Below are 288,358 nucleotides of genomic sequence, written 5' to 3' on the forward strand. Positions count from 1 at the left end.
GTTGCAAACAGCTCCAGTCCTGTCAGCGATAAGAATTGTTGGAGTTCTGCTAGTGCTGCTATTACTATATACTACTCCTTTATACAGCAGCAGCCTGTTGGAGCACAAGGCAGGGACTGGGGCTTACTCAGTGGAACTAAACAGTTGGTCCCTGTTCTAAAAAAAGCACGGAAAATCAAAATTAGTGATGAAAACACCCAATGTCATTATATTGGTAGACCCTGTGCTACCAAAAGAGACGAGTCAAAAATAACCGGTGTTTTAGAAATGAAATGACAGGGCCAAGGTCATCACCAAGAGATGCAGTGGCTGGAGTTCAGAATGGAATTTAAAAGCTTCTCTGCTGAGATTGTGGACACTCATCCTTTCACAGCAGCATCACCTCTCTTTAACAGAAGTATTCTCTTGCCTTTTCTGAAAATTTTGCCATCGTGTTCAGCAGCTGGCCTTGCCAGGACATTACTACCCCATTAAAAGAACGTCATTCATGTAATGACAGAGTGCGCATGATTTTAATGTGAATACTTCTGTGAATGAGAGAAAGGGCATGGGGATCATAAAACTGAAGCAAATGTTTTCCTTTTAATGAATTGAGAATGACTTCAAACTTAGGAAGTACTAAAATAAAGTGAAATTGTGAATGAGCTCTCCCTTCATGGTTATCTCTAACAACCAAAAGTAAAGTGTATGGTATTTGTGCTGCATTTATATCTGACAAGTGGGAATGCCTACAGAGCCATTAAAAGTCTAGCATAAAATATTATACTGCACATTTTTTCTACAAGACTGCATACTGGTTCCCCCAGATGAAGTTACACATATGCTTTCATCCCAAAAGCTCATTTTCAGATACTTAGAACTACGTTAAAACATCACCTTTTTGGAATGTGCGTTTCCAGTGTTGGACTGAACTGCTTCAAGCAAAATTGGATAGGCCTTTTCAGAAAATGGAGAGTGGAATAGTATGTTTGGGGCACTATAAAAACTACTTGTTTTGCTTTTTTGAAATTGCGAACAGTTGCTTCTTAAGAAACAGAATTTCTAATTATGCCTGAGTGGTAGACTCAGCATCAGATGTCATCTTCTGTGAAGGTTAGGTACCCAGATCCCTTCTGAGGCTGTGGTCCTCAAGTTGTAGCTTAAGCTCTCTGCGAAGATCAGTTTTGACCTGGCAAAGTTCAGTTTAATACGTTTGTAGGTACACAGCATGTGTTGTCACATAATGGACTATTGATGTAGGAAGAAAGATTTTTTTATGGTTTAGGCACTGAAACTGGGAAAGACACAGAGGATTAAGACTCATTTCACTTTAGCCATCAAAAGAAATTAGGTGTCCAAGTTCAGGCCATCTGTGGCCTATGGCAAGAGGATAGAGCACTGCTGAAGGAAGGTCTATCACAAAACAGTGCTTCCAAGGTGGAGGAGATGAATCACTCCTTAGAGGTACCTTTGCTGAAACAGAGAGCTGAAATAGCTTTTAGTCAGCTAAAACTGCTGAGATAAAAACTACCTTCATACCAAATGCTTATCAGCAAAATAAAACCAAACCTAATTTCTTCACACACCCTGCTCCCTGCGGCACGTCCTTTGTTATGAGTATCTATAGTATGTAATACGGAAGGAGGGAAAAGGAGGTCACTCTTTTACATAATACAAAGCATAAATAATATCAGTTTTCTGATATTCCATGCCAGCATGTGAACCGAAAAGAAATTTAAATCTAGTAGTTGCTCTGCTGTTAGTTTATTTATAGTTGAATGCCAGAGTAAGCAGAAGAAAATGGGCTTATATTTTTAATTAGTGGATGCTTTTAAAATAACCCTGCACCTCCCCTTCTTTGGTAAGATATGGAAAGAACATAGGTTTGTGAAAGGCTGTATCGAAGGAGAGCATGCCAAAAGAAGACCTTCTTCTGCCTGGTACATTGTTTCCAGTCATTTTTTAGAGGAGCCTTGCTTTACTGAGCATGAAAATTGTGCTGACTGGAGCATAGAACTGCTATCTAGCACATAAAGGAATCCCTTGCTTGCTTTATTTTCTTATGTACATCTAAGAAAATCCATACCACCCGCTCTCAGAAAAAACCAGGAGGGAAAGGAAGGGAAAAAAGAATGGGAGAGGGAAGAGAAGAGGAAAGGACAAAGAGAGGGGTGGCTAAAGAAGGGGAGAAAGGGAGAAAGGAAGAAAGAAAGAAAGAAAAAGAAAGAAAGAAAGAAAAAGAAAGAAAGAAAGAAAGAAAGAAAGAAAGAAAGAAAGAAAGAAAGAAAGAAAGAAAGAAAGAAAGAAAAAGAAAGGAAGGAAGGAAGAAAGGAAGAAAAGAAAGAAAGAAAGAAAAGGAGGGGAGGGGAGGAAGGGAAAGGAAGGGAAAAGAATAAAGACAAGAGAATGAACAGCTGTATATTGAGCAACCTGCCTATCAAGAAATATCAAAAGCAAGCTGCTCATCTATCCTTATCTTTACCCTACCACAACAAAGGCTTTTATTGCTAAGCCATGTGTTTTCCAATGCTCACCCACAACACACTTGCCTTTTCTTTTCCTGTGATGGATGGTTCATGGTTGGGGATGAACAAGACAGATTTTTTTTGTGTTTTCCCTTTTTTCTAGGGAACTGAATATGAGATGGGCAGATGGAAGAGCTTTGTGAAGAAAAGATGATGAGTGAAAAAAGAGTTGATTCCTCAGTATCCTGGTTTCAAGGCTAAATTTTGTTAGCTTTTTCAGAGAAGGGTCCTGTTTAAACAAGAGAGACTAGGGATGCTTGGCACCTTTGTTGGTGGGGCCACAGAGGCAATCCTTCAGGACTCTTGCTGCTTTGGACTAATGGACACATGACATACAGATGTTTCCTTGGTTCCCAGCCCTACCATGGCCATGATCTGAACCACAGTCATTCTTTCAATTTGTAATAGAAACATACATGTCACACATCTTCTGCACTGTCATGAAAGCAGCTCCTCTGTGCACCAGGCTACACAGGCTTTTTAGTAAAGAATAAGGCAAGAATTTTCATGTGTTAAGTTATACACCAGAGGGAGTTCCATGAATGTAGTACAAAAACATCCTGATATTACCAAAGAAAAGTCAATTTAAAAATGACAGGACTTGAGTACTGTGGTCTGTAGTTCACACTGTAGCTCCTCCTGTCTGCAAAAATTCACAGCTATCCAGCTTCCTTTGCACTGCGCTTTCCATAAGCAGCCAAACTCAGGGGCTGTTGAAATTTAAATTGCTTCTTAGATTTTTTTTCCAGGATGGATCCTCATCTATTTCTCATTGAGGAAACCACATTAATTTCATATAGATTTCATATAGTTAATATTAGATAGTAGGATCCATCTAGGTTTGTGTGAAACAAATACAGTTCTTACGTTTGGAACTGCTTTAAGACAATATCCAAGATTTTGCAGCCATTTGGCCCTATGTGATGTGTAACATGACAGAGAGCCCTCATCCTCTCCCTGTTCACCCCCCTACACAAACATGCAGTTTTAACATCAGCCTGTTTGTTGAAAGGATTTAATTTAATAATTCATCTCCTGTGTTCCTGCATTATAATTCCTTCCCCCTGTCCCTCTGGAAATGTTACAAATTTCATTACAGAAGACCTGCCAGTCCCTGCCTTTTCACCTGTACTTGATTCAGCAATGTTCAGCTTCTCCCTACAGAAATGGTATCCAGAAACCTGTCATATACTTGCTTAATGACTTCAGCAGTTTACTTCAAATCTAGGCTTTAAACCATGGAGGAGATGCAACAGGTCAAACACGGTTCCTGATGTTTTGGCAGATCTTCTTTCCTATTTTTTTTTTACTGGCTTTTTGATTGGTTTTTTTTTTGTTTGTTTTGTTTTGTTTGGGTTTTTTGTTTGTTTTGCTTGGTTTTTTCTTTTTTTGGGGGGGCTTGGTTTTTGTTATTTGTTTGTTTGTTTTTTAATTAAAGTAACTAAATGGACTTTGTCTTCTGCATTTTATCAGGCTATTTATAGACTAGGTCCCACCATGTAGCTGAATTTTTTTTTCTTCCAGTAATATAATACAAAAAATATAGTGCCCTCATTGCAGGCAACTCTGTTAATTAGAGGAAAGGCTTGTATTGTGTGAACATTTGATAACTCTGACTGTGGGCTGAGTTGCTGCTACTCTTTGAGAAATTCAGAATCCATTAGGCTGATAGCCACTGTTCTTCTGAGGAAACTACAGCCCTTGTGGCCCTTCCTGTTTCCTTTCAACATTCTTAATGTGATAGTGGAAGAGGATATCCTAAGGTCAGACATTAAAATGTGAAGTTGTGAGGTGATGATTAAATGGGAACACAGTGAAAACTTCACTTCATTATTTTAATATAGTCCAGCCTGTGCTGATATAATCATTTCCAGCAGATATTTAAGGTAGTTATAGAAATGAAAAGGCAGGCCTTTCATTTATTATCTTAATTATATTTTGTGTGATGCTTTTTTCTTTTCTTTTCTTTTCTTTTCTTTTCTTTTCTTTTCTTTTCTTTTCTTTTCTTTTCTTTTCTTTTCTTTTCTTTTCTTTTCTTTTCTTTTCTTTTCTTTTCTTTTCTTTTCTTTTCTTTTCTTTTCTTTTCTTTTCTTTTTTCTTTTCTTTTCTTTTTCTTTTCTTTTCTTTTCTTTTCTTTTCTTTTCTTTTCTTTTCTTTTCTTTTCTCTTCTTTTCTTTTCGTTTCTTTTTCTCTTCTCTTCTTTTCTTTTCTTTTCTTTTCTTTTCTTTTTTCTTTTCTTTTCTTTTCTTTTCTTTTCTTTTCTTTTCTTTCTTTTCTTTTCTTTTCTTTTCTTTTCTTTTCTTTTCTTTTCTTTTCTTTTCTTTTCTTTCCTTTTCTTCTCTTTTCTTTTCTTTTCTTTTCTTTTCTTTTCTTTTCTTTTCTTTTCTTTTCTTTTCTTTTCTTTTCTTTTCTTTTCTTCTCTTTTCTTAACTTTTTCTTTCTCTCTTCTCCCTTCCCTTCCCTTCCCTTCCCTTCCCTTCCCTTCCCTTCCCTTCCCTTCCCTTCCCTTCCCTTCCCTTCCCTTCCCTTCCCTTCCCTTCCCCTTCCCTTCCCTTCCCTTCCCTTCCCTTCCCTTCCCTTCCCTTCCCTTCCCTTCCCTTCCCTTCCCTTCCCTTCCCTTCCCTTCCCTTCCCTTCCCTTCCCTTCCTCCCTTCTCTCCCCTCCCCTCCCCTCCCCTCCCTCCCCTCTCTCATCTCTTTTCCCACAGACCAACAGTAAATGTTTGGGTTTAAGTCATACAAGCCCATTTTCAAAGACAATAACGTATTTTCAGCTCTGCATTGCTCTTTGATCTTTCAAAAATACAATGCCTCACAAAGTGTTACAGCAGTGTCCACTTCAGCTGAGATTCATAAACTTTTTCCATCATAACACCATTGTTCCATGATCTTGTAACCTTCTGAAAAATCCCTTTTGGGCTGAAACATCCATTCTCAGTCATTGCATTTAGTTTTAAAACTGGGAAATTATCTGTTCAGCTTTTTTTTACTTATGGGAACAGCAGAGAAAAAGAAGCACCACTTTTCCCATGGTAAGTGGTTTTCTGAACACTGCTGCAGCAAAACCAGCTGAAATATTAATCTTGAACTTCTTTCTTGGGTTGACTGCAATTAGTTTCTTTACAGAGCATTATTTTTCTATATCAAACCATATAGGTAGAACAAATAACAGCCTCCAGGTGCATGGTGCTGGTAGATGTGATCTCCCAGCCTCCAGGAAAGTTATGATTCAGCAATGGGAGAGTCCATCAGGATTTCTCACGGGCTTGAAGAGAGACACACGCTTATATACCTCCTGAAAATGGGTTGTAGTTAAAGGGCAAACCCAATGTAACCAAGGCAAGCTCCTGCATAAAACCAACAGAGTTAAATAAAGCATTATGCCCCACCTGGTGAACAGGGCACTAGGGCTGTGGTAGTCTTTGCCTCTCAGCTGCAAGGGGACAAGGGGACGGGGAGGCAGTAGCAGCTTGCAGGTGGCACTGGCAAAAGTCATATGCACCCCGCACTGGCTTTACACTTTCAAGGAGGATATAAACTCAGCCACACAGGGACAGATTTCTGTTCCTGCTTTCATTATTTATATGCCTGAAGTATTAATTATTTACATTTTTTAAAATGGAGGGCTCCAAGATACAGAGGTTGAGCAGCTAAATTACAGTTTGCTGTTAGAACCTTACTTATGCATTTCCCAACATTTTGTGATTTTAGCCATTCATCTGTAGCAAAGCATCAGCCCAGGCTTTTCCCCTCCATTTAATTTTAGAGTATAGAGTGAGTACAATAACCCTGGTAAATTAAAATGTCACATGATTTCCTCTCTGTGAGCCAAGCGGATGTGCCTGCAGAACTCTAATGAAGGAGGGTTAGTACAAGGATGGAGAGCTTGCACTCCAAGCACATCAAAGCCCTTCAGTGTTTGTAGAGTTCATCTGCAAAAAACGCAGATGCTGTGTGAAATTCCAAATTGAATGATGTATTTGGATGAGTTGTGATCTCCTCCTACCTGCTATTAAGTCTCAGTCGGAAAGAAAGTACAATAGAAGTGGATAGAAAAAACTTGGACAGTAAAGATGCGCTAAGATCAGGCACAGCAGTAAAAAATTTGAGTGTTTTTTTTTAAAAAAAACTTTTAAGTTTTTATACCTGGCTGGAATTGCAGTCCTTTGCCCATTCATGTCCAGCCTTTACTTGGAGCATGAGCTAACTGTGACCTTGTGCAAGAGGTCATTAATTTGTTCAGTTTTAACTTGAAGTCTGGTATTTTCACTTTTCCTTTTCCTTTAGAATTGCTAGGCACAATTGCTACATCACCTTGAGGAAAGAGAATAGGCTCATGGCATTTTGAAGAGACGTAAGAGACAGTTGTTGGCCAGGGCTGACCTCTTTCAAGTCCCATTACATAGAGTCAAAAGCTTGCAGCACTTCCCTTCAGCAATTTGCAGGAATGGATTCTCAGGATCTAGGTCACCTAATGAATTTTAACAGAGCGGAATCACATTATGAATGGAAAGCACCAAATAGCAGATACTTTTCTTTATTTAAATTGGCTGCCTGTAATTTCTGAAGTACAATTGACTTCTTTCAGTGCAGAATTGTGTGAGGCTGACAGAAGGATTTGGATAGTCGAATGTGGAATTCTACTCCAAAAACTGGCTTCAAAATGGCATTATGTATTAATGATTCCCAGAAAAATTTGCTCAGTTCACAAGTGAAAAGCTGAGGGGGTTTATATCTGCCGGCTCTGCGAATTCCCCCTGGGACACAAAGGTCAAGCTTGCGCTATTTCCCTCTCACACATCATCATCACCGTCATCATCAGTAATAAGTATTATAAGGACCAAACTGTGCCTCGGTTACGCCTGTGTAAGCTCCAATATGTTTCACAGGGTTACACAGATGCAAGGAATTGTCCTCCTATGGCTGCAGAGCCATGCTGCATGGCCAGCACTGTCCAGGGACCTGTGCATGGGACCAGATCCAGCCCTCTCCTGTGCCCTGCAGCATGAGGGGGCCCTGCCAGGGTGTGACAGGTCTGACCCTGAAGCATTACCTCCTCCTGGTCACCCAAACTGCTGCCCCAGGTGAGCCCTGCAGGGATTTGTGGATGGAGTTAGGCACCATGCAGGCAATTTTTCTCATACAAAAGTTGAAGGTCTGCTTGTGAATGCCATGGCTGGATCCAGCACAGCTGCTGCCCTGGTGTGGGTGCTCAGGACCCATGCATCAGCTATGGAAAATCTTTAGACCTCATGTTTGCTGTCTTGATGCCTGGGGATGCCTTCTGGACCACAGGGCTCAGACCACGGGCTGTCTTTGAGCCTGGATTCATGCATGTGTTGCACAGCAGTTCCTATAGCTTCGTCAGCTGAATATGTAAAGGAGCTAAATTACTTCCCCCAGCTTTCTGAAAAGAAAGGCAATATTGCAATGAGATTTAACTCAATTCATAAAGTAGTACCTAATAGGGAGCACAGTTCCTCAGGAAAGTAGTATTATTTTTCCTGAGAAGGGTTGTTTTGCCATTCTTCAGAAGAGGACTGCGCTTCAAACCCATCTCAGTGTGACGGGAGTGACTGAAATTAAAAGCTGGCATGAGACACATCGTCCCTTTTGCGTCGGAAGAACCAGGGTGTGCTCCAAGGTTTTGTAAGAGGCTCCCAGATGACACTTCTCTGTGGAGATGCAGTATTGGATAGGCAAGCAGCTAAGCTTCCTGTATAGGATTTCAGGATCAGACACTACATGAGTTCAAAGTCTTTCCATAACATGAGTGCAACGATGCAAGTGAGAAAGCAGGTGGCTTTGTGTGCTTAGAGAGTAAGTTCAGGGGCATTTTCAACTATGTAATGGCTTTGTCTTTTATGTTGCTTTGTATTTGCTGTCTACCTGATGCAGACTGTGCTTGGGAGTAACTCCAAGAGCCTCACTGCAGCCACACAGGAAGCTGTAAAAGAGGAGAACTAGACCATATATTTGTTAAACCTTAGGCTTTGGGGGGTTATTTTGAATTTATTGCTTCCCAAGATTATTTTTTCAATACTGCAGGTGCTTGGATAGTAAGACCCATCTTACAAGCAGCACAATGCACAGCTGACAAAAGCTTTTTTGACACGCTCTCTCTGTACCCTTTTGCTGCTGGGCTGCTCTGGGGACAGCAGAGTTAAGCTGGCATAATTTACATGGCACCAGGTGTGTTGCTACAGAGCAGCAGCAGCAGCAGCTTTCCCAATGGATGCAAGAGGCTGAGAGACTGCTGAAATGCTCACAGCTATGGCCCCCTTCTCTTTACACTCCCCCATCAACTCCTCTGCCTCTAACGTGCTGTTGGCACTGATGCTTCCATGGGGTTGTCTCTGTGTTTCCTGACCCAGAATGACTCTTTCCCAAACCAGTCAGATTCCCTTTGCTGTAAGTGCAACCCTTTTGCAAGAAGGGATTGGAGCAGAGGTGAGAATTTCATTTTTGTGCTAAGAAGTAATCTCATCCTGGACTTTTCTTTCATGCATCAGGCTTCCACCTATGTGAACTACACAGGCGTTTGTGAACAGACACCCTGCTGAGCTACTCTGGGTCAAATTACTGTGTTTGTATCACAAAATGCCAACAAGTTCACCACTAATTGTACAATATGGTGGGAGCACAGAGCCTCGGCTGGGAAAAGCTTGTGTTTTACAGGCAAGTCAAAGGCTGTGGGAGAAAAAAGGCACAAAAAGGTGAGGGGACTTACTGTGCAGCTTACTCGAGGCTGCAGAGTAAATTACTGTGAAAGCCAAGAGTAAAGTCCAGTTTAGCTTCTGTAGTGGTATCCCACTCCCTGAAGACAAGAATCAGGAACCTCTTTATAGATTACAGCTTCTTGCTTCTTTTTTTTTTTTTTTTTTTTTTTTTTTTAATAGATCTCTTATTTGCTTTGGAATGAATTAAAAATTGAAACATACACGAAGGTTTAGGGTTGATCATGACCATCCTATATACTGCTTGGTCTCAGAGAAGTGTGCTAGATTTATGTGTACCTTATATACATTGTTATCATTATTTGTGTGTATAGGCACAGCACATGGGTGAGCTATAGCTCATGGAAGTGCGTATCTTCCTCACAACTTGTACGCTAGACAGGAAGCCAAGGAAAGGGTAATAAATGCTTTTTTGTAGCTTTTGGCTGCCAAAAGCACTTTGGGTTCCCTGCAGTCTGCAGCTGAGGACCGGAGGGATGTTGTCTGACTTCTTCAAGCACATTTTTTAATTTCATACATCCTCGGTGGCTACGAAATAACCAGCCAGGCTTCCCAGGTAGCCAGGACCAGGAGCAGCATGACTTAGTTACATGTGGATGATAGAACTTACTGTGCTGGTAAGGAAGGAAAGTGTGTGGGACCATAAGGTGGTGTCATTTACACACCACAGGGACCAAAGAGCTGGTTTTCAGAAGGGAAGTCAAGCAGCAGAGTGAAGAATGTAAAGGTACTTGCCATGTACTCCTCACAACCTCTTGTTAGCAGTTTTCCCTGCAACAAATGCTCCTTGCTCTCAACAGATACCTACTTACAGCAGTTCACAGCCAGGTAACTTACAGCACCATGTTTCAATCTGATGCCTAATATTGCACAAGGTGATATGACAAGCAGGCATATTATGACGTCATAGAAATGCCCTACAGAGGAAACTAAGTGACCTTAGTCCAGCCACTTGCTCCTGATGTGACAACAACCTTTTCTTTAACAGTATTTAAAAAAAAAAAAGGGGGGGCAAAAAATCCTTTAGTAAGAGTCTGTGTTAGTCTCATTTCCTTGTTTAATCCTCTGTGGAAGCCTCTACTTTTACTTGTAGCCTTTAGTGTTAACTGCAGGTGAAGACGTCTGTTATTATTTACTTATATAGTAGGTTTCACTCTTACATTGTCTGATCAAAGCATCTAGTAACGGTTAACATCGAGCATCTAATAGCTTAAAAAAAGAATTCTGGGTTAGGATTAGTTTTATTCTAGGGAATACTTTAGCAGAAAAGATTTTGTGATTACTGCCATTATTAGAAGTGAAAAGGAAATCACAGAAGTCCTGGGTTCCCTAGCGTGTTTTAGAAAAATCACCTACCTTTGCACTGTTTCTGAGATGCTGGCACCATGGGTACCTGTGGTGTAAGCATTAATGTACCAAGACAGATATTTATACTCTTTTGTTGTGTCCACTTCCTTTGAGCAATGCTAGATGATGGTAACAAGGTTTGTGTCCTCTTCACAACCTTACACCTGTCCACAGCAATCCCTCCCAGCGGCATTCTGCTAGATCCAACTTGTGCCATGTTGGGTGCTTTACTGAAAATTCAGAGAATTATAGGGCTTGCATGGACCTCAAAGGATCCTGTACACCAGAGCTAGCCAAATGGGGACCCATAAGCCAGATCCAGCCCATCAGAACAGCTAGATCTTACCACTACTCACTCCCACTCATAATCCATCCTCCTTGAGGAGGGCCTCCAAGAGGTAAGTAAGGGCTGGGGGGCTGGATGAGCTGCAACACCAGCCCACACTCACTGCCTCTGGGACCCCTTGCTGTGTGACGATACGAATCCCTCAGCTCAGCTTTCAAAAAAAGGTCCATGTATCATCTTGTATCCTCCACAGATTTTCACTTACAGTTATTGGACTACCTCTTGAATGACCATGTTCTGCTGCTTCTTTTCTGCATCTCATTCATTCCATTACTGGTGAAAGGGAACACAAATTTCTCTGGATTTTCTGTAGGTTGTTTCATAGACCTGCAACTCTTGTGGTCAACAACCAAGCTGGTTTCTAGCAGTGCTCAGTCTAGAAGTGCATGTAGATATAGCCTTATTTAGTTGTATTAATCTAAGACAGTAACTGGAATCCTTTTCAGTGTAGAATAGTCTCTAAGTCAAACAGAAAACTGAACCATCTTTTTACTCAGTCTGTTTTGTGGATTTCACATTTCTATTGTTATAGTTCCTACCAAGCCAAGTGTTTACTCAGCTTTTTTTGGTTTTTGATTTTGAAAAGGAGACTGGAATTAACCAGCACACACATTTATTTGTATGTAGATGTATGTACATAGAGAAATCTATATAACAATGTGTGTATTTTTAATACTATTACAGCAGAAACAATTCCCTGACAGGTCACTGTCCCCTTCAGTGTTAGATTAACATACCCTTTCAGTGTTCTGACAGCTTTCTGGCTGTCTGGTCATTACCTAGCTTTTGTTAGACAAGGTTGCATTCAGCATCTCTTCATACAAGTACTGACTCCTTTACTCCCTGGGAAAGAAATGCCTCCACAAGCAGGAATTCCCTTAGTTCACTCTGTGTGCCAGCTTGAGGCTAAGCTCCTGCCAGCCCTCCAGCAGCCCAGCTGGCTGCTTCCCACCACTTCTCCTAAAAGTTGCCAGCTGCCTTCCTCACCAGCTGCTCAAGGACCCCTCGTCCCTGCTCTCTGTGTTTGAGTATGGTGCCTGTGGAGAGACAGCCTGAGCTCCCGTGGGGAGGGAGGAAGGGCAGAGGTGGGCAAAAGACTGACCTGGTCTTGTCAGCTCCAGGTCTGCAGACCTCTGGTCCCTGCTGGACACAAGATGTAGTTGGTGTCAGGCAGACTAGAGGGCCCTGGCTCCTCCCTAGCATGGTCTCAGAGGAGCACCCTGCTCTTGCTGGGCACCTGGGATGGGTACAAATCCCAGCTGCCCATGCGTTGGGGTGGTTTCCAGAGCTTTGTCTGTAGTTGCGCTCCTCTCCCTGTCCTGTGGGTTTTCCACGAGCTCCTTGCACAAAAGGAGGAGAGAGGCCAGACATCATGGAGTCTCTGACCCCAGCGCAATTAGCCCTGGGGGTCAAGGGGCTGCCAGCTTGCATCTTATTTGCCTTGTTGTCCTTGTCAGGATCCCTGGCTGAGGCAGGAAAGCAGGGGTTATATAAGCAAAGCATAAAAGCGATTGTTTTCTGGGCAATGAACAGATCAGGTGAAGGCTGTTTCCTTTTCCCATCTGCTGCTTTGTAGACTCTTTTAGGCAGAACAAGTGGCTACACAAAAGCCAGGGGCCGGCTACATGTTTCAGTATTGTGTAGGTCTAATTCTTTAATCCTGTGACATTCTTGCTAAGTGATCAGTGACTGACTGAAATGAAAAATGCCAAAGTACAGATTTTAAAAGTGCAAAATTGGAATCACTTGGACCAAGGCTGATTAAAAAGGAGGAGCGTAGACCTTCAACAAGTGGATCAAATTTAGCTGGTTGTAGGATTGACATGTCTCCGGTGTCGTCTGCAACAAGAACCAAATGCTAATTGCCTGACACTATTAAACACCTCATCAACTGTGACTTAGGCCTCTCCCTGTGCATGACTTCAGAAAAACAAGCCTGCCTTTATGCTTATCCCAGTTTCGTGATTTTCAGTGGACCTATTTTTCTGATGCTAATGGGGGTAATGTACTTTGTTGCTACCGTTTGGCAAACTACTTTTGATGAAGCACACAGAGGAAGCTTTCACACAGTCTGGATTCACTAATTGGAAAAAGACTTGAGACAAATCTGAATGGCACCATGTTTCCCCATGTCATCACAGAGCTGTTGATACTCTTCAAAAGACCACAAGGAATGGTGGTGACATATTTCATTTTCAGAACTCTAAGAAAGGAGAAAACAGGAAGATTCTAATAAAAATGTTAAGTACAACTTATCTTGCCAACAACAACTTGTTTTATGAAGCCATTATTTACAATAAGATAAAAATATGAAGAATTTGACTGCAGCTTTTTTCAGCTGGTTTGGTGAGGGTTTGGGGTTTTGTTTGTTTGGTTTGGTTTTTGTTTGTTTGTTTGTTTGTATTGCGGAAGTGAGAATATGATCCCAGGACTTTTAAATGGTTGAGAAAGAATCAAGTCAAATTCACAGATTCTGCTGTGGTGCTTGAGTAGTAAAGGGTATTTCTAGGAAGTTTCTAGGAAAGTGGCATGCTGCTGTAGTAAATAAAAATCAGACATCAAATGAAGGGGAATTCTTTTTATATCTGTAGTTTGTAGGTGACACATGCTTGTGAAGGGTTTGCTGCAAGACAGCCTGTACACTGGCAGAGATAATCATATCTGCAATTACAGTTATCTCCAAATCTTAATATTGACTACTATTGTGTATCGTGCTACACTGGTTTTGTTTGGCAATCTGAAATCAGTAAGAAGAACCAGAATTCACAAATATAAGTTATCATGGGCAAGCTATGATCTTGCCAACCATAAAACTATGCAATGTGATGTTGTGAAACTAGAGCTCAATAAGGGTTGATATTGCAACTCAGATGGGAAAATGCAAAGGAACTGATACTGATAGAATGTAGAAAGTCTTAAATATTGAGTAGAAAATGCATGGATCATGTATTACTGTCACAGAAGTTCTATAGCCCGGAAAATAACTTTTTACTTCAGGCCATGCACCAGATCAGACACAAATTATTCTAGGAAGAAATCCATGAGAAATTTGGGGGTGAAATGACTGCTTGAATTTTAAAGGTGAATAAAGTTTCCAGGAAGATATCAAGAGTGAAAGAGGAACCCAAACACCCACATTGATAAAAGAAACTTTACGGTCTCATCAACTCAGAAATAATGAATTGTAATCGATATTCAGTGGCCACAAAGTTTATGTCATTATTTAAAATGTTGAGGTTCTCAGAGTAACTCAAACCGTAAGAGAAATAAGTGTTCAATGAGGTACGTTTCTTATTTCAATAAAATGAATTGATATTTTTGCTTCCCCTCTTGCAAAATGACTAGAAACTTCCCAAAAGATACATGAAGGTGTTTCAGATACAGTTCAGAGTTTATGCCCTTGAGATACTAAGTTCTAGGGAGACTGAAGCAGGCTTAAATAAAGATAAGTTAAAACTTACTTCATAGATTACATTAGATCCCTGCTCCAATGTCATTATTTAGGAAAGACTTTACCTCTAATTAATGCAATTTTAATATTTTTCCTTACTGATTTTAGCTTTGCTTTATAGATGTATGTTCTATGTTTAGCCAAAATGCATACCATCTGTTCCCTGAATTGATGTGGTTGATAAAAATTATTTTGGTGGGACCCATGCTGAAAAGGACAATTCCAGTGCTCAGCATGAAATGAAAAGGTGCTTTCAGTTTGAAGCAGGACAGTCATGGCTCAACTACTGCATGATTTTATAAGTCTACCAGGACAAAACTGGTGACCTACAGCTTACATCTGCTATAGAATTGTTTTCAAGAAATAACACAATCAATCATGTGCTAGAACTTTTATATATTTATAATTCATGTTTCTTATTAATCCCAGAAAGAATATTGTTCCAAATAGTAGTTTTTTAACATGAGTAAATGGTCCATTTTTGACAAAGTGAGATAATCTAGTTCTGTCCCATACTCTATGTGTCCTTTATAAATAGAAATCCTAAATATTAAGAAAGAGATTAAATTTTTTATCCTAGTCCCAGTACTCTGTCCCTTACAATTCTGTGTGGTAATGCAATATGAAACAAAAGCAAAGGAAAAGGTTTCCTTATCTTTATGGGTCTCATTGAGATCTTCCTAGTCAAGATTATTGGGAGATGCTGTTGAATTTGCATTTTATGAGAAATGATGTTTTAAACCTTTGAAATCAACTTTCTTGGTTTTACAGGTTGAATTGAAAAAAAAAAAAATTGGAAGCAAATGGGTATGGTCTTGTGAGTCCAAGGTGCTAGTTCACAAGGCTGTTTGTAAAAAGTGAGGCTGATTTTGGTTTTCACTATCCAGAATAAAATAACAAATGGGGGGGGGGGGGGCGGGGGGAGAAAGATAGAAAGCAAACCACAGTAGATAACAGCATGTGCACTGGATTTGTCAAGCACTTTCTTTTTACCAGGATGTAATCTGTCATGTGAGTAAAGAGTTGTGACAAACTGTACTTTTATGTGCAATAAGTCAATTGATTTGTACCATTTCTTCAGCTTGCACAATTGTTCTACATCAGAGAAAATACATCCCTCTCCAGTCAGGCAGTAACTGCAGCCAGCACCTCTCTCATTCAAATCACATACCTTTTTTTAAGCAATATATTACAGACAAAGAAACCATTGTACTTTCATTCCTGACAAATGTGATACAGCTTACAGGAGACAAAAGCGCAGAATGGTTCCTTTTAACAGATCTTGAACCTCCAACTAAATATATGGAGGCTGCTCAAGCGCTAACCTCTGAAAACCGAACCCTGCAGCTTTGATTGTAGTACCTCAACCCAAACTCTGCAGGGCTTGCCCAGCGGTAATTGCAATAAACAACGTACAAGAGCTCCCAAATATTGCTCAACCGAGCACGGTGTTGGCAACCCGCCAGACGTCTGGAGGGCCACTTCTAATCTCATACAACGGTGGGGAGGGCTGGCGGCAGCCCAAGGGACCAGGGTGGCTTTCCTCAGCTGGCTCTGCGGGTCACCAGCAGAGAAGAGGGGAGGCACTGAGGGAATTGTGGACATCTGCGGATCACGTTTGGCCTCTGCACCTCCCCTGGTGCTTACACGTAATGAGTCAGAGTATAATACATGCACAAGTTGTGGAGAGCAGTAATACAACAGAGCATAATCGTTGTAGCCAAAATAAACAAGACTAACAGCACTTTCCATTCAGAGTGGTGCTACTCATAGCAACAGGGAGCCTTTTATTATATTTAGAGCAAAACAGTGTAGGGAGAATATGGCACTCAGAGAAATTTGCATAGAGAAAGGCCTGCTCCCATTCACATCGAAGTCACGGACAAAACTCCTACTGCCCCTTTCCAGCAGGCTGGTTTGGCCCCACACCAGCAGCGACTTTTGCAGGTTGTAAGCCTGTGCGTTATCACAGCAGAGCCCTAGTGAAACACTGGGCAGTGAAGGGGGTAATTTTAAGCAGAGGGATTGATGTGCAGCTTCCCAAGTACCTGGGAGCAATTCCCCCGCTGCCTCCACTCCATGCTGTGCTCCACTGCCTTCCCCATAAAATGCGTTTGAACACAGAAAGCTGACCTCCGCGTGTGGAGAAGGGTTCCGAGAAAAAAAACAAAAGCTGAGTTTTCTTTCAGGATTGCCAATGTGGGCAGTATCACCTATTTGTAGTTATTACTGTGGTTGACAGGACGCTAGGGGGAAATAATACCAGCAGAAATACTGTACCCGATGAGAAACCCCAGCTAGAAGGCAGTAGCAAAGAGATCAGGCAATGATGATATATAAATTAATCACGAGTGCATGACAGGATGCCTTGTGCAAAAGCATATTGCTATTTTTGGACACATTCCGAGGGAACCTGAGTAAATCAGTGACATAAAGCATTCCGCTTTTCACAGCTCAGGACTCAGGCATGAAACCCTGGCTCGTGTTGGTAAGCACTTCGTAACAGCAGCAGTCCCACTGACTCCAAGAGCATAACTCATATAGTCTGTTTTGTTCTGGGTCCAGAAGAGCTAGTGATAAACCAGGGCAGCCTAAAATCCAGCAACACAATTGATAAAATGGTCAGGGGCCATGACCTCCCGGGAAAAAGCAGGTAGGCTTTGTTCAGGCTGGAGAAGAGGTGGCAATGGGCATATGCCTTTTGTCAGGAGATGACGCAGGTGTTAGTGAATGACTTTAAAAAAAACACTCTAGGAAAAAAGTTCCATGAAAGGGAGAAAAGAAGGTGCAATAATTCCATTATAGGAAAACTCACAAGTGCAACTGTATGAAAAGGTCTGTAAAGATGTGTTCAGTGAGGCAAGAATAAGTATACCCTGAGAAATCACTGAGGTATATAGAGCCTCCCCTGAATAGGTGCAAGACAAAGCCAGACTTAATACTTAGAAGTGAATGTTAAACAAATACAGCATTGAAGTAACAGTATTAAGAGTGCTGCAAACTTATCCTCTTCAAAACCCAGGAGGGCACTCAGTAATGGTTCCCATACCGATTTGGTCATAATCAAAGGACACTCCAATCTCAAAAAAATGCCGAAGCAGATATGTAAATAAAAACAACAGAAATAAATGATTGAATAGCAACGGTGGTCGTAACAATTTCATTACTGGGAAAGAAAAAAACCCACATTTTAAGCCTTTCTTGATGTGAGAGGGGAAAAAAAACAAGCCAGATTTCAGAAAGAGGAAATCACATGCCCTTGGGCTCTTGGAAGATGACTGATATGCCAAAGGGCTTGTGACTGCAAAATCTACTAAATGTTGGACAAATTGATTCACAAGCCTGAATATAACCAGCCTACTTATAGGCTGGAGATTTACACAGCATTAAGGCTCACAGAAGCGTCACCCTGTCTTGAAAGGTACCCAATATAAAAAAGACACAATTAGACTGAATGTTGTCACAGGACAGAAAGACTGTGAGTACTGTAAATAAGTTATAAGCCACATTCTGGGGTCATGCTTCTCCAGGCTGTCGCAAGATAAATGGGGGAATTACTTATGCAAAGCACATAGCTGGAAATCACGTTTTAACTCTGTAGCCAACTCAAGGCTTTCCAAGTGCAAGGAGATATGAAAAATGATGCCAGTATTATTAACCTGATTCACAGTCTCCAGATAAGTCCCTTCTAGCCAAGAAGACAGTATATCCAGCAACAATATTTCTGTCTTTCCAAAACTGAGGACAAGACACACCTAATGCAGCCAAAAAGCAATAACATTCAGACATTCCTCCATAGCTTAGACTGAACTTGCAGTGTCCACATGAAATACAAGATGAGTATTGTCAATACATTCTACCTTATATTTTATAATGATCTCCCCAGCTGGCTATACTTTAAAGAACTCAGACAGCAAAGCTGACCCATATTTCAGAGTCCTCGGTAAGGAATCCAAGCAGCCATCACCAGGAGTGTATTCCAGTACCCTGAAAGGGCAGGAACCACCGGAGAGCAGCTTCAATTAAAACAGCAATATCACTGGCTGCTGAAGCAACCATCCATGATCAGATACATCACTAGCTGCCAAGAGGTCCAACACAAGCAAAGCAGCTTGGAGATTTTGATCTTACATTAGCAGGAAACAATTTACAGCTTCTCATGCATGATACTGACCCCAAAGAAAGACCAGATGATGGAACAGCATTGGTTCAACGTGTGATGGAAGAATCCCTGCCTTTCTCCAAAAAAGGAGATTTAAGATGGGTTGCACTTGGCAAGTACTCCACAAAAAGAGGTGATTTCTTGACGACTAGGTGAAATGTCCATGTGTTTTAAAATAGCTGGTGTTTTACCTTCCATAAATAATGTGTTAATAATTACTGTAGTTTTGCACTTGCCTTAAGTAACTGTGATGGAGAAAATTACAAATAGTTGTTCTCAGGATATAAGAATGTCAGAGGTGGCCCCAGCAGAAGCTGACCTGAACCCAAACGCATAGCAACTGCCCACGGAAACCCCAAGCTCCTAGTCAAAAGAAAAGGGAAAACCTGCTAAAAGCCAATTGACCTTTTCCAAAATTAACTAAGTATTCATAGCACTTTATAGAAGGTAGCTATAGAAGGTGATAAGCAATGTAGTGCTACAGCCACTTTTATGTCCCAGATTAAGTCATGTCCCCTGCCTCTGCCCCCCAGAAGCCTGTGAAGTCCAACAAATGATCAAATTCCAAGATGCTTTTCACCATTTCTTCTGCAGGCTGTAATCCAAATGCTCCACACCCCCTTAAATGCCAATGGCTTCCCAGAAACTGAGAGGCAACAGGGTATGGTATAGAGATCACAAGTCAAATGTTTCCTTATGAATACATGATGGTTGCTGATAAGCCACTTTCCTGGTTAGATGAGTAAGTTACATCCATTTGTCAGTAGAGTCAAACACCAGAAGCAGTTGTCCAGAGAAGCTGCAAAATCTCTGTAGCTGGAGGTTTTCAAGACCTAACAGGACAAAGCCCTGAGCAACTATGTATTAATTCAGTGTTGACTCTTATCTGAGCTGGAGGTTGGACTAGGGATCTGCTGAGGTCCCTTCCAGTCTGGATTATTCAGTTCTGTGACTTGTACTAGTATGAAAGTTGCTAAAATAAAAATATCTGTTATGCTATAAGGTCATACTGGAAGACCTTGAGTGCAGCATTAACAGCAAGAAAGAATATTTGCTTGTCATGAGTGAAGTGGCGTTTCAGGGAAGATCTCTGAATCAATGGTCTCCATTCCATGGGTCAAAGCCTGATGGGCAGCCTCACAAATGCTCTCAAATAACATGGGTACAAAGCTTGCATGGAGTTCACAGGACACCAGTCGCCACGTACTGAATCTCAGTTATGCTGAAATCCCCCGAAGGACTACACTCCAACACCAACGCCACCAGCTCTCTGGGATCATCTGAAGATTTTTCCAGTGGATCTTTCAATCATTTCAATGGTAAAACTGTCGGTTTTGGTGTATACCCCATCACACACACACACACACAAAAAAAAAAAGCCAAACGCTGCTTGCCTTGAGGGGCAGCAACCTCTAATACTGTGAGTCCACTTGCCTCTCCTCTGTGAGCCTGCTAAATCACCAGTGGGGACAATGGGGACTGCTGTGATGTTGTGAAGTAACTGATGAGTTGTGCAAATCAAAAAATATGTGGGTAAACTGCAATGTTATTTGTATGATACCATTAAAATATTTTTTACTTCAGCAAGCTTACAGACTTGATGAGAGAATTTGAAAAGTCAATTGAAAGAACAAGAACATAATATTTTTGTTGATTTCAAGATTGTTTGTCAAAAGTATTACTAAAATAGAATTATTTTAACAAAATAAAAATAAAATATTAAATTAAAATTGTCTCTAAAAGCCAAAAAAATTAAAGATTTCTTTGACAAAGAATCCTGAACATTGCTCCGTTTCTTGAACAGATTTTTCTTTAATTTTTTGGCTTTTAGAGAAAATTCCAATTTAAAAATATTTTACTGTGAATACGAAAAGCAGAAACATTTTTAAACAAATGCATTTTCCATTAAAATTAATGTGAAACAGGTGTAAACTGAGTAAAAAAAAGACTTAATTTTGACAACAAACATTTTTTCATACCAACATCTCAACACTTCCTTGGTGAGAACTCTTTGTGTCTGGAAGTTACTTCTGATATACACGGTGTAGGAGAGGGAAGAATGAAGCTCTGGTGTGTATAGCACTGTCAGACGTATTGGAATAACCTCAAAGGTCTATGAATGAAAATCCCAGTCAGACTGTCTCTGCAGGAAACAGTCCATTCAAGGTCTGGATTCCTTTCAGAGAATTTGCTAGCAATATGTATTAGCATTTATCAGTAAGCATTAAACAAGTCTTACAGGTATGTTACCAGCTGTTTGTTAATGACCAGTACGAGATTTTTTCCAGGGTCACTGGCTCCTTGTTTGACTTTCATGAGAGCAGAGCCAGTCAATCTCTGGGGCATGATAATGCTTCATCTCTTGCAAAAGACACAGGTTTATCACTCAGCTCTCCAAGGGAGTTGCAGCACGCTTGGATTGTGACAGTTACTTTCTGACATCTAGAATTTAATGTGTGATAAGTTACTGTTTCCATGCATGACTGGAGGGGACTTTTTTGGTTTTCTGACCTAAATTAATCTTTGATTTGTCATCCAAATGCTGGTTTATTTTCCAGGTCCATTTGGAAATTAGTCCAAAAATATTAACAAATTCCTAAGGCTGGGTTCATTCCCCTAGGAATGAGCACTTCTAAAAGCAAGCAAACAAGCATGAGGCTGGAAAGCCGTCCTGTCCTGCATGCAGGACTAGGGCCCGGGAATCCCTCAGCTCTGGCTCTTGTACCCAGGTACATTTGTGGTCTCAGATAAGCCCCATCAGTACAAATGAGTGTTGCCCACAGGAAAGTAAGTGGGTAGAGAGACCCACCTGACTCCTGATTACCATGAGCAGCAGTCTGTTTGCTTTTCTTGCTCTTCAGGGTGAGCAGGTTGTATCTTTACACTGATCCATTCTCATCTTCCTTTCACTCCCCCTAAATAAACTCATTTCAGATTTTGTTTGGTATAATGCTAATGTCAGCAAGTTTCTTCAGTACTCCCTTCCCTCAGTGTTCTCAGCTGCAGACAAGAGCTATGGTTAACCAGATAAACTGATTCGGCAATGTCCAAAGGTTCACACTGTTTACTAGATCCTGTTTTGGTATCTATGCAGAAGAATAGCTAGGGTTTTCCATGCTTTGAAATGAATTCTTTGTTGAATTACGAAGATTTCAGTGTCCAACTGGCATCAGTTACTACACTGCTGCTAAAATCTAAAGAAAAGTCATAATATTCTGCCATCACAATTCTTCCACCCCTGTCCTGCATTTGTTGCTTAAGAGTAGGAGAACTGCTGCAGTGCATCACACTGCTGAACATCGTACCTGGTAATGGCGAGCAAAGGGTACTTCATGGCATCGTAACAAATGAAACCTCTCCACTTCCAAGCAGTGGCTGAGGGACATCTTTATCTGCAGGTTTTATAGAATCATAGAAGGGTCTGTGTTGGAAGGGACCTTTAAAGATCATCCAGTTCAATCCCTCTGTAACGAGCAGGAACATCTTCAACTAAATCAAGTTGCTCAGGTCCCTGTCCAACCTGACCTTGAACGTCCATATGGACACTCGCTGTGGAGTAGCCATCAATAGACCTCCATGGATTTGTTCTAATCCTGTTTTTAACCTATGTATATGTTCAGTCACCACAACATCCTTGCAGCAGTAAAATGCACAATTGCGTGAAGAGATTTATTTGGCTTAAATCTTGTTCTGTCCAGTCAGTTCATTGAAGGTCTCTTGGATTTTGTTTGTGGGGAGAAACAAATAATAATTTCCCATTCCCCCGGGTTTGGTTTTTTTGTGGTTTTTTGTGGTTTTGGGTTTTGGTTTTTTTTTTCGTCCTGTCATATCTCCCTTCATCTGCATCCTTTTCTATTTGAAGACTCTCAGTCTGTTTAGTCTTTCTGGGTATGTTTGCTCTTCCATGGCTGCTTATGTGATGTTGCATTGCTTTGTAAAATTTCTGTTTCTCATACACTGCTGTTCAGATGGGTGTGCTACCCTGCAAGTGCATTCAGCATGGATTTATCTAGTGGCAGTCTAGTGGCACAGCTCTCTAGCACTTCCTCTCGAGCATTTCTCACCAGTTTGCTTGTTTTCCTGACCACCCATCAGTGAGGCTGATTACTTGCTCCTTTTGCAGATCAAGCAAAAATACTTAGTAGCCTAGAGGTTCACTTAATTTCAGCCCAGAATACAACCGCCTCTTCTCCACTCACTAAAACCACCCAATGTGAAGCTCGGTGTCTGTCAGAAAGGAATACAAGCACGCAGAGCTCACTTTAATAAACACACCAGAGCTGATTTGCAGACTTTTACTTTACAGTTCCTACAACATTAACAAAATCAGCCAAAGGAGCAGAATCGAACAGCCTGTGCAGGATGAATTATCTGGTAGCAAGCAGCATTTGATTGTATTTACCACAGCGTGAGCGAAGCACACTTGCTGTGAAGCTTTAGAGAAGGCTGAGTTGCATGCGGTCATCTCTGGGCCAAACCTGGCCTCTGCAGGGCTTGCTACTGTATCTCATTCATCTCTTGTCTTTGGAAATTCTATTAATCCTTGAAGCACCACAGACAGTACAAAAGGTTTTCATTACATATTGGTGAGTGTATTTCCTTAAGAAGGTTCTTGGCATCCCGTGGAAGTAAATGAATCACTGGCTCCTCTAGCTGCTGCATAACTACTTATTGTTTTATTGAACAAGAGAGTAAAAAGTCACATAAAACCTTGCATACTATAAATGGCCAGGGTATAATTCAGACCTGCCCATGTGCACATGAATTTACGCATTGGTCTTCTTGGAAAAAATGTCGACTGAATAAATATAGCTTAGGCTGAGCACTTGAACCACGAATGACTTTTATTATTTTTTTGGTTAAATTCCACTCACCTTTTTTTCCCCCTTTTTTTGGCATGTGAGTTTTTCAAGTGTAGAATGAAACCATTTGCTAACAAGGGGAAAGAGAGCTAGGACTACAGAAAAAGCACATACCTTTTCCAAAGTCATTAAGAGCAACTTTTGGCACTTTCCATATATGGGACATAAAGCTTTATGAACTGAATCCTTAATCTCTAGGTTCTCTAACTGATTTATATGTTTACTTATGGTATTGTGTGTTTTCTCCTTCTGAAGAGCACAGTCAGGTCTCTTAGAATTCATACGCAGGAGACCTTTTTACGTCAATAGAATGGTGTGAATTTCAAGAAAGCACTACAAGCTCCTTAATACTTCAACATCCCTGGAGCCTCAGTTGCATATGTATTTTTTGGAAAAGCCCGATTTTAGTTTCTTTCACAGAAGTACATGTGTCCTGCAGCTTGTCATGGACTTTCCTGGAGCCTCTCCCAGGGCCTGATCCCCTCCACATGGGCTGCGAGGCACTAAGTGCCCACAGCACCCATGGGTGTCCATGAGTCACAGCTCAGAGGTGCTGAGTACCTGCAAGTCCCTCTGAAGTTAATGGAAATAGCAGGTGCTCAGCATTTCTCTGGAAGCTGGCCAAGAGAGATGGGGAGTACCCTGACACTGGAAAAAACCTGCAAGCGGAGGGAGGCCCTAAAGGTAAGAAAATTTACTGAGGTCCCCACACATCCCATTTCCTCACAAGTCCTCCTCCTGCCAAAGCAACAGGGAGCCTTTGTGCTCTGGGAGGCTGTACTCCTGAAAAAGCTCCTGTGCTGCTGAAAACCAGGCTGCCCTCAGGACTGGCATTTAAAGGAAGAGAGGTTAAAAGGCAGAGAATCACCTCGGCAGGCAGGAGCGTTACCGGCACTGCACCCCTGCACACATGCATCTGCAGCTGTCTCAGGGCTCCCCCACGAACAGTTTCCTGCTAAACATTTGGGGAGGTGTTGAAGATATTTCAAGTCAGAGGTATATATACGCACTTCTAGCTGGCCAGAGCAGCAAAGCAGCATTTGACTGTACTCCTGAAATGGCTAACACCCTTGTGCCAGCGTGGCTGTGGCGGTTCAGGCAGCCGAGAGCACCTCTGAAGCCCAGGCTCTCTCAGTGTGATCTCCACAGACCTCTTTCATGACGAAGGTATCCGTCATTCCTTGGGTGGTGGCCTGCTGGTACTTCTATGCAAAGGATGCAGACACATTGCCTCGGTACAAAAGTGCTGACTCCTGAGAAATAACAAAGGGAAAGAGCTAGGAGAAACATAGCATATATTAAGTGCACTTACCATCTGGTTAGAAAAGAGGGAGAAATGGCAGCAGCCAAATCCAAAACGGTCACTTTAGGACCACAGCTGCACATCTGTGTCAAATTTTAAGGGCCAGCTTTGCAACAGTATGAGCAAAACTTAGTGGGAAAAGATCTTTGTAGAAAAGCTTCCAATAAAGGTGCAGTAAGAATCAGTAAAGGTGCAGTAATGGTGTGCCAGGCTGTTGCTGGGTGGTGAGGTGATGGTATACTCCATACATGCATATATAGCATAGGCAATATGTAATAGCACGAACAGCCTATATAGCTTACCTGCTGCTTATGCCCCATTAAAGAGAAAAAAGCACAGCCATCTGTGCATTGTGCTGTTTCATATGTATGCCATAGGCAGTTCTGTAATACTATTAAATTGGAGATGCAAATATATGGAAAGTGGATGCAAGTTCTTGACATAAAAGGAGCCATACATCCCAAAATTTGCATAGGAATTGAACTGTAAATGTACTCTCTTTCCTTTGTATGTGGCATTAGCCTCTCAAATTTCAGAACATGCATGCCTAGTTGGGAAACCCTTCTTTTTGTTTTCAGGCCCTTTGAGCCCACCAGATATGTAAACCCCATGTATGTGCAGTACTGCAAACTGCCTATGAAAATCTGTACTTTAGATAATCCACTAGATGTGGAGGGTATATTTACTGCCTTTACGAATGCGCAAATTGCTACTGTTGCCTTTTGCATTGCTGGGATCGGGGTGTTCAGGCTGATTGCACATTAATCTACATCAAGGGAAGGGGAGCTGGTGATGCAAAGCTCAGCAGAAAGTCCTGTTTTCTTCATGACCCTGTCCCTCCAAAACAAAACATTGCAGGCACATCACCTTTCAGATGATATCATCAGGTTCTGCTACTCAGAAAAACAACAGGAGATCTTCTTGGTCCTGGAGATGAAATTTATACAGGGAGACTGGTTTGCTGGTTGATCACTGTTTTCTATGAAGAGGCTATTGAGGTATTTTACACATATTACAGACAAGTAGGATGAAACTCATGTCACCTAATTGTAAATGTCTGCTTTGCTGACTGCTGGACTAACTAGGAAGTACTTGAGGGTGCAGCTACATCAGTATTTCAAGCTGAATCTGGATAGTACTTCTATAGTGAATCTCCTCATTGCCACCATTTTTCACACTTTGTGTTGTGAAGTCCTCTCCATTTGTGCACACTGGATTCCTTTTGGATGAAAGCTAAGCCAGGAAATGGTCTACAGAGGACCATCAAATGTGCTTTAACTGCTAATGGGCATTCAGGCCACAGACTAGGGCTAGTCCAAAATAAAACCCCCGAAATGTTAAACATGTTAAAAATGTTAAACATTTGTTTAACTGAATATTAGCCCTAGAGGGTTTGGGTAGGTGTATTTTGCTGCTTTGATATTTTAAAGATCTAAAGAATAAACAAATACACTACATTACAGCCTCTGAAATTTAAGGGTGCTGCTTTGTAATTTTGGAAGATGCACACAGGTTCTTTTGGAAAAAAAACCAACCCAAAAACAACCAACCAAAAAACCCCAACCACAGCAGCTTTTTATAGCTGTAAAATTGTGTTTACTGGCATTATGATCATTTCTATAGCTGAATTGTCTCAGATATAGAATGCATTTATAATAACCATTTCATCAGCCTTTCATCTTACCACCAATTTATCTTCCCTTACCTGTATATGACGTACTAGAGAGTAACAAAGAAAGAATGGCTGAGGCTATGCTGATATGAAGTTAATTCTCAGCTTCTGTCACAAGCGTGAAGACTTGCTCTCAGTCTTATAACATCTTTGCGGATAATATTCCTTGCATTTCACTGCAACTGGTTTCCAATAATCAGGAGAAACTGATTTCCAGTAACTAACCAGGAAGACAATTTCGTTCACAATGTGCCCATTTGAGCCAAATAAATCATCTTCGCAGAGCAATCTTGCGACGAAGATGGAGGAAAGCCTCCCTACCATTTGATAGTTATCAGGCACAATGAATAAAGTGCCTCACTGATGTCTCCTCCCAGTTGTGGGCTCTGGGCTTTTACCATGAAGCTGGTAAAAGAGGTACCAATATCATTTGCAGCAGTTTCCCCCATTTTCATTGCAGACTTCGAGCTAATTAAGATGCTGATTTACAGTATCTTTCCTTCAGGGCTCTTTGACAAATAGAGTGTGTGAAAACTAAATGCACAGCATCAACTTCAACCTACATAAAAGAAGAGAGCTGTGATAATATATATACTAAAGTGTGATACAGATCATCTTCCACAGATCCAGCAAGAGACAAGAAATGATTTTTCCACCGTCCCTGTTGCCCATGCGTTACCTGAACTACATCGGTGGCATGTCTCCTGCACTTTCAGCCATTTTCAGATGTTGCAGGTAATGGTATGATTATTTGATTCTACTGAAATAAGTTCTTCAGTGGAAGGTTTGCCTTTCCTCATAAAGGTTTGCATCAGCTTTTTATTTTGCAGTTTTCTATATTCTCTATATCTCGTCTTTACTTCTGAGGTATTGGCTCTCCTGAGATATTTTAAGTCTTTTCTGTCTTTTAAGTTGGTGAAGGTACTTTTAGCTCCATCGAGTGACAATGCCAATATTCCCTGTGCCCTGCTCATGATGCATACACAAAGCATTGGAGAGTCAGACTCCACAGGTTATCAACACAAAGATTAGGATTATATACCAAAGCCTCTTCTGCCTTTGATCCAGCTCTGTGCCAAGAAACCTTGCCACCTCTTAAGAAATACATATTCCATTTTTCTAGGGCAACACCTGGAATGCTACCACTTCCATGATGATACTGCAGCATCATAAGCAGTGGCAGTATTTGTGAAGACGACAGCATTCCCTATGAGCATTTGAATTTCTCTCTTTAGTTGTACTTCAGTAAAAAGAACTTTCCTTCTTGTATCTCTGAAGCAGCAAATCAGTCAGATTTCCCCCATGTTTATTTATACAAATGTTAGCTCCATTTGATTTAACCGTCTCTTTGCCTCACTTGATTGTCAGCTGCAATCCTGACCAACTTAGTGCTCTCCTGGGTATCACGGGTGCTCTGGTCACACAGCTCGGCTTGGCTTTAGACAGCTACAAACACAAAGGGAAAAGAAAGGAAAGATCGTGTTTATTCTGTGCAATATTTGGCTAAACCAGGCATGAACAGGGGATGGAACTGGGAGAACTGCTGGAGAGATTCCTCATTTTTGTTAAAGAATGGAAACATGTACAGGTTAAGCCCAGAAAGATGCATATGATGGCAGGGCATTATTGAAAGGAGTGACTATAGTTTTTATTGATAATATAAATGCTATTGTTTCCCTTCCCACCAAACAGAAAGAATGCCTCATCTTCAAGAATAATCCCCTTCCCTTGCTGAGATAAATGACTAAAACTTCTTCCTCATGGGTTATTCCCTTGCACACCCGATTATTGCCTTGTAAAACAGAGTATCTCTTCCCATTACCCCTTTAGTACTACAAGTAGCGAAAGCTCATCTTGGTCCAGCTGAGTTCAGTTGGCTTAGATCTGCTCCTACTATTAAGGGAGGAATGCCTTTATTTGTATTACACATGATGATTAGTTCTGATTATCTGTGCAGAGCTTTAAATAAACAGGGACTTTAGTGTCTGATTAAAGAAATAATGAGCTCTGACTTATTTATTTCTTGTGAGTGGAATTTAGGGAAATTCCAGATAGGAACCAAATCCCAGGAAGACAGGGTTCTCCCCCTTTAGGAGGTATGTATGCAGTTTCTGCAGGACCTATCTGGTCTTTCTCAGGTGGTGTAAACCAACACAGCTTTGGTGGCATTAGTGGAGCAATGCCGATTTCCACCAAATGAGACTCTGGCTGTTTTTCCTGCCTGCTCGAAAGGGTTCTGTTTGCAAAGGGACAGTTGCCATGACTGTGCTTCCCAAAAAGGGCACAGTAATGCACCCACATGATTTTGCTGACACCTTGTGAAGTATTTTCCCTTCTTTAGGAAAAGTCTGCATGTTGAAGCTTCACTGTTCTGTGATACTGAAGAGTTATTTCCATACCCTTCACATTTTTTACTGTCAGTTGCTTTAGGCCAAGCTTCAGCCCCCATAAAGAATCAGCAGCAGCCTTTTCATGGACTTCTAAGAGCTTTGGGTGTGCAGAAGCAGTTAGAGATCTCCTCTACAGGTGACAGCCTACAGCAGAAAGGAGATACTTGGGGAAGTTTTGAAAGACACTGCAACAGAAAAGGATTACCATCATAGTGCTTGCAACCTAGGTGGATTCAACAGCAAGACTAAGGTTGTGGTATGGACTGCCAGAGAGACTAAACCAACTTAATGATGAACCAAAAAAGTATGATAGTTATTTCCCCAAAGATTAGCTACCCACATTGCCATTGTAAGGCAGGGAAGGATGCTTTGGGCTCTCTGAGAAAGCCAGAAATAGATTGTTAGAAATAAGCAAACCTCAGAAACCTTGACCTGCCTGAGACACCATGAACTTCCATGTGGAAGAGAAGAATGCATCAAAGGAATCCACCCATATTACTTCTGATTTCCCCAGAAATTCCTCAGGAAAATGGACCCCAGTGCATAACTAAAAAGAGATAGTAAATCTCACATAAAACATTGTTGGGGAGAAAGGTGGAAGGAAGCTATTATGTTAGTGCATGGCCAAGAGCTCAGGGGAGAGAGACAAAACCCAGCCCCTCAGTTTGTCTGTGCAGAGGTGGTCCAGTTCAACATACTATTCTCTAGTTGAAAGAGGATCTTGGCCCCATTCTGGAGGTTCCCCAGAATCATCAAGGAGCTGAGAAAGAAGGACCAGAGTTCCTGAGCTACATCTTACAGCTGTTCTGCAGGAGGTTGCAACTTGCCCAGCAAAGCCAGTGGATGAAACAAGCACTGCTCTGGTTACTGCAGAGATTTTCTGGCTCAACATGCCATCACTGGGGCATGAGGTGTATGAGGTATGCATAAGAACAGCTAAATCCCAAGTCTTAGTCTCAAGGATGCTTAAATCCCCAAACCCAGTCTCACTGGAAATCAGAGGAACTCAACTCCTAAGTCACTTTGGAAAACTGGAGTTCAACGTTTTCCTCATGTAGACGCTTTCCAAATGTTTACCCATCTCTTAATCTTTAAAATGCTGTGCCTTTTGGATACCAGGGAAATTATGGTAACAGCTGGGGAATTTAATGTCTATTTTTATCTTTTTGGTGGAGTGTACATTTGTGTGAGTGGAGCTAAGGAGACATAGCTCGTAAAATTCTTCTATTCCAATATTATTGGGACAAAAGACCTAGGAAAGGTTTTAGTTAGTAAATAATTTAAAATTTTGAATTGATCTTTCCTCTCCAAGGATCCCAATGTTGACAGTCTGCAGAGACAAATTTCTCAGGACTGCAAATATACTTAATATTTTGACATCCTGAGGAGCAGGTGTGACCAGCACAGGTACCCTTCTACTGTGACAAGAGGAGGAGAAGGTGGGGGCACATGTGGGACGGAGAAATGCCCAGGAGGGCAAGGATTATTGTTACTATGGTAGATGAGAAAGTTTTGGCAAGTTTGGGGGATGTTTTTCACTGAAAAAATCAGGCCTAGCAGGTCATGGCCATTTTTACCTTCTCTCTGCTTTGTTGCCACAAGCAGCTTCCCCATTTGTGCTGGGCCAAGATATCTAATAGGTCCCCTTCTGGGTGGGGGCACAGCTCCTTTCTTCTCCTTTTTCTGTGGAGAACAATGGTTTGGCATTCAGAATGTTGACTTTGAAAGACAAGCGAAAAGCCACACTCTTACCTTCCCAGGAGTAAAGACATTTGCCAAGAGTTGGCACCACTGTCCTGGGTGGTGACAGGGGAAGACAGCATTTGGGCTGCTGCTCCTTCCCTCCACCCCCTACCCTGCAGCCAAAGTTTGGCAGTCCTACGGCCCACAGGTTTGGGCAAAATCCTGTCTTATGTGGATGGAAGGACTGGCACAGTTGTGGTATGGTGGAAGCTGGCCGAGGAGCGGCTCAGTACAGGAATAGGGGCACATTTTCCCCTTGTCTCCCTCCTTCCCTGAGAAGGAAGCATGAGGCCGGAGTAGGGGCGAGAGGCTGAAGTGAGGACAGGCAGATGGGGAGGGGGAGAGCAGGATAAAGGGGGCCTGGCAGAAGGAGTGGGGTGAAGACCAGACAGAAACCAGAGAAAGCAAGGATTTCCATGGCTCCCTCTGACACACCAGTGCAGTTCATGAGAAAGGCAAGCTTTTGATAAGGAAAATATTTTATTTTCATTGTTAACTTAAACATTTGCAGACCCCTGAGATCAGAGAAATGCTTTGGGATGCAATCACATGCGCAGACAGCCATCACATTAAAGGCAGGAATAAGCACAGCAATAGTACTCCAGTATTATTATAGCCATGAGCAAACAGAGCAGTTGCCGTATTGAGGGCTGGGGGATTACAGATGGGATCAAGAGGTGGCTCATAAGACAATCTTGTCCTTAAAAGCAGTTTCACACCCTGCGAGAGCTTGAGCACATCTGCAGGAAAGCAGCCCCCGCAGACCTCGCCACTATACCTCCACCAGATGTGAGGGCCCACGGGCAGCATCTGGCGCTGCACAACTCCAAACCCGAGCGCACTAGTGCTATATGAAAATCCACATCACACACTGCACACAGTAAGTGAAAGCAGAGTGCCGCAGGGGAGGTGCAACATCAAAAAGTGGGCTGCCAAAAAGTGTAATCTTCCTTCAGAAAATTTATTGCCTGGAGGCCTCTGTGCTATTCCCACAAGAAATATTTGCTGCTGGTGGAGCCATGGGCCTGCCCCAGCTGCCCCTGGGTGCAGCAGGCAGGGCTGGGGTGCCAGGGCATCCCACAAGCAGCCAGGGACGAGGCAGAGGCATCTGCTTCTCCTGCCTCAGGAAGGAGAAGTGACTGCACACCTGCACATGGGGACGCCCAGCTGACACTGTGCCACCCTGCCTACCACCCTGGTACTCCTTTTCTTGCTTTGAATTCTCTTTAAAGACTGTATGGGTGCACCTCCACAGAGGGCCATCCCTGCAAAGTGGGACATGAGCTTGTGCTTCATGCCCATGGAGAGAAGAGGGGTGCAGCTGGGGTCTGGCAGGACAAGCTCTCTGCTCTCCATCTCCAGTCCGGTCCTACCAAACAAAGGGTGCTTGTCCAAAGAAAAGGAAAGGCAGCCCCCACTGCCCAGCTGGGGACCAGCTCCAGGTGGCTCAGAAATGCTAACAGCATATACCCTTGCTTCTGTCTTTCTAATTTCTGTTTTTACTAACCTTACACACATACACACACAAATGCTATTTTTAACCTCCCAAAATAAGTTACTAGGGCATTTTTTCCTATTGGCTAAAAGCTGTGGTGAAATGACTTCATATATTGACTAGAGTTTGGCTCCAAACATGTTGAAATATTTGTGTGAGGTGTGTGTATTGGGACCCAGGAGAGTGCTGTACAGGTTAATGCAAGTGATACACTGGTTGCCATGATACTGCAAATGTTGAGATCTGTTGACTGGCCCAAGCATGCCTCAATGCACAAAGCACTTCTTATACCCGACCCTGAGCAGCCCAGCCTCACGCTAATGACGGCTGCGAGTTCATTTAGCTCATTGCAGTCTGTGGATCCCCATTTTCCAGCAGATGTGCAGACCCCTTTAGAAATGTCTCACGCCTAGATGGCTGCACAGTGCATATGAACTTGCTTTGCTTCATCACTTTTTACACACTTCTTGGAAAACCTTGGCTCTCAGGCTGAAAAAACCCACAGATTTCAGTAGCATGCAGCATTTCAGCTTTTAAATGGCTCCTCTTTGCTTCATTGACCATGCTTGACCTGAGGAAATGTGGCTTGTGCTCAGACAGAGGAGAGATTGTTTGCTTCTCCTTCCAGTTCCAGGTGACACATGACATGCTCACCGTGCCACAGGGCCTGCTGTGGGGTTTTTAAGCTGGGATTACACCCAGAAAGTTGGTGCTGCCAGAGCCAGCTTGGGTGTGAGAGACGACCGGTGGGCTGAGTGAAGACCATCTAACCTCCAGGGCTCAGGGCTGCCCCACGTGGCTGGACCATCTGTCTCCAGCAGCTGCGGCGTAACATAGGCCACGCGGTGCCAGCCTGGCTGTTTGAAGGCTGAGCCATATACATGGTGCTGCAAGGCAGGAGGTCAGGCAGCAGCTTTGGGAAGGCTGCCTGCAAAGCCACCCCCTTTGCAGGGTGATGGAGGAATCAGTGCTAGATGGATAGACCTTGGCACTAAGTGTGTGTCCATCCTCTTGGCCAAACCACCCAGGCTGCTGGCCTCAGGGCAGTCTGCGGGTCTATGCTCACAGTGATGTAGCGGCTGCTGGCTGGACTGGTCCTTGTACTGCTGGGAGTGTGGGACCAGGGCTGGGAGTAACTGTGAATGATCCTTTTGTTCCCTTTTCCCCCTCCCCTTCCTCACACCAGCATATATATATCCTCAGGTGGCCAAGGACCAGAGTATAAATTTGTTTCTCCTCAGTCAAAACTTCCACTAATTTGATCATGGTTTTGCCAAGGAAGGAGTAAATATGGAGTAGGGAATTTGGGGATTTGAGCTATAAAAGTGAGAGCTGGAGAAGCTGACACTGAAGCAAATTTTTGAAGCAAGCAGTCAGACCCAGGCATCCTGGCTCCCTCATATATGTACTTCTGGACAAGACTCCACCTCCTGCCTTCACAACCCCCCTGCACAGAGCACAAATTATCAAGTGTCAGTGGGGGGACCACAGGGCCAGGATGCTCACAACATCCTGAGTTTCTTGAGGGCCAAGTCTGCTCTAGGTCAGGCCAAGCCACAAGGTTTGAGAGCCAATTTTCTCCTTATGACCCCATACACGGCTGTGCACAGCTCTTGGTCCCAAACCCCTGCAATACACTTACAGAGCACACTCTTACTGAGGCAAACTGGAAATTTCACACTTCTGAATGTAAAATAGGTCACTTGTAGAATCATAGAACGGTTTGGATTGGAAGACCATCTAGTTCCAACTCCCCTGCCATGGGCAGGGACACCTTCCACTAAACCAGGCTGCTCAAAGCTCCATCTGATCTGACCTTGAAACTTCCAGGGATGGGGCATCCACAACTTCTCTGGGCAACCTGTTCCAGCACCTCACCACTCTCATAGTGAACAATTTCTTCCTTGTATCCAATCTAAATCTATTCTTTTTCAGCTTAAAGCTGTTACCCCTTGTCCTATCGTTGCCTGCCCTTGTAAGAAGTCCCTCTCCAGCTTTCCTTTAAGCCCCCTCTAGGTACTGCAAGGCTGCTATAAGGTCTCCCCGGAGCCTTCTCTTCTGCAGGCTGAACAACCCCAACTTTCTCAGCCTGTCTTCAGAGGAGAGGTGCTCCAGCCCTCTGATCATCTTTGTGGCCCTCTTCTGGACTTGCTCCAACAGGTCCATGTTCTTCTTATGTTGGGAGCCCCAGAGCTGAACATAGTACGCCAGGTGGGGTCTCACGAGAGTGGGGTAGAGGGGCAGAATCACCTCCCTCAGCCTACTGGCCATGCTTCTTTCAATGCAGCCCAGGATACAATTGGCTTTCTGGGCTACAAACACATATTGCTGCATCACATTGAGCTTCTTGTCAACCAACACTGCCAAGTCTTTCTCCTCAGGGCTGCTCTCAGTCCATTCTCCACCCAGCCTGTATTCGTGCTTGGGATTGCCCTGACCCACATGCAGGACCTTGAACTTGGCCTTGTTGGACTTCATGAGGTTTGCACAGGCCTACGTCTCAAGCCTGTCAAGGTCCCTCTGGATGGCAGCCCTTCCCTCCAGTGTGTTGACTGCACCACACAGCTTGGTGGTGTGTCATCGGCAAACTTGCTGAGGGTGTACTTGAACCCACTGTCCCCTTTGTCACTGAAAAAGATGTTTAAGAGTGCCAGTCCCAATACCAACCCCTGAGGAACGCCACTCGTCACTGGTCTTCACTCGGACATTGAGCTGTTAACTGCAATCCTTTGAGTGTGACCATCCAGGAAATTTCTTATCCCCTGAGTGGTCTATTCATCAGATCCATGTCTCTCCAGTTTAGAGACAAGGATGTCATGCAGGACAGTGTCAGATGCTTTGCACAAGTCCAGGTAAATGATGTTAAGTGCTCTTCCCTTATCTACCAATGCTGTAACCCCATCATAGAAGGCCACCAAAGTTGTCAGGCATGTTTTGCGCTTAGTGAAGCCATGTTGGCTGTCACCAATCACCTTATTTCCCATGAGCCTTAGCATGGTTTCCAGGAGAATCTGCTCTACGATGTTGTAGGACACAGAGGTGAGACTGACTGGCTTGTAGTTTTCTGGGTCTTCCTTTTTTTCCCTTTTTAAAAATGGGTGTTATGTTTCCCCTTTTCCAGTCAGTGGGAACTTCACCAGACTGCCACAGCTTCTCAGATATGATGGATAGTGTCTTAGCAGCTTCATCCACTGGTTCCTTCAAGACCATGGATACATCTCATCAGGTCCCATGGACTTGTGCACCTTCAGGCTTCTTAGATGGTCTCAGACCTGATCTCCTACAGTGGGCACTTCTTCATTCTCCCAGTCCCTGCCTTTGCCTTCTGTGACTTGGGTGGTGTGGCTGGAGCATTTGCTGGTGAAGACTGAGGAAAAAAAGTCATTGAGTACCTCAGCCTTCTCCATGTCCCCGGTAACCAGGTCTCCCATTTCCTTCTGGAGAGAGCCCACATTTTCCCTAGCTTCCTTTTATCACCAATGTATCTATAGAAGCTTTTCTTGTTGCCCTTGATGTCTCTGGCCAGATTTAATTCTGTCAGGGCTTCAGCTTTCCTAACCTGGTCCCTGGCTGCTTGGACAATTTCTCTGTATTCCTCCCAGGCCATCTGCCCTTGCTTCCACCCCCTGTAGGCTTACTTTTTGTGTTTGAGTTTGTCCAGGAGCTCCTTGTTCATCCATGCAGGCCTCCTGGTGTTTTTGCCTAACTATATCTTTGTTGGGGCACGTTGCTCCTGAGCTTAGAGGAGGTGATCCTTGAATATTAACCAGCTTTCTTGGGACCTGCTGTGTTGTCCCTCCAACAGATATCAGGATGGTTGAAGTCCCCCATGAGGACCAGGGCTTATGAATGTGAGGGTCCTCCTATCTATCTATAGAGGGCCTCATCTGCTTGGTCTTCCTGGTTGGGTGGCCTGTAGCAGACCCCCACTATAATGGGGTCCATATAATACATAGGTCCACTATAATAATTCATATTTTCTTTATCTTTATCTCTTCCTTTAACCCCAAACCGTTAGCTCTTGGTTGGCTTCTAATCCATCCCCAGATGGAGCTCCATGCACTCTGGCTGGTCATTGATACGGAGGGTGACACCCCTCCTCATCTCCCCTCCCTGTCCTTCCTAAAAAGCCTGCATACTTCCATCCCAACACTCCAGTCACAGGAGCCATCCACACAATTAGGAGCCATTCCATATGTAGGAGTGACTCTGTACAATGTCCCATTTGTGTAGGCGTATTTAGTGTTGGTGCCAGCATACATATATTTCCAGGTACAATTTATATCCCTATCTTGTGAAAATTCAGACACTTCTTGTCTACTGCCCGAAAACTTGAGATTTGTCTTTTCCATATAAGGTTTAATGTCCAGTCTAGAGGCAGTTTAAATACTCAAAGGGCTGGGTTTAAAACCAGCTGAATGATCCCTGACGCAGTCTTAAAAATGGATTTCCTGTTCCCTCAGGTCGGGGGGAGTCCTTTCCCTGCAGCTGGGCCAATGAATCAGGCACCTTATTTCTGTCTCTCTCCTTGTTTCCCTTTAGCTGTTGTGTAATAAGGCACGGCAGGCATCAAGCATGATTTAAATCACCACTCCTACCCCTGCTCAATGTGAGCGTCTGTGTAAGGTATAAGGATATAAGGATTTTTTTTTTCCTTGCTCTCTTTTCTGTTTCAATTTATCTGTCTCACTCAGGAGTTTGCCGATGAATACAATGGCTTCAGACTGGAGAGAGCTGAAGCTAATTTTCTTATTCCATTTGAATAAATGGCTGTTGGCTCTTACAGAAGTAGGTTACCCTTCCCACGTGGTTGTAATCTCCTTAAGTCCCAGCCACAGAGCTCCTAATGCCTGTTGTATAAATAATCCACCTCTCATACATGGTTGTGTTGTCCTCGTTTAATTCTTTTTCTGCATATCTCTCTCTAAACATGCTGGCACTGGGAAATGTCCCATTATAAATGTGTATTTCTGAGCATTCTAATTCTCTTTGCTCAGGTAGCTTTTACTGCTTGCCCTGCATCCTACCTCCAAAGAGGATGGGAAGCCTCCACGTCATGAGAAAAAAATAATCTTTTGCTGTAGGAAGCAGGGTCCCTGTGGCCAGGAATGCACCTCACCACGTGCCCTGCACTGGCCAAGGGAGTGACTGGAGACTGATACCAGTTTGATGCTAGGCTCCTCTGCAGCTCAGGAAATGTCATGTCCCATGGCCTCACTCCTCCCACTGTCCTTAGGATTCTTAGGATAACACTCAATGAGTGCTGCTGAAATCTTCCTGGTATCCCAAGGGCAGATGACTACCAGGGAAGCTAAACATGTAGAGGTTCAACAAAATTTACAGCTTGCTATGGTGTCTTTCCATCCCAGTAGGCTACGCACCTTGGTTATCCACAGTAAATCTGCTGGCACCCAAAACATTTTGGGCTTCTGTCACAGTTAGTCTCTATGAAGACCCAGGGATGAATCAGGTCTGTTGCTCTGTTACATACATTTCCATAAGGTGGGGTGGCTGATTTCTCTCTCTGTCTGGATACAGTTTCTGGAAAGTAAAGTGTTGAGTCCTAAGCGTGGAGGTTCACAGTCCCCATAAATCAACATAAGGTGATGCTGCTGTTAGAGGGGGAGCTGCACCCTGGGTCCCTGCTGCCGGGACCGTCCCTCTGCCAGTACCTGCTGTCACCGGCTGGGCAGCTCAGCAGCTTAGACTGGCACAGAATGACTGTGAAACCACATGACAGGGTTTCAGTGCTGCTCTGAGTCTCTCCATAGGCAATCGCAACAGTCTGTCAGGGCTTCTTGTATGAGAAGTAGATGATTTGTTCATAGCCAAATACTGCCTGTGGACTTGAGCCAGCCAGTGGGTTTCACATTCACATTCAATAAGACATTTTCAGGTGAGACTTCAGCATTTCTCACTGTAAATCCTTGTACCTGGTACGCAGCTAGAGCAATCTGAGGGTCTTCCCAAATGCCTAATGCAGTTGTCTCTGTAGAAAAACCTGTCCCTGTTAGAAGAAGCACAGATGATACCCTGAAGTATAAAATGAAGCTGCTCCTATATTTTTTTCTTATCAGTCATGATAAGGGTATTAAGAAAACAGGATGTGCAAACATTCTGTCTCTGAAACATCATAGGGGATTGCTGACTCTCAGCTATGTCAGAGTAGGTTCTCAGAGTCATCTGCATGGTACCAGTAATCCTGAGGTGACTGAGCCTCCAGGTTGTGTAGCCTGGGGCTGGGCCTATGGGGTGAGCTCTGCAAGGATGGGTCCCTGCGGCCAGAATATGACCTCTCACATCGTGGGGAAAAGGTTTCAGGAGGACATCCCCTCGTTTGGTTACACGTGTCAGAGGTGTCCACTGAGAACAGCAGGAGAGATGTGAAGGGCAGAGTTTCAGTGGTCACAGACCCTGGCATCTTTAGGTTTAGGTGAGAGCTGAGAAATAACCTTTGGGAATGACAGTTTGAGATGTAAATGCCTAGTGGAGTTAGGGTAAAAATTTCATTCTCAAGTGCTTTTGTGGATCCAACACCTAGAGCTTTGAAAGTGTAAATGCAGCACACTTGACAACTATACTTCACAATTAGTTATAGTGTTGAGAACCAGTTACGTATAAAGAAATATCTGTCATGTTCTAAGGATGATAGGAATATGTATCATTTACATACCTTAGGATAAAGTTTTAGCATTTGGGATCAAAAAACATGAGCATGAGGAAAACCAATGGCTATCTACCATGTCCTTTTTACTATACCATTCTGTCAAGCATGAATTAGTGACACATTTCCATTTACTGTCATTTCTCAACTGTAAACATTCTGAATGGCTTCAAACACTCAAACCTTGCCATAGCATTGAATAGCTAAGCCACAGTAATGAAAAGTGCAAGTATTTTGCAAGCTGAACAGCATTTGTGTTGTTCAACAGGTAAAAGATACATAGCAGAAATTAAAACTTGGTAAAGTAAACTTTGAAGGACAACATAGTCCTTCTTTTAACATTTATTGTTAACTCAAAGGCTTCAGGTTAATTTAATTTCCTTCCAACATACAAATCAACAGTTTGACTTTGCTAGATGCACAGTTCTGTTCCTTTGAATCCTAAAAGCATATTGTTTACACGACATAATCAGCAAATGAAAATGATCTTGTTCACAGAGGGTCCGGTTCCCACAAAATATCCACACCCTTCCTTGCTCATGAATTATGGATGCCTGGGGTCTGTGCTCTACCAGAAACTTGGCTGGGCTATGTAAAACCATTTTCTGGAGAGTGTGTTTTATTTTGAATGAAGCAAACAGGCAAGAAGCCAGTAGGATTAAAATGGATTCTTTATTTAAAACAACTCACAAAACACAGCAGCTCCTGCCATTTTGTTTGTCTCCCCTATTTCTCTCCAGACCCCTTTTCCAGGCTTTGGCTGGTGCTGTTGAGTACACTCTGCATGTCTCAGGGTGCATCGGAGGGTGGCTGCTACCCAGGGCTGGTCGCCACCCGAGAGCTGGTGGACACAAGAACAAGGAGACGCTTGTGGGAGCCCCAGCCGCCAAGTCACTGGATCCATTATCCCAACCCTAGCATGAGGAAGTGACATCCATCTTTCTGTTCCCTCAGCTTATAGGAAATAATTCCTCCAGGTATAATTCGGAAATACTGTGAAGCTTTAATTCTCTGAAATCATAACAAAGAGCTCTCAGATTCCCCAATGAAAAAGGGAATGCTGTATATCTATCTAATATTATGCTGCATCCAAAGCTCCCTGAATTATTTGGGCAGTATTAACAGAAGTTTATTGAATAGAGGCAAAATAGTGAATAGGCCACATCCACAAGAGCTGGGATACCGTGAGGTACTCCAGCAGTGCTGAGAACTGTTCTGCTTGATGAAGCACAATGGAGCTGCCTTCTCTGTTCCCAGAAAAATCTACATGCATGATCTCCTTTAAGTCACTGCAACGTTTTTCTCCGGTTGCCTTTCTCTGATGCCAAATACAGAAAACAGACAAACCTGAAACAAGAAGTATGGACCTCCTTCACTGAAGAAGAGGTAATCTGACAGCAACAAACAAACAAACTGAAGTGTCATGAAAGTTATTTGAGTATTGTACAAAATGCTTCTCAGTGCTATGAAATTAAAAGCTGCCAAATCATTCAGCAATGGCCTCTGACAGAAGTCTGTGGCTCAGAGTCCCACCCCCATTACTGTTTAAATGTCAGCTGCCCATCAGGTTCCAGACCCCGTGAGCACTGGATCCTGCCCTACACACATGTCAGCAGAGCTGAAGTGTTGCTGAGCTCAGCCAACAGCCACCCCTAAATGTTCATGAAGGTGCCTGCTCTTACTGCCCATTAGGTCCCCACCATGCAGGACCCCTTCCAAGGCCACTGCCCTGAAAGAAATCATGTCCTTTCACTGTCTGCCCTCCAGAGAGCCAAGAAATAACCTCTTCCTCTCTCCTTCCTCAAGACTCTCCCATTACAAAAGTGGCCTTTCCACCTCTTTAATCGCTACTCCTTCTTTCTTATTTTGCCTTGCTATGTTCACTGCTTATCAGTTTGCTCAGCTCAAAGACTTTGAGCTTTACAGGTTGTCAACACTATAGGCACTAACCCTCACAGAGCACCCAAGCTGCGGGCACCACATTTGCTGCCACCCCACACCAGTCCCTGTCCCAAAACCTGCATTCCACAGCTGGGGCTGGGATGGGCAGAGGCAAGCCCTTCCAAGCTGAGACAAACGATACTTAAAATGACAGTGGAAAAAAGGGGAAAAAAAGAGCAAGAGCCCTGTTAGCTGCAATTGGCAGCCACTGTGTAGTTAGAAGGACCTAGAGGACTCCAGAAAGAAAGCATTTCTCTGTGTGCTTTCCAAGATTTGTTTTGAAAAGATGCCAGGCAGAGCTCTGCAGAGCTAAGTGGAAGTAGCAAGCATGATGGTGACATCTTTAAACCTGGCCAGCTACTAATGGGCTTTTTACAGGGCCAGAGCGATAAGGCTGGTAGAAGATTATTTTCTTTGTTCTTGTGAAATCACGTAGTCCTTGTTCTTGATAGTTGTGTAGGTATTCATCCAAGAGTACATGTTAAAGAAATACCTATGTCACTGAGACAAGAGCAACCACCATAATTTATATGAGAAGGCTGACATTCCAGGATTAAGTAAAAAAAATCATATTTGCCATTTTTAAATCACCTCTGGGCAGGATATCCAGTCAGACATTACCACAGCCTAATTAACCTGATAAGAGGAGGGACAACAGTTAATGTTCAAAAATACACAACCTTCCGCCCTTCCCTTGTCTGAAAAGAAAAAATAATTAAAGTAGGATTATAAATTTGTTATCACGTCTATTAATAATCATCTCAAGGGCGTGGAGAAGAGACCTCTTGACAAAGCAGAAATTAATAAGGAATAGTTTAGGAAGATCTACTTAGAGTAGATTACAATTGTCTGTGAAAATGTTTCTCCCCTCCCCATAAGATGCTTGGAGTTGCATTATCATCTGAGGGGAAAATACGGCAAAGGCTGCCAAAAAAGCATCAGAAGAAAATTAATATAGAAAGGAAAGGCTGAGACAAGATGATGTTCCAAAGGTTACAGGCTTAATATTCAGAATTTCTCCAGTCCAGCCTTTGTCCTACCAGCAAAATGTGCTGAGTTAAAATAAAATATATATCTGCTATTTCTATTTGCATATATTACTGGATTGTATGTAGCAATTTATTTCCTACATTATGTACTTTTTTGGCTTATAAGGGAACTAACATTGAGAGATCCACTGTACTGCAAACAAACCCTGTATTCTGGTGTCCAAAAGGGTCATGTCACCAACTTCTGCTATTTCTGCTTGGAGTGATGAAGAAAACTATCTCAGTGTGCAGGACAGAGGGGCCAGCTTGAAGCTTGTGGAAATTAATGATGCTTCAAATTAGAGGGAAGAAGGGAAGGAATATTTCTGAAAATGAGTAAATGCAAAAAATATAAATGTACTAGAAGTCATCACCAGCCACTAGAGTGAGAACTGGGAGTCAAGAGTGTTCAACGCTTCAAGCAAGTGAGAATTGGAGGCGGGGAGGAAGAGGAAGAGCAGAAAAATACTTCTTTTGGTGGCAAATTCCATCCTAGAGGTATATAAATATCCCCAGATAGACACAGTCAAGAAAAGGCAGCAGACAAGAGGAAGAAGACCTACCCAAGAAGACAAACAGTAAGACGTGCTGATGAAATTATGCATTTTCCTGGTGTAATGCCACTGTTGCATATCTGGTCAGTTAGGTATGTAAAAAACAAACAAAACAAAGCAAAATTCACTAGTGCCTTTTGTACTTCAAGATGGAAAGAGAGGAAGCAGAGAAAGACATGCTGGTTTTAAGGGCACGTACTACATCAACTTGTGTAGAAAAATGGAGGCTTATAGGGCTCTATTACTGAAAGAAATCCTCCATGTGTTACAAAGCTTCCTAGCTTAACACTCACTGATAGAAGCAGGTACCTTTTCCCATGTACATTAAGGCCTGTCAGAAGCAGTCTTGTAATCACACCATTTAGGTTACTGCTTCCTCTCCAAGCACAGAGTGATCAGGAGAGTGAAGTGCTCCTGCCCATAGTATCCTAGCAGCAAAGGCTGTGTTATGTAAAAGAATGGCTTTCAAATAGTCTGTGGAAAACATGTTCAAGGGACTATACCTGACACCTAAACACAACTATCGGCTTGCTTTTTCTTCAAGCGTCAGATGGGTTGAGCCATGCTGGAAAGGTAGGAATAGAGAGTTTAAGGAACCTGGCAGGCATCCCCTGGTGAACTGCACAGTGGCTTAAGACATAGGCGTCCTTGCGCTGCCGCCTTCCCTCTTCCCTGAAGAAAATCATACCCACTGCAGGGTCTGTCTGCCCACTTAAAAGTAAACTCCTAGAGAAGGAGGCTGCTCTGCAAGCCTTAGTGCCTGTGGTTCACCATGCACAGAGCCAGGGGCAGGGCTGATAGCTGTGGGGCAGGGCTGAAGTGCAACAAGCAGGGTTACCACTTTCTGGTAGTCTCTGGCAGCGGTGTGAAGGCTGCAGGACTCTCCTGAGACATTCTTGGCTGTGAGGGCAACTGGGATGTGTAGGCAGCCTGAGCTCAACCAGTGTGGATGCCGCAGCTGGCGGGTGCTGATGGCCCAGAGGCAGCTACATGAACAGACCAGGCTGAAGGCTGCTCCCTGGTCCAGTACCTCAAGGTCAGACTAGACATGTACTCCAATTCAGGAACGACATCAGCTTTTTATGATTCAGCTTACACCATGTGGGACAGGGTTATCATGTCTACTGGTTGAAATGTGTTGCAACACATGCGCCAGTGTACACAACTGTAGACAAGCCCTTAATGTGAAGCACCGGCAGGGTGCGTGTTTTTTCCCCCAAACCGAAGACTCAAAAGCAGAACTATTCTTCCTATGCTATTTAATGAGATAAGACTAACCTGAAGTGAAATCATTGCTGTACAAGAAAACTCTAAGTAATAACATCCATGTGCAATTCCATGTGATATGATCATTCTTAAAAAAAGAAGCCTTAAGTGCATGGGGGTAGTCATTAACATGAAGAAGGGAAAGGTGGGCCACCTTTAGTTTCTGCAGTGTGAAATTCTGTGTCTTTTCCTGTGTTTGTTGAATTTAGCACATATTATCAGTCAAACTGCGACAGATATGTTTTAGCAGAGCAGTCAAGAAAGTCCTCCTCTATCTGCTCTCCAAGATACCGTGGTAACACAAACCATTCCTTTCTCCATCTGTCTGCATAGCTCCTCATTATTAATTGTATTTCCCAAGGTTCAGGAGTGTCTTCAGTAACCTTGGGAAATCTTGTTTTCAAACTCAAAATGTGGTTTCTTTCCTGATCCTTCTTACATCCCCCTCTTTAAAATGAAAGGCTTCCATTCATAGTTACCCTTTCTTTCCTCCTCTTTTGCCAGTTTTCAGTCCAATATGCTCATTGTCCTTCTGTTCCATGACTTCAGACCTTAGACATTTTAACCAACAGTGGAGAATGTTGTCAAATGCTTTCTGAAAAACGGAGTCTATAATATCCTTTCCCCTTCCTTAACCAGGGCAGTAATTTCCTCAAAGAATTCCAACAAATTAGTTAGGCATGATCTCCTTTCCCTGAATTGATGTTAGCTGTCTTTAATCAAGCTCTGCTTTTCCAAGTGTTCCCTATTTGGTTCCTTAAAGGAGTTTCGGAGTCTTTCCCCTTCAGTGAAGTCAAACTGACAAGTCTGATTTTTCCCAGTGTCTGGGGAAGCCGTCTTCTTTTTTCCCATGAGAAATAAATTTCAAGTAATTTCAGCAGTCTCCCACTTACAGACACTTAATCGCTTCGATTTTTAAGCACAGTTTTTGCTGTCAAGACAGGGGATGCATGCTAAGAAGATGAGGGCGAGAATAGAGAGACACAACATTGCAGATGACAGCGTTATATAATTGGATTATATATTTTGAAAGTTGGGAACGAAATAATAACAAGCATTTTTTATGAAGTCTAAGATTCATATGAATTAAACTCATGACCAGTTCCTCCTGCAGGCAAGCAACACTGGGACTTGTACCAGCCTACAGTGCTTCCCTGCAGACCTTGCTGAGGAACATCTGTTGGGATGTGACGTGGCTTGTGTTAGTCTTCAGTGTGTTTATGTACTTATGAGGCTTTGCAGCCTGTCCCCCAAGCTAGTCTTTCACTTCAGGCATGAGTGAATTGCGGAGGGGGGGGATGGGGATGGGGGGATGGGGGAGATTAGTTGGTATCAGCACTGGCAGCCTGTGTGTGCCCTGCACACACATATGATGTGCTGCATGATCCAGGTTCATGATGGCACAGGCTTCTCCCCACACACCACTGAGAGCAACCGCATCTGTGTTGATGCCATTTGTTTGCCACATAGTGCCAGACCCTGTCCCTTGCCCTCGGTGGACATTTGCTGGCCATAGTCAGTAATCTCCAACTGCACTCGGGACCAGCCATGAGGGGCAAGCAGACAACAGCGAGGTGGGAGGCAGCAATACCCCATCGGGACCCCCTCTGCCCAACCACGCCTGCAGTGTCCCAGGGCAGGGCAGCCCGGGGAGCCTGGCACAGGGTGCTTACCATACCCTGCCACTCACAGGTCTGGGTTTGGCTTTTTTTGTGAGTGAATTTCACCTCAATGTCTGCATAAATCACTTTTTTTTGCAGAGGCAAGCTTCATTCCTGCTGTCCTCCAGGGACAGAGATGGTCTCAATGCAATAAGAGAACTGTCCCTGGGAAGGGGACAAAGGCGTGACCATGCAGGATGGCCTTGCACCTGGCCATTGCGCCTGGTCTCACGAAGCAGTGAAATGCCCAACAGATGTAATTGTATCCAAGGAGAAAAAAAAGGAGTTTTCACTGCTGTCATGGAAAAGGGAAATAAAAGAACATCGAAAGAAAGGAGGTTCTGCCTCTTGTGAACTATAAGATCCGCTCAAAGTCACAGCAATAAGCACATCCCATGATACTTTACATTTTGATACAAATTTGGATTGTATGAACTATGCATTTCTCGGATTCCCATCTCTGCGAGGGATACTGTACTGATCTAAGATAAGCAGTAAGAAATCCCTGTATCAGTAGGTTTGTGTCCAGAGTGAAGACAACTGCTGGATCCTCCTCATTTCTAAAATAAGATTGTTAATACAGGCTGTTCTGGGAACACATCATTTACTGCCCAAAAGGAAAAAAGATTCTGGTGGCCGCACCTTTCATAGGTAAAGAATATGCATTTGAAAAGATAACAGAAATCAGTCATTAACGGTTTTAGTCATTGTGTTTTAAAGTCAAGATAACCCTCAAAGTTGTTTCTTTATGTTTGAGAGAACAATATCCATTTCTGACTCTTTCTCCTCTTATTTCCCTCTTGCCACTAAGCACTGTTCATAAAGCATCAGACCCCTGAAAAGGGACTCTTGGATCACTAGTCTAGTCTCCCAGTATCATAAGTAATCACACTAAGTAATCTTGTTCATAAACTCCCTCTTAAAACTCTGTCCCTCTTAAAACGACAAAATTCCCTCTTTAAAAAAATAAGGTTATTTGCTCCTGTTACTCCTGTAAAAAACTATTCAGAAACTCATCTCTCTGCTGTTTTGATTCTCCTTCCTATTTGCAGACTGCATTTTTCACAACCCATTAATGTCCACTTGTCCTTGTACTGAAATTTTCCTTCGACTTAAATATATCTCATTTCCTGAAAGGTCTCCTTCCCTTCTTACAGCATCTTTCTCTTTTTATCATTCTCCTTCCTTTCTCATTTCTGCTCTCTCCTTCGCTAAGTCTTACCTCACCCATGACAGACTGCCTAGAAAAAATGTTGATGGATCAGGCACTGAATTTGTTCCACTGTGCTGAAAGACTCTACAATTAAGAGTTTTAATACATCAGGAGGAACGTAACTCGGACGCACCGGTTGAACCACAGGTAACTGAACTTAGCCTGTGGCACATGTCAGGTAAATCATATCACTTCAAAACTCAGCAGAAGGGATTAAGACTAATATCTGAGACATATTAAGAGCATAAGAGTGGTCATTCAGTAGTGCTGCTTAGACCTGTTTTGGAACACAATACAGCAGCTATCCCAGCTTCTGGTATATCTTACTCCATTTTATGGATTTCTTCATTGCAGAACTGATCAGAATTAACGAACTGGAAAAGGCAGCAGACACTACTACCTTATAGCACAGCTCCTGGGGCCAGTACAGGGCCTGGCATAATAAAAAGGGTGAGGGTGTCAGCTCAACAGTGAACGCTTGCTTTCACAGTCAGAGGAGAGTGAAAGTAGGGGAGTGGGAACCGCAGCTGGCAGTCCATGTGTCACAACACAGTACCCTTCCCAGTCCTGGCCAGAGAGCTGAGCATACAAGGAGGAGCAGGAGCGAGGGGGAAAGTGAGTTTCATAGCATCACCCGGGAGGCCAAATCCTATTAATATTATTAATTCCTGAAATGCTAATGAAGGATAGCCCTGCAAGACTGTTGATGGGACAGAAAAGGGGCACTTCTAAAAATATTTATAAACCACTTGGAAAGTATATTGTGCATTGTCCTGTTTTCAAGCAGCAGTCAGATAACCTTCTCCTTTCATAACCAGCAGCTTTTCGCCGCAGTGACTGCACTGTGCTCCAAGGACATCCAGTGCAGCATAGGGAGCAAACAGAAGAGCAGAAGGAGCGGACCCACTTAACCTCTGACATTTCAACCCTGTGACAGCCCAAACACACGGTATTAGCTCAATTATTAAATCTCAGCCCAACTCAGAGAGTGCTTCCAGATCTTCTCCAGAAACAATAAAACATTGCTTCTAAAAAGCCAGGAATGCTGGTGTTTTGATGGGCCATTAGAAGACACATTCTACTGCTACAATTTTATCATTCGCGTGTTTTACAAGACCTACAGCAGCTTCTTTTTTTAATCAGGTTTGACATTTTTGATAGAATTCTGATTGACCTAACATTACTGCACCTGGAAAATGTTTTGTTGCTACATATCTGGTGTCTTAAGATCCACATTCGTTCTCTGTTAAATACTGTGATTCAATTGATTTAAAACAGTTTGGCTTTGCGTTGAAAACAGACCTTCAGTTAAAGATGTGCCTCTTTCCAATTCATTTTCACAGACTGCTTTTTTTGGCTAGCTTTCCCACACTGACTGCTAGGCTGGCTCTCGGTAGGCCACCTCATGCCACCTACCCTCAGCCCTTACAGGGGCTCCACACAAGTGTGGATGTGAGGACAGGGACCTGGTTATGTCTTTTTGATTCCTGCTGTGCCCCTTATCCTGACTCAGCATCCTGGTGCGAGCAACGGGCAACGTGATGACTGCTATCACTGTCACTCACCCAGCTGGTGAGGTACCCCCCTGTGGTTATTTGTCTTTGGTAGCTTCAAAAAGCACCAACATCACCTCCTTGGGGTCTACCGGATGGGGTTTAGCAGTCGCCTGCTTTGTACTGTGTGCCCATTGCAAAAGGACTTTTGGAAGAAAACCACAGAGAAATGAACTATAGGTGCATCCCGTCATCCTCCTATGGTGGGCTCAGAAGTCACAGTGTTGTTAGCCTGCCTTAATGAAAAGTGATTTCTTAGCTGACATTTGGGATGTGGAAGGCTAATAAGTGCTCTCACTGCTTTTCAGCCAGCTGATAGAAATCAGTTGCAGTTTATATCTAGCCTTTACCTCCATATGCACTGAGGAAAAAGTCACTGGTACTGTCCACTGAAATCATCTGCATTTTTTCCATGTCCAGTCAACTCTCGATGTTATTCTCAATAGACTAATACAGAACATATGCAAATTGGACTGTAAGAACCTATTTAGTGTATTTCACTTTGAAAAATGAAGTTATGATGAAAAATGAACATCAAGGGCGGGGCAGGGGTTGGGGGAGGAGATGGCTGGGAATAATTTCATCAGGGCACTGCTAATCTGCAACCTGGATGTGCTGCTCCCAGGTGAGCAAGAGCTGACTGCATTTCAATCGCAAATGTGGCTCCTTTTATTTCTGCTTTAAACCAAAGTGTGCTTGAATTCTCTGGGCTAATCTACATCTTTTTCTCATTGTAGAACTTGGCACTATTTAGCACAAATAGCATGCCTTGCTCAAGGAACTGCAAGAGTAATGAAGGCTGGGGCTTTTTGAATCATGTCTGAGATGCATTAGCAAAGCTGTGGGGCACTTCCCACAGCACCTGCCTAGGCTGTTCCTGGCAGTGCTGGGAGCTGTTGGGTTTTCCCTTTCCTGATCCCCAGACGAAAAAAACTTTTAAAGAGGCTGTTCCCATTGCATGTTTGATTTTGGCAAGTAATGGCTGATGCTTAGGTTGGAAGAGAAATCATCCTTCCCTTTTCATCGTGACCTTTTTACCTTAGCTTCACTCCACATCTGGTCCTCTTACCCCATGCCTCTGCCTCTGACACACCTCTTCTTCTCTTCTTTTTCTCTCTTTGTAACTTATCTCCCTCTTATGTTACCACCTTTCAAAACTGTAATAGCCTAACATGATGTTTCCTGCTATCATTCCCTCCTCACCTCCTCACCTGTGGTCCTGGTTGCAGCCATAAACTCTTTGGGAAGCGGACTTCCCATCATCTCCTTTTTGCATCTGCTGGAGGGGGGCCCCAGTCCTCGTTCCTCTGTAGGCTAATAAACACGACTAAAAGTAGTGATAACAAGAAGCAACTTTTCTCCTCAGCTAATTAGGTCCTGCATATGTCAACTATTTTACTTCTTCAGAAGTTGCACATCCAATAGCATAAAATGGGAATTAATCTATAATTTCACATGTTGTCAATTCAAGGGACAGAAGTCACCTCATCTGAGCTGTGCTGCTGACCTGGTGCAAAATTAATTTTGAATTTAAGTAATGGGAATGAATTTGTCATGAACCATTTGAAGACGGAATTACTGAAGATATTTGTGAAAAATATTGCATATCAATAACAAGGAAGTCCTGAATTGCTTCTGAAGAGTTCACAAGTCAAAAAAGTGCTGAACTTCATCCAATAAATTATTCATTGTGAATTGTTCGCACAGCTGTGCTCTACTTACAAGGGAAGTTCAGGGGGTCTAATAATCCCCTCTTCGTGCAGAATATTTTGTTACATGGGAAAAATACTAATTCAGAGGATGCTCAATTTTTATGCTCTTGTAATAAATTAAGAAACTGTTTGATTCTGGCATTTGTGAGGAAAATACTTTTTTTTCTTCACTGCTGTGAACTATCTCAGAAGAGTTTTTAGTGGAAATTATTAGCATGGTTGCCATTAAAAAAATCAGCGTAGGTCCAGCAATTAGCACATAATCCCAAATAATGTAGTACAGGAAAATATATTTATCCCAGAGACAGTGTGTGGTAACTTATGGTAAAAGTTGCTTCTTTAGGAGCAGCCACTAGAACTCCATCTGGTTTTGCTAAAATAACTGTCCAAGTGACCCCAATTTCAACTTTATGAGGCTCATATTAATAGGGAATCTGAAGAAAATGAGCCAGAGTTTAGCTTCATGTCACTACTCACATTTTCAAGCTCTTTATCAAGTATCTCTTAAAAGTGTCCTGTATGCTAGAGATCTGAATGCCTGTCCATAAGTGATGGACTCATCTTTAAAGAAACGGATCCACTTAATGTGTCCAGCTACAAACATGAGCCTATTGGTGCATATGAACTAACATGTCACCCTGTGATTGATGTTTCTCTATTACTCTGCCAAAGTACATTAAGTTAAGCTCCTTTTCATCTCCACAAATAGTAGGGACTACAGATGGCCCTCATTTGTAATCCTCAGGAACTAGCACAACCGAGCAATGTGAGAGGGTGCCGGTACCCATTGCCCGCCTGAAACGGATTAGGGAGATTTCTGTATGGAGCACTGTTACAAGAATAAAGTAACATAGCAAATAATAACGGAAAGGAAGGGATGCTGACAGTGGCTGCCAGCATTAGCAAACTGTGCAGACGACAATACTCTCTGAGCACATACTTGTTTTGGTGGCATTTTAGTAGCGCTCACAACTCAAATCTGTGTATTCTTTGCCAGTTGTCTCCCATGTACCAAGAGTAATGTGCACCATGAGAAGCCACATCCACTATTCAGGTGGCATCCTGGTCCTGCTGAAGTGCAGGGATAACCTACTGACTCCAGTCACGGTCAGGATTTCATCATGGCCTGGAGCTTGTCGAGGTCCTGGGGGGGAGGCAGCAAAAGGAGCCTAAGGATTGCTGGGCACTTCACAAAGTGGGTTTTTTTTTTCTCTCTGCAGTGTTTGTGCAGGGATCTTGGGCAACTTGGAGCTGGTCAGGCACCTACTTTTTAGTGTTATACAAAACAAGTTGCCTGAGGCTTTGCCTTCAGCCTGTTTGCTGGAGGCTCCCAGCATCAGGGTCATGGCTGCAGCTGGTCAAGGGAGCTGCCCTCTGGCAGCCTGAGGAAGAGGAGCTCTGGCTGCCTGCATCCCGCCCAGAGCTGGGACAGCCTTGCAGCCCACCTCAGGCAATGCAAAAAAGGCCAGGAAACCAAATATTTGGGAAACTGAGTGCAGAAAATACTCTCCTCAGGCAGAGCTACTATCATCCCTTGCAAGACACCCCCAGGGTGTATTTTCTCCAAAGGCTGTGCTGTGTCAGCAAGGAGAGAGGAGAAAGGCCCAGTAACTCCCTCACCAGGGAGAAGGCCAGGGCAGGCAGGGCCGGGGCTGCCGGACTCAGCTCATGGCTGTATGCACTGCACTGATTAAAGCCATTTTTGGCCATGGAGTATGTGTCCCTGCCTGCACATAAACGTGTCCTCTCGCTGTCCTCAGAGCACAAGTATGCAGGGTCCATCATGGGCCAGCCCTCGGCTCTGGAGCCTGCCAGTGCTTTTATGGGAAGAACAGGGGACTGGGAGGGGGATGTGGATCTCCCTCTCCCATGGGTATCATTTTACCTCATGTCAAAGCTATTTCCATCTCTCATGTAAAGGGAGCACGTTGTAACGCAGATGGTCTTCACTTGATGCGTATTACGAGAGTGCAGTTATGTCACTTCGCTTTTTAAAAGGAGAGAAAAAGAGCAAAGAAAACACGTGTGATGGTGGTTTGGAGCAAGGGGTTTGTGAGGCAGGCGGCGAGCTGCCGCCGACGTGCGAGCAGACAGTGCCGAGTGCGGTTCGGAGGCCAGGCGGGAAGGCAGCGAGGCCTCCAGACGGCCCGACAGATAACAAAGGTCTTTCCAGACACCGTTATCTGCTTCAGCAAAGCGCCGGGACCAGCCAATGGACCTTCTCCAGAGAAAGCTGCACGAGACTCCTCGGAGGTCTGGGCTTAGCCACGGGAACAAGAGTGGCGTGGATCTGGGCTCGGAAATAGCAGAGACGGGGATATCTGCCCCACCGGCCCGCTGCTCACAGCCACCCAGAAGTCTGACTGGGCTGAATCCTGGCCATGAGACAGATGGACAGATATCATTCTTCCACATTTTCACATGGTGTAGTTAGTCCTGATTGGCAGAGGGTGAGAACAGAAAGGTCCTTCTGGAGCTGGCACCGACCTCTGGCGCTGCCTTGCTTTCCCTTCTTCACCACTCGCTGCCAGCTCCATCAGTGCGGTGTTGTGCTGCAGCCGGCTCCTAACACCCAATGTAGCTAACCTACTGACTTCAGTCATGGTCAGGATTTCATCATGGCCCAGAGCCTGTTGAGGTCATTTTGCCATGAAAGTCACTGCTTGGTATGAACTCCTGGCTGCTCACCCCGGCTACCGCCACAGCAGCATGTCTCTCAACATCCCTCCTTTTGTCACACCGACAGTCATGACCTTGCATGTTTTTCACTCTTTTCTTGACTCTCTGGGCAGAGGGAGATGCACCAATGCGCAATATAACCCAGGAATATCCCAACCTTCCCATCCCCATGCCTCACCCTGAGCAAGCCCACACAGCCTCTCTGTCCCCAAGGGCAGGGAGCAACTTCACGGCATCTTGCAGCCCTGGCTGGACTTCTTGTCACCCTGCACCCCCCTAGGATGCCCAAGGCCCTCAGCATCATGGTCATGGTTGACAGCTTCCTACCACCCTTCACCACCCATGTTTTTCCCTCTCCTTCCCCCATCACAAAGAGCCTCAAGACCAACTTTCAGGGGAGACAGAAGAGTCTGGAAGCTCCCTCTGGCCCCCAGGTGGAGAGGCAGTGGGGCAAGAGGGAAAGGTGGGCAGGGGAGGGGGAGGAGATTAAGTGGTGGAAGAATCTGGAGGCTGGGAGCACATTCTGGGCAGAGGGTGATTCTGAGGTAAAGGGCTCTTGCCCCTTCATGTTAAATTGCAAATAGTTTTTCCTTTCCATTAAACAGCAAACTTCATAAAATTACATAATTTTTCTTGTCAGAGATCCAGTCCTGGATGTTGCACTCAATTTACTGGCATTTCTTTATCTTAATCCAGTTGAATTTAGGTAAGACTTTTTTCGTTATCTCTGCAGAACCCAGTGTCTCATCCCAGAGCCAACTGCATTTTCCCCTGGTCTACAGCAGTGTGTTTAATAAAATACATTTTTTAACAGTCATATTTATAGGATTCCAATTAGGATGAGCTTGAAAATAATGATACAGTGCAAAGATAAATGTGCTTGAGTGGTAACTAAGTGCTGAACATCCAAACATATCAGTGATGACGAAAGGCATGTAATTATGCATGCAAAGTATCTGTATGCAAATTATTGACAGAATTTTGCATTTGTGTGCATAAAAGCGTGATTTCTTCTCTTATATGGAAAGGCTATAGGTTGAACTTCTGCATCTGCTTTTCAAAATAAAAAAGACTCCTGTAATAGCACTTATTAGTGCAGGATGGTCTATATTTCCAGGACAGCTGAAAAGGTAGTAAAGCCAGAATTATTCACCTCTCTTAAAATTTAAGTTTTGCAAATACTTGGTTGTTTCATACCTGCAGAAAGAATGTTCCCTTTTGGATACAAATAGCTTGATCCTGCAGCCACTCCATAACCATATGGAACGAGATTGAAAACAAAAGCCATTTTCAGATCTACTGTCAGTCTTCATTTAAAAAGTGGAGCTGAGTGAACCTTCCTGTTCACTTTCTCATGAACATTCCTGTGAATAAGGTTTTCTTTGCAATGGAGTTAAACAATTGCGGGCTTTCGTGTGGGGCACAGTTGGTACTGATGTGATCATGTTCACTCTCTGGGTTTTAAAGGTTTGGGTGGAAAATCAAGTGTTTTAAGCTCTCCATCAACAAAAACATATGTATGTACCTTACTGAAGAGAAGGACAAGAGTCTTGGAGAGGAACTACAGAAAACATTCCCAATAAGAAAACAAAACCTGTGGTCTGTGTTGATATTAATGTGCAGTACTGAAGGAACTTGAAGAAACCACATGGGATAACTTTTGCAAATATTTTGTAATCTTATTAACTCATTTCACTATATCTTCTAGGAGAAAAAAGGTGGAAGCCCAGTATTTCATTATGTTACACAGAAGGTGCAGTCCTGATTTTCTAAACAGAAAGAATGTCACAAAGAGGATCTGCTTTCTAGTTAGTCTCCTCAGAGGGGTTAGCACTCACGGTGCAGCACAGCTGTTCATTGCCATGCGATCCAAGAGTGTCCTGGAAGATGGCTGGGCTAAGAAGTACAACCATGGTTAATTATAGAGACGAAGGGAGCAAAACTCTTGCAAAGCACCAGGGGTATGTAGAGACTAATGTTATTGGACTAGTAAGCATCTTGCCATAAATAGGGTGAAAATTTCCTCATCACAATTTTTGTTCTGCTAAAAGAACCTAAAAATATGTAAAAATAGTCTATTTCCAATCACACATAATTTCCACTTTTTATCAGTCAGTAGGTAACCTTTGGAATATTGTATGTTCATTATGTGTCACTGTAGGAAAACAAACTTACCTTTGCAAACCGTGTTTTTAAAGAAAGTGGGGATGAGCAGTTCACTACAAATTTATTGTAGCTCTATTAAAGAGTTCAGCTTTGCCCCTTATAGTTTCTCTCTCAGAAACCTGTTCTAGTTCAATGCATTTAAGTGGACGTCTGAATTTTTCTCTCCTAAATCTGTTGATAAAGCTGACATGAGCCCACAGTTTCTTCTCTCACCAAACGTGCCCTTTTCGTAGGACACAGGGGGTCTCTCCAGGGTCTAGCCCAGGATTTCACACAAATGAGCCAGCCTTCTGCATCCTAGTGCCTTATTCAGTTTTTGGAACATCTGCTCTGTGGCAGCATTTCAGCTGTTCATGGAGTTTTCCAGCATCCTGCAACCTCCGTTGGGCATTTTGAGGCTTTCATTTCATTGTTGGTTTCCCCCCATGCTGCCAATGACTGACAGCACACATATTCCCCCTGAGAGTGCGATGGACTGTGTGTAGCTCACCAGGGACACCCTGGCGGTTTGTGAGCTGATGCAGGAAATATTGTCAACTATGTGTTAGTGATATATCCCAGCTCTTCTCATGACTCATATCTTTAAAGTTGTTTTTTTTTTCTATTCCAGCAATTGATGACGACTGGAGCAAACCAAATCTAGTCATTAACCAATAAGAATTTGTTTTAAAATATCCCAAGTTAACTAACTAATTTATTTTCAGAGGACTGACTGAGAAGTCATTTATTTAGTCCCTCTGATCATACCCTTAACAGGGTGCTTAATTTACAGCTGATTCATCATTGTGCATCTTTAAAAAGTAGATCCCAGGAGTACAGCTGCACAAATGCAAGATGAGAATCAGCCGTGAGGAGCTGTGGGAGGTGGAGGAGAGGGCACAAGTGGCAGCACTACCTTGGGAAGGTGCTTCTCCAACACCAAGGGGCAGCTCGGCCTCCCCACACCCCTGATCCCAGCCCTGTGCCCAGGCCCCAGCTGTGGCCACCTGCCCCACAGCTGCCCCAGCACTGTGGTGCATTCCCGCTCACATGTCTTGCAGACAAACACATCTCACATGCTCACAGGTATATGTCTTGCACCATCACACACATAACTTATGCACTCACTTCTCACACACACATCTAACAAGCTCACACTCACACACACATCTTGCACATATGTTCCCAGCCTCCTTCCTGATGTGGTATCAGGCCTTTTCTTCAACACAACCAAGAGAAAAAACTGACAGTGAAATGAAGGACCTTTGTCTCCTGCAAATCTTCTCTTTGACATGTCAAGAGACAGTGCAGTGGAACAAAGAAAATTAATTAATTTATTCTAATCAGTCAACCTTTGCTAATGAAGCATGAGTGATTTCTGCCTCCATGCCACTATGATAAAATTTTATTTAACTGCAGCTGATTTTACTGTTGCTTTGCCAGTCACAACAAAACAAATCAGGAAAATAGATGTAATTGTTGAGCAGTTGCCCATTGCCAGTTGGTGGGGAAACACAGGCAGAAGCAGAACCCCTGGGTCCAGCCCAGGGCAGAGTCACCTTCACCCACAGCCCTTTGAGCCCATGGGTGCAGCAGGGCACTACCTGGTACCATTTTTATGAATTGTGCTTTCCTGATCCCAAATATCTATCTGCAGAAGGGAAGAGAGTTTGCCTACACATCCCGGGCATCTCCAGGCAGAGGAATGAAGCTACTTCTTAAGGAGCCCAGATCCTCAAGCCCAGATGGCTAAAGATGTTTTCATTGTATTTTAATTAACACTGGGTTCAGTGCTTTTAAGCAGCCAGCTATCCAAAGGAATTCCATTCGTCCCATCTTGGCCATATGATATCCTCCCACTTTTCCAGCAGTCCATGCCTGGGTTGTGGCACTGTGGGGCAGGATCAATTCTGTCCATGCGGGCAGCACCTGTCCCCAGGCTTGGCTGGGGACTCCAGGTGTACCTAACAGCCGAAAGAAAGGAGGGTGTACCACTGTTACAAATACACTGCTTTCAAAACAGCTACCTGCTCTGCAGCTGGTATCTGCAGACATCCACCAGCTCTTCAGTGTCCATTTAATGTATTTCTGATGGTTTAATTCAAATTATTAGTGAGGCAGAATGAACAGTATGTGAAAAGATATCCCATAAACTTGGTGGCGGGCTGAAGTGAGAAAGCTCCAATATTTAGGTGACTGACACCTTCTCACGCTCTTTCTAGCTTCTGGCTAAGTCCTATTATCTGGACAAAGAGGGTGAATTTGGGCTTAAGAATGATATTACACCCTATTCTGTGAGCGCAGTTATTCTGTAAAAGCAGTCATTTACCATCACACCATAAATCTGGTACAACTGTTTGCTGGAATTCAAACTGACAGGTAATGTAACTAGCTGCAACTTCCCTGCTACAAACGGTGGAGAACAGCTCCCCAAATGGTGAAGTGGTTAAAGCTATGATAGTTGTTACAGTTCTGTATTTTCTACTGGCAATGAAATCAGTCTATAACTACAGTATGGAAAGAATTATTCCATACCACTGTCCATTGTTCTGCATCATTACCAGGAAACAGGGTTATTACAAGATTGACTCTCTTATGTTAACCCTGGAAAAGAAAAGATATACATTTTGTTTTTAAAATATATTAAAGAAAGAAGAAAGTAAATCCTTTCTGATCTGGTACATTGCTACTGTACACATTCATGGAAAAAGAAAAAAGATTTTTTAAAGAACATCACAGGCATAGCACAAACAAAGCAAAACCAAAAAAAATCAAAGTTAAGGCAGGCACTGTGTGTTCAGCTAAACCAGGGATAGCATATTAAATCTTTTCAAGAAAACCACAGCTAAGCTGCTCTATGTAGCTCTGCTGGGGAGCAGCCACATCCATCATGGGCTGATAGAAACCACCAAGGACTGATAGCCCAGCCACGGCTCAAGGAGCTCCTTCCTACTCTGCCACTGCTGCTATCACCTGCTCCAGCTTTGGTGGTGGCTCCCAACCTGCAGCAGTTTTGTGCTTTAGTAAGGCCTGTAGCGATAGGAAAAGAGGTTATAGTTTTAAATTGAAAGAGGGTAATTTTAGATTAGATATTAGGAATAAATTCTTTACTGTGAGGGTGGTGAGACACTGGAACAGGTTACCCAGAGAAGCTGTGGATGCCCCATCCCTGGAAGTGTTCAAGGCCAGGCTGGATGGGGCTTTGAGCAACCTGGTCTAGTGGAAGGTGTCCCTGCCTGTGGCAGGGGGGCTGGAACTGGATGATCTTTAAGCTCCCTTCTAACCCAAACCATGCTGTGATTCTATGTGCCATGAAGATGCCAGCTCAGCACCTGCACCAAAACATCTCCGTAACGCAGGAACCAGAGTCCCCTCTTGCAGGATGCACCTGCAGCTGGAGCCAGGGCCTATGAATATTTCCCAGCACTGAGTCAGGACTGCTGAAATGTGCCATTCTGGTACACTGAAATTTGGCGAGTTTGATTAATTTTTTATCTTTTGGATAAGTTATACCAGTAAATACCAGTAAACATACACCGTAGATTTTGCTATAGTATGCACTCACATGTATAAATAATTTGTTGTATTATAAAAAATAAAATAAGTCAGTCAAGTCGACAGTCATTACATGTATTTTATAGAAGTGAAAGATGACATTAAAAGAACAGAACAAATCAGTCATTTTCAGCATCATTACCTCCTCGTGCGACATTCTCACTGGAGCAAGGGAGGAGAAGGAGCTGTTTCCAGGCTTTTGCATGTAACACTTTTTTGATCTGCTCCAGTCATCATTTTCGGATGCTTTTCTGTTGTTTTTTACTGCACAGGAAGCTGATTTTCCCTCTCCTGCTACAAAGCCATAAAGGAGAAAGACTGCAAGATGAGTAGATCAAAATCTTCCAGCCTCTCTCACCTAAGTGGCTGCTTGCTCACATGCCTTGGGTCTTCCTGGCTTCTGCCAAAACTTCCTCATTGCCTGGAGAGAACCATGGAGCAAGAAGGAGAAGTGATACCCACCAGACGACCAGAAATACACTCCTTTTTCACTGCCTAGGCCCAAACCAGTCCGCAAGCAGGGTAGGAATTGGAAGCCAGGTCTTCATCATATGGACAAAACTGCCCTCACTAGTGTGGGAGCAGGGGGAGATGTAGCAGGTCCAGGGGTTTCTCCCCCTGCCTGTGTGCACCTGTGTGCCATGGTTGGACTTTGGACGTGGTGTGCTTAATTCCCCTTTACCAGGAACCCCACTGCTCCCCAGACAGGTGGCATGGGCTCCCCTGCACATAGCACAGGGCATCCTACTCAGGTCTGTGGCTCAGGCCCAGGACACATAGCAGGAAGAGGGGATTAGCCTGGGCAGTAAGAACACCATTCTAGGCACAGTACCCAAGAAGTGTGTGTCCCACCTGGCAGGCTCACGCAGCCAGCTGAATTTGCACGTGCACACCCAGCAAACACGCTCTTTTAATACCTCCTTTCCTCTTGCCAGCTCCTCTGACACCCTCATTGCCTGTGACTGTCTGTAGTTACTTGGATGTTGAATTAGAAGCATTTAAATACACTCTTTGATCCTCCACTAGAAATGGTAGCCCAACACATTTGGCTGTTGGCAGATTGTGGGGACTGTATGTACAGGCCTGTAAAGCAAATATCTTTGGTTTTGTATAGAAACCCAGCTGTGCTCACACACGTGCCATGGCACATGCTGCGTTGAAGTGTGATGACAATCGCAACTGAAAACACAAGATGCTTTGAAGGCCCTGTAACTGAAGCAAAAGAAGAAAAGGCTGGGCTTAGAGCCCATAGTGATCAGTACCAGGCCATGCACTCAGCAGAAAACTGCCTTGTAACCAGCGGCATTTTACAGACTTTCTAATTGGCTTCCAGGGCTGATGGCTGTTGCTTGCGCAGAACTGGAAATCAGAGCCATGTGGGGCCAGCTGAGCGGCTGAGGTCTGTGCTGCCTGAGTTTGCCTGCAGCCAAATGGCAGCAGAGGTGTTCCCCAGGCGAGGGGAAGCAGGGGAAGGAGGGCTGGAAAAGGCAGGCCACCATCTGCGGCTACTTAGGAAGGTGCCTTGCCACATCAGTGCCCTGCACCTCAGCCAAGGGAAGGGTGTTTTCTGGTGGTAGCAATGATTTCATTACATGCCTGTGCCTTTTTGTGGCAGTGACTTTTAGCAGGAAGTCAACAGGCCAGTCCCACTGCCGAAGCTGCCTGCAAGCCCCTGGCAGCCTCAGCTGGGATGTAATTGCTGGGCCACCAGCCAGCACAAGCCTGTATAATGGGGCTTTTGCATTTCTTATCTTGCCTTATTTGGCTTTCCAAATTTGGCCAAAAACAGGTGGGTTTACTCTTGCCCCCTCCCTGTCTCTTTCTAAATACATGCTTGTACATACCCTGTAAGTATATGTAGACCAAAACATACTCATTTATGTACTACACTTGTGGTAGTGTTGGTTTATTTCCATGGGTTAAGGAACTACATGCTAAAGAGGCCCATATGCACTTGAATATTCATGTAATCCTTTGCCAATTATTTACTGGTAGTCTGACGAACTGGGTTTGATTTCCTGCAGGCAAAATTTGGTATCACCAACTTAAACTTGCTGTTCAGAGAGCCAGGAAACTAAATGTCCCATGTCAAGGAGCAGGAAGGGCTAAACTCTCTACTTACCAGAGCTTACCAGGGCTTAAATAAAAGAGGTTTACAAGAAGAGTTGAAACAGAGAAGAGAAACACAATAAACCAGCAGCTTGGAAAATCTGGTGAATCTGCCCAGACTCTGAGAAAACTATGGAGAAAGTTGCTCTCCTGCACCTGAAATATGTGTGGATTCGGGGAAGATTACAGCATATTCCAAGCAAAGTAATCACACCCTTATGGCTTGGCAGAAAAGCCTAAGATATCTATGCTGTTATTTTTGTTAGATTCAGCCTAACACTGTCTTGCCAGATACTTGCTGCCATCAGTCTTATTCTTCTCCACCATTTCTTCTCCACCACCACCACCACCCCTCCCCCATCCAAAAAAGCCTCAAAGTACTCTAGCTCTTTTAAATAAGGAGCAGAAACACGACAGTGTCTTTTAGAGACATACCTGGGTGGTCAAGTATTCCTTCCCAGAAACTATGCCCCTTTCCTCATGCTCATTGAGCCTAAATATTGCTTTGCTTTCTACTTCTTCCGGTCCCTGAAGTTTCTGACACACAAGCACTCTATTTCTCTCTACTTTTAAGTACAAAGATTTTTTACAGAAAAAAATCCCAAACATGGTTGTAACTGGCAAAGAAATCCCAGCTCGTGCTCCTCTGCCTCGGGCAGGGGTCTGCCTGGAGCTCTCCCGGCTCAGCTGTTCTTCTCCCTGTCCTGTCAACAGCCACCAGCACTGAGCTCTTGCCCTTTTAAAGCTCCCAGCTCTGTCTGTGTATATGCATGTGACTACATATATACATATACATATTATATATATACACACACATACACACATATGCATGCAGGGAGCCTGTGGGAGAAGGAAACAGCGAATCCTCCCACTCCCCCCACCTCATGGGCACACTGAATTCAGGAAACAGAATCATCTTGTGAAGGACCCTAATAATAATTTTAAAAGATGAAATGAGGGACACTGCACAGAGCCTGTGTGACTGTCTAAGCTCAGTTCCACTGTAAACTAAAGGCTCCCATGCCATGGAGGGTCTCTGGGGGATCTCCACATTGGGAGGAATCTCATTTTGAAGGTATGGCCAAGCTGCACCACCTCTGACATTCAAGACCTGTCCAGAGAAACCCTGGCTGGCCCCAAGTTTGAAAACAACTGCTAGCTGTAGGTCTGCTAAGCTGTGTCTTTGTTAGCTAGCCCACAGCAGAAACCATAAGGCTATGACAATTCTGACTGTTCAGTCACTGGAAAATAATACAGGACTGATTTTTTCTTATTATGTTTTATACCCCTTTTTCAGAATAGTTGGAGGTCATATGCCCAGTTTCATTGTTTCCCTTAAAAATAATAGTTCTATAAAGCAATATCAGTCTCAACTTGTCTCCATTTTCATAGAGCTTTTTTTACAATTAACAAGAACATTAAATCAAGAGAGCACTTGTTTAACATTTCAACACATTTTTGTCTGAAGTGATTCACTCATCTCATTTTCCTGGAAAAGGTGTTTTCTGGGCATGTAATCCCCTAGGTATGTGTTTCATCTTCCAATATTGAGCTGGTATGGACACATGGAAAGAAAATCTTATCTTGTTGAATAATACCTAATACCCTTTCCAGAAAAAACAATAATGATCTGGCACCTCTCCAGCTATTAATGCTTTATGAATAACTAGCTTCTCAATATGCAGAGTTTTCATCCACCTTCTTTAGTACAGGAACAAAAAGTCCCAGGCACATGGAGCAGAAACAAAAAGTCCCAGGCACACCAACCCATTTGCCAACTTTCTCAGGCACCACATCATCATGACTTCCATAGGTGATCACTGTAATAACAAAAAACATGGTGTATTCTTTGGTATTTATGTGGGTATCTCATGTAATTTCATGAGGTTGCTTGCTCTTTCCCTCTCCCTTTGGATTTTTACTTCAATTGCAGGTATGAACTCTATGCACAATACAGAGAACCTATTTAATACACAACAGTTGTTCTCTCACATGCAAGTGGTTTCTATAAAGAAACCATCCATCACTGCTATATAATAAGCCACATCTTTTGCTGAATGGTCTGTCCTTGTGAACTGACATGTGGGGATAAATAATATCCACTGTAAAACAGGGAATGTGCAAATACCAAAGTTACTCCTGGAAGAGTTATTAATTTGAGATAAAACTATTAAAACTGCCCAGATAACTTACGAATCCAAATCCCATTTTCAAAAGGAGGTGAGTTCTAGAACAGTGAAAAGTTGTAGATGCCTAACCAGCATAAATAACCTACATGCTAATGTGGCTGCCCCAGACTATGTTTTAGATCTTAACCCCTTCTCCTGTCCCATATGAGCTGCACGCTCATACTTCCCTCAGTGACATTCCCTGGGCTCATATATAGGATCATCTCAGACTTTTGAAGCTCATTCTTACTTCCTGCATGGATTAGTCTCTTTGAAATATCTCCCTTCTCCCACTGGTGACTGGTATGAGAACCACTACGAGAGCTCAAGACCCATGATGTGCTTCACTGCCCACCAAACCAACATAGTTCCTAACTAGTCAGGAATTGGTAATTGATTGATCATAGAATCATAGAAAAGGTTGGAAAAGACCTTTAATATCATCAAGTCCAACTGTTAACCCAGGACTGCCAAGTCCACCACTAAACCACATCCCTAAGCACCGCATCTACATGTTTTTTAAACACTTCCAGGGATAGTGATTCCACCACCTAACTGGGCAGCCTGTTCCAATGCTTGACCACCCTTTCAGTGAAGAAATTTTTCCTAATATCCAATCTAAACCTCCCCTGGTGCAACTTGAGGCAGTTTCCTTTTGTCCTATTGCTCAATGATGATATGTCAAAATCAACGTTTCATGAAAATATTTTTGATTCTGGAAACTTTTACCATCCCCAGACTGAAGCTTTCTTGGCAGTCTTGCAGGCTCAAGTGTCCCCTGGCAGCACCTGATGGGCAGCACAACTCTGGGTCAAGAGCCACAGCTCCCAGGCTCTGCTGCAATGCAGGACACATAGCAGGGGTGGAGGCCCAAGAAAAAACTAGACTGAGGGGTTCTTATGCACCACACATCACAGGAGCAGTCCAGGGGATGCTGTGGGGTCACATCTGACACCATTGCACTTCAGACTTGGCAGCCACCTGAGAAGACAATCCCCCCACAGTGAGCATATGTCTGCTGCGTTTGGTTTCAGAAAAAGTGAAAAAAAAAATGTTCTGAGCTTCCCAGAACAAAATATTTTCAGAATTTCATTTCCACAGGAAAGGTAAAACTTTTTAAAGTTTTATTCCAATCCAGAAAGAAAACTGTCTGAAAATGTCAGGATTTCCCACAGAAAGAAAATGCCAAGTTTTGACCCACACTACCCTTAAGTTATTTTTTTTTTTTAATTTTTTTTTAATTTAATTATTCAGTCTCAGAGCATGGATTGTTAAATATTCTGTGGAAACTGTAGTTTCAGAGCCCTTGTCCCTTATGAGGACATTTCAAATTTCTGCACCAACATCCTTCACCTGGAAATCATCTCATCTGTATGTCCCACCCCACGACTATGTGTTACACTACTGTGTTGTGGGCTATTTCTGTCCAAATATGGAACTCCGGCAGGAAAAGGAATGTCAGACTATCTGTTTAAAATAGAATTAAATGAAATTGTAACACGCGCCAAAAACATAATAATGTGCAAACAGAAAGGACCTGTGTTTCTCTGGGCACCAGAGAGAATTGGCTACACTTTTCCTGATAACATAGAAGGATGAGGTATGGTCAGGTCCTTTTGAATGCATCCTTAGTTTCTCCTAGCATGGAGTGTGGCTCCCTAGCTATAGGTGTGGGACCTGATTCTCTTCTGCTCGATCAGGGACTCTCACTTGCTCCTTGTAAAGCAGCCCCACAATGCTACTTAGGCTGCATGGGGACATTTTATCTTCACTTGCTACCTCCATGCACGAGTGAGTCTGCTGGCCTGCTCAGAGAAGGGTGGCTGATGGAAAGTTGGAGAGCGACCAGAAAGATGGAATTACTAATTTCTAATGCTCTGAAAAAACGCCAATTTTCAAAAACACAGAAGGCTAGAAATAAACAAGAAATTATAAACAAGCAAAATCCTTTCCATTTCAACTATTTCACCTGAAATTTTGCATACTGTCTTTCAAGCCGGCAAAAGGCCCTGGCTTCTCCTGCCTTCCTTCCTCAGAAGAGGAAGGAGCCCAGCCCTACAGAGGACAACCTTATTCACCAGGATGCAGAGCTCTGCTCTCAGCAGTCACAGTGAGCTGCCATTCCCGCTGGCCAATATGGACTCCAAGCATCTCCTTTCCACCTCAGCTGTATTCTCCACATTCCTGGTTCTGAACCCCTGTGTCATGGTCTGCAAGATAAGAATGTGGAGATATAAACGCAGAATAACTTCATCCCAGCTGAAGCCACAACATTTTTCTTTCTCCTTAATTCAGGAAACAGGATATTCCAGTGGAGGACCTGGGTCCCATCTATTTATCATTGTTGTTTGGACATAATCACATACTTTCAGTACAGAAGATCCAGATTCTTTTGTGGACCTTCCTAACAGGTCTTAACTCCCAACTTCTTGATACCTGCAAGTGAGTAATTCTGCTTGCAATAAAATATAATCTCCCAAGAGGACCTCTGATCTTAAAACAAATGCTGTTTAATTCACCACTCATTAGGAGAGTATCTGGATTGATTTATTGAGCACTTCTGACCCCAAATCTTTTGAACAGCATTCCTTCACGATTAAATAGGGAATGGATTTGGGCAACACTTCTGGCAGACAGACTGGAAGAACACAAGTGATTCTTAAAAACATTCGTATCACGTAATGCAATGTAAATATTCTACATGTTGGCACGCACTTGGCACAGGCCAGAATGGATACATTTTCCAACCAAGGCTCAGGCAACTTCTGTAGTAAATATGGCCAGAACAATTCATTAATTATACATCTGTGGATGTCCCACATTTGTGTATTTTAGAAATATACAGCCACATTCAATCAATCAGAAAAATGGCAATATCTTTGGGACCAAAGTAAATCAATGTTTTTGGTAAGTATATGACAGGCTGGGGCAGCAGAAAGCATTATATCTTCTAGGGAATTGGTTTCAGCTTGCTGCTTAATATTCAAAGAACAGAGAAATGGAAAGAAATATCCAAAAAGTCTTTTATAAGTGACTGGCTACAGACAAATGCTTTCTAGATGAGAATACCAAACTTTCTTCCTAGCTGTACCCAAGTAGTTGCAAACATGAAGAATTACATGGCCTCTGTACTTTGAGCATGTAAACAAAAAACATTGAACCTTGTAATAAGAATGAAGAATGCAAAATATAACCTCCTGCCATATGCCTTGCCATTCTCATTTTGCTGTAAAAGCGGAATGAAGCTATGGTTGCTGCATGGAATAGGCTGTTGGCTGCCTGCCTTTTTTGGCCAATGAAAGTATATGCAGTAAATGTGGTATGTGCCTTCCCTTCTTTCTGGTTTCTGGTTAACAGTAGAGTGCAGTATCTGGCTTGCCTCTCCTTGCAGAGATCCAAGAGCAGAGAATTTGCCAGAATATTTGCATCTACATAAATCATTAAGAACAAATGTTGCTTTAGGTGCCACTCGACTCTAAGCAAGGCCATCGGCACTCACGACTTTATCAGAAGATTCCCAAAAAAGTGAGCTATATCTTTAATCAGATCTCCTGTTTGCGGGAGACTAAGAAGCTGGGGAAAGGCTTGATTACTGGTTTTTGAAGATGTAGCCTGGGGTTTATCCCAACTGACTTTAGGCACCTAACTGCCCCTTTCTGGTGGGCTCCCTCTGCACTTAGCAGACAGCAAGGGCTCCTTCAGACAGTGAACTAGATGATAGAAGGAACTTACAGTGATTAAGGTCCTGAAGTAGGTGCCTGTTGCCTGAAGTTAGCAAGAACTGGGCAGAAAAGACCTACGATGTTGAACATGTGGCAACAATAAGGGTCTGACAGCATAAATAGAGGATTTTGCTGTGTGATGTAGGTATTTTCCTGTAAGTCTGCTCCATCCAGAACATGCAGAATCAAAGTTTTCTCAAAAAGGGGCACTGCTGGGCTGGCTCCTCTGGCTATTGCATGGTGTGTCAGAAGGGTTGGAGAGCAGCATCCCTTACTCCATGAGCACCCGCATGTCTGGGAAGGGTAAGCTGGTGGGACAGGTATGGACATCTCATCAGGCTTCCCTGCATGCAGGCTCTTGAAATGAGATTGGGCTGCCCTCATTGAACTGTTGCTCCCAGGAAAGCTGACCCTTCCACAGGCAGCTCCCCAGGGCATCCCCCATATCATGAAGTCGGGCATGGTCCCAAGCTGCTTGCAGAGGTGGGTGCCATGTGGGGCAGCCCACGTGGGTACCATGAGGGGCAACTCACCCTGAAGTGGCCAGGGTGGGTGGTTATGAAGCTGGCCATGCTTTTGGTCCTGCCATGGCATGCCCTGCTCTGGCACGGCCAGCAGGCTCTCTCCTGAGACACAAGCAGGAGCCTCGGCAGAAAAGAATGGAAACTGCCCATCTCCGCTCACTGTCTCATCCAGGGAACAGCACTTCTCCATAGTGCAGGCAGGGGAGGAATCCTTCACTCAGTAGGACCTACACACCCAAAAGCAACACAAAGCCATTAATGACCTTGCACTGCTAACAGGTGACAGAAAAACTTCATATCTTACACCTGCTTGCTGAAAGCGCACTGAAAGTTGTTCACTCTTCTGAAACCTTTCCAAGGGGCCACACAAGTGGCAAGCCGAATAAAGCCAGAGACAGTCAGATCTGCCTTTCGCTTGGGCCTTCTGGATTAAAAAAGATGTGGTACATGAAAGAGCTCTTTGAAGTCACTGATGTTGATGCTGCAGCACATTTGGGCGAGTGCAGAGAATACCACGGCTCACGGTGTCAGGAGTCAGGGGGGCCTTCCTCCTCGCACAGGGAGAAGCTGAGGATATCTGAGAGCTCTTTCTTATATACTATATATCTATATTCAAAGACCTGGGTAAATTTAGATTCTGCTGAAAAAGGAGAAGGGTTCATGACACAAGGCTGAGGGAAGAACAGCATCTGTCGCTTTGCAGTGGTGCTGCATCCTGTCTTGGAGATTGGCTGTGGTGTCAAACCCACCTTTCCCTGGGTGGCTGCTACAAATTATTCTGAAAGCAGCATAGTTTTGTGACATCGGAAAACGTTCTCTGCAGATGCCAGTGAGTGGACTTGTTTTTAACCTAAAGAAAACTTGTGATGTAGGGTCTCCAGAATAAAACATACAAGTACCTAGGGTAGGTAGCAATTTTAACAGCAATTCAAAGAGCTGCCAAATGACCTTTCTTCTATTGGTGGTGAAACAATTTGGTGTGCTAGAGATGGAGTCTTCCACATAGATTTGTTGTAAGGTAATTAGAAAGAAAGGGAAAAAAAGCATCATGAAAAACTGATAAAGAGAAAACCATCAGCTTTGTGTCACGTCCAGAGCCACTGGAAAATCCACATCATAAAACAGACTGAGAGTTTGTGTAGCTGGTGGAACTTTCCTCACGTTAGGGTATATTTTAAGCATTATTTAGAAAACAAACGTAAAGTGTCTCAAGCCAAAAGTGCAGCAAAGAAAAAAAACCTTGTCTCCCTTCTTCTGTCAGACCAACAGGCAATCATCTCACCGCCTTGCCCCAGCTGAACGCCTCCAGCTACTGCTCTCCAAGCTTTAGGACAAGCAGGTGGAGGAGACCAGTGGCACTTCTGGGAGAGCAAATGGTGCAAAGGATGGGAGCTGGGGTGATGTAGCAAGGTACTGGCAAAGGAGCAGGATGGTGCTTGTGGGGAAGATGGAGCAGGAAAGCCAAACAGTGAAGGAGGTGCATGATGTCATCACTGAGCCCCTTACCCCTGTCATCTTCCAGTTAAAAAAGGGAAATTTCTGGGGGAGAAAGCAACCCAAAGATTAATCCAATCTGTCCAGCTGGAAGCATTTCCCTGTTCATAAAGTCATGAATACTTCTCAAATATTCCTGTGTGATTAAAAAGAGGAAATGCAAATACTTTATGAGCTTTGGGTTATGGGATTAGGCACGTAATAGTTTTATGGGCCCGATCCTGTCTCAGCAAACATGATGGGAGGTCAGTTATCAAGCCACAGGGGGCAAGATAAAGCTCTATATGAGTTGCTATTTTTTACTTTTAAAGTTAGTCTTATTGGGCCCAGCCCAACTTCAGCTGAAGTCAATGAAAAGGCTCCTGCTGACTTTAATGGGAGTTGGATTGGCCTTATTCTCCTTTGTTAAGTAAAGTAATTTTAAAAGGTCAAGAGGTGAATTAAAAGAAAAAGAAACAACTACATTGATAAGCTTTATTCAATGTGCACACCTTATAGAGAAGAAGTGTTGTCTTAGCTGGTGAGAATAGTTCAAACTAGTCCTTGCAGACTCTGGCAAGGATAACAAAGTATGGTTTTACTCAAAAAAACCCAAGTGGAAATGAAAATTGCTGAGTTTTGATTTAATGATCTCTCAGTGGCTGCTATCTGCTCAATTTACAAATAAAACAAAAGACACCAAAGTTAGAGCCTAATCTCAATGAAACCAACCTTGTGCTGGTACAATTCCACTGAATTTAACAGATTTCTCCTTGATGCTTCAGTGGATTTCTTCTTGATTGGCACTGGTGGAAGAGCTAAAATAAGATGTTGTGTTTCTAATTGCTATGGCTACAGTTTGACTTGGGCTATGGACATCTTGCTCTGATTTCAGTACAGTCGCTCCTCCACCAGCAGCTGAAGCAACTTGTAGCCAAAGTGGCAGGGGAAAAATTAGGAGGAGAAGAAGATTAGTTAATGAATCTGTTGATGGTGCAAGAATGAGTGTGGATGCAGCTATTTTCCAAATGCTGTCTTGGCTCCAAAGAACTATGACAATCAAAAGGAGAGAAAAACCTACAGGGTATTTTCAAGTTGTGCTGTGTGAACCTTCTGGGGTTTGACTTGCACTCTGGGTCCTCACCAGCTCCAAAGAAGCAGACCACAGGTTTTATCACCGTATTCAGCAGATAAAACTATTGAATGAAAAGTTGCTATTTTTACACAATACCTTTTCAGAGTGCAGTAGCATCATAAATTATAGACCTGTCTCCCTCAGAACAGCTCTCATGCACTAGCTGTCGGAAGATGCTGTTGGCAATCAGCTTCACAAAATTTTTCTTTTCCAGATTATCCCTCTTCCAGGACGCGTTTTAGGATCCAAAGAGTATAAAACATGCTGAATTTCTTGGGAAATGGCTGAAGGAGTTTGGTTTTGATTTCTTTGCATTGTCCTTGCTAAATGCCTCATGCTGTGAAATTCAGATGGTCTTCTCTGATACAGGCAGTAGCTATAGGAAAATTACAGTGTATCCCCCCCCCAATTTATTGCCATTTTATATATAAAAAAAATCTCTACCAAGCTGAGATGAATCAGAGCCATCTTTCCAGCAGATGGTTAAAACTAAAGGGAGAGAAGGATGGCTTCATTGGGCTAATCCAAGAAAGAGAAAAGCCCTCTGAGCAGTTCCCTTTTGAGGCAGGTTAACAGCCCTGTGCTCAGCAGGTTCTGACCATCAATGAACTAACCCTTTCCTCCAACCTTGCCTCCTGCTGGGCAGGAATTCAATGCATGAGCAGAGGTCAGTGTTAATGCCATCTTGCTAAAGGCATCCAGCTTTCATTCACAAAACAAACCACTTTACTGGCTTCAGAGGGAAAAGTAAGTAACCCAGGAGAAAAAATGCGCAGATTTTCTATTAAGTGAGAATCAGTTTACGGTATAATATCAGTCGCAAAAGGGTCGAATCAAACATTGTTATAATATATCTTTAAGGCAGCTTCTTAAGTGAGAATCAAGGAAAGATTATTTTGCCCATGTCTAAGCTTAATGGCACACTTAGACAAATAAGATGAGAAACTACAGCTGCAGCGAACACTTGTGCTGCCTGTTGCAGTTTACAGAACAAACATTTGGAATCTATCTGGCTAATCATGATATATTTTTCATGTGATCATCTGTTTATGCTTCTTTGGTTTATATTTCTTGGGACTGGGCTGTGTGCCAAGGGGCTGGGGGCTGGAGTCAGCAAACACCCTCCCAGCCTCGCCAGACCCTCAGCAGTACCCTCAGCCACAGCTGCTCCAGCCTCACCTCATGGGAACAGCCCCCCCTCAACCCACCCTGCCAATCCTTTAGGATGCAGTGTACTTGGAGCTACATGTCTTAACCCCTCCTTTTCTTCCCACAGCCCCTCTTGCACTGGAGCCAAGGACCGGGCATGCATATGTAAGAACATCTGCATATGCTGTTTAGTGCACATTTTAACCAAAAAAATGCATGGAGCCCTGTGGTAGCTTGACTAGCAGGCAAGGCCACTGATAGAGGCACATGTTTCTGCACTTGTTTCCAAAAAAACCCTTTTTTCTTGTGTGGTTTGTGTTCACCAGCCCGCTTGGCCAGCAGCATGAGGGACTTGCCATGGCTTCCCACTGAGCTGGGAGAGCTGGGGTGGCCACTGCCACTGTGTTCCCAAGCCTCTGCACTGTCATCCCTGCACCAGACCACCTTCTCTTTCTGTGCGTGACTCCCACAGCTGTTTCGCCAGCTGTTACCTTCATCTTTCAGCCACGTGCATCTGCAGAGGCTGTGCTTTCCAGCCTGGCTATCTGCCTTGTGCCTCCCCATCCGCAGCCCCACAGCCTGCTTGTGCCCCAGGGTCCAGGGCTGATTTCTGCCCTCCCAGAACACAGCCAGCAAGACCAGGCTGCCCCAGTCAGAGGCTGGCCCAGGTCAAGTTGCTGGTAGTGCTGCTTGTGCCCACCACAGCCCCCATGGCCTCCACACACTAGATGCAGCTCTCTGAAGCACAGGTGAAGCAGCAACCTACTGCTACTTTGACATCAAATTGCCAAAGCTGAAGAAACAAAATCAGGGTGAAATTTCGCCTAAGCAGCTTTTAAGATGCTGGAAAAAGGTCAGCTGCATGCAAGATCTCCTGTTTGTCTCCCATAGAGGGAGCACAGATTGTCCAAAAAACACTGAAACAGATGCACTTCTGTAGCCATTGCAGAATTAAGAAGTTGAAGTAACCAGAAAACAGGCAAATGATGGCCTGTGCCTCCAGCTCAAGGAAAAGATGATTTTTAGAAGTGTTGCTGCTGCTTGTCCAGCCTCCAGCTGCAATGCAGCAAAAATGTGGTCTCCTCGACACTGCAGCACTCCTGCTGGGTGTTGGCAACAGACAGGAGGGTTCCGAGCAGCACCTTAGGACAGTTCTAGTTTTAGCAAAGGGGTAAGCAGCAGAGTGGCTGGGATCATCCTGTACCTTTGCAAGCTACAGCACTTCCTTGCAAGCACAGCACGACACTTCCCTGCAAGCACAGCTCTGTGTGTGGAGCCCAGGAAAGTACACCAAGGAGAAGGAAATGAAGAATGAACCTGGATAAGGCCACAAACACGTAGCTCCATAACAACAACCTACACTTACATGGTTACCCTGCTGATGGTCACTGAAGCTACACACTTCCCTGATTAAAAGGCAAATAAAAAACACATCAGTTCTCATACAGCAGCCATGCAGCCTCAGGACACATGGTTTGTCCAGCAGATGCGGGTCCAGTCCTGGAGGAGCAGAGCTGACCTCAGCCTCCAGGCACTTCAGCCCTGAGCCACCTCAGGCTCCTCACAGCTCATTCACATTGGGAGACCCAGGGTCTCCTCCAACCCAGAAAGCAGTCAGGCTGTGGTTTTGGTTCACAGTGAGGAGCCCTGTGGGTTTTTTTCTTTTTTACTGTTCAGCTCCATTTCCCAGCTACAGCTGCATTTGTGCAACAGTCCTGAAAGACTCCTGTTGCCTGGAGTGGGTGGACGGGGTGAGAGAAAGCCAGGAGGACCTCAAAGGCATGCACTACCTGCCTCTTAACATTTCCAGCCTGCAACCACATACTCTCGAGCTGCCACCTCAGCAGCTCTCCCAGCAGCAGCAGAGGACTGCAGGCTCGCTGCACAAGCAGCCCTCCCAGGCAAGGCACTGGCGCAGGGGCGTAAGGGCTGCAGTGTGGCTGTGCCATGAGTTGCCCAGAGGTGCTCGCCCTGGCTCAGCCGGGCTGGGGGCTCCTGGGGTTTCTGGCTCTCCCAAACGGAACTTCAGACCTTGCCCTTCACCGCAACAGCAGCTGGAGAACCTGTGTGTCCTTCTGCACACACAGACACTGTGACTCTGGTAACAGCGGGGGCTGCTATGCCCACTCTCCCAGCACTGCGGGATTTTGCAGGATGGACATCACTTTGGTGCCCAGAGGGCCACAGGCCAAAGCTGTCTCATCTGCTCTGACTCCTGGCAGGATTTGAGCCATTGTATGTGGAAAACAGGTCCTGACATCCCCTCACTGGGGAAAAGACAGCAGAAGTCCCAATACATAGCAGCCTGCTCGCCTGGAGACAAATGCATCTGTACTGTTCTAATGCCTCAGAGCTGAAAGCAGGTCCCATGCGGCTGGGCGTGATGAAGGATGGGGGCCTGGGGGCCTGACACACATGGCTCTGCAACCTCTGTGGCTCCTGGCAAAGCCTGAAAGGGCAGTGCTGCAAGCGGGACTGTCACGCAGAGCAGAAGGATGTTAAATCCCTGGCTCAAAAGGGTGAGTGAGCGTTTCTCTGTGCAGTCTCTACCTCCTTGAAGATGTTTACTTTGCTCCTTGTGCTTCCCCTCTATTTCCTTCCTCTCCATTTCACACCGCTAATACGTTACACGTAGGCTAACACTGAAACTGAAGAATTGAAAATGCAGTCTCAGCAGCAATATCCCTCGAACTGTGCTAGGAGGAGAAAAGTAAGGTAAAGCGGGTGGCTGAGAAAGGGAGCAGTGTGCTTGTCTGGTTGGTGGGTCCCCACAGGGAAGCCCAGGTGTGATGGGCTCTTCCTTCTTTACATCCCCATGGCATAGCATTGAAGTCTGTAAGAATACCCTGCAGATGCAGCCAAACAAAGCCACACAATCAACCCTTTGTAATCAACTGCCACCAAAACTACTGGTACGTGTCCTCACTACTACGCAGCGTGGCCAAGGAGTAAGACAAGGAGGTCCAGTGAGGAACATGCTGGCTGTCAGGGGGAAGTCCTCCTCTCAGGCTGGGATTTCCCAGTTCATTTGCTTTTGTAAAGAAATTATTTTTCATCATGCTTAAAGTCGGTTCCACAAAGTAAATCCTGTTCTTTGTTGTTCACTAGCATCACTGAGTCTTTTGGACAGGGCCTGGAGGCCTCTTCCCCGTGTTGAACATGTTAAGTGTCATGAAGGCGGTGGGGGTGGCTGAACAAGAATACAGCTGACTGCCAGAGAGGCTGGTGGTTGCTGCACTGGCAATTTTTCCTTTCACCAGTCATTTTTAGGCAAGCCAGGATGTTCCCTTCTCTTAACTCCTGGTCTAAAAGTACAAGCTCCAGATTGCTTAATATTCTAGGTGTTGAGGGAATTTGAGATTCCTGCAGTGGGACAAATGTCTACAGAAATTCTTTGTAATATTTGAGACTTTCTGTAATACTTGAGTGGATTTAAAATGTCTTTCTCTTTACAACAGCAACATGAGAAAGCACAAAGCCTCACATATCTGATGATTGCACGAGTGGGATTTTTTGGGAGGGGGAATTACTTCAGTCTGATCTTTCTCCATTATTTTTTATTTAACTATGCATTCCTCAGTTCAGCTTTACTTAAATGAAAAGTAGAAACAACAAAGTGGCCCTTGCGTGAGGAACAGCACTTGGAAGAGACAGTCCCTGGGAGACCACAGGTGCTGGTGGCCTCATTTTATATGACGGCGACTGATATCCACCAGTGTCTGGAAAAAACAAGTCTATCCATACGAAAACCAAATCTCATGTGAAATACAGGCTTTCATGGATCATCTAGTAAAGGTGAACGGTTTTCATATTATATTGAACCCTAGGAAATAAAAAGCAAACTGCACTGACAGGATGCATTGACAGTGCCCTTTCTATGGCAGATTTTTATGTGTTTTCCAGAATCGTTAATTCTCTTACTTCAGAGTCCCTCTCGCTGTGGATTTATGACACATTTCCTGCCTCCCTCCTCCTCATATGTTCCTCCATCTCTCTTACTTGAACTACTTTAAAGTGACACGTTGTCGCATATCCATGTGATGAAAGCAAGCACATAGCTCCAGACCCAACAGAGCGTGTTTCTTTGCAGCTTGGTGACCCCAGACCAGCCAACACATCCTGTCAATGTGAGCACAAATGCAAGGGACAGGCAGAGGGATTCCCACCAGGCAGGGAAAGGCCGCAAACTGGGACATGGAAAGGCTTGGCTTGCATGGAGCAGTCAAGATATTGCTCTTCTTCAACCCTTTGGATGACTGCTTGGGGCTGCCAGATGAGAAGTAAAACTCTTATTGCTTGTACACAGCCCATGATGGTGGCTGTTTTTGACAGTCCCCTCTGGAATAGTTACTCTCCAGTAACTTCTGCTACCTGCTGCAGGTGTAGTCACCTTAAAAATACAAAGTCACCTCACTGCCCATCAGCACTGTCACCAGTGACACACCCCCACCCCCAAAACCTCCCTCCTCACCCTCACTCTAAGCCTAGGGGGCATCTGCTTGCTCAGCCTCAAGTAGCAGGGAAGCAAGGTCAGCATCCAGACCAGAAGCTAAGGGTCTCTCCTGCATGGTCACACATGTCTGGGGACTAAAGCAAGGATGGCGAGTTAAAGGTTCCCTGCTCTCAACATTACTGTCTGACTGACCTCAGATGGCTCATAACTGCTTTTGTGCCTTAGTTTCCTCCTACGTAAATGATATGAGTCTACCTGTTCCCATGGCTTTTAAATTTTTTTCCTTTCTCCCTGTGTTCCTCCCCCGTTCTTACAGATTCAGCTCAATGTCCAAGAGCATCTGCATTTGCTAATGTTTTGAGGTTAAATAATTCAAAACATGTTTTGAAGTCCTTCTGCTTCTCAGTGCACTGCATCTCATAGAGGTGTGAGATTCTAGCACCAGCTCCAGACCCACAAGTGAAGTACATCAAATGCTGCAGGAGATCACTGCCTTTGCCCCACCAATGCACATCCCCATTCCCTGCCTAATCCAGGGAATCCCCTTGCTTCATCCCCCACTAAGAAATGTTTATCCTTAAGGCAGCCTCCCAACTCCCTGCAAAAATCAAAATGCAGAACACCTTTACAAATACAGTGCTTGTTAGTGCCCCTTCCCGGGACGTGTGTTCCTGGGTAGCCTTTCCAAAAGACATCTTGAGCAGCAGTAATCACTTGTCCCAAAGAAACAGCAGCACACAGCAACTTGCTGCCTTTACCTTCTGCTGGGCAGAGGCTTTTGGAAGATTTGCAGTTTTAAGGGATGTTTTCATTTACCTTTGAAATGATGTGGCTGCCTCCTGCAGCTTTCAAGAGGCTGCATGTAGCCTGGCTACACCATCATAGGGAAATTTCCTGTTCCTGGTCCGTGCAACCATAAGTTAAATCTCAGGGTTTCTCTGCATAAATGTGGATCTGCTCTGAAAAGCTTTATGGTGCCAGAGTCTGGAGTTCCTCTGTTGTGTAACCTCCACTTGCAGGATGCCAATGCTTCATAATGTTACAACTATCAAGGCCCTTTTTGCTACCACCAAGTAAAAAAAAAAGTATTTCCACCATAATGCTTTTCAAATGTTTATGTGAAAATATATAGACCTACTTTTTGATCTACTTGTAAAAGTCCCTGCAAGAATGTGTCTCTAAGGATACCAAAAGTTTTCCAGTGTTACCATGACTCTTAGAGCTTGCTATCTATTGAGATTAGCAAAGGGACAGTTTTTAAAGAGCCCCCTGGAAAAAGATTATAAAACTTCAGAGCTGTATGCTCATACCCTTCCACACCTTTGCAAAGGATTTTAAAAATTTGCATTAGTTCAAATGTGTGTCACCTGCAATAAAAATATTCATTGATAAAAACAATTCAAAGCAAGGCTTGCACAGAGCTCACCAGCAGTTGCCCTGAAACAACAGTGCTCAGCACCTTGCAAAATTAAATTCCTCTCCTGGGGTGAAAGACAGAGCAAAGGGCAAGGCAACCATGTTCTCACCCTGGCTTTTCACAAATGTGCATGAGACTGAGGGTCTAGGGTGGGAAGAGTTACTGTAGGGCAAGCAAGGGTGAGCTTGCATGTGTACACTTAATGTGCATACACACGGGATGCCTGAGTGAGCTGCATGTGTCACACTTGATGAGCAGCTGCCCAGGGCAACCTCGCTTAGCCTCCTCTCTCCCATCCATGCCAGTGGTGGCCTCTTAAAGAATATCTGTTAGAAAGTTATCAATCTGCTTCTGCTATAGACTCCCAGCTTCAAGCATTAAATTGGTTAGGATATCCCTGAGCTCACGTTTGTGCCTGTATCACTGGTTTTAAATAGTACATGTATTTCCATAATTTTGCCTAATCCCTTGGAATCATGTGTGCTTGTGCGCCCCATAACGTCCTGTAGCACTGAGTCCCTCAGAGTAACTCTGTGTTGTACAGAAAGGTTCTGTCTCTTGCTTCCGCTAAACTCCCTGCCTGGAAATGACACTGGGTCCCCTCTAGTTCTTGTCCCATAAGAAAGTGAACTGCTGTTCCCTATCCATCTTCTCAACATCACCTTACAGTAACCTGGTCATCTGCCAGGACACTTTATACACAGACAAAGAAGCAAGGTTTGAGACGGAAACAGTTAAAATCTCACTTTGACAGCTGCATATGTGGGAAGCGGCGTGTTCATTTGGAAGTGTGAGAATGAAGCCCGCTGTACACAGAGAGGTGGGCATTGGTGTGATTTCTCAGTTTAGACCTGGTCGCTCCCCAAAGACACTGTTCGCCACCGCTGCAGCAGTTGTAAGGAGCTTTAGAGCAGCTTTTTGGGAAAGTTCCTTAACTCAAGTTAACCCACTGAACAGTCTATTTCAATACTATAGCTTTGCTCTCAGCTCAGATCTGCGTGAATTGTGCTTGGGAGTTTAGCATATTAGAAAACCAAAGAAATGGGAGTGAGCCAACCTCTAATTCCATGGAAGCGTCACAGGAGTCCTACCCCCATCTAAAGTAATCTGCTTTCCAGTCCTCACCTCCAAGTTCACAGGTATGCTGTGCAAAGAGGTTCTCTCACCCAGCCCAGGATGTGGCTGTGAGTGCTGCTGAGCTTTGCTCTTTGTATTCTCTTGCCTTTTTCTATAGTGTACGTACTCTACCAAAAGACCAAGGATAAATCTACTTTCAAAGGGACCCTAAAATCTGAGAGAGGGACAGTCTACCTGAAATCTCTTAAGTGCATCAAGGTAGTTGTCACATAGGCAAAGGCCTCTTCCACGTTTCTTGGCCAACTAAAGTTGGATACACATCTATTAACTCAGAGGGACAAATTTCTGAAGTTTTCTCACGTAGATAGCAGACTCTGTCTTTCCTGTGAGCACAGGATGGAGGTAAACACAAGGTGAATGCTGACACCCACCCAGGTTCATAAGTAACTATGGATGGGCTGCACCACAGGGAGTTTGTTGTGCAAATGCCACATAGAGCAAAAGCCAGCTATGGCTTTTGGGAGTCCTTTGGTGACAGGGCTCCCTCAAGGCAGCACCACCTGGATATGAATTACTTAAGCCAGAATAATATTGAAGAGTTTTCACATCATGTTAAACTGATACTATGGAGCTGGTGTAAGTCTTGAGTGCACATGTCTGCTCCAACTCATGGAAGGGACATTCAGCTTTGCAGTCAATATCAGCTTTTCATTCACTGGAGGCTTTCAAGATACCTTTCAAGACATTTTTGAAGCATTAGAAGGGGTTGGTTAGCTGTTTATATAGATGGGGAAAGAGCAGCAGAGCAGTGAAGTCATGTGCTACAGCATAGCAACTTGTCACTCCCTTTAAGGGGGGTGACATGTGGTCCCCACGATCTCCTCCACAGTCCTCCCAGACCCTGCTGATCCTCCCCTCTGCACCTGGTTACCAGATCAAGGGCTCATCTCACCCTGCTGTAAGTCAGTTCACCTCAGCAGTCCAAATTACCTGTGGCTTTATTGCTGGGTTAGTCTTCTGTGACTTCAGACAGCTAAACCAGCTCAACACCAGTATAAAATTATCAGCATGAGGGAACAGTAGGAGCGGAGGGACAGGGGCAGAAGGAGGGGTGCAGGACCACCATCACCCAGCAACAGGCAGCTGGTGATGGGTCAGAGCCACAATCCAGTTTCACCCACAACTATTCCTATTCCCATTCCTGTTCCCCTCCCCTCTTCTCCTCTCCTCTCCATTCACCATCCCTGGTTCACCATCCACCTCGCCCCCAGGACAGCAAGGAGAGCAAAGCATAGGGTCACAGAATGCACAGCACTGCAAAGGGGTTTGCAGGATAAGGCCCTCAGGTGGGAGAAGGGATCTTTTTGTCACATGCAAAATCAGTCTCAAATGTTCTCTGCGGTATTGCTCACACAAATGGCACAGGGCTGCAGAGGCACGGAGGAACCATTCCTGCCATATGCTGTCAGCCGGTGAGAAACTGCAGGAAAGAACGCATATGGCAGCTCCCAGCTGGCCTGGGCTACAGGCATCAAACCTACACACAGCCTTGCGGACACTATATAATTGTCCACAAGTAGGGCAGTCTGAATGGCACCCTTTGAATCACAGACTTTAATGTCTCCGGCAAATGGAAAAGCAGACATCAATAGATGATGAATATAGTGAGAATTGTATTCTAATTGGAAATAAGATGTATATTACCTTGTACTGGATCAAATAACATGATGGATTAAAATGGCTGTGCTGAATAATTGAGATCCCAGTTGTATAATTTTTCCTATCATTTTAAAGTTATGCCATGGAACCAGCAATATTCCACTAATAAAAAAAGGTTGCTCATAAAAAGGAAAAATATCAAAGAACCATCAGTGAACAGAAACATTAGAGAGAAGCAGAATTTTCACGTTCTTCACCCTTTTGTATGTGCAAGTACTACTTTACAGGCTTTGCTTCTTTTATAAAATTATAAACACAAAGAAAATCATGATGAGCAAGTAGTGTACCTCATACAAGCACATCAGATGTACGGTGATGCTGAAAATTTTCTCTTTACCTTTCCATCCCCAAGACACTGAGCATGAATTAGCAAGGCTTGATTTGATAACCGGAGTAACAGCTACATCCAGTTGTAAACTGGGCATTCAAAACATAAATATTTATGGGGTTTAAGCCAACTCCATCTGAAGAGATCTCTTTCTAAATCTAGCCGTGAGTAAACAGATTCCTTCGTACTGGGGCTGCTTGTCCCCTGTACCACACAAAGCAAGGAGCTGTAGCCACAGGCACATTCAAAGCCTCTGCATCATATTACTTACTAGTAGCTTGAAATTCAGACTACAGCCTCTTTTAAAAGATAGTATTTTTCCAGAAATGTTTATTTTAAGTTTAGAGCTGTTATTGTTATTTCTTCTCACTGGTGTAAAAGTCCAGTTGGAAGAGTTTTCTTTCCTCTGCATTGAGGTTGAAAATTCCTGGAAAGCCATGACAATATTCAGCATTCATGATTACACAGGCAGACATATTTCATGAAAATTGCATAGGCTTTTAATACAGGATTATGAATGAGCTCTAATGTTGAAATTATATTAGATTGAATTTCAGAACGTATTTAACATATTTCCATACAGCAACCTTGCGATGTCTTTTCAATAACAGTGATTATTACAGGCAGGCTGGTTTTTATGAAAACATTTGTTCAAGGTGGACAAGGCTTCCTGAAAAATGTTGTACATCTTTATGGCTGACGTTTTAGTTGTTTTGAATTAACTTTTTTCACAGCCAGAATGAAACATTTCACCATATAATTCTTCATACATGTCTTCAAACAAACTTGGAGACTTTGCTGTGGATTTTCTAAACCGTAATACAATCTCAGGCATGAAAACTCTTTGTGAGCTGGAGGTGAGCATTTTGTCCCAAGTTATCCTGTTACCCTTAAAATACAAATATTCTTAGCTAATGTCTGTCTTTTAAAGCAGTGATTGCCTCAGATGATTTGAAGACATCTCTAAGTATCACCTTGTAAACCATCTCAGGCTTACTCTTTTACAAGCCTCCTACAGCTGACTGCCTGGCTCACCACAGACCTTGATAAGGACAATCTGTTTGATTGAGTGGAATGGAGTTCAGATTTTCCCTTACTTAATGGCAAACACACCATTTACACATTGCCCAGGACAGCGTATGCATTTGAAAAGCAGAAGTCAGTGACTCACCTTTGAGATCTGCCCATACGAGCTGTCTCCTTGCCTGTCATCATGGCAGGGCTCGAGGATGGTCCCCTGGACCACTGGCTCAGCCCTGCCATTTTGTCCCCTTCTTCCTCCCTTACACAAAGCAGCAGAGTTCATAGTCCTTTCTCTGGAACATCAGTGATTTAAATGTCATTAGTTTTGAAATGTATCTACTGGGTAAGGCTCAAAGTAACAGAGTGTGCCTTAGGCAATTTATGCCGTTGCCTCCTGGGGTTGCTGGACTTGCTTCTCCATATTCACTCGCTGCCATTAAGAGCACCTATATTATGTGTTACATTCATGCTGCATTCTATTTGCCTTTCATTCACACTGGTGTCAGACGGAAGTAATGCTACAGAAAACACTCAGGTTTTACCAGTGTGAGGCACTGGAAGGCTTTCCCTCAGTCATTAGCAAGTTTGATAGCTCTCAGTAGTCTAGTTTAGCCATTGGAGAAGAGCGATGTGTTTCCTACACTGGTGGCATAAACGCTTCCCTCACTTTTATACTGCTGGAAGAAATGTGTATTTTCAGGGCTAAAACAGTAATCCATTCACAGTATGCTTCTGAAACTAACCCTATTTTATTCACTTCTCTTAAATGGTCAAAACTGTGTAACTGGATGCCACAGGCTCTATACTCCTAACACCTAATAGAGATTCTTTGAAGGGATATTTTGAAGACATTTAAAATAGGAAGCTCTGTGCCCTGTCCTCACTGCTGTTGTGAAACTCTAGGTGAGTCCGCATAGATGTGGATTTTTACTGCAGTTTAATATTTCTAAACAACATTTTGCTGATTAAGAATGGGCTAAATCATCTCAAATTGATTTTTATTTTTGCCCTCTAACTTGACCTACAGAATGTATCTACTAATTAAATGTCAACAGGAAACAAATGTCTTCACAGTGGGAAAGTAGTTACCTATGGCAATTTTGGCTTGTGGTAAAAAAGCCAGGATGAAAAAAAAAGTCCACGTACAGAAAAAATCACATACATTTTTAAACAGTGTTATAAACTCATGCATGGCCACCCAGCTAGGGATGGAAATGGCTGGAGACACGTGGTTAAGCCAGGGTGGATTCAGTAATGTCTAGGAGACACGGCCTTTTCAGCCAAGCGGTCCTCAGATATGACGAGACCTGTACTCTTAGGAAGAGCGGGCTTGGCCGGCTCCTGCTCCATCAGCGTCAGCCTTGCAATGCAATTCAGAAGGGAAACAAAACTCCCTACAAAAAGCACCTCCATTTGTACTAACATTAGGAACCTTTTGCACTGGTTTTTTTTCTTGCCATTCTGTATCACCTTTGCAAAGATTCATTTCTTCTGCTTTTCCATTAATGACCTAGAAGGAAATCTGACTTGTGGAAATCTCTGTAGCCTGAACAGCTGACCCAAATGAAAGATGAAATAAAATACTCAAAGGGAAAAGGAAAACCAACCATCCCACTTGGCACCTGGGTGTACGAAAAGTGCTGCTCCATTACGACCAAAACACTTTTAGATGCAACCCAATACTGGGCACTGTCTCAGCCTTTCAAGAAATCACTTTCCACTGTAAACACTGACTGCAGTCAATGCAAAATATTTATTCCTTTCATATGAAGATCTCCCACATGCTTTGAGGTATTTGAATTCATAAGTGAGAATACCAAATATTATTCCTGTTGTATGTATGTCAGCCAGCTTTTAGATGCTCTCCCTCTCTGTCACAGTCTCAGTAAGGATGAGTGAAGCTGCCCTTTGGCCAGACTGGTGTTTGGTTTAAAATGCTAGATTTGGGTGTTGCTAAGAGCACCTCCCACCACAGATGTCCTTGTTTTCCAAAGTAAACAGCCTCTGGCGTCTTGTGACCTGAACAGCCCCAAGCGTCTGACCTTGAAAAACAAAAAATATTTTATTTGAAAAGAAAAATCTGCAATCTAAATTATTTGGGGCACTGCTTTCCTTCCTCAGTAGGGTGCTGGAATGCCCAGGATTTGGTAGGAGCTGCTTACCCACCACAGACATACGCTGTAACATATCTGCCCTCTTATGATATATTAGGCAATGGTTTTGAGTTGGCAGGCTACTAAAAACCCTAGCCAAACAAAGATAAAATTGCAATTTATCAACACAGAATAATGAATTCATGGTCACTGGTGACTGCCGGGACTGGTGGTAGCCAGAAAACTGAAGTTGACAACATGGAGACAACAAATTCCAAAGATTCCTCAGAATTTTCTCAGCTTTGGAAAAAAACCCCAAAACTGTTTGGATTTTTTTCCCTATAAATTGTTCAAACTAGGAACAAGATAATATTATCACCTTTCTCAATATCTTGTGCAACAGGGCTGAAGCAGCAGAAGTGTATGAACACACTGTGATTGCAAGTATCTTCTGCAGCACGTTAAAGAAAGGTGTGAAAATGGAGCAATAATGATGCTTGCAGAGAGGTAGCTGGGGGTCTGTCTCAGTGAGGGGTCAGCAGTGCTGTGCTTTAGCTGGTACGGACCTTTCCCTTGAGAATTTGGTCCATGGGGTTTAGTATTCCTATTCTCTGTACTAGTTATCTGGAGGAGTCGGATTATCCAAAGGCATCCTCTTCCTATGAAAGATTTCGAGTCTTGAAAATATTTTATCTCAAGTATGTTGAGGAATCTTCCTCAGTAGACCATAGTCCTTTCCATCCCCTCAAGACTTGCAGGAGCTTTGTTTCACTGAAGTCAGTGGTGTTAGACAGATACCGGAATGAAGTTAAGAAAGAGGACCTATTTTTAGAGGGTTTCACAAGCCCGTGTTGTCCTAATCTTACAGTGCCATGATGGAAATCCATGTAATTTAAGGTGACCAGGAGGGGCAAGCAGCAAGGGACAAAATGCAAATTCCTCTTTCTTCTTCTTCACCCTCCACCTACCCTTCCATCTGCTGACTGCTCTCTGGCTAGAAACTTGCTCTTACAGCGTGGAATTCCATCTCCTCACCAGCTGCAGTATCACTGAAGCTCTCGGTGATACTGACACAGTGATTTCTGTGAACCGGTACCAGCACCAACTAATTTCACAAAAACAACAGTGAACAGCTAAGAAATCACCAGGGGTGCTGGCTGTCACAGACCAGGCCAAATGTAAAGTGGTGTTCTGGAGGTGAAAGGATCTCTATGCTATTACAGACCTTCCAAGTTTCCCAGTCCCAGGGGTGCACTTTCATGGGAAGAAAAACCTCTTTCAGATCATGCCAGATCTTTTCTGCACTGCCCAGCGGTTATACCTGAGGATGTTCTCCAGATGTTCGTGTTTGTGTGAAACATACAATAACAAAGCTGTAAACTAGAGCAGACAATACCCGGACTGCAAGAAGAAGGGCTTTATGGTGGCCTGGAAAAACACGAAAATTAACTAGCCCACACACAAAATCAACTTTTCCACTTTAACAGGATGATAAAGACATATTTTATTTGCTTTTCCAAAGAACTGCTGCTATTCCCAGCAAGGGGGCACACACAATTTGTCACAGTTCTTATATTGCCAGTAGGTGATTGCTTGTATTTTGGGGAATATTCCTGCCATTTGGGCAGACAAGAAGTGAGAAGTATGCAGTCTAAGACAAGGTGAAGCTGCAGTTCAGATGTTTTTTAGGCTACAGTGAAAAAAAATAGTAATATACCACTGTCTGGAATACCAGCTATTGAAAAACAAAAGAGAAGAAAATCCTTGCAGCAATTGAAAATGGAGGGGATGGAAACAGACCTGCTGCATTAGGGAAGTAAAATTTCCTGGCTAAAAAAACTGAGACCACAGGTATCATCTGTACTGAAAGTATAAAGAGCACCAAATGAGAATGTGCTGGCTAAGATATCTACAGAGTAAAATGTCTGTGCTGTTTGCAAGCTGTCTAACATGAGGTGAATAAAACAGGAGTTTGAAACTGGAAGCCTCTTCTCTTTTCTTTTCTGGAACCGCTTCTCTTTTTCAGCTGGCCTGTGTTGGCTAAGCAAAAGGTCTGAGAAGGCTGGCTGCAAGTCCTAGGTGGTCTCTGGGGAAGGTTTCTGAGTGTACTATTCCTGCTTAATTTGGGCTGCTCGAGTGTGTCCTGATCCCAAAAACATGTGGACATAACAGAGACCTTTTTGCTTAGTGCATTTACATATACACATATACCGGTGGCCTGTATAAGAATTTCAGAACATTGCATGCCTACACTGCTCAGAGTCTGGCTATTTCAGTGATTTCACTGATTGGAGCGTGTTTGGAAGTATTATCTTGCCTTTTTTTTGCTTTTTTTTTTTTTTTTTCAGAAAAATGACTGTAAAAAAGATACAGTTGCAGACTGCTGTCACAGCTTTGATCTGAAAAGTGTAGTCAGACCCTGTGGTGTATGAATTCTCCTTATAACAAAGTGGGAGCAAGCCAGACTGAAATGCAGCTCTTTCCATACGCAGGATTAAACATTTTCGCAGGTTTATTGTGGGACCTGTAGGTGGCCTCATTTTAATAGTCAATAAAACAAGAACTAATAGTTCAGTTTGCCAATGAGCTAAGCAACATTTTGTCTTATTCTACTGAATTTGGAAGCTGATGAATTTGCTTCTAGTGCCATTGAATACTCTGCCATTTGTTCTGTGAACAAGTGGGTATAGAGCACACTGATTTTAATTTGGAAAGTGTCAACATCTGTTTTGTTTTCATCCTTAAATTCCTTCAAGGATGGGATCAGAGGGGCATGATTTTGAAACTCTAAGTTAGGACCAGCAAAGCAGCCTGTGTCATGTATTTCATCACCCCTCCCAGACCATGGGTGAAGGAGCAGCGGACTGCTGGCCATTCAGTGACATTAACCACAGACATTTTGTAATATACTGAACAGTAAGAAAAACTAATATACAGCACATATTCTGTTAGAGAAGGCCTAACCTCATGGCCTACGAAATTCAGATGGCTAAAAGGACTGTGAAACAAGGCTAAGTGAATTACAACTAAGGCCTTTCAGCAAAATCAATAGAGTACCAATATCCTCATATTGGATTGAGAGGGCAATAAGGTCTCATACCTCATGCTAGTACACTGGGCAGGTCTTATCCTGTGGTTCATTATTATCATTATCTTGTGCTGGGCCACTGGAAGCAAGCTGTGTGCTTCAGTTGTATCTTGTCTTTCATCCCAAGAGATGACAGAGCCATCAGACACCGTTTAACTGTGAGTACAAATAAGGGGCCAAGGCATTACTTCACAATAAGCAAAGCCACGACAAGGTCTCTAGCCCTGCATCTCATTTTAGTGAGTACCTGTTGGTCTCTCGTTTCAGACATTGGTCAGACTATTACAGTTCTGAAAGGGAACTACAGTGGATGCGTAGGAGGCAGAGTCTACAAGGGATTAATATTTGTACTAACAGGCATTATACTAAACTTGTAAAATAAGTCTGTCAGCTGTCCTAGGACATTCTGCAATGTTCAAGAACAAGTAGCAAGTGAATTAATTTTCATATAACCCTCTGGTTCCCATGAATACAGACACGGGAGCTGGTTTGAAGACAGCCTGCAACTTCTTCCCCTCTCTTGCACCTATCTTTTATAACCCACTGCAGAGCTGATCTACCGAGTGGCATTAACCTGCTGCCCACAGGGCATTCCAAACCTGCATCTGTGGAGATGAAACCTTGACAGAAACAAACTTTCCAGCCAAATTCCTCCACTGAAGACTGAGCCCGGGCACTGCGGGGCTCCTGCAGCACCCCTGTGAGTCAGCACATCCCGCGCCGCATCTTTTGAAATTGGTCAAAACTTCTGCTAAGTAAAAGTTGAGCCTTTCTCTAAATGTTTCGCCTCTCTGTTGGGCCTGGATGCTTGTGATATTCTCTTGAAAGCTGGTAAGTGCAAGGTAAGTGCAAGGATACCTGGTACCCTGCAGTGCTGCACCCCTGCCAGAAACCTGCTAGAGATAAAGTGCTGATATACAAATATTCACAGTAAGTTAAGGGAAAGCTAAGCAAAAGCAGTTCCCTAATACCTGCTGCAGCTAGGGGTGCAAAAACCTGCATAAAACCAGATAAATAAGGAAGAAGAACAGAATCATTTATAAAGAAATTTATTTTATATTTGTGTACAACAAATATATGAAAACAAATTTAATTTGAAAAATGTGTATTTGATTTCTTAAAAGTATTCAACCCTCTTAAGGAAAGGTTTTAGTTATTAAAAAGGTATCGAAGGCTAAAATTATACTTGGATAATATATATGTGTGTGTACATATATATAAAAAATGTGTATTTTTATATATATAGTATATATAAATAACACGTGTGACTTACATGATATTTTAAGGTATGCTATTTAAACATCTGAGTAACAATAGAGATATTATAAAATATAGTTTGCAATTTCTACACAGTTTGCATTCAGTTTTCATAAGCATCTAGACAGTGCAAAATTTAAACATACAGAAATATTTCCTATTATTTTATATATTGTTCTCAGCTCCCAAGTTTCCTCTGTCATGATCACAACCAGACTGAACCAAATTTGGAAGGTTCAATACTAGTCCTTACTAGCATCTTCGGAGAGCAATAAAAGGAAATCTGTCTTACCTTGCACTGTGGTATAGTTTGCACACAAGAGAGAACAATGCATTTCCTATGTTAAATGTTCTAACTCCCAGAGATCACATACACCTCACCATATTGACTCATTTCATTGCACTCCATATCCTGCAAAAATAAATCTCCTGTAGGACAGCATACATTACTGCATACTGAAGTTTAAGTAATATATTTCTTTAACATAAGGCAGGAATATACTGAAATTTGATAACATACAAATCCAACAGCAATCTGGAATTAAACCACATTTATGTACCACATTTTTATAGATGCTGCCTTTTTTATGTTTTTGTCAGAAAATGTGGTAGAGAAAACCTACTTTTCTCTAATTATAAGCAAGGGATAAAAGCACTCCTAGAAGAATTTGCTAAAAACCAATGGGACCAGGAGAAACTTGACCACCTTGAAACAGCAAAGGCCAGTCTGCACCTTTCCTGTAGCCAATAAGCAATTCCTTGCACGACATCTGGCTCATGTGAGTACTTGCTACAGCAGAGCCCGAGTGTTTTAGCTCTAAATATTTATCATCCTTATTTGCATCTATTTGATGTTAAGATATGTTTTTTTCACGTCTTTTTTATGTTGCTAAAAAAAGGCAATTCTGACCATTCTGTATGCTTTTACAGTAGCTCTATTTTAACTGAAGGTTGTTTGTACTTTAGATAATACATCTATTACCACTGACAGAAAAACCTCCATCCTGCTTACATAAAGATCAGTGGTTGGCTAGTAGAAATAAAATTGGATCCAAACATTTTAGTCACAAAGTTTGCTAATAAAAGTAAACACTATATTCATTAAGCCTCTCAATGCTTAAAGGCAAAGTGGTGTTAGCAAATACTGTATGGTAAAGCTTGAAGAACAGTATTTTGCATAATTTCAGGCAAACTGTTATACAACAAAATCTAACAGCAGTTGTGGAAAACATGTTATGGGACAGCAAATCTTACTATATTAAAATTTCTGGAGCTCAGACAGGCTTTTTTTGAATTCATTTCTTACACCAACCCCATCACTCGTGTCCTACACCACAACTGCACAATTTAAAGGCTGCGGCCTTGTAGGCACTATGTATTCAGACCAGCTAATCTTTAAAAATGGGTACTTGAGGAGGGTATCCCTCTTTCTGCCACATTCATCCCTAAACATCCTTTTATCAGAAACCGTTGTTTTCTGAATCCTGGTAGCAACCAACACGATAAAGAGCCTAGTGTCATCCCTCATCTACTTCGCTTTTCAAGTTTATCTCTGCACTTGTCCATATAATTACCCCCTGCAGATTTCAACTTTAATTCAGATTTGATTTACAGTTGCTGAACAGGCCTCACAAAAAGACAAAGCCTCATTAGTAGGCTGCAAAAGTGAGCCTTACTAGTTAAAACCTTGATTTAAATATCAAACAAAGGGGGAAAATAGACGCTGAAACAATGTTTACATCCTTTCAACCAGACCCTTGAAATTCTGGCAGTAAATTAGCCAAGGATGGGCTTTAAATCTCATCCATCTCTCTACGCTGGGAAGGAACAGCCGTAACTACAAGTTTTTGCAGGGCGTGGCTGATGCTGGGAGATGGCTGAATACATATGACCAAAGGCTGCATGCTTCGCAAGTCAGAACAAAGCAAAGATGTGCTAGGAATTCAGGATTTTCTTGTGCCCAGAAGTTTCCTATAGACTGGAGATAAACACAAGTCCCATCTCCCACACAAAAAGGAAGTGTTCAAACCTAGAGTAGCACAGCACTAAGAAGAAACTAATAACTAATGATGCCAAAGCTTCTTGATTTAAGGATTCCCCACAGCAATCTCAACAATAAGAAAGGAAAAGAAAACCTGCGGAGTCAGGCAACACATTTTTAAATCCAATTATATAGTAAATGCACTGGCAGGCAAGGCCTCTGTCCTGAAAAGGTGATGAAGAAGGATGGTGCAAAATGCTTTCACACATTTAAACATTCTTAGGATATAAGAAAGCAGGCAACTTAGAAAACATTCCTTGTAAGCTGTGTGGGATCAGCACAGTTTTCTGCAGGCTTTGCTTCATCCTACAGCTCAGCTTTGCCTGTTTGGGCAGGACTGGCATTACTGCTGCCTTCTCCGGCGTTGTTCTTGTCTGCTGGCTTGAAAGATAACGAAGCAGAGTTTGTGCAGTACCGTTTGCCAGTTGGGCGAGGTCCATCATCAAAAATATGCCCCAGGTGAGCACCACACTGAAACAAAATACAAGAGTATCACTGTGTCTCTGTGCAGCTTGACGGCATCACCGCGGTGTTAAGCAACAGCTAGCAGCGGCTTCCAAGGAAGCACACTGGTGCCTACATTCCCCTTTCAAGTGGGATTTACCACCTACATTTATTTGCAAGAGTGATCCAGGAAGATGATCTTCTGAGATACCATGGGCACCTGAGATTTCAAACCCAAATTTGCAGGGCGTTTCCCATCATGCCACTGCATATGTTTGGTTGGGCTACCATTTCTGGGAGGCCTCCTGCCTCTGTAACGATCTCATGCCAAAAGCATAGTTAAAAACATGGTGGTGAGGGCAGCACTGTCTGCTGCGTTTCACATACTGCTGTAAGGTTAGCTGCATAAGAAAGGGGCAGCCCAAGCCCTGGGCTCTCCTCAGCCTGCAGCCATCTGTGACGCCCTCGGTAAGGAAACACTAAACCGCTTTGTCATCTTTGGAGTATGCCCTCACACTCCTTTTCTTTCCACAGCCTGGCACTCTTCTGAGCATCAGGGTCCTTCTGGGTGCACCTCTGCTCCTTGCCCCTGGAGGGGATGGCGCTCTTCCACTACTCATCTCACACTACTTTCTGTAGTATATAGGACATAGGGACAAGGGGACTGAAAAAGACCAGTAGTGAAGTTACGTAAAATATTTCTGAATGAATAATTTTTAGCTAGGAGCAATTATAAATAGGAATGATGCTGAATTTGCTTTTTATAAGGAATATGTAACTACAATGGTCTGTTGATGCTTTCGTTCTGTATTAAGCAGCCTCAGATACTCACAGCGGTATTCAGGTTGAACACCACTGCTCCTGTCTGTAAGAAAGGTAACAGTCCCTTGCTTTACAGAACAGTACAATATTTTGAAGAAGATGATCCAGTTGATCCTTATTCAAGTATTAGGATTACTATCACTGCACACGATGTCTGACAAGTTACCTAGATAATAAGAATTTCTTGTAATTAGTCACTTTACATTCCACAAGTTCATTTTTACAGTCTGCCATGAGAAATAAAAAATAATAAAACCTTGCACTGAAGAAATATTTATCTTGAACAGGAAAGTCATGCTGCTTTACCAAAGAGCCTCCGTCTTCCAAGTCAATAGCTGCTCTCAGTGAGAGCCGGAATGATTTAACTGACATCATAGAGCTGCTCATGGGCTCACAGTCAGACAGCAAAAATTAAAGACTACAAATTATTCTTAACATTCAACAAATCCCAAATACATAGAGGCAATACTGATTATTCGGAACTGTGAATGGGTGAGCGATGGCAAATCTCTACCCTGCAGTTAATGCGTTACTAATGTTCCCCTGCTGTTATGGCCTTTAATTCACTAAAGCAGTAGGAAGGGTGTCTGTAGAAGCAGGTAAAGTCTTGGCTTCAAGTCAAACTCTCTCAGCAGACTGAAAGGCTGAGAGAGGGTCTCACGTCAGCTAGGAGGGACAGAAACTCTTCTTGTTTAATTAGCGTTGAAACAATAATCCCCACTGACCCCAGAAGCAGGGCAGGTAGCCATGTGAAGCCTTAGTGCTCCCACCCATGGATCCCACCCACACAGCCACACCACAGGGCAGGTTCCCTGCTCTTGGGAAAGTGTCACTGAAACAGCCACAGCAGTCCAGCAAGGACACCAATAACAAATAAGGGTGCTTCTAGCCCGTGGTATCAGCAGGATGAGCTCCCAGAGAAAGGCATGGATGACTTTGGGTTAAGCAGCAGCTGCTCAGCTTTGTAAGGAAGGAAAACAAAACATGGCAAATAAGGCAAAGGCAAGTTGCATCGGAACTACAGAAAACAAAGATTCAAGTCTTGTTCCTGGAAGATTGCTGGCTTGCCACCCTTTCCTGCCTTCTCCACTGCTTATTTTATTTCTTTTCATTTTCCTTTAAATTGAAGGCCTTTTCTGGGCAGTTCAGGCAGAAAACCTGAGCTGTTTCTCAGAGTGGAGTCTCTCACAATGAGGCATTTCACCTGATTATAAAGCTTTTCCATACCTTGGGGGAAAAAAAAAATCTAAAAAAACTTAAGTGTCCCAGAGAGAGTATTTTTCTAAATGCTCAGCATCCTAATTAAATCATCTCATCTCAACTAAGAATGCTTCAAAACCTTCTGGCTAGAAGTGTTAAACAGATCTTTTCCAGACTAACATTTAACCAAAGATAAATCATTCCCTCTCCACTGGACAGAAACAGAACAAGAGAAACCATAGAGAGAAACAGTCTGCTGGAGTAATATACTCACATACAGACTACAAAGACAATCTATCAAAAAGGTTTTCCTCACAAAACCTGAGAAGCTGTGTGAGAGTCCAAAGTAGTCTCATTACACCTTCTTGTGATGGCAGAATCACACCAGGATTGGATTACTGCAAAATTTGTTACCTTTTGAGATTACCCCTCACCAAAAATTTATGTGGCTATTCTCTCTGTAGACGACTCTATAACTCATCTGCCCTGAAAAGAAATGTAATTCAATCCTTTGTATCACAGTATAAGAAACCTGGCCCTCAGCTGAGAGCACAAAGGATGAATTGATTTTACTGTCTTCCCCACACATAGTAGGTGCCGACCATTTTTCTAGGATGTATATACATGTCTGCAAAATCTCCCAAAAAGAAACAATCATCTGTTGCGGCCTTGCACATAAATATACTGGGCAGAATGCGCTGGGACAGTGAAACGGTTAGAGTAAAGCATTTGAAGTATGTGTTTGGGAGCAGGCAAGGAGGGGTCACTGCTAACTGCCAGTATACTTGTATCTCCCAAGCCTCCTGGTTCTAATACGCTGCTGGGGGGCATGGAAAGTAGCTTGCAGTCAGCTGATGTAGCCAAGTCTGAGCTATCAATGTGTGAACAGTACTTCTGTGACTACAGAATTCTATTGATTTGTACAGGTACATATTAACAGCTAGGGAGACCTCAGGGGAAGGGACTCTCAAACAGGAAAGAGGCAAAACCCCCGAGTCTTACAGTAGCGATCTTACAGTATTCCTCAAATTAATTTGTAATTAACTTCTACCTGGCACTAATCATTGACCTTTTAAACACATCCAGGGTGATGTGTTTCCAAAAAACTGTAGAAGTAATTTCTAGAATAATCCCATGAATGTCTGATTAATATTACAGCCATTTTCCCCCAGTGTTTGCTTTCTATAATGGAGAACATTAAAAGAGAGGGCTTTTATTCTCTCAGACAGGTGGAAGGACTTTTAAAGAAAAATTAACTACTTTTTCATCTGCAAAAGATTAATAAAGTTTTGGGTGTGGGAAAGGGTATTTCCCTCCAGTTCTACCAAGGCCTGCCATATCAATCGCACTGCTTTCCAGGCTGCAGTAAAACACTTTTTTTTTGCAGCTGCATGTGTGATTCACATTCCTAGGGCTCTGAGGAGGGGAGGAAATGGTTTTGTTATGGATACACAATGTAGCAGTATTAACTGCGCTGAGCAGTGGCTGCAAAGATGCTCACCGCTCCTCCAGCTATTTTCCTCCGTGACTTGATCATCTGTGGGGTTATTGCCCTAAGAAGATGGAGTAGCTGGTAGGAAGCTGCCATTGGATTATATAGCAACCTTGGTCGTATTTTTTTCTTAATGGTTTTAAATTCAGTTTTCAATTTTGCTTTAATTTTATGGTGTCTGCATGTGACTGCTGCTAATACTGCTGGTCTCAGGTCTGCTAACGCTATTTTGTTTGGCAACATGTAAATGACATTCCCAGATTCCTGGGCCTGACCACAGGCTGCCTTGGGCTCCTCTCAGGTGAAACCAGGAGCTCTGGCCATCACTTGAAGGGTGTCAGCAGACAGGCTCAGCAGGTTGGCAGTACGCTGATTTCAGTACTATTCAGGCTTACTAAGCAGAACTAAAGTGAGTGGGTTACGTTTTTGATTATGCCAGTAATCACCAGTGAAGCATGAGATTCCCAGTCTGCAGTTCCATTGCTACCTTGCTAAGGAATTTAGGGAAATGGATGTTCCCCAAAAGTGTTAAATGGATCTTCTAAAGCATATCATCAATGTAAAAACTACAGAATTATGTACTACACATGACACACTATCAGACATGCTGATTTGGCCATTAACATGTTGGGCCAAACCCTCTACCCAGACTGAAGTTAATGGATTATCCATAAAGACAATCTTGCCTCTTTTTGAAAAGCTTTTAACTCACTCTGAGCATTTATATGTAAGGACTGACTGACTAGTAAGGATGCATATCATCAGGAATGAAATCAGTTATTCCTCCACCAACACTGTCTGGAACCAGTAAATTATCACTACCCAAATGAAGCTGCTGCTTCTCTCAGGGGGAGTTTGAGCATGTGGAGCTACAGGACTGCAAGCTGCTGAGTACATCTGCTGAACGCCAATGTGCCAGCTTCTCCCATTGCTAGGTAATGATTATGCCATTCCCTTCACAGAGAGAAAAGCAGCACAAAGGATGAGAGGAAGTAGAACAAGACAGATAACGGAAAATTTTGGCATGTTTTGAATGACTACTGACTTCATTATTACGGCAGACGGGATTGTTTGAAGCAGCCATTAGGACTGCACTGGGAATGAGTTAACATGGCTGCACAGTAATGCACAGTGATGGAATCAGCACACAGACAGTCGCTCCACTGCTTTCGACTTCTCTCTGAACTGCTCACATGTGGAGTCAGTTGGCAGGCTCAGGCTCAGGAGCTCCTTTGGAGGCACCCTCTTCAGGAAGACAATTTTTGTAGACTCAGCATCGAGTCCAACCGTTTACATCTGCTCTGTTAAATCTCACACGAGACAACAACGTTCATTCCAACAAGCTCTTTGTGCCTTCAGCTCATTCCACCCAGCTGTTATACCTACAACCCATTGTGCTCTCTCACAATGATTACTATTTAATGGAACTGGAAGGTTTGCAAATCTTAGGGAAAGTACAGCATGCTGTAATGATTTTTGCAGCCTTTGCCACCGGAATGGTCTGTATGTGCTATAAACTAACCTGACTGCAGGATATTTCAATGCGATGCATCCCATAGGAGAAATCATCGTTGAAAGTAATTACATCGGGACTGATCACATCATAGAAGGAAGGCCAGCCTGGAAAAGAGGAACAAGATAAGCAGGAAAAGAGGGAGTCTTCATGGCAGATGGCTTTGTAAAAAGCAAGACAGAATCACACTTTGAAAAATGTTTATCTCATGCTACAGCCTGGAAATAACTGAAATGGAGATTCTGGATCCTAAATCACTTAGGTACTTTGGAAAATTTGCCCCCTAAATACAAAGTTAGTTGTTTAAAGGCAAGGACTAAACTGCCACTAGCTGCCCATCTTCCATCTCAACAGAGATTCCTGCACTCCACTACAAGCAGTGGTAGCAGATTAGCTCAGGGATGAAGGTCATTGCTCAGGCAGGCCAGATTCAGCCTCACCATCAGTTTAAAAAAATCACCATCAGTTTAAAAAAATACAAATTCCACCCTGAAGACAAACTGTGAGATTTTATGGAACACAAGTGCTTTTGCTTATGCAATGAAAAAGTAATTTTAAAAAGAGCTGATAAATTGCCATTTAGAGCCCCAAAACCTGTCTTGACCTTTGCCTTCACCAAGGCATGGTCACCCCCAGAAGGATGTGCTCAGACATTGACCCATCACACATTAGAGTCAGTGAAATGACTACTGTTGTGTTTAATTTCTAAACAGTAATCAGTGCTTCACATCAGCCGTGGACAGGCAGAGTCATAACTATGCCCATAGTAGACACTAGTAGATGGTCTGCACGTGGTCTGCATCCAGGACAGAACAACTGTACTCATTAACACGTATGTTCAACAAAGCTGCTAGCTGAGCACTATGCAGTATTACCTGACACCAGAATGTGATGAGATTTATACCTGATGTACCAGTAATGGCCACCTACCACCTAAATAAAGACCCTCCACTCTTTATTCCACGCCAAGTCTCCCCCTCTCTACAACATAGCTAAAAAGAATTCAGTGTCCCAGTGGAATCCCATTACACAGCTGTAACTTTTCAGCCACCCCTCAAAAACATGTCATCATATGCTCCATTTCCTGGAGCTGGGTTCCCACATAAGAACCTGATAGGCTTTAAGGTCATGTCAACATCTACCAACGCCCATCTGAAATCCCACTGGCTATCTGTCCTTCTCATTCACTCTCTTGCCAAATATAACATGCACAAGCAGCTCTTGCTCTCTGTGTATTACACACATGCCCATGTATGCAGAACTTCCTTGCTGCTTCTTCTACTATCTGTTAAGCATTTGCTACTGATGATTTCATAAATTGACTTGCAATAAGCTATTAAGAAACACAGCAGCAGCTGTGAATCACTGCATGCAGATGAATAAAGGATGTATACAGCTTCCCATAAGTAAAATGAGTAAAAATTCCTATACAGTAAAAGGAGGTGTGGAATCCATCAAGTTTTCTGAATGTGGGTAGAGGAAGTGTGTAAACTGGGAAAAAAATCCATATGTCTTCAGCTGTATCTTAAACCATTAAATATGAAAGAACACTTACGAGAATGCAAGCATAACAGACATAAATTTTTAAGAAAGAAATGCATTTCTCTTCCTTTTGGGAACACCCATACAGTAGCACTCCTCAGCCTGCAAACTGACAGCGCTGCAAGCCCCAAGTCCTATGCTCCAAGATGCCTACTACCATCACAAGTCTTTCCACCCCAGAACTCACTGCAGAAGTAGAGTAATTTTCTTCCCCAGAAGTATTGCAAATGGAAGAGTTACACACAGCAGGCAGACTGAGGAGCAAGAACTCTGAACAGGGAAAATATCCCACAAGACACAAACTCAAACCAGTGCAGCAATGACAACTGTAAAAAAACAATTTATAAATTCTTTCCCTCATGCAAAATATCCCTGCCAAACAAATATCTTCACAAACAGAAAAGGAATAAACATATGACAAGTTTTGTAAGAGGGGTTATCCCGCTGACAGAAAAATTGATACCTCCTAATTGGTGGCTCCTTTCCATCACCATTCACCATCTTCCTAGCTGGGCCTCAATCTAACAAATATTGAGGTATTACATAGAGCTGGTCAGAATATTTTTAATGAAACGTGTTTCGGTTTTTAAATTTAGTAGTTTCGCAAAACACACATATCAATTTGCCCTTGTGTGATGGCAGAGAAGTTCCAAAGAGGGAGCTGTTGGAGCAACCAACTATCTGATCATGTGATCCTCCTTTGGAGGAGGAACACTTCAATGCTGTAGAAATTCTCAAAGACAACCCTGCCTCCTCCATAACAGCAGTAAGGGGGAAGCTTCAAAGGCTGCTACACAGAGATTGAAGCAATCTGTGTCTTGCTGAGAAAATTATCTTGTGAGAAGGGTTTGCAGGAGACGTGTTTATGTCAGCTTTGACATTAAAGAAAGACCATCCATCCTCCTTTCTCCAGACTTTTCCTTTTGGTCTTCCCATTCACCACAGAAAAATTATTTGCTTTGGATGCACTCCATGCACTTTTAAAAAATGAAGTCATCTGAAACCTATATAAACAGGCAAGCTCCTCCTAAAATAGCCTTTGTTCCCAACTGCAGTGACTTCAGTTTAGGCTGTCAGTTCATGCTACACGTGACACATGTTCCACCACTGTTACATATGGTCCCCAAGACAGGGAAACAGACTGCGCCTCCACTGCGCCGACTTTTTTAACTCTTAGTCAAGCCATCTCTTCCTGAGTGACACGGCAGGCCAGGCACCAGCACTACTGTGACAAACAAGTAACTCCACAAGGGTTGAATAAAACCTGAGCAAACCCTGCAACAGGAAAGATCCTGAAGGGCACAGTGAGACACACTCTCACTCTGTTGACCTTGAGAGGAAGACGAGCGAACTGCTCATTGAGCTGATGAGCCAAACTCACCAGGAAAACCAATCCCCCTCTGCCGTCTCATTTCCTCTCTCCTGAGCTCAAGTGGAAAACCCATTTGCTAAGCCTTCTCTGCCCGTTTTCTTTACTTCAAAAGCTGCCAGGAAGAAGCCGTAGAAGCAGTCTGCTTGCTTGCACACCAGGCAACTCCCAGTGATGTAGAAAGCTAACCAGACTCCTGTGGACTCCTCATATGATCTCTCTGTCTTTGTAAGCGGTGAGTGACCCAGCAGTGGCCTCCACTTTGCAAGCCCCAGGCTACTTCTCCTCTCCTGTTGTCTCACTGGCTGGGGCGGCTCCACTCCTGGCCCCTCAGCACCTGCTTCCTTCCTGCTGCACGGCTGCAAAACGGGTGACCCGCTCTACATTTCAGACTGCTGTTAGCGGTGCATTAAAGCTTCAGCCTGCCTTTGAAGGCTATCTGGCTACCTGGAAAGGGCATGCTTTTGCAGGAACGGGGGGAAGAAGACCATACCATTTTGGATCTCTTCTGCTTCTGCTGAGCTCAGAGGCAGAAACAGTAACCCTTGGCACTGCAGAGACCGAGCACTGGAGGAGACCCTTTGCCAACCCTGGTGCTGAGACTCGGCCCTCCCTGGATGATGGCTTGCTGTCAAGCCTAGCTCGCAGCATCTGATGGGCAGCAGGAGCAGAGCCGCTGTCTTTTGAAGGATGGTAAAACGTAACAGGAAGAAATAGCTGCTGGGGGAAAGGGGCAAAGGGTAATTGCAGGAGACAAGATGGGGGTGGGGGGAGTCTCCCAGCTGAGTGAACAACTTCAAATGACATTTGCACTTCTCTGTGTGTGTGAGCAGCAGCTAAAATTAGCGAATGCATTTATCCTTGAATGTAAAGTTTAGTTTGAGGGAGAGTATGACACAGGAACGGTCAGCAATTTTTATCACGTTGCAGACATTTAAAATGGGCTCGTTCTTATTTTCACAACCACTTTGCATCACACTGGCAATATAAAAGGGCTTTAAAATAAGAGTCTGTTGTGTTTGTGCTCACCCTGATGACCCTTTACATGGGAGTCAGGCCACTGTGTCCTAAGGGCCAGTTTATGGTACATTAATAAGCCAGCCACAGAGATTAATAGTTTTTCAGATATATGGCAAGTATCCCTTCTTGGGTCTAAACTACAATAAACAAAGCAATGGAACTTTCTTCTGTCAAGTACTTAAGTGAAAACCATGCGTAAACTGAACTTTACTGGCAGATCTTTTCTGCTCCATCCTGCATGAGTAATAGAAAGGATTTTACACTGCTGGGTGTCACACGTAAGAGTCACATCCCATTCTTCCTCATTCTGGGACATCCCTCAAGTATGTTGTGAAAGCTGCACAGCATTTTGAAAATTCACCCCACACCCCCTCACCAAAATAGAATCTTTTGGTTTTCATAATGGTCCCCATTCTGCAAAACAGGAGACAGCGGTTCATGCTTTTTCAACAAAGAATGCTTTCTTCAGAGCAGAGGTGGCCTGGTACTTCCCTGGGCAGCAACCATGAAGAACAGGGAGAAGTAGAAACATTGGCTTTGGTAGCCTATGGTGGATGCTGCTTTTGCAGCCCTGGGCACAGGGTTTCAACTCATTCAAAAGAGGCATCTTCCCTCTCACTTTCAGACCTCCTATTCTAGGTACGTGACCGAGTCCGTACTACTAATGAGCCGCCTGAGGTGGGTACCTATACAGGCAGCTGGCACAAGGCAGGTATCAAGACAACACGGGCAGCTAGCACACAGCAGTCCCAGACAGCTGCCAAACTGAACAGTCTCCTCCTTAAACTGAGATGCCAAAGGAGTTGTAATGCCTGAGTAAGGCTGCAACAACAAATGGTGTGCCTGAAGTCCAGCCCCATTTGTGCATTTCTGATGGAGATATGAAACCCCAGCATGCGTAGATTGTTTCTTTCACATTAACCCAGGAAGTTCTAAAGCACCTTATCTCATGGGCTACTCCAGGACTCTCTTGGTGATGCTGACCTCATGTGAAATAAGGAGGACATTTTGTTCCCATAAACTTTTGGAAAGGAGTCCAGCTGTTAATTGACGGGTCAACTGTAGAAGCATCTCAAACTTCCTTCCAGTTTCACAAGTATGCACACGTTTTGTTGTAGTTGGATCTCCAACTTCCTAATAAATGGATGTGAGCACTTAAGACATCTAACCATTAAAGTATGAGTCTACAGCTATTTGCAGAAGCAAAGCAGCAGGCTGCTTTTGAAAACCAGCCCTGTTAGTCTATTTTTCCCCCTCTTGTCAACTAATATTCCTTCTAACTCTTTTTTTTTTTTTTTTTTAACAGGCCAATTGCAATCCCAAGCATCTCGTGCTCTGACATTATTCCTATTTCATACACCTGTCGACTGGAGACCTCCACAGTTTTTCAATAACTTATGTCTGTAGTTATGTTTTTCATTTCAGATCCCGAAGAGAGTAACTTCAACCTGCGTTTTATCATTCTTTGCTGTAATTATTCCAAGCATTTACTTCAGTGAGTTATTTACAGATGGAGAAGTAGAGGGAGATGGAAGATGTTAGAACTACCAAATGGCACCAGATGGTAAAGAGGACCTTGACCTGAAAAATACCTTGTTTCTCTGATGTGCTGTATTTTTAGAATTGATTCCCTTTTAACCTAATGTGGATTAATGAAAACCCAAAGGCTTTTTAAGGTAGAGTCTCATCATTTATCTTCACTGAGAAGCTACGGCTGCGTAAAAACATAAAGCACGTAGGATTTAAAAAAAAATTAAAAAAAGGTAATAAAGCTTCTGCTTTGAAACTGCTGTAAAGCTGAAGTGCCTTCACTTTTTTCTTTCTCACAGGTTTATTGAAACAGAATCTGAAAGACACAGGCATCCACAGCTGTAACTTCTCACATACAAGTTTAATGTAAAACTACAAAGTGACATACTGCTATTCTCTATAATGCCTGTGCATATATAGGGCTTTTTTTGGCTAACATCCTGGGCTATTTTTCATAACATCTCCACGATGATGAATGCACAATAAATATTCTTACTTACAAATATTTTAACCTCAGGTAACACTACTAAATCAGTGAAGGTTCACCTGATTTACCTAAATGTAGCTAGAAACAGAATCAGGCACAGAAACATTCTTGTTCACCAGCAAATGACTTTACATTAGATATGTATTCCACTGCAAAGAAAAGCTGGTCCTTTCCAGCACCATCCAGATACGAGAAGGACAGCACGGTACTGTTTTACAGCACAACATACAGAGCGTAAGAGCAGTAGCTAGGCTGGGTGGGGGCAGGGGGAGACAAAGAAAAAAAATGAAGCTTAATTTTGGAAGGAAAAGAGAGGGCTTATCTCTACCTGTCTCTAATAGCAAAGTTGGGCTAACACAGCAGGCAATACCACTCTGACAGAACAGTGTGGGAAGGGAATTTTACCAAACAATTGAACTTCTAATAGCAGCTTTTATGAGATAATCGTCATCTGTTTTTTTCTTTATGTTTCTCACTTGGGAAATAAAAAAAGTGAAAGCCATAAATAAAGGTGGTATTTGTTTTCTTCCACTACAGCACTGTGAGCATGAAAACAACTTACTATGAAACAGCATATGCAATCCAGACTTATTTTCTTTGTTAGTGGGAGGAGGTTATATTTGTTTAAAGTGATTGTTAAGGGAGATCTGAAACTTTGCATCTACAATTTTATTTGACATCTGTATTTTTCAGAACAAGAGTGCCCCTGATGTCTCTTGAGCAATGAAAGCATGGGGCCTCCACTCTTTAGCAATTAATAACTGTATCACAATACCGCTACTGCCCTAGCTGTTTCCTTAGTCCTTTTGCTGTGCTCTAAAATACTGCTAAACACAAGACAGCTGTTTCAGAGCCTTCCTCTGTAACGTTCCTGACATCTCCGACGTCTGGGCTGCTGCTAAAATCAACAGGTAGGCAGAAGCTGGGATCTTCCTCAAGTCGTCTTAGAAAGATTGAGTTACTAATGGTTTCTTTCTTGGTTCAGGTTCAACAAAACTACTGAACCTAACTCACTTCCTCCCAAAGGATGGGTTTCTCCCCTCATCTGAACAGTGTCTCTTGTTACTTTAAATCATGGCTAATGTTTTTAAAAATATATCTTACACATAAGTCAGCTGTAGATCTTCAGCATCAAAGGAACCAAACAGAATTGTGTGAAGCAGTGTAACCTTAAGCTATAATTTTAAAATGCCATCAAGAAATGTCTGAAATAGTTTTTAAAATTTACTGTTGACCTAGTAACCTCTGTCCAAAGCATTCAACTTTGAATAAATGTCTTTGTTTTCCTTCCAAAAGCAGTATTAGCAAAACAAATGTATATATTGCAAAATATCTTGCAATTGGTAGAACTATGAGTTACCTTTGTAAGTCACTGAAATAACTGAAGCTTTCATATAGGATGAGTAAATCAGGAGAGCAGTATAGCTGGCAGGCCTTACAATGGAAGTGATTTGACAAAATTGGAATCCTAATGCAGTGTGTTCACAGAGAAAGTAAAAAAACCAGCAAATGCAACCTTGTAATAATCAGCATCTGGCACTGAAATGAACGTCACAGATGAAGTACATATTTGAAAAATTTGTCATGGGGTGTCTCAAGTAATGAACATCCACAATTTGTTTGCTGAAAAATTTTCCTTAGTATTGTTACGCATATCTGGGAAACGAAGTTTGTAAAGAACAATCAGAACTCAGCTACACACTAAAACTGAAACTACAGAGGCGGAATTCTGACAGGATTATTAACTCAAAAAAAAGTAGCCTGTACTGTCTTTCTTTTGCAGTTATATTCCTTCTTACTGAGCCTCCTTCTACAGTGCCTCCTGAACTGAGTGCTCTAGCAGACAAGTACCCTCCTCATTACAGCTGGACAAACAGGCTCTCATTGCAGTTGTAAAGTTCTGAAACAAGGGAAAGAGTTATTACACTGATTAAAACAAACAAACAAAAAAAAGACAAAGGCCCCCTTTCTTCTGTTTACTTTAGATATTGAATGAGATGTCTTGGTGAGGGAACTTGGTCACAAATAACTAAGTAGGGACATAATTTTCTTGGCCATCAAGAAAAGCTTTTGTCAGGATTTGGGCCAACACTGGGGTAGTTAGCAGATGGCAATGTCTGCCAAAGGTTGACAGAATAGAGTACTGAACAGCAGGATGAAGACAGAGCCACAAACCACCAGGTCTGCTTTTAAGGGCCGTCTAGCCACAGGACAAGACCCTGCAGGAAGGTGGGGTATGGCTCCTTCTGATGCCACCATGAAGTGGTAGAGAGCAAAGCCCTCTCCTCTTTGCCTACTACAGCTTATTCACTAAGCTAGTTCTTAAAATAGATCCATTTCCAGAGCAGGGTTTTCATTCCAGTGTAGGAACATCTCGTCATGAGCTACAGGCTTGTTAAGCCCTGCAAGAAACCTTGCCATGAAGCCCTCCTTCACCTGGGAAGTGCAGAAGCTACTCTGCGGCTTCATGCAAAGAGTTCTGAGGTACTTCTGCCACCCTGTACCTCTGTGTTACCTTACGATGGTAAGTTCACATTGCCATCTGCCTAAGAGTTTGTCTCTACAACATATGGTTGAAGACCGTGCTTTCACGCACAAAAAGACGCAACAGCTATAGGCACTGCAGGAAATCCTAGAAGAAGAAAAAAAAGAATGATTTGCAGGGTTTGATTGTTTGGAGTTAGTGTTGGTTTGGGGGGGAGGTTTAAATCTTTTTAACAACCTCTTATGCAAATAAAGGGAGGTAGGTAATAAGGCTGACTAGAAAATAAAGACCTCTCTTCACAGAAAAGCCTGACAAAAACAATATACATGTGCACACACACTCTATTCCTTTAAGTTTTTTTGTAGAAAAGTTCAGCTGTACTTTGAAAACTTCTGAAAACTGAAATTATTGAAATGGAAAAGTTCGCATTTCAGATTATGATGTCCACCTTGTTTTGCTTTCTGCTATGGTTTCTACAGCAAAGCACACCCTTTCTGCTAAACCCCACATCTTCTTTCAAGAAAGATTTCTACCAAAAACTTTTCACAGCTATACTTTGTATCTGGTGATACAGTTAAAGGAAAGAAACAGCAAACTACTTAAAAACGATCTCACCAGGAGCTGTTCTCCTTGAATTCTCTGCTGGGAGAAGCCCAGCTTGCCTCTGGGATCTCCCGAAGACTGAGCAAGTGCTAACACAGCTGCTGCGCACATCAGCTCAGCACAGGTCTCTGATTTGCTCCGGTGCCTGTGCTATTCCTTACAGGACCACGTCTTTGATTTCTTCTGTTTCTTCTGGATTAGCCTTTTATTACATTTTTTACTTGAAAAAATAACTTGAGCAAAACAAATGTACTGTACACTAACTGCTCAAGACATGGAAGTCATTTTCAACCTAAGCTAAGAGCATTTGTAATTTGGCACAGTACGAACGGTCACAGTGGAAGTCAATTATACTCACTACATGTTTTTGCAGACAAATAACATCAGTTTATAAACATCCAACTCACTCCAGGATCCTTTTTTCTTTTACGCTATTCTAGGCAAAAAAAAAAATACATAAAAGAGTAATTGGCTTGGAAAAGAAACCTGATGTAATAAGGAGAAATGCAATTTAGAGAGAACTGGCAAGAAGGGAGCGGGCAAGACTGTTCAGGAGAAAACTGGAGAGGCAAGACACCAGCAGCGGGCACACGGCCCTCTAACAGATGCACTCAAGGCCCTCAAGAAAAACTCTCCGTGTCACGTCGATTTGCCCCCATGACCCAGTGCCTCCCACTGGGCTAGGCCAGCCGCTCTCGTCCGCTACGACACCCCTTGGCGTCTCTTGGATACTCTCCCCCGTGACGCTGCCGGCTGCCTCGTACTTGTGTTTCCCTGGGCCTCCTCCTCCGGGCTACCCCGATGTCCCACGGCGCGGGCGGCGCAGGCCGGGCCCGCCGCTGGGCCTGCCCGCTCGGGGCGCCCCTGCCGCGGCACAGCAGCCCCGCCATGCCGGCCCCCCGCCGGGCCCCGCGGCGCGCACGGCCCCGGCCGCGCGGGGCGGGCACCTCCCACACGAGCACCCACGAGGGAGGAGGCGGAGGGGGCGAGGAAGGACGGGCCCGCGGGCCGTGGCGGTTGGGGGAGGCGAGGACGTGCGGCGTCCCCGCCGCTCCCTCTCCCGCTGCCGCCGGGAGGGCGGTCTGGCGCCCAGCGTCAGGAACGGCAGCGGGACGAAGGCGCTGCGGCCGCGGGGAGCGCCCCGACCGCGGCCCGCCCGGCCCGCCCGGCTGTTCCCTCGGCGCCGGCCGCCGCCTCGGGGCGGAGGGAGCCCGGCGGGGCCCGGCGGCGCGGGCGGGAGCGGCGACAGCGCATAGCCTTGTTCTTGTCTCCACCTGCTGATTTCATAAGCAAATATATTTGGGGAAAGTAACCTTACCAATAAATACACATGCCGGCTAGTTTAAGGCAGCGGTTTGGGGCACCTATCTCGGAGCTGCAGCTGCAAACACCGTGATAGGCGAAAAGGCACTAAAACCAGCGCGGGTGCCCGGTTCTTTTCCTGCTTTTTCACCAGACCTCTGGAAAACAAGCACGGTGCTACTCTGTCGTCTGTTCCTTCCTGTTCAAAGACATTCAGAGGTACCACCGAGCTCCGGTGACCACGGGCAGTAAAGCCTCGTTGTTCCACGCCAGAGGAAAACAGAGGCAGGCGAAGCCCTTGTGTAAGGCAGCCAGCTGGCACTGCAGTCACTCCATACATTTCTGGAGCTCACGTGTCAAAAAGCATCACCTTCAATTCACTGAACCCTTCCAAGGAAGCACACACCAGTGCTCCAGCCTAACCTGGCTCTCACTCCCCTCAGAAAGGACTGAAAAAAAGACAGGGAAGGGATATACAAAGGCATTTCTCATCAACTGCTAAACGGTCCAATATACTCGTAATCTTAGGTTCTCTGCTTTATAGCGAGTGATGAAAACCTGATGGGACAGGCTTGAAGGCTGCACTCTGAGCCACTGGGGTGCATTTTTGGAATTGGACAAAAATATTCTGAAGTGGATACCTGGAAAGGGCATGGGCAGCAAGGGGAAATACTGCCAGGAAAGGAAGAATTTAAAAAAATTAAGAACAATTTCTGATTAAAATTTAAGAGGTAAAGTGCTGGCACGAATCAGTTCTCCTGATAGAGGAATCAGGCTCTGAGCTGGCTCCTTAGATGCTGTTTGGAGGCCTCAAAAGCAGAGTCATTAGAAAGCAACTTCTTCAAGGACTCCAGCTAAAACTACAAAGACATAAAATTCCAGTCAGACACAGGAAATTCTTAGGGGAATACAAGACTTTTATGAGTCAGAAGGTAAAAATCCCTCTGAATACCTAACTAAACTAATCTAATGAAGTAGTCACCAGGAAAGGAGTGTGATGAATCTGCATGTCAGGAAGGACAAATTTAAACAAACAGGAAATTGAACAACCTGAAGCTATTTTCATTTTTACTCCCTGTGCCCCGCTCCTTTTTTTTTCCTTTAAAGGTGCAAATCGAGTTGATGGCTGCAGAAGCTGCCCTGTAGGTCTGAGGGGACTACTTCATTTTAGATGAAGTCTCAATTTAAAATAAATTAATTGCCTGGCTTCCTTTCGCAAAGTTGGGAAGTTGTTTAGTTGTGGTTCATTATTTGCGCTATTGTAGACTCTACAGGGTCCAGTGCAATCAAGCTACTAACCATTGCAAAGGAATACAGGGAAAGTCACTGATGTGAAGTTTATAACTTAAAATTTAGCTTCCTCCCTAGCAAGCTGAAGTGATGCTAAATACTTCCTATTAGGTATTTTACCCATGCTAGCAGTTACAGGGTTCAATCCTAAATGATGCTGAGTCCTGGTCCAGCTTCACATTGAGGTGCATGCTTAGCTTTTGACATGGAAAAGTTGTCAGAGAGGCTTCCAGAGAGATCCTCACACCCACAAAGGGCTTGACTTTAGGTACAGAGTATTTCAAGATCACCTATGTGAAGAAATATTATGCAGAATGTTTCCTCCTTTCCCTTATGGAGTCATGCATCACCTAGACTAAAAAAAGAAGGGGTTTACACATGTATAGTCTTGTGTCCTGCATGTCTTTTGTAAGGAATGAGGAGCTTTTTCAGTTTATAACCTTTTTATTAAAAATTCATTTAGGAAATAAAATTTAGCAAATTGCACTTTGCAGAGATCATGCTAGAGTTCCTAAAACTATGAAGATTGCAACTATTCTCACAATGTTACTTCTATATTAAAATTAAGTTTGCATTAAAGCTTTTCTGTTACTTCAGGTTTACTTCAGCTTGAAGGAAGTAAAACTATAGAGAAGCCAGATTCTGTTTGTTTGTTTCAATGAATTCTGTGATTTCCAATGTGTTCATTCCAGAACTGAAAAAAAAAAAAAGGAAAATCTTGTTTAAATAAGCTTTCCTCCAAAACTGGCCTTGGGTTAACTAAAATGTTTCATTATACAAAAAATTCAATGTATAAAACCAAAAATACTTTATTCTAATTTTTATTTCCCCTTTCAATTTGTATTTTATACTAAAAATTTCAGATTAAAAGTTGTGCTAAAATAATTTTGAGATGAAAAATGAAACCTTCATCCCCAAAAGACAAGACACTGATCTCACAGCTTTCATGGTCTAACGTGCTGTGGTAGACAGTATGTTAGGCATAGTCTGAACTGACTGCAAACTGCTTTTATATAAATTTGGGACACTGCTTAGTTTCCTATCTGAACTGCCTGTCTGGATCCTCCTATTTGGGGTTGATTCTGGACTCCAGTTAAAATACTAATTGTTTACATTAAACAGACAAGAGAATGTGTGATGTATTTTAACTGTCAAAAGTGTTGTGAACAGCAGCAGCTGGAAGAGGCATGTTTAATTCACTCCGTTACCCCCAAGTCTTTTAGAATCCTGTATCAGCAGCTAAATCATACTCTTGTAGGCAAGAAAAGCAGTGTATGAAGGGGTAGCACTGCAAAGCTTCTTCTACAGGGAAGAAAAAAAAAAAGGGTTTTGCAAAAGTCATAGCATTGTCATTATTAGGTCAAAATAGAGCATCACTAAATCTACAACAGTATTAATGCATCTGTGAAATCTGTGCACGTTTTTATGTGGAACAGCTCACACTTCATGGCTCCTTTCTTGTGCTGCTTTACTCGCATACTCGCACTTAGCTGATGCCAGAGACATGACACAGGTAGTGATGGGAGATATCACTTTAACCATTTGCTGTATGATACTCCTAAAAAAAGGAGTCTTGATACTATCAGTTATTGTAATACTCTTAAATCTTCTGGACAAGGGGTCAGCAGCTTGTGTGGAGCTGTCAGTAAGGATAAATTCCTTCCCCTATGCAATTTATTCTCACAGGACATCTCAGACACATGCTTGGGACAGTTCCCTCATGATAATTACTGCAGCATAAGCTTGTCCTGGGACCATCAGGGCCCAAAACAAGTGTAAGAGTTGTTACTTAAGAGAGGTTAATAAAGGTCTTGCTAAGTAACAGGATCAAGTTATTTTCAACGTTTACAAAAATTTCAGATTTTCAAAAGCAAAAGAAAAAATCCAACCACAATTATACTATTTTGCATATTTCCTTGAGAAAGTCTTCTTAAACATTCTTAAACAGCAGATTAGCTGTACACAGACAAATGATCCTTCTAATGTCAAGGGAAAGGAGATCTGAAACATTAAATAAAGGGATTTATTTATTTAGAAATACTCGGTGGTGCAAAGTCTGGTTGTAGGCCTGGAGCAGCTGATACACCCGAAGGCTGCACTGCCATTCAGTGAGACCTGGGCAGGCTGGAGAATTGAGTGGAGGGGAACCTAATGAAGTTCAACAAAGGCAAGTGTAGGGTCCTGCACCTGGGGAGGGACAGCCCCAGGCACCAGCACAGGCTGGGGGCTGACCTGCTGGGAGGCAGCTCTGCAGAGAAGGGCCTGGGAGTTCTGGTGGGCAGCAAGTTGCCCATGAAAAGTTGCCGCAGGTTGAAGAAGTTGAAAAGTAGCTGCAGGTAGAGATTTTAATTCTTTTTAATTTGATTTAATGCTTTTTATAGTCTTACGTGTCCAACTTCTCATTTTCAGCCCTTCTACTTTATTTCTTCTTTACATTATTTTTTCCTTATGCTACAGGAAAGATTTCCTTCTTTTCTTTTTCACTGAAAAAAACAGTGAACTGGTTGTCTGAACTTCCTCTCAGGCAGTGTGTGCTTGGGAGTGTGAAGCCAAGGAATCATAGCCTTGACTGGACTAGATTTTGGAAGGAGCTGTACAGAGATTTTGAAAGATGAGTTTGTGGTTCATTCTAAAAGGAAAGTCTTATAGAGACTTTCACCAGAGAAGGCAAAATAAAAAATCTTGACAAGGGCTCAGTAGGAAATAATCTATATAAACAGGTTTTTAAACAAAAGAGACACAAAATCCTTACTTGCTGGAAGCAAATGTTTTCATAGGGATGTCTGTTTCACCAGACCCACTCAACCCAGAACAGCCAGTAACCTGCTGCAGATAGGAGATGCTTGGGAGGCTTCTGTTCTGTTTAACGTCTAATATTTTGTATGCAAAGTGGAGAAGCTTTAACAAGCCAGACTTAGGGGAAGGTGTCTCAAGATGGCCGAAGCAATCCATCAGCTTCCTGCCCTTCTCTTGCCCCTGCTCTCAGTTGTCTTGGTCCTGCTGCTTCCTCACTATTCACCAGCTCTGGTGCTTACCTATTTGTGGGGAGAATGTTCAATTCACTAAACCAGCACAAAGTCATTCAGCTTTTTTCCTGGGTTAGCGAGCTCAATCAGTTAACTGAGAGGTTAAACAACCACTGGGGGCAACACAAGGCAGAAGGTGAGAATACAGGGCAAGGGTTGTAAGGATGACTTACTGTGATATCCCTGATTTATAGAAACTCTATTGTTAGAATAAGATAAACCTCTGGACTCAGCATTGACACTATGTCTTTGCACTAGTATCACAGAAACATGATTATAAGCTGACCACATGAACAACAAATTTGATTAAAAGGCTGCTTGAGGTCAGCACCTTTATAATTCAAATAAGCCTGTAATCCCTCTGTTCCAAAGGTCTCTGTCTCAGCATTACAGAAGGCAAAGTATGTGAATTTAGAATTTAAAATAAATTACCTGGATTATTTTCTGACCTAGGTCTTTTCTCTGAGAGCAGGTAGCAGAAGATGCACTTTCCAGGAGAGGCGGTGAAACATACTGTACTTTTCATTCTCTTAAGCATGCTGTGAGCACTTAAAAAAAACAGATCACTCAAGAAAAGCTACAGTATGCCAGTTCCCAACCCGATCTTGGATATAACAAAATCTAACCTTTGACGCCAAGCTACCCCAGAACTTATCCAACTCTATTCAACAAACTCAGACCTTTTTTTTAAATGCTGCGTTAAGTCCCCACAAGTACAATGTCTGTTTACTTAAGTTCTGAGCAGGAAAAGCGGATTTAGCAGCATTGCAACAATGGAAGTTACAGGGATGGGTAAGGACTGGAATCCTGGAGGTTGTTGGGTTTTCCCTCTCTACCTTTCACACGTTCATCAGACTGCCAACAAAATAACACATATTCTGGCTGGGGAGTGCTCTCAGCCTCAGCAGAAGAGGTCTGCTTTCAGTTGTCTAAAAGGGACTGTTCTAAGCTCAGACCTCCACTGAAATGTAAAGGGCATCTAGTACCCTGAACGGTTTTTGGTCAGCCCAAAAAATCTTTGTGCACTCCCTGACTTTCTCCCAGCTCCCCAGGAAGCTGAGGCATACCCGTGGTTTTAAATGATCATGCTGTAATTGTATCACTCCAGGTGTTCTCAATAGGATTCCTTCCTAGAAAACAGCTAAAGAGGTTAAATACGGTCCAAATTTCTGCAGGAAAAGAACAGAGCTAACAACACAACCAGTTTCTGAAAAATGACTTGGTTCCCATGCCACAAGCAACAGTCCATAAAGTATCTCACAGAAAACCCAAACAAGCCTTGCAGCTTCTGGCTTTAGAGCAAGAACTAGAGGACCTGAGGACCTCTGACCCACATTCCAAAATGGACCTTAAAAACGTACTTCCCTCCCTTGCGGGCAGCTTAATGACCTGCAGATTTTCAGTACAGGCTGTATCTGACATCAGTTTCAGAGCCATATCTGACATCAGCTTCAGAGCCTCACCTTCAACCAGATTAAAACAGTTGTACATTTTGACATGAAACATGGTGGTGTTTCATTTGCACAAGGCACCATCCCATTGATCTGGTGTATTTTTGAGGGGAGAGGGGGAGTGGGGAGGAGGAAGTATTCCTACTCTGTTGTATTCAAAGCAGCCTCAGTAGCAAAACTTTCAGTGTTTAACCTCTACACTTCAGTGTCCAGCAGTGCTATCAGTAGGCGTAATATTTGTTTCACACTTTTACTCCAAGTAACACATTTTTTAATCTACACCCTAAGAAATGTTAAGTCTAAAATACTTGCAAAACTATGAATTGTTCTCTAGAAAGACCTGAAACAAAGTGATCACTCTTTGGAGAGCTATGTGTGCAATGACTGATCATCTCTATTGTTGGCATTCCCAGGGGTCACAGCGGGGTTCAAGCTGCATTGTACCAGGGCAGCAACCAAAAGAAAGGCTGTCACAGCCGGCTGATTGTGCAGTCTAGGAAACCAACCTGTGGGTGCCAGTAATTAAGCATCCAATTAAATAGGGCCTGAGTTTTCAGTTGATGGTATGTTTGGGAATTTGTTTTTAGTTTCTTACTAAATAATAAAATTGTCTTAAACTGCAGCATCTAGGATCCTAGAAAACTTTCTGAAAATTTCTCAAGTTTTGTGAAAAATTTTGACTTGAAAAATTGGAGAATTTGGACAAAACTCAAATAGCTCAACTGTTTTCCACTCTTCACTACCAAACTATATAGTTCAAGCCTTTGTCTGAAATGTTTCCTTTCCAATATCAATTTATATTAAAAAAACTGGGGGGTATATACCCTGCCCCAGTTCACTACACTGAAAAACCCAAAATCTTTCATTTCTGCTTGCCAACTTTAAGCAAACTTTCCTGGACACACAAGTCCCCAGTCTTGTTTCTCTGTACAGGTTTGGTTCCCAAATAAAAAATCCTATTGTTCTCACAGTTCTAGCTGTGGCTACTCCATACTCTGGGACTAACTTTAGTCTCCTCTATTTGAACATTTTATCTCTTTCTTACAGTAAGAATGTATAGCAAAGGCTAACCAAATATGTAAACTGGATGTGCAGGGCAGATAAAACTTTTATTTGCAGCTTTGTACTAGAAATCTTTCTGCTCTCTCTGTATTTAACAATCTACTTTCCTATGCTCGTCCCATGAGACTATTTTTCTTATTTTTTTCTCACTGATCTTTATTAGATCATGTAAACATTTGCATGTGCTTCAGTAAGTATCAGTTTATTTCCTGAGAGCATAGTATTCTTCACTTGTGCTTTGAATGTTTTTTTAAATACCTGCTATCACTGCTGTAACTCTCTAATTCCACATCATTCATTAATTTTAAAACAGACTTGCACAAATAAACCATAATGTTGAACTAATGAGATATGGGTGGGAAGTTTCTGTAAATATTACCTAAATTAAAGGTAGAAAATCTGCATAACTTAGATAATCTTATTCTTTACATTGCACTGAAGATGACACTGAGTGCCCTTCATTTATTAATCTTTATGAATTTGAAGAATACTGCCTTATTCTTTCAGCTTCTTTAACAGAGCACGTTTATGCTTTTAGATATGAAGTAACACACTCCTATCCAAATGCTAAAGCAGAACTGCAGGCTGTAACACATGTGATTACTTAGGCATTTTAATGTTATTGTCCACCTCCATCTGTACACAGTTTAAGCCTAGCACTGGCCAAGACAGTTTATGAAAATTTCCAAAAATATGCAAGAATGATTGGCAGAGGAACGAAAGAAATATACTGTTGCTGCTCGTACAAATGATGAGAAACTCATTAAAGCTCAGTCATTTGTGGATAAGTAAAAACATTCTCAGAGGTAAAGTGCCAGTGGAAATCTCATGAGTTTCAGCTTCTGAACTTTCCCAATAACCCCTTTTGCTGTGGGAAGGAGGTCAGAGGGACAAGGGATGGACAGAGTCTCTGTATGGTCCACCCTTTCTTGATCTGATGAAAACCTGATCACCTTAAGGCCAAGGGCTTTTAGATGAAGGTCTGTCTCCTCACTCCTCCCAGATACAGTCAAGTTGCCTTGCCACTGGGTGCCATACTACCAGGCACTGTATGTGAGCGACAACATGGGCTGCAAACTTGGACTTGTGCATAGTCTTCACAGGAGGTGGGGACGTGGTCAGGTACTCACTCCCTCCTCCACAGAAACAGGAGCCCAGCAGGGGGCATGTCGCACCGGGGAGTCTCACTGGCATGTTACGTGTCCTGGCCATGAGTAGGTCCTTTGGGCACAAACCTTCCTTGTGTGAGAAACCAAAAGGAAATATGAAAACTTACATTAATGTATCATTAAAGAAATTACTTTTACAGAGACTAAAGCAAGGGAGTTAAGATTACAGTTCTGCTACATTCATTTATTTGGTTTTTTAGGAGTGGGACTTACTTTTTATATGGTCTATACTGTGATGCCTGGAACCACAGGAGTGAAAGCAGCTGCCAGCATAGGTGTCAACATCATGCTGTTCAACAGCAAAATGCAGCCCTGTTTAATCGTCCTGCTACAATGACACAGATCCATGCCATCATTGTGGGGCAAGGGAAGAGTATCAGACATGTGGATAGCAAAGAAAATAGAATGATTTAAAAAGAGACATCTATACTTCTCCAGCAAAGACAGTTAATTGGGTAAGTGATGGCCAACGTAACTTCAGTTTGCCACAGTCTAACACTAACAGTATCATGATCTAAAGTCCAGCTCTGACAGTACTCTTCCAATCAGGGATTCCTTACTATCCTTGAAAGCAGGGAGGGGTGAAATTTCAGGGAAATGCTATGTCATCCCCTCTTGCCTTTTAAACTTGTTTCCAGAGCCTTAATGCCCTCAACACAGTATTTTATGCAGCAGATTTTTTATCCACAAGCACATTTTTCCCACCAGTATTCAACCCAAATATGTCTTAATCAGTTTCCAAATATTGTACTGGCACTGACAACTGACATTCCAAATCCCACCCCTCTGTGAATCCATATACCTGGGACTCTGTTTAAATCGCTTAAATATTATTTAAATATTAAATAAATCACTGCCCAGGGAAGTGGTTAAGTCACCATCCCTGGAAGTGTTTAAAAGACCTGTAGATGTGGTGCTTAGGGACATGGTTCAGTGGTGGACTTGGCAGTGCTGGGTTAACACTTTGGACTCAATGATCTTAAACGTCTTCTCCAACCTGAATGACTCTGTGATTCTATATAGAGTGTGTGGCAGGGAATAAAAAAATCACTGACTCAAGGGAAGTGAGTATATGAGCACTTTCCAAGACCATAAATCTTATGTGTAAACACTTTTTTAATGAGAATATAATAAACAGGACCATTTTGTTCTCATGACCACCTCCTTGAAAAGTGAGAGACACAAACAGAACACTTCTGTTTCTAAATGTTAATGTTTTAAAAATACACCTTTCAGGTTTTGCATCTGCATTTATTGTGTCAGGTGTCCTTAACTTGGTTAGAATGGCTAACACAGACTAAAAGACTTTGACTTTCTAAAGGCTCAAGAATAGTGACATAAAATTAGTAAAATCCCTGCCTACTAAGCTTTTGGAAAATTTCACATGCTTTCTGAAACATGCCGAAGACCAGCTTAATATTTGGGGCCTGAATGAAGCTAAATTTAGTATGTTTACAGTATCTTTGATTCACTCGTGTTACCCTTAGGCCATCTGTCTTTCAGTTAGGTATCTCTCTTCCTGCCCATGAATGGATGAACAGTAGTGAATGATCTATTTACAAAACCCATTTTGTCAGCTTTTTCATGGCTGACAATTCTTAGTGAGAGGTGAAAATTGCTGCAATTCTCTGGGGTAACGCATAAGCAGATTTGGGTTTTTTGAAGAAAGGTAAGAAAAGAAAAGGGAAATGACAATACATAGAAGGAGAAACAGAACTCCAATAATCACAGGTAAACCCATCCTTCGCATAAATACACTGCAACCAAGCTCTGTGTACAGGTGGTTTACTGACACCCAGGAGAAGAACTTGAGAGTAATTGTGTAGCTCTCCTCTTAAATTTATGAATTTCTTCCATTAAACCTCCACAGCAGCAGCTATGGAAGGTGACTTGGGGATCACAAACACTCATCCCCAGCTCTCTGCACATCCATTCCAGATGGAGATAATTTCTCCTAATGTTAATGATCGAAGTTGCATGCTTAACTCTGTAAAGCTGATGGGCATTTAACAGCGTGATTCAGTGCACCCCCAGACAGAATTCTTCAGCAGAAAGGATGAACACCTCTGAGGATGTTTCTCTCTTCCAACTAACTGGATGAAGCTCAGAGGCTGTTAAGGAAGACAGTTACAGTTAGATAAGATGATCCCACTCCCTTGATATGGTAATACCTTACATAAAATATCCCTCCAAATGAAATGCCACTGTTTCTCCCCAGACACACAGGAATTGTGTAAGAGCTAGACACAAAGATAACCTGAAAAGGATATTACGCAATAATCAAAGCACCTCCATTGCTACAGCTAGTAAAGAACAGCAAAGACTAGTGCTAAATTAGATGCTCTAGGGTTTATTCTGAACAACCAAATGCTGAGAATATAGATTTTGTGATCTTGATAGGCATGGTGTTTGGAGAAGGGCATACAGTTCTAAGATTGTTCAGGCACCTGGACCATGGTTGATGAAAAGGCTGGCACCATTTACTCTGTAAAGAACAAGAGGTGGGCATGTCAATGGTACACCAAACAATACCAAACAATACAGGATGGTAGTTCAGCTCCCAATGGAAAACAAGGTTGCTAAGATTCCTGACCAGATCACATAGGGATGCATCTCTTTCCTTGCATAAATACTTTCAGCCCTTGTAACTTCATTCACTGTCATCTGGCTTAAGTCCTGATCATGCTGTCCTTACTTGCATAAAACACTATGCAAATTGTGTCTGACTTAAACTGGCAGCATTAGACTTCATTGGTGTTTTGACTTAGGACTTAATCCTAAGCAGGCGGGTGTTCACATGTACAGTGGCAGTTGCAGTGGTATGACATGAACTTGTCTACTGTTACATCTTAAAGGCTGTGGTTGCCACTAAATTAAGTCAACAAAAGAGAAATTAGTGTTCTTTGCTTCATACTCAGATCAACACTGTAAAGATTTTGATGGTGATCACTGAACATTCCAGTTTGATTAGAAGCAGCTTGCACTTTCCCCTTTACTTTTAGTACTAAAAAACCTGAAATCAGTTTTGATAAGAGACTAAAATGTGAAATACTAAAAGCTGACAGATCTTTTGTATGGTTTCCCACTGGTCATAAATTTACAGAACTACATAAGTGAAAGAAAAACACGAAATATTTTAATCTTTATTGAATCTTCTGTCATTAATAATTATCGCTTGGCTAGTTTGTACAATCTAATAACATGAAACAATTTTTTTCAAATAACAGATTTCCTCTAGTCTCAACTAATACTGTATGATATCATTTTCATTATCTTGTATGAAAAGATGTCAAGGGGTTTTTTACTCTGAAAAATCAAGAGGGAAGAAACAAAAACAGCTCGCACCTCTTTCTTATTCCAATTCATAACCCTGTAAACCATGCTAATTGAAACAGAAGATGTGCAATTTTGGACAACATGCATTCAACCACAAAAGATACTGTGCTTAATGAGACATTGCCTAAAACCAAAGCAGGAAAATGCACTTATGGTGCCAAGAAAATAATGAGAAAAAGAGTGAACACGTAGAACATAACCATCCTGTCCTGTTAAATTCATCAAGGCACACAGGCAAAAAACACCTCAGCAGTCGTCTTTGCCTGGTATTTCGCTGCAGACTGCCCCATAAATAAGCTATTGAAGTGAAAGAAGGCACCTGATGTAGCATATGGGGGCTGAGGCAGGGCACCCACTGAATGCCATGGTCTTGCCCTCTCCTCTATCCCGGAGGCTGATGAGGCTGGCAGTGTGGTGCCTGTCCCAATGGTTTTACACAGCTCTGTTTCCTCTGGGCTCAATTCAGGTCACAGCAGTGCCAAGCACCTCCAGATTGTCACAACTGAAACGATGCTATTGCTGTCTCAAGTTGTTGCTGACCTTATCAAAGCTCTGGATTCCCCCCAGAGTGGGAAGGGAGAGATAAAGCAGCTGAAGGAAAGCATCCTAGGCAATTCTTCTCCCTCAGACAAAAATAGGGAGTTCGGTTACATTAAGTTAGGTTTAGTTTGGTTTGGTATGATTTGGTTTTATTGTGAAACTGGAAAGCCAACATGAAGCAGCTGCTAGACTCTGGATAAAAAAGTGGGAACGCTCCTCAGCTGAGAAGCCACATTTTTCATCATCTTTGTCTGATTCGGTAGGGCTTCACATGAGCAGAAGAACTTCCCTCCTCCACAAGAAGCCAAGCAGGAACTGGACTTTAGTATCTCACAGAGGCCACTAATTTTGCCACCTTGCAGTCTGCTGTCTCCTCCTCTGACCTTGTCAGTTTTCAAAGAGGCGGAATAAAAAGCACTATGAGGAACAAGGGATGCCTTTTCACAGGATGATCAATGCAGTGGTCCACCCAAAGAAGGAAGGGTCTAGGAACTACTGACTCAGCATTTAATCTCCCAGCACAGCCTTAGTCACTGCCTAAATCAAGAAAGGGCCCCAACCCAACCTCCTCAGCTGCTTGGCCTCCAGCCAAATAAAAGATGAAAATCTTTGTTAGTCACCAGAAAAGAGTGACTCAGGTGGGTGGGAATGAATGAAAAGGTAATGGAAGTACTTAAGATCTTTTTGTAAACTCTCCTGAAGGGTGGAGTGGAGACCTGAAATGGAGACTCAACATAGACTTCTATAATAAGCAAGGAATTTCTGGATTCAGAGTAAATTCAAGCATATTGGGAGGGAGATACAGCTTAAAAAGAGACTACTTTTTAAGGAGGGAAAACCAATTTGTTTGGAGAATGCATCAGATTGTACCAAATACAGTATATATTAACAAACATCTTATTAGGATCTTTTCAGTATTCACAGGGCACTATCCCTCTGATTTCACCTCCTTTTTCCTTCAAAATCAGTAGTATTTCCACCATAACAGAAAACACCATAGAACTGATCCACAGTAAGTGTGGAGCACCTTCAACCCTCATGGTCTGCAGAAGAGATCAGACCGCTCAGAATTTTGCAAGATTCAAACCGCTTTCACGAACTGGCATTGATCATAACATTTAACATCCTCCAGGCCCCACTGTGTTAAGTATCATTCACATTTGCAAATACAAGTGGGTTGGGTTTTTTTCAGAAATTAATGCATGGGTGAATGATCCTATGATAAGAAGGTAAAAACCTGCCTTCTTAGACCCATATCACTGATAGGAATATTAGTCTTCAAGAGCTTTTGGAAGTTTTATATTCTGATATTATTTTCTGGCCTATGTGCCTAACCCCTCAGATTTATTTACATGCCATTTAAACTCCACTGTTATTACATATTACACTTTAACAAACAAATTCAGGTCTCTGTGTAGAGCCACAGTCATGCATTCTGCTGCACAAATCATGCAGTTCAATTAGGTGAGAGATTCTGGACCTGGGAAGACCATTTCCATGAACTATATTTCTTCTGCAGAGAACTGAGATCCCCTTGACACAAATTTTGTGGTACAGGTGACTGTGTAGGCAGAGTGAAAAACTCTAATTCAGTTGAATACATTTACCATGCTGCCTTTTATATTGCTTTCTAGAGATTCTTTCTCACAGAACTTCATTTGCTCAGTCTAAAAGGAGGCAATTTGAAAAGGCCACCATGATTTGATTTATGGTGGACCTACAAGATGATCTCAACTGAGAAAGTGCTTCCATTGCACTAGCTTTTAGACATGCTTAATAGCAAGAGATGTCTCTTTCCCTGAAAAGCCTTGCAATGTAAACAAACCAGGCAGGAGGAAAAAGGCATCAGGAAAGAGTATTTTGCCCAAGGTCACAGAGCCACCAGACATGCTAGAACAGGGTACAGAATCAGCAGATGCCCAGACAACAGAAAAAACATGAAGCAGCCTTCATATTTTATGTCCAAACCTGCACATCCCAGCTACCTATATACACCCAGTTGGATGACAATAGCTTCTGCACCAGCAGATTGCAGAGACATACAAATGAAGTATTCTTGTATCCTATAGAATTCTTGTTTTCTGGCACCATGCAGTGAGCTAAACAGTATCCCGTGTTGGCATTCTTCAAAACCTCTGCAGAAGTATGTATATGATGCACAATGCCATAACACTCCACTTACAAATGAATTATAGTTCATATTCCAAATTACAAAGCAGACAGGCAATTTTTTCCCCCATTTTATGGTTTAAATGAATAGAGTACTAATAAAGCAATGAAACAATACGATTGACTTGAGCTGTACATGGTGTGGGTAAGTTGCATTTCAGCTATATAACGATCTCAATGAGCCACAGCTGTGACCAGAAAACCTCCCTGCTTGTCCATTCTTGTGGCTTCTCTTTCACATACTCCATTTTTTGCTAATTAAATAGGACTAAGGCAAAGTTAATTATCACAGTTAGTCTGTAATAGGGTTAATTTGACTGAATGAATTTTCATTTAAAAGGAACAGAGAAACTCTTTAAGAAGTTTGTAAGTGTAGGATAATTCAAGAGTATCACCAAAAATCTTCTGCTTTGTCCACTGAACAAGACTGCAATGCAAGTAGCTCTTGAAAAGTAATTAGGTAGCCTTGCTCACTAAAAAACTGCACAAAGCTTAACAAGTCTAAGCAGGAATCACAACATTTTCGTATTTAAGAAATCCAGCCCTCCAGAACAGTAAAGATGTTATGCTGCTGAATGTTGCTAACCCGAAAGAGCAATTTGCTAACAATACGACTAACTCCCCAATAGACCAAACCTGTCAGAAGCAGCTATACTTATGATGAATAAAAAATCCTCAGCCAATCTACTCTATAGTTTATAATTTAACTGAGTAGCACAGTTTCCAATTCCATGTAATAAAACCATTATTTATATATTATTCATGTCTTCTCAGACTACTTTTGCCAAATTGTTTCTTTAAAGACAGCCTTTTGTAGCTATTTACAATGAAATAAAAAATAGAAAAGATTGTCTTTAGTACTTAGAAAGAAGAGTAGAAAAATTTCTCCTAAATTAATATGATGAATTTGCTTACATTAATGATAATAAAATGGAAAACCTCAATCTAAATATTTTCATTACAGAACCAATTTAAACACATTGCAAAATCCTTCTCAGCAAGATCCACAGAGCAAGGCAAGAAACAAGCAGCAATGATTGCTAAAGTGTGTGTAAGACAAAAATAGAAAATTGTGTTTTTCTTTATTGTTATTCTATTCCTGGCTCCACAAGCAAGGCCCTTTAATGTACAGTTCTCACCACGCCGACAGGCAGTGCTTCATGCAGGAGTGGCACAGTAAGCATGTGTGCTAGCTCACAAGGGCAGAGCATCTTTAAGTAGCTGCCCATTAATGAGAACACAAACAGGATTTTTTGGAGGGAGGAATATATAATACAAAAATACCCGCAAAATAGAAATTATGCAGTTTATTCAGACAGTAAGATTTAAAGCTGTTGTGAGTCCAATCAAGGCTGCTGGCCTCCATTGGTAGGTTCATGGATCTAGCTTATGGAATCAAACAAGTTTCCTAATAAAAATACTCTGACAACTAAGCAGAATCATGCCAATGATAGCAAGGAATAGCCCAGCTCAGACACAAAAAAGACGAACGAAGTGGGAGGAAAAGACATCTGCAACTGCAAAGCCAGTATTAGAATTTGGGAAGTTAGAAATTTGGAGCCTTCTGATAGCTGACTACCTTCTTTAAAAATCTTAGATGAGCAAGCTTGCCTGCATGCTTACAACATTTTTAATCAGTCCTCCACAAATTGAAACATTGTTCTATATGTTGAAATAATTTGACCAACTTTTGCCATCCTTTACAAGAGATATAAGAGCAGGGTGATGATCTGTTACTGCAGATCAGCGCCGTTACAAGCACACAGTTCACTGGGATGTAGCAGTGAGATGTCCCAGCCATCTATACTACATCTATACTACAAGTCTCATTGCAGTATGGCCCTGAAAATATTCAACAGATGATTCAACAATCATCTTGCACCTGAATATAATGTTCATCTTGCTCCTGAACAAATATAACAGACCATGCTCTGTTAATGCCAAGAACAAAATGGTGCTGACAAGTAACAACAAGTAAAATAATCTGAGCTGCTGTTCTGTTTATGTAGTTGCTGTCTCCCACTGTCTCTCTATGCCAGCTCACACACCCCTTCAAGAATCCATGCGCTAGTGGTGGCCAGAGAGAAGGAAATAATTCCTCATAGCTGAAAGAGGCTCTGGAGGGGTCTTTTGCCTCATCCAAAAAGCTCTGGAGCATCCCTATTCTTCAGTATCTTAGTTAATTTTGCCACTTTTCCCTGTTACAGATACTGCAAGTAATCTTTTTATGTTTTTTAATCAAATACTCTGGCTGTAGTCTGAATGATGAACTTGTCAATATGACTTTGTTTTGAACACCAAATGCCTCTTCTCATCCCTGTCCTGAAACTACTCATCCATGCTAAGAAGAAATTAAGAACCACTCTATCACGACCTGGGCGAAGAAGCTGACATCAATAAAATTTAGGAATTGATTTGTTAATCTGTGTTTAGATCTATGATCCAATTGATTGATGGATGATATTACCAAGTACCCTGCTGCTTCAGGGACCTAAGGTTTCAGGCAGGTTAAGTTTCTTTGGGGTTTCCCTAGTAGCAAGGGTCAGTAAGAAATGCTCACTTTGAAGATGTCTTTTGGTTTTCATTTCTTTCTTACTCAGGCAAAGAGTTCCTTATGCTTTTAATAGCTGTACTGATGACTTTCATACAATGGGATTGATGACAGGCTAGGGGAAATCAGGGCTGATAGCGAGAGTTTGGAAAGTCTATTGCTGAACATCTGGAAGTGTAGCCAAGAGGAATTTATGAGAGGAAAACATCTGACCACCCCCAACCTTATAATTTCCTTCAACTGCTCTCTAGCACCTGTGCTGAATCATGTAGCCTAGCAAGTTTGTATGTCGTAGGGGTCACATTAAGGGAATGATACCAGTGAATACAAGAGGTGAGAAAGGAAAAGTTGGGGACTTTGATGGGGACAGAGGGGTGGCAGCATTGTGCGGTGCTGAAGACATGAGGATACACTCACTCTGGTGGAAGAAGCAATGTGCAGAGAGGAGAAATGACCTGCGGAGTCACTGGCTGACACTGTGAGCCCATACAAGGCAGGGAAAGGAAATTCCAGGAACTGTCAGGGGCTCCTTGACTTGCTTTGCATTTGACTGCTGGGGCAGCAGGTATCCAACAAAAGCCCATGTGTCGCTGTCCCTCAGGACAGCCTCTAGCTGCATGGGCAGCTATTACAGCTTAATTTCCAATACTAGTGGGAATGTTTCTGAAGTATTGACACAAACAGTGATACAAAATCACACAGGTAATCTCTACATTTCATTTGATCTGTATAGAAGCAGGGAGACAGAAGACTGGGTTTTGAAGATGCATCTCTTTTTTTGAGAGAAGTGGGACGTTGGCACAGCAAATGATGAAGAGCACAGCTGAAGGCACTGTGTGCCCTTAAGTGCTCCTGTCTCTTCTGCCAGTGCACAGATGCATTTCTACATCACAGTGCTTCCCTGACTGTCAATTTATTGCACCCTGTGCTCTCTGACTTCCTCCATTCCACCATTTGTGTGACACATACATGTAAGAGACTTCACTGGAGGCCACATGTATTGTCTGGGGATTTATCCTTTCTTTTCAACACAGAACAATCCTCAGATTTCTTCCCTTCATGATTTCACTGCCCACACTATCACTTGAATATCACATGGCTCACCTCCACAGTGACATGCAGGTTACACCAAATAGTACAGGAGATGCCCCAAGAATACTCCAGCCCTCCCAAAAGGCAGTAGAAAACTCACCGTTACCACTCCCTAGTGATCAATGGGCATGCTGAGACAGTTGTTTGCATTTTCTATGCTTACTTTTCTATTACTAAAGTGGGATTAACAGTGTTCAGCAACTGTTTTTGAGACCTGCAAATTCCTCCTGTTATGCAACAGCATCTTGAAGACCCTTTTTTCTCTAAATTAAAACATTTTTTCACTAACTCATTATTTCCTTATAATTATTACATTCTTAATCTGCTAACCAAGCACAAAGCACAATAAGCATTTTAGACACCACTGAAATAAGTAGAACAAAATTGCTTCAGCTCTGTTTTTTGTGGTTTACTTTGTTCCCTAACAAATCCTGAGAAAAAAAATATTTTTCCTACAACCTTTCTTGCTTTTAAATACTGTTTTAGAAAAAAATCTTGTTCCAGTACCAGTGAAATTCATCATACTATGACAGGAAAGGAAAATTGTTTCATTTCATAAGATCTTCTAACAGCATGAAGCTAATCCCATGGTCTCTGAGACAGAAATTCTGTCAGATTTAGACTTATAAAGAATCAGCAGAGAAAAAGAAGTTTCTCAGATAGAACTGTTAGTCATGATATGAAGAATGTGTGTCCCCTACAGATGTTATAGCTATTTATATGATAAATCCCGATCATCACTATAGGAATTCTACAGCCTTCTTTTAAGTTAATGCTCAAGTTCAAATTAATCTTCTTTTGACAATGTTTGCCTAATATTTCAGTGTTGAACAACATTTCCAGGGTTACATTTTCAGTGAGCCTACTGGGCATTTTTAAAGCTGTAATCCAGACTTTGTACTTGCTTCAGAAAGACTTCTTTTAAGTCTTCAGTGCTTCACAATTATTTCTAGTAAAGACAAGTAGAATAAGCATTGATAAATGCTTAACAAGGACACATACAGACTTGCAAGTTAACTGGAATTAACATTAGGGTTAATTTAGAGCATGCAACAGGTTGTAGAACAGCTCCCTGGAAGAAAGTATTCATTCTAGAATAAAAATAGAGCATTCTCATGTTCAACACTTGAACCAGTTTGAGTAACATGAGATAAATGGGAACAAAGCATGTTTTTTCCACTTTGCAGGATTATTGTTTTACACAGGAATCACAGTCTGAGAAATTCAACATGAAATGAGGGATACAAAAACACCTTAAGGTGTCTCCAAGGAACTCAAGGTTGCATAGAGTAATTGGTGTCAAATGGCAGCAGCCGTTTTAAAACCAACACTACATTTACACAGTTCAAAGGCCCGCGTTATTGCAGAACATCGTGCTACGCAGGGCACTGCAACCTCCCATACCAGAGAAAGATTTTTTTTACAAGGATGCCTCTCTGCCATCACCAACGCCTCCTTCCACTCCCCGTCTACACCCTTCTGTTCACTCAGAGGCAGCAGGAGGTCTGGGCTTATTGTCTGGTTTTGGAAAGGGATGGCAAACTATCTAGTGGGGAAACAAAAAGTGATGTTTTATTTGGGTGATACATATTGACTTGATGTCAGTATCTCCACTTCTACTCTGCTCTCATAAACCGGGAACAGAACATAAATTCTAAGTGCTTGTGCTATGTGACTATCAAGAAAACTTTCTTGGAAGAACTGAGTACTGAGTGCTCCCCAGGAATACCGTGCCCCTGCCTTCACCGTCAAGGGGAGCAGCATGCAGAATAGTGCACCCAACAGATGAGATGCTTCAACAGAGAAAGTCAGAAAATTGTTTGTAGCTTAATCCACCAAGCAAACCAAAGTTCTGCAGAGAGCATTTTCCTCTCAACCAAAAAGTGAGACGTTTGATATTCTGCTCTACACCCTAGTTTTGGTGACTTTACTGAAAGAAAGGGGGGTAACGGCAGACAATATGTGATGGACGCTATCCCCCCATGTAAAACTGTTTTGTCAAGATCCAAGAAGCAATCCTAGCACAGAGGTCATTCAAGCAGTGTTTAAAGCAAGTAACCTCAAACTCACAAACTAAAATCATAATAGAAGCAAGATGACTCAAGTACACAAGATGTAGGAATTGGCTATATAAATACTTCCTGCTGTAGATTTCACTCCCATATAGTTCCAAAGATAAAATCTAATGTGGAAAGAAAAAGCAACGTAATACCTCACATTTCAAACCCAAATCATATTGTAACTGAGATAAAAGGGAACATGCTATTTCATAAATACCCTGAGTAATACATACTGTAAAATTCGTATCATTATAAGCAATGATAATCACTGCATTAATCAAATCATACAGAAGATAACACTGGGCAGGAGTGTGGATAAAGAAGGCTTTACAGAGGGATCTGGACAAGCTGGACTGATGGGTCAAGGCCAGTTGTATGAGGTTCAACGAGGAGCAGTGCCGGGTCCCACACCTGGGTCACAGCAACCCCACGCAGCGCTACAGGCCGGGGCAGAGTGGCTGGGAAGTGCCCGGTGGGAAAGGACCTGGGGGGGTGGCTGGCGGCCGGCTGGGCATGAGCCAGCAGTGTGCCCAGGGGGCCAAGAAGGCCAGTAGCATCCTGGCTTGTGTCAGAAACAGTGTGGCCAGCAGGACTGGGCAGTGACTGTCCCCCTGTACTCAGCACTGGTGAGGCCGCACCTCGAATCCTGTGCTCAGTTTTGGGCCCCTCCCTGCAAGAGGGACGTTGAGGCGCTGGAGCGTGTCCAGAGACGGGCAACGGGGCTGGTGAGGGGTCTGGAGCACAAGTCTCATGAGGGGCGGCTGAGGGAATGGGGGTTGTTTAGTCTGGACAAAAGGAGATTCCAGAGGGACATTACTGCTCTCTACAGCTGCCTGACAGGAGGCTGTAGGCACGTGGGGATCAGGCTCTTCTCCCAGGTAACAAGCGACAGGACAAGAGGAAATGACCTCAAGTTGTGCCAGGGCACGTTTAGGTTGGATATTAGGAAAAATTTCTTCACTGGAAGGGGTGGTCAAGCATTGGAACAGGCTGCCCAGGGAGGTGGTTGAGTCACCATCCCTGGAGGTATTTAAAAGACGTGTAGATGTGGCACTTAGGGACACGGTTTACTGGGGGACTTGGCAGTTCGAAGTTAATCATTGGACTCAATGATCTTAAAGGTCTTTTCCAACCTAAATGATTCTATGATTCTGAAAACAAAATTGCCATAATAATGCTAAGTTTTCTGCTTAAACATGGGGTTTTTTTTCTTAACAAAAAATGTATTTTGATGAGCTTTTCAGGCAATGGACATGCCAGCTAGTTTCAGGACAAGAGCCTATTCTTAATTTACTATTGTTTAACTTTAGGGACACCCAGGAATAGTTAACTGAATAAAGAATCGTTATTAGGATCTCTGTTTTTTCTCCCCAACTGTTTCTCTGTTTGCTGTCCTGTGTTTTTTGTCTTGATACACATTAACCTGTTAGGCTGACCTTCACTTCCCTCCCAATCCCTACAACACATTAAAACTCTTTAAAAAGGCAACTTGAGAGAGACTGCCTTTTGGTAAACCTCCTAAAGCAAGCTCTACAGACTGGTCTGGCATGCGTTGTGTACATGCATCTGTCACGAAAATTTGATGACAAATCATCTGTTTCCTGACAGATAGGCTGCACTGAATTCAAATTCCAATGAAATGTCTTTGTCCACCAGGAAGGAAAACATTCTCTTTTAAAGCAGTCATCATTCTCAAACTTCACTTCAATCCTCCATTTGCTTGTCTGTATTACCATTTATTTGTACTATATTTTTTTCTGGATCAATTAAAGTCTGTCACAAGATACATCTTACTGATCATCTTTTGGGAAAATGTAAAGAGACTAATGAAAGGAATGAAAGCAAATGTTTCACAGTAATAATGCTGTTTCCAGAGGGTGAGAGATGAAGATCCTTTTTAAGACTGACCTACCCCAGTTTGTTTAAAACTAAACTGAACTTGAACTGATAAACTACTTTTTTGAGATTAACCTGAATAGTTCAGCAAAACACTGTAAATCTAAACATACCTGAATTGGAGTCAAACTTTGTTTCTGACCTGCAAAAGAAAATAAAAAGTTCTTAAGTTACAAGAACAGCTTATGCTATAAAAGCCATTTGTCAGACAGATCCCTCCCAGCAAATATCACCTTTAACAAGACTGTCTACCTCTGTATGTTAATACTTAAAGCGTTCAAGGGCATTTGAACCCACACGATAACTGTTATCTTTAACATTTTGGGGTTTTTTAGAATGTAGAGTTACAAAGAAGGTATTTTAAAACACAAATCACAAAATGAATGCATAAAATAGAATATAAATTTAAAACAGGATTAAATTATATAATGTAAATCATGGCACACAGTTGTTCCTATGAAATAAATATTGTTTTCATTCATTTTCATTTTTGAAAAGTCATTAAGAAGATTTAATTTATTCATGAATGTTTCCAATCTATATTTGAAGCAGATACATTTCATTAATGTCATATGTATTGTATCCAATGATCTGTACTTAATTGTACAACATCCTAGGAGGGTTTAGTTTGTGCGTGTCTTCAATTTACTCACTCTGCACATAGGAATAAGTGGTTTGATTTTCTTAAAAGTGGAAAGCGGGGGGTGGGAGAGAGGGAGAGAGGAAGGGAGCCAGACCTAAATTTTAACTTGTTTTAAAGTCTTTGCAAAAAGACAATCATGTGTGCATTATGCACCATTAGCTTTGGCCGTGCACTGCCGAGTTTTCTCTCTCTAACAAGTAGTGTTTTCTTCTAAGGGCTTAGCACTTAGCAAATGAACCCTGTAACCTGCATATTTAATAAAAGGAAGAAAAAATTAGCCCTTGTGGGAACATCATGTTTCAGATATAGGTTAATAATACTTGTAAATGTAGAAGCCTTTGAAGATCTCAATTCAACTGTGGGAAAACTTAAGTTGGGTAATTACTCTCAAGACGCTGCTGATGTGCTGTCAAGCAGAATTAACCCTATGACTAGGCCTATCTACACAATCTGCTATAAGACAGCATTGTCTATATTGAGCTCTCAAACCAATTAACAGGCATGTTCCAATCAGATTTATATCACCCACTAACAATCAGTTGTACACATGGTCATAGCTGTCACAGCAGGACACGAGGTCTGACCAGCAGGAGACCTGTTAAAGGATGTTACGTTGGCAGCAAAATGCATTTCCCCAGAAATTCTAAGGAGGAAGTACAATGTTGGATCCTTTTACATGGCATCAAGGAGGGGATGTATTTTGGGAAGTTACAGTCCTTCTTTTTTCAAAAGTAAATGACTAAACCTCGAGAACTAATTGCAGATTTATTTTCTTCTTTTATAAGCTTGTACATGCAAGTACATATAGATGTATTTTACATGTACTCTGCATGTATTTTATATAATTGGCATTGTAATCCTGTACCAAAGATAAAAGCTATGCCACTGCAAACATCAAATCAATCATTATTTAAAAAATGAATGAGTTCACACTATTAGTTACAGTTAAAGCCATCAGGAAGGAAACAACTCTCTTCCCTCAGTCCTCAAAATCTTTTATGTCTTAAATGTAACTCCCAGGTGGTTAAAAGATGGAAGGGAAAAATCGTAACTTATTGTCCTAACTGGTACTTACAAAACACCACCAAAAGCACTGAACAAAGAGAGTATGTTACTGACGTGCCTTCACAAATACCACCGCCAATAACTGCCCAGGGCACCAGCCCACGCTCCTGTTCAGCAGTGTATTTCAGCTGCTATTTATGGCCAGCAGGATAAAGTCCCCACCTTGTGAAAAGTACATGCTGGTAACTGGGAGGAATTCCCCTGAGCTCCAGGTAAAGCCATTTACTCAGTATTTTATTTACAATATTCTCCTCAAGTTGCAGTATATCTGTCTAGACTGTTCTCTCTTGCTCATCACTGTATTAGCAACACCCCACTACCTACATTGTCAGAGATAAAGTACAAATCTTACCCTCAGTGTCTGTTTATCTGCACAGTCAAATTCTTGCTGCCTAAATTCCAGATACTTGGTATTAGTTGGTCAAACCAAGACCCTGGTTTTCAGCCTGCTCAGCCTGGCACGGACATATGCACTGCAACTTGCGGCATCAACCAACTGGTCCAGGGGCCAAGATGGCTGAGACTACATGGGGAGGAGGGTCACAAGGATCACTAGGCACTGTACTGAGTACCAAAGCTCCAAACAGTCATAAATTACTGGACAACAAATCACAAAACTGGTATGGGGCAATAAATGAATAGAACTTTGTCTGGCAACAGCAGAATAGCTGTGAAAGAAAACACAACATGGGAGGTAGCACTAGGCGCTATCAAGAGGAGGAAGATCATCTACATTTATGGCCAACATGTCACCTTGAGAAAACAAAGCAAAATTTAGGACCCAGTACTACAGAAATTACTAGAGATCTTAGAAAGGCACAGAAAAAAGGGAGGAAAATAATGAAACATCTTTGGCATTGTAAATAAGCAACAAATAGCAGATGTGAGAGAAGCACTCTGCAAGAAAACAAAGTCATCTTGGCTACTTGAAGGAATGACAAAACTTCCAGCATCTTCAATGGAACCAGCACTTTTCCCCCTAGATCTTCCAGTATTTACATCCCTTTCTTGAAACATGCTAGACAACAGTATCAGAAACTAGTTGCACCTAGGTGTTAAAAATACACAACTGAAAAATGGCCAATAAATATGCTAAAATCAAATTCTGAAAGTACATTCCAAAGAGATGTTCTGCTGCACACAAAAATGTTCACCCTGATTCCTTTATACTTTTAAAACTACATTAACTAGAAGAAAAAAACTTCTCTGTGGATTGTTTGTTATCACTGTACACACTCTGGTATCTAACCTAAGCATCCTACTAGACAAGATGAACCTTACAGAGCCAGGCACTGACTTTACAAATAGTCTTTTATCATTTATCACACAGAGGGGAAAAGAAACAGCAACAAACAGAACAGCTTTGTGTGTATTTTCTCTACTTTTGCCCCATAGAAGTACTCTGAAAGTCAGGAAATCATTCATAGATATCTTTGGAAAGGAGTTTACATGCACAAAGAGAACAAGACTGTATTTATAAAGCGCTTTCCATTTCCAACTGTGATATGGCTCAAATACACAAAACAGATGGCAATACAAATACCAATTAGTTCAACTACCAACACCCAATATACAAGGAAATAGTGAGCTACTGGAAAGGTTCAGCAAAGGACAAGGTGCTGCAATACTTTTAAAGATCTCTGAAATAATTCAATCAAACACAAACAAAATATATGATTGTTACTTTATCTGTACTGCAAAGAGGCGCAGGATTTTGACCTGTTCTTTTTAAAAGGCACTGTAAACCAGGTGCTCAAACTGCCAAGTACTGAGAAACGGATAGTGACCAGACACACTACAGCTGAGGCTAACACAGGTCTGCTATTTGCCAGTGAAGTGGGCTTTTGGCAAGGAGAGGGGAAAGAGGACTTACTGCAGAACCCCTACTGTTGTGTTCAAACTGCCTTTTTCTTTCACACTTCTTGATGAAGTCTTTAACAGATTTATTCAGGTTTTGTTGAAGCCCAACGTTGGGAACAGCTTTGAAAGCTCCACAGCTTTCTCAGAAAGCACCTGATGAAACCTCTGCAGTTCTAATCCTTCCTCTTTAACATCAGACACTGACACACAGACAGCACGATGCTGTAAAGCCCTACTTCTTTAGGAAGCCTGGTTAAAGATATACTTTTGATCTCAGTTTCCAAGACTACAGAAAAAAGATTGATTCACTGTTGATGGATGCTATGACAATTTCTGTTCTGCATACTCATGAAAAGCCAAATTAAAAAAGAACATTTTAACATCATGTTAGTCAATGAGTAGTCTCTGGGTGAATTCTTCCCAGAGTTTATTTTAATGTGAGAGTTATAAACAGATAAATATAGAAATACACAGCTTCTGCAGACATAATAAATAACAATCCATCCTACCTGATTTTTACTTCAGGTACATACATACACGTAATAAAGCGTAAAGGAGGTTAAAACGAGCTGAAAATTAGTTCTTCCAAGCAGGGTGGCTGAGGAACAGTCAATACAAAACAGTCTGAATTACATATCAGACTCAAAAGTTTACAAGGAATCCATCGAAAATTTTCAGTGGAAATATCAATGAAATCCTTAGTAAAATCAGTGTAAGTTATCTATAGATATCTCTAGGACTATGGAAATCTTTGCATTTATTTCCTCTTATTTCTAAGTACCTTCAACAAGGATTTGCAATTCAGCCACACTTAGCAAGAAGTAAATCAAAACATTTTCACAGGCTTGTCTCAATGAGACCTTATAATGTTACATTTCAAGTCCCCCTTTTCCCTCTTTTTTTGAATCCTAATGTGTTTCTCTTAGGAAATCTACATCAACACTTGCCTTTTGGAAAGGACACTTGTTGAAATATCCTCTGCCTAGCAAACTGTGAGATCCCTCATATTCCTGTACTTTTTTTCACTGCTGGAGATGGATACGGTCTGGAGAACACAAGCAAAAGGAAAACTCAAGTGTGCTGTTCTGTTGGCTTGTAGCTGGCAGTCTCATCCAACTTGCACAGCCAGTGACCTTGGCCTGCAGTAATTTAGACAGCGCCTTTACGATGTTTGTGGGCAGCAACCGGCTCAGTACAATAGAGCTGATACACTGAAAAAACAAGACCAGGTGGCTTCTGGATCAAGGGGGGAAAAAAAAGACATAAAGTGGTTTTTGTTTTCCAAACTTGCTCTTCCTCTCCTAATTCTTAACATAAAAATCTTTCCAAACTTCATTGCTTATATGAGGGTAGGAAATGAATATTCAGCACCAACCATGACGCTATTGGTTAGAGAATATTAAAGACTACCCATGAGTCAATTAGGAATGCAGAGTTATTTGCTATGATTCTGCTAGAATCACTGCAGCTCATCTATGCCACACTGGCCAAGCATGCAGTGAAAAGCGCTTTCAACAAGAGCCACCCAGCAGCTCCACCCAAGTGCAGCATTGTACCATTCTTGTTCTGAGGGGCTCTTGAGGACCAGGAGGACCAAGTCCTGTTCCAAAACACCACAGAAATACGTAATTGCCAGGTCAAGCTCCAACAACAGCCACATGCTACAGCTGTGATAAGCTGTATAAAGCTTAGCACATTTTCAGCATTCAGGTAGGATTAGATGTGGATTCAGCACTCAGGTACGTTCAGATGTGGAAGATGCCATCGGCTGTATTTGCAGGGCAACCTTACTGCAGGGACTACAGCAAATACAGCATTCTTCTTGATGGTCATCCTCAGAGGTGGATTAAACCTCCAGATTCTAGGTGGCTGTGAGGAAGACAAGTGCTCTGCTGTCTTGGGTTTTGGTGAGATGATAAGGAGTGAGTAACAATTTGTCACCCAGCAGTGACACTGCAGACTCAAAACAATGGCTGGTTACAACCAAAACATGAAGCAAGAACAAACCAATGCTCAATGAGAACAACTTTACTAACGATTTTAACTCCATCAGCCTTTTCTAGGGGACAGTCACAAAAAATTGCAGAAAGTCTTGCAAGTTTTAAGATTGTCAAGCTTCTTGGAGCTACACAGTACGTAGTAAAAACCTGGGTTTGGATGAGAAACGTTTGGTAATACTGTCTGCTGACCAAGTGAGCCAGCAGTGTGCCCAGGGGGCCAAGAAGGCCAACAGCATCCTGGCTTGTGTCAGAAGCAGTGTGGCCAGCAGGACTGGGCAGTGACTGTCCCCCTGTACTCAGCACTGGTGAGGCCACAACTCGAATCCTGTGCTCAGTTTTGGGCCTCTCACTCCAAGAGGGACGTTGAGGTGCTGGAGCGTGTCCAGAGACGGGCAACGGGGCTGGTGAGGGGTCTGGAGCACAAGTCTCATGAGGGGCGGCTGAGGGAACGGGGGTTGTTTAGTCTGGACAAAAGGAGGCTCAGGGGAGACCTTATCGCTCTCTACAGCTGCCTGACAGGAGGCTGTAGGCACGTGGGGGTCGGTCCCTTCTCCCAAGTAACAAGCGACAGGACAAGACGAAATGGCCTCAAGATGCACCAGGGGAAGTTTAGATTGGATATTAAGGAAAATTTCTTCACCAAAAGGGCTGTCAGGCATCAGAACAGGCTGCCCAGGGAGATGGTGGAGTCACCATCCCTGGAGGTATCTAAAAATGTGTAGATGTGGCACTTGGGGACATGGTTTATTGGGGGACTTGGCAGTTCGAAGTTAATCATTGGACTCAATGATCTTAAAGATCTTTTCCAACCTAAATGATTCTATGATTCCTACACTGGCAAGAGCCAACTTACTCCAAATAAATATTATTGAACAGAAGCTGCTGGTTTTGACAAAGTTTGTGAGGAAACTAAGAGTCAGTCAGGGCAGATGAAGTTGGTCAAATACTTCTATTAGATCTTACTAGAGACACTACAGTCGTTACTTCATACGGGCTCTCCTAGCCAAGTAGCCAGTGCTGATTTGTCATTTGGCCTGCTCAAAGGATATAAAGGTTATTAGGAAAGCTTAAATACCATTAATTAAGGACTCAGAACTCGGGCAAGGAAATTCCTTGTATAGATCTAGCCTGGTGACTGAAATCCTCCCTTGTGCTGTGAAGACAAGAGTGGTGGTGGGCACTGCTATATTGGCCAGCCATGCTTTGCTTTTCCCATGGTTTGCTTTTGGAGATGCTGAGAAGACCTGACACAGCTCAACAAAAATCAAATGAATAGGAGTGTTGCTATTTCTCCTAGCGCATGTTCAGAAGAACCAACACCATTACCAAGAATTTCTTCCAGGAAGCAATAAAGGCAACAGTGGGTGATTTACAAAGACTTGGCAATTCATTCTTTGGCCCTAAGAACTAGAAACTGAGACAACAATAACATTTTTTTTAAAAGAAATCATTCTCCCAGGCTTCCCAGTTCCCATATATATACACCACATCTTTCTCATACAGTCCTGCACATGGTATAAGGACATGACTGTGGTTTATTAAATATGGAATAGCTCCTGTCCTATAGAAATAGCACAAATAGTGGATTTCACTCAAATCCATTCTAACATCCTCTTGCAATGGCTGTGGACAGAATGGTATTTTTGCATAGCGTACAAGAAAATATCTTGAAAAGTTAAAGTAGGTGCAATCCTGCAAATACACTTGACCCTTAGAAGATGCTGAGGCTTCAAGTGGTGTAGGTGGCTCTCTGTGAATTGGTACAGAAACACACAACCTTGCCACAGAGGTTGTACAGCCATGATAAATGTGGCTCACAAAAAATTAACATGACCAAGTATAGTTGATAGTTGATAAGCCTGGTTGATTTGTTTTCTAATTTGGCTGATTAGTTTTCTATCAGATCAACATGTTGCATCAAGATATGTCCCAGCCACACCAGGTGAGGTCCAGTGAAGGGGAAGCTATGAAAAAACAGCCTAGAGACAGGGGGAGCAGGCTACTTCTTTTAGCATAAGCCTGCAGGTAGGCTGGAGTAAGTGTAACACAAAACCACGTAATGGCTGTCTTGCAGAAAAGGAGGTCCTTGAGATTAGTTTATTGTCTCTCATTTATTGCTTTCTTTAGGCAGCTGCTCTGGGATGTTGGAGACTGTCTGGCGTGAAAGTTCAGAGATGGAATAATTAGATTCAACAGCATGATTATGGATTTTATGTGTGAGGCACCTTTGATTGTGGAAAAAGTTAAAGCATGTTCTCCATAAAGCTTGGGAGGTTTCTCATAACACTAGAACAAGTAGGTAGATGAAGAGATGTTAAATTCCTAATTGTTTCTTTTATCTTTCCTGTGATAGAGACAGACTTCTGTTTTAAAGACGTACCAAAACCCAGGTCTTTCATCTGGACTGTAAAATTCATGTGTTCCCTGACCTCGTGTGTCACATGGTAATGAAACAACGTAAATCAAAAATGTTAAAAGTTGAAGTTTGTTAATATTACTGCTGAAGCTCCAGTCTCCTTCCTGGTTAAACTGACAGGTCCATAGTCCAAATATATGTATTTTCAGATTACAGTGACACAAAGAAAAAAATATAATGGGCACCCAATGAGAAACAAATGGGAACACAAGTTTCAAATGACTACCTGGAAATTAAAAAAAAAACCCACAACCAAACAGCAAAATGCCACCACAAAAACAACATGCATTTTTGATGGGGCAATGGACTTTCTCTGTATTGTACTACCACCTTACTCCTAAGAAAATACTTCAGTGATTTACACTCTGTGGGGAAAATTTAGTTAATAGCATACATTTTGCATTCTCTGATCCGTTTCCTTCTCACTTTTTCAGCTGTCTGGGCTGAAGCAGTCACCAAGATACAGGAATGTATCTTCCCTAGTTGAGGAAGACATTATATACTGGTATTTTGGGGTCAATAAACAAAAGAAGACAGACCCCTATCAGTCTCTCCATTTGTTGCCACCCTTGCCAGCCACTTCAGAACAACTGGCTAAATTTGATATAGACCAGAGGTGGCCAAAGCTCACAAAGCAACACAAAGACTTTGGGGAGACTGGGCTAAGGCCAGTCCAGCCTTGGGACACAATCATCAAGGTGTTTTTTCAGGTGCACCCTGGCCTGGGTTTTATTAAAAATAAAACCCAACTCCCCTCCTTCCCTCTCTCCCCTCCCATAAAATCCATGGGGAGTCTCAAAGAGAATGTGAAAGCAGGGACATTTCCATATAGCTCGTTTCACGTAGAGAAATCCAACTCATTAGCTCAAAAAAGTCAAGACTATGCCAAAGCGTACTGCGCACTCGAGATAATCACAGGTAAGTCTCATATTGCCATTTTTTCCCATATTAAATAGATTGTGAAAGCAACTGGAAACTAGTTCACATACATTTATGTGAACTACTGCTGTCCAAATCTCACCCCACAAAAACCCCCTACGCCTTCTCCAGCAGACGACAGAAAGGAAGCCAGTCTTGAAGGTAGAAGGTGAAATCCTGGCTCCATTGTATTCACTTGCCAAATCTGAACTGACTTCAACAGAGTCAGGATTTCCCCATTAACATTTAGCTACAGTAAGCTGGGGAACGTCTAAATGGCAGAGTAGAAAACCAGGTTATGGAGACTTTGTGCGCCCAAGCCAAGCACCACAGTAACCGATGACATGAGAATATTGCCTTGGCTGAGTTCGTAACGATCAGTTTTCCAACTCAAAAGATTCACGTTATTACTGAAGTTTCTGCAGGTAATCCTCTTAACAGAGGAAACAAGCATAACAGAAATGAAGTGCTTCTTTCATCTTTACAGACAGTCTCTTGAGAACAACTGTCACTGCCACATCTGGCAATTCTGGAGCTACATCAATTTTATTTTCCTTTGTAACCTATTATAAACCCAATTTTCTCTATTATTAGCGCTATCCTGACCATTCTGCTTCATGCTGCTCTAAAGATACCTCTTCAAGTGAGAGGGACTGAGTCAGTGTGAACTGAGAGGGGGAAAAAAAAAGCAAAACCCCAAAATTCTTCATCAGAATGAACACAAGCAGCTAGAAATAAGAAAACTCACGTAAACAACAAGTGAATCCGTGCAGAACAATGCAGTGATTGAGAGAATTCAATCAGCACCGCTTCTACCACCAAATTTAGGGCCATCATTCCCACAGTACTTCTGAAGTGTATTTTCATGCAAGACAGAAAAATTATTCTTTCCTAATCCTTGCTTGAGTTCCTAAACCAGCTCTCCATGTGTGCTAATTGGCATGGATGCATGAAAATTCAGTAAGTAATGCAATTTTCCTGGGTTTTGTTTTCCTAACTGCTTGAATTCTAAAAAATCTTCTACTTTTTTCTCCGTTATCAGATACAATGCTGTAGCATGGATATAGCATCACTGCCTGGGATCCAGATCTTAAAGCTACCTGTGAGCAGGGCTAACAGCCAAAACTCAGTATCTATCAGCTCAGTGAAAGGCTGTGTTACAATAACTTGGCATGGTGTGTATGAAAAAAAAAGGAAAAGAAATCACTATTTTCTTTTCTGTCAAATTAACTATTTTACTAGAGTGTTACCTTATTATCTTATTTACTAACGTTTTTTGGCTTTACTGTAAGACCAGTTTTACTGTAGCATTATTTACATTGCTTCTTTTGTATCCCTTATCAATTTGATTGATTTAATTGATCTTATACAATTACTTAAGTACTGGAATAAATGCAAGATTACACAGGAACACAGCACATAAACTAAGAAAGAGACAGAAATCTCAAAACTATATTTAGCATACTCACTTGAATAAAGGAGTCCCACAAACAACACATTTGTATATTCCTTGTGCTTTATGATGTGTGTACTCCCCCTCAAAGGCACTGGGAAAACAACAACACTACATTTTAAAAATAAATAAAGGAACGTTGGGGTTTTTTAATTACTAAATTAGTTAAGACTTTAGAAAAAATGTTACAGAAAACCCCCACGATTTTAAAAGTTGGCAGTTGTTTTTTATTAAAGGCAGCAAATAAAGCAGGCACAGGAAAAAGGGAATGTCCTCATTAGCGTGCCTCAGGTGTTACGTATCATGCAGGAGGAAGCCAATTGTCCCACGGTTCAAAGGACAGAGCAACAACAGAAAGGGAAAAAATGGGATCTTCCCCTGTTCGGCAAGCGAAACATTGCGTGTTTGTAAACACGGACTGTGTGACATGTGGCTCAGCCTGACGTGCTTCTCGAGGTCTGTCTGCGGAAGCAGTGCCCGCGGTGCCACCGCTGCTGGGGCAGAGGTGCGAAGCCCGCGGGTGCCGGCCGATGGGGAGCCGGGCAGCCACTGAGCTGCGGCGGGCTGCCGGGGCAGCAGAGGCATTGTAGCTGAAAATGAAATAATTGGTCCACGATTTCAAGCTGTGTGCGCCTTATATTTTTAGTTGAAAAGCAATATTACAGCTTTAAGGGAATATTTTTCTAAGTTAACAATCTAAAAGGCTAGGAGGTCATTCATCTAATACGAATCAGCTGCGCTAGCCCAACAAAAAGCCTATGTGCTCAGCAGCTTGTTTTTATTATCCTTTCACCCTTTTTATGAGGTCCAATTTTTTTTTATAAACAGGATTTTTAAGAATGACATAATCTCCGATTGTTTGTGTGCACTAAATCACGTTGTTGGTCCCGTACACAAGAGCGAGGAGGGCCGGGGGGGAGGCAGGCCTCCCGGCGGAGGCCGATGTCCCCCTGCCCGCGGGGGCTGCGGGAGGACGAGGGGGGCTGGGGGGGAGAGGGGGGCCGTCCCCACCGCCCCCTCTCCCCCTGCAGATCCAGCCACCGGTACGCGCCGTCAGGAGTGCTGCCGATTAACCAGGACCCCACGTGCGGCGGAGAGCCCTTTCAGGTCATGAATGAAAACAAGCAGTTACATCATTAGTACATTTGGAACAGAGGTAAAGCCAGGGCCTCATGCCAAGCTCAATGGTATAAATTAGACAACAAAAAATGGCTGGGCCTTGGCAAGTTACCTTCACACTGGAATCAGCTGAGAGAGAGACTTTATTCACTAAAAACAGCCTTGGAAGCGAGTCCTTTTTTTTTTTTTTTTTTTTTTTTTCCTCCAGGACTCGGGGCTGGCTTCCAGCGACTAAAGCCATGTGAGGGCAGTTATTGAAAATTTTTGACATTCCAACCACAAATGAGCCAATAAATACCTTCTCCACATGTGCTTCAAAAAGAAATTGGAGAGGGGTGGAAAAGAACTAAATTATGCTACCTTCTTTCTGCAGCCAAAACGTCTATACTTACAATGGCCACCTTCAAACCTCCAGCCTCCTGGCATAGGGCCATTTCCCTTGTGGTTCTGCTTACTGCGATGTCTTCCAAAAAAAGTGTACCTAAACCGCTATTACTTCCACACATTTTGTAGTAAACTAAAAGCAGACTCTAAACATGAGCCTAGTGACTTTATAAGACATGCAGTGGTCATTAAAAGAAAAAGTCACACAAGACCCCTGGCCTTGGCCCCGGTGCTGCAGATGCTTGTCTTTGCAGTGGTGTTAATTTGTAGGGGTTAGTAAACAAGTGCAGAAATCCTGGGGAAAAAAAAAAACAAACCCAAAACAATCTGGTGGGAAAGGTGAGGAAGTCCCAGCAAGAGTAGGGGGAGAAAAGAAAGATGCCTGTGTTTGGAGGATCGTGTTTCCTTCATCCTGCCTTACCTTTCGGTCCCCTTCTCCTGAGTGACATGGTACTGCAAGGGTGTCAGCCGCTTCCTCAGCTCCTCCTGGGAAAAGACCACCTTACAGTCCTTTTTATCCCTACATGACCCTGCAAAGGGAGAGGATATGGGAGAAGGAGCCTTTTTAGCTTAAATCCTGAATAATTGCTTTGGCAGACAGCCACAGCATAGCTTCTGCATTCACTTGTCAATGACCAGACTGGTCCCTAATGCACGAAGAATGGCTCAGCTGAACTGCAGCTGATTATTTCTTCAAATCCAAGTTTAAAAAAGAGTTTTGCTTGAGAGCCAGGTGATTCCATTGGAGCAGTGACAATGTGCTACAGCCAAAGCCCTTCCGTGTGTTATACACTAAACTGTTGCACACACAATCATTCACAAGAAACTAACATTTTTCCAACTGTTGCAAAAAAACCCAATAAAACCTGCAAAAAAACCAACTACAGCTGAAATGTTCTTTACAGGACATCTATATTGGAGACTTACGGTAATGGGCATATGATGTTCAGCCACAACATCCAACAATTTCATTACCCTTTAAAGTAGCTGAAAAGCAATTCTGTATCTTTAGCATTCTGATACAACTTCTAGTTGCATCCTTGTCCTTCTACTTTCTAACATTAACCATTGTATTTTTTAACTGCTGAATCACTAGAATAGGAGCCCTGAGGAACAAGTAACTTCTTTATGCACAAAGCTGTACAAGGTTCAGCAATAAACTTGTCATAAAAATTAGGGTTGCTGTTGAAATTACCCTCCTTTTAAAATCTCGTCCTATGCTTTGTTTAGTTCACACAGAAAATCCAAGGAGCTACATAAGGATTACTGTAAAAAAACATGTGTACAGTGCAAAAATTCACATCAGGAAAGAAAAAATAACAATAAGGTTGCTTTTGAGAACAAAAACTCCCAAAGTAGTAACAGAAATTGCCAAATACTCAAATAACTTTGATAATCACTTGCAAAACTTAGCTGACAAAATATGGCAGGGAAAAACACTCTAATTATGACAGTAATTCAAATATGGTACAATTAGAAATAAACAGTCCCAACAAAAATATTTTTTGCTAGTAATGTATATACACTCATAAAAAGACCAATTGTGTTCCCAAAGTAGAGGGAACAGAACTACCCATCTGCATGTCATTTAGTACAGGAGAGGCAATGGCAGGTTTAAATTACATGGTATTGGATTGCAATTTCCTAACATTGGATGCTTTTCTGCTTTTTTACCTTGAGTCATTACTAAGGAGTGTTCATAAAAAGTAGTTTAAAGCACAGATGCTTGCAAATCATTTAAGAAAAGATGTTTCTTTCTTCCTCCCCCTCTTCTTTTCTCTTTTAATGTGTGGGGGTGGGTGAATAGGGGAGAGAGAAAAAGCACAATGCTGTTGGTCACTACCTACTAACCCTAGGAATTATTTTCAGGAAGAAAAAAGTAAAATTGAAAACATCTGATTGAAGTAAATAGTGCAAACATAAAAAGCTTTACTAGTGAAAGAAAGGTATTGAAAAGCGACTTTATTTCATAGATTAGAAATTACTTTTGATCTAAACATTCTTAAAAACAGATTGTTTTCCACTCCGAGCCATCTCATTAGCTGTGCTGCAGAGCCTTTGTTTTAATGGCAGGCTTTGAAAGAGCACTGCTGTATGCCTTTGTTAGCTTCAATCTTATTTCGGAGAAGGATAAAGATTTCATTCCAGGTCTCTTTGTTTGTCTTTCAAGAACCACTAAAGCAGTATTCACACAAATTTTGCAGGAATGTGCCCTGTGCCATAGCTTACAAATTATTTGGTTTTGGTGCACTCAAAGGTCACCTTCCAAATTAGCAAAATTTTCCTACATCCTGGCTTTTCAACCTTAAATGTAAATATTGTTTCCTAACTGTAAGTGAGGTTTGTTCTTTATAACATTTGGTTGCTTATTTAAAGATGTCAAACTATGGAGGGTTTTATTCTCCAAATGTGCAGTGCTCTAGAATTAATAAGTCTTTCAAAGTACAGCTAACAGGGAAAGGAAGAATATGCATTATATAAGTAGCTAGTCTTACGTTATGTTATGCAGCTCAAAAAGAAACTGAGAGACAGCCTTTGATCTATAATTTCAAGGCTAAGAAGTAGTCTAGAGAGAAGCAAATAATCTTACAAACCAACACATCTTCACTTTTAAAAATATCCATCTGTTTTTTTAAAAATTCTATTCACTCTTTAGATGTTGCAAAAAAGCACATTAAACGTAACTTCACTTTGCAAAAAGTCAAAGAAGATACCAAATGTTTTAAAGAATGGTCAGTATATTCCCTCTTTAATCTTCTTGAATAATTTTTCATCTATTTTAGAAATCTAGTGTTCTTCAATCAATGGGCTCAAAATATGCACAAGAAAATTTCTATATTCCACTTGATCCATGACACAGATCAGAAGTAAGAAGTGTGTTATAAAAGATTTTTTCTCCATTGTTTTTAATAATTAACTGCATGTTCTACAATACAGACAAGTATTTATGTCTACAGGGGAATCGTGCCAAACTCCACTGGGGTAAACTGCAACCTACCCCAACAAAGGTCTCTCCGGGTTTGTAATTTAATGGGGTGTACATCAGCAAAAAGCTATAGTTGCGCTACAAATCATGAAGGAAATATGTTGGTCCACCCTCACAATTCAAGAACAGCCCTATTCAAATAATTGCAGTCATTATTTAACTGCTAGCAAAAAAAATAAAAAAGAAAAAAAGAAAAGAAAAAAAGAAAAAGGCAGCTCAGTAAATTGATTGCACTATTTCTTTATTGCCAAAGAGCGAAGGAGGTAAAGCAAGACTCACCCTTGAATGCAGAGGATGTAAGGATACATTTTTTGAAATAGCACTGGCCTACAAGCCTCAATAAAATGCAATGAATCCTAAAAATTACTGGATGAGATTCTAGGAATACTGTCCTTTGGTTAGGAAAAAAATTACATGCAAGAGGGACAAAAGTGCTCAACTTGGGAGTAGAAGACTGTCTGCTTCCATTTTTTCAACTGTTCCTTTATGGCATATATGTCTGCTACATTCAAGCCAACCATCTGTATCTTGAGGGGGGACAATATAAAGCTACACAAATTTATGCCAAATATGACAGAAACTGCCATGAGTAATGCAGCTGTTACTATACTCATTATTCAAGCGGAGAATAAAGGTGCAGGCTGACCACCTTCCTTGGTCTGGTTCCCCAAAGAAGGAACGAGGTATGGGCTGTGGAAAGGGTTCCCAGAGAGGCAACAAACTTCAGCAACTCAGGCATAAAGGCAGGCTCACAGTTCATTTGCAAATCATACAGTTCAAGGCAGATGGGAAAAAAGGTCATCAGTTTTACAAATAGGATGACATCAGTGTGATTGCATTAAAGGTGAGACTAAATTAAATACACGGTGAGAATAACAGAGTCTGGACTCATTGGATCTACATTAGGACTCTGGATTGGATCTTACTTGTGCTGTGGAGGTGATGCTCTCAGCAATGGCATTTAGAAGAGTCCAGGACAGCTATGTTCCTAACTCCAGTTAGATCCCACTGTTCAGAGAGGTGAATGCCAGCCTACAAGGGCAGGCAAAATTCCCTTTACATTCCACTGCAGGATTGGAGGCCAGATTAAATCTCTCTAATCAGCACACTTCAGTGCCTTCGTTTGGGTCGGTGCTCATTAGAAGAGCGGTGCACAGGCAACTGTTCCACAAATAGGCATCCGCGTTTCCACTTGAGGCCACCTGTCTTCAGCCTTTTGCCAACAGTTACAGCAGTGCTAAAAGCTGGAGCAGGATGGAAGGCTTTGCGAAGAAAAGGCCAGGCTCACAAATCTTAATGCATAAACATAAAATAAAAGCTGAGGAGGGTGAAACAAACACCAGCTGAAACTCTTTTGGAGCCTTCACAGCATTCCTGTGCTTAGGAATGGCTTTTCTGAAAAGCAACGCAATGCACACTGACATTTACTGTTCACCTGCAGACTACAGGCTGTTCAGCTCTGGAGTCCTCCTCTGTACGAATGAAGTGAACAGAAAGTATTTTCTGGGTGTTGACCTGATAATGAAGACATTAAGCATCTCACCTCACATAAAAATTCCAGTTTCAAACTGACCTTTTCAAATCTGTGATTCCTAACAGAGGCGCGTGCCATTTCCTTCCATATGAGTAATCACAAGAAAACTAGCAACAAGTTACCTCCCTACAGATCGACACAAGTTAGCAGACCATTACTCCTCACCCCTGGGTCCTTCCCCTGCTCCAGCACGCTGGAGGGTGGCAATTAGTGTCTGACATGCCCCAAAATACGGTGGCATTTTGCCTGACGCTTTTCCTTCTTCAGATAGTCTTTTGAACCATTCTAATGATTTTCTCTTACGGTTTTTTGCTTCCCATCACTGAAATTAACTCAACATTTCAACTGTGTGGAAGACAAAGCATACATTTTCCCCCTTCTATGTATGCTTATGTTCCACTAGCATTAATGGACATTACAGTCACGCATTGAGCACACACCATTAAGACTTCCTGAATTAAATACAGCAAGATCAAATGTTCCAGCAGAGCACAGCCATATTATACATTGGGCTTCTAGTTCTCAGTACCACTTCTTTAATATACCCAAGCAGTTTTTTAGGGGCCTTCCAGCACATTTTACTATTTGTATTCCACCCCAGCCCCAATCCTGCAATCCTGTGACCTGTGTGGGCAGACCCTTGGGAATACGTGGAGCTCCAACAACTACATAAGGGTCTACGAATGTACATCAGATTACAGGATCTAGCTCTAAGTATATGTCTCTCTGCTTCCCAAAACCTGTCCCCTCAGAAATGGGTCATACCTTAGTCATCAATGGTAACTTGTCTCAAACTGACATTAAGAGGAATCCTGCAAGGTTAAAAAATATTTGCATACATTTCTTTAAATAAATATCCTTTTGTATGCTATTGCTGACAGCATTATTAAAAGCAAAATCTCTCATTTTTATTATTTCAAATTTAATTTACACAGTTTATGCATCTTGTTTACAGTTTTGCCTCTCCCTCTGCTTAGGAAAAGGCAAGCACACAACTCTCTCTTTCACTTCTGTTTAGTCTGGTCTCTGCAGCCCTTAGTCCGCAACCCTGGGAGAACGCCACAGTGTCCTCTCACTGCAAACAAGCCAGGAACTGTCCATCTAGTCTAAAAAAGAACAACTCTCAAAAATTCAAATTGATGCAAACAGTTCTATTAGCTCGTAACTTGAAAAAGACTGTTTTACAAAACCTGTATTTGACGTGATAGATTTTTTTTCAATCCCATCACAAGCCATTTTAAATTACCTAAGCATGCTGCTGACTAGGATAGATGGTGAAAAGAACTCTGAAATGTTGGGGGGTCAAGTTTAAATAAAATCCAAACTTCATCACTAAAAAAACACTGTAAATATTTTACACATTCAAAAACAGATCTGTGTTTCTTCTCTGAGGGATGTCTCCTTTGCTTTCTTGCTGTAGGTAGCTAACTCCCACCCACTGTTGAAATACCATTCGCAGTTTCATGCAAGCCTTGGGAGTAATGGAGTGAAGACCATTTCCACTATATTTTGCATTAAAAATCCAAAAGTCAGGTATGAGGACAACAGTTAGAATTTTGGGCCAAATACTGTCTTAAAAGAACAATGCCTCAAAATAAACTGAGTTTAAAAAAAAATATTTACTTAACACTCAGGAGTGTCACATGGCCACAAGCAAAGGGCAAGCCCCTTCGCAAATTTGTAAGTTTCCCATGCAATCAAGGAACAGAGCCGTCAGGTTTATTTTTTCCATCTGGTCATTAGCATGGCTCATGTTTTATATAAATGTATGTATTCTAAGTCACTGTCAGAGATCTCCCGTGTAAGACAGCAAATTTCTCAAGCGTTAAAAAAATATCCCCCGAACTCCCAACTAACGCATCTCCTCTATGCACTCATTTTCTTTTCAAAGAAAGTAGTACTGGAACCCCAGTGGTCCTGGGACAGGGAGCATCTACGGGAACAGAAGCTGCCTTGTTGCTTCTGCAGGTCTGCAAGCGTCTTTGCAGCAGGTTACATGGCCAAGGTAGCCACACAAGCCAAAGAGACATTCCCTGGAAAAGAAATCTGAACCTGCCTCCCCTCCTCGTGAATGTAAAAAACACTTAACAAAAGACTGAAGTGTTTTGCATAGTGGGGAAGGGGGAAAGAAAAGCAGCTCCGTTTGTCCTCTCCAGGGATGTCTACTTTACTTCCTTATCTCATGTTAATAAATAAATGTCACTACCAACCACAATCTCGGTCTCACAGCCTTTCCAAATTATAACCACTGAGCACTCCACCATGACCCTGTGCTGGCTGGTGGAGGTGCAGACAGCTTCCCCTGGGGCTTTGAGCTATCATCTTCACCAGTACTACAGCGATGGCAGCATGTGGCTGCTCAGCAGAGGTTGGTGAATAGAAGCACCTTTAATTAAGTGGAGCAAAAGCTCATTATGTTATAAACTGCCACTTTTATTACCCTTTCTGCTGAGATGGCCAAAGACAGAGTGCACGGGGCAGCTGACCTATTTGCCTTACTCTCAGATGCAAACCAGGCAAGACAAGATCAAGATCTATTGGTACAGCGGTGGAGGGGGGAACATTTATGATGATGGATTTCTCTTCCTCTCTCCCCTAACTGATACAGGGACTTTTGTTTTGCTTATATGATCCTAGCACCTTTCACAGGCACTACATTTGTATAAATTAAAAACAAGAAAGGCAGAGACACTGAGCACTCTGTATCTGGTCAGTAGATTTCTGTCAGAATCAATAAAAGAGTGCACAACATACGGAAAGGCATTTTATTAACAGCAGAATTAAGCTGAATTTAATGAGTGCTTTATGCTACCTTTTGCATTTTAAATACTTCAGTAAGCCGTCAAAATAAGTTTATTCACACTGCTTTAATAAAGATTTAACCCTGCAGCAGAAACAATTAAAAAGTCAGTATTTGCCAGCAGTTACCGCAGTGGTATGTAGCCTACTGTGGCATTCAGGCTGTTGCTAAATCCTCCTGCTGCTTCCTCCACAACAGTGATGTGTGGCCTGCGAAATGAGCACTGCGTTTCAAGAATCAAGGTGCCGCAATCTATACTTAGGATGGGGGTAGAGGAAAGGAGCAGGGTGGGAGGAGGTCTTTCTTCTCCAGTTCCCCACAACAGCCCCGATCTGGCCCCCTGCAAAACTTGGTCTGTCTCCAGCTGCTCAGGAACCCTTTTAGCAAAGACACAAGCAGGCACAGACTGCTCCGTGGCCTTTCATCCCACATCTCCAAGCACTGAGGGGCATACCCAGCATGAGGACAGGAACAGCTGGAACATGCTGTGCTCCAGCCGTGGCCACCATGGAATACACTGTAGCCCCCCTCCCCTCTCAACCTGCTTCAGGACTTATGGCAGAGAAATGGCCAAAGAGGTTAGTAACTGCCAACTTCTTTCCCTAGCGGGCCTTCTGGACTTCCCTGCGCTTCTGTGAAAGTCAGCCATGCTTTATGGGTCAGGAAGATAGGGTCAAGCCCTATAAAAGGGCTTTAAAGAGGACTCGATCAAGCCCCTCCCCACTCTGCCCTCCTTGAGACTCCTTGACCTGGGCCAGAGCATTGAGCAGGAGCCTGCAGTGCACAAAGCTGCCAGCACCAGCCCTGGCCTGCCAGCAGCTACCATTCCACAGGAACCTCTCCTCCAGCTGGAGCAGGGGGCACCTTCACAGCCGAGGCATGCACCCCTTCCCAACAGAGCTTCTTTCGAAGGAAATCATGAAATGAGACACACGTTTAGCTTGTAACTAAGAACAAAAATTTTCTGCTTCTTAGCCATCTCTGGAACACAATTCCTGGAATTTCCCCCCAGCTCACGATCTGTGCTGTAGCAACCTGTGGTTAACCTAACAGCTATGTTATGGTCATGTTTGTGTTTCTGGTGCCCAGTCCACACTCTAGACTCACTCAATGTACCATCAAATTCCAAGCTTATACACCACCTAAGTGACCCCCTGGATCATCTCCTCCATCACTTCCCAACATACTCTTACTGACTTTAGGGTACACATTCCCACCTTGCACCTTTTCTTGCTTGCCCTCCCTCAGCTTAGCAATACATACGATCTCCTTCCCTTTTGCGGGCCATCATTTCTCCTTTACATCACATTCTTCTCTGCAACCTTCATCATGTATTCCTCAAAGGACAAAGCCTAGGGTTGCTTTGAAGGGAAAACAGTGAAGGCAGACCTTAAAGGACTTCTCAGACTTCCTGTTATAAACAGTCAGTCCAAACCCCAAAAAAGTAGCTTTTCACAGAAGACTTTAAAACACAGAAACACTGTCAGTGCTGAACCTTCATCTTTTCCATGCACAACTAAGCAAAAAATGCAGTAAGCCTGAGCTGCGGAGGGCACAGGAAATTTATGAGCTCCCAGAATTAAAACATTCCCGCAAGAAGGATAGAAATGGCTTGTGGTGGGTCCTTTATGGGAGCAGGAAGGGAATGCAAATAACCTTAAGAGATCCATCAGGGAACACATTAAGGAACTGGCTCTGTGCATAGTCTGGGAGCACAAGAAACATCTCATCATCCCTGTGCTATCAGTGCCAGATCACTGAGGAGCCTCCACCCAGATGAGGCAGAGACAAGCGCCTTCTGTCAAATGAGCAGAGAGAGAGTGCAAAATTCCACCAGAATGAGGAGCTAAGAAGGGGGAAAAAACAGGGTACAAACCCTAGGGTGCAAACAAAAAGGATATATTAACAAAGAGTTTCTTGTCTTCTTTATGATCCCAAGTTTTGTAAGCATCAGAGACAACAAGAGTATTATTCCCGATAAGATATATACAAATAAATTTCATTCTAAACTGTATTAAATAGGACATTCTAGACTAAATAGTAGTGTACAAAAGAAACATTTGTAAATACAGAATAACATTGAATATACTCCCGTTAAGACAGATATATACAAAGGTAATTTTTAAAACCCATTTTGAAGCCATTCCAAAAATATGATAATGTTATGCTCTACTATGATAATACAGCATTCTACTACATGACTAGGAGGCAGACATACACACAGACATTTATATAATAATGACACCTGAACAGCTTCACATGCTATTTGCTGTTGTGCTCACACAGTGCTTGTTTTCAAGACTCTTTTCAAGCATTTATCGAATTCCTTGTAACTGTTGGGAGGTAGTAAACTAGGTAATTTGTAAGACTGTATTTTAAATTTAAAAATTTATTTTTGTTCCAAATTGGTATTTGGATTTTTAAAAACTTTTTAAGTTTTTTAAAAAAATTTAGGTTCATAGAAATTAGTTTTAATTTTTGCCCCTCAGCCAGTTCTGAGGAAGAAGTACATCCAGCTGAGACCTTGTATGACATATTTAAACCCACAGCAAATTTTTATGTTCAAGATATAAACCCCAGAAAAAAGGGACTTATAAGGCAAATTACCGGCATTTAACCATAGCCATACTGGTGGTTTTTGCTACAGAACATATCCGTCTTACTTTTATTTTCCTTCAGACCATGTGAACAGGTATCTGTAACAGCACGTCTTTGGTGATACACATTACAGGAAGCTATAGGAAAGTTATAACATACATTATGGAAATTGTATTTCTGAACACAGAAACATACAATATGAAACATTTAGACATACTCAAGTCACACAAAATTTGACAGCAACTACCATACTTTGAACACATGAGACTAAGTTCTTTTCTAGACTTCTCATTGTTAAAGCCAGATCTCACGAACACTACGCACACAGATAATTTCACTGACACGAGCAGTCTGAGAGTTCAGGGGGGCAAATGCATATGAATAACTCATGTATGTAACTGTTTGTGAGATCTGCTCCTAAAAGCAATCCTTTATGTTAACAGATTACTACTAAAAATCCAATTTTGAGACCCAGTAATTTTCTGTTCACTAACTTTCCTTTCAAATATATGAAAAGACATTATACTGAAACTTGGAATTAACATGGATTTAATAAAACAAATTTTGAGAAACTATACTACAGTTATAGATATTTACTTAATGAAGACTTACACCATATGCCCAGCACCATCTTAATACAGATGTATTGTAGTTTAATCCTAGAAAAGTATGTTTTCCTACTAGTAGTTATTTTGGTAATTAAACACTTTGCAACAATTTAATATTACCTAGGACTTTATTATTTCATACAGGGAAAAAAAACCAAACCCTAAGTCTACCCCTGTAATTTCTTCATCATAACTTTTACTCTAATTTTATAAGCACCATAATTTTCTTTGATCTACAGGAGAGGAAAAGCCAGATCATCTCATGCAAAAAATGTGATGTAAGCAGCACAACATTCAAAGTGTTAAAGAAATACAGGATTTTCTTAAGAAATGAGAACCCGTAATAATTAAAAGACACAGCAAAGCAAAATCAGCTATTTTTTTACTTTACAGCTTGGTGGTCTGCTACAGAAAACATATGTACATGGAATCTGTGTAATCGTTACTTGTATCAGTTACTTGTTGGTATGCACCGAAGCAGCTGAAGTAGTTTTTACATTAAAAGTTTGGGGGGGTTTTGTTGTGGTTTTGGTTTGGTTTTTTTAAAAAGATTTAATTTCTCTGAACTAAATCCTGGCAGGTGCTGTGTACATCCTACATTTCCAAAGAAATTTAGAGCATTCAACTCCAATAAAGTGGGTTCAACAAGCAACACTTCTACATCACGTGAGAGACACAATGGAGCTGTTACCATTACTGGTAATGAAGAAACCTTGAATCAATGTGAAGGTAGTTTGCATACGAGCACATGTTGATGTGATTCCTTCCAATGCTTATGCTTTTCTTAAAATACTTGTAAATGTTCATAAGGTCTCAGGATGTATTTTGTGTATGAATGACTCCTAAATGGGAAGCTTTTCATATAGTGCTAGGCGTGCAAAACAGCATATGGTTAGTGCCATCTACTGGGAGTGCCTGCTCATACTCCGACTTCACTATGTCGGCTATAAAAAAATGTTCTGGGCAAACCATGCCTAGGTTTGCACATATTGAAACGCTTAGTCCTAACTTCAGACAAAAAATTATTTTAAAAATACAATTTGGGAGAATAGATCTGCACTCCAGGTACTAATATACAAATAGAAAAAGAGCAAGTAAAAACACTTTACTAGCACAACTGATCCAGTGTAACTCAAACGTGCTTATAAAAAGTGTTTCAAAGAAGGTTGCCTCTATTCTAAGATACTTCCTAACATTACTTCGTTCATTTAACTTTTTTTAGGGAAAAAAATCACTTATTTCTGATCTACAACTTTATATTAAATATAAAGTAAATATTGCATTCTATTACTTTGTTCTTTACAGGAAGTACTATTCCAAGCACAGAAATTGAAAAGATACTTTCATTCAAGTCCTTGTCCTGCAAATATTTAACTGCACAGAGTGTAAAACTGAAAGCCCAATTTACAGCTCTGCCAGCACTTTGTTCCCTTATGCTGAGCGGGTAGGGGTTCCAGAAGGTTAGAAAGTCTCCTTCTGTATGGAGTTTGCCACTGAATTAGGAGACCAAACTGCACAGCATTCCAGACTCGGTGGGCACACAACATAGTGGTATGGTTGCAGAGCTCCAGTTCACACAGAGTGGGTGATGGGAAAGGTCCTAACTCAAAGTGTTATGTTATAAAAACAAAAACATGAAAACTCGGGGTGTTTTCCGTATATTGAAAAGTTAAAGTCACAGTGCATTTGGGGCATTTAAACAGATGCTGGCTCTAGACCTCGTTCCCATGTATAATTTGATACATGCTATATACTATTTACTTGCAACCCTATCAATACACCACACACAAAAAACCAAACCAAAGGCAAAGCAAGACTATGTTAATTTATAAGCATCTGGGAAATTTAGATTATGGTTAAAATATGTGAGATATGTGATTGTATATTATTCCACTGTTAGCAAATTAGTTTGGTTTTATTATATATAAATACCTACATATCTCTCCCTATATATATCTATAAAGTAGCCAGCCAGTGGAACTTAATCTGTTAATGTTTGCATAGTTATGGATCAAAGGGACAGAAATAAACAGTAGTGTTGCGAGCTTTTTATTCCAAAATGTGAGTACTGGATTATGCCAGGAAAACAATCTGACAAAATAGCTAATGAAATGTTTTGCAACAGGTACGTAACAGCAAAACCTCCCACGGACTGACTGCGTTTACAGCTGACCAACTGTGAGATCTTCTCAGAGCAGGAACAAAATGGCCAGAAGACTGAGTGCCCCCACTTTAAGGTACACACCAGCCATATGAGCGCACATCAAAAAGTGCATAATGAGGGCTAAGGAAATTTGCTTGCCCTGTATTTTTAGGATTTTAAATCTGGCTTAGCAGCAAATACAACAGGAAACCAAGGTCAGGCTGACACAATGTGCGCTATTCTCTCTCTTCCTCAATATGCGTTTGCAGCTCCTATCTAAGTTAATGGGAGTTTTGTGCACATGTGCGGGGAAACAGAACACGAATGCTGTAAAAACTGGACTCACATTTAGTTCAAATAAAGTGTAATCAGCTTTAGAAAAATCCATCAGCTTGAAAACTGATGTCTCATCACTAAAAAAAAAATCCTTAAAACATCACCTCCATATGCTTGTTAAGTCCAGCTCTGGGAAAAAGTGCTCGTAACCTTTTGTGCCTATATGAACCAGTTGTGAGTGTAGTACAAACACCCAAGCTGGTTCTTTTCTGATGCTTCAAATAGTGATTAGCTAGGATTGTATCTTTTTTCTATGGGTGTCAAGAAAATTCCCAGTAACATTCAAAATCAGCTCAGTGCAGCTTTTATTTTCTCCCACCTAACTATGTACACCGATATTATTGTGCAGACATTAAAGATACTGTTGCTGTTTAAGTGAAACACAAAATACTGAGGTTCAAGGTTTTCATGATACCACCACTTCAGCAACATGGGGTCTTACGGCACCCTTCACAGACCTAATAGTTGAACCTGGACGTTACATGAAAAGTGCAGCTGCATCTGGGCATTACATAGCATGTTTCCATTTATTTATTTAGACAAGTGTCATATAACTAAAGAATATGCTGTCAGAGGAATTAAAGAATTAAGTTTTAAATTCTGCACACTTTTTGTACATAATTTTCAGTGCAACATATTTGATTTATAATAAAAATGTAAAAAGGGACATATGGAGTGTAACTATAGTATACTGCTAAAGATTTCTGAAAATATTTTTAAGTCCAGTGATTTAAGAGCAATCAATATGCTAAATTCTTTTATGCATCTTTTTAAAAAATTGTAAATTCAATGTAATAAATAATATTCAGTTTAATTCCACTACTTTTGTCAAGAACAAGGAAAGTAACGTAAAATTTAAGAGAGAATAGTTGGACAAGTCAGACAGCATTTCCAAGCATCCTAAAATCTCAGCCGTGAAAACCCTCACTCAACCCAGTGACTTTCACAAAAAAAAAAAAAAAAAAAAGCAAACAAACTTCTGGTTCAAAGGTAAATTTAAACAAACCAGAGCAGCCCACAGCACATCGTTTCCTGCAGCAGAGACACCCATTCCTAAAAGGGCCTTCATTACGCATGACACAACAAGCAGCACCCATTCAACCTGAGGGAAGCCCACAGGCTCGCAGGGCCACTGGCTGGCTCTTTGTCACCAAATGCAGCAGGTTGAATGCAGACATCACTGTGATATCCTCACCAACAAAACCAGAGGCAAAGAACAGGGGCAAGAGCTGAGTAGGGAAGAAAAAGAAAAAAAAAAAAAAAGAAAAAAAAAATGAGAACAAATTAAAACATCAAAAATGTTAAGATACATTCACAGAAAAAACAATGCTTACAATTTTATGAGACCACCACATGGGAGCACAATTCTAAATGCACTTAGTACATTTAGCGCATTTCCGATACCCTCCCCCATAACATTTTGGTATCTATTACGTAATATTCAGTGAAATAACTTTCTATGCTACCAAGTGAGTGGGAAGGGGCATTCTTACAGGGGGCATTCCCAACAGCTGCTTTAGATGCCCAACTGAGAGCAACTCGGGGTACAACCTAAGTGGTCACTAGCGCAGAGATACTAAGGGAGAAACCTCAGGGCCTCACCTAGATAGCAGGAATCCTGCTTTGAACACCCAGGAATGTCAGGCAGCTCAAACGTGCAGGCCTTTTCTGTTTATGTTATTTAAAACAAAATCACACGCCATAACATTTCTGAATGGTGAATGCTGGAAACCAGTCATTGCTAAAAATTGCTTGTTTGGGGAACGTGACATTTCATTGCAATAAACTTGCCAGATATCTTAAAACCATGACTTTTTTCTTTTTTTTTTTTTTTTTAATTTTTTAAAGACAGGAAATAATTCGCATTGTAAACTGTCCATGAGATATATTTAAACAATTTTCCGGCCAGTTTAAATATAGCAAACAGAGAGATGGCAGCCGCGAGATTTTCTTTTAGAAGGATGCAACGCATGAATACTAACTGCTTCATTCACCCTGCGGCGGGAAAGAGGCAACGCAGCTGCGTTAAAGCCCGGTCACTCATAGCCGCAGCGCGCATCAGAAGATTATGTGACATCGGGGACGAGAGCCAGCCCCCACCGAAGTCCCAGCGGTTCTGCTGAAAGCAGGATCGGGCCGCAGCAGGCTGCTGAGCTGCAGTGCCCGGCTCCCCTCTCCTCCCAGGTGCCCGTGTGGCAGCAGCGGCGCTGCGGGGTGCGGGTCCCGCCGTGGCCCAGGGCAGGGGCTCCCCCCGGGCCGCCCCACCGCCGGGGGGAAGCTGACCACGGCCTCTGCCCGCACAGCCAGCCCCAGCCCCCAGCCCCAGCCGCACGTATGGCCAGACCAGCGCATGTGACGGGAACGCGCCCGGTTAACGTGCCTGAACTCTGCCCTATCCCAACCGAAGCCGCTACGACCCCCAAGCGCCTCTGTGCGGCGCGACGGCGGCAACGGGGCGCGGGCGCCGCACGGCGGGCAGCCCGGGAGGGCCGCTGCACAGGCACACACATGTCCTTGTCACGAGTGGCTGCAGAGCTGCTTAGAAAACAAAAAAGGACAAAAGGACAAACCGCCTCCCGAGCAGACTGACGGCTAATAAAAGACCAGAGGGCTGCACGCGGCCCCGCCACACGCTCGCACCGGCGCTGCCCGCGCCCCTCTCCGCGCGGCGCCAGCAGCGGCCCCGGACGCCCCGCCCCCTGCCCGCGCAGAGCGGCGCCGCCTGGCGGCCCCGGCCCAGCACCGCTCGGCCCCCGCCGCGGCCCCGCCGTTAGGCGGCGGCTGCCCCCGGCCGCCATTACACCGGGGCCACGGGCCGCTCGCGGGGCTTCGTGAGCGCCTGGCTCCGGCGAAACGCTCAGCAGCGTGGCTTTCGGGAGCGGGCGTTTCAGAGCCGCAGCACCGAGGGCCATTCCGCAGGCCCGCACGCCGAGGGAGGGGGAGCGGGCACACCGACCCGAGGCGGCCAGGTCTCTGCCGCCCCCGGCCATACGACCCCCCGGCGCAGTCAGGAAGCCCCCGGCGGCGGCAGGGGCAGGCACCCGCCAGCACGGCACAGAGGTGGCGCGACACGCCCCGCCACCTTCCCCTGGTGGCTCCGGCGGCCCAGCTGCCGCCCCCTCCCCGGTGCCGGGCTGACCTCCCTGCTCTCCTCCCTCCGCACCCCGGCTCCCTCAAGTGTAAACAGTTTAAAGGAAATTACCTGAAATTCCCGAGGATTATAAAATAGATCCTGACCTCTTGAAAATGCCGAGTATTTCAGCGTTCACCGAAATGTTCTTATTTAGTCTCAAGGATTCATAAAGGCTCGGAGGATATATAAGTCCTAAAAGCCCAATAAAATATAACTGAGCGTTCATGAAAGTACTTTATTGCAGTTAACATACTTTATTCTTTTATTGCTGACATTTTGATCGCTATTTTCATTTGCTCGGTACGTTGCAGCAATGCCCGGTAGTTTGGCGCAGGAGGGGCCCTCGGGTGCCAAGCCCCGCACGCACGCAAGCGAAGCCCCGCTGCGGGAGCCCACCGGCCCGGGCGAGCACCGCGCCTGAGGAACCCACACAGAGAGCAAAGCCAAACGCAACGCAATTAGCGCACTTGGTGTGGAAGGGCTTCACCCCTGCCCGCCCGTTCCAGAGAGCAGGCTGGGGATGAATGACGGTAACGTTGCTGTGACGGGTTAAGCTCTCTCCTCAGCTCCTCCTGCAGCGGGTGCAAGCTTGGCCACAGCCTGCAACCGTTTCGGGAACTGGGTTTGTGTCTCAGATTTCTCGAACGGTGACAGCCAGAGCAAAACAAGAAACATGGGAAGAAAACACCATCCTGGAAATACCACTGCGGGTGGTTCAAATTCCCGTACCGTGCACACCCAGACCTTTCCAGGTTAAGCAAAGACCCCATGCTGGTGCTGGAGGCGCTGGCCTCAGCCTGGAGGAAACCTAGCTGGGCTGGCACAGCGGCCCACCTCACCAGTGCTGGGGCCAAGCGGCCTGGGGGATGGCACCATGCTAATGCAACTGTCCTGTGCTTGAGCCATGGCGAGTACTGCAGCGTTGCACCCCCACCACGCAGACCTGTCACCCCCCCCCCCACCACCTTTATTACAGCACTGCAACAGGCCACTTTTATGGCGGGATAGATGCTCCACGAAGACATCTGAGCAAAACTCACAATCCAGAGGAGGGGATGATGGTTTTTTATGTGACATCTTGTTTTTGTTGTTTGGTGGGCCACAGTTTTTTTGAAAGGTGCTGCTTGCTGCACAGCCTGCAAAACCCAGGATACCGCTGCGACCTCTTGGAGCCCTTTCACTACACTAAACTCTTTAACCTGGCACAACATGGGCCAGTGTGGATCTTTCATCTGTCTGGCTCTTGTAAGATGGACACTATGCTGAGAGATAGCTTGTAAATCTTATAAATATAGAGCATACAAATACAGCAGTAACTGTCATTCATTAGGTGGGCTTCGGGAGCCTTTTGCTAGGACAATACACATTTTAACTCCAGGATAAGCCTTCCTTTTAGGATGCTGATAACCTAATGTTGGCATATGATGAAGTACTGCCAGCTTTCAAGAGCTTCTATATTGCCAATTGCAAATGTTCAGAAATCACAAGAAATGTGATTCATTAAAAGTAATGTAGGGGGTCTATCAAATTTGTCCTTCAGAAATTAAGAACTCTGTATGTACTCAGGTTATGTTTTCTCAACCTCTGGCTGCAAGTAGAGAAGTTTCTTTGGAAGAGGGACAACTTGAGAGATTAAATTCTGGTATCATCACATGTTGCTTTTAGAAGTTGTAAGGGAAACACCAAGAATCTCAGGAGCTGATAACATTACTGGTTTAAGTTTTTCCATAGTCAGTGTTTTTCCTGACAACTCAGGTCTAGAACTCCTAAAATTACACAAGAATCCCAGCTCTCACAAGAAAAATGTTAAGTTTTAGCCCTCTACAAGTAAGTAAAAACACCCCACACATTCTTAAAGGAACCATCTTTTTTTTCTTGCCCCAATAATGAGACCTTAGTAGTGTGAGGCTTCAACTTTTTTTTTTTTAATTTCCCTCCCCCCACCCCCAAGTCTCTGACCCCATTTGAAGGGCAGGAAACAATTAGAGATAGATACACAGTAGCCAGAGCGCCATGCTCTTGTCAGGAATTTCTGTGTCACTGGAAAAAGCAAAGAGCAAAAATACTGCCACACTGGAGAAACCCAAACAACCAGAAGTTAGAAGACAGTAAAGACCTGTGAGATTGCTATACTCAAGTGTTACATTAACAGTTTAATTTTAATCAATATTTGTTTGTTAAGTTTCTCCAGTCCAGCAGTAAGTTCAAACAGTTGTTTTGCAAAAGTTTTATGTATTTATTTATTCTGACATAGATCAAATTATAACCAAATGTTTCACTGATAAAGCTTAGTGGAATATTTAATATATACTTTTTTTTTCTCCCAGCTTAGCATTTGGATTTTTTTTATTTATTTGGCTTTTGCTCACCTAAAGCTGCTGCCAGTCAGACTCAGCAGACAGAACAGAGCAACCACCGGGCACTGCAGGAACAAGAAGTGCAGCCTAGAGAGAACCACGTGAGCAAATATTTCAGTATATCATGGATCTCTGTGTCTAAACAGTTATTTACTCTCTAGTCATTTTCCCTTAACACATCCTCTGCTAATTCCAAAGCCCTCGGTCTCTCCTGCTCCCCACGTTGCACTTGGTATTTTTTAGGGACTTTGCTGTTTGTGGTAAATGTCTTAGGTTTGTCTTGGTGTGTGCTAAGGTGGGGATAAAGGCAATGTTTAATAGCTTATAAGGAGATGTTTAAATAGGGTCTGATCCAATAACCATCACCAAGCTGCCAGCTGGGGCAGGAGACTAGAACACAGGAAAACATTTCAGCAGGGGGATGAGGACTGCCAGTTATTTATCAAAGAAAGGAGAAGGGAAGCATTCCAGTTCCCCCTTCCAATCCAAGAAGACCTCTGATCCTGAAACTTGCACCCACTGCAGCGCACGAAGTATTCTCATAACCTTTCTGTCCCGGCCTCCCAACAGCCTGCTAGAACCATGGGGAGGCAGCCTTCAGCCCTCAAAAAAAGCATACATCCTGTGAATACGTATTTATGCTTTATAATTATATTTTTTGACAGCTGCATGCTTCAATGCATCGTACTGTATTTGAAGCACTCAGCACAAAATTGTAAAGGTAATTAACAAAACCTTTGGAAATTCACCTTTAAAGAGAGATTTTATGCTCTGGATTTTCATGTGCTTGTACATCCACTGATAATGCAAACCAGGTGCCTTCACAAGTTTGTGATTTGCTATTAAAATACCTCGCAAAAGCTCACTGTCTGATAAGAGTAAAGTATTCTCATCATTAACAGCTAACAACATGCAGCAAAACATCACCAAGATAATTATAAATATAAGCTTCTCAAACACTTATTGAAGAGGCATAGAACATTCTGAAAGAAACTAATCGTGTCAGCCTTACAGGTCTACAAAAGTACTGTAGTATTTCACTTGCATGCTTGTCTGCATATTCTTTTTCCTCCCCTCATACAATACTAGCTTCTCAGTTACAGCCACAGAAATCAGAAGTATTAGACCTGAATTCCCACTTCACTTTTAACACTCTCAGTTAAAGCAAGTTCTCCTTAGCTGTTTGTGCTGGAATGTGCAAATGTAGACCGAATGGCAACCCAGACTACCTTTAGGAAGTTTACATTGTGCCCTGATAAAAGAGGTAATTACTGCCATACCTTGTAATATTTGAGTGGAAACTCAGGAAACCTCAAGCTTTGAACTTGAAGTTAGTAGCACCATCAGAAAGGAGCCTGAACAGTGAAGTTCAAAATCTTTTTGCTTTCTTGAATTTTACATATTATCTTATGCTGGACTTTGTTTTTAAACCTTTCCTGTAGCAACTGAGTGTATTTATCATAGAAACTCAAACCTAAGATACACACCCTTCTGCAACACTGAACACACAGTCTAACACGTAACAGATTTTCAAATATTAATTTGGCTAACATACATTTTAGGATACTGTCAGATCCTGCTACAGATGTTTTAATGGCCCTTACAGGAGAGGAAACAGAAAAGTGTTTAAATGAGGAGTATTTTCAATGTTTCATAACACAAACTGTCATGGTTGTCCTTGCACCTGCAGGGCAAGCAGGGCTGGAGGTGGGTGCATGCCTGCCTGGACACACCAAGCACAGCATGCACTGCAGCTGATACAGCTCGAGAGGTGCTGGAGGCCCTCCCCGGTCCCACGGCTTCCTCATGGTGCCCACAGGCCAGACCTCTTTCTTCTCCTGTGAAATGGGGTAATACGGGCCAGCCTATTAATGTTACTGATGTATTTTTTTCATATTCTAGCTGGGAAGCTTAAATAGCAGTATCTTCTACATTCAGCATATTAACAGGTGGAATAGAGGAGAAAGAAGAAAAACCTAAAGGTTGAGATCAGACAAAAAAATACAAGAAGTCAGGAAAAGAAGATGAGGAAGGATCACACAGCATGGAAGCATTGCTCTCCCTGTAGTGGGAATGCATATTCTCACCTGCTCACCCTGAGTCCCACTCTGTGATACGCAGTGACAAGCAAAGCCTCAGGAACTAACCACCCTCCATATTCCATCCTGAGGCTGTGTACAAGTTTCCCGCTGAGGTGAATCAGGAGATCTTTTAGGAGTGCAGTCTGAGCTTTATTACCCACACTTTGCTCCTCCATCCAAGACAGATGAGATTCCCACAGTAGATTTCAGATTATCATGCAGGCTAAAGTGATCATCTTTCCAACAAAATAACCATTAACATATTGGGAAATAAATCAATCCTGAAACCTTTGCACACAATTCAAGATAATTTCATTGATTTCAACTGTTGAGAAAAAAATATGCCAAGTAAGGAGGTAGGGCTCCATATGTCTGTGAGCTTACACTTATATTAGAATGGTTATCCAGAACAGAAACAAAGATTTATACTTATAAAAGAAAAACACAACAACTGAGCAGAGAACAAAGAGCTATATTTCATTTTCATTTAATCACTGAATTGAGCTATCATCCTCTCTAGCATCAGCTGCCAAAGATGGGAAGCTCACAACCCCTTACAGGAACACCCCTTTCTGTATGCTGAACTGGCAACTGCATTGCTCCCCTCTCCAGCTAGTGAAAAACCAGTTTGGCAACAAAGAGACTGGTGTGCTGGTGTAACTCAAGCCCAGAGGTGTGTCCAGGGGCCAAATCAAAAAGGCCCAAGACATGAGAGGATAATCAAAACAAAGGGGGTTTTGAAGTTGGTTTCCCTCCCCCCTCTCCCGCAAAAAGGGAGAAGGGGAAAAGTGCATTAATGCCTCCCTGTTCTGCACGTGCTTCCACGGAGGAGAGAACTGCAAGGCTGAATTCTTCTTATTTTACCACTAAACATTTGCACACAGTAGGGCAGTGGTACCGGTCCCCTCTGAACAGCCGAGGGACATGGCCTCATACAGTAAGGATGCAGAGGACCTCTGTGCTACACTGAGTACAGGGGGAGGAGGGCGTTAATTGATTCTCCTTTAGGTAATACAAAATTTAAGAGAGTCCTTGCTCAAGGGACTTTGGTTTGGTTTTTAGGGAGGGGTATAAAATGAAGGACATTGCCTTAGTGTAGAGACAAGACACTGCAAGCCTTGTGGGCAATGGATGAAATGGGAAAAGTGGAACTGTAAAGAGACAAGAAAAATCAGAGACAGGCCAAGGAGAGGAAGCGACTAGACAAGTAAGGAGTCCCCAAGCCTAGGACGAAAGAGGATCCTTAGCTAAGGGCAGAAACCAGCAAGTCTCAGCCTTGCAAGTGCTCACACATCTGTCATTTGCAGATTGTTTCCCAATAGTTATGACCGGCAATACTTCCCAAAGGAGAGTAAATATAGGTCAGTTGGGATTTTCCTCCCATCCATTCCTGTTCCTCCCAGATCTGATGCACTAAAATAGCGTGCTGAGCTGCACTTTAATTTTCCCTGACTTGGTAGCCTGCCAAGATACAGCACATTCCTTTTACGGCAGTGAGTTTATAACTACAACGGTCATAAACTACTCTTAAATGGGTCTTTTCCGAGAATCACCATCCTTTCAACATCTTGAAAAATATCTAATCTTTTCCATTCCAGGCAGTCCTCTCCAGCACAGTGAAGATTTAATTGCTTCTGGTGCTCAGATGATGAGATACAAGTGTTCTGGAAATAACCTTTTAATTTAACAATTCCTACTGGCAAGCCCAAAAGCTTTTTGCATTGCTTACCAATATAGAATTAATTTTCAGTACTAAAAGAAAAAAAACAAATTTTAAAAACTTCTGAGTTACTGCTGTGAATAGACCTATCCAAGAGGTACCCTAGCACCGAAGACATGATACTTATTTTTACTATAAGGTCAGTCTGAGCAGGTATGCTCTCCCTCTCCACCAATATTTGCCTTGTTAAACTTACCAACGCAGCAGAGCTAACAAGCTTTCTATTCTCTCTATTTTTAACTCGGGACAAATCCCATGCATCATTTACCAGAAGGTGGAATACAACTTTCTTTTTTAGCAGTGAACAGAAGCCCTTCAACAGGAATTTCTATTCTGCTTTTCTGAAACAACTTCGTACTAGTTTTTATTTCTCAAAGAAAAATACAACTAATTTTGAAGATTAAAGAAATACATAATTTGGAATTTGAGTTCTTTTAAATTTTGTTACACAGTGCTCCGTAACTCAGCAGACTCCTTCCTCAGCTTACAAAGCTTATTTGCTTGGGTAACGATACACAACAGATATGCAATACGAGACATTTCTCTTAGGTAGAATATCTCATAAAAATGAAGCCAAGAGAAAGCCTCCAGCTGAGAACTGGCATGACTTAACAGAACTTCCAACCTTAAATGTGAAAAGAAGCACACTTTTCAAAAGAACATTGTCTCACTTGTTCCTAAACTGAGACGAGTTAAACCGCCCCACAGCAGTTTGTTCAGTGTGCACTCCTGTCCCACACAGCACAGAGGGGCTGCAGGGCAGGAGGTGTGAAGGAAGCTGCCACTTCTGCTGCACAGAGAAACTGAATTCTGAAACGTCGCAGATGAGTTAAATTTGATGACCCCGTTTTATGAGGCACTGTAAGGAAATGTAGAAATGACACTTCCTAGTCCACCGAAGGAGACAAGGTCCCTGAACACATCAGAGCTAAAACCAGGTTTGGTTTCAGCCATGGTTTTGGCCTCTGATTTAATGAGCTCTCAGAGTAAAATCCATATCAGGGAATAAAAAACCCCAAAGAAACAACAAACCCTGCCACAGCAGCAAACTGAAGCATCCTCAATGCAGGATCAAATGCCATGGGGTTATTACAGTGCACATAGGAAATTACCAACAAATAATGAGTAAGCCTACAGCCAGCAGATTTCTAAGATAGTTAAAAATCTTTTAATTGAAAAAGTGGTTGGTGCTAATATCTATCTACATGTATATGCACACAATGTACTATAAATGCCAGGCAACCTACTAGAAAAATAAACTTCTAGTACAAAAGACACACATAGACACACATTCTACCCAGACATCAGCCTGTGTCATTTCATTCAGCATTTCATTCTTCAGCACAAACTATCTGAAAGCCGAATTATTTCCCTGTATATTTATAATTCACTACATGACGAAATAAAATTTTTAGATCAGACTAGAACCCAGACCCAAGTATCATCTCATATTTTGTAAAAGAGCTTATGAAGTATGGGGTTTATAAAATTTAGTTAAGATCTCCCTGTGAGCTAGCATAACAGCAGTTCAGACCAATTCAGGTTGGTTAACCGGTTTCTTTTTTTATCATCCCAGCTACAAGAAAAGCATTTTGAGTTAAAGACATCATAGCTGCCAATCTCTCCCCAGCAGTCTCCCTTACATGGAAATTTTCTACGTGGCTTTCTCTAAAAACCAGTACCACTCATCACCACAAAGAGGAGCCATCTCCCTTTCATAAAATTAGGTATTACACAGTCTCATGAGTTACCCTTCAAGCAACATCCTTCAAATAACATCCTCAGCATACGGAAGTCTATGCATATGTCAACAGAATAAAAGCACTCTTTGAAAACGTATCTTTGATCACACAGCCTGTTATGCATGCAGAGCAGCCTTGTGAATATACAAGAAAACCTCTGCCTTTTATCCAAAAATAGTTTAAAAAAATTACAGCCTGAAGAAATTCTGATACTGCACAAAAACCATAAAAGAATGGCTCACACACTAACAGTAACATTAACCATCCTAAAACCAACGAACCTTTATGCAGGTGAAAAAAAACTTAAAAGAACCTCTAAACCATACAATAAAATTCCATCAAGTAAAACAGAAATTCTTAAGTCTTCCCTAGTCACAGATGTATTCTGATTTTTATGAACAGCATATGAACAGTAAGAAGATACTACAGCAAAATAATATTTATCTTAATACTTTAAATGTTCTTTGAACTTACAGTACAATCAGATGAGTTAATACTGAATGTCAATGACTGAAAAGTGAGAGAACAAAGAAAACAATTTCTGCCCTAAGAGCAATAACTTTGATTCAAATATAAAGACTATTTGATTTTAAACCGCTGCCCAAAATGGATTAATGTAAAAAAAATACTTCTATTTAAATTTCTGTAACACCATTTTCTTAAAACAAGTCTTCACTTGGTTAGGCTATCATTAAGTATATTAATTAGCAAAAAATACATAACTTTACACTTAATTTTCTGCCACTATTGAATAATCAGGATGTGCATCTACCTGTATTTAGGTAATTACAGGGATAAAATAATTTATTCAGGATTCTTTTTCCTTCTTACAAGAGAAAATGTCCAAAGACAAACTTTTTTTCAATGAAAAATGTTACTTGGAATCTGTGTGAGCTGAATTCCAATTTTCATTTCAGTACAGTTTAAAAATGCAGACACATAATATTTTTTATTCTTACTAAATATATTTACACTGGATGTGTGGCACAAGCACCTGCACCTCTAGCTATTTTTCAATTCATAAGCAAAATAAGTATTAATTCTAGCTAAATATATTACTTTAAACCCTACTTTGATTATTTCCCTTCTCTTTAATTCTCTCTCAAGTGTCCAGAATGCAAAGGCACTACTTCCACCTCTTTTAATTGACTAAAAACATTTAATAAACCTTATATTTTTTTTCAGTCCACATGAGTGGATTGAAAAAAACCTAAACGCATTCCAAAGACAAAACCACTCATCCTATACCCGCCAGCTGGACTTGCAGCCACCAGTAACCATTCCAAAGCCTTCTGCACAGCAAGAAGTACTTACCTCGGGGGGTGGGGTGGGGTGGGAAATCAGTACTTTCTCCTGCTCTGTTACAATGAGCATATGACAAGGCTAATGTTGGAGTTATCTCCAGGGTCTGCTCCTGTGGCCTCAGCTGTGAGCCACCTGACACACACAGCAGGGTAGGGCACACCACCCAGTTCAGCTCATCTTGTTTGGAGGGTCACGGGGGAAGCAACGCAGGCACCAGCCTTTTGCTAGTTTCAAGGCTTTGTAGTTCAGCTTCCCATCTGGATCAGTATTCTAAGATAAATTTGGAAATTTTCTTTGCATAATCTGTTCTTAAAAGTGACATGCGTTCCACTTCCTTCAGCAGAGGCAGCAGCACAGCACCCACAGGCAGCCCCCTCCTGCCGAAGCCTGCTGTCAGGAGCTTCATTAAGCCTTGCCCCAAAATGCAGTTTGTTTCTGTCCTACTTGGACACACACTACAAAAAAAAGGAAACCCTACACTTAAAACATCAGGAGTCCCTCTTTCTCCTCTTGGTCCTGACATACCACACCGCTCTCACTGACACATCAGAAACCCCTCGGCGACTTCAGCCATGCCCCCACGGCATCCTCAGGCCACAGCACAGGACCATTCTCTTCCCGCGGTTCAATTCAGCACATCTCAGCGCTGTGTGCAAGCGTTCAGCACCCCTTACCAAAATAAAATTACAAAGAACATACCAGTTAAGGTTTTTTTAAACAGTAATTACTGGTTAGATCCTGATGTATTTGTTCAGTATGTTGTTTTTATAGCATGTATAGAAAAGACTCTCATTCCCTTACATTTATATGTGTACTTAAATAGATATTCACAGATAGAACTTATCTAGATGTTTGGAAATTTTATGTAGTTCCTAGGAAAAACAAGTAAGAAAATTAATAAACCAGAAGCTATGATCAGCTAACCCCATCTGCAAATTTCGCTGTGACCCAATACAAAGAAAGCAACACACATAAGAAATTATCAAGTTGGAAATAGGTTGACTTCCTAGATGAACTTTCATGGCAGTATTATTTGAGGGACTTTTAGGAAACAACAAAGGTAATCATCTGAAGTAGTTCCAAGTGACTAATTTCAAATCATTGAAATCTGTTGTGCAGACCTTCCTCTACACTCAAACTGTCAGTGGAGCATGACAGTCACTTGGATCTGTAATGAACTATCTTGTCAATGAAGCTTCTTTTTTTGAGAGAGAACACTTTATCAAAATCTGTCAAGCTTTCCTTCTCACTCTCAGGAACTCACTTCAGGTGCTTCAGCAAGACTGACTATCAGAAATTGGGCATGCTAATGTTGAGTCACTGTATTCCCAGATGATGGAGCTATCTTGCTGTCTGCAACCTTGTCTAAGGTTGCTCTTCCTCCTCTGACAGGTCAGGAAATTCACCGTGCAGTCTTTGGGAAACAAGCTGGGGTAATCATTCAGAAAAGAGCAAGCACATTGGAGGATTTTGGAAAGGCTTTTGCCTTTCCAAAAGCTCTGGAGTAAGCTGACAACATCCATTATTAAAAAGGAAGAAAAGAGTGATTGGTGAACTACACAGCCATAAGCCTACCTTCCAATACCCAAAAAGCTTCTAAAATAAATACATAAACAGGCAACTGAAAATTAGAAAGCAATAAGCTGCCAAGGTGGACTTGCCAAAATCTAACCCTATCTACCAGCGTACTTCCCCTCTTTCCTTCTATTCAACAGGCAGGAGGAAAGCAGTGAATCCAACAGATCTCAAATGAAAAATGCTTTTCCAGTTTGCTCTGTCAGGAAGTATCTTCCTTCTGGATCAAGGTCCTATAACACAGGTGCAGAGCTGCTTGATAAAACACACTCATTCAGCGCTTCTCCTACTGCCTAGGGTCAAAACCCAGCAAGCAGCCTTACGAAAGCTGCATAGACACCAATCTGCAAAGAGTGTGAAGCACTCTAAAGAGCTAAGCAGAACTCAAGATGGTCTTAAAAAATTGGAGAAATGGTTAAAAATCAGTAAGATGAAATTCAATACAGCAAAGTACAAAGCGCATTTGGACTTTAAAAGAAATCCCCAAATGCACAAAACCAAAGGGAAGAATACAAGACAAGCAGCAGTGCTGCAGAAAAGGGTGTCAAGGTTACAGTGACAATAAATTGAGCCAACAGTGTGAGATTATTATTTTTAAAAAAAATTTAAAATAAATTAAAAAAAGAGGCAGATGCCAATCTGGAGTTTATTAAAAAGAGAAGCATAATAAATAATAGCAGGGTCTGCGGAAGAAATGTGCCCTCCTCAGCAGAAGTGAGGTATCCGCTGGAATACCCTGCTGGTTTGGTGTATAGGACAGAGACAAGTCCAGAGGAGAGGTAAAAATAACTAACTAACTAACTAAATAAATAAATAAATAAGAGTGGTTCCGAAAAACCAAATCTCTGCAAAAATTTTTTAAGAACTTGGTTTGTTTAGTCTACAAGAGTGACTGAAGAGATGGGATAATGCTCTGAAAACCTGCATCTTGTCTTAAATAGCATTACATCACTCAGCTGTTACACTGTCTGTATTAGTCACAGTTATTACTTGGCTGCTGTTAGATAAAAACGTACTACTCTGTAATTCATATGTAACAGAGCAACAAAAAAGGCTTGTTTTCCCCCAGGCAGCTACTGTATTTCACACTTCAACGGACTTCACAGGCAGAGTTTTAGGGTCTTGCAAAGTATCTGTTGTAATCTTTCCCAGTATGGTTCAACAACCACTAAAATAGTTTGGTACAATCCAGCACCTCTCTGAAGTTCAGAGACAAGTATCAAAGCTCCCTTGTGGTTTTGGATAAGAGATGCCACATTCTGTAGAAGACCTGAAACCAGCAGCATCCAGTGGGTCCCTTTCTGAGGGAGCCACTAATTTGCTACACAAGTTGGTGGAGATCTTGTCCCTTCTGTGTGCCTGCTTTTAAGTAAAAGAAAGAGCACATACAAGAAGTATGCACACAATTTGGTTTCTTTTATAAAAAGAGATGGTAAAAGGTGTGCTGTCAGCACAGGGTATTTTTCCACTGTATATACAAAAGACGTAATGAAACGCTGATTTTAATCCTGAAAAAAGAAAAGGAAAACATGAGGATACAGTCTAGAAGTACAGTTCCCACAGCAAGCAGTTAAATAATGAGGCTTTGACTAACAGAGCTGATTTTCTGCAGCCATTTGAAAGCAGAGATGATAAAGCTGTAGAAAACCTAAATCACTTTATTTGCGGAGTTTCTGAAATTGCATCTCAGGGCTTTCACACAGTTGGCTGATCCACCTCAACTTTTCCACCTGTCTCTGAGATGGCAGCCTATGCATCTGTTCCTGTCTTACTCCCTTCTCTCCCCCAGAGTTGTGCTATGGCTACTGACAGTGCCACTGGTGCGAAGGAGTAGAAGCCTAACCAATCTGGTCTGCAAGCCTTGGTTTCAGCATCATGATCAGTGCACTGCTGGATCACTCACCAGCACGAATTTGACCTGAACGGGCTGCAAGCTGTGACTGCTCGTCATCAGGACATGTAAGGATCTGCATTGGTTTTATGTTTAATATCAAGCTTCCTCGCAGCAGCAGTATGGTGACAATCTGACCCAGGTGGCAAAGCCTGCTTGTACAAAGTTAACAACTGCTAACTATTTGAGCAATACAGTAACTTTACATCAAACCAATGCTTGCCCTTGAACCAGCTGCAGGAAACCAAGGCCAGATTCACTGTGCTGTCAAACACCTGCTGCACAAACTAAAAGGGACATCCATGTGGCTCTGTGGCTCTCACCCCAGCCAACCCACTGCATGCCTCCTCAAAGCGGTTAAAATCACCTATATGCCCTGTGCTGCAGGCACAGCCTTGCCTGCAGTTTTCCTGGAGAACCACATATTGGGGAACAGAGAGGAACAAGAACAGGGCAATCCCTCAGTCAGACTGAATGCTTTCTGGGCTGTTTTCTTTTGGTGAGACTGGCACAGATCACTTCTCCAGGAAGCTGCTGAGGTTCCTCATGTTGCCTTTTTTTTTTTTTTTTTTTTTTCCATTTTCATTGTGCGGCTGGCGTGAAAGCAGTGGCATTTGGCAACTACTTCCCATCAGTGCTATTGTTACTCTCTGGTAGCAGGGATTTGTTTTTCATCAGGTGAAACGCAAAGGCGTTGTCCCTGTTTGGAAGAACACAGAGTTGCAGAGATCCCTGGGGAAGTACTTCCAAATGCCATGCACAACATTACTCTTAAGATTTCCTGAATGTGGTAATGTTTCCCAACAAAACAATGCATTAGCACACTATGTACATTTTGCTAAACTGCTGCCCACATTTCAAAGAGATCATTAATCCCAGAGTTCAGCTGCTACTGAAAGGAAAGAGTGAACTGGGGAGCTCTGCAGAAGTCCCATCCTTGGACTTTGTGCAACAGTCAAAAGCTGAATCATGTTTAAATCCAAAACTTACTGGAAAGATCATTTCCACTGATCAGCCTAAATAAAGAAGTACTTACACTATTAATTGTATTACAAAACAATGCTAACCTGTAACTTAAGACTGTGAAGACAGTAAACCCGTGTTACCACCTTATAAGTTTAAGCATTATTCTGGCCTGTTTTGGACTACAGGTCTTAAAGTCCTTACTGAGAAAAGCCTCTTTATTCCCAGTTCCAGTTGCTAGACTGTGTGGTTTTCATATAATGCTGTTGGAATTGAGGTTGCTAAATGAGAACCAGAAGGCTGGAGGTAAGCAGATAAATTATAATTTTCAATTACCTCACCATAAACAGGGTTCCCAAAGAATTCTTCTACCCTATCTTCAGACATAACATAAGGATCACCATCTTCACAGATGAGGACACAAAAATCACTGTTAAAACCCAGAATTACATTCTTCCTCTTCTGGTAGAGGTTAATGATGCAGTATGTACTCCCTTTCTTTTCTTAAGTGGTTGGTTGGAAATTACACTACTATTTGGTTACACATTCACAAATTTCCACAGAAAATGACTTAAATCTTTAGTTTTGTGCCTTTTTTTTTTTTCTAGTACATATTAATACTGAGAACCTAAGATCCTTCTGAGGCAAATGAAGCATCCAAAGAGATACTACAACAAACCTACAGAAGCAACAAGAATTAAGGGAAGGGAAAGTTCACCTGCAGCCACTTCTTACTCTACGTGACACCAAAAAAAAGATGCCCCAAGAGTTGGCAGGTTTTTTGTTGTTACGTTTTAAAGACCTCTAGCTTGTGCAGACAAAGTAGCCTCTAAATAACTCCATGTATGGACATGATCATTCCAGAGCATGAAACACCCTATTTCCATCTAACCTTGGAGTCTTCCAAAATAAGCATACCAACTTCAGAGTTACTCAGGGAAAGATTAATCCATACCTGACTTTATTCTGCAGTAATTCCTAAACACACCGTCAAAAATACACCAGCAATTTGAGGGTCCATTTTTCTGGAGGTCTTTTGGCTGAAGGAACCCTTAAACAAATCAGGGCTAGACCAAGCTATAATAAGGCTGATAGCTTATCCCACTTTCCCATCAACTAAAGCCTCCAGAGCTTAAGTTCACAGCCTGGGTGCTGCCAAAACCACATCTTTTAATAAAAAAAAGAGAAATAAAAGGGGGAAAGAGGGTCATATTCCCTACCTTTGACTAATATAATATTGCGCATAGCTTAGGAATTGCTCTGTAATGAGGACACACTTACTTGAATTATGCAGCTCAACAGAGCTATCTCAAAATTGGATGGCTTTACTGCACTGCTGGCCTGTAGCGATGCCAGTCAGACGCAGACAGGCAGACTTCTTAACCTTCTAGCTGAGAAGATTAAATCCTTAACAGTGTGATCTCTTCTCTGCCCCTTCTCCCTCCTATTCCCCCATCTTTTAAAATAAAAACAAAGGACCCTTTAACAACTCACCTAAAAGGGAAATTTCATTTTCTAGCATTTCTAATGTGATAAATAGGCCAGACCTCCAAATAGAAACAAGTATCAAATTACAAAGCCGACAAAACATGAATAGGTAAACAAGATCCTCCCATACCTTCAGAAATACCAGGGCAAAAGACCAAATATCTTCCTCCTGCAAGTTTCCCTTATCGAACAGCTGTAAGGAATTCTTATGGCATGTACAAACATAAAAATCTGTATTAACCAAATCCCTATGAGACCATGTAACTGCCGCCACTTGGAAAAATAAGCAAGGTCACTCAGTCAAAAGATTTTATTTTTGTCTGGGATCAACTGCTTTATATGGCTTTGCTACCGAATATAGAAACATTACCCCATACACAAAGGCACTATTTTTTAAAGGCTGTGCTTTTGGGGAAAAAAGCAGAATTCTTTTATCCTATTAAAAGATCTTTTCAAATGCGTATTATAAAGATCCAAGGAATGTCAGACAGGAAAAGGACCAACCAACCACATTCTGGGCTGAACTATATATGGCTTAACTCCACTAACTTCAGTGGTTTTGAGAAATCAGTGCAGAACCTTCTTTTAAAAAAATGTATCTTCTTTCATCTCAGGATTCTAGGATTATTTAGTAACTCTGGCTAAGCTATCCATCATATTTAATTCCCTACATAAATTTTAAAAGACAATTAAGAAATACTGCTCTAAAATAAGCCACGTCTGCAGAAGGCAGGCAATTCTTTTAAACTATGAGCAAACGTCTGATTAAGATGACAAGCCACATGGAAACTACTTCCAGAATCAGACTTAAAGGGCACTGTTACCAACCAAATTTGGCAGACAAGGAATCATGACGAATGGCAAAGGCATGCAGCAGCGCAGTAAAAAGTTGGGAATCATCAGCAAATAAGACAGCAAGCACTTGTGTCAACTCAGTGAGGGCAAGAACATAAACAGGACAAATTCTAAGCATTGAACGCCGGATTCAGATGAATGGCACGGTGCCATGGTGGGAGTGGAGCTGGCTCTTCCATTTACAGCCCACTTGCCATAAACAAGCTGTGCTGGCAAGGCAAAGTATCTGCCTATTGCAGGTATCGCATTCTGACATCTATCTTTCAAGAGAGCACAGTTTCAGAACCATTTTAATAGCAATAACTAGGCGCTTGAAAGAGAAAGAACTAAAAGCGCAGTGTAAGGCTCTGTACTTCCTTAAAAGCTGCGTTTAAAGGTCAGAACTCTTACAGAGATCTGACATTCACCGCTGGATAACAGCAGGCACCTTAGCCTTCTCTGTAGATATCCACTGTCAGACTCGGTATTTTAATATGCAGCTATTGCTATTTAATCACTGCGCCTTCTGACAGTCTTTATGCTAAGGGGATGACAACTGGAATTTCAGCTCAAGCAGAAAAGCCAGCATTTACCGCAAAATTGTCAAATACTACAGGAAGCTTAATTGAGTCTCATTTCTGTTTCCAGGAATATTAAGATGCACCAAGTACAGCCACATTAACTTGGAAAGGGGACAGCGAGAAATAAATTACACTTTATCCCTTGCACCGACTGTATTTGTCAGCAGCGTAACCCAAAACAAGCCCAGCAGCGATCGCGCACCCCGAGCTCCCCCAGACCAACAGGACCAGATCCCGGGAACGCACGCCAAGTTCCAGCTCCTCTTTTTGACCAACGAAATACAATTCACCGAGCGGGCGACGGCAGCCGAGCTGAAGGGATCCGGCACCCGGCCGAGCGCCGCTCCGCCACGCCACCGTTCCCGGGTACACCCCAGAAGCCATGTACCTCGCTTCCGAGCCAGCGGCGCCCGCGGCACGGCCACGGCCACCGCAGCCCGGGGCTCTGCGCGCCGCCTCCGCGGGTCGGGCGCTGCGGCGGCCAGCGGGACGCCACGGCGGCGGCCGGGACGAAGGGAGGGCGAACTCTGCCAGGGGCTCGCTCCGCGAAACGGGGCTCGACCGAGCACCGACCGGCAGGGCCCGGGGGTCCCCCTCGGCGGGGACGCGCTCCTCGCCCGCTCGGCGGCCGCCCCGCCACCCTCCGCCACCGCTCCGGCAGGTGCGGCCCGGCCCGGCCCCCCGCGCGGCCGCGGCCGCTCCTCCCCTCGCCCCCGCCGCAGCCCCCTGCCCGCCCTCCCCGCGGCGCGGCGGCAGGGTGCCGGCGGAGAGCCAGCTGCCCGCCGCGGCGACGCTGCTCCTACCTGCGGCTCCTGCGGCGGCCGCCAGCGCCAGGCAGAGCGCAGAGACGAGCGGCGGCGCAGCGCGCATGAGGGGAGGCCCGAGGGAGCGAGCGAGAGGCCGCGGCCCCCCCGCCCCCCGGGATCGCGGTGACGGGCCCGCCGCCCGGGGAGCATGACGGGAAATTCCTGGGCACCGGCGGCCAACGCCAAATATGAACATAGAGCCGGGAGACACCCGCCCGGCGCGGCACGGCGGAGCGGGGAGGCGGCCCCCGGCGCCGCTGCAGGGCGGCAACCCGCGCCCAGGCAGCCGGCGGGAGGCCCGGCACGCCGCCCGTCCGCCACCGCAGCGCGCCCGGTGCTCGCCGCCCTTTAATTTAAAGGCTGCGCTCCGGGAGGGCCAACCGCGCGGCTATCCGCCTTTTAAAAATAACTTCCCTGCTGCTCCGCAGGGGCCGGGGGGAGCCGGGCGCCCCGCACGGGGAGGCGGCCCCCACCTACCTGCGAGGCGGCGGGGCCGCGGCTCTGCGGGGCACGGCGGCGCCGGCCCACGGCTCCCACTTGCGGCCAGGAGCCGCGTGGCTGCTCGCACCTTGGCACAGGCAGGGAAACGATGACAGCTCTTAGTGCTCACCTTGCGTTTCTTAACAAAAAAAACAAAAAAAAACAAAAAAAAAAGCGGGGGACAGGTCGGCACAGGGCGTACAGAGAAACTCTCCTTCCTCCCGCAGGGAAGAGCTAAAAGCGAGCCGGGCAAATGCCTGTAAACAATGGCCTTATGCACCCTTCCTCGGTCCCCCTACCCCACAATCCTTCACCACAAGTCATCACTACAACAATTTTAAAACGGCATAGTATCAATGTCCTGAGGAAGGGAAAAAAAACCAACCCGCCAAAAAGCCTGCCTTCTGTTAGCCTACCCACAACCCCTTTGAGGCCTTTTCCCATCTGCAGCTACAAGAACCAAGCGGAGGGCACACAGCCCCTGCGCTCCCCTCGCACCGCGGCCAGGAGCAGAGTGGCTGCTCGCACCTTGTCACAGCACGGAAATGATGACAGCTCTTAATGCCCCACCTTGCATATCTTAAAAAAAAAAAAAGTTCACGCCGACAGGCAATGCCAGCGAAGCTCAGCTGCGTATTTCAATCACAGTAAGCACTGAAAGTCCAGTGGCTATAACAAACTAATCACCACCTTCACCTTCCTGCTGAAAAAACTATTTGAGTCAAGACAACATTCAAATATCTAGAATGTGAGACACATGTAAAAACCCCTAATAAACCTTTAATTTGAGTTTGGTTTGGTTTTCTGTTTGTTTTTACAGGACAGGGTGACAAATTACAACAACCATCTGATTTTTCTCAAATGTTCAGGCATTATACACGTTCCCATCTGTCTCGCAGGAAGGGATATTGGTCAACTTAACAATTTAAGGTAAAATAAGCTGCATAATAGTACATATTACAATAATAAAATGTACAGTGTTTACAAGAAATATATTTTAGAAGCAAGATAAGATGCTTTTGCATCGAGGCGACCTTTTAAAATGCCACAACTATTTTTTACATTCACTCTTGCAACAGGTCACATGATGGGGCCACTAAGGTCAGGTTAACAAATCACTATGATGCACAACAAATACAACAAAATTAGTTTATATACATATATATAATACATATACATGTATATTATACATATACATATATGTATATAGTAAAACTCATCAAAATCTACCAGACCTGGCACAATCTACTTACCCATCAAAAATATGTCCTTGTCCTTGGTAAGTAGAATTCTGCATGGCTGATTATATATTATATATACTCATTCATTAGCATCTGAGACATAAAACTGAGGATTTAAAATTTTTCAGTTAACAAACTCTCCAATAATAAACATGGTGCCCACAAAAGCACAAAGGTAAGGCACAATAGGATTTTCTGTTGCAGAATAGTGTGCATCATGTTTACTTAACCATAAGACGTGCATTATTTGTGCAAGTTCATGCTGCAAATCCATCATATCTACAAAGTAAAGTGAGTCTCAGTAAAATCTGTGGGACTGGTGTGCTTCCAGTCTCATCTCCTACAGGGTATTCAGCTGGGTAATTAGATAAAATTGTAGGAGTGGGGATTAGTAAAGCCAATAATCTTAGATTTGCAACTAAGCTTCTCAGCAACAATTTTGTACTTCTAGGTAAACATTAGTACACTTACAACCTTGGAATCACAAGATTTACTGTCAGCTGTACTTCTAGTTTGCATCAGCCAAAATTGTTGCAAGATAGTATGTACCTTTTAAAATTTGAACAGGTAACTGTTTCATTAAAACAAGTTATAATGCATTGGGAAAGTCACTTAATCCCAATGGTATTTTGTCACAGCCCTGGCAATTGTAGTAATAAATACAGCTTTTCACAAAATATTTTTCCAGTATCTGCCAATTGCTTCTTTATTGCTCACAAATTTGAATTACAATTGGTATCAGATCTTTCACACAAAATCATAATCAGGTATTTTAATATAAAACCTATAAAAGATATTTAACCTGTATCTAACACTTTAAAGTATTTGGCCTCTTGTCATGGTACAGCCAAAACCATATAAAACATTAGGTTTTGAATAAAGTAGGAAGCTTATTCACTGCTTCAATGCAGACATCCTCACAGAACACAACCAATTTTTGCCACCACCAGCATTTACATTTATATACAAAACCTAGTACATCCGCATTCAGTTCGTCTTCCCTCACACTTATATGCAACCACTAATGCCAGATTAACTTTCCCCATACCCTAGCTGCAGAAAAAGATTCTTATACAGCAACAAAAAACTAGTATTGACTGAAAAAAAATAATTTTAACTTATTCACCATCAGGAACTGTAGGTTGTTTGTTACAAAATACCCACAAGATTATTTCACAGGAAACTATGGAAATACAGGAAGTCTTCTTTTCTCCATGCTTTTGTATTATCAAAAACACTTCTTGGTGCAAAAGTACAGTCACCACATCTGCAAAATGTATAATGAATTCTGAATTCCTCATGCAAAACTTAAATGCATTGGTTTACTATAGCCCCAGAAAAGTTCCTGAAGCAATTTTTTTTCTCTCTTTTTTTTTTTTTTTTTTTTTGGTCAGCTCAGTATTACTGCCTCATTGCTAAGTCCCTTTGGAAACAAGATTTCTGGAACGTTCAAACTTTTAATTAATTCATTAAAGTATTACATACAAAAAGCACTAAAAAAGGAAGACGGCGGCCAAACAGGAAAATTCCTGTTGCAAGTAACAGTCCTAGCAGTTGTAGAAAGTCTTCTCAGGAACTTCCCTGAGAATTAGTTGTGCCTGTCCGAAGACGCAGATGTGACATAGAGTTCATGTGTTTGTTTGATGGCTTCAGTGGAGTGTTACAAGTAAGAGCCTGGGGAAAACGATGATGATACCGATCCAATCGCAGGTATTTTACCGTTACCAGTTTTCCTATGAGGCAAAGAAACAGTAAGAAAAAAACCTTGTAGTTCAGTATTACTATATTTTGCTTCAGGATGTAATACACAAAAACATGTAATTACACTGAAATTAGTTTACCAAGTGATGACTACTGAAATGATCCAGTTTTTGCTACATCTCAATACTTCAGATATAGAACATTTTGCCATTTAAAAGAACCCCAGCTGCACCCATCTTCTGCCATTTCTACCCATGTTTTGTCATAAATCTCTATTCCTTACCATCAAACCAAGAGCCATGCAATGCCTTGAAAGCCTTTCCAGCATACTCTGGAGAGAGACACTTGACATACACACAACCCTGCATTAAGAAAGAGAGGGGTTTGGTTTTTTTGAAGTCCAACAGACTAGGATAAACAAAGCGTTGAGATGTTACTGGAAAGACACTCACCTCACGTGAATTTTTGTCAACAGCAATATGAACAATTCCATCATTATCACTGCATTTCTCCAAGATTGCTTCTTGAATTGCTAGATGCCAGTGATCACCTATTTCCCTACAAAACCAATGAAAGATTTAAATTCAGCACATCATTTTCTGAACGTTCACAATAATCTCATCCTTCCCCACTGAGTTTAGTTTCTCTGTAACTTGACATGATTTTCTGTGAAGTGCCTTTAGGACAGATGTAGTACTTTAGCTATTGAATGCTCAGTAAATTGGGTCCTATGATACACTTTAGAAAATTCAACCTTAAGAATTCAAAGAAATAATCTGTATTTTGAGGTGGAGGGTGTCCTCCCCTCCCAGCACCCTGCTGTACCTTCCTGTCTGAAGCTGCAAGCAGTGATTAACTCATCTTCCCACACCTGCTCCGACAGGCTGGCCACTGTTCTAAGGAGAAGGCTGCTCCTAGGCTGTCCCTGCTGCAGTGGAAGAGCAGCAGGGGAAGACAACAGCATAAAGGCCTCTGCCCCTCTACAGTATCACCTCTACCAGCAGTCACAGAAGGAACATTAAATGTCAGGCTTCAGCAGGCTGAAGGAGCTTTTTAGCTGTTCAGGCACCATTCATCACTGAAATAGCTATTCACTATCCCAAACACAGCATCAGACTGCATTCATCCCACAGCGTACTGATAGAACATGCCAATCTAGATCCAGAAATGTAAGTTATTAAAATCAGATTCCAATTTTGGGGGTTTCCCACAGAAAATATTTTATTGTCATGACTAATCAATCTTTAGGTACGTCATTACGAAGGACAGAAGTTTTGTATTTTTGTGAAGGTACTGCAGAAACTATCTGGTCCTAATAAAATAAATTTAAGCAGAGGGAAAACAATTTCAACAGCCTTAATACAACTTTAAGCCTGCCTGAATAGCCTTTACACAAAAAACAATGAACTTACTCTTTCAATAATACTATCAAGAGCTTTGGGTAGTTTTAAAGAGTTTCCTCTACATAAGGCCCAAATTCTTGAAAATATTTAATCTTCCCTCCTCTTTATTTTTATTTATGCAAAAAAACATGGTGGAGAACGGAATGTACATAGGAAACTTAATTGGTCAGGGATGTTACTTAAATCTGTTGGGCAGGACGCTAATACAATACTTGAGAGACTGGCAACATGGAACATCACAATTTGTTTGTCATTTGCCCTTGACTGGTTAGAGGATCAACTTCCCAGCCGATGCCCCTTACACAGGCAGATCATATATAAACAAACAGAAGTAGAAGAGGGACACAAGGCTACAAAGAAGATCCAAACAAAGGTCCTACTAGAAGAAGACTTCACAGTGGAAATATCTACAGTTTGAAATCTACTCAGGCTGGAAGAAAAAAAAAGTGTTTTCTTTTTATTGGACGGCGCCAAATGAAGGGAATAGACAAGTCTCCTTCCCCTTCTGTAACAGTGTAAACAGTATTTCCTAAATAACATGCTGTGCTCAAGATGTTAGGGAAATAAAACTAATTCCACATCGCAAAAGCCAGGACCTTTAAAGGTTCCCTCCAACCCGAAATACTCTATTGTTTCATAGAAGCATAGTGCAAGACTTCTGTGCATTCCCTCCCAGCCCAGGACTCGTGTCCACATTTTCTTGAGAAGCATCCTGTCATCAGCAGAAAGCCAGCTACCATAAGAGACCATATTGTTAAGAGTAGGCAATCATCTTTTCTGCTGTGTATTCTTCTCAAAAACCGCTATCACTGCATTACTCCCAAGTGCTCATTCCCTGTTTGCAAATCAAGCAGAAGTGCATTCTCAGTCTAGTCTGCTTTTTGTGTTTTACAGACTTGGGATATGAAACATAATGAGTTAACTTGGATTTCTCATAATGTAATAGACTCCCAGCAGGAATGCCTTGCCCTTCCCTGATCCTGCACATGTATGTTCCATTCCTGTCAATATAAGTCTTGCAGGAATGCTACCCATGCTTTATGAGCCATTCTTCTTATTGACTTAGTTGTAGATGCAGAAACACTAGAAGTGGTTTATCCAAATCATGCTTAGCCTCAGATTTTAAAAAACAGGTTTGCATCAGGCATAGTAAATACCTAGAACATACACCTAAGGTTAAGTCTGCTGCTGTGGTCTGAGGGTTCACAATATCCAGGTGAGTCTTCTGACTTCTGGCAGTAGGAAGATAATTACTACTCTGATAGCATTGATAAATAAAAACTAATTGGTATATTCTCCAGATGATTCTCAGGTCAAGACAAAACACCTCTATTATGAACGGTTGCTCTTACCAGCTACGGGCATGTTGGATGAAAACTACTTAGTCATTTATTGTTAGTATACAATAGCTTGACTTAAAGAGCAGCTAAAAACTAATTTTGTTAAACATACCTTGCACCCATGGCAAGTGTCAAAAGAGCATTTGCCAATCTGATCACATACACTGGAACATTTGTGTTTCAGGTGGTCAGTGAAGGTATTCTTCCCTTTCAGATCTCGAACAGTTACAAAAACCTTTCTCTTTTAACACAAGCAACAAAGTAGTTTGTGTTGCACTGAGGGTTTGGGTTTTTTTTGTGTGTTTAAGATTATTCTAAGGGTGTGATAAATAGTACTTCCTTAAGCAGCAGTCCTCTGCAAGACAGCACATGGAAGAGGAATGGGCTGGGGTGTGCAATATAGAATTGGATCAAGTATCCCACTATGGCTATAATCCAGCAGTCCAGGAACGGAGCTAGGTCAACTTCAAAAAGAAAAGGTCTGCAAAAAGTGAATGTATTAGAAGTTGCACTGTTCAAAATAACTGACTGGACACAGACACTAAAGAGAAGTGGTGTCAGAAGAGAACAAGTCCTAGCCTATAAATGTTTGGGTTTGTTTTGTTGGGGTTTTTTTTATGGCACTTGATGGGCATAGACAGGGTCAGTACTGAAAAACACAAGTTGACAGCAAAGATATAGCCTATAAAGGGAGATTGTTCTGACAGAAATAACTCAGTTACTAGTTCCATTAATGGCAGACATTTTGAATAGCTAACATTTTGAAACAAGAAAGTATACAATACAGCATACCAATAAATATTACAGTGAAGCTTCAGAAATGGATTTCTTTCAGTGCCACTCAGACTAACCGACATAGCTCATGAAGTTTCCTTTGTAGCAAGGACAATAAAGATGTTGATCTTGCCCAAAATTCTCAGCAAATCTCAATTTTTTTCCATCCTTCCACAGGAAGATCAATCTGCCTCAAGAACAATACCTAAAATTTCAGTCTTGCTCACCCTACTGCAACCTGAAAATTACGAAAGAAGCCACAGTTGGAGTCTCTGCTTATGGCAGTCACTAAATCTTAAAGCCGTTGAGAAAAAGTTTGTAGAGTCCTCCTCTATGATAGTGATAACACTGTCCTCAGCTAAATTAGCTAACAGCTTTCCAATAAGGCAAGCAGCTAAAGTAATTAAGTGTGGCTAGAAACAGAAGAGAGATAGAGCTGAAGAAATCCAAACTTTGCAATCACTTGGGTCCATACTCCAGTGTCTCCTACTATTTCCTCTCCTCTTATTCCTATTCTAACCAATAGCTTTTATTTTCCACTCAACTTCTCATGTTCTTCAGCCCCAATTAGCATCTCACTTTTACTCTGTAAGACAGTATAGCATCTTCACCTTTCCCTTATATAATCACATCACAAAATAAATTACTTCAGAATTTCCTGGAGTTCCTGTACCTCTTCGCACTGGACAAACCAGGCTTCAAAAGATTAGAAAGGGTTAGCTGGAATACCCTATGTGTTAGTCTCCAAATCCCAACATGATCTAGTCCACAGCCAATGGTGATATAACTTGATAGTGAAGTGGATGAAGCTTTAAAAGACTATGAAAAAATTATTCTTCCTTAACATGAAACAAGGCTTGCTACTTATTCATACATGGCACATACTATAGAATTGTATCTGAGCATTAGAAGCCAGTACTCTGCACTAATTTGTTTAAAACCTTCCACTACAAAAATCCGTTTGCTTCAAAACTAGCCAGTCACACTGCCATAAAGTAATAAATTATTTAAATTCATCCCTTTAAATGCAAACTGTGCAAGTTCTCTAGAAGTCTAAATATTCCAGAATACTTGTGTGACCTAACAACAGACTGTAAATTTATGAAGTACTGTTAAGTATCCCCTGTCAGCTGATATAACTGAACATTTACAAAATTAATTCATGGAGAAAGCTCAATCACTGCTCCAAGTAGCTTTGACTAAGTGCCACACTCTGTGTCTTTGGGTCACTTCTTGAAAAGTAAGATATTTTTAATTTTTTTAATCATTATTTTTTACAGCCCGTATGTTTCTTTTAAAGTATTCATGCTTACTCCTCCCAAACCCCTCTCAAAGGAAAGAAATGGACCCTTCCAAAAGGATACAGAAATGCAGATAGGTAACTGGTTTTACTTACATAACTGGATCAAACATATTGCGAATCTTCAGACATGGTGTTAAGCTGTTTGGTGGTGAATTTCTTCTATCTAGATGAAATGCTACAAAGAAAAATAAATGTAATAGTCAATACCTTTCTGGTGTTACTCAAAGAATCCTTTCCTTAATATATGGAAAAGGTTCAAGCAAATTAAAGTTCCCTGGAGTCTTCTACTACACTGAATACGTACCATACTTAACAGTATTTTTTAGATTTACAACTTCTACATTTAAAAAGATAATGCACTCTCATACCCAGTTTCATATCCATATTCATAATACATGAAAGGAATTCAGGATATTTATAAAAATACCATACAGCTGAAGAGAAAGCATTTATATTGCATCTCCATGAAAAGACAGATATTCTTAACACCTGCAACAAATTTTTGGAGCTGAAGGTTAACCATTCAGTTTTAACTGCCTGATGGCTTTTCATTTCTTCTACTTTTGGAGCAATTTACTGCCCATCTGTCTAAGAAATAGGGACACACTTAGATGGATGTTGTATTGCAGTACCAACTGTCAAGGAGCACTCTACAAGAATGGAGCTTTTGTAACCATAAATTCTCTACACAGATGATCAGAAGCTTGCAAAAATCTGAAATTAAAGCACACCAGAGGATAAAACAGATGCAAGACAAATGGAAATTAACAATTAGCCCTTTCAAAGCTGAACAATCCCATTAAATACATTCTGAAGTTCTAAAATAAATATTAACTTCTCTGAAGTTCGCAAATTCTACTTGTGGGAGTCACCACAGAAGACTGCACCAAAAGAAAAGGAATAAAGAAGCCTTTCAGATTCAGATAAGGTAGTTGCTGCCTTGTTGGTCCTTCTCAAGGAGTGGAACAGAAATGGAAGGGGTAACCTGGTAAAACAACTTCCAAGGCTTAAAGGAAGTTTTACTTTGAAGACTTGAGATGAGTAGATTCAAGAGTTTAAACATAAGATCAAACATGCCAACAAGACAAAATGATGCTCCAAACTGATACTAATGCGTCCCCTTTGCAATCCCTACTTCAGGCAAGTCTGACAGATTTCAAGATGTTATGTTCCAAGTGTTTTGGAGCAGATGACGCTACAGGCCTGTGCTTCTTACTGCTGACCTTTTAAAATAAAATACTGCAAGAATATCCAAAATACATGAACACTGCTGCTCTTCTGTATGTCACCATAACGAAAACCATGCCACGGAGAAGAAATTCTGTCACGTGGAAGACACTGCATGTGAAAGACAAGCACTAACCAAAAGAAATTCACTGCCTGCAGATATGGTATAGACAAATTTGCTCGTTATATAAATCCAAGGCAAAAAACCCCAAACAATTACCATCCAGAAAAGGTGGCCTCCAAATATAATATAGAGCCTACCGTAAGTTCCCCAAATAACTAAAAATGTTCTTATTAGAATATACACACAGTCCAAGTCACCAATACCTGTAACAATTGTCTAATTTTTCTTGGGAATAGATTTCTAAATATGCTGGTGACACTGCACCTATATCTGAGCTGCATACAGTTTAAGGACAAGTCCTTTTTCAATAGCACATGGTTTTGTAAAGTTTTTTGCCATTGACTAAAAATTATACATAGGGTATATAACAAAAACTTTACAGAACTAAGCAACATTGAAAAATAAATGGACTTACCTTAATCATGTAAGTTAGCTCCAGCAGATCAAGGGGGTGGGGTGGGTGGGTGAAATGTCACCAGCATATTGTAAACTGGGGCACCACACCATACTGGAGAAGGTGATCAAGGGTGGCCTAGTCATGGACCTGGATCTGAAAAGGCGTGGGGTTGAGGAAATTGTGCTGATTGTTAATAGCTAGGTTTATTCAGCACATGGTTTTAATCCAATGATAAAGACTGGTGAGGTTATTTGCAGAGACCCTAGGCTCAGAGGATCAACATTTCTGCAAGCTGTAACGAACTCCAAAAAAACCCCATACTGTTGTTTAAGGCAGCAGCTACACCACTGAGCTATGCAGAAGTAACTAAATGGGGAATTCATGCTTTAGCGTAGATACCTATAAAACCCAACCTTTGCCTGCTCCAATTTCTAATAATCTTGGTGTCCTTTTGATTGGAAGATCTCAGTGCTTCCAGAGAAGACTTCAGCCAGAGCATACCACCAGCACAAAACTAACCTGCTACCAAGTTAATGTAACATCACACTAATAGAGCAAGTGTGCTCAGGGCAGCGCAGCATGTGAAAATAAAAATGAATTCTGCTTTTTCTCAAAAAAATGTTTCAAAGTCACGATGAATTAAAAGAAAGCTTTGCAACTTAGATGGAGCTTTTTATGTATGAGGGAAAAAAAATGGCCACAAAAATCACTGAAGTACAAAATTAATGCCAGCACAGTAATAAGTATTAAAATGTATACCAGAAATGGGACCAAAAGGTGAGGCTAGGGAAGACACAGGCAAGCTAAAAATAATGCTGTATCTACCCAGAAAAACTCAAAACAGTGTAGTTAACAGATGTTTCATGAATTCACTACGTATCTGTAACAATTTCCTCCCTTCCTCCAAAAGAGCATGTTTAAGTGACAAACCTATTCAGATTACAGTACTGATTATTTGGAAATTTACACCAGCGTGGAGCATATAAAATATTCTCCTCATAATAAGGGCATAAGCAGACGTGCTTGTGGGACAACAGCCTCAATTACACCGTAATTAACTAAGCACCTCACATATGAGATTTCTTTTCCTAAAGAGGTCTCAACAGTAAGACTTACAAGATGAGGGTAGAAGTGGAGAAGAAGCAGGAAAGCAGAAGCACAGCCTTCTTGTGCAGGAAGTCACTGACAAGAAAGTTGTTAAGACTTCCACAAATTCCCCTTGGGGACTAGGGAACGCCTTCAAGAAAAGGAACTCACTTTATTTCAATCATTGTGTACTTCTTTTACCTTAAACTGAATACGACTGTCTCATTCCAGATTCAAAGAACAGCAGCAGCTACAAGTCTGTGCTTTCAACAACCTCTTTATCACTGTGCCTGGAATATGACCATTATGGAACAAGTGGCCCTTGTACAGACTTCAAAATGAACATCTAAGAAACTGCAGTACAGCCTTCTATACCTCTTGAATTACTGCTGGTTTATTGCTAAAGGGATCCCCTGGTATCACCACCATGGGTTAAGACAGTCCAACAGATCTTTAGACATTAATTTGATGTACCTGATAAGGTTGAAGACTTGCATCAAATATAGGTAACCATGTTTCTGAAGAATAGATTCATTCATGTTAAGCCACAGATCACTAATTTATTAAGAAGGGTTACTACTTATCAAAGGAAAGAACAAAAAGATAAAACATTTAGTTGAAAATGTTGAAGATACGTACTTTCATACAACACTAGGTTCTTCAATAAATAGGAAAGATACTGAAATCAAAATATTACTGAATGTTATTGAGAGAGAGTGTGATTGACTTGGGGATTAATACAGTTAAGTTTAGCTATAGAAGCCCACGATAGGATGGGTACAGCCTTTTTCAACAAGCATAAAATGCAGTTTTCTTGCAGTAGTTAAGAATAGAGCCATGGAGGAAGGATTATATTCTCACAAGGGAGCAGGGGTGTCACTCACACAAGGTAACAGATTATCTTCCCTGCTGCAGGATGAAATTTCACCCTAGATGTGGTACTTCAGAGAATCTCTTTATCTGATCTCCAGAGCTGTCAAGGAACTTTAGCTATTGCTGTTAGCTTAGCTACATTGGAGCTCTGCCTACCTATTTTTCTTTAGAGCTCCAGTTATCAAAGGCATGATAGGACAATAGTATCTATTCTTTCAAAAGCAAACTGCACACATTAGAAACATGGGGTTTTTTCCCTGTTGTTTGAATTAAATTACACTTTGGCATGATCAAGCCTGTTTTTCAACTGACAATTCCTGTCAACTGTTTTCAAAACAGTCATTTGTCCGCCATCCTACAATAAGCTTACCTACCCCTTTTTTTTTCCAGACAGATACTCTCTAATGGATACAGTAGATGTATTTCAAAAGAAGTACACCAGACTTTATTCTGACCCAGTTAAAAAAAAATAAATAATCCCAAACTGTCTGTCAAAACACAAGCTGCATCCTGAAGGACTGGACAAAATGCCACAGTGATGCTTGAACTCTAGATGCTAAAAGACAGTAGAGCCTAGATCTTCATACATGCTACAGGTCCCATATTTAAAATGAATGCTATAATCTACCAATATCCTAGTACACACTGACAAGTCAAGAGGCTTTCTTCCTCAATTGCACATATTCTAGGTATTGTGCTCTGCTACAGAGCACTACCAGATCTCAGAAGGTTAAAAAAATTGTGACTTTGAAATTTATTCACAAGATTCAAAACCAAGAAGTCATTCTGATTTTATATGTACCAAGTTAGTTCAGGACTTAACAGTCTTGAAGAGTATTTTGATTTATGAACTTCTGTATTCAAACATTAGAACTGGAGGATGAACTTAATTCCAGTTGACTTTAGACTTCCACAAATGAAGAAAATGACACATACATATAGAATTCCTAACATCAGGAAAGAAACAGCTGTGCAGAAAGTATGAAACTTATGCAACTATTTCCAAATCATATGAAAACAAGGAACACAAAATAGAAAGAGCCCTTGCATGTGAAAACTGCCTTTTCCTGTTAACTACCAAGATATATATAGTCAAATAACCTATGTCATTTCAGCCACCCCGATTTCCATGTTCTTCTGTTAGAGCCAAAGTACCGAGTATCAACTCTTCAAAGATCTTTGCTGAACTACAAACAGGAAAACTGCTACTAAAAACTGAAACAGGAGAGATTTTAATATATTCTATTCAATAGAAAACATAGTCTTAAATACACATCCTAGGCAATATACAGCTAAAAGCCACAGCTGAAAAATAGTTATTCTATCCTCATTCACAATATGCTGAAGTAGGTGTCAAGACATCCAAATTCAGATGGTAGCTAACAGTAGCTACTACACAGCTGTCTTTCTAGGAAATTTTGGGAACTACTGTTCTGTTGTCTTGAATGTCTATTCCATGTAGCAAAGCAGCACCTGAGCTATCACACACTGAGAAGTCTTCCAATGAAGGAAAATCCAATCCAGTTTCTAATACGGGACAGAATGTTTCAGAGTGATTTATATTACAGTCCAACAGGACAAGAAAAACACGAAAGCAAATGAGTAGTAAATGAGAAATTCCAGAACTGGAGTGTCACATTTCACAGCCTGTACTGAACAAACTACATAGAAGATTCAGCTTTCTAATATACGTAGCTTGCAGAAGCTATGTTCAGTTTAAGCATTTGAAAATCAAATCATGACGCTATTAGAGATGGAAGAGAAACAGCTGTTGACAAAACCCACCATTTCTGCACTGCATCTAAAAGCACTGGCACATCCCTAATGGACAACGTCCTGCAAAGAAAAGGCTCTGCAACTCCCACGATAAAGTTACCACTCACACCTTACTAATTAAATCATGTAATGCAGTTGTCACAGTAGAATGCCACGTTACTGCTACTGCAAGACAATGACCACAGAACATCAAGCCTGCAGTAGTATTCACGAGGTACTTTAAAAAGAGGGAGTCCTCGTTTCCAATGAATGATTTTAAAATGAGAAATGTAATGCTAAAACCAGTAGCATAACTTTGAGAAGTATATAATAATAACCCAGCATAACATTTTGCACAGACAAGCAAGAAATGGGTCCCAATACTACTAGGACCTCATCAGATAACATGCAAATGTCTCAAAATATTTGGCTTTTCAAGCTGACAAAGAGAATTGTTTGGTTTTGCTTTGAACTTACAGAAAATCAAAATTTTTAAGACCCAAGGGCTGAAAGCATACATAGGAAAACATGCAAATGGCCTGGGACAATACCAGAATGTCAGCAGTACTTTTTCTCAGGCAATCAAGCTTGCTACACGATAAATGTTCCAGGCCCACAAAGAAGCTCTTTCTGTCTGTCTTTGGAAAGGAAATAATCACATTGGAAGGAGCTACTTTAAACTGTACCCTCTTTTATAGGAAACAATAAAAACATTGTTTCTTAAAATGTATACCAGTAAAAAGCAAAAGAAAGAAGCCTATTACTACTTGTATTAGTTAAACCAAGACCAAAATTAGCACACTCGAGAACAGAGTTCAGTTGCTTGCCAGTATGAATTTATTTTGTTTAACTGGGACTAGGAAGGGCAGAAAATCTGTTTGCTTTTTCACTAGGCTTTTTTCAGCACATAGTTCAAAGTCATAGAAGTAATGCAGGATACAATCTTTTGATAACATCAGATTTTAAAAACTGAACTAAAAATTGGAGAAGCAATCACTCCCTCCTCCATCATCAAAATCAGGCAATGAGTTTATAAACTAGGGTTCTGCACAGCATTTATTTTAGTCCCACTAGAGAGATAATAGAGCATTACAGAAGAACATAAGGCAAGACAGACTTTTTGAAAGTCACAACTTTTAAACATTTGGCATTTAAGATTTCACTTTAAGTATTTACGCTTTGCACTCAGACACTGATAGAAATGACCATTCTTTTTTACTGCAACCCAGAATTCAAGTCTTATAGCTTCAATTTTTCATTGATCAACCCCCCCACCCAAAACCTGAAGCTTAACATGAAGAAAGGCAGAAAGAAAAAGAACTAGGCAAAGGTGACCACTGCAGCGGACAAATGCAAACCCATTGAATTCTTGCCACATGGCTCCATAATAAAGCTGAAAAATGACAGACCACTGCAAAATCCATGTTATGACAATGTCCTCTACTATAACAAATGCTGTGCTGCATACAGAGCTTGAAATAAAAACGCAGAGTATAGAAAAAGATTTATGACAGAAAGGAAGCACTACTAGGAGATGCTCAAAATCCATGTTCTGCTGATTGAGAAGTCTTTTGTCCCAGCAATTTCCCTTCCAAAATAAAACATTTCTTCCTCCAAGCTGTCTTTAGATACCCAACTGATAACTTCACAGTAGGAAACTCAAGTCTGCAAGCTTCAATTTACCTGCTCTCAGGTACAACAAATTACATTACTTCAAGTATAAGGCATGTCAGAAGTTGACCAACTAAAGAGTTGGAGTTTTTTAATTCATGAAAAGGAACAAGCAGCTTATTTTGGCTACATGCCTTCTGCTGTATTTCTGCAGTAGCTATACCAGAAAAGCTCATTTTGCTTGAAAACAAGGCAGATGCTGAATGCACAGAAGTCTATTGAACAACAAGATAATAGAGAAACAGCACTGACAGTTCATAACAAAAGGTGTGAGAGAAAACAAGTCTTTCATGTTCAAGCAAAAAAGTACCATTTAGAAATTAGATGCAGAAATTAAAATGATTGTATTTGTAAAATATAACTAAACTGCAATACCTTGGCCTTGCCACACTTTCGATGGTATTACTAAAATTTTGTCACACGCTGCAGAAGGTTGCATCCATTTCCAAACCAAGAACTCGGCACCACCTATTCTCCGTGTCTCTGTGCGAACTCTAGATTCATTTGCTGCAAGAAAGTCAACTGCTCTATTCCAGACTTTCCTCATTTTCCTCCTTAAAAATTGAAGCAAGAATCACAAAGTTAGCATTATAACAACCTGCATAGCTGACATCCAGCATGTAAGAAAAAGCCCACGTCCCCCTCCCCTTGACCTGTGTCAATAAGAATCTCCAAAATACTACCCTATGCAACCTACTGAAATTAAATTAAAAAAAAAAAATACTTTTACTAAAATTACTTTTACTATTTTTCCTTACTTATACATAAGGAAATTCAGTACTTTAAGGTGAACATACCTGTCCTGAGGTGGAATTAGAGAATCACGCACGTGTAAAATAGGCATGTAAGGTTGCAAGTCTTTATTATCAGAACATGCCTCGCTGTGACTTCTTAGAACATCTGAGGACACCGTAAGAAAAACTGGTAACCACATAGTTCGTGGAAACATTAAGAAAAATATCAGTTCTGACAATAAACAGCTACTCTGAAAACCCCTCCCAATTTCAATAATTAAAGGTGGTTTTGGCATTCTGAAGCATTTTTCTTCCTAACCATGCTGAAATCAAACCAAACTAGCACCACACAGTGCTTCCAAGTACCCCAAGTAACTTTGGAGTAAAGGTTCTTGCAGTTACTCTTGATTGGTACTTACAAATGTTAGCAGCCACCCACCTTTGAAAATGAGGTGTTTTCCCCCCACCCCAACAAAAGTTGATTTGCAAACAAATGAGGTAGGAAAATGGTAAAAACAGGAAAACAGCTCCTATTTGTCTACCACTTCTGTATTTATGATGAGTGCCACAGATGAAAGTAATAAGACAATTTAAGTAAAACTGCAGTCCAAAACAGAGCTTAAAACTACTAATACAAACTACTGAAAACATTGTGGCTTCAAGTAGAAAGGCAGAATTTCAGAACTCAATTATGCATTCTATTTTAAGAACATAATTTCTGCTCAAAGTGATTAATTAAAAAGCTGCTTTTTCTATGAAAAGCCATTAAGGACAATTAAAGAGCTAGTACACATTTTAGAAGTGTATATTTTAGGAAAAGATAGTTTGAAAAAACAGATATAGGAAGCAACATGTCACCATACTTTAATCAAACACGGCACTTATATTTGTTTTCAACAGCAAGATAAAAGTTTCACCAAGTCAATGGGACTTTATTATAGCCATTTTGATATAATTCATAAATTACATTCTTTACATCAAAAGCTTTGATTAGGTTTAAAGAATGATTAAAAAATCCACATAAACCATACATTTGACCAAGAACTCTAATAGCATGATGACTGCCAACTAAACAGGCAGTAAACATAACTGAATTGATGCCAGTACTTTGAAAGCTTGTATGCAGTGATACAGATATATGAGACATGACTCAAGAATCCATACCTATGATTTTTACCACCATATCATACATCTGCCTCGTTTCTTCTTCCTCTTTTGCCCAGCGGTATTTCATGTAGTGCAAAACTCCCCAAACCACTGCTATACCTGCATTAAGATGTATAATACTCTTTTAACAGTATCAGAATGTTGGTTATTAAAGTTTACAGCATATCCTTCAGAAGTTGGTTAAACTAGCCAACATTTTTGAGTACTTTAAATTTCAAAAGGTAGTGAAATACACTGTACTCACTGTCAATATTTTATATTTTACTAACACAGCAACACAAACCCTCAAAGAGCAGTTACCTTTAGAAAAGCATTTCACTGTTTTAACAATAGCCTGGTATCCCATGAACGTGGTTTGAAATTCTACCCATTTATGAAGAAAAACAGTAAAACAATTATATTGGAAAAATTCAAAGTCATATCAAAAGTCACATAAACTGACAATTCAGAATATGTTAAGATTTAAAAATCCACAATATTCACTGATTCATAGACAAAGTCACATGCTTTAGATATACTAATCTATCCAACTTGGACCGCTTCAGTTAGCTACAGATTTGTATTTCTTGCAACAAAGTACTGCGTGCTCTTCTTCCATTACTTTACAGATTATTCCCAAAAATCACAATCCAGTTAGAAAGACCAGCAGCATAAGCTGAAAATAAAAATCTTATTCCTTCTTCTATCCCAGGCTGAGGGCACCACTATACCTGTGATCGCTCAACTATAAAAAAAATCCCAAAATACACATACACAAATTAAAGTAACAGTTTGGTTCATATACCAGTGATTGCAAGGCAATGTTAACTGATAAAATGGTATCCTACAATCTTTTTGTAAGCCAAAATGGGCGTTAATGACAATACATTGAATACTTATAAAATGGTTTATTTTTTGAAAAGGTGCTTCATATTAACCTTAATTACAGATGAGAAAGTTGAGAGAGCAATTTGCTCAGCATTACTGATGAGACCAGTGGTTGACTTAGATACTGAGTTTCACCTCCGCATCCCAATTCACCCCTCATATTGACTATTACCAGAAAAACACCAATGTGGGACAGCTTGCCTTTGATTTTTTTGGTTCCTCAAAAGGCTAGTGAAGGGTTCTCAAAGCCTTCTGCTCACAAGCACGAGATTTGTTAAAGATATTGGCATAAATAAATTATTAAATATTCAGTAGGTGTATGAGATGAACTCTGCATCTTCAGTATTTCTAACCAACCACATGGAAAAAGTGTGAAGTGTCTGCACTCAGCTGTAGCCTATTTTTATGCTGCATAGTTTTCAGTATGGTTAAGAATTAAATGAACTTGAAAGAATTTGAAACTGAAATAGAGAACTATCGAAGACTAAATAAGTTAGTCTTACTGAAAGCTTAGACACATTTTTACAATATAGTATTCAAGGTAAGAATTTTTGGTGACAACCACATTGGGTATCCAACTTTTCCTAAAACTTAATCTTTTCTGTAGTTATGTTTCCAAAGTTCCTGGAACAACAGTGAAATATCCTCAAAATTAAGGCTATCATATCTTTTTACTGAGCATTTTGCTTTTTCAGATCAATTCAATCTGCAATTTTTGAAAGCCACAAGGTATTGCTTTGGCAGGGGAAAAAAAAAGTTCGCAAAGAACAAATATGTTCAGCTGCCTACAGCAGACAGCAACCACTGTGAACATATAGGGGTACAACAGAAGTGCCAAGCAAACTGCACTGTAATGAAGATACTGATAGGAACTCAAGTTTTATCGTTGAATAAAAACTTTCTCTACACATGGTGTTTACTTTTCCCCGTGCACTTACATAAACACAAGTTATAACAAAAAAAGTTTCATTTTTTTAATTAACTTACCCAAAAGCAATATTGATAATCTGTGAGTTACATTAACAAACGCACGGCGAAAACGACACCTGAAAGACATCTTTGGACTAGTGGATTCCAGATACTTCACATCTGTCACATTAGTGACATCCATCTCATTAGGGTCACTGCTGAGACACCTATTCAAAAATATACAGTATTTACGGAAAAAGATACATACTGTTAGAAGAAATTAAGTTAAGAAATAAAGACTACTTACTTTATGCCAACATCTTCCCCACTATTCAAGATCCATTGTAATGCTGTGTTAAGTACACTTTCATATTCTGGATCTAAATTCTGTCAAAAAACCAAATATTAGTGAATGATTTCATAAATAAGCAGAAAGTCATCATGCCACAATAAAAGTCAGATACTGCATATATTAGTAGCCAAATTATGTGGTTTTGTTCTTGATTCTTCAGATTTTGCCCAAGTGTTCACTACACAAAGTGAATCTATACATGCTATGAGTATTTAACAGACTTAGTAACATTCCTCAAATTAAGGGCTGTTTGAAATATCAAGCCATGTTCACTGGTTTATTAACAATTCTAACCTACAGCTAGAAAAAATTATTCAGCCACTAAGCAGTGCTCATTGAAAATCTCCTTCAAGTGTAAAACAAACTAGAAATAAACGCAGCTGAAAATGGGTCCACTTGGGTTTTTTTAAGAAGCTTGAGGAAAATCAGTTTTAACTGATATTTTACACAGGCCAGTACGTGTAGTTCCAGAACTGCTATCACTATATAGAAGTTTACTTTTTTTAATTAGATGGTATCAACTATCATAGGAGAACATTCACTGCGATCTGAGCTAAGGCTGTCTCCATAGTTCACATTGGATGTTCTTTTGCAGAAGAAGAAAAGCAAAAGTGAAAGTTACTATTTTATATGAAATTATACTCTTCAAAAAGATTTATCTCCATCTTTCCTTTGAATATCACATAATATAACTGGCCTAAAATTAAAGGATAGCAACTTAAGAAAAAACAGTAACTGTTTTATTTTCACTTTGAGAGTAAAAGACTGAAAATTTAATCACTGAACATTGAAACTCTGCAAAGGAGTTATATTTATACTCCCAAAATGAGGAACCGTAGGGTTAAATGAGACTTCGCACAAAGTGACAAATATTCATATGAAATTTCAGAGCCTCTTAGAGCTAGAACAGTTGTCACAATAACAACTGTCATTCTTTCAGCACAATAGATAGGTAAGACCATCAGTTATCTGGCATCAATTTTTTTCCCCATGTATTCCCACAACACACTGGTTTTAGCAGATATAGAATATCATTACCAAACTATAAACCAATGTTAGCAGGTTAGGATGCTCTTTGCATTGCCCCTTTGTCTACTATGTAAATGTTTGCCAAAGTGTAAAATTTCGATGTATTTGTATATTAAGTCACATCAGCTTAACTCCGCCCCCCGTCAAAGAAACCTTACACTCTCTGCCTTTTAAAAGCTTCAAGTAGGTTTCCACTGAATGATACACAAACGTGGGCTAAAATGAACCCTACAGCTGTCAAGGTAAGGCAAGAGTCATCTTTCATTTGGGGAGTAAGGCAGAGGAATGACAGCAGAGAGTGAGATTTCATAATACTGCACAGCTATCAAATTAACAAAAAGGCTGCCTTTGAGCATTTCTATTTAAATGCATCCATGAATGGTGTCTCCATACAGCTGCTGCTCATCAGGCCCCACTGCACAGATCTACACATCAGCCTCTCCTCCCAAAGAAAGGAAGACAGCATCCTCTTCTATTAAGTCTCAAAACATAGTACACTGATTTCTGGAGAAGCTTCTAGAGATCTGAATTTCATGATTTATTATTTTCATGTTGGTTAACTATCTTCATCAATGCAAGTTTTGCCCTGGCGTTTTAACTAAAGGGAAAAAACCTGCATGCCGTTGAAGCACTACTACCTACACTTTTGTTGCAATTAAACCAGTGTCTTTCACCTTCCCACTCACCCAAAATCTCACTACATTCCCAAATAAAAAAAAAAATAATTAAGTAGCATGTGTTAAAGACATCAGTTCCAAACATTTCCAAATAGCATTCAATACTAAGTCAAATTTTAGTCCATATGCTAGATAGGAAACCAGGCCTTACCAATTGGTAACTTATACAAATCTTATATACAACCAATGAAAAATACCTCTTTTGCTTACTTTTAAATATGCAGCTGCCTCCTGGACGGTAAGATTTCTTTGAATAGAGCTGCCACATTCATGTTCCCCTGGTAAAATTAAACTTCTGTTTATTTTGATGTACTTGTTACTGCATTATATAAAATAAAAAACCACTAAACAAAAGCTCACGGTTAATATAATCTACACAAACAGCAGTAGCTCCATAATGCTCACAAGTTCTGCTAAAACCGTGGGAAAATCTCTGGACAAATTTCTCCTTTAGAAAAAGTTAAAAAAACCTGAGGACTGTTATAGCTGATATGTACAAATCACATCAACACAACTTCATGTATTGCTCAAAGTGTATTTTGGTATTTATACTGAAAGTAGAACAAAAGGTAGTATGAAGAACTATCAAAAGGACGTTACCATAATAAAACAGTTGCTGTACCCTGACTCAACTTCTTCCAAATAACTTCCATTTACTCTGAAACATGTATTATCTTTTATACAGACCAACTTAGCTCCAGTTGCAACATATGCATAATAGTATTTCGGGCACTGTGAAGTTACTACATTTTAGATTGTTCCAAGTTATCACCTTCCTGAACATGCACAAAATCCCAATATGGCCTAGAACTTGTGGTTTTACCATCCTCCCGGTTCTTTTGGAAAATATGCAGAAGTAATCAGGAAATAAGGTATTATGTGCACAATCAGTCCTCAGTGTCACGTGCCATCATCTTCCTCTTTTTTTGCTAAACTGAAGGTACCCAATTCATGCAAAAAAGATACGTAGTGACTTTGTGTTGGTATGACTGTCACAGAGGAAAGGAAAAGGTCTAAGACCAGTTTTATCTATCACTAGGTCATCGTTTCTGAAAAACTGTCATGGAGTGGCAAATCACATTTTTCCTGATCTTTCTAACAAAAACAATAACAAATTCCTAGCATCTATAACTATGACTTTGCTGCCAAAACAATAAAATAGGAAACAACAAATCCAGTTTTTTACTGGCTCAGGGTTAAGTTTGCCTTACCTTCTCAAATCTATGCCAAGCTGTACTATTCCCAAAGCCACAGCAAGGCTAGGAAAGTTTAAGATACTCTTGAATACACAAACACAATCCTTTGATTATACTCTTACAATGTATTTTGAGTTGGAATTGCTCCACACTGGAATACCCTTTAAATGGAGCAACTCTGGGTATTAATCCCCTACACAAAGGAGAACATTCAAGGCAGTCTGAGCAAAAATTTGGGAACACTAGCAAGTTATGGAGAAGCATCTTCATGTCTCGTTCCCAGTAGGGAGTTCCAAAGAAATCAGTGTTTCTATGAAGCAAAAGCCTTTCTCAGACTGCTAAAGCCAAGTTTTGTTTAATACACTTCAACAGACCTAAGTGAATTTGGCCTTGCAAGCACATAAGCATTAACAGGGATGCTCTTCTCTTACTGTTGGGTTATGCAGGAATAGGAACACTGTTAAGAGTGTTCATATGCTACCTGGCTTCAAAGCGCTGCTGGAACTAGACCTGCGTGAATGCACCGATTTTCACACAAGCACTGAATAAAGAACACAAAACTTTAAAAGTTGTTTCACTTGATAATGAACATGCAACATCTTAGACTTTCAAAGTGCCTGATTCTACCTGTAACAGCAAAAATACAGAGATGGTCAGTGAAAACTGACACCCCCTTTGCCAAAAAATACTCTGAATTTAGAAGTCTGCACCAAAATTAGTGTTGTGGACTACTTTTGTATGTAATTTAGGCAGACAATCCTTTTGTGCAGCGTAAACTCTACAACCTATAAATTTAAATGTATACTCAGTCATTTCATATTTCAAGATTAGCAGAATTGGGGTAACTATGTATCATACTTACACAGTCTGTAGTGCAAACATTGTTTTAAATCTAGAACTGATAGAATAGATACAACAAAACAAAAATGTATCTCTGTAGAAGCCATATGTACAATCTCAATCAGGTATTAAGTTGTATGACATGAACAAGTCTGATAGGTATTCATCCATTTAAGCTTTTTTTGTTGTTTAGCAAGACCTGAACCCTTCCTGGGGTCTTTCTAATACAGAAAAAGCGTGTCAGCCATAACTTGACTGAACAAAACAGCTTGCGAGAGCAGAGGGATGAGACCCTTCTGCTTAGGAGCTTTTGTTTGGTTGGGTTTTGTTTTTTAATTATCTAGATAAGCAGGAAAGCCCATTAATGAAATAAGAAAATACAAAGGGTGAGGTTGATACACAGAAAACAAACAAACAAAAAAAACCACCACACAAGCAGAAGACCAGATCGTGAAAAATGAATTCTTAAAAACAAGTTTCAGGATTCATTTTGGATTTTCAATCTTATGAGAACACAGTATTACCTCTTACAGAAGGACAAAAGCTCCCTTAGATGGGGGACTACTGGATTGCTTCAGTAGTTTTAAACTCTAATCTTACTTGCCTTCTTCCAGGAATTAAGTTTATGCAGTATGTAGTCAACACACTGAATTCACAGCTTCTGGACTCATCTTCAAAAACCAGAAGACAGTTTCCTTGCAGTCCTGCTTCTGAAAATTTTTTTCAGACTATTCCCTCTGAACAAGTTTAACAGTTAAAAACACCTTTGCTGCTCCCTGACTATGTCTAAGGCCCATCAGTGCAGACTTCCCTCATGCAATGCTGGGGAGAGAAATAAAAATCACTTTCACCTTGCACCCCACTCTTGAAACAGGCAAACTAATCAGTTACAGAGTTTCAGTCCTGTACAAAAAGCTGTTGGAGATGCAGTTTCTCATTCCAACCCATCTATTGCTGAGAACCATTTAATAACTTTCTTCTGAGAAACTCATGAATTTGAAAGCCTGCAAAAAGTTAGGCAATTCACAAGTCAGACAACCTTCTGTTTTACTGCAAACAGCAGGATATTCCTATATGCCATTTCAGTCACCGCTTTTAGCTAATAGTTCTGCAAATTAAGGCTTACTTTGAATAACTTTGGTGCAATCGTTAACCACTTGGCCTGGAAACCCACTTTCCATAGTCTGAGCCAAAAATGTTTCCCAACTGTTCCATTTGAGGCCCTATATCCAGGAACAAAACTGAAGCAGACACAAAAAAAGCCCCCAACTTTACACAGGTCTGCTGCAAGACACATCTGAGTTCTTTGTAAAAACTGCCCCTCTTAAAATGTCTATTGTGAGCTTACAGAAAGCATGGATCTTTGTGCTCAAACTTTTCTTGGACACAGATAACTTGAAAGTAAAGGACAGTCAGAGCACCATTCTACTTGCCTTTGTAGGGAGGTGAGAAGTAACACATCCCTGCAAAGATCACAAAATTTCCTTTTAGCTTATGTTAGTGTACTTGGGCAAGCCACATAAGTTCAGTTCTTCTCCTAGAAATACTATCAAAAAGCAACTACACCCTCAGTTCTAAACAAACATTTAAGTGTGTTCTCATTTTCTGTATTGAAAGCAATTTTAAGGCAGATCTGCTTTTCCATGCAGGCTGGAATATTTGAAACTCACTTTCATTTGGGCATTTAGCTTAATTTATGAGCTGCAGCACATACATTTAACAGAAACAGTCAGCATTTTAAAGTATTTGCTTTACAATGTAAATCATTCTCTCATTTGGTACCAGAACCAAAACCCAGTGGAAATATAACACTTTAAGGAACACAGGAATTTAGCACAGATCTCTAGCTTATAGCTTGATGTAATACTATTTGCTTTTTGTATTGGTTGAATGTATACAAAGCATTTGTTTAGCAGGTCTCATGCTTAGAGGTTACTTGCAGCAGGACACTAAGTAGACAGTGAAAGAAAAGCAGGAATAGAACAAGTGTTGAGAGAGCAAGTAAGAATGCCCAATCTCCTGAAGATTAATTCAACAGTTTAGTAACGCTGCAGAAAATCAGAACTTGCTAAATAGTCTTTAAATCACTGGTTGGAAACTGCACAGTATCAATCACCTGCAGAACTGAAGACTAAGGAGTGGCAGATGACACTTGAAATAATATTAATAGTTAGCGCTTTGCCAGGATTTTCTTCTCGTCATGGACTTAACGGTAAGCCTTATTACGTGTGGAAGTCTAGTTTACCCCTGTATCTCAAGGACCTGTGCTGTCCATTAGCTCAGAAGGAAACTGTCTGACTCCAATGGATCATCATTCTGTGGAAAATGCCAAGCAAAAGAAACATCTAACTAAATAAGAATTCTTTACGTACAAGAGAGTAGGATCATACCCATGGGTAGCTGGCTGCTTCTTGTGGATATAGTGGTTTGATTTATTCATTTTGCAAGCCTGACTGAAAATGGATATGATCTACTGAAGTCTCCCCACGAAAGACAAAGGCATTCAGTAATAAACATGTGCCTGAAGGAAGTCTAATTTAAGTAAAGCATGTATTTTGGTTTGGGAGAAAGTGATAGGCACTCAAATATATACTGTCTATAAAAAGCTGCTGCTTTGAAGAAAGGCTAAACCATTAGACTAGAACAGGAACACAAAGTTTGACTCAGAACTGGACAAGTAGGCACTGCTTCTCCCTAGAGTTTCTTTTAAGGTAGACATTACTAACTATAGGTTTGGCAGACCAGTAATTCTGAGAAAAAGTGATGCATTAAAGGCAATTTATTTTTATACAGGATCATTACATCGTATTAAAGCATCACAGTACCGAATAGGCATCTATAGTATACACAGTATATTAAGTCAAATAACATTAACAAACTGTTACCCTGACTTTTTCTTCCTTCAAACAACTTGCAGTGTTTTACCTTCTAAAATACAAGCCCCATCACTACTTCTCCAACTGAAGTTGACAAGGCAAGAAACTAGCTCAGGAAAAATATTAAGTAGTCTAATAAAACAAAGAGGGCTAGAAAACAAGTTCTGCAGTGACCATCTTCATGGTAGTCAAGATACAGAACAGACTACTGCAAGTTTCCAGCCTGCCTTTTTAATATTAATAGTTATAACATGAACAAATGATTCATAGCCAAGCATGAAATGAGAGAAACTTTTCCAAGTATGTGACACACAGACCTGAAAAGCAGCACTTTTAGTAAAACTATATTCCTTTTTCTTCTCTTTTCTGAAGTGGTGCACTGAATACAAAAGCAACACTTTTAAACCCTTTCTCTCTCTAGCAGCTTTCTCTGTTCTGTGCTTTTTAAACAGCTTCCAGAGATTGTGCCAGGTCTACATCAATCCAGTATTCAAAAATGGACGGCAGACTTCTACCTCTTATACCTAAGAAACTTGGCATAGAGGATAACTTCTGCCTAAGTACAGACGAATTAAGTAATTTTTCAGACTGTATGAAAGCTACTTTGCCAGGCAACCAGGTAATCTCACAATACAGCTTCAGTTTGGGGGATCATCTAACCAAAAAGGATAGGTATATTTTTTTTGAAAGTACTAAAGATCCTTCTGGCCAGGAATAGACTAAGAGAAGTTGGTACACCTTTGAGACCTGGGGAAGACAGCAGTTCTCAGAGCATACAAAACCCTCCAAGGCAGACAGGTAAACATTTTTGTAAGTGTCATTGCACATAAGTAAGCCCCAGTTAGCGAAGAAAATTCCTTTTCTTTCACAAATGTAGAAATGAGGTGCCAAACCTTTTAATCGAGGCAAGTCCATTGTTTATTGTATGGCCACCAGAGGGCCAGATGACACACTGAGGAATCTACTATTTCCACTCCACAGAAGTCAGCACACAGCTGTGTGTCTCCTACAACATTCCTACACATGACAAGTTAGCTACCCCATATGGGGAAAAAAAACCACAACCTTTTGGTCCTAATGATTTATAGCACAGAATTATCTACTACCATCTATTAAGTATGAAATAATTTGAAACAGATAAAAACGTATCAAGAGGTAATTGACCTACAAAAGATCAACACTGAAAGGCATTCAGTTAGAAAGCAACAAAATTAAGAATAAAAAGCAACTATTATTTTGCATGCACTCAGGTTAAACATCATTCATTCACTATTTTGGGTTAAAGAATAAAATAAAGAAGAAATTTGTGGGTTTTGTCCAAACATCAATTTATTCACTGCAGATATTGTAAATGCCCTGGAAACAACAAGTTTTTGCTGGAAGTTTACTCTTGCAATTTAAACGTCTTACAGAACAAATTTCTTACAGATTTCCTATATAGCTCTGACACATTAAATTGTCAGCCTTGTATCTGGCAGAGTTGTTTCCACGTTTTTTAATGTTTGAGAAATGGCTGTAGCACTTGGTAATAGTTTAAAAGCCTTCTTGGTGAAACTTGCTGTTGCAAAACAAATAGTTGGCACAAAGAACAGTAAAGCTTAAAAACAAAAAAATCCTGAACCACTGCCTCTTAAACATATTATGGATTGAATAAGCAAGGATGATAAAATAAATGGCTTAATAGTTATGAAATAGATTCTATGGTAACTCACACTGAGCAGATGCCAAAGCTATAAACACAGTCTTAACTTTACCGTTTCCTGATTGTGATGTGCAAATATCTACACAGTTTAAAGCTGTATTAAATATGACTCTAGGCAAAAGCACTGTATTTTATACTTTGAATATTCAATAATACTAATCCTAACCACCATCTCTGACACATTACAATATACAGCATTTTTCATTACTATATAATTAGTATAGTTAAGTTGGACTATTTTGTCTAACAAGGCAATCTTGTTCAACCACTGCTGTGCATTGTATTAGTACCCATTTTCTGGTTGTTACAAAGTATTTGTTTTTCAGACTTGTTTCCACTATAGTGAAATAACTACCTTTAAAAGAAATACATATTCCTCTCCACATATAACATATTTGAAGCTTTTAATGATATCAGGTTCATAAAGCATTAAGACATTAGATCAAAAACCATACAGGATCACAATACTCAACAGCCTATCCTCTTAAGTAAAAAAAAAAACAACATTGCAACAAAAGGTGCTACACTGGTGAAAAAGGCAGTGTAAGTATACTAGAAATGGGATTTCTAGTTTCCCAAAAATGAAACTCTAAATGGCTATCAGGGCCCCAGCATATACTAGGTGCTGCAAATCACCATCTGAGCACAGACTTCTTTGTCGCTGTTGCTATAACACTCTTCATCACAATATTTTTGAAGTGTTACCTGCTACTTGTGCCAATTTATCATGAAGTGCATATAAGCTGCTCATCATGAGACTTCTTTCATCTTCCTGAAATTAGAAAACACATTATTAGTATAGATGTATTTTCTTCCATTTACCCAAAAAAATCTTTATATACCATGAGGGAAAAAAAATTGGTTTTACACACATGGGTTGAAAGCTGTAGTGTTTCACACAACAACGATGCAAGCACTAGATTTTGAATCAAAGTATGCACAATATTAATTTTTCAGTTCTTGATTGAAACTAAACTAGATTGCGGCGTGGACTGATGGATCTGCCTGTTAAAACTGATAGCTAAAGTTATTTTAATACTACTGAGAGAACAGTGCAGCGACCCAAAAGAAGTCTGGTGGGTTTGGGGGTGGGGGTTTTTTTGATAGCTACTATAAAAAATTCCTGAAAGTTTTTGTTTTATTCTTAATAAGTGTGCACTGACACTTCATACAAGGCAATCTAATGTACCACCTGGTCATATTCCTGTGTAAAATTCATAGGCAAGTATGATTTTTGTGGTCTACTTTCAAAACTACACTAAATTAAAAAAAAAAAAATCAAACAAAAAACCAACAACACACACCACAGAAAGCTGTGGACTATGCAGTCTTGCTTATACTTCCTGCATATGCCACTAGTATAAAAAGACCTAACTCCCAAAACAAGCATGAATATGAGATATCATATAATTGTTAATTACAGGGGAATTAAACTTACTAGGATAGAGCAATTTCATTGACATTTATCCAGAAACACTTTATACTAGAAGAAATTATTTAAAATATGAATATGAGGAACATGAAGTTACATACAATGAGTACTAACAGCTATTCTAAAACATCAGGGGGTTTTGGTGGTTTTTTTTGTTGTTGTTGGTTTGTCTTTTGAAGTTGGCTCTGCCTCCTGGGGCAGAGTCAAATGGCTGAGATAAGACTAAATCCTTTATTCAGAAAACATGCAAGGAAAATAATTTTCCAGTTTGTGCATCTGCTGATTATATCCACATTGAAAAAACCTAAATATATTTTAAGTTTAGTTCCCTGATGCACCAGCGCTGTCTATTTTAAACACTCCAAATTTCTTCCTTACAGAAACCGCTACCAAAAGCCAGAATACTTGTTTCATTGATCAAATATTTGACAAATTAATTCCCATACATGGTATCAGCAATTACCAGCATCACCTCTCTCTGTTCTGGTCCTACAAAAGAGATTAAACTGGTATAGTTGGCACCCCCCAGAAAACTAACCAACTTTATTAATTCATTTCCTGGCTAGAAAATATTGGGCATGTCAGAAGAGGAAAATCAGTCCTCCACCACACACGCACCACCACCACCAGCAGCCCACGCTTCATCTATTTCCCAGAAGGTACACCCATAAATTCACTAAAAGCTACACCAAGACAGATATGTGAAACATTTTTGTGACCAAATTATTTTCTTAAATTAATGGTCAGACCACCCAAAGGAACTGAACAGCATAACCTCTGACAATCAAACATCAAGCATGGACCAGGATTACTAGGGAAGAGTACACAGGAAACTCAGAAGAAAGTAACATACAAAACAGGTTCTCAAGCTGCTGTATCCAGTGCACAAGATGCATTCCCTCTGCACTACTGAAGTCATTCTGAAAGAATCCTCACAATTTACTCCACAAAATTAAATTTGTTCAAAAGATTCAGAAACATTTTCTACTCAAGAAACTAGCCAAGGCTGCCTACTTAAAATACACAATTACTCACTTCTGGAGAGCTCAATCCTAGACAAAAATAAAAAACCCAAACAACCAACAACAAAAAAAAATCTCACACAATTATCTTGCAATACTCGATTATATATGCCTAGCAAAAGCATATCGGTATGTTTGTAGTCCAGGCAGAAAGTCTGAAGGCCAAAGGAGAGAACCACCAAAACGCAGGCTGCAGAACTAAGAATAGTACCGATACCTTCAATAGTAACATCTCAAAAATGGTTATCCCAACATTCCAGTTGAAAGAGTAAATATAGGAACAAGTAACAGAATAGAATCAAAGTAAAAAAAAGACTTTAACTTGTTAATCAATTTTCTGAAGGAGGCTAACCCTTGCTCTTCTGTGGCACTAAATAAGATCCTGGAGTTTCAAGTCAATCATCTCTTACCAGCTGTCCTTTCAAGGCTGGGAAGCCAAATGGTAACAGTAAGAGACAAAAGTTTCAAGACTAGATTTATTAGTTAACACCACAATTCTTCCTCATAGCTCCACACCACAAATTATGTAACATTGTTTTTATATAAAAAGCAACCAGCATGCCACATCCAAATCTTTTAATCCCACTTATATTGCCAGAGTTGAAAAACAAAAAGTTAAAACATTACAATTGCAACAAACCTGTTAATCTCATTCAAAACATTCTGAAACTGCATCCTTCCAAACTGATCAACATTGTTTTTATACAATCATTTGACATACTAAAATCTCAGTAAATGGGTTTACTTACTTCTATTTTTTGCAGTTGTTCACTGAAGGGATTCTTGACTGTCAAAAAAAGAGAAAAAATTAATTCTGGAGTCTGAAAATACTAAAAGGATATACCAACCCAGTAGCTTTATGACAACACTGTAATCTTTAGATAAAAATGCATCCATAATATGAAAAATAACAATTAGACAGCTATTAACCTGTGCCTTAACTCCACATTTGATACTGTGCTATACTACCATTTAGGTTAAACGAGAATCTTCTCTCCAAATTCCACAGCTATTTCCATGTAAACAAAACTCTGACATTTGCCAAACTCTTGCTTTAATGACTCAATTGCATTGAAATCACAGTTTGAAGGTTTTACATTTAGTGTATAGTTTAACAAGGTAAACATTATTTCTTAGTAAAAAAGTAACTTTACAACACAAAGCTCTACAACTCATCAGCATTTTCTGTTTTGACAGAAGCAAGAGATGACATGCTGAGAGAAAGTGCAGTGTGACTAAATGACCATTCCCTCCTTTCTAAATAAAAAGTTTCCACAGCTCCCAAAAGCACAAGTTTATCTATTATATTCTTCTTGGCTACAAAAGGAAGATAAGTTGAAATCAGAGAAGTAATTTATGCTATGCTTCCGCTTAAGACCAACCAGTTGGTAACTGAAAATTTAACAAAGCAGGAAGCAATCACCATTAAAGCATACCATCTTGCTTTTCTAAGCCACAAACACGTTTCACCCACAGTTTGACTTTATACAGAAATCAGCAGTTCTATGTGCTATTCAAACAGTAAATGAAGCTTCTACTGACCACACTTGAGGGAAAAGAAGAGGAGGGAAAAGAAAGCAAAAAAATAAAAAGAGTACTTTTCACTACTTCTAGGTCTCATGCATTTGCATACAGAAATCTGGAAGAAATCTCAGTCTGGGAAGAATTGCATGCATTTTGAAATCCTGCAGTTCAATTTCTACACCAAGGCACAGTAAAAGACAAACACTATCTTAAGTACCGTCCAAAATACGTAATTCCATTTACATGGTGTAATTACCCACACACACACAGAGGTATTGCAGCTAGTTACATAGCATTTCTGCTTGCATCCAAAGGTAACTCAGCAGCAGCCTCTGACAGAGCTACCAACCTGACTGCTTACAAGGTACTACCCACGCGTAATGATACTGACAAAGCAAGGGCTGCCTCCGCAACAGTCAGCTGATCCACAGTATCCCGACTCCTCAACCATAACCATGATTAAACTGATCAGTTAATTTAGTTATAAATGGGGAAAATAAGATCAAGGTGGACACACTAGATCATATTCATAGCAAGATTTCTCATTTAGGAGAAATGGAGGATACAAAAACTAAGGACCAACCAACTTATAAACCAGGGGTCCCCTAACCTTCGCTAAATGTCATCACATCCAGATAAGTAACTGGGGGAAAAACCAAGATTTTATAACAAACAAAAATAATTATTTGTAAAACAATGTGATTTTTATTATCTGCACAAATTTCCATAGCACTGTCGGCAGGAGCCAGATGCTAACCCACTTCACCTTCGTCTTGAAAGGCAAGTTTGGAGTGGGGATGACTACCATTTCATGGCTCCTACATGCAGCAATGGTAAGGAACTACAATTACAACCAACAAATTATGTATAAAACAGTGGGGCAATGAAATGCTTTCTGAGTGAAGAAGAAAGCTTGACTCTCTGAAACTTTGCAACCAACAGTCTGTCCACATACCCGAGCTCAGAAGAAAGTTAAGGGTGCTACCTACCCAACAGCAATAAGCACTTCAGCTTCCTGACAGCAACAGAAAAAAACCTACAGAACCACCCAAACACAGGGACTGGTTTTCACAGACATCTGAATACTTGATTCAGATTTCAGATTTAATTAAAACTAATAGTAGCAAATTTTGTTCAAGCACTCTTGTAAACCAAGCACTATACCACTTCATGATTTCATTCTATAGATGCAAATTCTCAGACACTGCCTACTAGATTATCAAGCTACCAACTTTACAAAGCTTCTATGTATTTCATTCATTAACTCAACAGAACATTCCCAGCACACTAAACTTTTAATCTAAATAGCCTAAAATAGGATTACAGAAACACAGCCAAGGCTCTAGATGACTACCAGCCTCCCAGTTTGATCATTAGTTATCCAGACAGGATAATTATGGTCTCTTCCCAAGGTCAATCTTATTGAGCATACATGAAATCTTGATTACATTGTTTAGATGGAAAGGGGCAGGAAAGGGGGTAGGCATGAGACGCAGCAGTGCGTAGATTTCAGTATACCTGACAAACACATTTTAGCTCTGATGAAAGAGCCACGGTACAAACACAAATGCAGTATTTCCATGCCTGCAAAAATGCAAACAGAAAACTGTCAGCTGCAATTCTACATATGCTGGAACAGCACAGAAATGAAGGCAATGGTGTTAGACTTTCCCAGCACCACAATCCCATTGCAAAGCCAACCTCACATGTGACCAACTTCATATTCTGATAAACCGGAACACTGAATTCATGAAGCAAACCAGATGAGTTGTCAACGTTTGCCTCTCCTTCACAAATACATAGTGGTTAAAGTGGCAAAGGGAAAAAAAAGATGACTCCAAAATTATCACAAAAATTTGACAGTCCTTGTAATTCATTATTTTAACTCACCCTATAGGATTTCCATGAAACCCCTCTGAAGTTAGTGATTTTATGGCAAGTTTAGGATGCCTGAAGGCTTAAGAGGCAGGCATGCTAAATGCAACTGCAACAATTATCAGCTGCATATGCAATTAACAACTGTTAATTAATCTGCACCATTTACCACACAACCTTGAGTTAATACGGCCACTCCTTAACTACTTCAGTAACTCCTCTGTTCTGAATCCACCCTTCTTTCTTTTGTTCGGGATCTAAGATCTTACCAAATCCTCCCATGTGCTCCAGCCACAGATGTAGAGTTTTCACTATATTTCATATAGTGATATATATATATCTCAATATATTACATAAACATTATTCATACAGAAGGTTTCTTGACAGTTCTTAAAACACCCAAATTTTAAAAGAGTAAGAAGTTTTCCTCTACCAAACTAAGCATTTTTAATAACAAATTACGAAAAGTTTTTTATATGAACGTACCATACTTCCAAAGCTCCTCTTTAAAAAGGTTCAAGAGCTCTACTATACAGCAATAATTACCAGCCTTGCAAGTAGTCTATTTTTATGAACTTTAAAGAACCAATTCTCATCTACTTATACTACAGAGCTAAAAACCATAAAGATAATTTTCCAAAACAGGAATCTCTTTGACTGTTGTCTCAGGGGGTCTTCTCTCCAGATTAGCCAATGAACTGACAACCACATCCACTGCCCTCCAAAACAGAAGGGTTGCAACAAACCAGCTGGACGCAGCAATCTTTGTCCATTAGAACTCCACAGACAGCAACAAAGCCATGAGAAGCATAGCAGTTTTACCTGGTCACACATGAATACTAGCTGCAGGATAAAAAAAAGCAAGAGTACTTTCACAGAAGAAAGATCTCAAAAACTTGACAAAGGGAACCACACCAACTCCCCCAAAAACACTGTAACAGCTAAACATTCTGCTTCAAAGTTTGATACATTGGGAGAAGAGCTTTACTCCTAGCAAGGTGTAATGATAATATAATAGGATTATTTGGCCAGACATAGAAGGAAACAAAAAGTAAGTACACTAAGGGACATAGTCTTCACACAAAACTTGATTTCAGAACAAGAAAGGATATGCTATTTAAATTCCATTTAAGAAGTTATCTTATTTAAACACTAATAAATCAAGAACAAGACAGTAAGATTACGAAAAAGCCTGCAAAAGAAATCAAAGCGGCATACAAATATTGTTCTGGTTAACAGAGAAGTCTGCTAATGACCCTTAGAAGTACATGCTAATTAGTAATTTACACACATTACTGTTGGGACAAGCTGTAAATGATGACTTGCAGACTACCAGAATTCCTCAGAACGGCAGAACTGGTCTGTCTCAAATAACAAGAAGTCACCAATACAAAGCTAAGGGTCACAGCACGGCTCCAAAGCGTTCCAGCCAAAGCCGTCAACACAAACACATATACCAAGCCATCTCACAAGAGATGCTCAACTTTAGGAATCTAAGTGCAGTCAGTGTCAACATACAAGGTTATTTTTTGCTAAAATACAGAAGGTTTCATCTTTAAAGTAACAATAAAGCCACTCATCATCACCACCACCACTCACTTTCCACCCTAACACATTACTAAGAGTTGCAGACAGTCACAGTATTTACAGGGCTTTAGTTTTCTTGAGTAAGGCAAACAGGGAGTACAGAGTGGGATTTCTTCTCTTTTTCAAAGCATGGTTTAACAGACATGAAGTTGCAGCCTAACTGCAGACATTCACAAACATACAAGTCAGCCTCTCTAGTCTCAATGACACAAGTTCCAAAGACTGACAGCTTCACAGGCAGTCATACACAAATAAAAATACCTTTGCTTGGGACATAAGCTAGAACCACATCATTAACACAGTACCAAAGTAAGGGATTCTGTTACCTTCTGGTCACCAAATCAGGATGCCAGAAAGTAGCTAATCTTTCCACTACAGCTATCTCCTATGTACTGTGGTACTTTGCCCTGAAGCGTTGCTATTCTTACAGTTTCAGTATTTAACACACTTCAACAGATAACATCAAAACTGAAGTATGAAGAACAGTCACACCATGACAAAGCAAGGATTCAACTAGCCCAGAATCCTGCCTCCAGCAGTAGCAAGTTTTACTCTTCAGAGACACCTGTTCCTAACTGGAGGCACGAAATCAACAGAACAGTGGCAAGAATGAGTGCCAGAGCATAAGCATGTAAAGTATATGCTGATACTTCAACAGAATATTCTCCCAGCCATAAAAAAAGAATCTGCACCTCAGAAGCTTCCCAAGACAGACAGAAGTGGCTTGCCTTCCCCCCTCCCTGCCCTAAATTATCAACTCCGATGTATTTTTCCCTACCAATTTCTCTAGTCCCACATTAATCCCAAGCAAGCTTTTAACTGCAGCAACATATGGTCACAAGGAGTTCCACAACTTAAACACGCATGTGTGAAAAGCCTGTTTCTCTGCTTACTCTGAACTTTTTAACTTGAAAAACTCGTCCTTATACTAGAGGAAACAGCAAATAATCACTCTATTCACCTTCTCCATAATACTCATGCCTTTACTTCACTCCTCAGTCTTTCCGTTGGTCCTCACTCTTCCACACTCATGAGTCCTATTGCTCCTTGCTATGAAAGCCGTACTATGCTTTCGATCATATTACTACTTTCTGAACCTTTTTGAAGCTCTGTTATGTCCTTTCTGAGGTTGGAGAACAGAGTTGGACACCATTCGAAATGACGGAGCACCACAGATTATTAGCGCCACACTGATACTCTCAAATACCCTCTCAAATATACTTTGTTCTCAATTCACTTCCTAAAAAATAGAGAAAGCTGCCATTGATTCCTTTTTGACCTCTACTGAATATTAAGCTAACTTAACAGAATCATTGTAATGCCACAATCTTTCTGAACATAGAGATAATTTGATTTTATAAATGAAAAAGCAACTTTCCAATGCAATTTTAAGGAGCTGTAAAGCCACAGCTACAGAAACAAGAATGATTCCAATTAACCAGTAAGCACTTTATTTCTCAGTGCAATGATACCAAAAGTGCCAAATATCATCCACACGAGGATTCAGCAACTGCACTGCAACACAGGCTTGCACACACCAGCAGCTTGTGCAGAAGCAAGTATGTTCCTCCCTGCAAATAGAAAAGTACTTTCCTTCTCCCTAACCACCACGTCAAAAGCAGACTAATCTCAAAACAGAAACAGTATTTTTTCCCACATTTGTCCTGTAAAGGAGTGTTCAGTAAGGGAATAACCTGATGCTTTCCATTAGAACTTACTTCATCAAAAAAATAACATTAGCTGGATAATATATTGTTATCAGAGGAAGCAACAATACTGGAAGCACAGCTACCTGAAATTGGTCTTTAGCCCAGCCTTTTTATACATGACTTTGGAAACAAGTTCTCAATAATTTTACAATCCAAGTATTTTCAACATTAACTAACAGATTCTAAAAAAACCCTCTAAAAACAGCTGAATCTTTCCTTAACAGTTCTTCAACTGCCTCAGTTTAGAGAGCTTTTATTGATAATTTTTCCCCAACGTGAATTAATTCTGTTTATGAATAGCCGATATAAGGGTTTATATTGTAACCAAACTATTTCATAATTTTTTTTTTTTACATAACCCACCTCTAAAATAATTAAACCCACCATACTTATGATAGGAAAAAATGTGTCTGAACTGACATGTCTATCAGCCCTGAAAATAGCAGTCTTCACTATTTTAGGTAAAAGGGTAGGAAATACCAGAATTTCTCTTTGGAGTTCTTCACTGCTTCTTAAAAAAAAAGAAACCTCTCCGTATTTTAGCTGTATCACCCTTTCTAGGAATGCTTAAATCTACTCCTGCCTATTTAAATACTGGTTAGAGTAGATCTGAATGTTGAAAGATGCTCTTAAGAGAGTCATGTCAATTTGGCCCATATTTAAGAGGAAACACTAGTGTTTTGGAAGAGCTGCTCATCAGATTATTCAGTTTCACAAAAATAAAACAGTAGTTTCATTCTAGTACTTGTATTAATGACTGAAAACCTAGAAATCATAAATTTTGTGCTTAAAAGCTTAAAGAAAGATATTTTAATCTGTAGTGCCTGTAGAGATTCCCAATACTGCAAAAGTGAAACAGAATAGCTAGCTGTAAGTCAGTGCTTCAGAACACCACCTTTTTTAAGCAAAAAGCCTTATAAAATAAACCCAGAAGTGAAACAGTTGCCAAGACATCACAGCTGACCTTAGAGGAAGTTTTCACTATATTACTGCTCCATAAATACTGCTGCTGGCTAGAATCTACTGTATTGAAGTGCCCATTTCAAACAGAGCTGATACCTCACATTCACACCTGCAAATACTAACAAAGAGACTGCCTTTCTTTCTGGTCTCCCATTTCCTAAATATAACCATCAACCATAGCAAGACTCTGGGAAGGAAAAAAACAAGGCCTACAGAGCTATGTAACAGACACCACTTTACTTCACAGGAGTGAAGTAAAGGCATGAGTATTATGGAGAAGGTGAACAGGGTGATTATTCGCTGTTTCCTCTAGTATAAGGAAGAGTTTTTCAAGTTAAAAAGTTCAGAGTAAGCAGAGAAACAGGCTTTTCACACATGCGTATTTAAGTTGTGGAACTCCTTGTGACCATATGTTGCTGTAGTTTCAAAATGAAGACTATGCAACCTGCCTGTGTGTATGAAAAAAGCATGGAAGTTCATTTTTTCTGCTAGAAGACCCTGTGAAAATAACTATGCAACAGATGAAGGAACAAGTAAAGAAGCCCAAACAAGAACCAATGCAACCACACCGAGAAACAGAACAAGCTTTAGAACACCACTATCAACAAGAAAATACTACCTTTTAATTCCTCAATTTCATAGACAGATAGGAAATTTGAGCAGAAAAGATCTGGGCAGTGTTTCATACCCCTAACTCAGAGAGGCACCATCAGAAGTAGCAAGTGCCAGTCACCAAACACTCCAGACAATACTTACAGCTGCTACACCCACCCAGGAACTGGTCTTCACCCCAGATGGTACTTCCTCTATGCCTACATTGACCTCCATGAAGCATACTTATTACAAGGGCAGACTTAAGCAAGAGCACATTAAGGTGCTACATTATTTACAAAATCATTTTTCACGATCTGTGTTTCTGGAAAGATAAAACAATTCTTACAATGAAGTACCCTCCAGTTTTATTTCTACCACTGAAAGGAAATGTTTTACAGCAACAGAATTTGCACACACACTCTTTCACATTGCATTACAAAACATACTACATTTCAATGAATAAACAGCTGTCTGTATTCTATTAGGAAAAATAGCTCAGGAAAAGTGTATTTGCCATGCATTTTAAAACTTAGGTAATACTGCATTCCTTGCACCCACATACACACAGACTCCATTGTAGGTTAGTGTTTATACGTAGGAAAAAAAGAAAGAAACCCCACACTAAGACTGCTTTTATCAGCAGTTGCAAAACATTACCAGGAGATAGTTAGACTTCAGACACCTACCAGCACTTTACAGCAGGTAGAGAATAACTTTGTTTGCAAGAGAATCAAAATAGGCTTTTGTAACAGTTCTCCCTTCTTCTGTGTTCCCTCCCAAATATTTTATCTCCTTATACTCTGTAAGGTCAAAAACCACCTACAACTTCAATAAACTAACACAAATAAAAAAACCCACAAAGATATTCAGCAGCAGGGGAAACCACCTTGAAAACGTGACAGCACAGGAAGCTCAATGTTAAATTAGGAAGTGGTCTGCTTTCCTCAAGGTCCAAAGTTCAAGATGGAGTACAAACTTGCAAAGCAAATGTTATTAAAACACTGATGGTTTAAGAGTCATTGGGAATCTGCAATTAAATATTAGATCTACTGTCACTCTGCCAGGGGACCCAGTCTGGATAGAAACACTCCTGTGATCTTGTACAACCAGAAAGGATTCCTGTCTTGAAGAGCTTCCAGTGTAAAAATATGCAGTTATAACCTCTTCGTCCAGACAGACTTCAGCTACAAAGTATCAGTAATATACTATTACAATATGAACAGTTTACAGCATCTAAAGGGAGGGCACTGATAGGGTAACTCTTAAGAGACCCTCAATCATGAGAGCAAAGACATTAACAAAGTCAAGATAATGATCACATAGGGATTTTTCATACTTAAAACTGGAATTATGCTGTGCCTCTGTCCTTTTGACCACTCAGCATACGTTGGTATATCACTGCTTGCTGCACTAAGAGCAGGAGAACTGCTGAACAATCATCTATACAAAGCCTGAACATGGCAGTAAAACTCTGCCAATAGGTGCCCTAGCATATCCGGGGGAGAAAAAAGAGCTTACCCTATGCAGGACAGAGAGAGGTACCTGCTAGCAGGTCTTTCTCATCATGAGAAAGATGAACTTTCACAGAGAAGGCAGCAGCTAGCTTACCAGAAGTATCCATATTAGCTAAACAGAAGAAGGAAAACTGCCTACCACACAATAGCAGAAGTTTGCAGAGCTCAAAACTAGGATAAACTCATCTGTAATTCAAGACATGAACACCACTACTGGAAATTAATAAAAGTAGGCATTATTCAGTGACTTCCATTTTTACTCAGCTGGACTAAGACTTTAGAGAGCTGACTAACCTTCCTGGCTGTCTACCTTACCAGCTGCATTTGTCTGATTGCATAAACTGGCTGGTTCAAATAAAAATTATCTGATGGGAACAACTGGACTACCACACAGCCATACATCACCATTATCCTGAGATATATGCCTTGCCATTGGCTCCTATACTCAGCTGAAAAGTTTGCTTGAACTAAGACTTCCAATGTTATAATTGTTCATTAATTAAACAGGTTATGCTTATTAGTTAAAGGATTACATCATCATCTTATAGATTAAGCTGATGAATCTTCTAGAAGTACTGTGTGCACTTTCCCTTAACTAGGTGGATCTAGGGAGGAGAAAGAACCTATCTTGGCCACACAGAAACGGGGGGCGGGGGGGGAAGGATGGAAAGGAAGAACCAGTGACTCTTACTGAGATCTCAAAAGCTGGGGACAATTAAACCTTACCACACCACTGGCTATTTAGATACATAAGAACTCTGTAGTACATAAGTCACTACATAGTAGTACAAAAGCTAGGTACTTTATAAAACAAAGTTTACAAAACAAGGTAACTCTCTGTCCTCAATCCATTTAGCTCATACTTAAGGAAGCATAGCTGGCTACGCCAAAGTTTAAGAAGCTCAGTACATTCCCAACTCCTGAACAGCAAAGAGTATCCCATGCTCAGTTACTGCCTTACAGAAGGGACAGGCAGACCCTGTTTGGCTCTCGGTCTTCAAATCACCAGGGCAGCTCCTTATCAGGGCTGCTACTTTCCTGCATTTTCCTTTTACATTTGCTCTCCCTCCAAAGGAATGACTTTAGTACCATGCATCCCATACAGCAGAACAAGTCTGGATTTAACATCCCATTGTAGGGGGTTTTCCCCTTAGTTCATGTGTACTTGTACTCAATCTGCACATTTTTATTGCCAGTTCATAAGCAGCACCTTTAGCTGAACGTCAAGAGAAAAAAGTTACAAATCAAAAAACGCATTAGCCACTGCATTGTCCATTTCCACAGTACACTAACACAGTACAGCTCAATGTAAACAAGCTAAAAGAAAAAAAATAATCTACAGCATTTCTTCAGGGAATACCACCTTTGATGGAAGTCAAACTTAACAGACACCGGTCATAATACACCTAGGATTACCAAGTCAGACTGCGTACACACCTGCCCATTCTGAATATATGAGCTCTCAGCAGTACTTCTTAAAAGGCTGGTATTTCTGGTTTTCAATGAGAAATCAAAAACTACTAGCTCAAAGGACACTGTACAGACAGTACAACTCGCTCCATTTTATTTTTTTCTGAGTTTGTACCAAAGTATGTGTTTGATATTATATACAAAATATGAAGTAGCCAAATATGGATGTATTCTTTAGATACAACTCAGACTCCCCATCTCCCACAGTGATTTAGGAACACCTTTACCCAAAGCTGCTTTTGCATAAGCAGTACCTCACACCCTCATAGACAAGAGAAACAAAACTGAAAAATAAGCAGTGAGACTTGTCCCTTCTCCAGAAGCAAATCTGCATTTTCTCAGCTAGGCAAAGTCTCCCTAGGACAGCATAAAGTTCCTCTGACAAAAAGAGCACCTTGTCAGCTTCTTCTTTGAAATACACTATGTCTTTCACATCCAGAAGCTTCTTTGGGCTACACATCAGGTGCAAACCAATACAGAAACAGACTAGGATGAATGTGACATTATATTCTCCTCTTCCTTTCAAGATAGCACCAAGAAATTTTATAAATCATTTTCTCTTTACCTACAAAGTAATGGTAAACTATTTCCAAGGAATCTGCAGGAATGAGAAACAGCACAGGCAAGATCGCCAGACTAGCCCTTCCCAATAATTCGGTTTGACTGTGGATTACCACAGCCTGAAAGAAGCCTCTCAAGGATTTGTCACACATGCACCACCCAGTCTGCTGCTCAACAAAATTAACAGATACCCTCTTTGGTCATCTGAAGCATGACACCTGAAAAAGAACAAACAGTCCACTAAACTTTTAGTTATAGGTCAAATGCCAGAGATTAACAGAAAATTTCATGATGAATGTTTTACCATTTCCCAGAAAGTATTCTAAGAAAAAAAAATAACAAACAAACAAAAAACCAACAAAAACCACCACACGCCACAACCAAGAGCTGTTTCAGGCAACACTAACAAAGCAAAACAAAAAAAAAATCCCCAAAACAAAAAATCACACATCTGCCTTCTGATATTTGAAACCTCTCATTCACAGTAAATGCTCCATTGCTCAATATCTATTGACAGGTTTCAGATTCATTCTAGCTAGACTTCTGTTCTCTATGACCAACAGTACCTACATATTCAGATAAAAATTTGTTTGATGAAGTTCTGCTGTGAGACATGGAAATACTCAAGATGAGGGGCTCATGTTGTGCTTGATGATACTGAACAGACACTGGGATAAGAAGTATTACCGAGTGTGTGTGCTGTGGAATGTTTTATTGTGTAACTACATAGTGAAATGATAAGTATTGAGGAGACAGACAGTTAAGGTGAGTGGCTTGATACGTGGCCTATTGAAAATATCCAAAAGCTAGCATAAGCAGTTCTGAAGTCAATGGACAGTCTGAGGCTTCTCCAATACGGAATTCAGAGATTTAACTGACCTTTAAAGAAACGCTTTTCTGTGGAGAAAAGGAAAATTAAGATCTAGATAGATGTGACCTTAAAATCTAGTCTGGAATAATACTACATTTATCCAACTTGTCCCAGCAGTCCTCCCATGATAACGTTTTATTCAGTCCACTGCCTAGCAAGGACAGGTTGATGCTGCATTTATCCAAGACACCACTGAGTCCAAGTATAGAAGTTTCTTGTATTTTAAAATGATGAAAAGGTTAAGGGGATGTGACCTGTATATAAACCCTATATGAAGGCAACTGAATAAAAACAATATGAAGGAAGACTTAGCAGGTATATAAAATTTTCTAACAAGCCATCTTCCAATTTTTAATTAAGTAAATGGCCTTCTCTAAGACAGAGAAAAACTGGCCTAGGAACTGGTCTACAATCCTTTTATTCATGAACAGACCTTTTTCTCACTTACCTAGCACAGCATCACTAGAATGCAATGGATCTTCTAGACTACTTCCTAAGTTTTAATGCCACTTCATTCAGTGTCAGACCTCTCTCTCTCATGGGGGGAGAAGAGGTAGGGGCTTAAACAGCCTTCTATATCAATTCAGTCTCACTCAGAGTTCATTTAAAGCAGCTAAAGGAATTTAAGATTCTAAAAAGGCAGCTTTATTCAAGATACCCGTGTTACAATATGACCCTCAGTAAGCAGAAAATTTGATCCCTTCCTCTGCAAAAAGACAACTCATCTTTGCAAAACACCAAACATAACAGCACATCTCCTCCAACAAACTAGGCCCACCAGGCACTTCATGTTTGCCTGTTTCACAGTTTGCATGCCTCCACACTCACTTGCCCCTTACCCTCTCGCCCTCCACAGTAACACAGCGAAACAGCACTAAAAAGCATTGTGTACAGTACAGTAGGAGTCAATATCAGACATTACAAACTGGAGCAAACCTTCCACACAGAAGGAACCTATATGAGATTAAAGTTGTGCAGTGATTCTTTGATCTAGCCTTGTATCCATCAGTATGCATCTTTCCATCAGTAACACTCCTGCTTTTCCAAGTTTTTCTAAATCAGAATTCCTCAGTGGACAGAAGCCATCAAGGTTACTTTGATCAGTGGCAGAGTTACATCATGTCCTCATTTATTATAATCACAGCAACTCTCCCACAGCTCTAGACCTACCAGCAGAAACTGTAAAAGCCAAGAAAGGAAGAGTAAGGCCAAAGATACCACTACTGAAGTCCTTAGCAAACACGCAAATCCCCTCAGAAATCACTTTTTCTTCTTACATATCTAGATTTCACAATCCTTTAACCAGTCAACTTACTCCCCTCAACCTACCAGAGATCACAACAGACAATTAATTCTACCACAGAATACAAACACTCACAAGAACTTTAAAGGTTTAAGAAATAAATGCCTCATGATTACAACAGACTCTGTGCTTCTCCACAGCTTTGGAACAGCACTTTTATCAACAAAAACTGTTGTACTTGCTTAATTTACTTGCCTACATTTTTCTATTAAGTGACTAAACTTCCTCAAACAGAGCACTCTGACCTGTTCACGCATTCATACTATTTCTGAGGCACAAGCCTAGAAGCATGACAGGGATCAGTTCAGTATGACTCTAGCACTCCCGCCAGCTTAGCTGGGTAAGCAATCATGCCAAAGTTTTGTAACCTACTGCTCCCAGATGAAACAGAGATGTCAACAGGAGTTAAATGTACATGGTTTTTTAGAAGCACAATTAGTCCCCAGGAAAGACTGCAGGCCTGATTCTCCTCTTGTGCTGAGATACTTGAGGATTATGAAACAGCGCAAAGTGGAGCTCCTACAATGCTAAATTTAAATCCTTGGGTATTGTGGGCTCTTCCTTAAAACATTGCCACTCTATCCATTATTGCTGTATGTATCTGTCCTAATCAGAAAGACATTTGTATTGCACTTGCACACTATTAGAGTTGGCAGGGGTTCCTAACATAAGAACATAAGTGCTTTCCCACTCTTCTCTAGTCTGCACTGCTTTATAAACATGACATTGCAAACTGATCTGCTTTCAGATCCCCTAGATGACCCTTTATTTTATTCACATTAGTAACCAAATTTTCTTTTGAGAAAAATACCATGCGCTATGGAATGGAATGCAAACTTTCTATTAGTTTTTGATACCTAGTGAAAACAGATCCTGCTACAGCTCTTCTGCAACCCTGTTCCCCATGCAAGTAATTTTAGTTCTGATTTCCCATGACTTCACAAAAATGCATGGCCTACAAGAGTAATGTTGAAAAACAATTGTAAGAACATATAAAGTCATGGCATAAGGCAAGTTTTGTGCGTGTCTGCAAAGAGCAGCACATTTAAAGTATGAATGCCAAGTAAATTAGTTCTAAATATTCTGAAGTATCAAACACCACCATCTACTTAAAAACAGTAATTCTGAAGTTGCGTCATTTTGTTTCAAATACTGATGAGCAATTTTCATATTTATACCTTATACTAACAAAACTGCTGCAAAGGTAAACAATTTATTATCCTTTAGGAAGTATCTGAAGTTGACAGCTAAGATGAATTATTTTGCACTATGTAACAATTATTTGGAATTTCATGGGTACAAATCACAGCCAAATTTGATACTCATTTTCAAGAATGAAATATAAGTATCAGAAATATATTTCAAGAATATATTTCTCATATACCATAAGGAAGTCTAGAGTTTAAAAGCATCAAGAATCCTAAGGAAATTGTAAGTATTGTGCCTGGCTTTATCTTATAAAGGCAGCCTAAGGTTCTTCAGATGTACTGACCTTGATCCAAAACTCAAAACCACAGAAGTGACATCAGCTACAAGAGAAATTAAGTCTTTAAAATACACATCAGGATTTTCTTTTGTATCAACTAGAAGGGAAAAACTTGCTAACTAGAGTTTAAAGCAATACACAGAAAGCAAATAGCTACATGCTACTATGTCGAAGAAGTTGTTACATCTTTAAATACAAGTCAGAGTATCACTTGCAAAGTTCAAGCAACATTAATAGCCAGGCAACACGGGAATTCTCAAAATATTTTTGGTTTGCTTTTTCCCTTTACTATCTTCTATAAATATTTCTTAGCCCAAATTTATTTTCTTCCATTGAAGCCAACACTGTCAAGATAACAGACTCTTCTGAGAAGGTGACCTTAGAAGGCAAGTAGATTTGTAACAGTTATCTATGAAATACCACAGCACTTTAACAGTAATTTCCAGGCCTGTGATTTAACATTCATCTTTTTGTCTTTTATACAAGTTGAACTTCTTAACAATGAAATTCCCTGCATAAAATCCTATAGAAGTTTTAACAACCAAGGGATTTAGAAGTTGAGAACAAAGCAAAATCAATGGAATAGAATTAAACTTAGAATTGTTATTTACATAAGCTTCCACTTGCAATGTAAGCAACTGCTAAGTCTCCCTACTCGAACACAAGTTGTAGCAAATAAAGTAAGGATTATCCTCCCAACAGTTGTTTTGTAACAAGACCAAAATTACTACCAATATATTTTAAATTCTTCTTAGGAGAGGCTTTTGAAACAGGACCTACCTGAAAGTTTCAAGATTACTTTTTTGTTGGGTTTTCTTGAGGGGTTGGGGGGGGGGGGGGGGGTTTGCCACATCAACTACTCCTCAGGCAAAATACTGTAGCAGAAACAGTGAGAGTAACTTACATGCAAACTATTTCAGATTACAACCTTAAACAGCACCTGTACTAATGCCCTCATCTTTCAGAAAGCAAACCAGACCTGAAAGCAACATCTACTGATCTGATATTGTTACCAGCTTTCCATGAAAAATAACTTTAGAACTAAATCCCATGAGCCACCACTTGAGATTTTCAGAGTAATATCACAAAATAAACCCAAATTAGTTGCAAGATACACACAACTCTTCAGGGTTTGAAGAGCCCTAGGAAGTAGACAAAAGTAAAATCTACCATTTTCCTAACAAAATACTATGCTGGCTTTGCAAGAAGTTGATACAATTTCATGGTATTCTGAAGGCAGGTGCAAGTCGAACATGCTTTAAGCAAGGGCCAAATGAACAAAGTTACCAGCATGAAGCCCAAACTTGTTTTTCTTTTCACATACAACACTGACAGAGCTGGTGAGCACAACATGCACTTATCCACTAGTTGGTCTTTTATATAAGCTTATACAGAGTAGTTTAATTTCAACAGTTTAAGATGCTTTAGGAAAAGCCCCATAGATACTATTTGCATTTTAGTCCGCTAAATGCCTAAAAACCTTACCTCAAGTGACCATATGCAGGCAAGACACAGAAGAATTAGCCTTATTCCGATTTGTCTTTGAACATTTAATACCACATGTGTGGAAAAACTAATGCACTTCATAGCTGTTTCAAAGCTCTGAATAAGAAATCATTTGAACAGTATGCATGATATAAACCTCTTCTGCAGTTTTCTGCTTACCACTCCTCATCTGTATTATTTTACCTGGCCTAAATTCAACCTCAACACCTAGTTTTAAGCCTCCCCCGTTACACGTATCTCCTCTGTTCTCAGATTACAGCCTGACAAATACTACAAGTGCTGATACTGGATGCACTTTGTGATAAATCTTTTCCATGTCACATAATACCACTTTATTTTGATTGAATTTCATTTTAGGTAATGAAAAATTAAGACAACCAACATTATGCTCATTGTGCATCACTCCCTGCAAAGTCAGGATAACAAGCCATCCAAATACACAATAACTGCTTGTTTTCTTTCCTCACAGTAACTATAATTATGGAGATGGGCAGAGTCCAGTAAGTGCTAAAACAGTTTATGATACAGTTTGAAGTTGAAAATAACTGAGTTTTTCACAATCGAATCACACTCGGCCAAGAGAATCTTAGCTACACCCATCTAAAAGACAGAAAAAACTCAGTAACCAATCACTAAACTGAAAGGCTATTTCTCGAGATTCACACATTTTTATCAAAAAATTATAGCCTATCAGTTCTACCTCTATAAAGAAAACAGACAATACACCCACACAAGCATAAGAACTAAAGGACTCTGATGATGTTTAAACTTGAGGACCATCTAACAGAAAACAGTGCTCTTTCCTTTCCCAGTAGCAATCAGTCTTTATTGGCCTGTCTTGTCTGTTCTTGCCTGTTCTACGGGCCTACCATATTTTTGATGCATATGCCCCTTTGAGAAGTAAGAATTTAGCGAGCATGTGCTGAGCATGTGGGCAGGGAAACTCCGTTCATTCCCATACTACTTAAAAGCAGCAGCCTGCTCCTCTTCCTATCAAAAGAGCAAGCCACAAAACCTGCTGTTTGCTTCTTCCAACAGTCCCTATTCCCTCTGTTCACATTTGTCAATGTTGCAAAGCCTGGGGCTGCAAGGAAGGAGGACAGATGAAATGTGAGTGCCAGTGCCAGAACAGTTCTTCAGGAGTTCCCCTGAAAAGCGAACAAATAGGAACAGGCCCAGAACTGGCTCAATTGAACTACCAAGCAACCCTGGGCTACCAGATCATTGGCTGGGCAGCCAAACCTAAGCAAAAGGGCAGAAGAGAACAGTTTTCCCTGTATATCAGTTCTAGTTGAGTTAACTTAAGAGCAATATACACAACACAGTGATCCCACATGCTCTATAGGAAAGTTCACACATTCAAAACCAAGTTTTCTTCCAAGACAAAAAGTTCAGAGTGGATTTCTCTTCACAGTATTATTGCTATCTGCATAGCTAAGACATCCATCTTTATCAATCAGCATGGCAGGCAAGTTTTAACTCAACTACTGAATCTGACAGTCAAAAAGTTTAACCCAGCAGGCTGACAGACCTTCTCCCCTATTAAAATCATCACATTTCAAGACCAGAAAAAAAGTCTAATGCATGTTAGTAGAATTACACAGCTTATCAGTATGTAAGAAAATTTATGTATGTCTCTAGAAGTTATGGCCAGAAGTTAACCACAGAATATGAGTAGTTCCAACAGTCACACTACACTATCTAATTTTACCTCACCCGCCGCCTATGTTCACAACCTTCCCAAAAACCAAGACTGAACGGTATTAAGAGCCACGTGGACAGCAATGAAACCAGTGCAAATGCTTAAGTCCTTGCTGCTACTGTCCTTCCTAAACACTGAATCCTTTACCCCCTCCCACCAAGGAGCACAAAACAGAATTAAGAACTATTCTGTTACCACGATGTAATGAGTAACATTTGAAACTGAAAAGAAAAAAACCCATCCCACACTGCTATTTCTGCCCTGTAACATGTAGCAGAACCCAATCTAACAGTGGGATCACTCCTTACAAGGCACTGTAGACGTGTCCACACATGAGTATATAAATCCTCTACCATCTATACAAAGAAATATATACACATGCATACACCCCACACACCTTCCTCAATTATTTCAAGAAAAATGCAAGTCCCCAGGAACCTTCTAATGCTCTCACATCCCCAAACCAGGTTTTTGCATAATTTTTCATTGCTCCTGATGGGAAATTAAGACAGCAACGGCATGATTTTTCTTTCTGGTGTTACAATCTCCACTGTCCATTTCAAAGCAGCCAAGAATTGAATTAGCATGAATCACCACCCTTAGGTGGTACGTTTCCATTTTTGTATGCTTTGTGAAAAGAAAATGGTAGTTTCTAAATTCATTCCAAGAAGTTACTTTCACATATTAAAGAAGCTCCCAAGTAATTGATTAAAAAAAGAATGCTCTGAAATTCAAACTAAAAAGCACAACAGTATTTCACACATACTATCAACTAAATTTAGAGAAAAGTACTTATTAGAAAACAATACACAATAGGTCCAGCATTCACTGCAGTTTGTTGTAGTGTGTAACATCATCTCAACCTAGCATCTTTTTCAAGCCTCAGTGCACATAAATGAAAACAACCTGTTTTATTACCAAACAACTACAGTCAAATCTCAGCCCTGCAGGAACCCCAGGTATCTAAGTGTGCACAATTACTTCTGTGAGATTAGCATAAAGCCTTATGTTATCAATTCTCTACTAACCGTAGATCTGCTTTATTGAACAAAACACAAAATTGCTTTGTGTAGAAAACAAGGTATCAACAGATTACAGCAGGGAATGCCTGGATTTGAGTTTATCCTCACATGTCTTGCAAGCTTATTATAACAGCTTGAAAGGTATGTATTTAAGGAAAGGCAGTATCTCTGTGCTCCATCCTATATAGAAAGATTATACCAATGTGGAACCCAGAACTGTTCCAGTCAGGGATGTCTGGGAACACAACGGTGAATTAACAGTTGTATACCCAGTTGCAGAAAGCAACTGCTCTTACCCTTCACCTAATACTTACTGTTGGCTCCCACATCCTCAGCTACTCCAGAACCTCTCATTCTCAGGTATGTGAATCCCAGTATCAGAAAGAACAAGCATGCAGCAGTTAAGAGGAACATGGACAGGTAATGTGCACTGAAGCCTCCAGTGGTGGATACCTCCTCTCTTTTGAACTGCTGGAGAAGCTCCTCCTCGGGCTCTGAGAGATTCTTCTTGTAGGTGTTTTTCAGGTAGGTATGATTTGAACCCGTATGATTGGAGTGGTTGAGTCTAAGAGGGGAGGTGGTTCCACCCGAGGGAAGGCTATTAGTAGCTGAATAGATCCTGGTTTCCACGCTACAGCTACCAGCAGCACCGCTGAGAACATGATTATTGGTCGCTTTCCTAATGGTGCCTGGAGGGTCAGTGATTTTACTGCTGTCCACGTCCGTGAGCGGCGGTGGCAGCAACAATACTGCAGGGGATTTCTTAGATAGGCCAATGCGGTATCTGGGGCTGGGAGGATTAGAGTCCAGATTTTCACATCCTCCTCCTCCCCCCGCCGCCGCCTCCTCCGGATTTCTGCCCCTGTCTAGACTCCCGGCAGCAGCCGCCTCCGCCGCCCTGTCATTCGTTACGACTACACCAGCACCACAGCCTCCGCCAGCCCTTTCTTGGCCCGTCTCCATCACGCCAGCGCCGGCTGCAGCGCATTTGCTTGTTATGAATGGAGCAGGAGACTTGCCGAGGCTCCGTCTGGGCCGGCGAACTGCAGGCTCCTCCTTCGGTACCTGCTGCTTGGCCCTCGCCCCCACCGCCTCCGCCTGCTCCTCCTCCTCCGAGTCGGAGTACTTGTCCCTGCTGCCGCCGTAGGAGAGGAGCCGGTTACCGTTCACGGTCCGGTTTTTCCACCGCAGCTGCTCGCTCTCCTTCTCCTCGTCCTCCTCCTCCTCGTCCTCCTCCCCTCCTTCCTCGCCGCCGTCCCCGGGCTCCCTCGCACCCTGAGCCGCCGCCGGTCTCCTGGCCGCCGCCCCCCACCAGGCGTTGGGCTTCCGCCGGGCCGCCTCCTCCGGGGGGGAGCTGTTACTCACGCCGCAGGCGCCGGGGGGGGCGGCGGGCCTCAGGCCGCGGAAGAGGGGTGAAGCCCGCTCCCTCCTGCCGCCGCCGGCGCCGGCCTGGCTCCGGGGACTGGCTTCCACGTCCGACTCGTCCGAGCTGAAGCCCAGCAGCACTTTGCCGCCCCCGGCAGGGGGTGCTACGCGGCTCCGGCCGCTCCCGGCGGCAGCCCCGGGGAGGTAGGGGTGCTCGGCGCCGGCCAGCCGCGCGACCACGCCCGGGGCCGCCCGCCCGGAGCCGCCGCCGCCGCTGCCTCCGCCCGGCGCCGCTCCGGCCCCCGTGTTATTGTTGTTGCTGTTCCGGGTCTTGTTGGCGCCGCCGCGGGCCCCGGCCCGCTCGTCCTCGCGCAGCTTCTTCAGCTTCTTCAGGTAGACGGGCCGGGTGCTCTCGGTGACCGGCCCCGGCGAGAAGCCGAAGCGCCTCAGCTCCGAGAAAAGCTCCTCATCCGTGAGCTGCGCGGCCGCCGCCATTTTCCGCTCCCCCGCCGCCGCGGCGTTTCCTACCCACGCGCCGCGCCGCGCTCCCCGCCGGAACTGACGCGTGCGCACTCGGCTGTGGCCTAGACCTGCCTGTCACCCCGCGGGCGCCGCCCGCCGGGGCCAGACGGGGGAAGGGGGGGCGGGGCCGCGCGGCGCCGGCGGCCCCTCCCCCACCCCGCCGCCCGTAACGGCTGGCGCGCGGGGGGCGCTGGCGGCGGCGCGTGCGGGAGACCTCAGGCCGCCGCCGCGGGGAGGATGGCGGGGCCTCGCGCGGCGGCGGCCCGGCCCGGCGCGTCCCCCTCGGCCGCCGGATTTGCGGCGGGGGGCGGTGAGGCGGCGGCCCGAGGCGCGCAGGCACCCCCCCAGCGGGCGGCACCCCGCAGCCGCGCGCCCGGCCGGCGGGAGGCGTGCCGCTGGGGGTCGGGGAGTCGCGACATACGTAGCCCCGGCGGGCCTGGGGGCGGCCGGGTGGGAGGTGCGGGAGGCGGCGGCGGCGGGGGGTGTCGGCGGAGCTGGAGGGGCAGGTCTGGTCGGAAAGGCGCGGGTTTGTGCACGCCTCTGGCCAGACGTTAGAGCGGGACTGCCGGCTGCGTCCCGGCTGTCGGGACACGCTGCGGTGCGCGATGCCAGGCCCATCGGGCACCTCCCCGTCACTCCGTGCCCGGGTTACAGATCTGCCCCGAACAGCCCACGTGCGCACCCTCCTTGGGCCCTTCCCCGAGGTGGCGGGCGGCTGGGCTGGGCGAGTCAGGCACCAGGACATCACAGCTGTGAGGAGACACGAGGTGTGCCGGCGTGCAGGCAGTGGGAAGCTGCATCCCCACTGTCAGCGGCTGAGCACCACCCTCCTTAAGTTTGCAATTGCCGGGACTTAACTCTGCGCAATTTTTTTTTTTTTTTTGCACAGATACAGTCTTTCAGATACATTGCGGTTGAATCTGCCCATCTGACTATATACACAAATACGCACTTGTCAGAATGATTGTGCTAACGTAAAAAGGTGTCACACTGGCATCTCTCAGAGTGTGAGGTGTGCGCTGGCCCTTCTGGATTGGCCCTTTGGCCACAGAACCTCATGTGGAGGCTTCAGAATCTTCTGACCAGCATGCCTCTTATCTGTCCACCCTGAATGACAAAACCCTGGGCTTACCTACTGCTTATCACGTCATAAATGCAGGAGGCTGGGTTTCCATTTTGACCTAACTGACTCGCCTTACGCCACCATGCACAGGAGTGGTCCAGAAACAAGATCCAGCTGCAGGAACAGTTGCATGTTCCCCCTCACAGTCTGCTGCAGTGGGGATGTTGTGGATGTGCCCTGCTAATGTCAAAACTGAAGTTGCTGATCTTGTTATTGAGGAACACTTGCAGAGCAGGAGTTAAGATAGCTGTGAGGCAGCTATGCGCTGAAGAGCAAGCCAAGTCTACAGAGCTACAAGAGTGGCTTGAAGCCATCTTTCATGACAATGATGATGAATGATGATGATTAACTCCTATACCCCACCCTCCATTTATGACCTACCACACCTGGGAGTGCAGAACCTGTCCTATTGTTCATCTAAGCCTCCTTTAACACAACTCTTCTGAGGCTGAGAAGCACTAGGCAGGGCTCTGTGTTACTGGTGTGCTCCACATGGTACCACTGTGCACAGCCTTCCTTCTCCTTGTTTCCCTGACATAGCAGCCGTTTCATATACGGCAGTATTGTGCATGGGAGCAATGCACAGAACTCCAGCTGTAAGGAAGATTACACTCAACATGAAGTCCGTTGCACATGAAATCGCTAATGTAAATGTACCTGCTCTGTCCTATCTCCCATCCCGTGGTAGCTAATTGATATGACAAATGCCATGAGAAATGCTTCTGACATTCCATTCCTCCTCCTCAGTGAGAAGCAACCCACATCTCCCACCAGCTATTTGGGATATGTGTCTGAATATGCCCCCGACTCAGTGCTTACCTCCAACTGCCTGTGACACTGGCCAAACCAACAGCAGGCAGTCCCAGAGCAGCCACCACCCTGACAAGCGCACTTCTGGCTAGTACCTACTTCAGACACCTTCCTTCTATTAGAAAAATGTGTCCTGAGAGAGCTGAAGATCCTGTCAGCTTACCAATGCAGTCCATATGTTCTGTCTGTTTATTACAGCAAGGGCATGAGTTAGTCTATAAAACTGTTTACTTAGCAGCAGGAGGGCAGTAAATACTATAGATTGTTAACAATTGAATCACCTCCTGCAAAACTATAGTATGTAGACATACAGAACAGCTGACTGAAAAGTCTGCATATTCCATTTTATGCTTTAAAATCTGTGTGCCAAAATATTTTGAAATGTTTAAAAAACATGTCTTCTGGTTGATACTGCAGTAAGGACACTTCTGCTATCAACCCAAAGTCTCCACATTTCTTTAATAATATACATTAGTATCAATAATATCAATGCCTCATTAGTATCAATAGCTCACATAGCAAGTTTGAAGTAGATACTGAAAATAGATACTTTTTTAAAGTTAAATGTTGACTGCAAGGAGTGTGGAGACTGTTTTTCATCAGGAAAAAAATCGTAGCTGTTTTCTGAATCAAATATTTTGTTTTATCTTTTCCCTCTCATCCTTAAAGGGCTGGTGTTCTCAGGAAACTGCCAGTTCTTCCATCGGGTGAAAAGGTGCTCTTCTGGAGGTTAGCAGCCATACTTCTGTCAAATTCATTGGACTTGGATTTGAAGTTGTATCTTAATACCTCTTTTACCTTTTTTTCCTGATTACAAGTTTGTGTAATTGATATGGAGAAATAGTGTGAAATGGGGACAATGGACATCGATTGTGATTGTATGTGTCTGCTCAAGGAATGTGGGTATGGTGACTAGTCATGGGTGCGGTGTCTGGTCACCTAGGCACACAGCCTTGAGGAGACGCCTACAGTTTTGAGGAGAAGCCTGCCCCTCTTCCTCTAACAAAGGGGAGACGGGGAGACGCCTGCCCTTCTTCCTCTAACAAAAGGGGCTATTTTAAAAAAGAATGAGAAAAGGATGAGAGATATTCCAATGCTATCTAGAGGGAGGGAGTGCTAAGTCTCCTTGCTGAAGAAGATCGGATGGTCACAAGAACATGAATCACCTACAAACCTGCAAGACCACCACATTCCAGGCAACAGACTGATAAGCTAATTAACATACGAAGCGAGAGTAAGCGGGTTTAGGTAACGAATATGTATAGGCGTTAATTGAATATTCATTTGTTTTATTGTATAAATGTGAGATGGTTCATCACTTCGGACATGCACGCTTGTGGAGGAGCGATCCCCCGTGCATCTGCGCGCAATAAACATACCTACTTTACAACTTTCGAGTTATAGAGTCTAATTCCGCACGTCATAATGTTCATGCATTTTTGTAAGTTCTTAGAATCTGTGGATGACAATTGCCTTTCTAGGATTAGCACTTCTCTTACTGCAACTTCCTCTAGCAACGAATGCTGTCCAGTTTCTATACAACTCACTGTTGCATACCTGAAACATTTAGAAATCATGAGTCACATCTAAAAGAAATATGACCCTCTTGTAAAACTCACAAATTTGTAAATGCTGGTGTCTTTCTATTTACCTTCTGATTTTTGCTCTTTAGGGTATGTTGAAATCATATTCACATTGTCTTGAGAATGTGACGTTAATGAATGTGAATGTTAGTGAAGAGTAGGAATGTGCTTTTCCTCTTTTTTAAAAGAAAGTGGAGATTGTCACACAATCACAGAACTCCAGGAACTAGTACAGTTTACTCTTATGACAGTATGCATAGGAAGAAATCCCTTTTCACTATGAAAAAACCCTGTATTAGTCTATTTTAAAAATATTTACTCTGGTTTATCCAGTTGTTTCAAATACTACGTGATGAACATGAAATACTTTTTTCTTATAAAACTTAACAGGCTTTTTACTAAGAAAACTTATTTTTAAATATTACAGTTGCTGCCACCATGCTAGTTCTGTGTGAACAGACTCACTTGCACATCCCTCTTTTCTTTTTTCTTCTCCTTACAACTTCCATGTGGGTTTGTGTGATGAGAATGAATCCATCTTTTTTAAACTTAACAGCAGTATAATGGTACTAATATGTACCATTTGTTTATGTATCGACCATGCCATTTTGCATGTGAGCCTGTGTCTTTTGTTGATACATCTTTTGCTGAATATGCTTTTCTTTCCTGAAGGCATCCTATTAATATTCTAAAGGCTTATGCTGTCTCTTGCCTTTGCATTGCTGCTTATTTGTGGCTACAATGTGGGTACCTGCAAGGTATCTAGTGCTTGCACTTCCCATGTGATCCCGGACTGCTTGCATATTGCAACAGCATGAGCACAGTGTGCTAGTACCCTACATCTCACAAAGAGGCCATGTGTTTCCAGATTACAATTCTTGCCTAAGTGTCCCACAGTAGTTCCACTCTCACAAAGTATGTGATGACCTGCTGTGACTGTGCAGTTCTTGTCGCTAAAAGTGAACCATCTTAGTTTATTAGTCTGAGACTTCGTAAGGCAACGGAATCCTCTCCTGCAGGTAACACTTTTATATAACCTGTACTGATCCATGGAATAGTGTGTTCTCAGCTGGGTGTTCATCTCTGATCTGGTCATGTAATTCCTGTCTCACTTCATTATGCCTTTGTTTCTGGGCTCTGGCCATTTTCATGGGACTGTTGGAGGCATTACTGCTGACTCTGTATGGTGAAAAGAAAATCCACAAGGTAGAACTCCAAATCCTTAAGAGTGGCTTAAAAAAAATGTATTTATTTAAAAAGGACAGCTTGTTTATGTATAAACCTTTCACTAAAATTTGCTTTAAGTGTTCAGTTCTTTTCTCAGGAGCCAGAATGGCTAGGTATATTTGTTTTAAAACCTGAACTGGAGCTGTCCAACTCCCCAGGAACTGAGTTTAAAGAAGAATGCCAGCTATTGGAAGACAAGAGATTTCATGACAAAATGTAACAAAGAAACAATAAGGAAAAAAAAAGCTAACAGGAAAAAAACCATCAGTAGAGACAAGGTCTTTAGGAATAAAACAAAGGAAATAATAGTGACTAAAAGCTGATGTTTATCACGGTAGTCAGTTTTACATTCCAGCCTCTTGTTTTTGGGAAGCTAATCAGAAACATTCTGGTTACATAGAGGCAGATGTATGAAATCATGAATGCAGGTGAATGGTTGAGAGGCCCATCCTGAAGTTGTTCAGAGAGAATGGATAAGCCTTATAAGTAGCACAGTATCAAAATGTCACTCAGCTGTTGGTCTCTAAAACCGTGCCCCATTATCTTATGTCTCAGAGCAATTGCTGCTAGAAGACTGCATGCTGTAATAGACAGTTAAGTGGGTGACAAATCTGTTGTGTAATTAATTCTCTAGAGCATTGTGGTAGATTACATCCAGAGGTTTTTGTTTAAATTTGAAAAGGAAAAAGGGAAGCTGAGCTTGGTAGTCAGGCAGAGTATTTTTCATATTGGTTGACTACTCTTAAGCAGGAACTGGCTAAGTAAAACACACATTTGCTACCTGGAATTGGCAGATGTACTTCTACATATATATAAAGCCCTATCAGCACAGTTGTGGCCAAAAGTCATGGCAATACACTATTCTGGCTTTTAGGCATCTACTTTCCTATTATTAGGTAGACCTTGCAAGTATTTTCAAGGTCTAAGGAATGATAAAATCTCAAGGTGCATCCTTAACACAGGAGAATACTGGGAAGGGATCCTGCCTGAAATCAACAGCACCTTGAAAACCTGGAGGTGCCTGATTTCCTACATTCCTGTACCTTTCTTACTTAAGAAAATAATGAGCACTATGCAGGATACAGACATGTTGACTTCACCTGATGAGATTTTTTTGTGAAGTCCTAACCAGCCTGTAATATGGGTGTAGGCATGGCACTCTGGCTTGGGACCTTGATAGTGTTTTGTGGCAATGTGAACAGCAGTGTAGACAAAGCCACAAAGAGCTCACTGTTGACAATTAAATCCTTGACTTTGATCCAAGGCTACTGTCTTTAAAACTTAGGTTTATTTCATTCATCTAATGTTTAAAACAAGAGACATCATTCATGGAACAGTAAAAATGAAGTTTGCATTTTATATTTTCATATAAGGATAATTGTGTAATTAATTTCTTGTACCACAAAGCTCTAATTTCAGTTTATTCAATGAATAAGCGGAGTATAAATACATACAATAGACAAAAATAATCAAATCAAAGATATTCAGAATAGGGCCACCATTCTGCTTTCTGTCCATGTCATTAGGATGCTGCAAAGCACTAAATTTGGTGTGTTCCAAACAATTACTGGTATTACTATCTACACTTGTTTAGTACTTGGAGATCTGACCAGTTTTCATCACTCTCGTGTACCTGGCACTGTGCAAACACAAGAGAAGATATTCCTATCTCTTGAATATGCACTTGCCTCCATTACCTCCCACCTGAACTGCAGGCAAGATACATAAGCAGGAAGCCAGCAGCCCCTAGAGAATCCCGTGTTCCTACGGAAAGCACTTGTAGATCTCAGCAGCACAGACTGCCACAAGCAGTCTGTCCTGCTCTCACGTTCTTATTGAGTATTGAATTAATCCTCTTGTTGCTAGTGCTCAGTGGCGTTGACCTGGCATATTTAAAAGATTCCCTTAAGCCATGTCATTTCCACTGTCAATAACTCTACTCACGTAGAAAATGTCTCCCACAGAGGAAGGAACTTCCATAAGAACTACTCACAGACAATGGGAACAAAGTCCCACTGGCCCTAAGGACTGCCATTTCCTACTCAAAGTACATGCCACATTTCTAGAACTTTGTTTTCTCCGATAAAAATCAAGTACATTTAGGGAGTGTTAACGATAACCAGTTTTTAGCCTACAGGTAAGTTCTCCATATCTCCATCTAAAAGCAGCTTGGTCCTATCTGAACCAAAGCTAGTGTGTGTCACACATCACAGGAGTCTCTAGCATGTACCACACCCTCCTGTTGTCTAACACACGTAGATGTCATCGTTGTACTCAGTTCCCCTCTGTGAGAATGATGCATTGAAAATTTTCCTTCACCACTGTTCAGCTGGCCTCAAACTATGCTGCTAATGGCTTCTGCCCCCTTGCTTCAGCTTCTGCTCTGTGCCTTATGACATGGCAGCAAGCCCAAGAGCGTGCCTCGTTCATCCTTCAAAGATGCTGAACTCAAGAACTTAATATGCCTGGTCACTTGGCAGAGAACACGGGCAATGCATGGCAGAGAGGACCAGATTTCACCATTTTGAAAGGTAAGGTGACTGCCTTCTGCTCACGAAAAGGTGGCTATAACCCCAATACACATTCTCTCCCTACTACTACTCTTAGGTTGACCCAAATGTAAGCAAAGTGTTCTTCAGAGCTGGGCTACTTTGTCGGCACTGCTGAGCATCTTGATTGGAGAATGGAGGTAGGGATGCCAAGAAACTGATGCCCTGGCCCCACAATAATGCCCTTCAGTTACAAAGCCTTTTGTTCTTTACTCTGTGTGGTCATTACAGGCCAGAGGTCTGCCTCTCCTCTTCTGTGTCAGACTTCATACGAAGGCTGGATCCTCCAAGTCCGGGCTGTATCATGTAGCATCCTGTCCAAAGGTGTTACTTAATTTCTCAGAGCAGAGACACATCTGACAAGCTACTTTTCATTATTGTACCTGACCTAAAAAAAGATGGCCTTCACCTTGCTGAACTTGTATTGGAACTGCAGTCCTTTTACTGTAAACTGTTGGATCAGCTCCAATATCAGTTCGGGGAAATCCTCACAGCAGCAAAACCCTAGTCCTCTACCTGCATAGCCAGACAAGAGCAATGCTTTCTGCCAGCTCTCCAGCTCATCTCTCCACACCTCCGTGATGAGCTGGTCTAGCGTGGAACACCTCCCTTTTCTTGTGGAAAAGAAGCATAAAAAGAAAAAAAAAACCACATAAAATGAAACAAGGAGTAAAAATAGGAGAAAGAGTATCAAGAAGAAGTAAGAAAGGTAAAGGGAATAGAAGAAAGCAGAGGGAACAACAGAAAATAGTAATAGCAAAATAAGCACCAAATACTGAAATGACTGCTTCATACCACATGGTGCTTTGTAGGACAGCACAGAGGTGTTCTTATAAGGAATCCTAGGGGAGTGTTTGGAGGAGCTTTATGTGCGTATGGGATGAGGCGGGGCAGGGAAAAGAAGGTGGTATTTTTCATTCATCCACACTGTGTAGGGAGAAGTAGGTGGAGGAGTAAACTCTCCTCTCATCCGCACCATGACTTTATCTGGAGTGCAGTCAGTTGTGCTCCAGATGCCAAATGGAAAAGGAAAATAACATTTGCATGGCTGAAGAACTGGGGGCTTGTAGCACACAGATAATGCACCCCCTGAGCAACAGAATAGAGGCTCCTCTAACTCACCACTTGCCAACATCTACAGGCACAGGTTTCCCCTGGCTAAAATTAGTCCCTGTGAAAACTTTCTGGGAAAAAACAAACACAGCAGGAAAAATAAAATATTGCTGAATATAACAGCTACTGAACAAAAAATTCTCCCCTGCTAAGAACCTGTGAGAAAGAATGAACTGTCCATGTATATAGCCAATGTACTACTGGAGGGTTTTCAGCCAGTTGTGGTCTTAAAAAAAAGCTTAAATTAAATGTGCACTTCACTGTTAGCAGAATAAAGGACCCAAATGACTCACCTAAGGTCATAAAAAAGCCTGTGGCAGAGCTGTAAACCGAGTTAATGTAATGAGGGCATCAGGCAGGAAATGAAGAGCCTTGTTCTTTGCTCTTGGCTCTGCCACTGACTTGCTATGTGGCAAATCACTTCCTCTTCAGGTGACTCAGTTTCTTCCATAGGCAAAGTGAAGTAATGATTCATCTTTGTAAAAGTCCTTTAAGAATAAAGATGGAAATGTTATACAAGAGCAAAGTAGGAATTCCATTCAAGTGCTCTCCCCAGCCCATCCTTTGTCCTCTTCTTGCTGGATTTTTTGCAGAATGATGTCTTTGTTGCTATGAATGGTATTTGGTTAGAGATAATAAAGCTGCAAATTATATAGCAAAAGCATGTTAATGAATTAAATGCCAGATGACTTCTATTATATGCTATAAACAAACAGAAGATGTGCTAGAAGAAAATTATCTGTGTTGCAGAGTTGGTCAGGCAGAGAAAGAAATGCCAGTTAGCTACTCTATCTGGAGGAAAAAGGAGTATGTGACTAAGTAATTTAAAAAGTTGCCATAATGTAAGAAGAAACAAGGTGGGCATGTATTCACAGATTCTTATAGCTGGGCTGAAACAGGCACAGGTAGAAGAACTTAATGAGAACACATTAGATCATAAAAGGAAGGTTATAATTTTAAAGTCAACAACTTTGTTTACAGCAGAAAAAAGAAACCATATAGCAGTTGAGGTAAGGCAGTATAAGAGGACAAAAAGGAGTACAGGCTTTACTTTGTGGGTTGGTCCCCAGGGAAACTGAATTAACTCTACTACAAGCTTTCTGAAGTAAAATGGGAAAGACAGGCAAACCAGTTTTCAAATGAGCCTTTTATAATGTATTCCTTATCTTCCAAGTGCCCAAGTTCAGATGTATATAAGACCAGTTTTTAGAAATGCTAATCTTTCAAAAATCTAAATGAAATTAATTGGAAAACCATCTAGAAAAATATAGGAGGAAAATTTTTCCAGCTAAGACCTATATTAATTAATTGAATGAAAGTTTTCAGTAACATACATGCACATTTGCAACCTGGTGTACACCTGCTATTTGTTATAACCATATGAAAACCTACAAACAGCCAGCTGTATTTTATATCGACCAAGATGGTACCTTCAAATTAATGCTTAAATCTACATTTTACATATGCAATTAAATGTACATAATTTAGAAATGATGTTTCAATTTTATTTATAAACTGTTTTAAACCCTCTGGCATTGAGAATATTGTTCAATCTCAATAAAACCAATATCCAATAGGTCTTAAACATAATTTTGGTTTTGCTTTTACCCAGGCAGGTTTTCCATGCTCCTTTATCCTAAGCTCAAGAGCAACTCCATGCCCATTTGATTATCGAAAGGATATAAATATACGTATAAAGCTGAACTGTTGCATGAAAACATTAGTTGCTTCAATTGCTTCCGTATATTTTGCATGATGCTATGACATTTATTTTATATCACTGCCTTATAATTTGGGTTTAGCTTTCTTATATACATATCTATGCTTTCCATGGCTTTTTTACTAACTGGAGCATTTCCTATTTAATTTATCATTTACTGAAACCATGCCTTAGGACCTATTACTCCTTGCGGCTTCCCCTAGGAAACATTTTACTATGCACAATTCAGCATTTTTCATATAATTTTACATCATTCATATTGACATTGTGTTGGCTGTACAAGTTGCCTCATTCATTCTGTTAACTGTGAAAGTCTGGGTCCTTTGAAATCTATCTGCAGTTGTCATTAGGATTTTCTGAAGAACTCATGTCAGGCAAAAGTCTCTATATACACATTGTAGATAATGCGTACGTTTTAACACTCTCATTACCCATCTGTTGCTCTCAGAATTCATGTTCCACTTTCAACTTTTCATAATCTCACATTATTTATTCTCCTTTTGACATCTGGTAACGCTGTAGTGCTGTAACTTACGTAATGAATGGATTGCTGAGGATACATACAAAATCCAGATACTCCATCACTTCCTTCACTGAATCTCCTCGTTCTATGGGTTTCTGTACTGGATTTACCTGCCCTAGCATACCCACTCTGCTTCACCTGTTTGGTACGTGCTGTGGGGTACTCAGTACCACATGAACTATGCAATTCAAGAACATTTCATGTGCAAAGGAGAACATTAACCTACTAATAAACATGCTATGACGTTGCTGTTCTCACTCTGCTTCAGGTGCTGCCTGTGTCGTTTGAAACCAAAAAACTGTTTATGTTCTCTACAATCTACCACTTGTGTAAAAATATTTCTGAGTCCTGGCTATTAAGCAAACCTCCATCTCCAGGAATTAATACGACAAAAAGAAATCCCAGCGTTGACCTCTCTAAGCAGTACAGTCCTTTTGTGTGTCACTCAGGCAACTACTGTCACTACCTGCCATAGGCATGAACCCACAAGTCCTCTGTAATGCCTACTGCTTTCAGTAAAAAAGCAGCACCAGCCTTCTGGAGAGATTCAGAAGTATGTTGTTTACTCAGAATGCCCAATTTTAATTAGATAATTTTCAGATGTGTCATGAAGTAAGTATGGAGGAACTTTAATGCAATTAAAAGGTTTGTGATTATTTTATGTTTAATGCCAGGCATGTCATATTGTCTTGCTGAGTGGATCTTTTAACAGTTTTTTAATTTGCCAACACCCTGTCCTTCTACATCTGTTACTGCATTTCTTCTCTCAGCTTTCTTCCCTTCATGTTGAGGACTACAACCTCTGGCATTCAGTTCCTCAACTCCTTTACCCGTCATTACCTAAGGGACTGAAAAGCCTTTGCCCTCAGTCCAGATGTTTTGATTCTCTGTACATACTCCCACACTAAACCCACATTTTACTCTTCCCCATGCCAAGGTAATTGAAAGTCAACAAAATTTTATTGCCTCATGTGTGAGAAATTAAGGCTTAATAAGTGTAATAAACATTATCAGTCAGGAAAAAAAAAGTGCAACTTGAATGCCCAAGGAACATAGAAATTAAAACTTCTGTGGTAGAAATTAGTTTGCTGGGGAAGGAATATTTCACAATTAGAGAATGTAAGAGGCCCTAATTAGAAGTTATTTATTTTCATGGTATAGTCTTCCAGTGTGTCAGATCACCTTTGCATTAATTTTTTCCTCTATCTAGCTTTACAGCTCAATATAGCACATTTATTTGTGAATGATGTTATGTTACACGGCTTCCCTCATATTGGATCATGTTGTTATACCTTTGACTGCTTCCCATGTAAGCAGAACTGCCACATGTCCTGTCTTCTGCTAACATGTACATTTTGAATGGAGCTCCTACGAAGCACTCCTTCCAGGTTTCCCACATGTATGCTCTCATCTCTCTGGCTGCGTAGTAGGGAAAGCAGCAAAACTAAGGAATTCAAGGGGTTTTGCTCCAAGAAGAAAAGTAACTGTATTCCCTTTTCTGTAAAAACATGGCAAATAGGATGTGTTTTTTTTAAAAAAGGAAGAGCTGAGAAATGAGCAGTTCCCCACAGTGTCATACTTCTGACACCACCTAAAATCCACACGCATGAAATGCAGGGTACAGGCGGTCCTGCTCCAAACATGAACCACTCCATGTCCTGTTGTATCTCCAGAGGATGTCGGGAAAGCTGTGTGGTACAGCAGCACCAGGAGCCCGGGGCGATGTCTCAGCAGCAGCTGCACAGTTGTTCCAGGAAGATGGGGGCATTTGACATATAAAATGAGACAGAAATTCTGGCCCTGTTAGGTCAATAGCAGTTTTACCACCGCCTTTATTTAGACAAGGATGGCATCCCGCATGCCTGACTCACATTCTACCGAAACTGAACCCGAGTATCAGGATCCCTGCCCTGCCCAGCCTTGCCCTTCAGTTTCTGTGCCAGTTCCAGCATGGGGAGGGTTTGAACTGGGAGATGAATGGAGCCATGCTCCCCTTTCTTTAGAGCAGTTCAAAGTATTGTACTTTGAAGATGTACATAAAGCTACACTTTATGTGTAGCCTCTTGTACAGTATGTCTGGATCCCGCTCTGCAGCAAAACAGCAGGGAAATGCAGCTGAATGGCTGCACCTCAAAAATCACATCATTTTTGGATTATTTTGTTCTTTTATGCAGTTTAATGCCAGAGGGGAACATATGGCCCAAAGTGATTTTTCCCCACTTTACAGTTCACATACTTCTTACCATATGCTAGGCATTATTTCATGCTATGGCATCTATAATCCCGCCCATGTCTATTCTTCCCTAACATGGGATGGACAGTATACATTTTGTCTTTCTGCTTCTAAGGCATTGTCACTCTGCTGGTCTTTTCAGACATTGGCTATAGTTTCCCAAGAATGTTCCTAAAAGATTTTGACCTGCTTTTTTTATTATTTCTGTGAGAAATGGTGATGGTATCTCTAGTTTTAACTTTGATTCTGTAAGTGCTTAAAGTTTTCTTGCTAGGCAAGTCACAGACCACTTGATGGGTTATCAAAGAAGCTCGCATGATCCCATAGTCGCAGAATTTGAGCTTTTAATCTCCAGTGTATGACATATGCATCAAAGGCTTTGTGGGCAGCCACATTCAGCAACAAATCATACAGCTCTCATACCTTTCGTTCCTTTTCAGTGAGCAATATTTATCAAATCTGCTCAGTATCTCCTCCAATAGCTGTAGATGTTAAGTCCTCTGAAGCTGGTATTGCAGGTAAGTAACTTCAATAAAAGAGATTGCTTCATTTGCTACAATACAAGAATAATTTTGTGAAGGATTAATTTCTGTCAGCTCTTATTCATGTTCTCTGTCATTTCTAAGGTAGAAACTTAATTGCATCCACTCTTCTCTCCTTTCTTCTCCTTTTGTTTTGCTAAGATCTTCTAGCTTTCTCTCTAAACCCCCACTAAATTTAGTGTTTCTTAGCATAAAATAATGTTCACTAGAGTGGAAAAAATAAATCCCAGTACTTCTTCACAAGATCCAAGAAGATTTGCCCCAAATAGGCATAAGTAACTGAGTCTGTCGAAAAAGACCTAAAGGAGAGTTAGGTTATGCGGAAGTGGGATACTGAACAGTACCAGCAATCTCAGAGGGTACTGAATCTAACACAGACTGGATTACTACAGTTTGCACCTCATGACTGATTGATTTTCTGTTTGAGAAGGTAACTCCAGCTGAAGTTCCCCCTACATTTGGGGACATCTAGGGAAAAGTAATTCTGTTATATGAAATAATGCATGAGGACAGGCTGCAGTTCTACCACAGACAGGACATTTAGAGGCTGCCTCTTTTCTTTCTGCTTTGCTGCTAACTATTTGCAATAAGGTATTAAATAAGCTTTGACACCTATACTTAACTGTCAAAATTGGTAGAAATCAACTAATTAGTTCACAGACATTGCAAACATTGTATAGATGTCATTTGCATAGGAAGACAAGCTAAAACATAAAACAATGTTCTCAAGAAAAACTAATGGTGTGGCCTTGTGAATGGCACTTGCTGACATACCTCCAAAAAGAGTATTGCAAAGGTAATGTACAGCCAGAGAAAGGGAAGAAGAATGACCAGGAGCGTGGAAGAGATCTGATACAGAGAAAGCAAGGATGTGCACCAGAGGGAAGGGACAAGCAACTCGAGTAATGATAATATTTAGAGCACTAAGTAGCGGAGAGCAGAAGGATAAGGGTTTCCTTTGTCTGCAGAACAAGGGAATGCTCATGGAAAATAAAATAAGGCAATTTAAAACTGGGAGAAAATATCCTCTTCAGCCCCAGAATGGCCAGTTAGCCTCTGGAATTCATTGTGTCTGAGAACAGGCTAAACCCAGTGCCTGAAACAGCCTGTCAGCCTCCTGGCAGCCTCCAGCACTGCTCGAAGATGAGACCCTGTGGTAGGTGGTGTCCCAGGTCCACACTGTGAGCTAGTGTCGGGCGCTCCATATAGTGCTGCCTGGCTGCAAGAGGTGCTGAGCTCCAGTTCTGAGCTGGAGCATCCCCTCAGGGAGCTTTGCTCCCATGAAACCAGAGCAAATGGCTGCCCTTTGTTTCACCCCATAAATCCACCCTGGTAAACAGAATGACACAATTAAACAGGATTTTTGCTTCCTCTGCAGAAGAGCTGGTACGGGCCACCAGACCCTGGGCCACCCACCTACGCTAACTAATGCTGCCATTTCTAGGCAATGTCCCATCCTCTGTCAAACAGCGTGGGACAAAATACCTGGGGGAGGTGGTAAAGTTCTCTTCATTCACTGAAAAGTAGTACAGAAGCTTCATAAATACAAGCAATAAAAGGAAACTCATAGAAATAGTTTTTCATATATATGTATTCCCATATGAAGTTTTCCTTTTAATTATTTCTGAGAATATTTCACAAGTAAATACTTCAAAGCAACTTGGATAAATTAATTTTAGTCTAATTGCTAATCTTATGAATGGGAAAGGTACAATGAATTATGTTAATCCTAAACTAATGCAACTAGTATGTTTTTTGGTGTTTTAGGGACATCTAATTTTCATGGTATACATTTTTCAATGAAATATACTTTTCAATGATAATCAAGATTTGAGAAAACTGAAACTATTAAAAATGTACTTGCATGGAAATTATTTATAAAAATATACAACAACAAAGAATCTACTTTGTTTAGAATTACTTTGGTCTGAGAGTTGTTTTGAACCAAGTATTCACATTGCTCAGTTAAACACAAAATCCATTTCAGAAATGGAACTTGCAGCTTGAAGCAAAGTTAGAAGACATGTCACTGTGAGAGAGCTGGGAAGTGATGCCTTCAGGCTCATAGCAATGATAAATTTTGGGATTAATTGATAAAATCATTAGTGTACACTGTTCCTTTTAAAAATGAAATTATTAAAGTCTAAATTTACTACTATCTATTAAGATAATGAAAATTACAATAAAGACTAATTAAGTTAAAGCAGTGTGATTTGCTACTGCAGTTTAAAAGAAGGTTAGATCTGCTTTTTTAAAAACTGAGAAATGGCACATGCATTATAAAAAAAACCCCAGCATTTAAAACATTGCAAATTCAATGATGCAAAAACTTTTAAAACTCCCAGAATGATGAGTGTGCATGTAACACATGTTCTTGCATCATAAGGTGGTAGCTAATAATACAGTTGCAGAAAACAAGTAATGCCTACTTGATACTTCATTTTCTTCAGTCTTCATCATCTGGCCTTGATCTTCTCGCTATACTATCCTTTTTAAAGATAGAACCATACCTTTTTGCACCATCTCTGCAATAACCTACCTCTATTCTGGTATTCCGCAGACAAGACCAAAGAGCTGATGTCAGGCACCCTGAAATGAAGAACAAAAATAGGTGACCACCTGGGAAAAAGAATGAAGTAACTTGCCTATTGCCACATAGGAGTGTGACAGAAACAAGGACAAGGACATCTCTCTCTAGTTTCTTTAGTGATGTGGTAATTTTTACTTCTGCAAGCTCCTGTCTCATTTGCTATACACTTTTCAACTTCAGCAACAAAGGAGGCAATGGCTCTAAAAATAATTTGTCATCTTCAGTACCCAGCTTGGTTCAAAGCCAGACTAATTCCATGCTCTCCAACGGATGAGCCAGGAATATTGTAGGAAAAGAAAGAGAACAGATAAATAACTGTATCATAAATGACATAAAATAGGGGACCTCTCCTGCCTCTAGAGTGTGTGATGTTACAACCTTGATTGTTGCTTTAAGATAATTTTTAATGCTACAATATAGACCATGTTCTAAAACAAATAATAGTAATGTTATATTCAGAATAACTGAATGTGGAGCCTTTGATTTCCCATTTGAAATTTTAGAAACTTCAACGTATTCCAATTCCAGCAAAACTGACTTTTCTAATAAAAACAGTTCTATGATCCCCACCCTCCACCCCCCCACCCCCCACCCCACCCTCAGCTCTTGATGCTGGTTGTTTTGGCCTAACCAGCAAAAATTTAAGGGGATCTAATTCCCAATGAATAAACTTTGTTTCTGCTGAAACTGGCACAAATTTTGTGATTCACTTCAGTGAATAAACCCAGTGAAGGCTGAGCACTTTTGAAAATCCTGTTGCAATTTGGCATCTTCTTCCTTATTTAAATTGTGCAGGTGTTGGTTATTATCTACTTGTGTTCACCACAAAGAAACAAATAAATAAAATCTTTATTTACTGTTTCTGTACACCTGAGGTAAAGCAGCATGTATAACCTTGGGGATGAAAATTACCACCTCAGGCCATATTTATGCCCATTACTGTTATTATTTATGCATTTTTCTCCCTATTTTTATATTACTCATAATTGATGATTGATGGGCATCAGGCACTGTCTTCCATATCCCTCCCCAGATATACCATCATTCAAACCATCCATTCGTTAATTCATTCCAAGGCTGTCATCAGGGGAATACTGTCATTTGCAATGAATGTCAGAGCAGGCTACAAATGTATGTGCATTCCTAGGAAAGTTAATGGATCTTGAAGCCACATTCACAATGTAGTTCTGTTTTCATGTATGTTTTTCATTTAATTAAACAAAGAACCACAAAATGTTGGCTCTTCCAAGTATATTCCATTCCACTCTCATAGTGCTCTCAACTCACTTAAAAAGTGACTGTTATTCCCTGGAATACATCATGTGAATTAGAAGAAAGAGACATTTAAATAAGGGATTGAGAAGAAATATAACAAGCTCTTACCTAGATCTTCACGTTGAATGCAAGCAGGCAGCATGAACACAAGCTTTGCAAACCGTATCCTCAATGAATCTCATCGTGGTACAATACTACAACAGAGAGGAACTCAGGCGAACGGACCCTGCGGTACCACAGGCCAGGCTCGGCACTAACGCAGGGCTCATGGAACCTCGGCAGATGTTGCTGAAAAGACCCGCAGCGTGCCAACGGGCACAGAGGTGCACAGGCTGGGTGGGCCCTACTGCAGGTACTGAACAGCATTTCAGCCACTGCACGCTCCTGATTTCTGCAGAAAGTCAGCTGATCACAACTGCATTTTTTTACTAAGGGGTGTTTATATGATACCCTCATAGTTTCAGAAATTATGTTCCAGTGTCATTACTTGGTAGTTAAATTCTCTTCCTTTGCTAGATCTTAAGAAAGCGTCTTTACGTGAAAAATAACAACTTGAATCATATTTGGAACACACAAAATGCTTACCTATATTAAGGACCCGTTTTAACCTCTTCCTAAAAGCTTTATAGTTCAGATATTATTTTTCCCCCACTGCATTTCTCTTTAGTAGCAAACTTAAAATTGTGTACTTCTAAGCTAGGAAAAATTAATCGCATTTAATTCTTCAAATCAAAATTTTTTTCTGCTTTCTAAAATCACATCCATTAGTAGCAAATTTCCAAAATAATTAACAGCTGTTGTCCTATACTACCTCAAAACTCCACATGACGTAACTTTATTCGGCATGGTTTTTTTTAGGAACATCGATCGAAAGCCAGTGTCTCTCCCTGTTTATTAGATTATTCAGGAAGGCCCCTGGCAGTGCAGCCTGCGGGACAAGACCCCCGGCCCGCCGCTGGAGCCGGGGGGCGGCGCGGGAAGGGAGCGGGAGCTGTGGCAGCCGTCCCGCCCCGGGGCTTGCAGGGGCCGCCGGCGGCCGGCAGAGGGCAGCCTCGCACCGGCGGTGTCCCGGCGGTGTCCCGGCGGTGTCTCGGCGGTGTCCCGGTGTCCCGCCCGGCGCGGGGGGGCCGCTCCCCCGGGGCGGGCGGGGCGGAAGGAAAGCACCGGCCAGGGGGCGGGAATTCGGGAGCAACCTGACCCGCGGTTACCCTTCGAACCGTAGGTAGTCGGTTAGGGGCAAGCGCAGGGGAGTGCGTAAGATGAAACTTTATACAAAATAAATAATGATAAATAATAAAAAGATAGTAAATAATCATCCTTATCTAACAAGGGTCTAGAGGTGGGGCATTTCTGTTAAGGGTACGTAGGCTGACTCCAGCTTTTGGAGCTTGAGCTTTTCCGGCTGGGCAGGTTTCTAGGGCAGCACCTGCGGATGCAGGAGCACTGCATCCCGGCCGCATCTTCCTCGGATGAACTTGCGCGAGCCGCTCCGTCCCCGCGCGCCAGCTCCCCACCCGCAGAACGCGGTGCACTGGAAGGAAGGCGCCTGCAAGTGCTGGCGGGCGCACGGGTGCCTTACGTGCACTTGCATATGGAAAATGTAGAGGCGGTGTTCTCACGGCGCGCTTCATAGTTACAGGGTATTTCTGACACGTACGCATGCACGCGGTGTGTCAGTACGCGCGTTTCTCCCTGGCGCGCACGTGTGCTGCCCTGGGGGGTTTGACAATAAACCCCCGAGCGGGCCGAGGGACAGAACACGGGGGGGTACCTGCGCCGGGACAGCACGCGAGGCGGCGTTTGTAACGTCAGCCAGCGGCAGGAGGAGGGAGAGGAGGAAAACGGGCAGTTCAGTACGTCAGTGGGAGGGTGAGGTTAGTTAATGTGTTGAAGCATAAATCTTCTGCGTACAAAAATCACCATTACCAGTTCGGCTGTGCTCCTGGGGCATGAAAAAGCGAAATAATGACAGAGCTCAGTACCTTTCCCTGTGTGTAAGCCGACATGGTAAATCCAGCTCATATAAATCTGTCTGGAAAAGCAAGACCAACTTCATGGTGTTTCCCATGACCCGAAGAATTCTGTTGCAGGCAGTTAATCCAGAGGTAACTTTTGCAGTCATGGGATGGAGCACAGCAGCACCCAAGGCAGCATTCACAGGCAGAAAATACCCTTCGGCTCCTTCCAGAACATTACAGACAGAAACTTGGGGGTTTTACTCAAACTGTATCTACCCTGGTCAGATTTAGGTTTGTTTTTTTTTTTTTTTTTAAGTAAGACTTGGTCTTTTCTTATGAAAGAATCTGAAAAATATAGAAACAGTACTTTTTTTCTTCCTTTAAAGGGCATGATTCTGTTTAAATAACTTTTTGAACGTAAAATTCTTTCAGCTGTACCAAGTTTCTACATCGACCCCGTTCCAGTTTCTGCGTAAATGGCAACACTTCAGTGTCTTTCAGCATCACCACTGTTCCCGAGACCATGGGACACACGCAAGGTGAAAGCCTTTTCTCCCTCTGGCACCTTGTCACCCGCACCGCGCAGCACCCCAGCGCCGGGACGCGCCGTCGCTGCCGCGCTGCTCTGCGGCCCGGCCGTGCCGGATCCCGCTGGGAGCCCCTGCCCGGTTGCACCCCCCTGCCGCTCTGCTGGAGCTCCCCCAGCCCCAGCGCCGCGTGTGCCAGGCGGCCGCGGCGCACAGGCTTGCTTGCTTCACCGATGCGTTTGTGCCCGTGGCGGTGCCGACGACATTGCCGGGGTGCCGTCGCTGCCCCTGCGGGCGAGCAGCGGGACGGGGCGGACGTGCCGCACCGCATCGCACCTCGCGCGCAGCATGTGCCGGGCACGACGGCCCCACGGCACGTCCCCCGGGGCGGAGGAGGCGTGGGTCACGCACCGTGCCCGGGGGAGCGGGGGGCCGACCGCCGGCTACCCCGTCGCTGCACGTCGCGCCGCCGCCCATCGGAGCTGGGGAAGGCGCACGCCTGCAGCAGCCTGCGAGCACCGAGCTCCCGGCTGCCCGCCGGCGGCCGTGCGCGGCTGCGACGCCGCACGCCGCCCTCCCCGTGCCCGCCCCGCTCCGCGCCCCCCCTCCCGCCGCCGCCGGCGGGGCCGCCCCGCGCCTGCGGGCGCGCAGCGGCAGAGGGCAGGCGCGGCCGGAGCGGCAGCGGCAGCCGGCGAGCCCCGGGCGCGGCGGGCGGTGCGCGGAGCATGGCCCCGGCGGGGCGGCTGTGCGCCGCGCTGCTCTGCGGTGCGCTCAGCCTCTGCAGCCTGCGGGCCGCGCCGCGGCAGCCCGACACGCTCTACATGTGGATCGATGCCCAGCAAGCGCGGGTCCTCATCGGTAAGCGGGGCCGCTGCCCCGGCCGGCTGAGCAGCGGGCGGGAGTCGGGCCCGGCGGGGCTGCCGCCCATCGCGCCCCTTTGCCTTTCGCAGGCTTCGAGGAGGACATCCTGATCGTGTCCGAGGGGAAGATGGCCCCGTTCACCCACGACTTCAGGAAAGCCCAACAGAGGATGCCCGCCATCCCCGTCGGCATTCACGCCATGAACTTCACCTGGCAGGCAACGGGACGGGTAGGTGCAGAGACGAGGCGAGGGGCGGCTCTTTAAAACCGGACAGGTGGTTTGGCTGTGGAATAGTCGGGGAGACCCTCTCCGAGGGTGCCGGTGCGCCCCCAGGTGCGGGTCGCCTGCCGCCGTGCCCCACGCCCACGCCGCGCGGGCAGCCCCCGGAGCCCGCAGGGTGCCGGGGCGGCGGGCAGGGCTCGGGGGCGGCAGGACCGGCGGGCAGGGCTCGGGGGGCGGCGGGCTGGGGCGGCGGGCGGCAGGACCGGCGGGCAGGGCTCGGGGGGCGGCAGAACAGGCGGGCAGGGCTCGGGGGGCGGCGGGCGGCAGGACCGGCGGGCAGGGCTCGGGGGGCGGCAGAACAGGCGGGCAGGGCTCGGGGGGCGGCGGGCGGCAGGACCGGCGGGCAGGGCTCGGGGGGCGGCGGGCTGGGGCGGCGGGCGGCAGGACCGGCGGGCAGGGCTCGGGGGGCGGCAGGACCGGCGGGCAGGGCTCGGGGGGCGGCGGGCTGGGGCGGCGGGCGGCAGGACCGGCGGGCAGGGCTCGGGGGGCGGCGGGACGCGCGGCCCCGTCGCGGGGAACGCGTGCTTAAAGGCGGGGTTGTGGCGTGCGCGGTGGCGCCGGGTGTCCCGGGCGCTGGAGGACGCGGCGGGCCCGTGTGAGGCGGGAGCGGCCACCCGGAGCCCGCGGGGAAGACACCGGTTGCCTTTGCTTTCAATAAAACTTAACCTGGCGGTAGTTCGGATGCAATTTTCTTTCGGCTCCCTTCAGTTTATGGACGTACGCTACAGGTTATTCATTGATGTCTATTTACTGGACGCGCATGCTTCATTTGTAGTTCTGGTAAATAATAATTGTCTCCTGTAGTCTTAATTTTATCAAGTTTAACTGCAAAACCACACAGCTCTGTAGTGTATTGGATCCCTTTGGGTTCTTTCATTGAAAAGATAAGAATGACATGTTTTTCTGAAGAAACAGATGCACGATTTGACATGCTGACAATGTATGCTAAATTTGCATAAAGCTGAAACACGTTAGCATACGTTGTGGCGGATACAGAAAAGAAATCAATGTAACAGAAAAACGATGGATGAAATTAAGTCATTTTTAAAATCCGGACGTGGACTTCATGCAATAAAGAGCTTGGTAAAGATGAAACAATATTTACCTTCAAACATTCAGTGTAAATTGGTTGTATAATTCAGCTAATTGCAGCTTCACCAATTTGGTTGTGGTTTTGGTTGTTTTAAAATACTCTTTCTGACTACAGAACTTGTTTGGCTTTGAGGTGTTGTCTGAGGCCCTTGTGATTTTTTTTGCTGTCCTCACAAAGCCTTTGAGTTCAGGAAACACTTCACCTCTTCTTTTAGAGAGGGAAGGGAATGCAGAGAGACAAAACTTAGTCACAAAGGCTAAGTGACTTGCTGAAGGTCTTTGGTGTTCCAGTTCGGCTTTACAGAGGAAGCGACTTTGTACACCAAGGGTTGGCATTTAAGTACCTAGAAATAATTAGTGTGGTTTGGGACGATATTTCCTGTGATGTTTCTCTGCCAGCTTCGCTTGCTGTCCATGATAAAATTTACTACCTCTTTTTGGGAAAGGAGGATTGAGATATTAGACTGAACCTTGCCCTCCTTTCTTGTGCTCTCCTCTCCCTCCTTTGCTGCCTACAGGTAGCTCATTAGGAAAAGATGATTGTAACACTGATGTGGAGTCACAGGCTTAAAGACAACATAAATAAGTGTTCCCCTTGACGCAACTTGCAGGACAAAATCCCTTCTGAGCAGCAGCAAAGCTGTTTAACCCATTATTCCTTCTCCTCTTGGCTGAATTACTGAGTTCCTGTTAGATGAAACATAATTTGTAAGTGAAATACCTAAACGGTTAAAGTCACGTCATTGCACCACTCTGTCCCTATAACAGTGTGTTAACTTTCAGATGTTCATGGGTCAAACAAGTGTTAAAGCTGAGAGACTCTGCATTTGGAGATTTTATAATCTCATCTAACTACTCCTTACAAGTTCATCTGTGTGTACAGTCAATAAAAACATTGGCACTCCAGCCTTATGGCTGTGGATATTTAGATACGTATGCACATCTGCAGATGAAGAGCAGGATTTCAACCAGCAGCCTAAGCTTAGGAAGGAGTTTCAACCCCCTAGTCTTTTATGAGTTGGGGAAAAAATGGATATACTCAGCATCCTAGAGAAAATGTCTTCTTTTGGTATTACAGTCCCGTTGGTTTTTGTATCCCTCAGAGGTGTTTGGTTACAGCTGCCTGTTACTCACTGTTCTTATCATCCTCTGTGGAAACCAGGGCAGTTACTGTCCCTCTGCCAGGCAGCTCTTTATATGATGAGAAAGGGCAGGAAAAAACATGAGTATTTCTTCTGTAGCCCATAGAGCAACAACACCATTGCCCACAGTAGTGCTGCAAAGAGAAGCAGGATAGAAGTTATTTGTGGCAAAAAAACACAGTTTCTCCAGAATTTCCAATATTTTATGAGGGGAACAAATGAGCACATTCTAACATATTTTTTCAGTGTTCTCTTTTGTTTTTAAGTATACATGTTCTTAGAAGTTTCCATTGACGCATCCAGGAAAGTACTAAATACTTGCTACCTTTATTCCAGCAGAATACTTTTTTCTGGGGATTTCCTAAGTCTGGGAAGGGGAAGGGAGGAGAGGAGAGAGTCAAGAAAGGAAGAAGGAAAAGAAATTGAAATGTATTCTTTGAAAGAGGAAAGGCATTCAAGATACTGAGGTACTAGACTGCTTTCTGTGAAACAACTGTTCACTAGCATACAGCTGTTTCCTGTTTGGTAAAGCTGAAATAATTTCTTCTGTGAGTTTTGTATTTTGTGCCTTATATCTTGTATCCCACTTGAGATTTGAAGGTGTTTCTCTGGAGCGCCAAGGTTTTGGGCACTGTCAGTAGCATATGCCACAGCCTCTAGCAGTAGCTAGACCGTTTTTGGGTCTATAGAGACCAGACTTCTCCTGAGAAGGTACAGGAGATCCTGTCTGTGTCAACAGGAAGGGGAGTGAGAGAGTGGCTGGGTGGGTGCCTGGTAGCCAGCCAAGGTCAACCCACCACACCTGGGCTCTCCAGCAGGGTAGGGCTAAGTCTCTCCTGAGATGCACCCTGCATCCCTGTTTACACCTGTGGAAACTGGATATAAACATCCTGTGGGTAGATTCCATCTACCTGCTCCTGGGATAAATAATGATCCAAGTTGTAGGTGAGTAAATAATCCAACCCAGGGAGTGGCAATACTTCTCAGTCCTGCACTGCTGTGTATGTGCATAGTCTAGTTCAAAAATGTCTGTTGAAAGGAGTGTTTTAAGGACTAGATTGTACCTGTATTCTGTATAAACTGAAGTGGTAAAACCCCACTGCGTTTAAGATGTTATGTTTCTAATGCAGTGGCCTTTCTGCCCTGCATCTATTTTACACAGAAAAGACTCTTTATGGTATTAAACTTTTGAAAATTAAGGCCATTTTCACTAGAAAACATTAACCAAAGAAAAGTATGTGTTGCTTTTAGTCCTTAGTCTCTTAGTTCTAAATAATTATTAGGAAATATTGGGGAAACCCTGAAATCTAAGGGTCTGAAGGTGCTAAATACCTACTTTTTCTGGGGAAGTCAGGATGAGCCAGGGGTTATGAGAAGGCTAGAGTACTGCAGAATGGATTTGTTATGTTTTTATGCACTTCATGGTTTTACCTGTGAATTTAAATATAAGATTACAGATGTTACGTTCTCTTTAGAAAAAATGTAATCTGGGTAAATTGGTGGTTACAAAGGTTGCTCCTTGATTTGAAAGGTTTAAAAAAGCAAAAATCAGTGGTAATATATACCATATGGTAGGCATCTGTGTAACCACTGGAGCTCACTGGTGTGTTTCTTGCTCTTATTCTGTATGGTTTTTGCAAAATAAAGAATAATGACTTTTGGGGGTCTTGTCCTCTGGGAAAGATTGCACTGAAAGGCTTCCCAATGAGAGAGGAAGAGACCCTATTATGCTATCTAATGCTATGTCATGTTTCACCATGTCCACCAGTGGAAGGTAGCAAAGATTGCAGTGATAACATAATCTCTACAGTGTTGAGAAACGTATGACAGGTATTTAAGTTCCAAATACACAACCCAATATGTGTGGTTAACTTTCAGTGGGACTTCTGACAGCAATAGAATTAAGTTCACATGTGAGTATTGGTGGGAGAGAGCCATATTTTAAAAAAAAACGTTGATCAGTGACAGAGCAGCAGCCAGGTTGATTTAATAGACAGGAGGTGAAAAAAGAAACCAAACAGCAAGCTGGAATTTTTGTCTTGTAGTAGTCTCTGGTTTGATCCACAGAAGCAATCAGCCTAGGCCACAGCCTGCCCAGGCTGCTTTCTTCCTTTCGTATGTGGGAGAAGTATTTGGGTGAGAAGCCAGAAGAATTATTGTAGCAGCTTCCCTCCTACTCCCAACTGTCATGAGTACCCCACAGCTCCTCTCCTCTTGCATGGTTGAATGCGTGTGTCCGTGATGTGCCATTTGGTCAGTTGTATGCTGGTGCCTGAATCCCATGTCTCATGGTGCATGGATATCGCATGTATATTAGTGCTAAAGACATATCCAGCCTGGTGCTGCTGGATGCATGCCATTTTGTGGTGTGGCAGTGGTCGTTCTGCCCTATGACAGGAGATGTGCGTTGTGTGCAAGGGAATAAAGTGCTGGGGAAAGGTCTTTGGTCTGGGAGAACTTCTGGTCACAAGAGCACAAGTGTCAGGAGATAAGGGGGCATCCCGGCATATAGTCCTTGGGGCCCTTAGAAGAGGCAACTGGACCTGACCCTACTGGAATGGCTGGGTTACTTCTGATCAGAGTTATTGATAACCTTGAGTAAAGCAAAGAGATGCGTACCTTGTAAAGAGAGTCATCAAGGCATTTCCTAGCATCATTTCTATATTGTAAAGTGGAGCTTAGGAGTGCTATTTAATTACAGCTTGTGGAGGATAGTTCTGATCTCAGAGATGTGAGCATCAACCCTGAATAGCTCAATTGATTTTTCTGGAATTACCCTGTACTGCTGAGATGTAGCCTGACTATGAAGATAAAATGGAATATCCAGCTATGCCAGTAGAAGTTTTGTTTCCTTGTCCAGAGGAAAGCTAACAGACTACCAGTTTTAAGGCATTATTGATGTAATAGGGTTCTCCATTCAAACATCATTATTTCCCTGATAAACTGAAATTTAAAAAAAACAACAGTGAATTTCAAAGCATGTAATTTTTCAAAGGAAGCCTTTCTTCAGAGAAGCTGCTGATTTTTTTGGTAAATATTTTACTCGTACCCAGCGATTGCAGTGATGCTTTTCAGATTAAAAAATGGCTCATATGCACAATTTAGGGTTTTCTTCTGATAACGGTATTGGTGTTCTGGAAGTTTGGTCAGGGCAGTCACATAAACTTGCACTCCTGGGATTTACAGTAGTACCTTCACTGCAGTTTCATGTTACCAAACAGGGGAAATACTTTGTTTTCTGACCTCTGTACCAAAATTTCCATGTGGAATGCGAAGATGTTTACATACTGTGAGCATGATTTTTAGACAGAGCGTTCTCATATTGAGAGCACAGCTCCAAACCTTTAATATTTAGATTCTGCTCAGCTGTGGTATTTTGCGTCTCAGTGTTGTAGACATGCCACCAGGGATCAAAGTAATGCTGTAGAGATCCCACTTTCTTAGTAAGGCAGGCATGTGCCAGCCATCTGGTGTATCTGCTGATAGAAAACAGCAGTAAAGTTTCTCAAAGTTTTGCCAAGAAGAAAAGAGGGGGATTTATTGCTCAGCAGAGATGAGTTACAAGGCACCTTGTAGTGTAAGCTACATCTGGTTTCCATAGTAATTTACATGGTATATGTGTAAACTACACAATTATTCTCTTTACACAGCAGTGTAAAGCTGTGTTAAATAAACCATTCTTCAAGATTTTCGTTGTTTATCCTTTCTATAAATATTCTAATATATTTTTAACAAAAAAGCTTAAGTAATAAAATATTTCCACTACTTTTACAGTAGTAGCTGCATTGTACAACCTAACTGCTGAGAAGCACTGGAACTAACAGGACACCCCGAGCTTCAAGACTATACTGTGTGAAAATGTACAGATTTTTTTTTCCCCATGTTACTAATGGTTTTTCTAAAATACAAAATCTAAGCTGTGTTGCTTTCTTCTTCCTTGTGGAAGTGAAAATGTTTTCTGTCAACATCACCTCTTACTTACAGACAGCTTCCGAAGCATGTTCTTGGTGGTCCAAAGTTAATGCCATTACAAGTAATGCCATGGAGTAAAAAGTAAGAACTAACCATAACAAGAACTAGCTGGAAGGATTTTTAATGTATTTAACAACTTTTGTTGATATCATGCTTTCCAAAGAGGTTTTGTTTTTTTTTTTTTTTTGGGTAGCTATGAGTATGAATGACTTGCTTCTAGTGAAGTGTGAATTATGTACGTATAAAATGAATGTGAGAAACTGTACTTGTCCTAGGACATGCACATATGAAAGGAATACGGTGTGACCCAGAGCTTTCAAAACAGTGATATGTAGTAGTACTGGCATCATGTTGAACAGAATTTTGGGTATTGGCTCAGAGCAATGCATTCTTGATTTCTATTTTTAAAGCTTTCAGGAAAATGCATTTCAAAACCATTTTTTGTTTTGCCTTCCTGTGGCATTACACTTGGCTTGCCAGTTTGTTCTTCTTTTCTTTTATTTGTGTACAAATTCCACCTTTTGAAAGATGCTACTTCTATTATTCTCTTCCATTCTGCTGTTCAACCATGTTGGATTTTTTTGTTTTGTTGGCGTATTTTTGTTTGCTTGTTTGCTTTTTAACTGTTTATTTGGGGCCTAACTCTTTGCTACATCAGACTGTAGCCCATACCTTGTGGAAAGTGCAGTCACCCAAAATGCACAGCAAAGAACAGGCAGTTGCATTGCAACACATAGTCTTTCCATAACAAAACACACTGTTCTTTGCAGTGAATTATATGTATAAAACGTAATAGATTGCTGCCGCAGATATATGTTTCAGTAGAAGTTAGCTTTATTGCTGTTTTCTGTTATGTAAATGGCTTGTATCACCTGCAGACTTGCTGAAGGTGCACTCTGTCACAACATCCAGGTCATTTATAAAGATGTTAAACAGTATGGACCTAGCATCAACCCCTGAGGTACACTGCTAGTGACTGGCCTCTGGCTGGGCTTGGTGATGCTGCTGATAACCCACTGAGCCTGGCAGTGCAGCCATCCACCTCACTTAATGTAAATCCCACTTCCTCACTTCTTCTGTGGGGATGTTCTGGGAGACAGTGCTGAAAGCCTTACTACAGTCAAGGTAAACAAAATACACTGCTCTCCTCTCATCGCCCAAGCCAGCCATTAACACAAAATGGGTCGGGCACGAGCACAGAACTGAGACTGGCTTGTACAATCACAGAGAAGCAGCAAACTGAGATCTGCCTCAGAAAAAGTAACATAAATAAAACAAGGGCAGTGATGCTGTTGTAGGACTTTATCCAGATACGATACCTGAAATCCACCACAGTATGTGGATTTGTAGTCCATTTATAGAAGACTGCGTAGCTGCACTAAAATGCTGAGGAGTTACTTGACAAGTCTGATTTGGAGAAGAGGCACATGCAGAATAGAAATGCCTTGGTAAAGGCTTACAAAGATTTAGGGTGGATTTTTTTTTCAGCCAAACAAGAAAACACCTGGATTTTTTTGCATCTAGTATGAAAGTTTGCTTTGTTTTGTAACCATCTGGTGGAATCTAGCTTGCTTGGCTGTATAAGGAAAAGTGGGCAATTACCTTCCAGCTGCTTCAGCACTTGCTGCCATCACTGCCAAATACTTCAATAAATAACTTAGAGACCAAATATGGCTTTCAGAGCTGGTTCCACAAATCCTCTGAAGTTGCCCCTTAGCCTGGATAAACGACTAGCTAAACCCAATTGATCCTAAAGGAAATAAATATGCTTGACATCAAACCTGGCAATCTCCCAGCCTCAGGTTTTGACCCATCACCAGGGAAAACAAACTCCCTAAACAGCAGCCCACTAATGAGAAGATCTGTCGCCAGCCCTGAGTGCTGAAGCACAGAAACCAGTAGCAAGAGCAGCAGAGCCAGCCTTCACAGCGATGGCTGCCTAGAGGAGGAGACAGCAGGCTCTTGGACCGTTCTGACCAGCAAAGAACAAGTTCAGAGCTTTCAGTACTGCGATTATGAACCTATTTGTTCTGAGAACATGAAAAAGACATGGAGAAATCACAACTTGTTGATGAGCAGGAGAAGGTAGGCTCTCCCTGCAGTGTTTTCTACATGCTGTCAACTTGCAAATGTGTGAATGTTGATATGGTGGATGGGGATCTAAGACTAAAAAACACATAGGCAAGAAATAAAGTCCACTGAACAGCTTCAGTAAGGAGTACAAGTACCAGCTTCAACCTGTTCCTTTTAAACTGCAGCAAACTGCTTTCATTTTTCCAAGTTTGAGCCTTAGTCAGTTCTCTTTCTTGCAGAGGTTCTGGGAAATAATTTGAACTGTTGAAACAGAATCCATTTGAAACAAATTTATTTTTCCCTTGTGAAGCTACAGGTACAACAAATTACTGCAAGTGGCTATGTGTCTGCAGTATTCCACCCAGAGACCTTCAGTGAGAACAGGCAGGGTGTACCACAGAGCCCACTGGCATCTGCCAGAAAGGAAGGAGAGGCAAAATACAGTTAACTGGGTCTGTAATCACAAGCAACAGATGAAATGCATAACCACATTAAGAGTTAGGAAATAACTTGCTAGCAGGTTGTGTTGACCATTGCATTGGTGGTTTTATTTATTTTTTTTCTTTGTGCTGGGTTTTCTTCCTCTCCTTCCTCCCAGTTTTGCAGAGGAACATCTATTCAGATTGCATAGGCATGATCAGATTTCCCTATTGGCAAAGGAGTGTAGCTGAAGGCTTATGACCCAACATGTTGCTCCCCTCCAGTCAGAGCTGTGACATGTTGGTCTTAAGTACAAGGTGGAGAAGCTTATACTGTGCCTTACAGAGAGAAATTAGAGATCTTGGTTGCATCAAGAACCACCTGGGTTTCACATTTTTACTTGACATAACCGTACCTTTCCTTTGATGGGACAAAGTCTGCGCCTTATCCTGCCCAGTAATGGCATCAGCATTTGAATTATATCAGTGTGAATATCCTGATTAGTTAATAGACTCTTTGTAATTGTCCTTCCAAACATTTGCAGTTGAGTAAACTTCATAATTTATATAGTTGGTGCCATGATGCCACTGTGACTATTATTTGTTTAGACAGCAATTAATTGAAACCTAGCAGTAGAATTACAAGTTTTAAAACATTCCTATTTAACTTATTTATAAAAGACCTTTATTCATCCAAAACTAAGGTTTTCTCATCCTGTACAATACAACCAAGCAGTATAAGTTCTTTCCATTAAATTAATGGGGAAATATTTAAAAGGATGAGGAATCTGACAGTTTGCTGGTGGGAGGAGTGATTACCTGGACTTACAGAGCTCACAGCCTCTGCAAGTTCTTGTGAAATCTGTTTCTCCACCTCTCCCCAGCCCCAACATCTCCAACAGAAACTTCTGTCTCTAGGTTTGTATGTTTCCTGTCCCTGTCTGCAAAGATTGAGGTAACTGCAGTAAGTCTTTCCTCTTCTTGGTTTAGAGCAGGTGATGGAGCATACCCAGGTTCTTTGGGATTTCCTCCCTTCTGCAGGCCAGAGGTCTCATAAAGAGTGCGAAGTAGGAAGCCGTTTTTGTGAGGGATGGAAAGAAAGGGATGGCTGTTGCCCTTCTGTGAAAGTGGCATTGTGAAATTCTTCCTTCTGTGATTCCTTTATAGCCACTCCCGGTAAAAACAAAAGAGGATCCCCAAAGTAACCCTCTTGGCTCTGAGAGGAGAGCTGTGCCAGTCTCCTGCTTGGGCGCTGTCTGGTTATTCCACTCAGGATTGGAGAAGGTGGAGGAAGCAGCCAGTCCCCAGGGGCTTCCCTGAGCACGGTGAGACACAGAAAGAAGGGCTAGTGCTTTTCTTATAACCTGAGCAGAATTCCTTGAACTGATAATTACGAGAATTTGCAGCACTGTTTCACACATTATTATTATTGTTATGTCTTGACAACAAATCTGGTTTTGCTACCCTGGCCACATTCAGAGGACCGTTTACATGCATGAGCATCTACTCTGATGGTAATCAAGCAGCAAAGATGTTTACGTGAAGCTTGCTTTTTATCTCTGATTACAGACTTCCAGATAAGCCAGATTTAGTAATGGTATACTTAAATTACTTCCTGTGGTAAAGTCTAAGTTATATTTCTGTCAAGGGCAAGATGAGCTACTGACCACTCTCAATGCACTGAAAATATTTGAAGACATTTATTTGAAAAAGCAAAAACCCTTGGATTAAAATTTGTACAACCTGCATGTCAACAGCTCAACCACCAACTAAACATACCTTTCAGTATATCATTGAAAATGGACCTTCTAACTGAGGTGTGTTGTTTGCCTGTTGTCCTTCAGGAGTATGTTAATAGCCTGCAGATAAACCACAGTTTTTTGGAAAACAGATTTCTACTACTTTAAAAATCTGCATTTGAAAACACATATGTGGGTTTTAGGAAATGACCAGCATGGTTTGAGCTTGAGAGTTTTTTCCATATACATTTCCCCCAAAAAACATTCCTAATGAATCTTGTTGTCAGCAAGTTGTGGCATTCCAGTTTCTGCCACCCATAATTCATATGAATCTCAGTTTATGAAATACAATTGAAAGGTGGCAGCAACAAACTATTACATTAAGGTAGTTGACCTTCATGTGCAAGCATGCTTTCCCCAGACCTCTGCATGTCTTGTACTGCACAGCTTGTGACTGTGCAGTTTACTGTGTATCTGCATATTAATGTGTCCAGTTGATGTAATGGGCCAGATTTCCAAAGGCTACCCAGTGTTTGTAACAGCCGTTCACCCTGAGGAAGCCCACGGGCCTTCAGCAGCAGTTCTTTGGTTCTGAGATTCACAGTTGCAAAAGCACCTGAGTCACGTCTCATAGATGAGAGTTGGTATGGGCTCATGTACCTAATGAGCTTTGAATGTCTCGTAAAAACAGAGGCAGAGGTGTTTGTACATACAGCATTATTCACTGGTATTTCCTGGTTTTTGACTGCTTAACTGGATACCATAAGGCTTCTTGAAAGTTGTTTCTTTTTTTTAACACAAGTGTTTTTTGTATGACATTTTCTCTGTTTCCTTTAAAAGAAAACCAAATGATCGAAAGGTAGAAAGAATTAGGGAAAAAACTCTACTGTGTTCCTCAGAGATCTGTAAGTTTGAAAACAGCTTGCATGTTACACAAACTGAATTGTCTAGACAGCGGTGTGTCTCTTCACCCTGAGCGGAGCAGAGATGGGATCTCCTTCCCCACGCCGGGGAGGCTGTGGGAGAGGAGCTGCAGAGAGCAGGTTGTGTGGGCCTTCCTCAGCCGCAGGGCTCCCCGGCTGTGCTCCATGGTCCTTCTCCGGTACATTTTAGGAGATCCACAGGAGGGAGCCCATATGCTGTGTGCACCACCGTGCTGGCAACGGCTGCTGGAGGAGCTCAGGCTCACTTGACGCAGGAGTGCATGGGTTCCAGGCTGGTTTGCCTGAGAACCTCAGGCGCAAAAGCAGCCGAGCATGGGCCTCACCTTTGCACTAGAACAGCATCATCCTGAGCTGAGACAGGTCATACCCTGACCAGTGGATTTCCTCACTGGCAAACTGTATGTGTGTGGTCAGTGTGATCACAAATGCCTCTGGTGCAGCATCCTTGTCCAGCCTTCCGTGAGACTGTACAACATTTTCCTAAGATGTGGCAAGAGAGTCACTTGAAAACAGATGTGCGAACTGTCTTCACTTCAGCTGCACAGCACACCTGCATGGCATGCCACAAACGGAAAGGTGGCACTTGGTGACTCCCTGGTTACATTTTAGAAACGTGTTTGTAATCCAGCGTTGCTCCAAAGAAACCTGTTAACACAAACTGCTTAAAACCCAAAGCTTAAAAACATGACAAACCTGAGTCAACTTGAATTATTCCTGGTGTAAAACCTCAGTGAACAATAGCAAGATATTTCTGAGGGTGGGATCACATGTTTGGATTTTTAAGTTTTTCTCAGAGGTAAAAAACCTTGTGTCCGCATGATGACTCTGGCAGTGCTATCGAGAATGCACGTGCCCTGTTTGGGTGTGGGTTCTGTTGCTTTCAGCAGTGCATTGAGGGAACCAACTTCTTGCTGATGATTCGCAGCTTAGCTGCTTCCTCATGCCAGGATAATAAAACGTGACGCCTGTCAATGGCATAGGAACAATTTGCCTCACTTCCAGTGCCATTCCACAACAGCTTCAGCCAGGCTACCACCTGACACTGTCCCATCTTCTTTCCCATCCCTGGTCACACATTTCCATTCTCTTTGTTGTGCCAGTGCTGATGGGCTGCTCAGGGAGCTGCTCTGGCTGAAAACTAACCCTGCAGAAAGAAGTGATCAATTTTTAGTTTCATCTGCTCTCTTGGTTAGCTCATCACACGGGCTATGTCTGAAGAGGGGGGACTGTGACAGCAGTCTCAGCCTGCCTTCTGCTGCCCTGGTGCAGTCCCAGTACTGCAAGCTACAGAAAATGTGGCAAATCAAATCAGAACAGAGAAACAACTCCCAAACCCCAAGCACCTTCTCACTGGCAGAAATTCAAGCAGAACCAAATAAAATTGACTCAGCCGGCTGGTATCACAGCGAGGCCTGATGCAGGTGACAGGTAGGGCTGGACCCATAGGCTGCTGTCTGAGCACTGCATTTCTGCACCCTGTAGTGATGCAGAGAGCTGACCTGACAGCTCAGCAGGGCCTGCAGTGCATGACATTGTTCTGCTCCAGTGTGTCTTTCTTCCTGCAAGTACCATGGACCACACTCAGTCCAGAGCTACTCACTGCGTTTAGTCAATAAAGGCTGGTTTGGGGCATTTGGAGAACCTCCAGCAGCCTTTGACTCCAGCAGAAGTTAGGGAGTGTCAGCACATCTGGGATGTATTAAGTGACAAAAAAGGACAATTTGGCCTCAGTCTGCAAGAGCAGACCAGATTTACCATAGTTGTGCATCAAGGAATAAATTACATCTCTGATCTTAGCAAAACTCTTTAATCCCAAATGGGGCTGTTATCTCAAAGCAGAGTATAAGCTTCCGGTGTCATCAGACTCCAGCTGGTTTTTCAATAGAGGTAAATCTGGGGAGGTCCACGTATTCTTGTCTGAAGCTGAACTGTTTCACTGGCATTTTCTCTAATAAAAATGAGGTTAGGGTCTCTGCAAAACATTCTTGTGGGGACCTTTCAGCTGCTAGCCCTCCCTGTCAGGATTTATATTGACAGATGATAGGCCATGTTATCCAGAGTGGAAAAAAACCCAGAAGGATGATGTAGCTTTCCCAAAATAAGCTTTATACCTTTCTGAGTAGGACTCAGTCCTGCAAATGTGTGCAGAGGGTTCATCTGGAAGCTCAACTTGACCCTGACTGTCACAAGTCTTCCTAATTTCTTTTCATCTTCCTCGAATGGAGGGTTGCCCTGGTCATGCCAGCACTGCCTGTACCAGAACACTACTTTTGTCTTTCACCAAGTTCATCTGCACAAAACTTTTAACCTAGAAAGTGCCAGGACTATTTCTTAATCCCACTGAAGATAGGGACAGTAGCAGAAGGAGAAAAAAGGAAAAACCAGCATGGCTCTTTGCCATGTTCATCATCTGAATCCCCTCTAAATAAAGATTGTGACCAGAAGAAGGAGAAGGCGAGAAGGACAGGCCTTGAAAAGGAAGGGACTGGTACACTAGCAGTGGCTAGGGCAGAAGACAGACATTTTTGGTGAGGGGGCTTCTCTAAATAACCCACTTAGACTCAGTGGAATGGTACCAAGTGGAGAGAACTGTGTTCAGCAGCACAGCCACGTGCCACAGCAAAACTCAGGACTCACTGCCTCTGCGGTGTGCAACTTTAAAAACCAGCACAGAGAAATTCAGCAGAGCCCAGGGCACGTGAAGGTGCCCACGCCAAGAAAAGGCTCCATCTGCACCAGGGGGAGCGAGAAAGGCAGTTCAAGACAGCAGGTAAATCAGACTCTCACTGGGCTGAATTGTATTCTGCAAGTGCTGCTCTTTCCTCTGAGTGTCGAGGAAATTGGGAATGAGCTGGCCTTAAGGAAGATACTTCATTTAAATGCTGGGAAATACATTGGACCATTTTGGACCTTAAATCAAAAGGCTGGACCCTGTGAGGCTGGCACTGTAACCCAGGGGTGAAGCTGTGCAGATCCTGCCTAACCTAAGAAACAGCCTGAAAGACAAGTTGTTTGAAAAACTGTTCAGTTTCTCATCAGAAACTGGGGATATGGTAGTACTTTCCTGCTTTATGATGCTTTGCAAAATTTAAGGTATAGTTACGGAGGGCATAACTATATGGAGGCCTGTGTGGTACGTGGAAATATTACAGTAATGTATGTCCACATACCAGGGTCTTGTCTCAATAGCCAAATCAGTGTTTTTTCAGGTACAACAGCAAACACACAAGTTCCTTTTCAGATGCACCAATCAAACATTCTATTTAAATAAAAATTTAGTTGTTCTTTCATGGTAGAATTTGCTTTGGTCAATGTCAGCCTGTGAAACAAGAACAAAATTACTCTGGATATTTACAAAAAAAAAAGGCATTGAAAAATCCATGCAGCAGATGTTAAAAGAGAGCAGTGTGAAGGAAGTCTTTCTAGCAACTAATCAGATAAAGAGTTGAATTTTTTCCAAAATGTTTATACCGTAACTTTTAAACACTTGTTTGCTTGAAATACAAGGCTAAAGACCATTATCTACTGAGCAGTAGATAAAGAAACTCTCACTCAGAGGTGCTTCAAACTTTCTGTCACTTAGGTGCACAAAAGCGGAAGCGTCCCACTTTGAGACCCTAGAAAAGGACTCCAGTCTGACAGAAGCTGCTGTGTGATTTCATAACTTTTGGGAAATTTCATTGCTTACATTTTGGGGAGAGATATTTATTATATGGGAGCGCCAGTTAAAGCCAAGAGTGAAACACATGGACTCAATAAAGGCCCAATTACATGACCTTTGCTGTTTGCCATGCTTTTAACTTGTGTAAGTTATTGATTACACTTTCATGAGATCATAATGAGAAGGTTGTTCTTTGGTAATGGTGTGCTAGAGGAGCTTTATCCTCAACTTCAAAGCTGTCCTGTGAGGCTTAAGAACAAAGGGTTGGAAGTTTGAAGCATGGCCAAAATGAATCTGTGTGCATTATCTATGTTTACCACCAAGCAGGAGGTGGATTAGCATATTCTTCAGCTGTGAACTTTCTCTGGTCACGTCAGATGAGCCACCATCTCTAAGGTTTACATTTGTGCTTTTAAAAGCATTCTGCTTAATTAAATGTAGTGTCTGCTCAGATCTCCATCGTAACTAGTCTAAATGCTTGTTAGTGCAATCGTTTCCCTAATTGTAAAGGTTTTATTGAAATTATTTGATATTCTCTGAAAAGAATTTTCAGGCTAATTTATTAGTTATAAATAAATCTATCCAGAGCCTGAAACTGCAAACAGTTTGTAATCTATGTAAAGATGCACTCCCAGGACCAGCCATCCAAGGATTTCACTTATTTTTCAAGCTATGAGGGGAAGAAAACAACCTCTCAGTTTATTCTCAATGTAGATAGAGCCACATAGTTGTGTTGCAGGTGCGGATAGTAGACCTGTACAGCATTGTTTTGTTAGGAACTAACCTGATGAGACAGGTTTTAGTTTTTTTCTCTAAGAGGCAGTAATAATTTCCCCTTAGGAAATCGGCATTTTGAACATCCCTGATCATGAAATCTCCACTGGAGAGAGCACTGATCTTCTGGTGTGTGATGAAAGAATCAGTTAGCTCTTGTTGAGCCAGAACAAGAAATAACTTCAGGATAATAGCTTTTACCAGTTATCAGGATACCAGAACAATATGTTTCATTAAATATTTGAAGATAATGAAGGCTTGTGTATCTTTAACTTTTTTTAATCTGAACTCTTAATGCTGTTTTTCTGTTGGGGATATTGGTTGTTTATTTCCCCTTCCCCAAAGCAGAGTTTTCTAATTTGCATCTGTAAGACATAGGAGAACACAATTTAAAGGAGTCTTGTGCACCACATACACATTCCAGACTGGTTCATGCTGCAAAATATTATTCCTTGCTATAGATTTTCAAGATGTAATTAACTGTGAATCTTCATGAAACCCCATTTTTGTCTCCTTTTAGCTTAGTTTTCTCAGTAGTAACTAGGGAAGCAGTAATAAAATATGTTACATAAAATCTGTTAAACAAGAAAACATCTAAATATGGAGAGTTGTGCTCTCTTGCTTTCTCTTTTGTTTCTGAATAAAGTAAGGTAAGGAAGGAGTGAGAAACCCCAAGACTTTCCTCAACAAGTAGCTGTAAATTTGTTGTGACTGTTAAGAAATTCTGCATGCCACATGCCTTTGTATCGATGTACTTGTACTTACTTGGAAATTGTTGTGGATCTGTTTGCCCATCTACTGCTTTCAAAGGCTTTAGCCTTGTGGAATGGTCCCACTGTCCCCACTACAGATGCCTACTGCATCAAGGGATTGACTCTGATCTAACATTGGCAGGCTGATGATGGACAGAGATGTGCAACAGGTGTTTGTTTATTTGGCTCTCTGTTTCAGGTAGTCTACTTTTCTTGCGTGTGGGGATGAGTTTCAAAGTTAATATTCTGCTGGTGTATTTCGATTTTTCTTTTTCGCTGGTGCCCATCTTGAACCCCACTCTTTCTGCCAAGCCTTTCAGCTTCCAGTCTTGTGTTGGTTTCAAATGACCCCTTCAAATGCTAGAGCGCTTCCAGAACTCAAGGTCTGGTGGGAGAAAATATCAGCTCAAAATGACCAAGTAGCAGCCCTGTTTCCCCTGTCTCCCAAAGAGTAGCCAACTGCCAGAAACTCAACTGCTAAACGTAATCTAAATCTATTACTTTGCGGCCTCACCAAGCTTCTTGACAGTGATTTCTTTGCATTACTTACCTTTACAGAAATTATTTTCTTATTACTTGGAGGAAAGGTTAATGTATTCTTGCAAAGATTTCTGTCCATCTCTCCTGTGCAAAGCATTCTCAGAAGCCTGCAATGTCACCTCTCAAAATCTGGGGCTCTTTTTGACAGCAATGAAGAAATTTCTCTTTTCCAGCTTTCTAAGTCCTTCTTTTGGAGGATGTGATCTGCCATCCACAGTCACATGTCACAGGAAACATTAAGCACCACTTAGTGATCTTCCATTGACAAAACCAGAGAGTTTTTGTCCCATTCTTCTTCTAAAACCACTAAAACCACAAGTGGTTATTGTTGAAAGTTGAAAGTTGCATGCAGGGATTCACTCCCTTGTTAAAAAAGACTTCCTCCTCATGCATGGGTTTTCTTCAGTCTGCCACAGTTTTCTTAACGTGAAGAAAGCAGGCATAAAACATGCTCTGCAGAGCTGTGTGCATTTCACCCCAGCGGTGTGCAATTAACAGTCACATCATGTATTTTTCTTTGAGATTGCCCATTTCACTGAATTCTGATTTGGGTCCTTCTTTCTTAGAAACACAAAAATATCTCCATTTTTCCTTTTGTGTGCACCTCTGATTTTGTTAATCCTACTTCTTCAGTTCATTCCCATACCCTTAGCAAACAGGCAGGTTATCCTGTCTTCTGTGTAAAATGGTGTTCTCAGAGTGTGTTTCTGTATCACTTTGTACTGTTAAGCATGCCTCCTACTTTGGGACTACCTTGTGAAGCTGATGGCAAATCTCTTTGAGTGTCACACGGAGGTACAAAAAATGGTTTACCCACTCTGTGACAGGACCATTTATCAAGTAAGGCCAGGCTGCCTTCCCTAGCAGAAAAATAAAACTTTGTAAGCAGACAGTTTATTATCTGCTTGTCTAAGGAGGCATCATTATGATGTTCATTACGGCAGTGTCTAGACTGCACTGCAGTAATAAAATGTGCTGCTGACATACATACTCATACTCTGGCCAGGCTCCTTCAATAGCCTGGTACGTGCAGTATGGTTACAGCTCCCCTCTTTGTTGAAATTCATCTCATTTTGCTTCATGCTTCATCTTGGAATGTAAACGGACCAACTCCTCTGACCTAATGCAGTTAGTATCTTGGAGAAGCAATGGTCCATGCTGTAAACACCTAACAAACACATACATTGCCTCACTTTGTGATTTTATTTATGGCATACGGTGCTGTGAGCATCTGCTATGGATAATGCCTACTAGCATCTTTTAGCATGTGCATAGCCAGAAATATTCATGGATCTGGGATAAAAAGGAACTTTTTTGATGAGTTTCTTTCTTTAAATGTAGAAAATTGGCATTAGGGTATATTTGTCCTTTAACTGGTAACATTCAGCACTGATCCCTTTAAAATAATGAGAAGAAAATACAGTTAATTTCTTACATCTACTTGCAAAGCTAGCACATGTTCTCTTTTCCTTGTTAGAAGGGCTGCAGATTTCATTAGGTTATTGAGCTGTGACATACAACACTTTAAGCTACTCTGCTTCACTTCAGGTGCTACAATTAATTCTAATTCTACATATTTCACGTAAAATGAAGAAAACACAATGCACATTCCTGTGAATGTTTTGATTAAATACGAAACAAAACCAAGGTGGGCACAACATGGCATCTGAGTGATAAGAAAATTCTAAGGCAACAGATCTTGTACTGAGGAGTGGAGTTCTGTAGGAATTTTAAGTGTGTATAATTTAAAACCAAACTGCCAACAGATGTTTGCTACAATTCTTGTTAGAGGGCTTCGTTATTTTTATAACCTTTTAAATTCCTCTGATTTATAGAAAACAGCCATTTAAAGTCCATAAAAGTTAATCCTGACCATGGAATTATTTGCCTAAAAAGAAATTTCCTCCCTTTGCTGAAGGCTTAGTCCACATGAGGAACAGTTAAAGGGCAGCTGTGCAGGGCTACCTGCTGCCTGAAGGCACTGGGTCCCCAGACTGTTCACACACGGTCTGCAGGGGCCCTTGCCTCAGTTTCTGAGCATCTCAAAGTCTTTACAGAAAAGTAAAGCGTATTCTTTCTTGGGTGCTTCCTGAAGTCAAGCCAAAACCAAAAATCTTCTGTGCGTGTAGAGTGTGCAGTTGTCAAAGATCAACAATTTATCTCAAACCCCATTTCCTCCGTCACCTCTGATCACACCATTTCTCTAAGATTTAGCTTCGGTACCAGATTTCCCCTCACATGCCAGATGCTTCATAGGCTGTCTTAAAAACAAAAATGTCACGAGATTGTTTTCGTAATGAAAAAGGGATTATAAATTATGAGTTCCCCCTTTATCTCTCAACAATATCCCAGGAAATTTTGCTCTCACTCACAATGACCACTTACAGCATAAATTACGGTAGTCACTAGACAATATTTTAATTGCACAGACCTATCTCTTCAATTAACCATCATGACTAAATTTCATGCTAGGCTGGAGCATGGTAAATATTTGCTGAGAGTGTGTTGTTTGCTTTTCAGTCATGATGATTAATGCAAATTAATTGGCAATCAACTCAATTACAGCGGGGCAGTACTGGAGACTAGATGTAGGGATTGTGTCAAGATAGATTTTTTCCAAATAGATAGGATTTATGGCAGCCAAATCTTGTTTCAGATTCACAGGTCTGAGGAGTTAAAACTACTTTGCTCCACTGTGCAGCCTCTCTAGACTGATTTTTGTATATAATTTTTATATCAAAATTTAACCACCCAGTGCAGTACGTGATTTGCAATCATACTCTGCAGCACATGGCTTCATAACTTTGAAGTCATGCTAGCTGCATCCACATGAGGTGTTTCAGGTCTTCTTAGATACTATCATTTGCAGGTGTCCATTTTTTGTCAGCTCAGCAGATGTACAAACCTTGGTGCAGAAGTGGTGAGAGTAGGTATCTCCCCCCAGTGCAATGTGTGGCTTTCCTCACGAGCAGCCTGTTGCTTGTGCAATGTCTCTTCCCATCTTTTTAACATGCGAGCAGAACTTACTCCTGCCTCGGGCACTAATCACTGCTGCGCCTCTGCTCTGGTTAGAGGAATGCCTTCCTCGTTAGGCGGTGAATATTGTGGCTCATGCAGCAATCGTTCCCCTTTCCCACAGTGAACTTTCTTTTTGTCTTTGTCCTTAGGCATCGTTTCAAGTCTAGAAAATGTGATTCCAGTTCCTTTCCTACAAATTAAGGTCTGGCTCACAAGCTAACCTGCTACAACAGCATGGCTGGAATGGAAATATGGGAGTGGAGCTATTTGGTCTAGTTAGCAGTTCTTGTTTACTAGAGTAGTACGAACATAATGTTTTAATATCCCAACCTATTATGACCTGGTTTAGATATAACCAAACATCAAAGCTAACCAATGAGAAACAGACAGAACGGCATTGACTCACTCATTGTACTATTCTATAGATGTGTGGAGACATATAATTATTTTTCTGAACCAAAGTTTTATTTGAAAACAAAAATGTTCACAATCTGACTTTATGGCTTGTTTTCATATTTTGGCATGGTATATTTTACTGGGAAGAAATGTCTTTAATTAAAAGCAGCCTTTTGAACATTACCCCAGACTTCAATTTTCATCTCCTGTTTTACTGCTTTGCTGTCCCCTCTCCCTCCCGCATATGCTCCATGTGTTTAACCCACCCTTAAAAACTTTCATCGCTTCATTCCCTGTTGTTTTGCAAGGCCTCCTCTGCGGTTTCTGTGCCGACACAACACCCTCCGTGTGGATTGTGCCCCCCACATGCTGTTTGGGGTCTCCTTGGTGTCCCTGCAAAGTGACTGGAGGTGCTGCCAGGGCTGATTAGGAATGTCTTAACGACCTTTCCACCCAGCTCCTGAGTGCCTTGCTGGTGTCACCAGAACCTAAAGGGAGATGGTCCCTCACACACTGCCAGGGTTTCTGCTCAGGTTAGCAGAGCACAGAATCACAGAAGGGCTGAGGATGACCTGAAACCAGACAGTCTGACCTCGAGGTGATCTAGTCCACCCCTCTGCTCGAGCAGGGTCACCTAGAGCCACTTGCCCAGGACTGTGTTGAGTTGGGTTTTGAATATCTTTGCAGATGGGGGCTCCACAACCTCTTTGGACATCCTTTGCCAGTGCTCAGTCACCTACATAGTAAAAAGGTGTTTTCTCAGGTTCAGATGGAGTTTTCTGTACTGTGTCCATTGCATCTTGCCTTGTCACTGGGCACTGCCGGGCAGAGCCTGGCTCCATGTTCTTTACACCCCCTATCAACTATTTGCACACATTGATTAGATCTTCTGTCAACCTTCTCTGAATGGTCCCAGCTGTCTCAGCCTCTCCCTGTATGTCAGACACTCCAGTCCCTTGATCACCTTTGTGGCCCTTTGCTGGTCTCACTCCAGTAAGTCCACGTCTTCCTTGTACTAGGGAGCCAGGATATTACAGGAGAAAAATGACAGTCTTCTCGCTAAGGACATTGACTGCCATCTTGTAGACATAAATCAACTACCTTTTATCAGCCCAAAGTTCTCATAAAATGTTGGTTTTAATCTCTCTTTATTTCACTATTTTAGCTACAAAGCCGACAACAATACTGTCTACTATCAATGAATTGCTGGGTGAAAACACTTTTTTGCCAGTGCCCTTGCTAAGGTCTCAAGTGCTTTTCTGAGAGCAGCAGGTACGATTACCTGTGAACCCTTATATGCTTCAGGATAAGTGAGAAGCCAGACTTTAGGTTCAAAGGTTCATTTCCACTTGCTCTGCACACCTGAAGTTGTTCCATTGACAGTAGGGGAAGCCTCCAGTGACATGGTAAGATGCATACATCTCAGGTGTATGTGGTGTGTACGGCTATGCTGCTGACGCATGACGTTGCTTTGCATTGAATGCGAAGAAATATTGAACAAATGACTGAACGGAGAGGCCAGGGTCCCATGGAGGAAAGTAACAAAGCCTACAGTCTGTGCCACAGTGCAATATTGGGAGCAGGATGAAGGTAGTGGAAAGCAGTTTTTAAATCATGCCAACACCTTTTGGGGATCGCCAAAACAAATCATTTATGTTGCGGTTAATAATGAGTGACATGAAGCCGGCTCTGTAGGGCAGCTCTCAGCTCCACCCTTGGAGCAGTTTAATGAACTGGGGGTGCACAGGGCAGTGTTGGAGCTTTAAGCAAGCTATGTGTCCTAGCCTGGCGCTCCAGCAGTGCGGCTGTTCATTGCCTGGCACTGTTTCCCTCAGGCAGTGTGCCATGCTGTGCAGATCAGCTGAGAGCAAGGATGGATATTCTCATGCCACAGCTGCGTCATGCGTATGGGTATGTCCTTTAAACTGCACTCGTGGTGCAAGCACATCACCCAGGCTCCCCAGGTAGTTCCAGGAGGATTCTGCCCCCAGAACAGCTTGAAGAATTAGCCTAGCATTCACACGTGTTTTGTGGTCTGCTAGATAAAAGGTGTGGGTTGTGAAAAATTCCTTCTCTGTATAATACTTGTTCACTGTGTGAATGCCATTTTCCTTGCTGTTATGCTGCATCCCGATTACTGTATGGTCACTCACAGTCTCTGAAAGAGGAAATTATCTGAAAATTATGCTTGGGTGAAGAAGCACTCAGCGAAATAATAGAAACAAATCAAGTGAATGGCATAATAAAAAGTGTAGTATTTTTCTGCTGTAGTTTATATGCTAAATAGTTTGCTTCTGTGAATGCAATTAAAATACATACAGATTTTTCATTTGTTTTGTCACAGGCTGAGTACTTCTATGAGTTCCTGTCTTTGCACTCTTTGGATAAGGGCATAATGGCTGATCCAACTATAAATATCCCTCTGCTTGGAACAGTTCCTCATAAAGCATCAGGTTTGTGCTGTTGGTATTATAAATTGTGTTCCTGTAAAAAATATTCCATAGCCAGTAAAGTCTAAATGTTTTATTATGAATTGCAGTTCTGAAATCTATTGCTAAAGAAATGCTTGCCACAGTACTTGACACTGAACAGTTTGTGAGTGCCTTGCCTGACTACAGCAGTGTATTTTGTCTGAGCCAAGTCACCTGACGCTTTTATGTGTAGATAAATCAGTAAAAACTTGTACAAAATTGTCGCGTAAAATTCATGTGCGTGAATACTACTGCTTAAGTTGTGCAACAATTGGGAAACAAAGTCTTTGGTCACTGTAAGGAATAGTTATCAAATTATTCTGTTTCTCAGAGGTTACAGTTTGTGGACATTTTACTTTCAGCTGAGGTCAGCTGTTGTCATCACACATTCAGCTCAGAGACACAAATTCTCATTTAGGATATTATCATTTACCACTTCTCCCTCAGTTGTGCATTCTTAGCCCTTCACTGGACCTTTTGCCTCCACAGCAGAGGCTGAGCCCAAGCCAACACGAGTGCTCCAGAAGCACTGCGGTGCAGTGAGCCGAGTGAAGTAAAAAAGCTTCCACGGGAGGCTCTGAAGTAGATGAGTCACATTTTAGATGATTGTTCCAGGGCTAATGTGTGGTAGTCTCTGGCAGAATGGCAGAAATGTACGTCTGGGTGACCGTAGCATCTTAGCGATTATGGTTTCATGATCAGCCTTAGCCAGCCTAAGACCACATGAGATAAAATGAGAAGGAAATGAGGAATGGAACAGGGCAAGTGGACAGGCTGCAAGTGGAGCACTGATACACGAGTTTACATCTTTTACCAGTCTTTCTTTCTCTTATCTTTTTCAATGTATAAATTCTGACGGTTTGTGTTTGATATCCTCCATTTTCAGCTTGTAGCAGAATGGTGTCAAGGTAATGTTGCACATCTTTTTGCTGTGGCACCTGGAATTTAACATTAGTGATTGGTCTCTCCATTCAATGTGGATGGAATGAGTGGTATTGAAAATGGATTTGGGTGAAGTGCTGTGATATTTGTACCATAGTTGCTGCAATTTAATTGGTTGCAAGCCTGACATGTTGGCAAATAAAGACATTTAAATGTAACTAAAAAGGTCACAAAGGCAAAGTTCTTGTTAAGCATTGTTTCCATCTCCATATAAAGCAGGTGAGATATGTGGGAAGCTCTGCACTCAGCATCCTCTAATATAAGCTAGTTTCTCCTTTAATTTTTTACTATCCAGAAAGGCTAAACCAAAAGGCCCCTCTTCCGACTGTTTAGGAAAACATAATCTACAAGTGCAGGGAGGCTGGAGATGAGATCTCATATTCCAGCAGAAGGTCTGTTCGCTGTCAGGATGGGGGAAGGTCTGATTAAAGCCAAAAAGGACTTACCCGGTCTGCAGCACTGGTACCTCTGTTCCAGGACTAATATGGGCATGTCCGTGGTGTTCCCTTAGGTGGATCATGTGCAGGGCACCACTGCACTTAGTGTATATATAAGATGTATTTAAGTCTTGTTTGGCATTATAGTGAGTCCAGTGTTTAACAGTGATTGATAATCAGTACAACTGCAGTATTTGAAGCACGTACATGATTTAACAGTGAGCCACTAGTATGATGGTGTTTTTTATTGCACTGCCTGCTAGGTGGCCAAAATTAACTAAGTAGCCTTAAATAAATATATGCTATAAAAGTAGTGAATGTTTGCTACTTTGTAGTTATTTATATAATTTATGTTTACAAAACAGTTCCAACGAATCTAGTCTATAGTTTGCCTGGATTTATTGCATTAGCAAATCATTTTTCTACACATAAGCACGTCAAAAGAAATTCAGTCAGCAGCTTGTCTTTAGTAACAAATCAACAGTAGCAAGTTATTTCTTGGAAAAGCATTTTAGCCCAAAAGATTACACTAAAGACAATTAAGAAGGAATAAAAAAGGCAAGACAGCTGTCTTAAACATGAGAGTGGGGAACAAGAATGATGATTAGCAGTTAGGTATCTTACTCAGAGGTAGCTGATCCCAGTGGTCTTGTCAAAATCAGTGGACTTTTAAAATTTCTTTGAGGATATTTGCCTATGACCACTAAAGCATAAGTATGGCCTTAGAGCTTTAGGGCCTGCCTAGCCTGTATTTTGTCTTATGTCTGTGAGGAGACCTGTGGAAGACCAAAAGGAGGGCAAGCATATGTGATACTTCTGTTTACCCTCTCAGCTCTGACTTCAGCTCTTCAGCTTGGGGGGTTTCCTGAGTCTTAAGAGTCCATTTTGTCTTCTGGTGTCTCCTTTGGCAAGGAGTTCACTGCCCCCCATTGCATGAGGAACCCCCTCCTGTCGTTTCCAGTCTGGCTGCGACAGCTTCATCTGATGAGCACTAGTCCTTGAACCGGTAGAGACAGCAGTCAGTCCATACTGTTGGTCCTATCCAGTATGTCTATCCAGTGACAGTCATGGTTTTGCAGATGTCTATTACGTTCCCCCTAATTTTTCTTTTTGCCAGGCTTTGTCACAACCTACTCAGTTGCTCCTCATTGGATGCAGCCTTATTATCCTTCTCTCAACTTTCTCTTAATTCAGTATATCCTTAATGAGATGAGGTATCAAATTCTCCTCAAATTTAAATTAGATTTAAATCACTTAGGTTTCTCAGACTCGTTGGAAAATCCCATCCCCAAATCCCAGGATTGCTACTTGATTCAGTGCTCACAACATGGATACCGTTACACCTAGACACATGGTAAGATGTTCAGAAGGCTGGAGAAGATGCCTTTCAGTGAGAGCTTGAAAAGCTAAGACTACTCAGCTTGTCCAAAAGAAGATGTTTGAGAAGAGTGTGGGTACCTGTCTGTTGAGAGAAGGCTGACTGCTCATTTCAGGGGGAAGCTTGTGAAGAGCCGGTGGTTCAAACTGAGGTCAGCAAGTTCAAAATGAAGCCAGGTGTTGTCAGTAGTGGCAGTGACCAATATCTTGAAGACCACACTGAGCGAAGTAAAACCAGCTATTGATCTGTGCCTGGAAGAAATGTAGTGGCCTGTGACTGAGAAGGAGCTGGCCCCCCAAGCGCCCTGAGCCAGCCTTTGCTCTCGGCATTTAAACCCACAGCCAAATCTCAGGGGAGTTCAGGGGTTTGCTACGGATTCAGTGGAGTCTGGATATGACTATAGTGCTATCATTAAACTTCTGCCATATCTTCCTACTCATTGCAATTTGCTCAGCTAAGTCACACATCCAAGCACTGATGTCCTGCACTCGCGCTGTAAGAAGGTTGCCGCAGTTTCAGAAGTTCACTGCATTTAAACTGTATTTACTCCACTGTAAGACTTCTTACCACATGGCTGCACGTTTTTTGTAATGGTCTTTTAAAAGATTGGTGTCCAAGTGCTTCACCAGTGAAATGGCTTTATAATGAAAACTGCAACAGCCCTTTCAGTCTGTAGATCTGACTTACCAGAAGCAGAATGTGTTTCAGCAATAAATTATTCTGTATTATAACAAGATAACAAATAACAAAAATGGCTGAATTATGAATTGCAGATATTTTTTTTATAATGGGCAAGTATAGGGCTGCTAGCTCAATATTTGGATCTGAAATCTCAGTCCAGCTTTTGAAGAAATGAATAATCAATTTCTATTAGCTGGATCTACCTAGCAGCTAGGAAGAGCCGATTTTGAAGAAGAGAGATGAAATCGTTTCACGTAAAGCTGGTATAGGCCTCTGGAAGGTCTAGTCCAAGGTCAGAGGCAGCTACAGTTGGACTTGATGATCTTAAAGGTCTTTCCCAACCTAAACGATTCTGTTTGAGATCACTTCAGACAATCACAGCAGAGCATTCCATAGGTCTGAGGTATCAAACCTGCTTCCTCATTAAAATACTCCAGATTTACTGGCCATAATTATTTATTTAAACTCTCTGTAGTTCAAAAGTGTTTGAGTACTTCTCCTGGAAAGGCAATCTCCAAATATCGCTACACTTCACAAGTTCCTTTGGAGTGACGTGTCTTTGTCTTCTTGTTAAATATTTGCACCTGTGATATTATTTATCAAGTGTAGCATCTTGCCAGCATTTTACAGACTAAGTTTTGATTAAATTACTGTCTCATTTAAGTATTAATTACAATATCCAAACCTGAAAAACATATCTAAAGTGACTTTTTTTTCCAAAATGCGTCAGATGTTTTTGCAGAAGTCATATGAGAGCCTGCAAAATTTAGACTCAGAAGTGATCAGCTCAGCTGAGAAAACTGCATGTAGGCTTCCAGCTTGGTTTGGTGTGTCCTTAGACACCTCCACATGAGTAATTGCTTCATCTGCAAGTAAAAGTATGTTTGTGTTAAGATCACTTTCTGTGCTGTAGGCTGTTGGGGTTATGTCAGTAAGTGAGCACAGGCTCATCTCCTGTTCTGCTGTATTTCTAGTTTGGGGGCCACCTATGAGTAAGGTGATTTGTGTATCTCTGTGTTGCAGGTTTTCATCAATGGCATTACTTTAAAGGTTAAATACAAATACTATCTATATTTTTTAGTATTTTGGTGTATGTATATGTGTGTATATATATATTGTATATGTATATATATATATGCATATGCATGTAAACAGAAATATTATTGGTTTTATTCTCCTTTAAGTTGTTCAGGTTGGATTTCCTTGCCTTGGAAAACAAGATGGTGTTGCTGCATTTGAAGTGAACGTGATCATAATGAATTCAGAAGGCAATATTATTCTCCAGACCCCTCAGAACGCCATCTTCTTTAAAACCTGTCAGCAAGGTAACACTAAAGAGAACATGCCAGAATACTGTTAGACCAGGTCACCAACTTTCTTGTGTTTCATTCAGGATAAGGGCTAGAGAAGATGGAAATAAAGTGGTCACACAGTGTGTAGCAGTGGTGGTGAATGCCAGGCTGTTCTGGCTCTGTCTGTGGGTTTGCTGTTTGTTTAGTACATGTTTACTAACCCTTTTCTTCCTGTCAACTCCATCTCTCTTAGCAGCCTGGGTTGGAGCCATTTCTCCTCCTGTTCATTGTTCATCACGTCAAGGACGTTGGTAGAAATGTATTATATGAGAAGCAACTGTCAGCAAATTATTTGAGGTGCTTGGAGGAGAGCTAGTTCTGTGAAAACAAGCTGAGGCTAACATTTCCAGAAATGGCATGTAGTTTGGAGAACTGAACTTATGGGATCTGCAGTCGGGACGCTGACTTCAATTAATACTGTTTGGTACCTTAAAATCAACATTTCCTTAAATCTCAACTTGCACATCCAAACCAAATGCAAAAATCCTAAATCAGAACATTTCTGAAAAAGTTGGCTTTGCCTTTTCTGGAGCTTGGATGGCAACCTCTTGGTTTTGGATACAGGTAAGGTGGTGGAACCTGGTCCTCGAGACTTAGAGTCATCAAGCAGTAAACACACACAGGATGCACTGGTAGAAGAAGGGCACCATGAAGTTATTGCAGTGTTTACTTGGAAAGGAGGGAACCTGTTTAGTCAACCAATCTTTGAACCATAAACGCTATGTAGTAAGACTTTCTGGATTAATTTGTTACATTACAAATAACTATAATTATCACTTTAAACTGAGGCCGTGGAAATTGAAGAATTAGTATCTAAGGTAAGGCAGTTATCCCATGTCATGTGGCAATTGTATCAGATTAACCCATGACAGGGCTGATGTACAAAATGAGATTTTTATTCTTCTCCTATGAAATCTTCATTCCCAGTCCCACACTTGCTTCTCTGTGCTCTTTTCTCTGAGCTAATTGGCTGTAGTGTGGCTTCAAAGAGCAATCATCAGGAGCAGGAGCTGTTTATTCTTTGAAACCTTACTACACCTAAACAGCAAAGCTGCTTGTCCCCTTTGAAGCCTTGCTGCTGCCAGTTAGCCCAGGGAAAGTGGAGGAGGGGGAAAAGAAGTGGGCAGAGAAGCAGGAAAGAAAATGGGGGCTTAATGGCAGCAAAATCAATCAGATCTCATGTATGAAGTAGTGTGTTAGATGTAAATACAACACTAAATATTTGCTATCTTTTTATTTTCAGTTCAGTTCAAAGATACTGAACTTAATAAACTTCAGAAATAGTGTTGGGGTAATCTGATAGGGACAGCAGAGTTACAGGTCCGAATTGTGGGAAAATGTGGCTTAAACAGAGAGGGCTCCAAACTCAGTGTAGTAGGTAGGGTTCATCCAAGTTATCATTTCAGTGCTCTTTGTTGTTGTTGTTGTTGTTGTTACCATTTTGATGTGAGATGTAATATTGAACAATTTAGCAGTATTACATCATATGGCCTCTCAGGAAAGCTGGGGGTGATTATTGTCCCGGTCTTTTGTTCCCGGAGCCAGCTGAGAGACACAAGGATGATTTTCCAAACACTAGAGATGGGCAGAGGAGGAGTTTTCTCAACCTTGTCTCTCCCAGCATGTACTGGAATAACTCCCATTCCTGTCCTCTGTCTGTTAAGGTGGACACCACAGTTCTTTGGAACAGATGCTGAGAAGGATGAGCATGTCCTTACCAGTTTATGTTAGAGTAGGGGTGAGTTTCCTTCCTCTGAAAGACATGGTTCATGGTGAGGAGCTCTGATCCCTCCTGCTGGGACTCCGGTCACTGTTTCCAGTCATTCTTGGCCATCCAGAAGGGCCCCTGCCAGAGGAAGTGAGGGAAACGAGGGAGCAATTTTGTGGGATAGGAGAGGATTTATTGTGGCTAAGAGGCGGCCCCACAAAAAATTATGTTTTCCTATTTTTCTATTTGAAATGGTATGTATTTAAGCATGCATTTTCTGTAATGGATAGCAGCTCTGGATTTGGGTACAAAGAAAGAAGCATATCCAGAGAGAGTCCTAGAGTACAGTGTTGGAACACAGTAAGACCAAAAAGCCTTTACCACTATTACTCCTGGTGCAGAGAGCTTTACTTTTAAAGCAAAACTTTTTGCTTCATATATCTGTGGCCTTGGACAGAAGAGCATTTTAGAATTACATCTTTCCTCCACTGTCTTTCCTATTTGTTTGGCAGTTGTGCACTATATCAAGCCACCTGACCAGCACATCAGATTTTCTTTCCTTTGCTTAGTCTCCGTGTTACCCTTTGCATTCCACTGAATAGAGAGCTATTACATGAGCACAGCAGAATATTGCACGTAGGTACAGCACCCATCATTTCCCATGGCTTTAATCAACTAGTAGATACATTTTCAAAACCAAAAACTTGTGTGTAAGTCTAACAGATGTCACCTGACTCAAATATTAGAAGGAAGAATAATTCAGTTTTTTGAAGTCCAGGGTTATGTTTTCCTCTGTATTAATAGGAGTTACATTTAAAGAATCTCTATGGACTGCAAAAATGTCTCAGGCAACCTGATCCTCCTGAATTTTAGACATCCTGCTACTCCTTGCCAGTTTAAAGAAGTGTACCTTAAAGGCTGTAACTGCTTCTAGTTTGAACTCAGGTATTATTCAGCTGGGAATCAGTGTGAATCAGTGGTACGTCTTTACAACCGAGGGATGGTAGGTGCCAGCACTTCCTGATGAGGCAATGGAAAAGGGGTAAGGATGCTGTTGGCAGGTGTTGGCAGTCACATGTTTACAGCACCGTTACACTGAAGGGAAAAAAAATGTAATGATGCCAGCATTACAGCCAACTGCTGTCTGATAGATGGCCTTTGAATTTGGGTTGAGACATATCAGTCTACCTCAGAGTTTTTGAACCTTGTCACTTGGAGTGTCACGCAGCATAGCATTAAGATGAGAAGGTCACGCCTACTCTGCTAAACCTGCCCTGTGGCCCTGGTACCACTGATCACTAGTGAATTTAAGTTTTTCTAATGAAAGCTGGGAGCCTCTCCTGCCTGCCTCCTTCCCTGTGAGAGAGCTGGGAAGGTGGTTTTGCGTAACTGTGTTTCTGCCAAGCAGTCATGTTTTCATGGGGTTCCATAGGGTTCGATTCTGTTTGCCTCTTGTTCAATGGACTCCGGTGTTTTGGGGATGGTGGTAGTACCCAGAGGTATTTCTTGTCCTTGTATAATCCAGCCAGTGTTGCCAAATGCTTTTACCAGTGTTTGATCAATCGTTGAGATATGAATAAGTCAGATGATGATATAGGACCACTGTGCAGGAATGCTTTCATCTTCCTTTCTGGCCTTCTTTCATTTAGCCTTGAAGCTGGTTCTTTCATTTGACTAGAGATTTCATCACCCTTACCTCAGTAGTAACAGATGTAGCAATTAATGCAATGCAAGTTGCAGTGCAGTCTACTTAAGGCTGCAGAAGCTGAGACTGGTCCTGCATACTGGGGGCAGGTCTAACCAGCGATGCAAGTCCTGCACTGAGCTGCCTACTCATTTCCACACAGAGGAGAAAGTGCTGGACTGAGCAGAGCATCCACATTGCTCATGCACTTACAGAACAGCAGAGCAATGGAAATGCACAGTCTGTGGAGAAGCACATCCTGCCTTTGAACATGTGATGAAACCTGTATTTGTAGACTAACAAAAAAGAAAGTAATTTCTCTTGAGGAGGTCTTAGCTGAACTCCCATTTTTGTGAGCATTTGCCTGTCTGTCAGGAAATATTTTTACTGTTATGTCAAAGGAATATATTGATCCTACCAAGAGTTGACTGACAGATGAAGTATAGAATATTAAATTAAGATTGTCATTATGTTTTATGAAGCGGAGTGTCCAGGAGGATGCAGAAACGGAGGGTTTTGCAACGAAAGACATGTCTGTGAATGTCCAGGTGGATTTTATGGGCCTCACTGTGAGCAAGGTAATTTTTAAAAGATCTTCTCAATTGTCGTCTTTGCCATAATCTCAAAAAAACTGTAGCTACTGCACTGTAGCCTCTCCTAAAAACAAGAAAGGCATATTCTGAAGATTTCATATATTTTGAGTCCGCATATGTAAGAGAATTACTATTATTGTCCATGGTCTAATGGAAACAGTAATTGCTTACAAGAAAAATGTTTTCTGAGATTGCTTTTAACAAAAACTGACACAATAGTTAAGTGATCCTTAATCACAGGGAATCCATTTAGCAAAAAGATCAAATAAAATTCTTCTGCTAATGAGGACTAGCTGGGAAACAAAGCACAGGACTTTAGTTGTTCTGTGCTTGTTTATTTGAAGATAAGATATAATTTAGAGGCAGGCTGACAATGAGGGTGGGAAGATGAAGGAAAGAGTCTCCTTTTCCCTTCCATTAGTGACTAATAGCCCCAAATGACATTCTAGGAGTGAAGGACCAGGAAACTGGTGTGACTCAGCGAGGAAACTAGCTCTTCTTTCTATCTCTTCCTCCTTCATCTATGGCAGACCCTCTTCCAGGTGACCTGAGATGGAGCAAACCGTCCCCATAGGCATCCTACTCCAATGCCATCCTTCACTTCTAGACACTGTAGCTACTTCCAAAATATTAAGCACAAAGGATCAGGGACTGTTCTCTGGCCTGGGGGCCACCTGGCATGGCACAGCTTACATTTGTGTGTTTAATAAACACTCTCACCCTCAAAAGCCATCCCCCTTTCAAACTCCTTGCTGGGAGGAGGACATGGCTACCGCTTGCCCCAGGGCCATGCCCAGGAGGGTTTGCCAGTCTTCCAGAGATGAAGCTGTGCCAAGAACAGCACCGACGGTTTCACAAGGTGGATGGTCCTGTGCCCCCACTTAGCCCCGTGCCTGGGCGCTGTTTAACTCACGAGTATGGACCCAGCCTCACTGCATGTACCAGTTGTGGGCAGCCACGAAATGAAGCATTGCCCCCTGAGATGCCTCCATGGAAGAGCCTTGAGGGACGGCCACAAGTGCAGAGAAGTCTTGGGAGAGTGCTGGGGCTCTGGAGAAGGTGCATGCAGGACAGTTTGGCCACCAAAAGCAGTCCACGCATCAGGCTTCCCTAGCCTAACTTAGGTAGCCATGCTTATGATCAGGTGTGCAGAGGGAGAAAGGAGGGTTCGTTGTAAAGCCTACTTGGGGACCCAGCTGGGACACCTCTGAGCACAGCCCCTGAAGAGACAGCCCTGTCTGCAGAGCTGAGGCACCAGCTGCAGCACCAGCCCAGTTATAGAGAGGACTGGTCTGGGGGATTTCAGATACCCAGAGGGTGTAGGTAGGCACTTTGCTCTACCCTGTTTGGAGTTAAACTGTACAAGAGGCAACTCCTGCTTACATATGGAACCAGATTTGAACTTAATTTAGTCTTCACTTTTCTAGTAACACTATATAAAAATTGCCAGATACAAACCAGAGATGTAACTGGTTTAAACCGCTAACGAAGATGCTTTGCAAAGGTGACTTAGTACGTTCAGCAGAAGGAAAAGTAGCTTAAGGAGTCAAAGTGCAGTGTATTTAAATAGCCAGTTGCTACGATGCCAGCCATGTTTTTTCTGTTCTTCCTGCTCCTCAGTGCTGTGTGCTCCTCGCTGCATGAATGGTGGGCTCTGCATTACACCCGGCCTCTGCATCTGCCCCCCAGGGTTCTATGGCATCAACTGCGACAAAGGTAACTGAAGCAAAACCCCCCAGGCTCCCTGTCCAGCAGCCTCTCTTTATTCACCTGTGTTAGTTTCCCTTTAGGAGTGGATTTTGGAAGGTCAGGCAAGTAATGAAGTAAGTTTTAGAAGTTTAATGATTGTTCAAATAGATGCTCTAGCACAACCTGGCAGCTGCTGGAAGAATATAGGAATTTGCAGTGCTTTCACAGCTGGATGTGCAGGCATCCATATACACCAGCTCTGTGAAGGGTAATTTAAATAACTGCTTTAATTAATCCACTGCAAGCTGTGGGACCTACCACAAAATTCACTTGTATTTCTGGCCTAGGAGAAAAAATGATCTCTAGTTGAACTCTAGTTTCCTGGAGTAAAATTAGTTTTACTAATTAGTACATTAATCTGTTGCATCTGGACACATGAAAAAATAAGCAGGCTGTTCATCTTTTGTTGCTGCATTGTGGCTCAGGAAGGATAAAAAGGAACAGTCACTGGTCAGAACAGTAATTTGGAAGAGTGCAAGCTACCACATGGGAAAGCAGAAGTAGTTGCCTGCAGAAATACACGTGACCTGCTCATGGCAGAGCAGATTACAGAACATCACGTTGCATTTATTGTTGCAGAACTATATGAAGTAAAGACTAAATGCAAAAGGTCCTAGCAGACTTTCCAGCAGAGTAATGGGAGCCTTCCTAGGCCTTTAGGTATGCTTGCACAAACTGTTGTTGTCAGTGGCCTTCTGACTTGTATCTGGTCCTTGATGAGACTTTTACCACATTTGAAAAATGTTTCAAAAATGCACTGTAATGAAATGCTCTGGATGTCTTGAAGGATTAATGTGAATCCCAGCTGTATGGTGGAAAGTCACGTCTAACACAGTGTTAAGTAATTCGGCAGGTGAGAGACACAGCATTTGCATCTATGTCACCACACGACAAAAACTTATAAAGGTTTCTTTCTAGTCAAAGCATTAATTAAGAACTGTAGCAAAGTATCCTCTTGTAGAAGTAATTTCCAGTCTTAGGTTGTGCTCCTTTTACCAGACACCGGCAGTTTCAATAGCAATAGTGATCCTCCAACGAGGTTTACATGTGAGGACTGGTAAAGATGTAACACAATCTGTCCTTGCGGATCTCATTGCTGTGTTGTTAACTCATCTCTTTCTGTATTGACTTGTGTGTGTGCCCCTGTAAAGTATTATGTAGGAAAAACTGCATTTCAGCCTTGCTTTGTAAACTAGATGAAAAGATGTTAATGCAACTTTTTAAAACCTACTCAATGTTTGTTTATGATAAGCAGCAGAAAACATTAAGGTCAGGTCAGATTGAATTCATACAGTGACTTAGCTCATTCCTGTTTTATTTGTTTCAGCAAACTGTACAACAACCTGTTTCAATGGAGGAACGTGTTTCTATCTGGGAAAATGCATTTGTCCTTCAGGCTATGAAGGAGACCAATGTGAAATCAGTGAGTAGCATCTCCGTGTGCTTGCTTTCACTTACATCAGCTTCTCCTGATGTCAGTGTCTGAGTGATGATGTGTGACCTGCCTCTGCGGGGCTCACAGCGAAGGTCTCACACAGCAGGTTGAGCGGCTCAGAGAGTCAGATGCCCCATGCCTCCAAATGAGTTTCCTACTGATAAATTTGACTCATTGCTAGACTGTCTCATCCCCTACCTTGTTTTGGTTTTACTTGTAACTGGGCTTGGTAACAGCCCTCAAGCTGTAAGTATGCAAGCAGGTAAGTGTGCAGACAGATTTGCTGCTGTGCCAAGCCCATGTGGAGCAGCTATTTTCAAACGTTACAGCAATTCAGACTTGGGCACAGCAGATTAGGTTTGAGCCCGCACCTCCGAAAGGGCTAATGTAAGTTGGGAATGAAAGGGTTTGGGGCAAAGGGAGGACTTAACCGTAAGAGCTGAGAGCTTTCATATAACCTATGAAGTTGCATTCACATGGCAACTTGAAAATTTGTGTCACAAACATCAAAAGACTTGCTATTTTCAGAAGTTTAGCATCAAAGCAATTCAAAATATTTTAGCTCATGGTTGATCTAAGTCTGCTGTGTAAAGCTGGGGGTGGAGATAAGGCTAGGCTGGAACAGACCTGGGAGGTCAGCTGTCAGGTATTTGATCTCACTAAAAGAATGGTTTTCTCACAGCTTTGTTAAATTGGATTAATTCTATAGTTCCCCACACGAATAGAGTATGAGCATTTTGGTTTTGACAATGTACACCCAGGTTGTTCTTTCTGGGCTTAAAGCTTCTAATAGGACGCTCTGCCTGGAGCTTCCCCTCCTGTAAATAATCTCACTGAGGTTCCCCAGAACCTTCACAGGAGCACGGAGAACAGCATTTGGCCTGGGATACATAAGAGCTGATTTCTTAACATGCATAGTAGAGACAGGCTTTTCTCACAGTTACAAAATTTCTATCATCGAATACTTTGGAGACACATGGGAACAAACTCTAACATGCTGTCAGCCAGTACAGGACAAGAAATTAGTTACTGTGCAAAGAAAGAACACAGGTACTATAGGACCTATATTTTGCTCAGTATTTATGTGTAGATAAATAGTAAATGTATGTAAATGTTTCACCATATCTTTATGCATTTACAAGGCATTTTGCAACTCCTTTTCAACTCACCAAAACTTGAGCCAAACGGAAGCAGCAAAGCTTTATTGTTATTAAATTTACAGAGGTTGTCCTCTGGTACAAATTTAGATCAGATGGCAGCAAGGGCAATAGTGTGGGTTTCCACTGAATTTACCTTTCTTACATCTAGTTCGAATTTGACACTGATGGGACCCCATTTCTCTCTTCTGTCCCCAAGGAGTCAACTTTGTTGTTATTCTTCAGATGATGAGTAAGGCTTGGTTCAGAGTTTGAGACACGTGTATTTTATGTCAGTGGTGTTTTTTTGAGGAGAATTCTTACAACCAATTCTACGGCATGTACAATCAAGGGTAATCCATTTAACCGATCTGTCCGAGGGGCTCAAGCTCCTTGTCTACTGCTGCTTGGGATAGGTGCAACTGACTTTGGCTGCTTTCAAAGGCTTCTCTCTGCAACTCAAATTAAATTAAACACAGACAGTAAAATAGTTCCTGTACAAAAGAAAGAAAAAAATTTTCAGGTTCACAGTATGCTAAGGGCTAAACTGGGATCATGTCGATGAGAGCAAGGAAAGCTATGGACTTGCCTTGGTTTTTGTAAAGTGAGGACGGCAATTATTACACTGTGATTGATGTCTGCTACCACTTCTGGGCACTGCCCCAGTGCCAGCACAAAAGTAAAGACTGCAAGAAATGCTAGATGAGTCTTAGAAAACCGGAGAAGCACTACTTGGTCTCTTTTCTTAGATCCAGGGCCAGCTACATTCAGTCATGGGGGTCTTTAAATAACAAGGGGAGAAAACTTCTCAACAGGCAGAAAACCATCTTCTGAAAACTGCAAAGTTCTTTTTTTTTATTTTTATAATGTTTAAAGATTTTGAGTACTTGTCTAATAGTTGAATCACCCTGTAAGACTCCTGGGAAATGTACTGGACCCAGTCTACAGTACTAATAAGCATTCACAGTCTTCCAGATTTTTTCTAGCTATAGTTATGCATTGTCTCTAATTAGTGTTTCAGTTTGAGTCCAGAGAGTTTTATTTTGGTTTGGATTCCTCCCCCATTTGTCACCAACTGTTTTGTTGCTTTTTCCATTTCTCAGTCAATAACAGAGAGAGTTATTACTCCCTCCTTCGTTCTGTGAAAATACCTTAGTCCAAAGTTAACCGAGCTGTGCTGAGCCAAATGCTTACCTAATGCAACTCTGTGGAAGTTGGTATCACACCCTTTGACCCATATTCCCCAGATTTTCTTCAAGAACTAGGAAAATTCATGGATTTCCTTAGCATTGCTCATTTTGGTCATTAAGTACTTGGGTTCCACATGGTTGAAAATTAAAATACCTGAAGGTTTCCTCTCTTCTGCAGGGAAATTGTGCTTTTGCGCAAAGTCCCCTTAGCATGTTTTGTTCTGTTGGCTGCTTTTGAAGCTCGTTTCAGGGCTATTAAAATAATTATGCACATTAGGAACAAATGTTTCTTTTATATTGATGATACACACATGCATCACAGAAGTCTGCTGGGGTTAAGCTGAGCAGGCGCTGTCTGGGGCATTGAGCTCCCAAGGGGGCAGTCTGTGATCACGAGATGAGTGCATTTGTTGAGGTTTTCAGCACAGCAAGCCAGCGTTGATGCTTCAATTCTCATGTGCAGGTCCCAGTTAACATCCTTTTTTTAAAAAAAAAAAAGAAAAAGGAAAGGAAGCAGTTTGCTGTCCCAGGTTCCAGCTTTTGTTTGCTCACAGGTTCAGGTAAATAATAGTGCTAAGTCTAGGAAGGGCTTTTTTTCCCTCTGTTCTGAGGAATCTGTAAAGTGTTGTGGGATTAGAAAAGATGAAAAAAGGTTTTTGGAAAACACTGAGAAAAGCTGCACTGGGACATATGGCCACCAAGGAGGCAAGGGACTGAGGGTGCAGTTCCCAGAGGCCCGAGAGCACACAGGGACGTGGCAGTGAGTCTCCTTGGCCTGAGGGTGACCTGACTTGTGGGCACTGTGCTTGCCCTTCCTAGAGATGAGTGAAGATTTAATTAGTTCAATAACGCAGATGAGTTCTAGCAATGGGAGACTTGACTTTAAGTTTGAGGAATGCCCTCGGTGCGGCTCAGGCCCAGCAGGAGCTTGGGTGTGGATCTCCTCCACCAACCTGGATGGCTGGTTGACGTCGCCCCAGGTGAGCCAGGGCCAAACAGCCCTTCCTCCAACCGTGCCGGCAGACCCAGACTCTTCCTTTGGCAACGTGTGAATGTGAGGGAAAGCGATTTCCAGACCAAAAGCCTTGACAAAGATCTGTCAGTTCTAATTACTGTTACCAAAGATGCTCTGTTCTTTGCAAACAGGAAAGAAGGGCATGCTTTTTTAATGTGCCTTTGGTTTCTGAGCTGTGGTGTGGAACAGCCCTTGTTGCACCATCCACACCACCATGGTGCTCCACAGCCTTTTGTTACAAGCCAACTGGCCCAGCCAATCTATTTATTGTCTGCAAGTAGCAGCTGTGCCTGTCAGTGCCTGAGCATCCTGTTGCTTAAAATCTCTCTGGGACACCACCAGATTTGCTTCTGCTTGTGCCCCCTGGGTATGGATCCCACTTGCAAACACTAAGTGCTGTCTCAATGAAGGGCAAGGAGAGCAGGAGGCAATACTGACCGGTTGCAGGCAGGACTCTGTGGAGTCTGAGTGGCACAAATTGAGACAGAAACTGTATGGACACATGGGCTTTGGCCATGCCCAATTATTGCTGTATTTTCAAAGCATAAGAACACACATAAATTGGAAGCACAGACTTGCAGCAGAGTCTTCCTGATGGATCCATAGTGTGCACTCTTACACCAGGATCCAAGGCTTTTTTGGGGTACAAGGCAGGCTTCTCAGACACTTGTCTCCAATAGGTGCAGGGGACTAAGACAATTGTTTTCATGTTTTCAATTTCTAGGTAAATGCCATCAGCCCTGTCGAAATGGAGGCAAATGTACTGGTAAGAATAAATGCAAGTGCTCCAAAGGCTACCAGGGAGACCTGTGTTCAAAACGTAAGTACCAAAGCCACTCCATCGGTCCTTGTTGTAGGAGCATCAAGCTGGCTGTACAGTATGTTTTTACATAATGTGAGCATGAATTGTTTCTTGTCAAAGTTCTTCAGGTTAATTTACTTACTGGACATACAGCATACACCAGACTTAAGGGAATTACGAAACTAGAAATGTCTTTTTACAAAAGCCTCCTCGCAGTCTCTTCTGTACTCTGAGTTTCTATAAAACAGCAATGTATCACCTCAGTAATAGCAGTTAGTAGTAGAGAAATGCTTAATAAAATGTCAATACATTGCAAAGTTAAAATCCAATGGGAGCACTTTGTGAGAGGGGTGCTGGGGGCTACTCTCCTTCGCCTGCTGGTTTAGGAGGATGCTCAGCTCTGCTGCTCTCTGCCAGTGACAGAGCCAGACCTTGCAGGTGACGAGGGGGTGAACTGTTCCGAGGCTCTGTACATACTCAGTGCAAAGGCACAGATTTACTGTGAGAGCCCCAGCCCATGCCAGGACCAACCCATCGTGAGGAACAGCAGGAAGAGCAAATATATAACTCTGTCTCTGGATGAAATGCCGAAAGTCAGGTGTACGTGCTCACTTTCTTACAGCTGTCTGCGAACCTGGCTGTGGCCTGTACGGCACCTGTGTTGAGCCCAACAAATGCCAGTGCAAAGAAGGCTGGCACGGGAGACACTGCAATAAAAGTAAGTGAGAAACAAACCTCAAGAGTCCGTGCTGGGGGTCTTACACATCCAATGCTACACAGAAATGGCTGCTTCAGGAGCCTTTCCAGCATAATTAATGATACTGCACTCCATTTTTCCTTTAATTCAAACCATAAACCAAAGATTTTTAATACTCCATCATTTTAACTACTTAAAAAAAACTCAGAATCATTTGAAAGTGTTTTGGCAAGATCACCCTTGTGTTAGAAATTCCGGAGTCTGGTATCAACCAGATTTTTAGATGACCTTGTGTGTCTTCCACTCATAGTGTGGAAGGGATCTAAAATCTTTCAGTACTTCTCAATAATGTCAGCTAGCATTAAAATGTTGGGTAGGCATTTTTAGAAATAAAACTCGGCCAGGTTTTAAAGCTGATTAAAACTTAAAAAAAATGCAGTGTCTTTTAGAAACTTTGGGGAAAACTTGAAGAGTTGTGCAAGATCTATGCTTACTGACTTAAGAGTTTTCTCCTCCTCTTCCCACCCGTGCTCCACAGGTTACAAAATATATTATCCCAAAGCAAAGTTAAAAGTCCTCAAAATGAATTTCAGTTGTGCTAATTGGTCCATTTGACACCTACTGAAGCAATTGATCATTTCAATGGGTTTCTAATAGCACTATAAAATTATTTGAAAAACAGTTGTATATATCCAGTAAGAACTTCAGATTTAATTTTATATTTCGTGTGCAAAAGTGCTGTATTAGCAGATTTTCAAGACACATTCTGTATATCCTCCCATGAGGTATTAATGTTTATCACTGTTAGCTAACAATTCACATTTCGTGTTTTAAGTTTCAATAATAAAAAAGTTAAACAATTTTGCAGCCCTAAAACCCACCAATTAGCCATTAGAAATGTGACCTTTACATTGCAGCATCAACTGAATGTTCATTGTTATCAAATGCTGTTGATGCTCGTGATTTGTATCACATTAAAATGTATTAGAATAAATATAGTTGTTTCATTAAAAAATGAGAATTATCTAACTGAAATGGATTTTGCTGTGGAAATTAGGTTTGGGGAGTCCACTTCTGTGCTGTTAGTTAGTGGACCTGTGTTTAAGTATCCATGCCATTCTCTGAAGGAGAAATACCATTAATATAAGTTATGTTTAGAAAAAAGGAACATGGAAATGAACGAGTATGAACTTCAATTCGTAAGTTCAAGATGAACTTTTTCTTCCTGTTATACTCTTCTTATAAAGGACTCAGATAGGAAGTGAAAAAAAATATGTACCATGGCTGACCATCCCCAAAGAAGTAATTACCTGTACAACAAAACCAAAACTCATAACTGGCTTGTTATGAGGAGTCAACGCATTGTTGTCAGCTCCAAGGCTTTCCAGTCTTCGTTACATGGAGTTTGGGTACAGTCCTGCTGAGTTTAGCACTGCAAAACTCTCTTTGTATACAGCAAGGAAACTGAGAATAGGCCATTTGGGTAAAATTCAGCCCCGTTTTAAATGCCCATGTAGGGTTTAAATTACACATACAAGTGCACACACTGAATTCTCTCTTTTCAACTAAAATGAAACATCTGATGCTGGCAGGAGATGTATAGTTAATTTGAGAGACTTGCTTCATAGTCCATCAAATGAATGGCTCCTTGGAAAAACTGTTTTCTTAAAAAGAAGTGGTTAAAAAGCTTGAACAGGGGACTCAGTTTTAATTTCAGAATCATTTCCATGAACTTTAAATAATGAGATGGGTAAGTGAAACTATAAATAATTACAACATCATACTATGAATTTCATTTTTATTGTTCGTTTTCATTTTCCACAACAAAGCAGCTCCACTAAGCCTGTTTCAGACTGCTTCCCCCCCCCCCCCCCCCCCCCCGCTTAAGTGTTTATTGTTGCTGCTATTCTTTATCTTTGCATTCAGCCATAAACCAAAGCCAAGCTGAGCTGGTGCAGGGTCTCCCTGGGGGGATGCTTACACCCCTCTTTAGAGCCCGTCACTGGCAGATAGGATGACTTTTACCACCTGGCATGGGCTGTGCATGCGTGAACGCAGGGCTGAGTGATAGCCTGGGCATGCTGATGGTCCCCTGGCCTCCCTGGAGAGGCAAGACCATCTTTTCATCTGGCAGCACCTCATCCATCCTGGGGGGCACAGAGAGGGGCGAACACTTGCCTAAAGCATAGCAAAATCCTTTGTTCAAAAGTGGGAGACTGTTTCCACTTGAAATATTAGCTGTGGATCGAGAGCCCACTTCTGTAGTTTCTTTTCTTTTGAAATGGATAATTTTCCAGGGTACGGAGCCAGCGGTCTGAGCGCCCTGAGGCCAGAAGGCAGCAAGCACAGGCAGCACGTGCCTTTGCCGAAAAGGGCCGAGGAGAGGCATGTTCCGCCCGAATCCAATTATATCTGGTGAATTCCAACATCTGAAACGGTTCGTGTTACACAAAGTTCATAGCCTTCATTAACCTCTCATGGATTGAATGTTAAAACGCTGTTCATTACAGTTAAGATTACCAGCTGGAATTTTATTAGCTTCATTATAAACCACTGAGCTGATATTTACTATTCCTTTTAAGTTTTATAAATACTTCTATAGCATGATTATATAGGCTTCTTTCAGTGCTTTGGATGGTGTTTTGTACTATACTTCAGTTACATTTAAACTTCCTTTTTTGATTATATAGCTGCAAATGTTTTCCAAAAATTAAGTAACAATATTCAAGCAGAAAACCTTGTAGATGCTAACCTGAATAATTCCAATGACTACAGATTTAATTTGCCTAAGACAAAAGAAAGGTGCACTTTGCATTTTTGCTATTGTGTATTTAGACTTTTCCCTAAGAAAAATAAATAAGTTGCTTAATTTAAAAACTGAATAATTCAATTCAATATTATTTTTGGCCTTAGAGTTTTGCAAAGTACTGAGTATTAAAAGTACCCTGCAGTGGTGCCATTTAACCAACGTAATATATTGTAAACAAAGTAGAACTATAATGTATGAACTTTCTGCATCAGCTTGAAGCAATATAATATATTGTAAACAAAATAGCTCATATGTAATAAACTTTTTATACTGACAGTTATATATAAAATAAAGATGCTGCTTTAGTTTTTCGAGTACTGCTCTGTGTGGCCTGCTGCAGTCTTGTCAGCGCTGGGTTGGCCTGATGGCTTTTCTAGAGCACCCTCATAAAACAGTGGCACAGTGGAGCTGGTTTCCCTCTCATGCTTTTAGCCCCTCAGCTCTTAAAAATATTTCAGAAGAGCAACTTCTTCTGCTGCCTTTGCATGGGAGGGGATAGCGGCAAGGGCCAGGGTGTTCCTCTTCCCTGTGTTTGCCCTCCACCATGCCCTCCTTTCCTGCCCTGCACGGCCAGCCAGCCACGCCAAGCTGGTTCACCCTGCTCGTGGTGCTGCTGGTACCCAGGGTATTCTCCTCAGAGCCTCTGTCCAAGCAGATTACAGTGCAGCTCTGGTGATATTTCCAGTTCAAGAGCGATGGTCCCGTGTTGTGTTGTGTTCAGACTGTAGAAGGCTGGGTGCTGCCTTTTGCAACAGTCAAGGGCCACACAGTTTGCAGTGTGCTGTGGCTAGGAAGCAATGAAAATGGTTTCTCTGTGTGCCAAAGGACAATATCCACTTCAACCAATAATTACGGACCCTTGCTATATTGCTGTTCTGGGAACCTTATTATCTGGGACATAAATTAAAGAACCAAAACAAACAAAAACCAAACACAAAATTTGGGGCATAAAATTAATCTTAATGAGTAAGAGGTTTTGAGTTACAAAGGAAAAAGTCCAGTTTGTTAATCTGACTTTGCTGGTCTGATTTAGTCCAATTGACCTGTAGGCCGAGTAAAAAGACTTGCTTAGGCCAGATAGAGAGGGAGGACAGATCTCTAAGGATCCATTTTTACATGATCCTTCGTGTGGTGGGACTGTAGATGCTGCCCAGCAAGACTGATCCACCAGGAGACCAACCTCCCATCACCATCCATGGCTGCAGCCCCGCGGCTGCGGTGCAGGCAGAAATGCGGCTGGAAAAGGAGGGGCAGGGCCAGGCCAGTCCCCATTACACCCAGGGCAATAGCAAGAAACAGCCTGAATAAGGTGGTTTGGCCACTTGCCTGATGTCCTTCTCTGGGATGGCAGCAAAACAGCTCAGGTTTGCTGAAGAAGGAGCTTTCTTAGCACGGATGTGTAACAGCTACGGCTGGTGGGCTCTGAAGTGGTGGGCCCCCATCCCTCAGGCTCATGTCTCCTGTGGGACCCCTTGGCACCTCTCTGACCTGCCAGGGGACTGCGGGAAGCCTGGGGCATGGGGCCCTTGGGTGGCAAAAT

General features: G+C 42.0%; 3 protein-coding genes across 6 annotated transcripts; 1 reads left to right on the top strand and 2 right to left on the bottom strand.

Annotated features, from left to right (window-relative positions):
* Window positions 1-63,467: 63,467 nt before the first annotated feature.
* On the bottom strand, window positions 63,468-171,847 carry MSRB3 (methionine sulfoxide reductase B3). 4 transcript variants are annotated; one of them, XM_055808351.1, is made up of 8 exons: window positions 171,546-171,682; window positions 154,275-154,397; window positions 152,175-152,301; window positions 138,489-138,597; window positions 136,581-136,658; window positions 126,323-126,351; window positions 94,239-94,336; window positions 86,494-89,229 (listed from the first exon to the last, which is right to left on the bottom strand). In XM_055808351.1, the coding sequence occupies exons 3-8, from the start codon at window positions 152,248-152,250 to the stop codon at window positions 89,065-89,067; spliced, it is 555 nt and encodes a 184-aa protein (XP_055664326.1). In that variant the 5' UTR covers window positions 152,251-152,301; window positions 154,275-154,397; window positions 171,546-171,682; the 3' UTR covers window positions 86,494-89,064. The 4 variants fall into 4 exon arrangements, with proteins under 4 accessions (XP_055664324.1, XP_055664326.1, XP_055664325.1 ...); XM_055808349.1 differs by lacking the exons at window positions 86,494-89,229; window positions 154,275-154,397 and adding an exon at window positions 63,468-64,469 and having other exon boundaries at window positions 171,546-171,847; XM_055808350.1 differs by lacking the exon at window positions 154,275-154,397 and having other exon boundaries at window positions 152,268-152,301; window positions 171,546-171,818.
* Window positions 171,848-172,788: 941 nt separating this feature from the next.
* Window positions 172,789-223,353, bottom strand: LEMD3 (LEM domain containing 3). Its single transcript, XM_055807743.1, has 13 exons — window positions 221,728-223,353; window positions 202,476-202,513; window positions 199,978-200,044; window positions 192,869-192,936; window positions 190,908-190,987; window positions 190,679-190,827; window positions 188,822-188,923; window positions 187,721-187,823; window positions 187,299-187,477; window positions 179,884-179,965; window positions 175,423-175,528; window positions 175,254-175,332; window positions 172,789-175,002 (listed from the first exon to the last, which is right to left on the bottom strand). Exons 1-13 carry the CDS (start codon window positions 223,271-223,273, stop codon window positions 174,839-174,841), a joined length of 2,763 nt encoding a protein of 920 aa, XP_055663718.1. The 5' UTR covers window positions 223,274-223,353; the 3' UTR covers window positions 172,789-174,838.
* Window positions 223,354-243,532: 20,179 nt separating this feature from the next.
* Window positions 243,533-287,132, top strand: WIF1 (WNT inhibitory factor 1). Its single transcript, XM_013302949.3, has 10 exons — window positions 243,533-243,931; window positions 244,024-244,163; window positions 267,084-267,192; window positions 271,833-271,973; window positions 275,875-275,970; window positions 277,606-277,701; window positions 279,062-279,157; window positions 283,235-283,330; window positions 283,935-284,030; window positions 286,307-287,132. The coding sequence occupies exons 1-10, from the start codon at window positions 243,799-243,801 to the stop codon at window positions 286,426-286,428; spliced, it is 1,125 nt and encodes a 374-aa protein (XP_013158403.3). The 5' UTR covers window positions 243,533-243,798; the 3' UTR covers window positions 286,429-287,132.
* Window positions 287,133-288,358: the final 1,226 nt, after the last annotated feature.

The sequence above is a fragment of the Falco peregrinus genome, chromosome 6, assembly GCF_023634155.1.
Source record: "Falco peregrinus isolate bFalPer1 chromosome 6, bFalPer1.pri, whole genome shotgun sequence".
NCBI lineage: Eukaryota > Metazoa > Chordata > Aves > Falconiformes > Falconidae > Falco > Falco peregrinus.

Bases quoted from the DNA above. Each gene is read 5' to 3' on its own strand.
- MSRB3 (XM_055808348.1), bottom strand. From the start codon at position 171,698: ATGCTCCCCGGGCGGCGGGCCCGTCACCGCGATCCCGGGGGGCGGGGG. The intron at 126,352-136,580 runs GTGAGTATGCTA...TTTCTTTTGCAG, and splicing joins TGTGGGACTCCTTTATTCAA to GTCAGAAACAAAGTTTGACT. The intron at 89,230-94,238 runs GTTAGTTTATAG...ATTTTGTTTCAG, and splicing joins TTGAAATATCCTGCAGTCAG to TGTGGTGCTCACCTGGGGCA.
- LEMD3 (XM_055807743.1), bottom strand. From the start codon at position 223,273: ATGGCGGCGGCCGCGCAGCTCACGGATGAGGAGCTTTTCTCGGAGCTG. The intron at 192,937-199,977 runs GTAACACTTCAA...TAATTTTACCAG, and splicing joins TAAATTGGCACAAGTAGCAG to GGGAACATGAATGTGGCAGC. The intron at 190,988-192,868 runs GTAAGCAAAAGA...GTTTTTTGACAG, and splicing joins AGGCAGCTGCATATTTAAAA to AATTTAGATCCAGAATATGA.
- WIF1 (XM_013302949.3), top strand. From the start codon at position 243,799: ATGGCCCCGGCGGGGCGGCTGTGCGCCGCGCTGCTCTGCGGTGCGCTC. The intron at 243,932-244,023 runs GTAAGCGGGGCC...TGCCTTTCGCAG, and splicing joins GCAAGCGCGGGTCCTCATCG to GCTTCGAGGAGGACATCCTG. The intron at 271,974-275,874 runs GTAACACTAAAG...TGTTTTATGAAG, and splicing joins CTTTAAAACCTGTCAGCAAG to CGGAGTGTCCAGGAGGATGC.